Consider the following 278,812-nt stretch of genomic DNA (forward strand, 5'->3'; position numbering starts at 1 on the left):
TTTTAAAAATTTTGTTTTTAAGGAATAGCCAAGATATAGTGGGCCAAGAGAAGCCCTTTTGGCAGACACGTGATGGCAGAGCTTGTTTACTTGTTCGTGGGAATGGTCCAGAGGAGACAGAGAGATAAACAAGGCAGGACAGTAAGACCTAGGTTTGAGCTCCTCTAAAACCAGTGATTTTAACATCTGTTTGCAGAGTGCCAGTCCTCATGGTCATTGCTTACTCCTCTTCCTTCTTAAGATCAGCTTGGAGGGTGTGCATTGATTTCTTCGGGTCATGGGAGTCTCTTTGTGTGTCCCCTTGCCTGGACATCCAGGGGCTCTCCTACGACAAGTGTCTACCAGAGTTCCTCAGGTCTGAGCAAGATGCCTCGGTCTGAGAGAGTATATTCCAGGAACAGGGCTCAGAAGCTGCATCTTTCCCTTTGAACACAATATAAATGCTACTGTGGACCTCAGAGGTTAATTCATTACAACCCAGCAATTAAATCTAAGGACGGCTTGGAAGATAAAACGCGGCGAATAATAACCAGTTTGGATCAGCCATGATGGATTTCTATAATTTCCTCTAACTTCACAGAGCCACATCTAGTGACCCGAGGCGGGATGGTGTGACTGCCTGGTGGTGTCAGAAATGCGAGGGGGAGATTATTTTTATTAAACAAGTTACTTCTGAAAGCGTTGGCCTCTTGCTTCCCCTTTCTCTCTCAAGAAGGTCATTTGCCAGCTGGTAATGCATTTAACCCTTCCGCATACAGCCAACCTCATGTTAGCCAGAGGGATCATTTTACAAAGGGAAGTGATCTAAACTGCTCTTTCTCCCAGCTAGTATTCTCAGTTTTGAACTTGGACTGCTTCCCCTCCGTTGTTAACACACCTATGCTGGTCTCATTGCTTCCCTTGCCCGCCCTCCTCGGGCGGATTTTGTATAAATAATTGAGAAATAAGATGCTTGGCTTGTCCTCTTCTTCATTACACAGCTTCACCCATGAGAAAAAAACAGCCGGGCTGAAGCTGGGATCAGAACCTTAGATTTGAATTATTTTTTGGCTCTGTCCTCTGCACCCCTTTCTATCCGACAAAGCGTGTAGCCATCCGGAACTGTCTCTTCCACAGACATTCCTGGGCACCCACTTTGCTCTGATACCACGCTGGGCACCGTGGAGCAGATCAATATTTCATCACGCGGCCCCCACCCTCTAGGACCTCGTCCCTGCTCTGTTTCAGCGGGGAGCACAAGGAGGTTGCTGACACAGTCATTTTAGGAGACGGTTTTCTCCGAGCCAAATTGCCCTGTCTCATTAATGACAGGCTCAATTTCCATCAGGTTCCTTGCTGGGTCTTGCAAGACGTCCAAGAGGGAGCTTCCTTCCAGCGCAAACTGTAATTCTCTGTAGATAGGTGTTGGCATGCGCCACTCAGGAACATAAGCTAATTTTAAGAAAAAGCAAACACAAATATAACAGTGATCAGGAGAGCAGCCACAACTGTCTGAGCCATTTTTTCCTTCAGTGGAGGCATTAGCTTGTTAAGTAATTTGCACCGCCTCTTTTTCCACAAAGGATTTAAGGAGACGATTGTCCTATTCAGAGCAATAACGGTTTCAGGTTTGCAATCAGGAGCCGAGTTCAAGCCCCAGCTCAGATTATTTGCACCCTGCCCCTTTTTAGCCTGGAGGGCCCAGATGTCATTAAATCATTTGTTCTACCTACTTCTCAAGGGCTGGTGGGAGGATGAAATGAGATAGTAATATACATGAAAGGACTTCGTTAAGGAATAAAGTGCTATGCACATGTTGGTTATTATTTCGGGAACCAAAGTTAAGAAGAGATAAAAATCTTAATCGGACAGGAATTTTTCTACAGAGCTAGTTGGCAGGTCTTCTTTCTCATTTCTTCTCTGTTTGCATCTCAGAGAATTAGCAACAAGATAGGAAGGAAATGCCATTATTAGAATATAGGCTGTCTGGGTGGCAGCGAGGTTTTAACTGAGGCATTTTTTAGTGGTGTGGTTTCCAGGACTCTGATTTGCATACCTGCCGCTGTCTAGCCCACTGATGACAAAAATATACCCAAGTGACATATATCATGCTGCGGTTTGCTGGGACATCTTCAATTTTTACCTTGAAGTTTGTTCTTTTGGGTGGAGGCACTGATGATTCAGAAAAGCGCTCAGCCCAAAGATCTGTAGAGAGTCTGGATGCCAGAGGACCACACATGGCCCCTGCCACCAACAGCTGCATTGTCCGTCTGTGGGGATCTGATAGGACCTAGCAAGCGGGTCATTGGGCCATATTTTGTATGTCATGAAATCCATGTTAGACCATCATATTTGAAAATTAAAGCATGTCTATGTCTATGATGGAGAGGAAAAGTGAGTTGGGGGAATTGGAGGAGGAGACCAACCATGAGAGACTGTGGACTCTGAGGAACAAACTGAGGGTTTGGAGGGGTTTGGAGGGGGTGGGGGGATGGGTGAGCCTGGTGGTGGGTATTATGGAGGGCACTATTGCAGGGAGCACTGGGTGTGGTGCATAAACAATGAATTCTGGAACACTGAAAAGAAATTTTAAAAAATACATAAAAAATTTTTAAAACCGTCTATGTGCCTTCATACATATACGCATCCATTTATCTATTGTTCCTTTTCAATCTCTAATCTGTTCTCTTTGTTTGTTTGTTTATTCACCAACTGATGTTGACCAGTTATTTGCTCACCCATTGGTGGTTCACCAATGCTCTCTTAAAAGGAAAAAAACATGTTTTGCAAAGAGCAGGACCATGGAAGGTTCACCTTTAGGAGAATGACTTGGGGCATTAATAAAAAATGTCAATTGAGACATTTGAGACATAACAAATAAGACTGCCTAAAGGTGGGGGGGACCCAGGAATCTGCATCTTCAACAGGCTTCCCTGAAAGACATCAAGCACACTCAAGTTTGAGAATTCTTCTCGAAATATTGTCCATATGGGTTTGGTAGCTTTTTGCCATTTCCCTCGGGTTGGAAGTTCCTGGACTAGCACTCCTGATTTCATTTAGAGCAGCTGGACCAGCACTTATTAGCTCTACATTTGTCTTCAGCCTTGGTGGACCCTTAACCAATTTTGAGTTTATTCTTCTTGGCCTAAAGATCATTCTTCTTCCCAGACAGAACAAAAGCAGAGCAGGAGTCAGAGAGCTCTGCTTACATTATACCATCCCTCAAATACACAGCACTGAAACCAGTCCCTTAGACCTCTCTCTGAGTAGTTAGTCTGTGCCTGTTAAAAAGAGATCTCTTCTCACACTGGGGACACGAGTGTTGTCCCTTGTGGCCCTCACCACGGATCAGGGTGACTATTCTGATTTATTCGAAGTCTCCCAGACTTAGCATTCAAAGTTCCATGTCCGGGGAAACCAGAACAGCTAGTCACGCCTTCAGGACCCTGACCTCCCTGACTCTCTTCTTCCAGTTCAGCCTAACTTGTATATCCAAGCTATATACATACTTGATTTCATGTTCATCTTTGTCCCTTAATACACTTCTGAGAGCTTCCTCTGCAAGAATACTGATTTATTTCAATGCATTGCTTTTTTTTTTTTTTTTTTTTTTTTTTGCCCCGTAGTAATGTCACTTAACTTCTGCCCAATGAAAGGAGGCATGGCGCTTCCATGTAACACCCCCACTGCCTCCCCGAGCGGGAACTCAGAGCTGCTCCAGGAACTGGCTGCGCTTTGGCCTCCTGCCTTTTTGCATGGAGTGATGCATCGGCGGGCTTGCTTTCCTTATCTATTAAAGTAGGGTCATCCTCTAGGTGTCTTAGGTCTTTTGTGTCATCCTTTTTGTTAAAGGTAAGATCTGTTTGGTTAAGGATTCACCTGAAAATAAGAACCCAAGAGTCAAGCCAAATAGGAATTAAAGAAGACTTTAACAAGCCACCAAGGGTTCCCAAGGATACCCAAATATTTCGAAGGTGATCCCATGCCTTCTGCCACTATCCCCCCTCTCACTTGTACCACTTACCTTTGCCCTCTGATATGGATGGTGCTAACGTTCTTTTGGGAAGGGGCTGAAACCACAAGAAGACTGTGTTGTCTGGAGTGAAGAGAGGGGATTTCTTGAGATCTGAATTAGTCATAGTCAGATTGCACACACTTATGACAGCCTTAAGACAGTACTTCTCTGTGATCCCTTGTCTTCTAATGGATAATAAAGTTCTCAAACATAACTTCATGTCGATGTCAAACCAACTGTTAGTTTTCTTTAGTTACTCTAGGCCTCCACTATTAAAAAGGGGTACAGGAATCAGTACCCTCTATGGGTATATTCATTTTATTTTATATTTAAAAACAAATAAATTCCCCGAATAAACTGTTTGGCAGAATTGAAGCATGGCCCTCTTTTCCCTCACTTGAGAGCAATAGAGAATTTTCCATCACAACAATCACTGCTTCTCCAGTCCTTTTTGATATCTTCCCACCTCCATGAGATAGGTTTCCTGCCCAACCCCCAAGGCCATGAAATAATACCTTCAAATTCTAGCATTGGCCAGACGCTCTGCTCCTGGCATGTCCCATCACTAACATCTGGGTGGCACCCTCCACATGTTCAGCTGACCACAGCCTCCTCACCCTTCCTCCTGGCCTGATGCCATCGCACACATTTTCGCCAGCAGTCTGTCAGCAGCGGGCTTCCGAATTTTAAGAGAGCTATCTCCTGACTTGCGTCACTCAGCCTCTCTTTCCACATTCCAGTTTGAAGACTCACTCCACTGAGACTTGGGGATACCTGGGACAGCATAGTCTGTATCACCTTAACTTCTGTTCATTCATGCAGCAAACAAAAGGCCATCTTAGTTTGCAAGTATGGTCTGCCCTTTCTCTTTCAGCCAGGGACACCTTTAAATTCCACCTGGAAATGTTTAAGAAAACTAAAAACACTAAAAACCTTCCAGAGTGATTGGAATAAATCCTCGGATTAACCTATCGGGGTAGAACCAAAGAAAGAAAGGTGCGACTTTTCAAAGTTATAGTCATGCCACTTCTTAGAAGGTAGATAGAACTGCTATTAAGAATAGAGTTGATCTTTAAAAAAAAAAAAAAAAAGAAAAGAAAAAGAAAACAATGAAGGTTTTGATTGAATAATCAATCATTCATTGAATGAAGAAAACAATGAAGGTTAATGAAGGTTTGAGTATGTATCATGATTTATTTACATAGATGCATTTGAATTAAAAGGAGGCATAAATAGCTTTGCGTATTTTTAATAAAAATTTTAATGTCCTTTGGGCCAGCCCAAAGGCTCGCCACTGGGGAAAGGGAAGTGGTGGCAGGCAGAAGTTTGGTGGAAAAAAGTGGTAAGACAGGAACTCTGATTTGTGAAAGACTTGAGGCCATGTGGTGGCCATTCAAGCCCTCATGAAGGCTTAGAAAATCAACTTCATTAACATCAGTATCTAATATCCAATTATATTCAACAATATCCAGTTTTCGCTGTATTCTGTCCTCTGTTGTAATCCCCCTACATTAACTCCAAATGGTCAAAGTGTCTTCCACACAAGGCAATATTGGGTTTGCTTTGGGGAATAAAAGGAGGCTGCTCTACACTTGGGAACAGTGGTGTAGATAAGAACACAGACTGAAATCAGAGATGATTGGGGAGAAACCAGAAACAACAGGTTAGGGCTCTTGGGTTTAAGCAAACCCCAGAAAATTGTAAATACCTTATAGAAATCCTGAGAAATAATTGAGAGTCACTGAATTCCCCATAGTTACAGAGGATAGAGGCCTGAGCTATTTTACTTGAATATTAGACAAGTTTGTAGAAGGTTGTAGACCTTGGGTCACTTGGGCTGTATTATTTATGAGAATAGTTCTTTCCCAAAAGCAGACAATCTAAAATCTTCAGGGAGGACAGCAAATCTCTCAACAGACTTTAATAAGCGCTATTGCCTGAATTCCAATCCACTGAAAATTTAATTTGTATAATAACTTTCTCATGTTTTGCTACTTTCCCCTGACATAATCACAGATATACAGTCCTGTTCACGATTCGTGGACAACAATCCCACTTGTGAACATACATCAATCACGTCTACTGTCACGGCGGTGAGGCAATCTCAGCCTTCTAAGATAGGGCAGCGGGAGAGGGGGGCCTGTCGGGAGGTGTAAAGCCAGTTCTAGTACTGGCCCCCAAGGAGAACCGCTGAGTGTCTTACAGTGTCCATGCCTGAGCTTGAGTTGAATGCCTGTTGATGAAAACATCCGAGGGTGGGAGGGGCTTAGTAGCGAGGGTACTTGGACGAGGTAAGGTTCTGTCTGGAGGGCAGATGCCTCGTGCATCCAAGAACTTCTGTCCTTTAGAAGCAGGGAAGAAGATGGTGAATACTCCCCCCGAATCTAGAGAAAGAGGCCTGGCTAGAGCTATGTGACTGGAAATGAATTTGTCCAAGATCATGAAATCCTTGTACCTGACCTGCTGCTTACTATTGCCAGAAGTTCCTGAGGTACAGGTGCCAAGGGAACATGCTTTAGTTCTAATTCGAATTTCTATGGGGCTTTGGTATCATCCCAAGGATGTAAAGAGTAATGACCCCATTTTTCTCCTCCAATCCAAGACCTAAAGTCAGATCTCTTGGGCCTCTTACCCTTGGGCCTGTATATGGTTTTACTTTCACTAATCTGGTAGTGAGGATGCATACTGAAAAAAGAACCCAGGAGAAAGAAAACCTTGGCCACATTCACAGCCTTGGAATCTCCTCCTAGCCATAACTCCATTGCCTGGGACTGAGATATAACATTGTCCTGACCCCATGATTTCAGAACTGTTTCTGTTGGAAATGGGGGAGACGTGAGGAGATTGGAGAAGTCACCTGGAGAAGTGGGGAAACTTTGAGCTACTTCTAGGGGTCACAGGGTGTCACTAATGTTATGTGAGGTTAGAGACTCATGTGAGAGGGCTGTGGTTCAGAGTTGGGCATTCGTGACCATGGAATTAATGGGATATGGAGGATTAATGACTGAGAGAATGTGGCTAATGCCAAAGGCTTAGAGTGGGGGGGGGGGCACGGAATTCTCACCTCATTCCTACAAACCATCAGTTTACATGACTAATTCCAAACAAATTCCAAACATGCCCATTAATTGGCACAGGATTTCTAATTTACCTCCTGGCTTGATTAGGGCTGAGATGGGGCCAGAATGGGTTCCGGGTGGTAATGGAAAATGTTCAGGTCTTACAGAACATGAGGCTAGGGCAGGAAGGAGAGATAAAGTTTTCACCTGTAAGATGCTGTGGACCCCATCTTTCCCCACCCGGGAGACTGATGTTAGCCCTCTTTAGCTTTCCTGCTCAGGCAGAATTGGGAAAATAAACCTTGAGCTATTTTGTGATGACCTCTCTGACACACCTGGGAGAGGGTCCTAGACAACAGCAGGAAATTTTCAGATGGATTGCTCATGGCAGACCCAGCCACGCCTTTGGCTAGCTGACATCCAGTTATTCTGATATATTATCTGAATATGTTAGTTACTTGTCTCCATGTATTGCATCTAACACGTTTACAATATGTAAATCAGCTTGAGGCTGACTCTAACAATCAGGAGGAACATCAAGGTCAGTTGAATGGATGCCACACCCAATCAGGATGGACACCACGGCCAATCAAAACGGAAGCTGACCATAGCAACTGAGACCTGCGAGGGTGCCCACCAGCTGAGGGACAGCTCTGCTCTGACGAGTGCTTGCAGTAATTAACTCCAAGAGGAGCCTTCTACTAGAAGGCTTCTGAGAATTTCAGAAAGTATGATGGGCTTGTTGAGTTTGTGGTTCTTTAAATCCTTGCAAGAGCTGCCTCGAGGCAAAGCGGGTCTCCTTAGCACAGGGCATAGGCAGGGAAACGTCTTCATGAGGGTAAGGCGGCAGCCAGAGCTTGGCCCCAGGCCACCCCTCTTCTGCTGAGAACTTGAAAGCAAACGTGTGTGGGGGGTGGAAGCAAAAAGATGCATGCCAAGATTTAGCCTGAATTCCCTCGAGACGGTTCGGAGGCCAGTACGCACACTCATGCACACGTGCCGACGCTCGCATGTGTGAGCTCACATGGCGTTCCGTGCCTGCTCGTGCTGGAGGGGTCTGAGGGAGCTGAGCCCAGGCAGAGCCCTCGGCTGGCAAAGGCATTGTTCATTGTATCCTGAGTGACATGAAATCCACCGTTTGACAGCCAGCCCACATAGCTGTGGTGATGGGAAAGGCTCCCTTTAGATCACGCATTCCACGGCTGTGCATGGATTAATATGGCTTTGAAAGGGCTTTTCTTTCTTTCTTTCAAATTTAATATGAGAGTATATGAGGAAGAACATGGTAGCAATTAGCTGCTGCCATGAATTTTATGAGCAGTTTGCTAGAAACCACATTAATGACTCCATGGGTAGTGCTGAGATCAGTTTTGCTGTGTTATTTTTTTCTCTCCATTTCCCCCACCTTTCCAACCTCTTTTCATGTTAAAAAGGCCAATTCAAAGCTCCAGGATGGTATCAGGTGGGTGGGTCTGATGGCCAAACTTCCCTTTTCCAAGACAAGTAGCCCACCTCTGTCTTGGATCCTATACAGAGCCTGCTGGCTGGTTCCAGCCTTGTTTTGGAGCCTGGAACCAGCTGCACAGAGAGGAAATAGTCTGGCCTTGGTTCTGACAGGTGGAGAGAAATCCCCATAAGAAGTGTCCACAGTGAAGTCATTACCAAAGAGAAACATAAAGATCCTGCATGTTTCTCAGTTTGAACAAGGGGAGCTAGAATAAAATGTGGGCATTAGCTAGGGGAAAAAATGCAAGGGAACAGTCTTTATAAATTCTCAGGAGGTATGGGTGGAGAGAGTTTAAAAATATTGTACCCAAAGCCAAGGGAAAGAGTTGCTATTGAATACAGAGGCCAGATGCAGGAATCCAGCCTCTCCACACACCTTCTTGGGCTCGTGTGATGAAGCCAACTGAGGTCTGTGTTCAAAATCAACTTCAATTTCGGTTAAGTGTCTGCTTTCAACTCAGGTCATGGTCCCAGGGTTCTGGGATCAAGCCCCTCGTCCAGGCTCTCTGCTCTGTGGGAAAACTGCTTTTCCCTCTTCCTCTGCCCCTCCCCCTGCTTCTGGTCTTTCTCCCTCCCTGTCAAAGAAATAAAATCTTTAAAAAAAAAAAGCAACTTCAAGTTTTGAGTCTTAAAAGAAAAAAAATAAGTTTGTTACCAAGTCATAAACCTTGATCAAGTCCTGAGAAAAGGACCTGGAAACAGAAAACAAGTTAGATGCATTCTCAGCCACACAAGGCAACCTGCTGGCAGGAACGGTAAACAAAACAGAACAACAAGCAAAAAATCCCTCAGTCTGCTTGAAAGAAAAAGATACTAGGGTGGTGAGAACACAGCTTTTACTTCGGATTCTTTTCTAGGACGTGAAAGGTTGGCAACGGAGAGCTCTGGAAGAAGTAGAAGTGAGCTGATAAACTGAGGCTCCTTCTGTGTCAAGGAGACAGGCCACCTGTGCAGGGGAGAGTCGCAGACGGCTGCCTCCTGAGAACAAGCAGCTGTGCCTCCCTCCCTGCAGGCTCAACTGAAAGTTGTGGCTTCATGTCCAGGAATACGCCAGGCCTTTGACTCAAGCAGAGATTCAGGTTGAGCATGAACGAGGGGCATAATAAAACGGTACCTCATTAGCACATTTTTTTCACCTATAATATTCAAGCTGACAGTGGTCTATTGACGTGGCTTCATCTCAAGCGCTTTCACAGAGTGCCATCTTTTTGACTGACAGGAAGTAGAAAATTCACAAAAATAAATCTACAGTAGCTTGAATCTTTCATGCGAGGCACATCTGACTCTTGGCAGTTTGTTTGGAAGATGGAAACGATGCCATCAAATATCGTTTGATAGAAACATGATTAAATCGTCTGTTTCCTGACATCTCCTGATGAAAACATTGTATTTTCAGTTCAGACATGAATATTTCAACAATCGAGAACTCGACTGTTAGTAAACTTGGCTCATTGAAAACTGTTCCCCATTTGAAGACTTTTTTGATCGCGGTTCAGTTTTTCAGAGTGGGCCATCTTATAAAGCTTTTGATGCCTCAGCTAAATATTGTCAGGCTTAAAAGAGGCTCCATAACAAGCATGTGTGTGAGAGTGAGAAAAGCATCATTGGTTTAAAACATAGTCTGTGCGACGTAAATGTAAATGAAATTTAAAATATGGGACATCTGGGTGGCTCAGTCGGTTAAGCCTCTGCCTTCAGCTCAGGTCATGATCTCAGGGTCCTGGGATCCAGCCCCGCATCAGGCTCTCTGCTTAGCAGGCACCCTGCTTCTCCCCACCATCTGCCTCTCCCCCAGCTCATGCTCTCTCACACTCTTTCTCAAATAAATAAAATCTTTAAAAATAAATAAATAGAATGTGATCAGTGCCAAAAAGACCCTCTGCCTCCTCTCAAATAAAGTGAAATCAAACACAACGTCAGTGTTAACAGAAAAAAATAAGTGGCACGGGGTGTCTGAGTTCTCATTTCGTTTTGTTTTTTAAACTATGCACATATGTTATACAAACTGTTTTTGATGTCTTTCACAACAACAAAAAGTAAAAACTTAAGTTGGAAGCCAAACTTCCCTCCTCCACACACACAGACACACACAGACAGATACAGTATTAGTCAAATCCTCATACAATGTCTAGGAGGGAAGGCTGAGGGCATGGGCATCACTTAACCTGGAAAAGACAAGGACCCGGTTGATTTAATCATGGTATCCCAGTTTCTGGACGGTTAGTATTAAGAAGGTGTCCAGCCGTTTTTTATTTCTAGTGAAGACAGAAAAAACCCCAGGGTGTGGATAGCATCAGGGAGAGCGATCAAAGTTAGAGCTGAAGAGGCAGGGCCTGGTGGAGGGTTAGAAAACGTTGAGTGAACAACCCAAGGAAGATTATGAAACCCCCATCTTGGGAAGTCTGCAAAGAAGGTGATTTGCGGGGCCCCACGCGGTGGAATGGGTTGGTTATCTGCCTGCTAGCGAGACAGCGAGGCCAGGCTGAGCTGAGGGGGTCTGCAGGCCAAGTCCCCCACCCCCACCCCGCCCTGTCGCCATGACTCTGAGTGGCGTGAACAGCCTGCGGCCGGGAGCCCAGTACAGGAGCCAGGAGCCTGGGGCCTTGTGGCAAAGCTTCTTGTCTGTGTGCTTGGGGTAAGCTGACACTTCACTTTCCTTTCTACTCCAGTGGCTCCAGAGTCATTTATGATCCTTCTGACTGCCAACTGCCACCTTGAAATAGGGCAAGTATTTGAAACAAATCCCCCAGGACCTACAGGCCAGGGGGGCACGTGTAGCGCTGGGGAGATGCCGTCACTGGGCACCTCACAGAGGCCGCTGAGAACTGTTCGCCCAGTGGGAAGCCCCGCAGACCATAGAGGTGGGAAAGGGGACGATCCGGATATTAAATGTATCTCCTCTCTTTCTCTTTTTAAAATGTTTTTTGATGCAGAAGCTCAATTTTCTTGACGACCAGATTTCTCTCTCTCCCTCCTCTCTTTCACTCCCATTTTTCTTCCTCTCTTGAGAGCTTTCAAGCTTTCTTTACTTAAAAACAAAATATTTAAAGTATGACAATTAGGTCTCATGGATGCTGAGAGGCAAACCCAGAGAATGTGAAGAAGGCAATTTAATTTTTTTTGTTGTTTTTAAAAAAATAAAAGCCTAGAGCTTTGCTTCCCTTCGAAAGGATACTCTTAACTTGTGTCTGTTTTAAATATGTTTTTTAAGGTGATGAAACATCCCCGGGAACAGAGCTGTATGTGAAGAGATTTGTGTGGAAAGCGGGATTTTAAAAAGGTTTTTTTTTTTCTTCTTCCCAGAGCAGCCCAACCTCATACTTCAAAGGAGCTGAGCAGAACGTCTACCTAAGGGAGGCCTTGCCTCCCCCAGCGGGCTTGGTTTCCATACCATGGTTTTTCTGGAAATGTCCTCTTTCCATACGCTACCTCTGAGTCACGCCTCATTGAGAGTGATGATTATGATCTCCTCTGGACGGTCAGATGCTGCTGAGAATCGGGAGGATATTTTGAGCCCTGGAATTTGGGCTCCGCCACATGTTTGGATTAACAACCAGTTAAACCTTGCAAAGGCAATATTTTTCTATGCAGTTAGTTTTTATACCAAACAAGGTTTGTAGTAATTGGATGCCCTACTTGAGCAAAACTGTTTACCAGAAAATAAATCACTCCTGGCATTAAGAAAACACCAGGCCGGGGATTCGCCAGCCCAGCATCATCTCGTTCATTTCTCATAAACCTAGCCCCAAACATGTGCATTCTCATCTATGATGACTTATGCTTTGAATTGTGGTCTCTTTATTTCCATGCCCATTATAATGCTTACCTAAACATTTCCCTCTGTTTAGCTACAGTGCTTCTGGTAATGACTTCTATTTGGCTGCTGGGAAGCATTTGCCAGCTTTTAGTGAGCCCTATGGAAGAAAGAGAAAGAAAGCGGGCGATTGGGAGAAGGAAGGCGGGGAAGTAGAGAGAGCAGAAGAAAAGAGGCTTTTTTTTTTTTTTTTCATCACTGGCCACAGGATTGTGGAGAACTAAAACTTGAAGCAACTTCAGGGTCATCTAAGTGAGCTCTGTGATTTGTGGATGGGCTGTGGGAGCGGGCTGGCTCTAGGTAGCATAGGAGGTAGAAAAGTGGGATGTGGACCCAGGTCCTCTGACTCCTGTTGACCCTTGCCTTTTACTGGAGTTCCTTCTGTCCTCCAGGGGTCTTCTCTTTCACCAGACATCTCGGATGCCTAAAGATGAGCTTGCAAAAGCAAGATGAGGTTCTCTTGGGAGGAGAGTGGAACAAGGCTAAAGTTAGGGGGTTTCCATCATGGTAGCCAAGAGAGTCAGCGAGTTCCGGGGAGCAGGGCCACGTGCTGCTGATAGGTAGCTGGGCCTCCTAGGAATGGTCTTGCCAAATTGCTGCCAGTCATTTAACACCGGTCAAAAGCCAGTTAGAAGCTATTAAGAATGTAAATATCAGGAAAATGATCAAAATATGAGGTTTTCAGACTTGAAGAAATTTGTTGAATTTCTGTAGAAAATGGAAGAACAGCCTCCTCTTGTGTAGCTATTTATTTATTCTACTGACCTTAATCAGAGCCAGTAGCTTTAATCATTTAGAATGAATCTAATTGGCTTCCCACCCGTGGAGGGATCTGATCCAAGTCAATTCTGCTTGTAAACCATAAGTGCAGTAAAAGGGGAAGGACCCCCAAAGTAATCCAAAAGATTTAGAATTAGTTCCCCTCATTGTTTTAGTCTGACTTTGGCATGTTGAAATATTTTGAGAGCATTTGCCGGCTAGTGTGTATTTTTGACAATAAGGGCAAACTCGTGGTTTTTGGGAATCCAAAAATGAGTTGTTAAGCATGAGAAGATTTAGTCATTAATGAAGTAAACATATTTTTTCTTCCAAGTAGGCTTTTTCCTTCACTTTAACTGGGTGCTGTCATTTGCAGAGAGACTGGGGTCATGAACGTAGCTTCAAGGGAATTCCCCCAGTTCACTTATTTCAATGATAAAGTCATTCACATGGAACCACATTGCACTTGGATTTTAGTGTTGAAACCACTTCTTTAGGCCCAATTTGCATAGGCTCGAAATATCTTGAGAGCTGGGACAGAAGTATTGAATAAGCCACATTAGCTAACATTTTTCTCTGCAAATACTAGGTGATAAAGACACCTTGGCAGAAGGAATCCATGAATGAATGAAGGTCAGAGTGAATCATTTGACCGTAGGATACACAGATAGTCCCACTCACCTAGCCATTCAGCAGTGACTGTTGGGTCCCTCCTGTATGCAGTTCAGTGTGTAGGACACAGAGTGGGGCATACAGACATGGCGTCACAGCAGCTGGTTCTTACCCTCCAGTATCTTACACACGGCACAGGGCAGAGCCACAATTTGCAGGCTTTTGCTCTCAGTGACATCATGGATCGGGTTCACAGTAGGGTCGCCATCATCCCCAGTGGTCTCCCACCACCATAGAGACCAGAGCTCCTACCTTTTCTCCCTGTAAGCCTTCCACCCACATCCCATATCAAGGAAGTGCCCATGGTGCGATCCTTCACCTACTTGACAGTTTCTGAATATAATTAGGGGAAAACCATAGGAAATTGTAGGTTTTGTAGGTCAGAAAGGCCAACTATCAACAATGCCATATGGTGTAATCAAATTTTGACATGTTTATATAAAGTGGATAATCCATAAGCTTTTGGAAGTGTTTTAGATTTTTCTAAGAAGTCCTTCCTCTAGGACTCCCTCTCAGCCAGATGGGCCCTGTGTCAGAGGATCATGGTTTTTGGTTGACTGTGCTTCTGGGAATTGATGAGGTTTTGTTAGTTCAAGCTGAGGTACCCTGAACTAGGGGGATGTGCTCAGTGTGAAAAGTATTTTGAAGACACCCTGTGCTTGTCAGACAATCTGACTGGGATAAATACAGCATAAAAATGTCAAAGTAAATACAACTACATGAAAAGATCTAATAGCAAGCAGAACACGATGTGAGTAGGTGAGGCCCTGTTTCTACTATAATCACTCCTGTCTAAACCCAGGCTCCCTCCTTCTGGATTGGAAACCTACTGACCAATTTCATTTGGACTGAAAAATATCCAGTTTAAGAAAAAATAACTCAGATAGTAGATGACCATGATATTAACCCCCCAAAACGAAGAGGAAGAATAAGAATAAGAGCAGGAGAGAGTGGGAAAGAAAGGCGGGGGAGGGGGAGGAGGAAGTAAATCTCTACAACCACAAGATAGAGCTACTTTGATTATTTCAGTGAAGATGCTTCTGGGCTTTTTTTTCCAAATGGGTAATAATTTGAAAATGCAAATATTCTTAGGAAGGCGAGGGGGAAACTATGAACCCATCATAATTTACTGGGACTAATTTATATCAAATGTTTTTGGAATCAGAAGTAACGTTAGAAGTATTTTAGACCTCTTCTCAACCAGGGATGATTTTACCCCCAGGAGATGTTTGTTATGTCTGGAGAAATGTTTGGTGGTCACAGCTTAGGGGTGCTCCTGGAATTCGGTAAGTAGAGCCCAGGGACGCCATTAAACATCCTACAGTGCATAGGACCAACCCCACGACAAAGAATAATTGGCCCCAAATATCAGTAGTTAAGATCTGATGAGAAAGTTTACTTTACACCAATTCCCTTCCTTTTGGAATGAGATGCCTAGGGCTTGGAGATGATTCGCAAAGTTACTCAGCCAACTGGTGGCAGGAGAGGGGTATGAATCTTGCCTCCTGCTCCTTGTCCAAGAGCACTGGACAGGAGTCTTTTCACTGCACTGGAATGAAAGATTTTTCTCCCAATATCTTGTCGAGACCAGCAGTATAACTTGAGAAAATGTGAATTTTGATAGCTAATGGGGAATTCAGGAAAACATAAGGGGATAACTCTCAAACAGAGCTCTGGGAGGAAAGACAAATGCGAGTAGCAGGAGGTGAGAGTCTTTAAGCAGGAGAAATGAAATAACCAGAGAGCGTAGTGGGGGTGAGGGAAACCAATTCTAGAGGAGTCGCAAAAGGGGCAGGGGGGATCTACCCCTCCAAATAGTGCTTAGCAGTTTAATATGAATATTTTTCAGGTGACTAACTCGTCCCAATTTGCCTGGGACTTTTTTTAAGTTTGAAAGTCCCATGTTCTGGGAACCCCCTCAGTTCCGGGCAAACCAAGTATGTTGGTCACTCTAGATCCCATTCCTTCACATGAACAGATTGATGAAAGTTTTTCTGCCAGATTGCATAGTAGTTTGGTGAATTGGATGAATGTGATGCAGAGTACATGGGATCTCTTCTGTACATTTTTGCAATTTCTTGTGAACATATAATTATTTCAAAAAAAATTTTTTAAATACTTTACCAAATGTGGTCTGAAAGGATAACTGACCTTCTCTCAACTGAGAGGGCCAGATGGAACACCCAGAGTAGAGAGTCATAGGATATCATACCCACTGTAGACAACAACTTCATAGGTCATGAGGGAGTCATCTGGTCACAGTACAAATGGCATGGTTGCATTTAGGCACAGTGAGAGGGTTACTTAATCCTGAAATAGTCCAGATCTTCTTGTGGTGGTGAATAGTGCAGTTTGGGCTATAAGCAAGGCAGGATGTTTTATATAAGAAAAAAAAAAACTGGAGGAGAAACTTCCATTGAGACAGTGGTTCCTTCAACCATACATTAATTCCAGTGCTAAATACTCTGCCAAGTGATGAAGAATTCTTTTCCCTTGAAGGTTTTTTTGTTTTTTTGGTTTTGTTTTTGGTTTTGGTTTTGTTTTTTTTTTCTTTCCTTGAAGGGTTTTTAGTTCAGAGAAAGAACTAAAGAAGTGTGTGGAACAAAAATGCTTCATGTTAACTTGAACAATGTAAAATAGACTTCTTTCATAAAAGGGAGAAGGGGATATTTATTGAATACTTTCCATGTTCACATTATTGTGTTCAAGTTAGATAGCTCGGTATCTTCAGGCAGATAAATCTTCTGCTTTGCAGAAGAACCTGGGATTTACAGTGTTGGGAAATCTTTAAAAGACTATTTTAAAAAGTGCAATTTCCATTTTTTAAGGGGTACATCCATAAGTAAAGAAGTGACCTGATGAGCCCAGGATCCTGAATATTGGATGGACCTCTTTGACCAGAAGGCATCTCAATCCATTCCAAATTTCTTATCTTTTTAGGTCAAATCCTGGAGAAATTTTTTAAATTCTCTACTGGGGGTCAAGGGTATAGAACTCTTCCACATGGCCAGGGAAGGGAATAATCTACAGGGTTTGATATACCCATGTTCCTGACTCTTAAAAGTATCCTAATTTCTTTGCCTGAGGCCTACGATTATTTTCTCAGGGTTAGAGGGCCTTTCATTTTACTGTTAGAGGTCATCCTTCCTGAGACCAGAAACTCTCAAGATGAATTCTCTTTTAGCTGCATTAATGCTACCGTATGTTTTACCAAAAGCAGAAGAAAAGTAGAGTGGGTACTAGGCCATAGCAAGTGGGTCAAGAGAGAAAGGAAACAGATGGGAATGGGAAAAGGAGGAAGGAAAGCATAAATAGCTAAAACAGAAACTAGAAGTCATGGAGGCAAACCGTGGCCTCTTCTTTTCATTGAGAATTGCTCATGGTAAGGAAATCAGAGCTGCCATCTTGTTTTGAGATGAGTCCCTCTCTAGGGTTTTGTCTTTAGCACAGACAGAGGAATCAGTAGGGGAAGCTTTAAAAAAATATATACCTACCCCCCAAGCTCCACCTCCAGAGATTCTGATACAATTGATGTTGGACAGAACTCAAGCACCCATATATCCTTGAAGCCCCCAGGGGAGAGCCATAATTGAGAACCACTATTCAGCATCGACCTCTAAGTTTTACAAGTGGAGAAATTAAGTCCCAGAGACACTAGATAACTGACAGAGGTTCACCCAACTAGACGCAGAGGTGGTTCCAGCACTCAGGTCTCCTTCCTGCTCCCCATTTAATAATTTTCCAACACTGCATTTCAAATGCCTCACATATGAATTATAAGACCAGGCACCTATAGATGTCAGAGAAGTGTCACTACTTTCCCTGATGGACTTCTTAGGAAAAAAACCCCAAAAAACCAACAACAACAAAAAAACTTAACATGGTACCTGGCACAAAGCAGCACTTAATATATATTTGCTGAAAGAAGGAACATGGGTGGCACCTGTTTAATTTTCTCCCCCACGCCCACCAGAAACATTACAATAACGCATTCTTAGACTCTACCTTGAAATAGAATGCCTTTCACATTCAGTCCCTTTCTTAGGGTTCATACCTTTTTGTGACTCAATCTATGAGCCTGTGATTGAGTGGATCATAGAATTCAAGGGGATTTCCATTAAAGTAATGAAGTAGCAGTTGGCTTTTCAGCTTCAAATTCTTTCCCTTGTTAAAGAAAGTGAAACATTATCTTGAGTAGGGGCGGCTATTTAAATCCCGCTGAATGGATTTTCAATAGAAGTGATTGAAAAAAAACATTTTTAATTTTTCAGAGGAATTTGTTCCATTCTGTCTTGTGTTTCATTATAAACAGTTTTTTTTAAGCAGAAATTATTCTTTGTGCCATAAATGTGTGGTGAATGCCTCCCAACCATATTTCCACACAGACCGCACGTCTTTGCCAATTTTTTTGTATGTAGAGCCCCCACTGATGATGGCTCAGAACTGAAACCTGATCTAATGCTACTAAACTTCTGGATTGAGAAGGATCTTAAAATCAACTTTGGCAGTTTAGACAGAAATTAACCCAGGGCCTCTGATTTCTCTCTTTCACTAGGATTGTTGATGATGCAAGACACAGGCCACTTCATGTTGGACAGTAAACCTTTGAGGGCAGGGATCAGTTATGTTTTCCTCACTCTGCTGTCCTGCTCACACAGTCAGCTCTCTACATGCAGTCTCAATGGAGGTGACCGTGTCCCCCTTACCCCCTCAGGGGGAAATGACTCTTGGGGGAGGGACACGAGAAAAACCTGAGAAATGGCTAATTGCCCTTCAAAGGGCCAGTCCATAAGCAGATATACAGTATACCTGTGGCATTAAATATCTAAAAATGCTCCTTAAGCAAGTCATAATTTAAAAAAAAAATTGAGGAACACTGCTCTAAACATATTTATTGACTGAATGAATGAATGTAGTATATGGCTAGAGAAGGTGTTTCAGGGCTCCATTTTCTAGAGCTGGACAGTGAACCTGCACAAACACTCCTGTACCTGGAGACATAGCCAACTGCAATAACATTTTGACTTGGGTTTGAACTGTTCTCTACATGTCCTACTATGATTGCGACCTGAGATTCAAAGTGAAGCTACAGGCACCAGGGAGGACACTCTGGTCCTTCACCTAGGTGAGTGTGAAAATGGAAAATTCCATCAGGGAATAACCTGAAGGTAATGAAACTGGTTCGAGAGTAGTAGTGGCAAGGAGCAAGGCAAAGTATTTCATAGGGAAGGACCCACAAACTCTCTCTTACAGAACATCTGATCAGCCACGGCTCTGCCACTTAAACCAGTTTTTTAAAGTCATGAATCTCAGTGTCCTCATTTCTGAAATGGCGACAATAGTAGGTGTCATCACCACATCCTAGTGTTCTGGTTGGTATCAGATGGGATCACATATGTGACCACACAAACTATAAGTTGTTAATTCCAGTGTATTACTGAACGTTATTTCCTAATGGACTTTCTATGAAGAGCCAAGCAGGGATTTGAAGAAATAAGATGCAAGTCCTAGAAGATTTCACATGACATCTCCTACACCCCAACTTGGATGCAAAGGGAGCTCAAAAGTGAGGCCTCAGATGGAGCCACTACTTTCTAGAAAAAAAAAATTGTACAATTGAATCATTGGGGCACAAGGGAGACAGTTAACAGACTCTGCTATGAAAGAAAACTATTGAAAACTATAACTAAATATTAATTGTCCTTAGTAAAAGTGTATAAGAAGTTGAACCACCTTAGAGGGGTTCCCTTGAAAGTACTCCCTGTTCCAGACATTTTCCCCCATCTCTGTCCTTGGGTCTCTGTCGTTTTGCAAGAGCTCCTTCTTCTTTCTACTTCCATTGTGTAAATTTTACTGTTTTGGGAAATGCCTTTCTATCCACAGGAGTCTCGCTAACCACACATCCATCCCTTACCTAGACAGGAGCTTTCCCCTAAACTGGAGTCATTTGATCTGGAATAATCTCCCATCTTGGGAGGTTACTGGAGAGAATGTAGGATGATAGGTCATTCCATGGAAGCCCTTGACATTCTAAGACCTTCAGACCAATCCACTAGGAACGTGGACTCAATAATTCTGGTCCCTATAGAGCTCTCCACACCAAAGTAAGGGGCAGTTACACTTTCTTATTTTTCCAGTTTTCTGGAGTATAGTGGAAACAAATTCATACCTTTCCATGAGCACACCCACATGTGCGCATGCACGCACACACATGAAGCAGACTCCTGAAGACAAATTACTTTTCAAAAAATTCCAGTTTCAACCCACAAAAAAAGACAGAAACACTTTTTTTTAACCACACCATCATCTGGTAGGTTGCTTCTTTCATAGCAGAGTTCATGATTCAAGTATTAAAACAGAGTAGTTTGTTTTTTCATTCATCTTTGACTTTTAAAAGTAGTCCCAAACTTTTTGAGAAGAAGGAATTTGAAGCATCAGAATTATCATTTGCAATAGTTAAATTAAATTCCTGGACAGATGCCATCCTTCTGCCTGATTCCTGTAGAGAGTGGGACTAGTTTATTTCTTCTACTTGAGACTTATTTTTCCTTCCTTCCAACATGTTTCCTCCTGCTCCCTTATGTTTCAGTGCCTTTGCCTATGCTGTTCCCCTGATTAGGAATGCCCTTGGAATGATTGATTCATTCAATCATTGATTGAATCAATGATTGATTCATTCAATCATTTGGATTCATCAATCCAAATGATTGATTCATTTCACAGAGTGAGTGAAGACTCACTCTCTCTGTGAAATGTTCCCTGTCTTCTCTGGCCCACGCTGTCCCCTTTCTCTGAACTTCCACTATGTTCCACAAAATGGATTAAAGAATTGTTCTACATAATTTTCGTCTGTTACCAGTATTATATTTGTGGGTACATATAGTAAGTGCTTTATACATATTTATTGACTGAATGAATCACACCAGATGGCTAGAAGTGAGAGACTGTTCTTAGGTAATTGATGAAAGCTAGTGTTTCCTCTGGCTCTCTGTGAGAAAGAAAATTATCATGATTCTTTTCAACTTAACTAGCTTCTATAAATCTCAGCCTTGGTATAAAATGGAGGTAATGGAACAACCATTTTGTCCATTTTTGGGGAGAATCAGGAAGGAGATAGGAAAAGTGGCGAGCTTGGTGCCTGGCACATGGCAGATGCAATCAATAGTAACTGTCATTACTATTATGGTTGCTTATTGTTATTCTCTGCAGTATCTGTCTGGGCATGTTGATTGACTATTTCATCCTGAACAATAAGGCTGTTCAATGTCCGGTAACATCCTTCATTGGTCTGACTGTTTCTGTATGATATGTTCAGGGTGCAAGAAATCTGTTGAGAGAAAGAAGTTAGAGGGGAAACAGGAAGGTCCAGAAAGAGTGTCATATCCAAGCTTCGTAGCCTGAGCGAGATAGAAATGAAAACTTTCCCACTAAATTTCCTGGGCTGGCCTGAGGTGTTGCACCTATACCTTAGCTCAGACTATGTGAGGAGTGTGATAAACCAGGCCTCTGAATCGTGGCTTTCATGAATAGCTAAGATAAAAATCTTACCATTCAATTTTTTATTTACAACTTAGAAATTCTAGATTGGTTGACATTGGCTCCATACTCTAAACCAACTGATGGGAAGAAAAAATCTGTTATTGATTTACTGGCTTTCTTTTTTCTCCCCCCCCCCCCCTTTCCTCTGAGCATTGACTAAAATTCTCTCCAAAACAAGTATTAGGGGCCTAACAGTCTTCAGGGAACTGAAGGGGGAGGTGTGGGGTAGGAGGCATTTGGATCTCCTTGTTGGCTTCTAGGGTTCTGTCCCTTCTTCAAAGTTTCACTCTGACAGACCACTCTTCTTCTCCATCCCCAGGAAAGCCCTTGCCCAGCAGAGGGTTCCAGAAGCAGGACTCAGCAAACTTGGATTCTCTTTCTACTGGGCTCCCTCCACAGCCCCTCCCATGAGCTATACACATCTTCATCAACTCCTTTCCTGGAAGGTCTCCTACATTTGCCATCCTATCCCCAGAGGGAAGGGTCTAGAGCTGGAACATTCCCATCAAGTAGGCAAAGTTACAGGGAAAAAGAAAGACTTTGATTCAGCCACAGAGAGAGCCTCATACTCTGTGTGAGGGCTAAGCCTGAAACAGGGCACCCCCAAACGAGTGCCAGACACTGTGTTAGGTAATCAGCATATGTCATCTTATCTATGTTTCATAACAAACCTGGATGATGGAATTTACAATCTTGAATAAATTAGGCTCGGAGAGCCCAAGAAGCTTGCGCAGTATCATAGGGCTAGTAAGTGGTGGAGTTGAACAAAGCATTTCCCCTGTGCTTTGATATGTCATGGGAGTGGGTTGTTTGGGCTTCCTGGCCTCAGTAGGTACGTATGGGTCACTACGGAGAATTATACTCATATAAGCTGGCAAAGGAGCAGGCCCTGGGAGGTAGAGGCCTGTTCCTTGTCTTCCACTACCAGTCCCTCAAAAACCTGGCCTGGGTTCAGGCCCAGTTCACTCCCACTGTTGATGAAGAGTTGCAGAACCAACAAGATGCAAGGGGAGAGACATGAACTTTGCCTCTCCATTGGGGAATATGGCAATAAATGTGTGGTCATAATTAACCCACACCAGGTTTCCAGAACAACTGGTTCCCAAGAGGGTCTGGGGAGCTGAGTTCTTTCTTTTTTTTTTTTTTTTAAGACTTTATTTATGTATTTACTTATTTGAGAAAGAGATAGCAAGTGAGAGAGAGCACAAGCAAGGAGAAGGGCAAAGGGAGAGGCAGACTCCCCACTGAGCTGGGAACCAGATGCAGGACTCAATCCCAGGACCCTGGGATCATGACCTGAGCTGAAGGCATAAGCTTAACAGACTGAGCCACCCAGGTGCCCCAGGAACTGAGTTTCTTACTCTACTCCATTTTCGTGTTGTACTTAGTGCTCTGCAAAACATCTCAGGAAGTACTATTTCATTTAGCTCTCTTTTCTAAACACAGCAGCAGAAGAGATTCTTTTTAAGACTCAAGTCAGATTATATCATACTTCTGCTAAAAACTCTCCAGTGGTATCCATCCTACTCACAATCTAAGTCAAAAGCCTTGCAAGGTCCTAGCCCAGCTGGTCCCACTTCCTAGGTCCTCAGAATTACTACGCTCCTACCCTTGTTCCCTCCATTGCTCTGGCCTTGCTATTTTTTAATGTGCAGGCTCACATTTGCCCCAGGACCTTTGCACTTGCCATTCCCACCACCTGGAATGTTCCTCCCCCAAATATGCTCTGGATTTGCTTCTTTACATCCTTTGGGTGTAAGTCTCAGTAGCAGCTTCTTATAGATGCCCTCCCTGATCTCTCTCCAACACTCCACATTCTCCTTCATGCTTTACTTTTTGCCAAGAAACTTATCACCATTAGAAATTCTGTATGTTTAGTTTAGTCACTTATTTATCTGTTTCCTGCAGTGAAGCTTTAGGGAGAAGGAGACTGTTACCTGTTTTGCTTATGACCGTACCACTCCTTCTTCCCCCAGGGCTACAATAGTACCTGACCCTGACTGTCGATCCATACATATTTAAATTCAGTAGGAAATACTGAATGAAAGCATGAATTCTTATACCAATATTTTTAAGTCAAGGTAAGTGTTGCATTGTCAGTTTTACAGATGAAGAAACAGAAGCCCAGGAGTTTCCGTGACTGAGGCATGGTCCTGTCTGAGGTCACACAGATGGTGGTAGAGCCATCTAGAACCCAGGACCATGATCTTAGTCCGAGCTCTTTGGGATAGTCAATGGCTGAGTTCCCATGGGGCTATTTCCATACAGGGACATGAACGACTCTGATATGGATTTAGGACAGGCCCGATCGACAAACACACAGGCTTTCACTGCAGTGAGAAGAGGGTACGATACTGTTGTCATTTCCTGGACAGTGAAATATGTATCTCTGCCTGCTGGGTTCAGAGCAGTAGTAATTACGAGAGTCTGGAAGGAAGTGAGAAAAGCATCAGGGACATTTAACAACCTTCACTGACCTGCAAATTATTATTTACTGTAACACAGAGCATTTCCTCTGTGAAGGCAAAGACACAGAACATATTATACATACATATATATAAATATATATGCTTGGATCCCCATAGCACTCTCCGGAAGCAGACAGAGAACAGAAAGAGTGAATGGGCAAGTCAGAATGGACTTAGCCTTAGGAGATGAAAGGAATGAACTCTCACTATATCTTATTAAACTCCTCCCAGAAACTCTCCAAAGATGATAATAGAAAATCCGAGAATCACACTGTGAACCCTTCAGAGGCTGGGTCAGGTGTTATGGTTCATGCATCTCCTGTTGGCTCAGTGCACTGTTTTGCGATGGGAGTTCTGGAGAAGTGGGTCTAAACTGACTGCCATGACTGAAAGAGGCTTTGATTCTCAGCTCTGCCAAATTTGTTCCCAGGGCACGGAGCATTCCTGGCCTCGGGCTGACTGAGCTCTCCACCTCCACTGACAGGGAGCTCATTACCAGGTATAGCAGTCTTTTTGTCTTATTATACTTCCTCAGTTGAACTACAGTCTGCCTCCTGTGAGGCCCACACCCTTCACTTGCAGTTCTGGGCTCTGGCATGAAAGAGAGTACGTCTACTAAGTTAGCATCAGCTAAGTGCTCGTACATACAACAAACGTGTTCTCAGTGTCTCACGGCCTCTAAAAGGCAGAACTTGGCAACCATTAGTTCTTCAGAGCAGGAGTTTCCTGGAAGTCCTCCCAGGGTGTGTGTGTGTGTGTGAGAGAGAGAGAGACAGAGAGAGAGAGACAAGTTGGGACTGGGTTTCTAGTGCGATGGTGCATAGCATGGCATTCAAGCATGGCTGCCTGGGCTCTGTTCCAGGCTCTGTTACACAGCTATGTAGCTCAGGTGTAACACTCAGCCTCTGTGTGCCTAGTTTCTCCATCTGTAGAATGGAAATAATAATAGTGACACCTTCATAGGGTTGTTGTGAAGATCGAATGAGCTAATAATGTCTGTGAAGTTTTAGCACAGTATCTACCCAGCCCATTGGTAGGGCTTGATACCTGTGAGCTCTTATATGCTGTTCCATCCTTTCCTAGGACTCCCCCGACCAGGCTGATCCCAAGAGACTTTACTTCAGCTGGACAACCCCCCTTCTTGGGGGTTGTGGCCTGGGACACTTTCACAGGGGACTAGGGAAATCTGAAACTCTTCAAGGTCCAAAAGAGTGATTCAGAGTGTGAGTCTGAATGTGGACCAACTCAACACCTGAGCGTGGTCAGTGAGACAGGGATATATGTGGGGGAAAAGCCTGCCCTTTATCCTCTCATACCACTTGCCCCTTAACTCACCCACGTGGAACATTGGTTGGAGATGTCAGCACATCACATCTTTCTCAAATGCTTTAAACGTGACATTCTCAGGGCACCTGGGTGGCTCAGAACGTTAAGCATCTGCCTCTGGCTCAGGTCATGATCTCTGGGTCCTGAGATCGAGCCCTGAGTAGGGCTCCTTGCTCAGTGGGGAGTCATCTTCTCCCTCTGTCTCTCTCCCTGTTCATGTTCTCTCTTTCTGTATCTCTCTGTCTCAAATGAATCAATAAAATATTATTAAAAAATAAACGTGACATTCTCTACCCCTTAACTCATGACAAGCCCTTTGAGCTGGCCGAGTGTGTAACATTTACTTACATGCACATGAACAGCTTCCCCTCCGCCCCGAACTACCAAAGGCTATGGAGTGTAGATCTGTTTCTCTGGCCGCACCTCTGGGCCAGTGCCCCGGATGTAACTCCCTGGCTCTGTCAGTATCTGGTTTCGGTGATTCCTACCAGACGCTTGGATAATTCCCCTGTACAGCTGGGCCTTGAGCTTATTTAAACCTCATCCGTTCCCTCCCTATTAGGACAGGGATTTTAGCACATTTACACTATCTGTCCTTTTCTCTGCATTTGTGTACATGATACGTTATCTTCATAATCTCATGGTTACTTTCATAGTTTTCAGTAACATACTTAAATCTTCATTTTGTGATTTGTCAACTTTTAGGCAGTACCTACTGTCCTGCTACTAGAATAGAAGTGCCCCAGGGGTGAGACTGTCTGTCCCTTTGCCTCCTCGCTGCCTGCCCGGGGCCAGGGACCATCCTGGCAGGTAAGCACTTGCTTGTTATTTGTTGCATGGAAGACAGTAACATGAGCCAAGAACACACCTGTTCTTCCTTCCACTCCCAGCCTTCCCCACATCCTTCTCTAAACGGTAGTATTCATTTTACCTTTTCAAGATTTTTAAGATTTCTATTCTAAGTCTTCCAGGTTGTGTCTGTATGTTGGTTTGAAAATCTTTGAAAAGCAATACACAACATATAAAATTCAGTGATTATGAAAATATTAGATTCAGCAGAACCAAAAGGTATGACTGAATCTCCACCATTTATCAAGGGGAACTTGGGTAGAGAACGTTTTAGAAGCTAAAGCCAAATGGATTTTTTTTTTTAACACCAGCAAATGCCATCGCAACCAGGTGTTGTCTATAGAGGAGGGTTAGGGACCCCAAAACTCAGAAAGGTCTTTAAATAGTGACTCTAGGGGCACCTGGGTGGCTCAGTTGGTTAAACATCTGACTCTTGATGTTGGCTGAGGTCATGATCTCAGAGTCAGGAGATGGAGCCCTACATCGGGCTGCATGCTGGGCATGGAGTCTATTTAAGATTCTTTCTCTCCCTCTCCCTCTGTCCCTCCCTTCCCTTATCCAAAATAATAGTAGTAGTAATAATAATAATAATAATAATACCTGGGTGGCTCAGTGGGTTGAAGCCTCTGCCTTCGGCTCAAGTCATGATCTCAGGGTCCTGGGATTGAGCCCCGCATCAGGCTCTCTGCTCAGCGGCGAGCCTGCTTCCTCCTCTCTCCCTCTCTGCCTCTCTGCCTACTTGTGATCTCTGTCTGTCAAATAAATAAAATCTTTAAAAATAATAATAATAATAATAATAAAACAAATTAATAGTGACTCTGTAGCCCACCCCTATTATTTATAACTGTGGCTCTGATTTGGGAGGCTCCAGGGTAGGGCACCTCCTTCCCCTGCCTCCTTCTCTTCTGTATGTGTTTTGGGGTGTAGATCATTCTGCTCTGCTTTATCTGTCAATATGATCTCATCTTCCTCATGTTCTAGGCATTTGTGAAATCTTCTAGATTGCTGCTGGGATCCTTTCCTCTTTGTTACATACTTATTCTTTTGCGTTCAGTTACTGTTATTTCAATGAAATGTGGGAGGGAGTAGAGGTAAAGTAGACCCACGCTACCATTTTGAACTTCAGTATTTATTTTACTTTTGAGATTCATAAATATTTCTTCAGTGAAGATGCACAAGGCCTTCTGGTGTTCAGGTAAGCTAGGTTGTTATGAGTGGGTGTTTGATGGGATGAGAGAACCAACCCCTGCCTCCTAACAGAGCCATTCCGTGTCCTTAGAGATAAATGAATATTCCCATCGGGACTACCTTGACCAGTTCACATGAGCATGAGATGAGATAGAGAAAAAAGTACAGGGCTGAGAGGAAAAATGACAGAAGCATTTAATAATTTATTGTAAAGTGCCAATCATTTGTATACCTGGAGAATCATTTTGCAGGCAAAACAATCAAGACTCATTGAGCTCACATTATGAAGCACAGAAGTGTTGGGTTGGTGATAAGCTGAAGGAAGCCTTAAACCTAATTCTGTCTTTTACAGCTTCTGCAAAGTGGGTACAATAAAATGGGCTCGGTGGGTGTGGTGAACATTGAGCCAAGTGCCACATGGAGAGCACCCAGCCGAGTGTGGGTTCTTTGGGCCTGTGGATCCCCATTCCTCAGAGGCCGTGAGATGGCCCATCGCAGAAGAAAGAGGAAAGATCTTTCCACCAGCTCTGTGTGGTTTATTGCATCAGTTTTGTATCATTATTCTGTCTTTCTGTCTGTTTTCATCTGTTCCTCTCCCTGTCTCTTCTCCTCTCCCACCCCAACCCTCAGAGCTAGTAAAATCTTTAAGCATGCTTTGAAAGAAAATTGCATGGTATCTGCCACAGGAATGTGCTACCATTTCATGGTGGCCGTCCGCAGCTCTCTCCCCAGACCCCAGATGGAGAATCCCAGCTGGGCAGAAGAGCCTTTAGCAGGTCGGCGGGGGAGGTTGGGTGTTTCCCGGATGCTCTTTTGCCCTCTCAGTCATTTCCCTGAAGATAAAGTCATCCCCCAGTTATGGGACAAACGAGACCTCCGGTCCAACATGGTCGCCATCCTTCCATGGCCGGATGCTGTGGCCATGTCCTACTGAGCTCCTCCTCCTCACTGGACTTCTGGAAGTGTCAGCTGGAAAATCCTTGTCAGGCCCTGAGGGAAACACACTATGGAATCACCAAGACCCGGCAGAGGATGGTCTTAAAAGTGCTTTGTTTTTTTTCTACAACAGTACCTTCAGAAAGTCTCACTCCTATTGTTCTTTGCTGTCAGGGGGTCCAGCAAGATTTCCCAGGTCCATGTGACCTCCAGGAAAACAGGCATGTCTCTTTCCTACCAAAGTCTGATGAGCTCTGCCTTGTGCCCACCAGCCTCTTGTCAACAGACATTTTTCCTAGTTGTAAGGCAGATGCAACAGGAGTTCCCCAGACTCCCTGAGGTCAAGCCTGTCCGCCAGGGAGGGATTGGAAGCACCAACCTCATTAGCTATGTGACTCTGAGTAGGTTACCTAACCTCTGTGTACCTCCATTCCCCCAACCTCAAAATGGAGTTAACAGTAGAACTTTTCTCAGAGGTCTGGAAGGGGAATTCAGTGAGTTGGTTTATACATGAACAGCCCTAGGACAGTGGTTTTCAACTTTATGTGCTCGCAACTCCTGGAGGGCTTGTTGGTCCCACTCCAGTCTGTCCCTTTAGTTTGCATTTCTAACAGGTTCTCAGGGATACATATGCAGCTTAACTGAGAAGCCCCATTTTAGAACAATGCCTGACATGGGATTAGTGCTGTATGATTTATTTGTTTCTTATTATTTACGTGGAAGATTAAAAAAAGGAATGCCACAGTATCTTTGGAATATATGGCCTGATTAAATAGTACTTTTAGAAGATTCTGGATATCGAGGGGATTAGTGAGCCCTCCTACAGAGCTGGCAGGCCTATAGAGGAATTAGGAGGTGGTGGGACCAGAGACAAGGAAGGCAGCCTGGAGGCATCTCAGGAGCCAGGAGCCCTGCTGGCCTCCCTCTGCTGCGGGATTTATGGGTAAAACATGAGACAGGAGCTGGGGAGCCAGATAAGGCCTGCTTTGCCTCACTCCCCAAGTATTTGGAGCTCAGCGCGGTACCAGGTGCTGTCGGAAGTCATGACGCTAAAGGCTGGGCTCCTGGCTTCAATGATCTCAGTTACAGAGCCAAGTCCTACACACACCAAACGATCATAGGTGCTTAAGGTTGGATGCAGTGCCACTGGACATGCTGTAGGAGGTGACCCTGGGTCGCAGTGCTAGAGAGGGTGTGCCATACTGACCCGTGTCGATAGCTCACTTCTCAGGATTCCAGTTGTAAGGCCTTGGAGAAGATGCTCTTCCCAACTAAGGCTGGTTGAACCTTGGGGATCTCCTCTGTGATGGACAGGACTGCCTCCTCCCAGGGTCCCGGTGACAACATGACACACTGTGAAGACCTGTGTGGTCCCCACATGGTGGTCTCGCTGCTCCCGGCTGGTCCTCCGGCATGTGACAGGTGTGCCCTTCTTCTGGAGGAATGCACGCACTCCTGAGCACAGCTCATGGTGTCCGGCTGGTGCAGGCTCAGCATGGGGGACTGTCCTTCTCCTTTGGGATGAGGACTGGCCTGATAAGAGAGGACCAGCAGAAGGGATGGCAAATGCTCTGGATCTCAAGGGCCGGCAGGAAGAGGAGGAGAGGTGAAGGAGGGTATTTCTGATGTGGCCGAGGGCATAAGACAAGGTGGGGAAGCAAGGAACACCATGAAGTCTAGGGAAGCAAGGAGGTGGGAGGGCTGAGGAGAAAGCCTGCTGGGCTCATGAGTGCAGTGGGGGAGGGGGGACCCCTTGGTCTATGCTTTCAACACATTCATTTCCCCACCACTGCCTTCTCATTAAAAAAACAAAACAAAACAAACAAACAAACAAACAAACAAACAAAAAACACCAAGAGGCAAAGAGCACAGATCACAGTTTCTTCTTGTTTCCCTTTCAACTAAGAATGCATTTTGAAGAAGTCGATTAACCTGGGCATAAAGGAACATTTCTTCATGTTCACCGATCATGTCTTGGTGTCTTAGATCATTCCATGTGTAGGGGGCTTTCCACAATTTGGCTTTCATTTAACATTCCAACTTCATTTCCATTTCTTCCCCTATAAGACTTTGGTGGCTCCCTAAACCACCCTGGAAAACTCCTATTCATCCTTCAGGACCCAGTGAGTGCCTGCTTCCCCACCCAGACCAAAGAAGAGGAGTTCACTCCTGTTGCAGCCAACATTTCCACGGCCGCCAGGCTGGGAGAAGAAACACAATTCAGGCAAGCTCACTTCTCTAGCCCTGGCCCCACCTGTGACTATGGGAGCCTCAGCCACTGTTCACACGCTTCCGTCTCTAGTTTTCCTTCGGGTCTCTAGAAGGGGTCATCTGTGTGCTGTTGTGTGCAGCTGTCGGTCTCTTCCTGGTATTTGTCGGCTCCCTTCTCTGCTGACATGGAGCAGGCTGCCAGGTCCCCCAGCTGCTGTCAGCATGCTTGGGGTCACGAAGGCCGCAGCTCAACGCTGCCTCCTGCTGCTGCCCGTGGAAGGCTGTGCTCTCGTTCCTGCCACCCCACGCCCCTGGGTCTGGCTCCCAGAGCTGTCCTTGCAGTAGGACTCCGGAAAGGGGACCATGTGGGGTCAGAACTCCAGTAGGCTCTAAAGAGCTCACACTCCCCGCGCCTTTCCTGCGTGTCAGGAGCCGTGCTAAACACTTCCACTGAATTTGCATTTTAGTCTTCCTACGTGCCCAAGATGTGAGCACGGATATCGTCCCCATTCTACAGATGGGGACTGCAACAGCAGAGGCTCGGGGAGACCAAGTAGCTTGCTGAAGTCTTCATAGCTGGGAAAGGGTGGTCACGAGTTTAAACCCAGGTCAGTCTGGCTTCATGTACCCCATTGCTTCAGCGTGCACACCAGCACCCATGGGATGGAGCAGTTCCGGACTCGGATCTTGCCAGTTCCCTTGGCAGTCTATCAGCTGGATCTCCCCTTGTACCCCACCACAGCGCCTGGCTCGTAGAAGCTCAGAAATTCTTCGATGAGTGAAGGGATAAATAACTAGACTCCTATTCTAATCGGACCCTCTCTCCCTCAACTGATGGGCCTGGGAAGGATCTCCATAACCTTCCTCAACCTTCAGAATCAGTCACTGATACCGCTTTCATGGGGTTTTCATAAAGCAAGCTGAGAGGTCAATGTTTAGGAAATGGAACTCCAGTCCCATAGGGTTCAGTGACAACAGCGCCCTCCTGGCTGGGTTTGGCCCCCAACCTGCTCACGCAAGCCATAGCCCTCTGCAGAGCCCTGCCCAATCCGATGGCCAATCCGATGGGGGAGGGGGAGTCCTGGGAGTATATGCCGCGTGTGCCGGCAGCGGTCACCACACAGCCTCCTCTCTTACCCTCCTGTAGCCCTCGAGGCCCTCACGACAATGTCCTCTCTGTGCATAGCCCTCTGAGCTGCCTCAGCCTGCCGCCCGCACCTCCCACAAGAACACTGTCCCTCATGTTGAGGGCCATCTCCTCCGAAGGCAGCCAGCGCTCACAGGGCCGGGGCCATGCTGTGTTCTGCTTAGATGCGAGAGGACCCTACTCTGGGGCTCGATCAGGTGATGTTAGGCGTGCCCGTGACCTCCCAGGTCCTTTAAAAATCCTCTCCTGCAGCTTCACATGGCAACCTCTGTGTCCACAGCGCCCGGCCGCATAACTGGGACTGGTGGTTGTGTGTGTGTGTGTGTGTGTGTGTGTACACATGTGCGCACTCACGTGACTCCATGCTGTCCTCTGTCCCCCTCCTTGCTCCCCACATTACAGGGCACACTGCTCTTTACTCTTCTCGCACGATGCTAACCAAGCCCTGAATATAGACATTTCCTGGTCTTGGCTCCTCACCCTCCTCCCCACTCATCAGGCAAATCCAGCCACATATGGATTCATTTTAAGGATTATCTGGGACCCCCTCCCCTGGCCATCCCCTAGCTACAGACCTAAGAGGACCAGCTCCTCAGTCCAGACATCAGGTGAGCCAGCCTCTTGGGGGCGGGGGGGTGGTTGAGTTTTATCAACAGCTCTGGCATTTCCAGATTTAAAGCCTGGATTTACTATGAAGCTGATGAGGGCTTAGGTTTCAGGACCTCCCTCCCTGATTTGCATGGAAGAGGCCCCAGTGCTCATATGTCTTTCTAAAATTGGTAAAAGTAAGCTATTTTAAGGCAGTCAGTTAACTGCTAGTTTTTCTTACCTCCAGCACCTCCTCCCTTCCTGTTAGGTGACATTGGAGGGGCCATGGGCATCTTGGGAGGATCTGGATAAAGGGCAATTAGGCTGGGGTTCTACAAGTACAGTTTCCTTGGGGTACATCAATGTGGTTTGTCACCATTTCCGTGCATGGTTAGGTTACTGCAAACCCTCCTAATGTGGGAACGATAGGGGCACTCCTCCCACCCAAGGGATAGACTTGCCCCACGTCATGGCACAAAGATGCAGGTTCAGTGTCATCTTCCATCATGATGGTGTATGAGGCAACAGAGGAGAAGAAAAATATTCATGCGCAGAACCAGAAACCATGCTGTGGAAAGTTATTCTCCACGTCATTTGTCCAAAACTTTTGAGTGGAGGATTTAGGCATCTCACCAAGGCCTAATAAAAACCATCACCCAAAACACTGAAAATCAAAAAGCAAAATTTTATCAATTTCATGCTGGAAGGAAGACTGAATTGCCTTTCCTCCCCATGTATAGAAAAAATACTTCATCATGATCATCTCTAGAAGCGATGCAGCAAAAAGAAATACAAACAAAAACATAGGGGAGGGGCGCCTGGGTGGCTCAGTGGGTTAAGCCTCTGCCTTCGGCTCAGGTCATGATCTCAGGGTACTGGGATCGAGTCCCGCATCGGGCTCTCTGCTCAGCAGGGAGCCTGCTTCCTCCTCTCTCTCTCTGCCTGCCTCTCTGCCTACTTGTGATCTCTGTCTGTCAAATAAATAAATAAAATCTTTAAAAAAAAAAAAAACATAGGGGAGTAAAACCAAGTAGTATGGGGCATGTCTGAAACTTAATTGATAAAAATGCCGTGGGCATCTTTTTGAATTTTGTAATATTTTGGTATTTGATGGCTTTTAAAACTTTTGTAGTATCTTGTGATGTCTCTTCTCATTTTAAATAAAAAATCACATCTTTAACACATAATTGCAACAGAACTCACTATTTGTAACATACTCTTTTTTTCTTAAATAAGTTATAATTAGCTTCAGGCTAGTTCTAATTGTATTAGCCTGGATGGAGCGGGATTGGCTTCAGGCCCCGTATAATCTGCATCTGCCCTGGACATGGAGTTAGTGTTTCGACCTCCATCCCCTTCTTGTCTGAATGTCTGCAGTGCTGAGGTGAGGTGGGAAGAGAAACCTGTGCCCCTGTCAGATTCAGCCACGGCAGCCATTCGACAGTGTCTTTCTAGGTGATTGGGTGTCTTTCTAGGCTTTTTCTCCTTGGGTCCTCTTACTCTTCACCTGTTTTCTTAGCTGTGGTGACTCAGGACTTGCTGCTCAGCCCAGCCTCCATCAAGACTCAAAACCAGTTTCCACTTGCCTTCTGCTCTGCAGTCTCCCCTCCTGTCCCTGTCCAGGGGGAGGGCCAGGCCCCATTCACAGGGTGATGGAGGAATCTTTCCTTCCTTTGCAGTCCATTCCTCTCCAGGGAGTCTCAAGATGTGCTCAGGGTAGACAAGGCCCTATTACTCAACCAAAATCCCATTTGGCATCCTCATTGCCCTTGGTTCTGGAAAGAGAGACCCAGAAACATCACACATTATCTGAGTCTACAAGACCAGGGTTTGTGAGGGGTGAGGGAGAGGTGTCTCCACTACTTTTCGAGACGGTGATACTTGTTTTTGAGGTCTCAACACAGACATAGAAAGGCATGAGGGCATCCCCGTGTCCTTCTTCCCCATCAATGTACAGCTTTTCCGGCTATTTGTCTACGTCACTCCCACTAGGGGTAAGGAGCACCTTATTTGTAGGTAGAAGTTATGATAATGTCTCTACTACTAATTCTTCAAGTGTCCCAAAGCAGCTCACTTCTCTCTTGGCTTTCATCTCCTCATTTGTAGAATGAGGTGACTCGGTTACATGATTACCACAGTCCCCCAAGCTATAAATCATCACGTGCTATGAATCATCATGCTTGCAAATTTCTAATTATACAGAGCTTAACTACTCATCTTTGCAGAACTAGAACTTATGCTCCCTCAGCTCAATGTTGAGAAGAAATCATAAGAAAACTGGTTAGGAGTTAAGGAAAGGGGTTGGGGGGAAAAACAGCAACAACATCCAAGTTTCAGTACAATCTTTTATACCAACTATAGCTCTAATGTTCTAGGGTCATCATAGTTAATCATCTAAAGCTCTATTATGTTTATTAGATTTTAGTAACGAAGGTAGGCAATCGGTGGACACATTTTAGAAAGATTAACACCTTTAAGGTAGAATTGTGCTGTTGTTATTTTTGTTCTTGTTTTAACTGGGGGAAAAAAAAGCGGTTCTCAGGGTTCTCTGTCCTCTCAAAGGCTGTGGTTAGGCAGTATCTTGTCATCTCTGAGTGTGTATGGACTCTCTATCCTCTGCCATGGTTAGCAAAAGCCCTACCCTTCACTTTCTCAGTTAAAAAAAAAATGTCTGAGATAAAAATTTAAAAAAAATTTAAAAAAAAATGTCTGAAAAAAGGGAGGAAATCCCAGGATATTGGAAGCTACCAAGGACTCCTTCGATGTGACTGAGGACACAGGCTGGGGAGAGAGACCAACATGGCTTCCAACACTGGCTTTACCACTTAGAGGCTCTAGGAACTTCCAGAAAGAATGAGAACACTGGGGACAGTTTGGAATGGTAAAGACAGAAATGCCCAGGGGTCCTCCAGGTCCATTCAGGGAAGAGGGACATTTTGGCAGGGGTGACAATTTCTTCAAGGCCATGTTCCTGTATTTGTTGAGTCAGTACTCTGTGACTAGCCTCCTTCAGATTCTTTGGATGGTTTCCCAGGTGTCTGGAGAAGAGCATTCCAGACAGGGATGGGAGGCACAAGAGCATGCCAATCCCAGGAGAGGGTCAACTTCATTGTTACTTTATAGGTTAGCCTTTGGTTTATACATCAGCCCCCTATGAGTTGGGTTATCAAACACCTGCCTAAAAGAAATTGATCTTTCATTTCTGGGTATGTACAAGCCAAATCTAAATGCTGGATCCACCAGGCGGAGGACCAGTGTGTGGACTGCAGAAACTTCATCAAGCTACTGCTTCCCTGGTTGCTGACCAGCCTGCCCTGATGACACACCCTCCCTCTTCCCAAGCTTCTTCTTAACTGTAACAGATCTCAGGAAATTTTGTAGATAGATGAGAGTCATTACTGTGCTTTGGAATATTCAACTTAAACAATACAAAGAGTTTCCCTTTTTTCTTTTTGTTTCTTTTCTTTTCTTTTCTTCCTTCCTTCCTTTCTTTTTTTTCCTTCCTTCCTTCCTACCTTCCTTCCTTCCTTCCTTCCTTCCTTTCTTTATTTCTTTCTTTACCATATTTGGTAGCCTGGCTTATCACTCCCTCCTGTTCCCTGGCAGCTGCCATGTAAGCTAGTGGTTTGTTGTAGAGCACTGGATCTCTGGGGTTGATGATTTGTCACTTGGGTCTATGTGGCAAAAGAGGTGGATTCCAAGAAACACATGTTTTAAGAAATTCAGGAAGGAGCAAGGAAGTGGATATGATCATTGGCTAATTGGTTTGTTAGGCCAAATATGCCTTTTGGTGCTCACCACAGCCCCAAAGCCAACTCTTAAGCAGCGGTGACCTCCCTTGAGGTCGCTGTGTGAATGGCTACGATAAATGGCTGGTTTTGGAAGGTTAGGGATTTTTCTTTCTTTGCTTGTTCTTTTTTCTTTTCTTTTCTTTTCTTTTTTATTTTTTCACCCCTTTGGTTGTTTGGGATCTTATTGAAAAATCACAAACCAGAAAGAAAACAGCTTCCAAGATCAGTGGTGAACATTTCAAGAGTCAGGTTACTGTGGCCTGTGGTTCTCAGCTCCGCTGAAGAAAATTCAGGTTGCTCTAGTGATCTCCCAGTACATTTCCCCTAAAATACCCACTGACCCTTGGTTTACCGAGAAGCAGGAGGTGGAAATGGGCAGAAGGTTCAGTCTAAATAACGTGGCAACATAAATACATATCATTTCTCCACACCCCGCCCCCAACTGACAGTTGTATCTATACAGGATTAACACTGAGTCAGATGCCTTGGAACAGAAACAAATCCTAGAGGCTAAGGACATGGTTTGGGGGGAAATTGAACAATTTTGTAGGCTGGCTCCCAATGTACCTTAAACAAGTGATTCTGCGGCTGCTTGAGGTTAAGGCACTGGGTCAGCCTAGGATCGTTTGTGGACGAGCAGGAGGACCTTGCAGGGAGGGGAGCTGCTTTCAGAGAGTAAAGACCAGGGTAGTAAAAAAGCCTGAACTGAGAGCAAAAGGCCATGCTTTCTAAGTCTCGCTTTCCTTCTTGCTAAGCTGAGGGACCTCAGCAAACCAGCTTGCCTGCCTAGGTCCTCCTTTCCCCATGATCAGCTGATTGTCTCCATTTTTTTTTTTTTTAAGATTTAATTTATTTATTTGACAGACAGAGATCACAAGTAGACCGAAAGACAGGCAGAGTGAGGGAGAGGGAAGCAAGCTCCCTGCTGAGCAGAGAGCCCCATGCGGGGCTCGATCCCACGACCCTGAGATCATGACCTGAGCCGAAGGCAGAGGCTTTAACCCACTGAACCACCCAGGCATCCTTGACTCCATTTTTTTTTTTTTTTTTTGATGACAAGCTTTTCTTCTACATTTCCCCAGACTCACCTCAAATATTCTTGCCGCCATGGATGCTTTCATTGTTACCCCAGGGTGAATCACAGGAAACCAATTTCACACTGTGATCAGACATGCTGCATTTTCCAATGGCAGTAGATTCTACAGTGGTAATATGATGAATTTCTATGAAATGATGGCAAAAGAGCACCCAAAAGGGGAAAAACTGGAATTGTGGAATGTTTAAAAAATAATTTCTTTTATAACCAGTGCCACAAACCATGGCTAAACATACAGTGTGCAGAGCAGGGCCATTGGGACAGCTTTGGAGATTAATTTAGAATCATTTGTATTTAACATCTTTTTTTCAATTCAGAAGATTTTTTTAATGCACTGAAAACGACGTCTTCTTAAGAACACTGAAATTCCTTAATTATCATTTACACTACTAAATTGCCTAGATTTGCCTGTGTTCCCTCGGAGTGCATAAATTCTAAATTAGCGAGGTCTCAATTAATGAGATGTTATTATGTTTACTTTTGGAATGTGTTGAACCGTTTGATAATTCTGAATCACCCTAAGCTAGAGAAATAAATCTGATATGACCCTGGAGACTGAATCTGAAGCAGATATTCCTTTATCTAAAAACTCTAGGATACAGAGAGTTAAATTTAAACCAAAATGAGATTTCCTGAGGTCTTGAATGCTAATATGTACCGCATTAGCCTTGAGTTGGGTCGGGTCCTTCATAACAAAAGAGAACACTTGCCAAATCTAGTATCTTAAAACAGTAACGTAGACTCCAGCTTTCTGATTACATTCTTGGGATATTAAAATTCGGTTTGACCTAGATTCAAAGTGACTAGACACTTTTTTTCCCCCTGTAAATTTCAGGGAACTTCCATACAAAGGGAGAGGAACTGTATCTAAATCTCTCTTTTAAAGACACTCATAAAAATGCACTCAGCGCTAAAAGTTTCCACCCAAGGAAATGAACAAAACAAGTTGGATTCAAAGGCAACAACAGCCTTTGAACAGAAAAAAAGAAAAGAAGAAAAGAAAATTCCACAATTAGGCTTCAACATGGAAATATGTTCTAAATAATTTAAGTAACTGTGGTCAAATGAAGAACAGAAAGGGCAAAGCGGCTCTGTGTTTGCAGGGCAAGTTTTCGGTTTCTTTCCCTGTGCTCATCAGTATCATAAACTGTTAGTGCTGGGAGAGCCATGAGCGATCTTCTATTCCAGGCCCCGTTAACAGACGAGGAGGCCCATCGAGGCAATGGAGTTGGCCAGCAACAGGCAGCCAAGTAATGGCAGACAGGGGACTCGAACTCAGCTCCCAGCTCCCACATTGTACAGCAATGCATGACGAATGGCACTTACCAGGTCTTTGTGGGATTGAATGAATTTTACCCTTTGAATTCTTACTGGCCACCAAACCAATCAGAAGTCGTCCATTGCTTCTCAAGGCTGTCTTTTCTCCAGAACTTCTTCCCAATCTGATTTCCTGGATTCCAGAAAAGATTAGGGAGAAGGAAGTTGAGCTGGGAAGAGGCTTTTCTCCACACTCAAGTTTGGGCTAGGGAAGAAAGGGCAAAATAAAAAGAAAAGGGTCACTCAAAGTTATTATTAAACTCTGAGTTTCTGAAACAAATTCTTCTGTGTTTTAATAGGATTGGTAACTCAGTCCGTGTTCTCTGTTTTTGACAGTGTTAAGAGTCGTCCTCTGTGGAACAGAGTGGGTGCTTGCTAAACATCGAATGAATAAGTAAACATGTGAGGGAAAGAGTGCTATGCGTTTTCTGTACAGCATCTTGCTGAAGTCACTCTAGCTCTCTGGAAGCAGACATCTTCCCCATTTCCTGAGGTTCAGAGGATGTAATGGCCGGACCATGGTGTTAAACAACTTCTTTATATACTTCATGCTTTCCCCGCCTGCTTCCTTGTGGAAGAATCCCAGTCTTCCCATCAACTTCTTGGTTCCCTTTATGAATTTTTTTATTTGGGGGGAAAAAGGAAAAAGATAAACCTCTAATACATGGCTGAAACCACAGATGAATTGGAAAAATCAAAATGGCTTTGGGTTGGCAGCTACCAAATGTCATTGAACAAAAGAAGTGGCATGCCCATTTGGAAGGAGAGGAGGGTGAAAATGGGGGGACAGCCCTAATGCTTTGTGATTTGCAACTGCTCTGCTTAATCCTGTTTCCAATTTAACAGTACACTCTAGGTCAATAAAGTCCTACATTCAAAGAGACTTTGCGGTGTCTACATAATGATACTCGTATTGAGTTCCTGAGTTTCCCTTTCTGAAGAACCCAGCATAACTCCATTTGCATGGTCTTCCAATGAGAGGAGAACAGCAACTCTATTCATCCCCATATATCTTGTGTCTGCCTCAGGGAATGACATCACCCACCTCTCCTTGAGTCTACTTCAACTAATGGAGAAGGTCAGAAACAGTGACTGGCATTACCTTTCCTGGATCTCACTCCATCTCTGAAACGAGCTTTTTATAAGGTAAATGATTCACTTACCAGGTAACATAAACAGAACAACATTGCCAAGTTAAAATGGAGTAAGTTTAGATTCAGAGTGATGCTGAGCAAAGAGCCGGGCTGCACCTAGAAGGCCCGTGTGGGACACGCGTGTGCCTAGATAAGCATGGTTTCTGTTAGCTTCAAAGAGGGAGGGTTTGCCGTGTGGCAAGTTTGTTCCACTGAAGCCCGAACTGTCCATCTGTGGAGAGCAGAAAGGCTGAGATGGGGAGATGGGAAGCTATCTGACGGTGGCTCACCTTCATTTTTTGAAATTCTGGAAATCACAGACTGAGAAAGAGCTGAGCCCCTCCAGGTGAATCCTGTCTTTCTAAACACAAGGAAACAGAGGCTCAGGAAAGCTTCAGGTCTTGGCGACAGTCCCAGAACAATTAACATCTGAGCCAAGTCTTAGACCCAAGTTTCCTTGATATCATGAGTCGGGGGTGAAGGTTTCTACCTTCTGGCATTCCAGGCAAAAATCATCTAGGAGAGTAGGAAACATGTCTGTCCTGTTCACTGGGCACATAGAAGATGTGCAAGAAATATTCGAAGAATAAAAAGAAAGATATCCAGATCTGAATACTGAGCAGACTCCAGATTATATCCCAAACCAGAACTCCAGAGTATACCCAGCTTGAGCCCTGAGCTGGCTCCCTGGAGGTAGGCTGGAAATTCTATCCTAGGCCTGGACTATGCATACACCCAAGAGAATCTAGAATCAAAATTATTGTGTTGATCACGTATAAAGGTCATCAACTTTTCTCTAACTCATGGTATTACAAAGATATTGAGTCCATAATGAGAACCTAGTGGAGAATTTGTGCTCAGTAGTTCTTAATGGTGGTGAAGATAATCATAGTGATGATGACAATGAACTTTGTGCCATATCAGATACAGGTCCTCAGCTTGAAGTTTGTTCTATGCTTTCGGAGCCTGTCTGACTCAACCATAGCCATTTTTTTTTTTCATAAGTAGAAATAGCACAGATATATTCTTGAAAAAAAAAAAAAATAAAGCGAGGAAGAAAAAAAAAAAAAAGGTTGGGTCTCCACTCCAGGCCTCCTTATAATGTGTGGTGAGTGTAGGTGCACAAGAAGTGAGAAGGCAGAGAATATTCCGAAGGATTTCCAAATGTGATGAAGTTGGAGCAGGAGGCATGTGTGGTTCTCCACAGCAGGACACACAGCAGGACTGAGTGACCTTCTTAAAATTGTGCAAACCTTTCATGGCTCCCCACCCTCTGTCCAGAAGGACACAAAACATGCAAACTCATTAGCTGGGTGTTCACAGGCGTCTTTGGTCTTCCTGTGACTGGTTCCCACGATCCGCACGGAAGGGGAGCTCTAGCCGGGACCTCCTCACCATTGCCTCCCCTCATCTGGCAACTCCCACCTTCACACTGACCTTTCCTCCCCAAATCCTTCCAATTGTTCCATTTCCAGTTTGTCTCTAAAACCAATGAGAAGGTCTCTCCTTCTTTTGAACTCTGAGTGGTGTTTTGTTTTGTTTTGTTTTTTTGTAAACTTGATAAGACCCTTAGGTGCTGCTGCCTCGCTTTGTGATCTCTGAGGTTACGGTTCGCACCAAAGGATAAACTCTGAGGTTAGGGAACGTTTCTTATGCATTTTCATTCTCTTTAGTGTTTTCCAGGGGGTAGGGTTCATATTTTCCTATGGCAGAAATGATGGAATGAATGGTGGACGGGACAAGAAGCCCCAGCTCCTCGGACTGAGGAGCTTCCCGGCATAGGGTCTTATCCAGCAGTAGTCCCCCTGCTCCCCCACACGAGATTTTGGTGGGAAACGATGGTCATATTGCCAGGGGAGCACGCAATGTGCAGAAAGGTTTGCATCCCCGGGGAGAGCCCCAGTGAGAGAAGAAAGTGAGGTGCAGTATTTGGCGCCATGCGTCTGCTCAGCCCAGTGTTCTGAGATGGTCTGCATCAGCCCCTGGAGGCTCTTGAAGTACTTTCCTGGGCTGGAGCCTTGAGCTCACTGACTTTAAAGATTGCAAAGCCCAGGACTCTCCCAGAAAGGTGCTCTTCCTACTCACAGCCAAATGACTGACCAGCCATTGTACCAGCTTTGGGTGTGCATCTCTATGTGTGTGTGAGAAGAGATCACCTTGTGGAAGAAGGATTTGCAAAAGCTGGGATATTTGAACCACAGCTTGGCTATGTGATAAAGACTGGGGAATGGCATGTATGGGGGCAGGGTTGTACAGACATGTTTAGGCTCAGGGAGTAGCCTAGTTTGGCTACAGCTTCACACTGGAGAAGAGTGAAATGCAAGAGTGAGGTCGCATTGGAGATAACCTAGAAACCAGATCAGAGGCCTTGAATCCCAAGGAAGGGAAGACGGAGCATGATGGCTGGAGGGCCTGGACTAGGGAAGGCAAAGAGGTTTCGACTCCTGTCCCAGCACTATCAGCTCCCTATGTGATGGTTTATTTACAAAGTGGGGTGTGGTACTTTCCTTATAAAATCATCATGAAGGTTAAATTATACTGTGTATGTAAAATTACCTTTTGTGAAATGAATGGTAAACAAATTTGGCCAATGATTGGTCCTATTTTCCAAATGGATAGGAAGATGGGTTTTAATCACGATGGGGTTCTTGGGTGATATTCTAGATCAAGCCGTTGAGAACTTGGTTTGTGAGCATGAGATAAAAAATCTCCAGGAGCCAGCAGTGGTTCCCTGAGAACTCTTCTTGAGAGCACAACATCATTCCCTTTGTTGTGACGGTTGCCTGACTTACCCAGAAAATGCAACAGAAGAAGCATGTCTGGATTTCAGGGAGGCAAGTTGCAAGATTCTCCCTCATAACAGGCTGATGAATAAGACAAAAGAGTGTAAGCAGAACAATGCATTTGGCTGGTTTTAGAACATGGTGGACTCAAAGTGATGTCAATCTTCAGATGGTTTCTAAGTGGCACGATCTCGTTCAACATAAGAAAAGAACTTAGAAGGTTTGCTTATTGAACATCCAATGGTGAAGGGCCTGGAAGCAAAATAAATGTTAAATAATAAGACCAAGGTTTTAAAAACTCTATTATTTAGAGATTGTTACAGCATTTAGATTTTGACAGTAAACACCGTTTATTTCATGATGAGTTTTCAGAACAGTCTTATCCATGCATCCAAATCACTAACACACTCCCTTCTCTCTCTCTCTCTGTCTCAGCTTCCTAAATTTCTATGAATATTCTGTTCCCTTGGCACTGAACCAGCACCATAGGAATGGAACAAAGACGGAGCCCTCCTTCTCAAAGACCGAGCTGTAAAATTAGCAAAGGAATAAAAAACAGCTGGCGAAACATGATAGCTGTTATTCCGAGCCCATGAACCTGAAAAGATAGTTTATTTTAGAAGACAAACAAAATCTGCCTTCTGTTTGATCTGGGGCAGCATCCGCCGTCAGAAGCAGTCCGTTCGCATTTAGTGACTCGGGAGGTTTGGGACAAGCAGTACAGGCGCTGTAAACAAAGCACAGAAAGGATCGGTTTCCATCTTAATTTGACAGTAAACAGTACTAATTTGACTGTGCAGCTGTTTATCGATACCCAGGGAAAAAAAAGTTGCAATTCAATAGAGAGAACAGTAGCCAGTGTGTTGAGGCAGAATTGTTCATAAGATGGCAGGAGCCGGGCTGTCTTGAATCTCTTGATGTTAGAAGAACACAATGTAAATTGCCACACGATGTGGTTTTCATCTGGCAGCGTGGCCGGCCATGGGAGCCTATAGTTTTCAGCCTTCATAGAGGGCTCTCTGTAGTGGCTTCATCCTGACTTTCCAATGGATTCTCTGTCAATCATGTAATATTTTACAGGAAATGGGTCCAGCCCAAGGCAAAATTCTTTATTGGCTCACTCTCTCATTTTATAGATGTTTATTAAGGGCTTGCTATGTGCCAATGCTGAGCTGAATACTGGAGATAAAAATATGAATATCCTTCATGCCTGCTTGACCTTTACTTTCTAGCTATAGAGAAATTTGCAAACAAATAATTATGAAACGATAAGGTAAACCCAATATAGAAGCGTACCTTGGCTAATCAAAGAATCTGGTTAGGTGAGTTCCCATGCGTATCATCTGTAAATTGGTCACACAGAATTTAACTTTAGTATTATCGATTGGACTTGAAAGCTATCAACTACATAGCTCATTCATTCATTCATTAATTCTCATTCATTATATTTTGGGTGAGTCTGACAAGAATTAATACACCAGACACCTTAGTGAGTGCTTCTCATTCATTATCTTAGTCAGCCTCCCAACCACATTCTGAGATAGGTGTGATTGTCTCCATCCCTCAGCTCAAGAAAGAAGCTTCAGTATAGGGGTTGAATCTCTTGCCTGTGGCTATGCAACTACTCCAGGAAAAGGATCCTAGTTTGGTGGACTCCAAATTTCATGCTGTCTGTAATAATGCTTCCTTTTAAGGTACTTCAAGGTTGTGAAGTACCAGTGGCTCTTCGTGGACATCAATGATCATTGCCAGATATTTTCGAAAAAGCATAGGTGTTCCAATGAATATAACATTTACTCTAATATTTTTTTAAATTGTTTTTTTTTTAGATTTTATTTATTTATTTGACACAGAGAGAGAGATCACAAGTAGGCAGAGAGGCAGACAGGGACAGAGAGGGAAGCAGGCTCCCTGCTGAGCAGAGAGACCGATGCGGAGCTCTATCCCAGGACCCTGAGATTATGACCTGAGCCGAAGGCAGAGGCTTAACCCACTGAGCCACCCAGGCACCCCTCTAATAATTTATTACAATTTAAATCTCAAACCTGTTCCTATAATCTTAAATGTCACCTTAAGATGATGCTCAGGGCCTTCAGCTTAGAATAAACAGGATATTATGCTTCAGTTCTTTAAACCATATTTGCTGAGCCTACTATGTGGCAGGACTGAATTTGAGCTTTGTCATTACTGCTCTAAGTCCCATTAAGACATTGTCTCTGACATTATCCTGATTCTTTACCAGGAACTGTTGTCTGCCTCCCCCATACAAAATTTAAAACAAATACAATCCCCACAGCATTTTAAACAATTTTGAAGACATTTGCCCTTTGTCATCAAATGAGAGAGAATAGTTAGAATGAACAGCTATTAGAAGGAAAAAAATCCGGTTGCATGTTCAGTTTGGTAAGAATATGCAATTTTACTACTTATATTTTAATTTATCTTCCTTTCAGATACAATTAAATCTCTGTCATTAGGTCATATGTGGCCTGGCCAAAGAAAGCATTCTATTTAGAAAGTGGACCATGGGTGCTGCCAGCGTCTCTCCATTTCACTTAAAATAAAATAGAAGCGTGGACTTGTGACTTGCAGACTATTTCGCCCAGTTGGTTTGCCTGTGTTCCGACGTGCAGTGGATTTTAAGCTTGGGAAATCTGAATGGCAAAGGGAAGTCCACAAGGACTTTATTATATGTTATTTCTTTAGGACACTTATCATTTGTTGAACAGGAGAAACTTGAGCATTGTTCAAGGGAAAAGTGTGTGAAGCTCAGTTAAACTCAGTTTTACACCAAGATTCTATTCCTTGTCACCAACCCAGGACTTGTCATCTGAGGACACCCATCCACTTGGGGCTTTTCTGGAAACTTAGCTATTATTCTCCCACTTGTGCCAAGAATCTGGAACTTTCAGTATAGAGAATGGCTCCGTAGAGGCCTAAAACTGTACTTTACGGTGCTCCATCACCTGGGGAATGTTAGGTGTCCTTAGGGGCAAGCAGTGCCATACCCTGAGCCTATGGCCAGAAACAAATAATAGGTGTGCTATTTCACAAGCAATTTCAGCAGCGGCACATCTTAGGATTAGTTCATTAAGAAGCTCAGTGACATCATCCAAAGATCCAGATGCTTCTATCCCACTCCTCTGCCATCCTCAGAGAGCCAGCCTTACGCTCAGTCATGTCCCCTTATGGTGGTAGCAAGACATCTGCAGCTGCAGGACCATCCTATCCAGATGTGGCCACATCTAGGGGGAGGAGATACCATTTCTTCCTTTTGCCTCTTTTTTTAAAATTTATTTTTTATTTTCAGCATAACAGTATTCATTATTTTTGCACCACACCCAGTGGTCCATGCAATCCGTGCCCTCTATAATACCCACCACCTGGTACCCCTACCTCCCACCTCGCCCCCCGCCCCTTAAAAGCCCTCAGATTGTTTTTCAGAGTCCATAGTCTCTCATGGTTCAACTCCCCTTCCAATTTTTAAAATCAAGGAATCCTTTCCCCTCTAAGCCCTCAGAGGATCTTGCCTCACTTCTCTTTGGTCAGAATTGTGTTACGTGACCTGACTTCCACCAGTCACCACAGGGAATGGAGCCACCTTACAAGTGGCTCCTGCCATCAGGTGCGCTGCGGGGAGGGAGAGGTGGATCCCGGAATGAAGCTGAGGCAGTGTTATCCAGAAGTTGGGCGAGCTTTTGTTTCAGTGGGCGGCCCACAGCATTTGCTACAAGTGGTCAGGCCTGGCCTGTCTAACCTTCAGACAACCTTGTATGGAAAGCAAGTCCAGCCTTACAACGTCCCACAGACAGAAGAGAAACCCAAGCATTTTTGTGTTTGTGCAGGGTCACCTGGAATTAAATGGGAGAGTGAAGAGACCAACCTCAGCCTTCAGTCCTTCCAAGCCCGTTGTGTTTGCAATACTTCTGTCCTTGGTTTCAACATAATCGGTGACTCTCCACCCCGCTGGTGCCTCCTCTGTCGGTCTTCAACTGGGATCTGTCTTCTCCCCATGATGGATGTGAGGTCAATCCTCACAAAATGCTTTACTATGCCAGGCACAGGGCTCCGCCATTCATCCCACAAAATCCCTAATCACACATAGAGTCTGAGAAGATAGGGTTGAATTCCAAGCTATTGATTCTAAGATCATGTTCTTAACCATTACACTCCTCCTGTCTGTTGTCAGGGCTACGTGGACTGGCCTGAGGTTAATTCAACAGATCACAAACCAGTGAGGGCTTTGGAATGGAAACTGATTCAGAAGAACAGACCATGGACCCTTGGTCCATGTGGGACCACTCTCATGTGGAATGGTAGAAGAGCCCTAGTATTCAATTCAGTTATTCATAGTTACTAGCTTTTAGATCATGGTAATAAATAAATAAATAAATAAATTCCAACTAAGCCTCAGTTTTCTGATCTGTACAATGGCGATTAAAGTAATTCCTACCTCACAGCTTTGTTCTTGCCAAGATTAAGGAAGATTCTATATGGAAATGCTCTGTAAGTTGTCAAACATTCTAATGATTATTAGTTAATAATTATTACGGGCATCACCTGCTTTCAAAGATGAGGGTGTTCCATGCACGTAACTCGATTTCTCTGCCCTCTGAGATAGTTAGGGAGTCAAGAAATGAGAAGCTACGAAGTGATACTGACAGTCTAGTAGACGGCTGGGGACCATCAGCAGCTTCCTCCTGTCTCGGGCTCCTCATCTCTGCAGGAGCTTTACTCTGCCCCGCCCCGTCCCTTCTCCTAGGCTATTTTCCTCACCTCTCCTGCTGGTCTCCACATGCCTCTGCTCTTGCCCTCAAAGCTGTTCAATGCTCTCCTTGTCTTGTGATTTTTTTTTTCTCTTGGTGGCAGAGAAGGGTAAGGTTGTACATCACGCTAACACAAGCCATGGATGGACATCAATCCTAATACAGACACACTTTGGTACAGGGCACTGTCCTGTGTTGGCTGAGCATTTGCTCCTTGGAACTGACTTCATGTGGGCTGCAGGAGACATGGGCCACAGAGGACAGAGCCCCAGGATGGGCCCGAAGGATATTACAGGTTAGAAGAATCTCAGTGACCACCTAAATCCTCCTGTTTCAGGTGTTAGTGGATGTGATCCAGAAAGAGAATCAATATTCAAAGATGTTTCCCAAGAGTTAAACCCAGTTGAATAGGCTTCTTGATCCGTGGTTGAATTTTGGTCTTTGATGGGCTAATATACATCATAGTTATCTAAGAAGGGATTTTGGCAGAATGATCTAGCTCTAAGATAGCTTTTCACAGAGCATTGGGTTAAACCAGTTTTCCAGAGGACACTGATTACTCCCATATTGTTTTATATTTGGGGAAACTGTGGTTCACAGAAGTTCAACCACAAGTTCAACTTACTCCAGGATTCAAGCTGGCCAGAGGAAAGGGCAGGCTCCTAGCCCACCATGCTCTCTGTAAAGTAGTTCTCAATCTTGAGGTATATCAGCATTACTTGCAAGGCTCGTTGGGTCCCACTCCTTGAGTTTCTCATCAGTGGGGTCTAGAGAGGGGCCCAATAATTTGCATTTCTCATGCACTCCCAGGTGCTCTTGAGCTCTTCCCTGGGGCTCAACTTTGAGAACCCCTTTGTTACATCCCTTGACTCTCTTGTTATGTGCTCTGGCAGAAAGCAGATGTGTCAGGTTTCTAATCTAAGGAGAGGGGTGAATTCCTAGACATGGAAGCTGCTTTAGCCCTAAAGAAAGTAAGCATTTGGCCCCAAGATGTGATTCATGGGGCACTGCGAAACCAGCTCACCCTTCCCTGAAGTCCCCCACCCTTTTGAAATTCTTCCCCTCCCCTTTGACCTCCTACCTGGAACCTTACCAATCAGAGATTCATCACCATTTGTTGTTTGTTTGTCTTTGTCTTAGGTTGATCTTTTACAATATAAATGCTCCTAGAAGGGTTGAGAAAGATTGTCAGTCATTTACATGTGAGTAAGAGTTAGTTAAGTCAGATTCCCCCTTTGTACTCAGCTGACAATACTCTCATGGGAGAACAGGAATTTTGACGGGGCTGGATAAACTGCAGGGAGAGCCCCTATTTTTGGAGATTGGAGGGGAAATTTAATATGGGTTGGGGGATGCCCAGTGAGTGAGTGTGCCCAGGAGCTGACATGCCACTTTGGGTTACTGCTCCTTCTTGCCTTGTTGCATTATCCTAAGTCTCACTAGCTACTGAACCAAGGTGGGGTGAAGGAGAGGAAAGGGAATGCAGATTTTCCTTTTGGATCACAAAGTCTTGCCCTCATTCAAATGTGGGAATCTAAGGTGGTGGCATAGACCCGAATGACTCCCAGGGACCCTGTTGACTGAGAGGACTCCCTCTGGTGACAGAACGGCAGATCTGGTGAAGGAGTCTGAGTGCTGGGTGGTCTGTGCCCTGCTGTGCCCTGTGTGCGTGGGAACATGTGCATGCTTCTTTGCTGAATTCGATTTCCCAAAGACTGTTGGTATATTCTCTTGCACTGTAACAAAGACCATGCAGCCTCTGTCTCCAGCTTCCTAATTGTGTCTCCCCCTGGATCTTTTTCTCTTCTTCCTTTTGCCAGCCTCTTCATCTCTCTCTGTTTCTAGTCTCCATCTTTCTTTCCCCAGATGGAGATATGAAGAAACTTTTCTGGAAAGATTTAAATGGTCAGCTCCTGGACTACAGCTTTGCCCATTTTCAGGGAACACCATTTGCAGAGAATTCCATCAAAACGTGACCTCTCAAAGTCATGACTCTTGGGTGGCAGTGGCTGGTGCCTTTCAGAGTTCCTGCTCCTGAGTAGTAAGGAAGAATCAGGTTGAGGAAGAGTAGAGCCCCCTTCAGTAGGCCAATCCCAGGGAAAATTATAATTCCCTTTCAGCTTATCTTCTGCCAGTTCAGGACATGGGCAGCTCCTCGTAGGGTCAACCCTAGGTTGTAGATGATGGGAATTTCAGACCCCAGAACGCTGGTTGGGGAGATTTGTAGTTGCCCATAGTTCTCAGAATACTTCTCTCACACTGTGTCTTAGAGAGAGATCTAGGGATCGGTTACGGACCTTCAAACCTAGTCACTGAGCCTTCTAGATCCCCCCAAGGACCGTCTCAAAGCCATCTTCTCTCCCAGTTCCTGTCTTTTGTTCCCCAGTCTCGGACTGTGCACAGCAAGGACCAACAGCCGTGGAGAAGTGTGGAAATCATTTACTACAAGCCCCCAAGAGGAATGTTGAATTTCGGATCAAAGTTAGAATGGACCCGTCAGGCAGTATTTATCCGCCCCTTTCTGAGTTCTGATGACTGACATTGTTCTGTTTTTATTACTGGCCCTTGGAAGCAATTGTTTTAGAAAAATATTGTCTAGACCTGAAATTGACTGAATATGACATTAATTACAGAGGCTTTCCCCTGAGTGTCTCTTTGCCAGCTGTGTTCTCTGCGCGGGAGCTGCTGGGGGTTCGCAGGGGATGAGATGGTGAAGGGCAGGAACCGCCAGCATAGAAAGGCTACAGGACGCCAGGTTCTGGGCTCTGCCTTTATTTAACCCAGAGTCCTTCAGTTCGCCCTCTCAACAACCCAGGGAAGGTGGTACCATTTACCCTGTTTGACAGATATGGAAACTGAAGCATGAGAAAGTCAGATATTATGTTCAGGGATGCACCAGGCAAAAAAAAAAAAAAGGTGCTATAAGGAATCATACAGGTCAACTGAGGTCTGAAATGTATGCTCTTTCCATCTCTGGCCCATTGTCACTAGGTAGCTTGGAAGGTGAAATGCTCCCTGCAGTAATAAAGTCACTTAAAATGATATGTCCTTTTTATGGAACTGAAATGGGGCTCAAACTCAGGGTGGCTATGCCTGACCTTTGTGTCATGGCACCACTGGGTCAGGGCAGGATGTGGAAGTACTATCCCTGCACACTACTCCCATCTTGGGAGGAATGGCAATCATGTAACCATGAAGAGGAATGGTTATGGTAGCTTCTGTCTTTTTATCTCTACCTATGTCCCACTAAACTCAAACTAGATTAATCCCCAACTCCGCAACTCAACTCATGTTCAATTGGATTCACAAAATTCCCACATTCCTTCTAGTACCATCCAACACATGCAGAACAGTGGTGGAGGGAAAGCAGGAATAGAAAGAGACAATGGTCTCTACATCTTTGTGCAAACATTGCAAAATCGTACAACCATGTGACCACATGACTGGGGCTCCTTCCAAGGACTTGTGCAAATGAGAGAGCCTGAAGTTTAAATTTCACTAACATCACAGGAAATCTTTTTCTCGTGTGTGTGTGTGGGTACTGGAAGCATCTCCACTACAGGCGTTAAGATGGGATTACTAATGAGAATACGTCTTTCCCCACTCTGCGCTGGGGTTACAGGAGGGTTGAGAACCAGAACTTTGGAGTTTATGAAACACCAATCTTGGTGCTCTGTGGCTGGTGTTCTTTCTAGCACAAGTGTTGGCAAACTTTTTCTATGAAGGATGAAAAAGTAAATATTTTACCCTTTGTGGGCCCTGTGGTCTCAATTTTAGCTACTCAACTCTGCCTTGTAGGGCTACAGCAGGCCTAGACGTTGCGTAATTGAAGAGCATGGCCAAGTTCCCATGTAATTGTATTTAGAAAACTGGGGTGGTTTGCTGACCTCTGTTCTAGTCCATCACCCTTAAGCTGATCATTTGCTGTATTGAAGAGGGGGGTGCCTTCAAGGAGGGGGTGTAGTTTGAAAGTCTGCTCTGTAGGTTAAAGTCATTTCCAGTTGCCACCATCTTTTGGTGCCTTTGGGGCAGAAGGGATTTGAAGGAAGAAAGAGAGATGGCTTGTGAGAGGGACAAGATCGAGGATTATTTAGGTACGCAGATTTTTTTAAATTAACATATAATGTATTATTTGCCCCAGGGGTACAGGTTTGTGAATTGTCAGGCTTACACAATTCACAGCACTCACCATAGCAATACCCTCTCCAATGTCCATAACCCAGGCTCCCTCTCTCTAACCCCCACCCCCTAGCAACTCTTAGTTTGTTTTATGAGATTAAGAGTCTCTTATGGTTTGTCTCCCTCCTGATCCCATCTTGTTTCATTTTCTCCTCCCTACCCCCCCATGACCCCCTGCCTTGCCTCTCAAATTCCTCGTATCAGAGAGATCACATGATAATTGTCTTTCTTTGACTTATTTCGCTCAGCATAATACCCTCTAGTTCCATCCACGTCATTGCAAATGTAAGATTTTCTTTCTTTTGATGGCTTCATAGTATTCCATTGTATATATATATATATATATATATATATATATATATATATATTCTTTATCCATTCATCTGTTGATGGACATCTAGGTTCTTTCCACAATTTGGCTATTGTAGACATTGCTGCTATAAACATTTGGGTGCACGTGCCCCTTCAGATCACTACATTTGTATGTTTAGGGTAAATACCCAGTAATGCAATTGCTGGGTCATAGGGTAGCTCCATTTTCAACTTTTTGAGGAAACTCCATACTGTTCTCCAGAGTGGTTGCACCAGCTTGCTTCCCACCAACAATGAAGGAGGTTTCCCCCAGGTATGCAGATTTTATTTGCTGCTTTCTCCACCCATTTTTAAGTCAAACATATTCTAACATATAGAAGTAGACACTTGGCTCTTTTAATCTAACTTGGGTCACCTGACTGGATGTAATTGAAACACTGGGTCCAATGAATCTGTTTTGTCTATAAGTTTTGGGGTGTTTCCATAATCCTTCCGGCGCCAACCCTTGTCATTCAGATCCACCAGTGTCTATTTCGACAGCCTACGTGCTGGCATTACCAACATCTTACTTTTTCTGGGCTGGAATATTAGGATGATTAAGGTAAGGTTTCTGTATTTATCTTTTTGAAGAGAGGCCTTACAGGAAAAACACAGAAACTATTCTTTTTTTTTTTTTTTTTTTTTGCTTTGGAAACTTCAAACTATTTCACCAAATCACTATGATTATTGTATACTTCAGAGTTAAAATTAGGAATAAATTTTAGTATTACTTTCCCTCTCTTTTCTTCTCTTCCCTCTCATTTTAACTGAGTTATAAGAAAGAACTTGATTAAATAAAGTGGAAGGCATCATGTTGTAATTTAAAGCATTTTGGATTTCACTTTTCCTCATATATACATGTCTTTATTATATTATATTTCCACTCCCCCAATTAGATGTTTAACATCAGTAACAGATGCATATATTGAGTCTAATGCATACTGAAGGGATAATGTCCAATATCAGTCCAGGGACCTAGCTAATGTTTGACATAAATAGTATAAAATATTATATTTAACCCTTCATGTATGAAAAGTTCCATTTATCAACGCTACCAAGAGAAATAAATGACGCTGCATTTTATTTCAGTCTTGGCACAAAGAGCAAGTTTTGGCCAAAGGTGAGTTAATTCATTAGAGAAAGCTAGTGATTATAATTTTTACAAATGCGAAGTATTTTGGTTCTTGTTTTGATTGCAATTGATTCCCTGGAAATTATTTTAGAAGATGTTATATTTCTCCTAGGAACTGTGTAGGACCTATGAGAAGATGGGTCCAGAGTTGCACTTTTGCTAAGTGGTAAAGTTGGGACAGTCTGATCCTTGGTCCTTTATCCCAAGAATTTTCCTCATGGAAAGCAGGTTGGGATTCAGTGCTGGTTCTCTGGTAGCATGGGGGAGTGAAGGGTAAAGAGCAGAGCTTCTGAGTTCAGCCTGAATGAAGTTAGCATCCTATCCTTGGCACTCTGGTGGTGTGAATTTGGGCAGTAATTAATCTCTAGAATCTCTGTTGTTTTTTTCATGTGTGATTGGCAGTGGTAATACTCAATTCTTTTTTAGTTAAATGAGATTATTTTGTCAGAGCATTTGATAAGCTGTAACTTATCACCTTCTGTAACAGTGCTTACTGACTTTGGATACACCTGGATTACCTGGCTTCCACTTATACTCTGACAGAACCCAAATCAATAAAATCTAATAAATAATTGAAAAAAATCAGAGTGCTTGTGTCTGAAATCATTTCACTGCTCCCACACCAAAAGTGGGCATGAGTGAGCCACAGGTCTTAGCCCACCCAACAGTGTTTCATTTGTGTGTGGAAATTTGGTAGGAAGGTGGGGGGGGGGGTTGTATAATGATAGATTATATTTTCACAGCTCTTTCGTATTACTTTTTTTTTTTAATTTTTTTTTTTTAATTTTATTTACTTGGCAGAGAGAGATCACAAGTAGGCAGAGAGACAGGCAGAGAGAGAGGAGGAAGTGGGCTCCCTGCCAAGGAGAGAGCCCGATGTGGGACTCGATCCCAGAACCCTGAAATCATGACCCGAGCTGAAGGCAGAGGCCTTAACCCACTGAGCCACCCAGGCGCCCCCGTATTACTTTTTATAGAGCTCTTCATAGATGTTACTGATTTTATTCTCTTGGCAATTCTGGAATATTTTTCAGTTTCAAAAAGATTCTCCCATTTACAAAAGTTCACACAGTTTTGAAGTGGCAGAACTGAGACTTGCTCCCAGATCTTCAGACTCCAACTCATTCCCAGTCTCTAAACTTGGTGTTAATCCACCGCCAGAAGATGCTCTATTACCTGTCTGGTGTTGCTTTCCTCCCAGCAGACTGGTGAAGGCACAAGGAGAGGGATGCCCCCTAGATCCGGGAGGAAGTTACCTGTGCCCACACTGCCAGTCCTGGGCAGCCTGGTGCTGTGGACAGCTGGGGGAGGGAACTCAGGCACTCCACTGCCTCCCGTCTTCCTCCTGAGAACCCAGGAGAAGTGGTTTGTGGGGTGTGGCTTTCCAGAGGAGGACAATTTCCCCCCAAACTGGAGGACTAACTAACATGGGATTGCCAACTTTTTATTTTACTGAATGAGGTCATAAGAAAAACAAAAACAAGAACAAAACATCAGTCATCAACAACCAATATCCTCTCAATGAAAACATTCAACACCACCTCCAAAAAGGCAGAACATAGGCTCAGAAAAAAGGATAGCTTTTCCATGGACAATCCCCTCTCTCCCTGTCTGCCTTCCTTTCTTCCTTCCACTCTCCTCCCTCTTTCCTTCTCTCTTTCACTTGTCCTCTTTTTCCTTCCCATCTCAGAGCTTTCCAGTCCACAAGCAGACCCAAGCTCTCTGTCATCCCTGGAAAGACAAGCTTCTTCATTTTGGTAGAGACCCCTGGATAGGAGTGAACGAAACCAACTGTGTGATTCTTGGAGTCTCTGAGGTCTGCGCATTTCCAAGGAATGTGAAGGATTAAAAATACTAGTGCACCATGATATAAGAAAGCATGCAGCAGAGCAGAGTCAGGCCACCAAAGTACTGAAATGGGCCCACAGAAAACAAAGGGGACCCACCTCTCCTTTTCCCAAAGGAGGTGCCAACAGCCCAACTGCCATAGAAAACATGAAGTCTGAGACCTGCCCATGTGTTTGACAGCCCTGGAGGGTTCCCTGAGGAACAGTCTGGGTGGGTCCTGTCAGGAGAGGGTGGAGGATGTGTTGCTTGGAGAGGCTGCTCTGAGCTGGACATTCCACTTTGCAGTGGGGGATTGGGTTTCTCTCATGCAATCACCGTTGAGCATGAATCACTTCATTTCCTTTATGTTGTCCCACCCTACTTACCCACACCCCTTCACACACACTTCAGCCTCCCCCAGAGTTCCCAGAAAATCCCCATCAAGCTCAGTTCTTTGATAATCTGAACTAACTCTTGGAGTGGTTCCTCTACCCATATGGGGAGCAGTGGACACAAGATCACAGATTCATTCAGTCTTCTGTGAAGACCATTAACATGCTGTCCAGGGACCAGCATAGTCAGCGTTATCTGAGGGCTCATGAGAAGTGCCCTACCCCAGAACTGTGGAATCAGGATCAGCACTTTAACAAGATCCCCAGATGATTCACTTGTACGCTAGGGTCTGAGAAGTGCCACTCTAGGACTCTAGGGTTGACATGCCTCTGCCCATAGCTGAGATGTAGCTGATAGCTTTCAAAAAACAAGTCATAATTCCCATACTACTGTGGAGTGAGCACGAGTCAGAGAACCATTGAATTCAATCAGGAAACCTGCGAGATCCTAAAATTAGTTTCAAATAGAATAAAAGAGACTGCAGTATAGTCAGTGCAAGAAAGATCACTAAAAACAGAAACTTTAAATAAAACAGGAGTTAATATTCTATAGGACAACAAAAACTTTGATGTTATGTCTTCTATTAGGCAGACAGTGTTTGCATTTCTATCAGATAAAAATTATATATAATACATCAATCTTCTGTAAATGAACATCTAACTTTACAAAATCTGGACTCTTAATATTAAGTAAATCAGAAAAATCTATGTCCTCAAGGACAAAGCCAAATGGTTCTTATGAAGGCTTGTGAGACATGCTTTAGTATAACTCTGAACAGGAACTGGCTAATCCTTTGTGTCATTTCCAAATTTTGGATATTCTTTTTTTTTATACTCCTTCTTTTTTTTAATTTTTAATTTTTTATAAACATATAATATATTTTTATCCCCAGGGGTACAAGTCTGTGAATCGCCAGGTTTACACACTTCACAGCACTCACCATAGCACATACCCTCCCCAATGTCCATAACCCCACCCCCCTTCTCTCAACTCCCCTCCTCTCAGCAACCCTCAGTTTGTTTTGTAAGATTAAGAGTCACTTATGGTTTGTCTCCCTTCCAATCCCATATTGTTTCATTTATTTTTCTCCTATCTCCTTAACCCCCCATGTTGCATCTCTACTTCCTCATATCAGGGAGATCATATGATAGTTGTCTTTCTCCACTTGACTTATTTCACTAAGCATGATACCCTCTAGTTCCATCCACGTAGTTGCAAATGGCAAGATTTCATTTCTTTTGATGGCTGCATAGTATTCCATTGTGTATATATACCAATGAATTTAACATGAAGTTTGACCAGAAGGATGTTGCCCACTTCCTTCTGCCACAAGAACACCTCTAATTTCCCAGCACACACATTCCATTCTACTAGGCTTCAACTCCCCTCACTGGAGATACTTTGGGATCAGAAAATAAGATTGAGGTGCTGCCTCCAGAAACAAACATGAAGAACATGGGGTCTACCTGGGCCAGAAATGGGAGAAATGAGAGACTTCTGTATTGTTCTTCCTTTAGCATCCTGGCATGGAATTCTTTAACTGATTGACCACTGATATTCCAGACAGAGTCCAACCCTAGAAGATGAGATGCAAAATGGGCAAGTATAGAAGATGGATTCAAGGAAAGAACAAGTTATTGGATACCAGGATAGAGGAGAAGTGACAGTAAACAGTTCCTCACAAACAACAGGATCAGCCGGTCACTTAAGTCTGTCGCCTAAGGAGGGGAGACTGATGGAAGTCTCTAGGGGCCAAAAAGCAAGGGAGATACGGAATTCATCTTTAGACAGTTCATTCAGCCTTTATTGACCAACTGTTGTGTTCTTGGCATTGGGCTACTGGGATGAATAAAAATCAATCTACATTTCAGGTATGGTTCAGTCAAGGTGTTTTAACTTGAATTTCATGAAGAGGCTTTGGGGGTCCCCTAAAGTTACAAGCATAACTTCATATTTGTGTCAGTTTTTCTGGGGAGAGAGTCCCCAACTTCTGTCAGATTCCCAAAGTATCTGTGTCTCCACACAGTTAGAATCCAATTATCAAGTAGAAACAAAATTTTAAGAAGAGGGCACAGACTCACAAAATCTGCCTTATTAGCCCCAAAGGCTAACAAATGGGAAAAATAGTCAACATTGAATAAAAGTAATGCCTATTTAGAAAGCTTCCTTAGGCAGAGGCCCACAGGCCTCCCAGTGTGAAATGGACCCACAGAACAATGGCAGCTTTCACAATGGCGGCTGTCCTGACCTGCCTTTCCAGTTTACTGTTTCTTCTCCCTGCAAGGTTTCCTCACTTCTTTCTGCTTCTCTGGGGACCTAGCCATACTCCAGGGCCCAGGTCCTCCAGAGAAACTTCTAGAATTCTCTAACTTGCAAAGGGCCCTTTCTCTTCTAAACTCCATGGCCTTTGCTCTGTCTTGCCTTATTAATGGTTCATGCCTTATTTTCTGTGCGTCATAAGCATTTTTTTAAAATATTTTATTTATTTATTTGTCAGAGAGAGAGGGAGAGAGAGCGAGCACAGGCGAACAGAATGGCAGACAGAGGCAGAGGGAGAAGCAGGCTCCCTGCCAAGCAAGGAGCCCGATGTGGGACTCGATCCCAGGACACTGGGATCATGACCTGAGCCGAAGGCAGCGGCTTAACCCACTGAGCCACCCAGACGTCCTCGTCATAAGCATTTTTAGAGCAGGGAAGGGAATGGAGCAACAATTGGGTCAGTGACAAGCTGCACTGTCCTTAAATGGTGTTGTGCTTTTGTTTTTTGGGGGGTTTTCATTTTTGTTTTGTTTTGTTAATTTTGGGGGGCTTGGGCCTTCTGCATTGGAAAGGGGGCACTCTTCGTGGGCATCTCCTGACAGGCATGGAAAATAGAGAAGGACATATATACAAACCAAACAGCATGAGGCGGTAACAACTAGAAATCAAGCCCGCCTTGTGCGTACAGCCCCCGTTTTACTCCATTTCTAACTTGAACCATTTCCTTCGCAAATTGTTTGGCGCAGAAACATTTCAGTACCGCTTGAGGGAGTGGAAAAGAAGATACGTTCAAGGAAAAAAATGGAGTTTGGTAGGGCCAAAACTGTAAAAAGAAATACAAACTATGGATTCGGGAGAAATAAACAAAGACAAGGAGCGACTTCTCCAGACAACATGGGCTCATCACGGTGCATGCATTGCCCACAACTATGTTTGCACAAATATATCAGGGGTATCAAGAATGCTATAATGATACTCCATCACCCATGGTTCTCGTTTTAACCACTGTAATAAGCAAAACATACAGAGCACATTGCTGGCTTTAAAGACTATAATTTTCTCTGAGGAGAAATATTGCAAAAAGGGAAAAAGGAGAGAGAGAGAGAAGAAAACATGATACTTTGTTCTGTTCCTAAAAAAAGCATTTTTCCCTTTCTTTGCTGCTCTTTCCTTTCATTAAACTGTCCTTAAGTGCTTTTAGAGAAAACTAAGTAGGCCACAATTCTGGGCTGCTGACTACATAATTATAAGTCTGGGAGGCTGTAGGGATGGCCAGAGAGAGGCCCAGTCCCCTTCCTGAAATCCAGAGACCCATGGGGATTGTGCCAGTTGTGGCTGGACTCCTCACGTTGAAATGATTTCTCATTTTGAAGGAAAATCAGGGACATTCTTATCCTTATTAGTCCTCTGAGAACTTGGGCCACTGCCAGATTTTATTGGAAAATTGCAACAAAAGAAATTAGAGATAGTGAGTTCTGCAGGGGTCTTATATTCGAAGGGTTACACTAGAGGCATATCGAAACCAGATTATTTCCAGATCAGTTCTGCTCCATGAACTAAAATATATTTTTTGCCCTTTAAATATTCACATTTTCTTCCATTGAGATTCATATTGTTCATGTCTGCGTGTGTGTACAATGTGTGTGTGTGTGTGTGTGCGCGTGTATGTGCGTGTGTTTGTGTGTGTGTGTGTGTGTGTGTGTGTGTGTGTGTAAGAACAAGTTATAAGATTACCGCGGAGAAAGTTAGGATAGAGAGATGGGTGCGTATTCTGCCACCAAGGGGTTCACTTCAACTGGCCAGGCATCATCTCATCTGCTGGGGCCCAGAAGATGGCTGGAAAGACCCCCTAAAAGAGACACAACGGGAGTCAGGACACACTACCCTCTGGAAGAAAGCACCGAGATTTAGTAGAAAGTAGTCATTGCAAAGGCCTCAGAACAAATGTGTCTGATGCTTGGATCTCTCCCTGGGGTCAATGTCGGAGCTTCCCTGGGGAGGCAAAGCATGGGGAAGGAGTCTAGGCTTGGAGGTGCACGCACCTGGCATTGTGTTTTAGTTGGGTGGTTTGTGTCGTTGTGACCTGGGCAAACTGTCTATCTGGTTTCCAAGATGAAAGGATTATAGCAGAAAATCTCCTAGTCACTTCTCATTGTGAAATCCAGAGAGTGCTCATCTCCTAGGCACATCCAGATAGCAAGGGGGGACTCAAAGTAGACATGTGTCCTCTCTCCATCTTAGCCCTCCCCCCACCCATTACTCCTGTACCACAGCATAAACCCTGACAGTTCTTAAGGGGATGCCCTCATGTTCCAGAACAGAAACCGTTGTGGGGAGGAAAGTGTCAGAAATGTGAACTAAGACAAATCATAACCTCACAAAAACTCAACAAAGTGAAGTCACGTGCTACGTATGTCTTTATCCCCTGATAGTGTAAAGATCACAAGGATTAAAATCAGAAAGAGGAACTAAAAAGAAAGGAAAACCCTGTGCACAATCTCAGGAAAAGACTATCTCCCAGCCCCCACCTTCCCCAATTTTGTCACTCAGCATCTCTGTAAGATAGGAACATTCACCCCAAGGGAGATCTTTCATTCTTCTCATCATCAAGAAATACCTTCTTACCTCATTTGATCCTGAGTTTTGCGTTGTGATTAGCATCTCGAGGTTTCTGAACTCTGTCGAAGTTTCAAATTCTTCCCTCCAGAGCCCTTGGGGTTGGATGCACATTCTATGCAATTCTCATGAGACTCTAAATACCAGAGACATGGCCTCCATCATGAAGCATTTCGGCCATGTTGGCTCCACAGCATGGGCTGAATTTCAAGAGCCTTTGCGCCCAAGGACCTCGGCCCAGGCCTTGGGAGGCTGATTTAGGTCAAAGACACTGGTTTGGGCACTCTTCCTATGCATGTGGTGTTTCCATGGGCTATCAAGAGTTTGAGGGACCAGCCTTAGCAAAGTTAAAAAATGTTCAGATGTGGGCTTGATAAGTCATAGTGTTAATAGAGAAACGTAGGTGCTTAAAATAGAACAAGAATTAGGGAGCTCAGGACAAACCTTCTCTCCTCTTCTCCTCCAACTGTGATTTTTGGAGATCATAAAGTAGTTGATTCCATCCAGGAGCCTCAGCTAGAGACCTTGGCCTTTCATCTCCCTGGCCCAGAGTGAGCCTGGCATCCTGCTGAAGGCCTGGCACTGGGAAGCAAGCATCAGGCTTTCTTTCAAATAGATGGTTTGTTCATCTCTATGTCCCGGTTTCTCCCACACCAATTAGAGTTCGGGCAACACATTAAAATCCTTCAGAAAAGCAGTCCCTTTAGCATTGTTACCAAATGCTTTTTCCAAACCTCGGAAACTTCTTCTTGCTTTCTTTCTTGCTCTCTTTCCAAGAAGTGCTTTGCACCTGAGGCGCCCACTTTATAAATGTCAGGCTGGCTTCCCTGATCTCTCGCAGAATGCTCCATGCAAGGAGGATTGGGGCCATATTTTTTCCTGCTTGGCAGTGTTCCCTTGAGAGCTGTGGAATGATTCTCCCCATGGATTACAAGGGGCGCATGGAGTTATCTTGTTTGTGGTCATAAGCTGCACAGGGGCAGAAAGAGCCTGCAGGCTGTGCACAGAGAAAGCAATCAGTAAATACCTATTGGATGCATAAAAATCAATTAATAACCCCCTTTTATACTTCCTTTTGCATTAGCAACATTGAGGTGTGGGAGATGTAGCTAAAGGGCACCATATTTTATCACACACTTCTCTTTGCAAACTTTCTGTTGGCTGGAACTGGAGTCCACCCCTAACAGAATTATTGGTGAGTGTTGTCTCTTTGGTAGAGACATCTACCCGCCTATGCCTTTCTGTCACTTTCTGCCACAGCCTTTCCCCCAGTCATGGAGGGGCTCCTCTAGAGCCTTCCAAGGCAGAGCATGGTCACCACCACAAGTCTGCCACCATGTCTGACTTTGTGTTTCTACTTAAAACTGTTCTGTGACCATCAGCCAAATCTTGATAAAGTATATCACTTGGGTCCTCCCTCCTGGGATAATATATTTGCATTTAATAGGAGCTCTTAGGAGATCCTGTGCTCTCACGTCTAGAGGTGTTTTCAGAGTGACGATTTAGGCAATGGGAATTTAACCACAGGTATTATAATAATTTATCTCTCCTTTTGGACTAAAATCCACTTGAGGGCAGTCTCCTATTTTATTCATTTAGGATGCCTGAAAACACCTATCTCTAGCCAGTCATCAGTAATATTTCATAAATAAATATTTCAAGAATAAATAACATTTCACACCTACCTAATATAATAACTTAAGAGATGATATATATGAATTAATATATATGTATTGATATATCCTGTCCCTATGACATATTTGAATCTTCTACAGTTCTGTTCAATGGTTTTAATCGCTTTTGTTGACAGATAAAATGTTTAATATAGAAGTTTCCAGTGATCCCCATCTCTTAATATTCATAGCCTTGTATAATCCCCTTCTCTTGAGTAACTTGCTTCTGGCCAACAGAATATGGCAACATTGATTAGGTTATGTGACCAGACTCTACTTCCATGACTAGGTTACAAAAGACTGTCACTTCCCTTAAGGTAACAGACACCTCTGTTGGCTTTGATGATGAAGGAAGTCGCCATGTTGGAGAGGTCCAAATGTCCAGGAAGTGAGAGCAGCCTTTGGCCCTTTGGCTAGTAGCCAATAAGGAACCAAGACCCTCAGTCCAACAACTTGGAAGGAACTGAATTCTGCCAACAACCACAGAGGCTCAGAGGCAAATTCTTCCCTGGTGGAACTTTTAGATTAGAGCTTAATTCCAGCAGCCATCTTGATTGTAACCTTGGGAGAGATTCTGAAGCAGAATATCCTGCTGAGCTCGGCTCCCACTCCTGACCCACAGGAGCTATGAGATAATAAATGTGTGCTGTTTTTTAGCTGCTAAATTTGTGGTAATTTGTTATGCAGCAACAGAAAACTCATTTAGAGGTCTTTTATCCCGGTTGTCCTCCAACTTGTCACACATCCCCAGTGACATTTTAAATGAAATCAGCCCTGGGAAAAACGCCCAAGATTGGGAGTGATGGTCGGATCTTGGAGAGTTGCCCTTCCCATTTTGTCTCCTCCTTCAGCAGGAACACTTCAAGAAAATTTAGAGCGTTGGCCAAACTTCTCAGTCTCTAAAATCCTCTATGGTTCTGATGGACAGAGGCTGAGCCACAGCCAAGAGAGCCTTCCCTTGTGTCTCCCTGTCTAAGTTGAACTTCATGTCCCTCTGCAGGGGACATGAGAGCCTTCCCCTGTGCCTCCCTGTCTAAATTGAACTTCACGCCCCCCCCTGTGGGCTGCTTTGGTCCTTAAAGCAGTGCTTCTCCCTGTCCTAGGCCTTGTGCCTTATGCTTAAAGGAAATGCCAACCCCTCCAGCAGTGGATACCAATCCATTTTCTTTCATAAATCACCTGGGAAGTGGGTGGAAGTGGGAAGCAGATTTGAGGCTTACAGATAGAGAACCTGATGCAGGGAGTCTGAAGTGAGGTCTAGGATTCCTAATTTTTAATATGCTCCCATGGGATTCTGATGGTTTGTAGTGAAGCCCCTTGAGAAATTCTGATCCAGAGTCTCTGACACATTTCTCAGTTTCCTAAAAGCACACCCTTGACATCAAGATGTCCATGTTTTAATGACTAACCAACAGTATTAGATCATCCTTGTGACCTTGAAAGTTTTAACCTCTCTAAACTTCAGTGACCATAATTGTCATCTGATTGACTGATCTAAATAAATCTCTATTAGTCTTATAATCTAGGCCCTAAGTAGTGAAAGGGATAGCTGAATTTTAAATAAAGTAAGAGCACACAACTGGCATTTACTGTGCATCAGGCACAAAGTCATTCCACATGAACACTCTTAGCTCCTAAAATATTCTCATGAGGTATGTACCACTATTATCTCATTTTACAGATGAGGAGACTGAGGCCCAGGAAGACCGAGTGATGTGCCCAATGTCATAAACCTAGTGGATATTGTGGGCAGCAATCAAATATTGTCAGCGTGGCTCCAGAGTCCATGCTTTCAGGGGTCACGCTAGCCCACCTCTTTCGCAGGTTAAGTGTTCACGAGTTTACAAAATGGCAATATTAGGGTGGACTACACTTATTGGAGATGAATATGAGTTACAATTATCCTTTATTGTGGAATAGGATCACTGTTGGCAGGAGGTATGGGAGGAAGCAATTATAAACACAGGGAACACCCAGAGAAGAATTGTGGAAGTAGGCCTGAGCGTGGCGGGTTTTCTCTTCTGGGCCACTGACAGCTAAAGGCTGAGGATCCCGTTGCGCGGGGCTAAATGTATCCTAACCGATCAAGGTTCTGCCAGGAAGCCAGGGTCTTTAGTGAAATAACACCAATAAGAGTTAACAACAGTATGTGCTTCCACACAAGTTATTTCATTGCATCAGAAATGAAAAAAAAAAAAAAAAAAAAAAAAAACAGGGCACCTGGGTGGCTCAGTCAGTTAAGCATCTGCCTTCAGCTCAGGCCATGATCCCAGGGTCCTGGAATTGAGCCTCTCATCAAGCTCCCAGCTCAGCAGGAAGCCTGCTTCTCCCTCTCCCACTCCTCCTGCTTCTGTTCCTCTCTCGCTGTGTGTCTCTCTCTGTCAAATAAATAAATAAAATATTAAAAAAAAAAAGAAAAAGAAATGAAAAGTCACCAGCTTGGGAGTTGGAGAAACTATCCTCTCCAGCCTCTGTCTCCCCATCTGTAAACTTTGCAAAATACCATCACCTCCCTCAAGTCATGAGGATTAAAATGAAATCATATTTGCATTCCATTCAGCTTAGCATCCAGCACTGACCACCTCTAGAAAGCAGAGAGAAAGGCAGTAATCACGACAGCAAATAATTATTGAGCTCCTACTGCATGTCTGCCTCCTTTCAGTGTATTCTTTCATTTCACCCTCTTGGAGAGAGGTATGGTTAAAAGCACCGCTTAGGATTCTGAGTCAGCAGAGCTCCTGGGGAGCAGGCGTGGGGAGGGCAGGTGGAATTATCTTTCTTTCCAGTCGATAATTCAGGAAGCAGTACAGGAAACGGAAGTGGCTTGCTGAGGATTACATGATGTCAGAACTGGGAACTTCAGGCTTTCTCCATCTAAAATCCCGAGTCTGGGCCATGGCATGTCAGTGGCCTGTCTCAGTGTCTTGGTGTCTCATGCCCAGGGGTGAGCATTTGCCTTCTGCTGGCCTTTCTTGTTAACAAACGCAATAGCCTCTGGTTGTTATTAACAATATTCGCGGCCACAGACTCTGAAAGAGGAGAAGCTGTCATGCCTTGCATGGCTCGGGAGAGGGCTGTGGCTCCCACCGGATGTGCCCAGAACACCCATCCAAAGGCCTGGACGGACCTGATTTAATGAGGTCGCTAGCTAGCTCTCCATGGTAGTGAGAAGGAGCCTTGTTGGGAGAAGATTTGCATTCTCCGGGAGCTCTTTGCAGGGTGATGGACCAAACTGTCAGCAGTGGGAGGTCTTGGGGAAAGATCTGGGACTCTTCTTATGTGGAAAAATCCTCTAAGCAGGTACACGATCTTTTCCACTTCCCTGCGGGGACCACCCACACGCTGTGTACACTGGAATGGGGAGGGGAAGTGACCATGTGTTTTTACTTAGGTGTGGGTCGCTCAATTGTGTAAGTGTCACTGCCTACATTGTTTTAGCCCCTCACAGCCCCCGGATCCGAACAGTGGCTCTGACTCCTTCATTCTGGTTTTGATCATGCAAGTTGAAAATGAATCCACAGAGGTTAGAGGAGGACCGAGTCATCAGCGCACCTTCCTTATCTCCAGAGAGCCCAGTGTGTTTCTCGAGCTCACACAGCCCGTTGGGGCTAGAACCCCGGGTGGCCCTAGAACCTGGAGCAGCTGCAGGCCAGGGTGGAAACAGCCATCCGGGCCAAAGAGCACCCAGTCCTGATTCTGTTTTCTCCAGAAAACAGAGTGGCAGGGTAACCTCCTGCATTCAGGAATATACTTCACATCATTCTTTCTGTCATCCCGCTGGGTCCCCACATCAGCCTACAGCGTTCATGCTACTTTTCTATCCACTGTACAGATGTCTGTGGCCCAAGGTCACAGAGCACAGGGGAGTAGATTTGTGGGTGTTTTTTTCTTCTCACACTGCTCAAGGCTAGCCTGGATCTATTTGAAGAGATCCAACGTGTCCAGGACTGTCCTCTATGGTGGGCCTTACTGCGGCGGGAACCCTCCCTTCTTAGCTTTATTTTCAAAGACTTGAGGGATTCTGTAACTACATTGCAGGTGTCTCATTTTCACTCATGTTTTGTCCATGCCCCTTCCCTGACACCCTCTGTCCCTTATTTGGAGACAGCTGAGTTTGGCGGTACGATGTGAGGGCTGCTGGAAACCGAACCCCTTCCTCGGCTGGAGTCTGTTGTTACTCGCTAAAACCCGAAGCCCAGCGCTGGACTCCAGGCCCCTCTAAATGCAGACCTTCTTTGTGGAGACAGTGCACCCCATAATTCTTGATAGTTCAGCTTCTGTAATTTGTATCTGGAGGTTTCCCAGCTCCTTGCCTGGAAAACTAACACTAGGAGAACATTTGGGTCCCAGGCAGTGAGAGAGGAACTGGATCTTGGGGAGAATGAGGGATCACTGGGGAAGTCAAAGAGCTGAACTTGGACTTCAACCACAGCCCCACTGGGGGGTCACTTCAGCTGAGCATGAGTCTGCACTCAGAGCTCCTTGGCACAGAGTGTGGGTGAGGCCAAGGCAGGACTCACCCAGCTACACAGAGAGGAGCGACACAGCAGAGCAGGGGGACCTGCTGTGCAGCGGGTGTTGGCAGAGGCAACCGGGGAGGGTGTCTGTGGGTGGCACGAGCACCCGACTCTGGTATTTCCATTTCTGCCTGATGAGGCCAAGTGAGCCCAGTCTTCCCAGGGCAATTCCAGCACAGCTCATTTGTGCCTGTTTTACAATGGTGTTGATAAAATCCCCACGGAGCCCCAGAGCATGTGTGAGGAGTTCCCACCAGAAATCTAAACAACGCCCTGGCGTTGCTGACAGCTTAATAATGTGACAAAGTTCAACTCGTTCAATGACAGGGACAAGAATGCAGCTGGGCTGGTCTGACCTAGAGCTTTACACATAACCCCCCTCCCAACGCTGACCTAGCATTTGACAAATAACCTTTTCTTAGCCTCCTCGAAGGCACCAGACAGAACCAAGTGCCATGAAGGGGCCACATGCCACCGTTAAAATGTTAAATGGAGTGGCAAGGGCCACCAGAGTCCCTGGGGGCTGACATTTATCTTTATTATTATTATTAATAATAATGCATGTATTGCTTTTTGGTGCATTCCAGGGTTTTTTGCACTCCTAAATCACGCGGCTATACATCAGCAGGCCCGATAAATCACCCAATGAACCCAAATTCAATGCAGCTGTCAGGCCAGATCCGAGGGAAGCGGAGTTAGCTTAATTGAGCTACAGCAGGGAACCAACGGGCGTTGCCCAGAAAAATCAGAATAATAGCAGTGTTGCTGGTGACATTTCAAGAACTAGACGTGAACTGCTAGCTTCAGCTTTAATTTTATAAGAGGGAATGGGGGGGGACGGGTGCAGGGAGAAATCCAGACTTCAACAAATATTTAAGCTTTTTTTTTTTTTTTTTTTTCCTCAAAGCCAGTACAGACAATGAGTTCCACATTTAGAAATTTCGGTAGAAGGAATTCCACTTTTTCTCATTTCTCTAGCTTCTTCTCATTTCTTCTGCCTGCTCACCTTCTCCACTCCATGCCCCTTCCCTGTAAAAAGAAAGCTGAAAGCAAAGGAACAACGGGATTTGAGTTGGAGCCAACTGAATGGGCCAAGAGGTTACATATGGAGCTAACAAATCATGGAACCGTGAAGGATATTACTGATTTAAAGTTATGTATGTTAAAGCCCAAATCTTAACAGCATTCATAAAGGTAAAGGTAAGTAATGGAGAGGCTTAACTGGCAGAAAATAAGCTTTTTCCCGGCTGCCCTGCCTCCCCCATCAGACTTGCAGTGTGTCTCAGCCAGAGAAGGATACCCAGCCACAGAGTCTCCCTGTCAGCTGACAAAAGGAAAGGCCTTACCCTTACCAACCTAGGAAGGACAAGTTCAGCTGGATCCTGCATTTATATACGAGGCTACCAGGATTTGGTTTATTTTTGTGTGCACAAGTGTGTGTATTTCTTCTTCACATGTTTTGGGGTTACCAGAAAAACCATTCCCTTTTCCCTCTTAATTTTTAAAACTGTGTGTAATTTCAGGGAAATTTGATCCATGTGTTTCAGATTCATTTGCACATAATCATGAAAAACCTTTCTGGAAAGAGAGATTTTCCTTCCCTAGGAGACTTTGGTGCCCTTTTTAAATAAGCCCCAGGAGTGCCCTTCTACCCCAGGTCACCCTCTCCCAATGCAGAGGGCTGTGTTTGGCCAAAGGAAAACCAGCCTGACCACTGAGGGCATGGGGTCTGGTGTGAAATGTTGAACACGTGAATTTGGACTGGGTTTTGGCAGAGGGAAAATGATTTCCCCTGGCCCCAGTGTTTACACAGAGAAAGAAGTCTTTCTTACACACACACACACACACACACACACACACACACAAAGATGTGAAGATGCACAGATCTACTGGGGAACATGTCCTGTGGGAGCTCGGCCTATGAGGGTTAGCCTCCGGTTCACAGGTTCCGAAAAGGCAATTGCTGCTTTACTTTGAGGTTCTTTGGGAAAATGCTGTCGCCCAGAGACTCCCAACTACCAAAAACACCCCGGAACCCTCTTGGATGGGTTTCAAAGGCCGTAGCCTGTCTGCGTCCAGGACACGCATTTCCCCGCCCTCCATCCACAACAACCCAGCCACTGCACTGAAGCCACAATGGCATTCCTTCAATCCAAAACAAACATGTCATTACCAATCTCAGATTAATTGATGCCATTTGTGTGTCCTGCCTGTTGGGTTTCAGCTGGAGCCAGCCCAACAGCAATGGCCACCGCCCTTGCAAACCTCAAGGCGCTCGCAGCTTTGGCCCTTGGCAGAATTCCCTTAGCTGTTCTTTGTCACCCCTGTGACTCCAAGCCTTTTCTTCTTCCCACTCCCTTCCCACTCTGAGGCTTTGGGTAATTTTGAGTTTCTAGTGGAATGAGGTTATCTGTAGAGCGGAGTTTTGCTTTGAGTTAATGTCTCTTCTGTATTTCATGAATTTTAAGAAACACATTTGTTTTAACACCCCTGAAATCAGGATATTCCTTACAACTGATAATGAGAAAACATGATGATGAAGTAATGGAAAGCATTTCCCATTTTAGGGGTACATGTGATAATGGTGGGTCTAGTCTGGGTCCCAAAGAGATATATGATCACTTCTCAAAACACAGATAAACTTTTACCTCTCTCGCTCATTCTCTCTCCATTCATTCTGCCATAAGCATATACTGACCACACGCCTGATTGCACAGCGAGGGGATCGGAACCGTGTTGGAATGGCCTCTCCCTTTCAGAAAGTTATAATTTAGTTCTAGACATAAGTGAATACATGACCAACCTCTGCAAAGTGCTAAATTAGTGGTGTGGCCAGAAAGTGGCCAAGAAGAGCAAGCTGGAGCCACAGAGCTGGATGGAGAGACTGAGCCAGGAACAGGCAGCCTCTTTGCTGGCTTGGCTCTGCACTCCCACCTGTAGAATGAGGGACTTGTAGCATATCAGAGCATCCCAGCATGTGTCCCCTAGAACAGAGTCAATGGGAATGCTGTGGGAGAAGAGGGTTCCACCGTCAGGGGTTGGGCCATTGAGAGATGTCGCCATATTCTTTTCTCAGAGACTCCCAATACATATTAGCTTATTATGAGCTCTGAGAAGTTGTACCATGAAAGATGTGTTTAAATTTTGTTTAACTCAGTATTTCCCAAATATATTTGTTCCTGGAATCCTTTTTTTTTTTTTCCCCCAGTCAATGTAGCTAGCACTGTAATAAACCTTAGGAAAGCTGCAAGTCTCTTCCAACTCCAACATTCCAGGAATTCATGAGACAATGTATAGCTGTGGTACATGGGGAGAAGGCGTTGAGCTGTGCTCGTAGTGTGATGGGCTCCTGGAACAGGGGCAGAATGTACTTAATAAATAGGGTTTAATAAATATAGTATAACTTAACCATAACAGTCTATGGTAGAATAAATAGAGGATATGGGGTGCTGGGTGCCAGGAACTCAGAGAGAAGTGAAACACTGCCCCGACCTTAAGTGGCTCTTACCAATGGAGAAGCCTGGATTTTTCCAAATGTTTAGAAGAAAATGTATATCTGGCTTGTCAGTTGTCATTGGAGGTAGAAAGAAAGGGCCTTAAGGAGGCAAAGCATGCCTGGAGGAAAGCAGTGACGGCTCCCTGCAGGGAGAACCATCAGCACCGGGTCTCAAAAAAGAGGGGTGATGATCTGGGTTCCTGAAACAGAAGCAGGAAAAGAGCATTCAAGGCAGGGGTTGAGGGGGGGGGGACATAAATACAAAAAAAAAAAAAAAAAAAGGCAGGAGGATGTTTTCGTAGCTTGTAGTAGCTTGAGGGCAAGATACATGGTGATGAGGGCTGACTAGTTGGTTTGGGAACAGACCATGAAGGGTCCAACTCAGCAAGTAGCAACAACAAAAGAGGAGACGTAATTATCTCCCATAATAAGGAGTCTGGAGGTCCATAATGAGAGGGTCTAGGACTGGCTCAGAAGCACAGGGATGCCTCCAGGGGCCTGTGCTCCTTCCATCCTTCTCCTTGGCCATTCCTCACCATGTTGGCTTTTCATCCACATGCTGTTGTCTCATGTCAACAGACGCTGCCACGGAATCAGGCATACTCCTGGTGGATCATACACCTTATCCTTAAACATAGGCATTTGGAGGTGTCTTTTAGGCAAGGGAATCTGGCTTTTTTGCAAAGAGAAGTGATATGATCAGACAGGTGTTTTTGTAAGACGACTTGGTTGCCAAGTAAAGGCAAGAGGGGAAGAAGAGGAACTGGAGGCAGGAGACAATACAGAATTGAAATTATCCAGGTAAAAAAGTCTTGCATGCTAGCACCAAATCCCTAGCAGGACTCCAAAGAAGGAGGCAATAGGGGGAAAAAATGCTTTTCTTTTGGTATGTAAGGCAACTCTAGGCAGCCCCAAAGACTCACCTTTTCTCGCATTGGCTAGAACTTGGTCACATGACTACCAGCAGCACAACGGAGGCTGAGAAGTCCAGTTCCTGGCAAAGGCAAATGCAGTAGGCATGAGACCATTCAGGATTCAGTCACTGCAGCTGGGCTGTGGCCCAGATGAGAAATGAGCCTTTTAATTCATGAAGCACTAAGATTTGGCAGTTACTGGTTACAGCCATTAGACTAACTTTTGTAATACATGGGAATCCCAATGCTTAATAGTTATGGCTTGATGAATGAGGAATGGAATCGAAAACTGAGCTATGGCAACTGCAATTTTGGGGAGAGGGTGTAGGTTGGGGACCAGGTACCCTTCACTGTTTCATCTTTTCAGAGGTTGATGATTTGTAACTACCCAATATGTGACGAGCTGTCAAAAGTACATGTAAAGTGCTGTGTATCTCATGGAATAAGTTTTCAATAATTTCAACTTTCTCATTAAAGATTAAAAATAAAAAGACAATTCAGTTGAGAATTCTAATTGAAACACTTACTGTCCCACCCTTGCCCCACTATCTATTTCAAGTGCTAGCCTTCCCTAATTATGTTAGTAATGTTGCACCCATGATGTCAACAGAAAATCACTTTTTTCCCCAAAGAAGCAGGTCAGATGGAGAGGGTGGGGTCTGGTCAGTCCCTCAAAGTGGAAGCGTATGGAAAATGCTTCCCTGTTGTGGATACAGATCTGACAGAGGGAAGATGAAAAGATGGGAGGGAACTGCAACTCTCCAGTTGCTGCCTCTCGATTTAATTAAAAAAAAAAAAAAAAAAAAAAAAACCTGAGGCTGATGAAATGAGGTCATAGAAATCCAGGGAGGAAGGGGTCCTCTCATTCTAGAGGTCTTAAAAGCTAAGGGAACACCACATTTATAGGATATCTACAGTAGACTTTGGGGAATATATATTCAATAGGGTTCAAGAAAAATAAATATGATGCCATGTCAAGAAGTTCCAAATGTAGAGATAGCCCAAGCGGAATGGGAGGCCCTCAAAATTCTGAAAACATGAGCTTTGTGAAGAAGCAGAACTCCCCATCCGAAGTAACCAATATGGCACAGGAACTTTTTCACAGATTTCCATGGGATGAAAACAGGGGGACATAACTGAAGATGAATGTTGAAGATGGGATCAGTTGGCCAGAATAGAATCTGGAAGATTAGCTCCCAATGAATTCAGCCTTTTTTTTTTTTTTTAAGATTTTATTTATTTGGCAGACAGAGATCACAAGTAGGCAGAGAGGCAGGCAGAGAGAGAGGAGGAAGCAGGCTCCCCTCAGAGCAGAGAGCCCGATGCGGGGCTCGATCCCAGGACACTGGGATCATGACCTGAGCCGAAGGCAGAGGCTTTAACCCACTGAGCCACCCAGGCGCCCCTTGAATTCAGCCTTTTAAGCTAAGTACCATAAGAGCTTTCCTGGGTCTCTTCAGAGTAGGCCCTGAAATGGGCTGATCTTCCACAAAGCATGGAGAAACCAAGTCCTCAATATTTCTCTCAGGGCCAGCCCACAGTCCTGATGCTGCCCAGGCTTCTATCTCTGCATCTGGGTCAGTAACAGAAGATGAACCCCAGGGAAGACACTTGCCTAACCCTCTATCCTTGGGTGTGCTCTGAGCCGACCCCCTCCCCATCCTTGTCCATGTAAGTCACACCTGCACAGACCCCTTTCATCAGCCCAACTTCAAGTGGCAATTTAAACCTTTTAAGGCCACCTGTCGAGCACCCACTCACTAGATTTCCTTTTATCACCGGCTTGAGGGGAGTAACTGGATAACATAATTATGAGGCAGGAGAATGGGGTGTTTTGATTTGTGTTCTTTGAGGATTAGCCAAGTGCCCCACTGCCAAATCCATGATCACCTGAGAGGAAATCTGAAGGGAGAACCTGCCAAATCAGTCTTCCAGGTGCTCTTTAGGCAAAGGGCTTTGAAAATGGCCTTTTCTGCCTTCTTCTCATCACTGCAGAGCTCCAAGGCATTTGGGGTGGACAAAGCTGGTGGGTGCCTTCTTCCACAATGAGGTAGAAATAAGCAAAGGAAGACATTTTCCAAATACCTGAACCCGGGACTAGACAAGAAGCCCACTGGATGTGGGAATAATGTGCAAAGTAATGATATGGAGCCAGACCTCTGATCTCCTGAGCATTCTCGGGTGCTGTGCCCCCTTTGGTGTGAAGACTCTTGAGTGCTTACTGGCAATGCCAGGGAGGTGGCAGGAAAAGGCAACTTGGTCTCAGACTTCAGGGTGTGTGATGCGGAAATCCCATCTTTGCTGCCGCAGACAGCCTCTCTGAAGATGCTTGAGTGACATTCCAGTTTGGGGTGAGAATATGTGGAAACATCAAGAAGGGACATAGGCAGGACATTTTCAGAAGTGAACAAATACACAGTATACTAGTTTCCAGGGCTTCCATAATAAAGTAACCATAACCTGGGTGGCTTAAAACAACAGAAATCTATCTCTCCTGGTTCTGGAAACCAGAAGTCCACAAAGTTTTGGCATGGCCATGTTTTTCCAACGCCTCTGGAGGAGAATCCTTCCTTGTCTTTTTCAGCTTCTAGTGGCTCCAGCTATGACAACATAATATCAACTCTCTGCTTCTGTCTTCACATGGTCCTTTACCTTTGGTGTCTATCTGCATTCAAATTTTCATCTTCTTATAAGGGTGCCCCTCATTTGGATTAGGGCCCACCCTGATCCTGTAGGACCTCATCTTAACCTGACTCCCTCTGCAAAGACCCTATTTCCAGATAAGGTTACATTAAGAGGTACTATGGGTCAGGACTCCAACATTTCTTCTTGGGGGGACATAATTCAACCCCTCACACATGGGTAGATGAAAAAGCAAAGTTACCATTGGTATAACTTATCCCATGAGTAGCTGGAATGCTGTAGAGTCTTGGACCTCTGTTACTTCAACTTCGGGTTCACCATCTAAGAAGCAATGGCTTTTTAATATTTGCTCTAATTCTAAAGAGAGATGATCTGTGATATGTAATATATATAATAAACTTAAAGGTAATAAAATTATAATACAAATTTAGAAGGTGGTTCTAAGCCTGAGGGGAAGGGAAGCCTTTGGGGACCTACTTGTTACAGGAAGGCTTTAGGAGAGAGGGGTAAAAAATATTGGAAGGAGGGAGGAAAATGATCCACTGACTAATAGAATCCCCCCAGTACCTCCTGCTTATTATAGTATGACTTGTTGAAGGTTGCAGTCAAAGACGAACTGAAAGGCAGGGCCAGAATATAGTATGTAGTCCTAAAACTCCCAGAAGGTCCAAGGGGTGTGTGGTGGGAGGGGACATTGCTGGATATTCCCAGAAATTGCAGTTCAAAGAAGCCAACTGAAGTGAAAGTAGTTCCAGAGGGTTCAGCTGGGGGTGGGGGGACCCACGAGGCTTGAAGCTCAAGGCAGTATGTGCTCCATCTCCCCTGTGGGCTCTCACCTGAGCTTGGCAAACCCGGGCTGCTGGGGAGTCTCCACAGCCATGTGTTGTCTCTTCCCCAATGCGGGATCTGTGTGTCATATGGGCATTTTCTATCAATTACACTTCTTAATTCAATTCTGTAGGAAGGATCTGTTAACTGGCACATCTAATATTTCTAGGGTTTCAGGAAAGTGCTGATGGGAGAAATATTAAATTAACCAACTGAGTTGAAAACTCATGAAAAATCACACTGAGGTTGTGCCACAAGCTGGGTGGGACACGGAAGGGATGAGTTCAGACGAGAAGCATCATGGACACTTAGAACTTTGTCTCAAGAGCCTATGGAAGTCCTAAATGGCCTATTTTTTTTTAATTACCCCAAAAGTTCACAGGAACCTGTCATAAACAGATTTTGATACATATTACATACTTTCCAAAATAGGGACAGAATACAACACCACAGCATCTCGTCACATGACTTAATAAAATATATAAAAACATGTACAGAGAAAAATCTCTTTCCTAACTTGTTCCCTTCCATTCAGTTCCCATCCTACCCAGTAAGGAATATTATTATTATTATTTTTGTTTATCCTTTCAAGGAATTGTCAAAAATTTGCCAGCCAGGGACACCTGGGTGGCTCAGTGGGTTAAGCCTCTGTCTTCTGCTCAGGTCATGATATCAGGGTCCTGTGATCCAGCCCCACAATGGGCTCTCTGTTTGGCAGGGAGTCTGCTTCTCCCTTTCCCTTTTCCTCTGTGTTGACTCCTTCTCAAATAAATAAATAAATAAATAATCTTATTTTTTAAAAAATGGTCAGTCAACAGAGATTTGTATTGTTTTCCTTTATTTATGGATTATTTATGTATGCATGTATTTACGTATCTAGCTATCTATTCATAGAGAGAGCATAAGCAGGGGGAGGGGTAGCAAGAGAGGGAGAGATATAGTCTTAAGCAGCCTCCATACTCAGAGCAGAGCCTGATTCAGGACTCTGAATCTCCCAAACGCTGAAGGTCATAATCTGTGCTGAAATCAAGAGTCCATCACTTAACCAGCTGAGCCACCCAGGCACCCCTCACTTGTTTTCTTTACCCAACTGGTGACACACTTTATGCATGTTTCTATATTTATTTATATGAATGTAAAATTAAGTATATGCATACTTATTAATCACTGCATTGTTTGCAGTAGCAAAAATTTAGAAGTAAGTTTGGTGTCCAGCAGAAGGGGATTGGTTAAGTTATGGAATAGCTACACTACAGAATAGTATGCAGCTGTAAAAACTGTGGATAAACATTTTGTGCTTATATGGAAAGATCTGGAGGGTATATTAAGTAAAAAATGTAAGATACAGGACAATGTATGCAGTATGTGCTATTGGGGTAAGAATGGAGGGTATAAGAATATATATTTTCATTTTCTTGCAACTGAATAAAGAACAATCCAGAAGGATGCACAAGAAGCTAATAAAATCTTTACATATAGATGATGAAGGAAGTATAATTATTAGGGATGGGGTGGTGAGATTTTCCAGTATTTAATTTGTTATACTACTTCAAGTGCTGAACCACACAAATGCATTAAATGAAAATAATAATTAATTAATTAATTAAATGCATATACCTGGAATCTGCTAATCATACCATCAGGAACTTATTTTGCAAATGTTTTCTCATATATGTTCAAAAATACCACCAAGAATGTTCACGTCAGCCTTATTTCAATGGCAGAAGACTGGAAATGACCTTATTGTCTATTAAATGTAGACTGGTCAAGTGAATTAAGTTATACAGTGAAACACTGTGCAGATGTTATAGAAAATGTGAAATATATTGATATAGGAAGCTCCTTAAGATAGATTTAGTAAGAAATGCAGAATTAAAAGTCAAGCTCCCATTTTTAATAAAATAAATCTGAAGCAATATATGCACGCACATGTCCTATAGTCTTACAAAAAACATGATGTGCAATATAACGTGTGTGTGTGTGTGTGCATCAAAAATTTCTGGAAGTTAATATAAAGAATTGTTAACACTGGTGTCCTCTCAGATGTGGGTGAGAGTATTTGCCATAGGAAGGTCATCTTCTTCTCATTGTAATGCCTCTTGAAATGCATGACTTTTCTTTGACTGTGCATGTTTTTTTTTCCAATTCAAAAATATTTACAAATTCATCAGTAAATAAACGTACAGAGTTGTCTGGGTGGCTCAGTGGGTTAAGCCTCTGCCTTCGGTTCAGGTCATGATCTCAGGGTCCTGGAATCAAGACCCACATCCGGCTCTCTGCTTTCAGCAGGGAGCCTGCTTCCCCGCCCCCCGCCTGCCACTCTGTCTACTTGTGATCTCTCTGTCTGTCAAATAAATAAATAAAATCTTTAAATAAATAAATAAATAAAAGGTAAACACATATCCATACAATGAAAATTGTACACCTATGAAACAAACAACTGAGGAAGCCCTTTATGTACTTAAATACAACAGTCTCTGAGAGACATTGTTAAAGAGTTTGTATTTTTAATTTTAGATGTCCTAAGGAGTCGCATACTATGTGTACCTGGTTCATAATTTTACCCGGTCACAGAACTTTGTGTTACTTTGGGTTTGATCGTATTACAGCTCCGCCTTTCAGACTGAGGAACGTTATTTTTTGTTTCAGTTCTTCTTCCTCTTCCTTCCTTCTTCCTAAGACCTTCTGTTGGTCTTTTGGATTGAAATCCCAACTCCTAATGGCTAGTGAACATGAGCAACTTGCTTAATGGCTACAGGCCTCTGATTCCCTTTCTGTAATTTTTTTTTCAAAAAAGGAGTACATTATGGGAATATTGCAAGAATTTGAGATAATTCCAATACATACTATTTAGCACATGAGGTCCTAAGGATATGCATTTAACATAGAGACTATTGTGACCATTAATATTTCTTGGGATATGTCCATCCAAACTGCAGACAGGAGTGATCATACCCTGGTTTTGCACTAGGAAGTACAAAGCTTTGTGTGTCTTGGCCAATGCTGTTCTAGGAGATCCCAGTATTTGGCTGGCCTTTTTGCCCACAGTATGTACTTAGGCTAGTATATCAGAGAATCAATATTCTGTGGATGCAGTTGGGGCTGTATTCTTACCTATATGGAGCATTTTACAACCCCTGGTAGGGAAGCTTATTGTCATCTTTTAGACATAAATTTTACCCAGTGGCTTCCCCCTCAGGATGTCTCTTGCTGCCATTGGTTGCTCCCAGTCCTATTTGCGTTCAAGTCCATATTTATGAGAATATCTTTTAAAAGAGGAAGTGAAGATGTCCTTGTCATCTCTTTTTATTTTTAGAGAGTTAAAAAGAAAACAACTGCCTCTCCATTTTCTCTCTCAGGGTAGCTCTGGGTCAAGTGGTCTCACTGATTATCTAGTTGGCTTTCTGCCTTGATACATTTATAGACCCTTTTATTATTGACTTTGGAGCTCCTTGCAAGGTACTCCAAAAAAGCATTTTAAAATAGTCTCCAGTGGGCAATTTACATTTTAACTGCTCCTTTCATTACTCCCCTCAACACCCTCATATAGTTCCCCTTTCTAGAATTAAATAACCACATGATAGCTTTTGGGCTCCATGTCTCTCTTGGTTGTTGAACTTGGCCCTGTTGTGGTCTTAATTGTGCAATGGTTCAGTTAGAGTCTCATGATCTTTTACATTCATCACCTTTCTTCAACATTTGTTTTCAGATTATATCGCATCTTGATAAATCAAGAGCTGGATAATTAACGCCATCTTGGTTTGCTTTTTTTGAGAATCTCTCTGAGAATCGCTGGCACTATGAGAAGAGATGGTGTTCCAGGAGTTGTGTGAGGCATGAGAATGGGTTGGGGGCAACAGGAAAGAATGAAGATGATCATTTTCTGCAAGTCCTTTGGTTCCAGGTGAATGTAAAGTCTCTTTTCCCCCTTAATTAATCTAGAATTTAAGGGTGAAGATCTACCTGTCTCTTGGGTGTTACTTTAGAGGCCATAGTACTCTAAATATCATCACCCTTGAAATACAGACTTGGGATTTCAGGTTTTCTGGCTTCACTTTTCTATCACACTTTCATAAATCCCATGGCAGGCCCTGCCAACTCACAATTTTTCTTTCTCTTCACTTTATCCACATTCATCTTCCTGAAGGACAGGCCTGACCTTACTCTGAAGGCCAAAAGTTCAATGAATTTGTGGGAAAAAATTCTGGTATAAAATAGCTCTTCACAAGTCCAGTGCTAATGTTTCCAAAGCTGGCCCTCTTATGCACATACATACGCAGCTTCCCATAATGTTCCTGACACCTCTGAGGCTATACTGGCCGGGTATCAACTGGGGTTGGTCTAGGGTGGCAATCCTTATGTTGCCAAAAGTAAGGAATTTTTTTTATTTTTAAATTTTCTCATGTTTTATTCAAAGAAGGAATTCTACACGTGCCAAGGAGTCCTTCGGATGCCTGGGTTTTGCACTCATTTAAGTGACGACTCTTGGTTTCGGCTCAGGTCATAGTTTCACAATCATGGGATCAAGCCCTGCATAAGGCTCTGTGCTCAGCAGGGAAGTCTGCTTGAGTTTCTCCCTCTCTCCCTCTCCCTCTGCCCCTCCACCTGCATTCTCTCTCTCTCTCTTTCTCAAATAAATAAATCAATCAATCTTAAAATGTACATATATATAGGAATGATATAGCAGATGAAAAGGGACATGGAAAGATGTTCATAATGTATGAGTAAGGAAAAAAATTGAAAAATAGTATACAGAGTGTTAGTTGACAATGACCAAAACAAATAAATGAGAAAAAAATCACCAGAAAAACATGATTGGAAAAAGCTACAATTATTAGATTGATTTCAATCAAAAAGAACAGCTCTTCAATAGAGTCTTAGTATATTTCAGAAGAAGGGAGTTGGGGAGGATATCTACAAAGATTTAGAGCCAGAGCCCAGTGATTATAAGGTGGATCTCACCAGGCAGGGAGGATTGGGCACTTTTGAACATAAAACTTTGGATTGGTGAGCACACCCTAACCCACCAGTTCCTAATACCTATGTATTTTCTGGTGATCAGTTTCTTTCCATTTAGGAGGGCTACTGTGAGACCTTCCAATGGACTGATGGTTCCAATTGGATGAAATGTCATTTCCATTTATAAAATTATTTATTACCTCTAGGTACTTTTCATCAGGAAACTCATCATCCCAAAAAAGAGGCCTTAGTAATCCTGTTGGGGAACAGTCCCAGAAAGTGGCTTTACTCAAGATCGTATAGCAATGTAGTGATACATTTAGGATCAGAAGTCTGATCTCCAGTTTTCAACTCTGAGCTTCCCTGAGTCTGACACCCCAGGCACTTTCCCATAAGGTAAAATTTACTGGGAATTCTGGGGATCTTAGCTACTGGACATAAAAATGAAAGAGACACAGTTCACAATCTTTGCAAGTATAATGAGACGCTCTTGTTTCCAAGTTTAGTTTTGGCAGGTTTTCTGGAACAGGGCTCTGTTCTCAAGACCAAATACAGGCATGGCCACTTGCGCACCCCTTGGTCTCATCACAACACAATTAAGGAAACCAAGATGCAGAGAGATGAAGTCTCCTGTGCCCACAGCCCGTGGTCAACCTGCAGAGCAAACAATGGAAACATGGAACACGTCTTGCTTGAGCAATCTGATGAAGGAACTGGCTATTAAAAACAACAACAGCAATAATGACAACAAATTTGGCTCATCCACCACTTGGATACCTTCAGCCACTCATAACAACAAACAAACAAATCCCCTCAAATAATCCAGGATGTATAACAGAACAGGAAAAGCAAACTTAAAGCCAGGATCACAGTGGGCTGATTCAGAAGCTCAGTGGTCCTATTAGGAGATGGACCCTCTCCACTCTTGGTGCCTTTTGCAGTACTTTGCCTGATGCTTGTCCTTCATGGTCTCTGGGGCGGGTGGGAGTGGGGTGAGGGCAGCATTTCCAGGCCTCAAACCCACATCCAGAGGCAGTGACTTAAGGAGACACTTGTTCAGAAGATCTTTCTCAGAAGTTCCTAAACAAATCTCTTCTCACAATACTGGGTGAAAGTTGGTCAAGAACCCACTCCCAAACCAACCACAGCCAGGAGGACAGGGTCAGACCATTCATTCATGCTTCGCCCCTTGGAACTGGGGTGGGAACCACTTTTACCTGAATCCTGTGAGGGTGGGGACTAGGGAGGAGTGGGGAGGAGAACCCCTCGCCCAATCAGAGCTCTGCCAGAGGAACACAGGGGTGGTGGGGATGGAGGGAGACCATGGACAGCATCTGCTACAACCTGCTGTGAACTACAGGCCACCTCTCCTGTCAGGACTTCATCTGATATCAATGTTGGCTTCAGGTAAAACTTACTGAAGACTCTGGAGACCTTAATCTAGAGTCAGTGATGTTCTAGGGGTGGGAATTTCAGCCAGTAACACTGATAGGGTCAGGCCACTGTCAGCAAAGAGGAAGTTTTGGGTGCAGGTAGACTAGTATTTTAAAGTACACCTTAAATCATACCTGGACTGTCACTTTTGGCTTACCCTGGGTATAATGATACAGTTAGGAAATTGAAATGAGAACCTTGAATGAACATCAGTCCATTTATTTTTTTTAACCCAGCTCATGTTCTATAATAAAATTTAGCCCTGCTAAAATAAAAATGGATTTTTAGATGACTGGGTCACAAGCTTCTTGTTTTTCCTTTTCTTCTTCCTCTTTTTCTTTTTCTTTGCTTCTGATTTTTAAGAATAATGAACATATTTTCTTTTATAATGGGAAAACAGAATAACTTGTATGGGGGGGGGGTAGTTCATACTTGTCATTTAAATAGCATAGGAAATCCGCACCTCAAATAAGCAGTCTGATGATTGCCTTTGTAATACTCGAAAATAAACCAACTTTATTTGAATCAGTTAATACCAATACCAGTCAGGACTGGAAAACAAATTTATAACTCGTTCAGATTCATGAAGAGAACATTCAGCAGTGTCTTCATCGAAAGGCAACTTAAATTTATTAAGGCTTGAAAGCAAGTCCTGCTATCTTGTCACCACAGTTAAAGGTCTTGAGAACATCAAGTAACCATCATTTGGAGTGTCTTTATAAAATGTAATGTTTGTTCTTTTATAAAAAGCTAGGCATCTTTTGCTAAATCAGTTAACCCCCAGCTTTTAGAATGGGACAAACACGAGGTCTTGAAAGTAAGACAAATTTCCAAACATCAGCTGGATATTGTATATTTTAAGTGTATGCACAATCATTATTGTGAAATCTCTAACTATACATAAAATATTGGATATATATTAGATAACTGGATTCTTTAAACTATGTTTTAAAAGAAAAACAGATTGCTTTTATAGAAACACGTATTAGCCCAAACCTTATAATGAGGCAATGTTTCATTTTATTTTTGGTTGGTGAGGGGAGCATTGGATCTAATGCTGCAAGTAACATTAAATAAAATGAGGCACACTTTTGATCATACCTCCTGATGAAAGGAAAGTATCCTGAAACTAAGCCGGGAGAAGAATATTGGCAAAGGTAAAGGAAAATGCATTCATGAAGGGGACACACGTTACTTGGTTTGAATGCTAAAAAGCACTGGATAGAAGACAATGGGTCTCTTTGCAGAAAGGGCTCCAAGGCCAAAGACATGACAATGTCTGTCCTCCTAACTTTAGAACCAGGATGCTTCTTCACATGCACACTTCTCTCTCCAGTGCTCACGATTCTTTTTAATGGCATGTGAAAAAATAAGGAAGGGGTCCCTTAGGAATCCTTGAGCTTCAGTTTAATTATGAGGTGATACTTCATCTTTCCGAGGAGAGAGAGACAACGGCATCTTGACTCACTCTGCTACTTAAATGGCTTCTGGCCACAAGGAATAGCAGACGATCACAGAAGTAACTACTGGATTCCTGCTGCCTCTAGACCGATTTAATTTTAGACACAGACCCTTCACTGGTTTCTCACAATGGAAAACTCTTAAGAGATGGACCTGTCCCTTCCTGACTCTCCACCCCGCCCCCAACTTTAATTCTATTTGTCTAAGCCTTACTGATTCCTGGGATTCTAAGATCTTCAGGGTCAATTCCAGGCTCGATTCCATCCTGCAACAATGTGAAGATGCTTGGTGTTGTCTTTGTGCAGAATGACTAGTAGTCACGGGTGCTGTGAAGAGCTTCTGCCGTCTCATTGACACGGGCTGGAAAATGCAGCTGAGGAAACGTCACTCTTGGAGAAGGCTTTTTCTAATGAAAAGACCAAGATCCTTGCTGGTGCCCCCGGCAGGAGATGTGAACACCAGAGACTGGCATTTTCTGAGAAGCTGAAACCAGTCTGAGATTGTGCGGCTAAATAAAAGTGGGTTTTTAGGGGTTCGTCACCTGTGATTCTGAGCTGTCAGGCATTTCACTTCTGTCATTGGGAGATAAAGACACACAATACAAGGACCATGCTCTAGAACACTCAAGCTTTTATTATCCAGCTCATCATATAAGGTTATTAAAATCTTACCCATACCTTCTCTCAGCGTCAACCTGAGAGGTAGCCCAATCTGATAGATGGGTAAATTCAACACAGTCATTCTGAGTTTGATTCTTCTTTCTGCCTCTGCCTCCCGCTATGCTATTCCACAAAAATAAAATAAAATAGTGACATGAAAATCAAAGGAGAAAAATAAATCCAAAATAAAATAAGATCTCAACCCAAATCCTTTCTAATGCCACTGAAATGCTTTCTAAGGGATCAACACCCATTCAAGACCAAAGATGGGGTTACTTTGGATGAAGACCAAACCTTCAGGACTCCCTGAGCAGGTTCTGGAGACACCTAAGGACCTCATCAGACTGAGGCCTGAAGATGCTGTATATGTGACAGGTTTGTGGCCAAAGCCCAGGGAGGCTGAAGGATCTAGAGATAAAAATCTCTTTTGGAAAAAATAATTAGAAGGTTATATGATTGTTATTTTAGAATATTCTGCTAAATCTGGTAATAAGACATTAAAGCTTTCAGTCAAGAGTCGGTTGTATTGTCATAATCTTATATTAAAATCAAAAGATATTCTTGAATTAAGTACTCAGAAGTGCTTTCCATCTCTAACTCCATCCCCTGTTTTCCGTGGTTATAACTGATCATTTAACTGCCTCCCCCCACTGGTGCCTTAATATCGTTATTTATGCAAAACTAAGTAAACCACAGAAGGAACATCTAGAAACAACAATATTGATTCAGTTTGGCTTCTTTGTTTTTAAAGACTGTGTTTTAAGACCAGCCAATGGCTGAATTCTGACTCTCAAATCAGTCATTAGTATGAGACAACCCCTAGCCGGGAGCTGTGCCACCTGGGAGCCTGTTTTCTGTCCCGCTGCCTTTGCTACACCGCCATGCTTCTAGAACAGCACCACTGAGGGTCTCTGGAAAGTAAATTGCCTCTTCGGTCATTGTGACTGTGTTGCTAAAGTCAGGTCAGGGTTTCTGAGGACAACAGGATTTACACTAATTAAAAATCCTCTGAGATCATTCCAGACTTCATCTCCCAAGAGGCCAGTTTGGGGCTTTTCCCTACAGTAAAAAGAACTGTTTCCTCACCATGTTCCTTTTTAAACATGTCTAGGGACTCCGTTCCCAGGGAATCCCTGGGAAGGTTTCTTTAAGGGAAGGAATGAATCAATGCCTCTTGCCCTTGCAAAGCTCTCAGGCTAATAAAACATCCTACTGAGAAATTTCCTCTTCCTCACTGGGCTCAAGGGGCTCCTGCTTCCTCCCCTCTGCTAAGATCACTTCAGAGATCCCTGGAGACAAAGTTCTGTCTGGGGGTGGCTGGGCCAACGATGTACCAATGTTTCTATGGAAAGGACCATTGTTGCCTGACCTTCCTGAGCAACAAGCCATGTCCTGGGGCTTTTTGGCACTCGGGAACCTCACTCTACCCGCGGGCAGCCCGGACGGGAGAGCTGCTGAAGGGGACGGTCTATGATGTCTGGTTGTTCTCACAGGCCACCACTAGGACAGAGGGCTGATGATTAACTCGTTTTTCTTAGTTCCCTCTGCACAGGTTCCCCAGGCTCAAGCCAGATGAGCTTTGAAGGAGGTAAAACTGAAGGAGAGCAACTGAGGAGAGAAATATTAGCTAAAAAACTTTTCTTTTTCATCTCGCAGGTGAGTCAAATGGCAGGGGCATCTACTTTTCCTCAAGTTCAAGCCACATGGTTTCCCAGTCAGAAAGGCCCATGGACTTTCTTCCTAAGGTGTTCCATGATCATGCCATCTCTTACCCATCAGAGGCTGTAGCCAGCTCAGCCAGGAGCCCCACCGGGCTGGCAGACCCACATTCGGGAACCACTTGAAGAGACTGGAAAGTCAGTTTTGGCCAATTCTTGGTTGGTAGTGACATGACATCAGCAGTTCAAGACTTTGTGAGATCATGAGAAAGAAGACCTGCACAAAGATTCCCAGGGAACCTTGAGCCTCATAAAGAAGTTCCCTATCTTCACCCCCCACCCCCTGCTCCCCCCTCCCAACTGCTTTCTCACAGAACGAAATTCACTCATGGATCTGTCAAACCTGGGCATGTCACCTCCAACAAAACTACCACTAAGCAAGCAAACCCATGGCTGGTAGACCCTGTGGGCCTTTTGGCATTGACACTGTTCCCCCTCTCCTTCCCAGACACCCTGTTTTGTGACTGCATGCCAACTTCGCTTTCTCAAAAGGCCTGGACAGCACAGAACAGAGGTGGGTGTCCCCCCAATACATGAGAGCATCACAACCTTCTCACCCTGCAGACCAGAGACGGTCTGAAATGGTCCTCAGTGCCCTGTGTGACCGGAGCGTCAGAAAGCAGAGAGGGACTGAAGGTGTGTGTGCCAGCCGCCCAATCCACAGCCTGCCTGTCCTCCATTCACTCTCTCTGTCTCCCCCAAACAGGGTGGCTCTCTTTCTAGTAAGATCTTTGATGGCATCTGTCCTTGGCCAAGGAGTTACCAACGAGGAGGGGGAAGGGGACACGGGGTTGCATGTTGCTACCGCAGCTGAGCAGCGAGTCTGGTATTGGCAGAGGGACCGGGGACAGTCCCCTAGGCAGGTTCTCCAGGGCTGACCCCAAACACACTGAAAGCCGGACCAGGCCCAAAGGCTGAGAGCTTGAGGGTGTCTATCACTGCCGCCTGCAGATGCCGGCAGGGATCAAATGGGGTTGGCTGGGACCTTCCTAAGAGACAGCAGGCTAGAGTCCACGGGCCCAGCAAGAGGTGGCAGGCGACCAAACAATGTTTCCCAAGGCGATGTGGAAGGGAAATCAGAGAGGCTGGAGTTGGTTTCGGAGAAGCAGAGTCCTTGTGCTGCCAGTGGCAGGGCGAGGTGGCCGAGCTCAGGACCGGCTGAGGCGCTTGGCGACGTCGGCATAGGCGGACTCGATCTCCTGGTCGGCGGCGCAGGTGTTGGTGAACTCATCCCGCGCGTAGGCGTTCTTCAGGTACCGCCACAGGCCCGTCATCTCGGCCGGGAAGTCATAGTTCCGGTACTTCTTGGCCACGATCTACAACACAGACAGCAGAGATGGCAGGAAGGCACAAGACAAACCCGGGAGAAGGAGTTAGTGGTGGGACCGGGTATGCAAGCAGGGGGGACGGCGGGGGCGGGGCGGAGGGGGGTGGAACCCCGCGTGCATCACACCCTGCCACCCCGCAGCAAAATGTGTATTGTGCAAGATGGCAGGCAGAACTGCCTTCTTTCTATCTTCTCTAATCTTATTTATTTCACAAGTAAATATAATTTTCCCTTTGACCTACTCATTCTTGTTTGAGGGACTTTCCTTGGGAAATCATCAGAAAGATTAGCTACCTATCTGTGATCATGGGATCAAGAGTAAAAAATGCAAGAGTGAAAAAAATGACAGAGAAAAGAAATGTCCAGCAATAGGTACATGAATTAATGCATTATCATAGGTAAATACAATGCCGTGCTGGAGAGCCTTTAGAAATGATGCAGCAGAGGAAGTTTCAGCCATCTGGAAGACTCTCTTAGATCATTAAGTGGACGCCTGGGTGGCTCAGTGGGTTAAGCATCTGCCTTCGGCTCAGGTCATGGTCCCATGGTCCTGGGATCCAGCGGCACATTGGGGTCCCTGCTCAGTCGGGACTCATCCTCCGCCCTCTGCTCAAATAAATCTACCAAATTCTATCTCGAATAAATAAGTAAAATCATTTAAAAAAAAAGATTGCTAAGTTTCAAGTGCAGTGCAATAAAGTAATAAATTTTTTTAAAGTGTAGTATAATGCATTTGGAGAAATACGCGCAGAGACTAGAAGTATCTATATCAATATGTTACCAGTGGTTATGGCTGACTGATAGAATTATAAATTTTATCTCCTCATCCACTTTTTTTACCTAAGCACCCTTATTCATGGGGGAGAACAAAAAACATAAAAAGGAAGTTAGATGTTGGAATGTACACGCAGGTTCCATGTACGCTGTGGGAGTGAACAAATCGTGACTTCTCTTCGTAGTTTGCACACGTGGGGGCTGTGGCTGGGCATTCTGGGGAGGTGCTGTTTGTGCTGAAACAGTAGCATTGCAGTTAAGAACATGGGCTCTGGATCCCCACGGACTGAATCTGCCATTTTACTCCACCACTTAACAGCTGTGTGACGTTGGACTAGTTACTTAGCCTCCTTGAGCCCCCATTTCTTTTTTTTTTTTTTAAGATTTTATTTATTTATCAGAGAGAGAGAGGGGGAGAGAGCGAGCACAGGCAGACAGAATGGCAGGCAGAGGCAGAGGGAGAAGCAGGCTCCCTGCCAAGCAAGGAGCCCGATGTGGAACTCCATCCCAGGACGCTGGGATCATGACCTGAGCCGAAGGCAGCTGCTTAACCAACTGAGCCACCCAGGCGTCCCGTGCCCCCATTTCTTTTTTTTTTTTTTTTAAGATTTTATTTATTTATCAGAGAGGGCGGGGGGAGAGAGCGAGCACAGGCAGACAGAATGGCAGGCAGAGCAGAAGGAGAAGCAGGCTCCCGGCAGAGCAAGGAGCCCCATGTGGGACTGGATCCCAGGACGCCGGGATCATGACCTGAGCCGAAGGCAGCTGCCCAACCAACTGAGCCACCCAGGCATCCCGTGCCCCCATTTCTTTATCTCTAAAATGAAGGTCATAATAAGATCTACATTGGAGGAACAGATTAATACACATAAAATTAATACACACAAAATGCTTAGAGGGATGGCTGGCTCATCCTGAGTGCTCAAGAAACATTTTCTCCTATTATAATTCCCTGAGACCCATCTTTTGCCCATTTGCATGCAGAGAGGGTGACCTTTGTCTTTACATGGGGCCTCAGACTCAGAAGGGCTTATGTTTGGTTCCAGGCTCTGCTGTCACTGGCTGGAAATTCTGAGTACTTTTTAATGGGGCTCCTTTATTGTAACTATACATTGGGGTCTGCACATCAGCTCCTCTTGCTTCTAGGCCTCTAGGGGCAGGGGTGGGAATAGCAAAGAGTAATCTCTCCCCTAAGGTCCTGACTTCTGAATCTTTTTTTTTTTTTTTAAGATTTTATTTATTTATCAGAAAAAGAAAGGGAGCACAAGAAGGAAGAGTGTCAGGCAGAGGCAGAGAGAGAAGGAAGCTCCCCGCTGAGCAAGGAGCCCGATGTGGGGCTCGATCCCAGGACCCTGGGATCATGCCCTGAACCAAAGGCTGTGGTTTAACCAACTGAGCCACACAGGTGTCCCTGACTTCTGCCTCCTTTTCTTGTTTTTTTTTTTTTTTTAGAGAGGTCTTCAGACTGCTGGCCCTGGGATCCTCCCACTCAGAGAACCCCAAAGTTCAGCTATGCTGGGCTTTTATCTTCATTTTGGTGCCAGTGATGGTCAGGGCTCCCTGGAAAGCTGTGCTGAGTGAACGCAATGATGACCCTATTGTGTGAAAAGCTCAGCCTCATCGGTTTGACCACATTCCCAAGGAGCATGCATCTTCCCCCTCCCTTCTCCTGCATCAGTTTGGAAATTCTGTCCCAATAGTAAGCTCTATTCTATGCTGAATTGCAATTACCGTTTTAGTATCCTCTCTCTCTCTTCCCTAGGTTGTGAGCAGTATAAGGGCAGAAACTCAGCTTCTTCATTTCTATACTGCCTGCTCAACACTAAGGTTTTTGTAAATTTTTTTTTTTTACGATTTTATTTATTTGAGTGAGAGAGAAAGAGAGTGAGCAAGAGAGAGAGAACAGCCAGGGTAGGAGGATGGGTGGGGAGAGCAGGCTCCCCGCTGAGTAGGGAACCTCAATGACAATGCAGGGCTCCATCCGAGGACCCTGGGATCATGACATGAGCTGAAGGCAGATGCTTAACTGACTGAGCCACCCAGGTGCCCCTCAGTAGCACTGTTTATAAGAGTAGTGACACTAACAAGCATTGACTTACTATGTGCTCTGCTCCAGGCTTTTCTGAGCACTGTGCAATCCTCTACAACTTCTAAATAACTCCATAAAGAAGAGTGTATTATATTCCCATTATAGAGATGAAGAAAGTAAGGCAAAGAGAAGTTAGATAAGTAAGGATTCAATAAACGGTTGTATTGCACCTTTACCATCTTCAGGTGTCCTAAATCAAAGTGCATCTAGAGTCAAATGTAAGAAACTCACCTAATTTTAGAGCCTGAAGATCCTTAACAACGAGTAGACTGAAACTGCCAAGTGCCTAAGTGGGTTCCACAAGATGACATGGGAAATTAATTAATTCAACCGGTATCTTTTGAGTAATCACTAATGTTTGTTACAGTCCTTGCTTTCCTCTTTTTATTTGGGGATAGTTGACACCTAATGTCACATTAGCTTCCGGTGCACACATAGTGATTGGACAGGTCTATATGCTCTCCTGTGCTCATCAGCCGTGTTGCTCCCATCTGTCACCAAAGGACGCTATTACAATCTCATGGCCTCTACACCTTCTGCTGGGCCTGATGTTCCCATGACCGTCCTTCCTCTCTTTCTCTACATGGCCACCCAGCCCTGCACCAATGAGAAAGGTAGGGCTGTACTTGGAATCCCTTGTATGTGCCCCTTATCCAGCTATTGTTGCTTATCTCCAAACCACCCTCATGTCTGTTTCTTTGGGACACTGGGACTCGTGGGCGGGGAATCTGCCAATCACAGCTGTTCTGCCAGGGACTTCCCATTAGGCACTGCCAAGAGGGGGCACTAGAGAGGGGGCGCGGGGAGAGACTGCAAAGCTGGAGGAGGGAGAAGGGCCGCCGCTTTCTGTCCTGGCCATCCTGTTCCCGTCAGACTCTCCTTTGCCCCAGTAGCAGCAGCTGAGTCCAGTTTTCTCATTCTGCCACCACTAGTGGAACCAGTGTCCTCACCCTGGCTGAGAGAGGCCAGCACACAACAGTGACCCCACAGCAGGGGATGGGGATCATCCCCTCAAATTAGCCCCCAGCAGCAGCTGAGTATGCCCCACCTCAGAGGTCCAAGGTTGACTTGGCAAGGGCCCCTCATCGAAGTTTCCACATTTAGATCATTCCGACCTCTTCCGTTTGCCTCCCCTGCCCTTCAGTCGCAGCTGCCTCACTCAAGTAGAACCTTGTGGTATATTTTGCCTTCCTAGTTCTTGAGTACTTACTACTTCTTTCTATTAAATTCTCTCTGTTAAGAGAACTGGTTTGGGCTGGTCACCAAAAAGCCATCCTCACAACGTTGTCCAGCTTAGGTGTGACTAAGAGGCAAAGGGGATGGCATCTGAGTCTCTGGCAGAGCACTGGCCATGAGCAAATGCTGGGGACAACACCCATTGCCAGTCTTCCTTGACCCCTCCCACTGTTCACTACAGGGTGAGGGTCCCTTGGGTTTGCCCCTGAGCCTTTAAGAAGCAGCTGTCGTGGCTAAGAAGCAAGACCATGCAAGAGGGGTGGGTCACAAATGGACAGATGGAGTGGCCTCAAGTCTCTCCATGCTGGGATTTGTTTTCCTTTTTAAAGGATGCACTATGAGATTTAAAACAGCAGAAGGGCAATGTATGGGTATATACTTGTGCTTATGTCTCCTTTGCTGTTTGCTTCAGGGGCTGAAGTGGGTCCCTGTGCTAGGCACAGGTCCCAGGGGCCGCTCCAGAAGGCCTGCCATTCCCCTCCCTGCCCGGATCTGCACGCCCCGAGCCTTGGCCACGTCTCTGGTTCTTTCCTCACATGTTGGCTTGCCTTGAGGGGAGAGGACTAGAAGGGAGCCAGACAGTCAGAGTTCAAACCAGGCTCTCAGGGAGAATGAAGATGAATCTGAATGAGAGCCAGGCAAGAGAGGCAGAGAGCGCGAGAGCGCGCGAGAGAGTGCGGGCAAGAGTGAGCACAGGAGCTCTGACGATCACAGGAACGTCCATGTTCATGGTCTGAATTTGCTCTTTCATATGAAAACAGTTAGCTCCCACAGCCCAGATTAGGTTTTGGCCTCAGGAGCCAAACTGGAGGCCTGACTTGGCTCCCCTTTCATTCTTTCTGCAGGACGGGGTTTTGCCAGGTCTCTGGGATCTGATAAGTTGGATCAGCAGAAATCCAAGGAGACAGAAGGCGAGGCCCGGTCTTTGTCCCCTCACAGGCCATCCTCCCTCTGATCCCAGCTCCTCCAAGTGAGGAACTCACTGAACTCCATCCAAGGACACGGGCGGAGCGTTGTTGTTTAGGGCTGGCGAGGGGGACTGGAGGAGCCAGGGGATGAAGCACAGGGCCTTGGGGGGGTCCATTTGATTACCTTATTCGACAGGAAATTCTTGAGTGGGTAGTCAGTATAAGTTTAAGTAAGAAAGAAGGAGGAAAGGAAGAGAGAAGAAAGAAGCTAGAAGGACTATACTTCATGTCTCTTCATTTAGGTATGAGAAAAAATGAATTCCAGAAAGAGTCAGTGGCTTGCCCCAGCTCATGCTGTCGGTGGGTGGCAGATACCCAGCCAGGATGTGGGTCTCGTGACTTTCTGAATGGGGGTCTTTCAATACATCACACTGACACACTGTGACTGAACTTGAATTATACCATCCCTGATGTGCCACTCGTTCCTCAGGAAAGGAGAATAAAAGATGTTTCCGGGGGTGTGGTGGGACATGCAGTCATTAAGAACTTCAGAAACATGGAGTTTGGCTGGACTTGCAAGTAAGCATTGACTTGGCGCCGGACCCAAAGTGTCTTCATATTAACAAACCGCATTTTCCCAGCCTATCAGTAATGGCCCACGTGATTCCCACCCAAGTCTCAAGACGCCCAAGTCCAGCTCCAACCAAGTCCTGCGGGAACACTGGGGCTTGCACAGCTCAGATTTCAATTCAAGCTGGTTGTGCTCTGATTAGAGGGAAGCCCACATTTCTAGCTCAGGACTTCAGCGGGAAAACGAAAGGCAGATATCCAGCTGATGAATGATTGAATCTGATCCTTCTTAGGGAAGGGCAGAAGGAAAATGGTATATTAAAGACTCAAGCGAGGTGATTGAATGGTCAATCAATGAATATTTATGAAAGGGCTACCTTGTGTCCACCATCGTGCTTGGAGAAGCCACTGTCTCCACAGGGCTTGCTGTCTGACTGAGACATATGATATAATCAGTCATATGTCTGACTGAAACATAGAAGTGTGTATAAAAGTATACACTAGAACAGTCTAGTGATATGGTCCTACTGTATGTTTCTCTAGGCTGGTAAGGGCCAGGAAAGGATGTAAGAAGAAGCAATAGTTTAAAGAATGAACATCAAGGCACGACTGTTGTCTTTGAATGGGATGAAACAGAGCAGCCCTGTTCTCTGCTGCTCCAGAGAACAAAGGGAAGAAGGGAAGCTGTTTGGCTCAACATAAGAAAGGATGTTTTTAGAGGTGTCTGGGTGGCTCAGTCCGTTAAGCATCTGACTCTTGATTTAGGCTCATGTCATGACCTCTAGTTTGTAAGACGGAGCCCTACATAAGGCTGCGCACTGGGCATGGAGCCTGCTTGAGATTCTCTATCTCCCTTCCCCTCTCCCTTACCACCCCCTTTAAAAAAAAAAAAGGAAGGATGTTTTAACGATCAGAGTCATCCAAAATGATAGGGCTGACTCGTTCGGCAGGGAGGTCTTCATCACCAGAAGCGTGCAGCGACAGCTACATGGAAATCTGTCACAGACGTGCAGAAAGTGGTCCAGTGGGGGTGGTAGACAGTTTAGGTAGACCTTGGAATTCCCTTCTTTCCAACTCTCATATCCTAGAATTCTTGTAGGACAGGATTACATTGCATGTCAACGTTGATCAGGGAGGACAACCATGGCAAGAAAATGACATCACTTTCTTGCAGCCTCCACCCCTTCAACTGATGGATGAGGAAGAGGATACATGCCGGCCCTAGGGAGTTACTAGAGGGAACGAGAAGGCTTGCATATGAAGCAACTTGGCAGAGAAGTGAGGGTATGGCCAGTGGAAAGCTTTGAGGCAGAGACAAAAAAGAGGCGCTCTATATATCTATCTATAAACATACGCATACACATATAAATGTATGTGTAACCACACAGGCTACGACAATAGCAACTACTACTATGTATTGAGCCTTTATAATATGCCAGGCACCGTCATGCTGTATTTCTTCTCCCAGCCAAGAAGTAAAACTAAGACTAAGTAATACATGCCTATTTTATGGAAGCCGGGAGAGTCTATACAGCCAGCAAGCAGTGGAGGCTGACTTTGGATTCCTATTCCTGTGACTTCAGAGCCCAGGCTCTGGACCAGCAGGTGGCACTGTCCTTGACTCATCTATGCAGGTGATGTAGACCTATGATGGAGTTGGATATGGCAAGCAACCTGCAGGTAGAGCCGTCTTACCTTGACCACATGGAGTTTGGGCAACAGATTGCAGTCGGCCAGGGTCAGCTCATCTCCATCTAGGAATTTGCGTCGGGACCTCTTGTCTTCGTCTCCGCACGTGTTGGCGTCGATCTCCTCTGGGAGAGGGTTGTTCAGGTAATCGTCCAGTTTCTTCAGTGCCTTGGTCAGGCCTCTCTCAAGGGCTGGCATGAAACAGCAGAAGAAGAATCCTCGGTCAACCTTTCTGCCGCTGGAAACAACTAGTGGTCTTCAGAGTGAAGGAGCCTATCCTGAATTCTGTGCCCCCCATCACACAGCCAACTCCCACACACGGCAGAACACCTGCAAGTCACTAATACAATGCAGCAGAAGAGTGTCAAGTGGTCTGAAGAAGTAAACCTTAACCAAACAGTAAAGACTAACTAATCCTTTCCAAAAAAACCCATAAATATAAAAATGCAACCATTAGAATATATAGCAAAGATTTTAAAGTGCTTATCTCCAATAGATACGATAAGAGTCAATTTTCGTTTTCTATTTTGCTTCTCGATATTTTGCCAATATTCCACAATTAACCCCCATAATAATGCAGAAAGAAAGGGCTATTCATTTAGTAAATAATTGCTTAGAAATCCTAGGAGAGAGAGATACGTGCCAGACTTGGTGGGAGCATTAACTATGGAAGCACCAACCAACCAGCATAAAAAGGGGAGGAGACAAGGCTTCCAGGAAGACACAACATAGCAAAGTAAACCTCCCTGCTTTGTGTTGCCCTTACAGGGCCAATGGATACCAGAAGGGTAATACTTCGTGTAATCTGGAGAAGGTTGTTCTAAACATTGGAGATGTCCAAAATGGAAGGGCTGGTCTACCAGGCAGAGAGCTCCACCATAAATGTACCGACACAGATGCGTGGAAACCAGTCATGGACACGGTTCAGAGAATGCACATCCAAAGGATGACAATGTGGCAAAGACTTCTACAGTCTTGCCCCAATAATTTCCTATCCAGTAATTCATTTCGATGCAAGAGTAGAACCAATCTGTCACTTGGAACCAATCCGTGGAAAATCCCACAGTCAATTCCAGACACAGAACCCTGACCACCCGAGCTCCAAGGACACCGATGGAGGAGATGGCAGGTCGGGTCCCCGGCCACGGCACCTGTATCATCACACCATCCCCAAGGCTGGGTTTTGTTTTGTTTTGTTCTTTTCCCCAGATTCTGGTGTAGAGTATGATGTGGAGGTAATAGGAATCAGTCCTGATGTTAACTCTGGAAGATGAAAGAGGCATGCTGCCCCTGCAGGAAAAGCCCAGAGGATGGGACTCTTATTTACTCTTTCCCAAATGTGCCTTCTGTTAGCCTCCTCCCATAACCCAAGTTTGTCTTTTCATAGAAGGCCTTTGTTTGAGACAATGAAACAACACCAGCCCAAGATAAATCAATTGAACACTTACTGGAATGTTTGAAACAGGCTGGAGGTTGGACGTAGTTTCTCAATACTTCCTTCTCCCTGGTGTGGCATTTGAACTTGTACTTCATCATCTGCTTTGAGTTTCCCGTTTGGGAGAATAGAGGGAACAGGGCTGGGAAAAATGCTTGTATTCTCCTTAGTAATTGTCTAGACTAGGACAGGATTGCAAGCCTCAAGGACAATAGTAGAGGGCGGGTGCAGGACAATGGTTATTATGCTCCCCACTCCCACCCCCACCGAAGCGCTTGTGATCTATATTGGGTTTCTTTGCTTCCTTCAATCCCTCCACCCCTTCCAGTTATGGCGCTTATGACAAAATCTTGATTATAATGGAGAAAGGAAAAATCAGATAGAGTGCCTGTTGAAATCAGACCAACGGATATCAATCCAAGGGACAGAGACGGATAATGAAGGGAAATGAAACACTGCTGCTTGTAATTACAAAATGCCCGCTGGAGACCCGAGCAGGCCATTGCGTGAGTCTGTGCCCAAATCCCCCAGTGCGGGAACGATTGTGACATTTGGTAAGAGGCCTAGAAGAGCAACCGGAGTTCCTTGGGAGGACAGTTCTGGATATATCTCAACTATGTCTCCTTGAGCTCTTGAGGTGCGAGGATAAAGTGTGGCAGCAGGCATGGCTGTCACCATACACCGTAGCTATGACATCCATGTGACATACCAAGAGGTTGTGTGCTGAGGATGTCCTCTGTGTGTCACGGTCATTGCTGGAGTCTGTGCAATTTTGATCAGGAATGTGTAGCAAGTAGTTGGTAGAGAGAAGAGGAGGAGAGGCAGCAGGGGAGGGGCTGCACGGCCTGGAACAAAGTGTGTGCTTAAATTTCAACCCTGCCCCAGATGGATTTGTTGTGACGCTGCTCAAGTTTGAGCTTTGTTTCGCTTCATCCCATGGGCCCCTTCCAAAGCCTTGAATTAGATTTTTTAAAATTCCCTATTTATATTTATTCTATTGTCTTCAGACCCCACAAATCTTGGGAACATCCCTGATCCTGGAACTTACAACGAAGTGTAACCTTGGGCAAGCTCCTCACTGTCACTGGGTTTCAGTTTTCTCATCTCAACTGTGAGATGAAGATCCTCATCTTCCTGGGGCCATGGTGAGGACTGATTCAGATTATGCAGAGTAAAGTACCTCCTACCACGCCCGCCCCATATTAAGATGTCTTTATGATTGCTTTTGCTACTGCAGGACCAAATGTGACAGCTGTCTGCTCTCTGTCCCTGACCCCATATTCTCCATCAGTTATATTCCTCAAAAACCCAAGGGGCAGCATTGAATGGTTCTCAGATGCTCCAGTTCTGAGGCCCAGTCTTCAGAGAGGATAATCAACAGCCCAGAGCCTTGCCTCCCATCCTGATGTAACGTCCAGCCACACCCCTGTCCCTTATGCTCTGTCTGGATCATTCTTGGTGACGCTCTGTGTGAGACATGGCCGTGAGGGGGGGTGGGACAGATACAACACATCTGTGCTAACACACGGCCATTCTTCTCGACTAACAGATGCCAGCACCAACACGTCTTCTGCCAGTTCTTTTCCTTCCTAGCTGCCAACTTCTTCCTCTGACCCTGGCTCGATCTGGCATGCATAGAATTTAATTATCTCTTTTGGCCGACAGCACCCAGGTCACGAAATCACTAGTGTTGAACTTTCTGCTCTGGTAAGAGTGAGGAGGTTGCGAAAGAAACCAGAGGGACAAGGAGATGCTAATCCCCTCAGTTTCCACGTTTGAAACCTTCCCTCCCGAAGATTTCCTCTTAGCAGCAGGATGGGGTGACCCTCAGACCCCAGCAAGCCTGAGGCCAGGGGACCCTAAGAGCCGGGAGCAGCAATGCCCCAGGCTCTTGACGGCTCCCTCTGTCCCTCACTGCTGCCTGCCCCTCTCTCCACCCGCCCTTCCCGTGAAGATTTATTCTGTACCACACGCAAATGCGCCGGGTAAAATATGTGACGAGGAAACAAGGGGAATAGTTCATAAATATTCTCAGGCATATGCAAACAATCTCAAATTTATTTTTCTCCTTTTTAAGGAGGAAAAAAAATCCACCCATTCCGTGATCACTTCCAGATTCATTGAGGCTGATATTACATAAGAACCAATATTGTTTTCTCGTCGTAGAGAAATAATGACTTGGAAACGGCAATTTGAGCTAAGAAAATAATATACTCTTACCAGGGCATGGAGGCTGAATGAGGACCAGAGAGCCGAGACTCTGGCTCAGCCTCCAACAAGCTCTTGCAAGCACGGCTCAGCCCTGCTTTGCTGACATTCTTTGTGCAGCAGGGGTCTCAGCAAGCAGCCACACACACAGGCTCTCTGGGGCTCAGAATTCACACAGAGCAGAACAGATGTCAAAGGCGCTCTTTGGAAGGACAGGAGCAGCTCTGTGCACCCAGGGTCCCGCACCTCAGCTCCTCACGTGTGTTTTCTCTCTGGCACGTGAACTTGCAGAGGGAGAGAGGTAAGAACCAAGGGGCCGCTTCCGACCACCAGCTGCAGCCTGGATGGGCATCTCTTCAACTCTCCCATGGAGAAGACAATCGTGGCTATGGGGAGCTGGCCCCAGGCCAAGGACCTTCCGTCCCACTGTGTCTCTCACATGCTCAGATCCAGCACCAGCAAGAAATATACTAACTGAATTTCTCAAGTAGACTGGGGATGTTTACACAACCTATCATTTAAGTACACAGTGATGTTATTGAGATCGAACTATTATTTATACCCATTTAACAGATAAAGACATTGAGTCTTGGACTTTTTCAGGGCACAGATGCATGAGCAAGCCAACAGTTCCCCAGATATACACTGGTTCTGTTTTTAACTGCTGTTGTCTTCCTTATGAGCCCCAACCCCTGGTGATGGGAGAAAGACAACTTTATTTTAGTCAGTTCTGGATTACAACTTAGTCTGATGTCATAAATGGTCCTCTAGAGAATTCTTGGTTTCTTTTGCATAAAAACCCTCAGTTTCTCATAAAGTCTCCATTTCCTCTGCTCTTCTCACTGAGTAAATGGGAAGGGGGAATTGCTGTGACCTCATGGCCTTGGGGAGATAAGCGTACTGAGATCTAGTGGGTGGAAGGCTTTGGGAAGCTTCCACGGGTCCTATGTCTCTTCTCAGGGTTACCTCTTCTCCGGAAAACTTCCACTTCCTTCTAGAGTAAGCATAGGTGTGTTGACCCTAGGGTAGTGGTCAGAGGTAGGCTGTTTGGCTCCCTCCAAAGCCCTGGAAAGATACCCAAGCAAAGGGCCAAAGGGGGGTTTCCCAGATGCATCTCTCTTTCCCTGATCCTTCTACCTGTCTCTTCTCCTTCATCCCCAAGTCCCCTGGGCCAGGAGGGGTGCACTTTCCTTTTTATTTCCTAGGTCAAATAGTCCATCAACCACAGACCAGCAAGCCTCCTGGCCCACAGCACAGACCAAGGGCTATTTCTTCTCTATGAGCTGAGTCCTCTAGGCTTGGTTCTTAATGTGCTAAACCTGAGAGATAAAGGGATTTAGAGCATTTTAAGACAATAGCTTGGCCCGTAAGGCTATCTTGTTGAAAATGCTACTTTGAATCAGCAACTAAAAAGTGAATGCTCTTTTTTCTTTGTTAGAATTCCTTCTACAGAATTCTTACCTGTCATGGGGCTGATAGATGCTTAGGACAGATCAGAATCAAGACAGACAAAGAGAAAGTATTTTCAAAATATTAGCCGTATTATCCAAATAAGGAAGAAAACCAGGACTGTTTTCCCACTCCCCCTGCTTATATTCCCTCTCTCGCTGTCACTCTCTGTCAAATAAATAAATAAAATCTTTAAAAATAAATAAATAAAAATAAAAACAGGACTGTTGGATTCCAAAACTTAAATTTCTTTTACTCTGCAAAGCCATCTCTCGGTGCTAAGAACTGACCCATGGCTCTTGGGGAGTCTGCTAGGCCTTCCGCCTTCCTTCCGTGCTATAGACCTTTCTCATAGGCTCTTATTTACCTAACAAGAGTGTGGCTATTAGGACACACATCTCATCCCTTACCTTCCAGCGAATTCGATAAAATATTTGTGTTCTTCTCCTAGTGGTTTGATTTTAGCTGGAATTCTTGGCACTCTCAGTGACTGTCATCGGGTCTGGAAGGCGTTAGCTCTGAGTAGACAGCCTACCAGGACCCTTCACATTATTTCTCAGCAACAAATAACTTTGCCTCTACTCAAGGCCAATGCTGTCACATTGTCTGTGTCACAGTAGAATGTCTCATGAAAAGAGAGAAATTCACATGAGTGTTTTCTATGAAGAAAGATATATCTAAATATTGACAAATACGTGGAGGACTGGAGGAAGATTTTCCTTTTCGTCTCCTTCGAGATCATGTCAATATAAGAAAAAAAAATGCATAACTGTGGTTTGAGGGAGGCCACAATGGAGATTTCTCTGGTCATCACATATTCTTGGAGAGAAAATACAAAGATGGCCACACCTGGTTGACATCTGATAGTTTTAAACACGAATGATAATGTGACAGGAACAAAAAAAAAAAAAAATCAAATAAGAAGAATGTAATATCATCTCTCTCTCACCTTTCTGGAGGAAGAAGACTTTCTTCAGAAACAGAGAGGACATATTGCTTTACACAGATGCCCGAGGACCAAAGATCCAAGAAAGAGGAAGAGGCTGGAGCAGCCCTAAGGCTCAGGAGAATTATAGGGGTAGGAGAAGAGGAGATATAGGTCAGGTGGACAGAAACATAAATGCTCTCATAACGAGAACCATTTTAAGGAGAGACAAAGATGTTCTAAGGTGGGATAGGGGAGGGGACATTTGGCTTTGTGCTGGGCAATGTAAATCCCTCCCCCATAAGAAACCTTCCATAAAGCTCTACATTCATCTCTCAAGCCTTAGGAGTTGGAGTCATGTGGCTTTTCTCTGTTGCAAAAGTCCTTAAAGACAGAAAATATAGCCCAACTATGGTTGAGTTACATAAAGACAAATGGTTGACCATGTAAAGGCAAAATTATTAGCAGATGGGGAACTGGGCTTCATACCCTCAGACCCACATGACCCTTCTGGAACATACAGTAGGTAAGTGGCAGCTGATCTGCATGGTCCTTTTGTGACTCGAAGCATATGCCCAGTCCTTCAACCACAGAGGCAGAAATGGCGGCAGGTTTATAGAAGATGGGAACGAAGCTTTGTTTCAGGTGTGGTGCACCCTATCTTCCTGTGCCTTGGCCCTCTGATTATGTTAACCCCTCACAGGTATCAACTGGGAAGGGGACAGAGATCCTGGGTTGGGGTGTCACATAGCCCTGCACTAGGCTTCCCTGACAGGTCTTGTGATCAGAGACACAGTCACGGAGTGGCACATCCACTCTGCTTTTCAAGAGATCTGAGGCCGAATCCTACACCCGTTACGGTGGTTCACAGGTTGCTGTCAAACATCTTCTGCGGACTCTGGTACATAGAGGGACTAAACAGAAAATTAGCTCTGACGATTACAGCTGTCCAACTTCAGTTTACAAGAGGACGTGAGGGAAGGAAAGAATGAAGCCAGGTGTCTGAGGTGAAGCTTCTCCAAGCATCCAGGAGCTTCCCAGGTGCAAGGAGAATCCTAGACAGCTCGGAACAGAGAGTGCACTCGCATTTCCAACGTGCTGCGATCCCAAGTTGCCTAGAATCGTCTCTTTCAGATTTGGCATTGCTCTCTCCAAGCTATGGGAGTGTGTCAAACTTTCTTGGTCAGAGAGTTTGGAGAATTCATGCCCACCTTTGGCATGAGACCAAGAACACTAGTCTTGGCCTCACAGCCAGAGACGAGGACATTGTCAGAGGGACTCTAGCTGTGAAAGACCCAGGGGCTCCCGTGTGGGAAGCCATTCCCAGGCCTCCGTTTCTAGGCACTGGTGAAAACAGGAAAGGTGGGAAGATAAACAGTGATTTAGGAGAAGGCAAAATGCAACGGCAACTTCCACAGGTTCCCTACTGTTCCCTCTTGCGGCGTCAGCTGAGCTTGGCAGGATGGTGTAGATTATTATTTGTTTGTTCTAGAAAAGATCTCAGCCTTGACTGGGGAGTGAATTCAATGACAAAAGCCCATGGTTCTTTGCAGTAAGAAGGTACTGATCTTAAAACTATGGTGGACTGGAATATAGGACACTGTGGGAAGCCGCTTATCCCCCCTTTGGTGGAGAAATTCACCAAGCGAATGGGTCTATACTTCACTGAGATATTTCTAAGGTAGTCAGGGATTTTTCCTTGAAGAAGAAACAGATCCTCTGTAGAGCTTCTTCCCCAAGCCCAATAGGGGATCATCGTGCAGAATCAACACAGATCAACCTGCTCTTTCCTCATGTTGGAAAGTATGACTCCCCAAAACAAAGAAACTCTGTGTGTGTGTGTGTGTGTGTGTGTACATATACATATATGTTATATATAGGCAGATGTTATATATACATATATGTGTATATATTTGTACATATATGTATGTGTATGTAAAAGCACATGCATTGAAAAATATATATGTATGTGTGTATATATATGTACATACACACACATATCATATATATATATATATATATATATCTTTTTTTTTTAAGACACATCTTTGGCAATCATTTGGCTATGTTTAACATACCAGCATGGTAAAGAATTTAGGACAACCTTGGCCTGCCTTTCCTAAGATGTTTTTTCTTAAAGTATGAAGGGAGGTATGCATAATATAGACACTTCCAGATTCCAATAATTTTCTAATCTGAAAGCCACAGTGAATTCAAGAAGATGATCACGTATGTCTTCAAATTTAGACTTCCTCTTATACACACACCTTGTACCCTGTGAGCTCCCCCAGTGATAACTTATCCGACAGGAAGGGAGAGAGACGGAGAAAGACGGACTCTGACTGGAGCTAGGCAGTGGAAAGAGCAAGCAGCAGAAAGGGGCCAGGGAGGGCGTGGCTAGCCAGGGGAACCCGCAGACACTGTGTTCCCAGTTAGGGAGGCCTGCCCAGACCTCAGCCGCGGGGCGGCGGCGACCCCTCCTGGCCTGGCCTGTCTTCGTCCGACGCAAACGGCATCTTCCACGGCCAACGTGTAAAACATGTATGTGTGTTTTCTATTAGGCTTTCCAGAAACTCATAAATGGTTGTAAAAACCATTGTGCTAATAGAAAGAACGACATAAATGCTGACTGGAGCTATTAATGCTGGTTGTAGTTTATGTAGCAGACTGAATCAGGCTGAAAACTGTGATATTTTTATGGTTACTTTGTAACAGGTTATTTTTAAGCCATAGACTAGGCTCCGTCTTCATGAACAAACACCCGGAATGAACATAGTCAAGGGAGATATTTTCTGCGCCCTCAGTGCAGTGTTTGGACCTTTCTCAAGGCTCACTCCCTCTAAACACTCAGGCTGAAGTGATTTAACCACATTTTGTCCTGTTCATCCTCAAATGCCTACGTCTTTTCTATAATAGCCATTGACAAATTTAGAACCCGGCCACCACAGCTCTAAATCTAAATGATTACTGGTGTCCATTGTTCTGTGCCTGTCCTGTGAACTCTCACCTGGCTGCCCAAGCTTTCCTTTGTTAACGCGTCTCTGTGAAGCACCCACGGTGGGTGGGCCGGCTTCGGTGTTCCTGGCCTCCTGTGGCTGCTGAATGAGGACTCCCCAAACGAAGCTGGGATTGTGCTGAGTGAGGACTCCCCGAACGAAGCTGGGATTATTTGAGAAACACACATGGTAGTTTTTCCATGGTTTATGGACTGACTGGATCACAGTTTCCTAAATGACCCGCCTACTCTTGTTTAAAAACTCAGCACCCCATGCCTTTTAAATAATGGATTATTTCAATGTATCCCGTATAGAGGTCAGGCGCACGGACGATGGGGCTAGCTGCCTGCGTGGGGATCCTGGCTCGGCCACCTACGAGTTTGGGCAGGCTGCTTAACCTCTTGCGCCTCAGTTTCCTCCTTCTGCGAAACAGAGATCCTAACAAAGCACACCTCGTAGGGTAGCCATGAGCGATGCCTGTTGGAGGCTTAGAACTATGTCTGCCATGCAGTGAGCCGTTCTTCTGTGCAAGGCAGGACGCTGCGTGATGTAGAAAATACATCAACAGCATGCAAAAGAGCTAGTAAGTTCCTAGAGTTGCAAGAAAAAAGTCTGCTGGATAAATATTGTGCTTGACTTGTCCTCCACCCTGAGGAAGTCACCCCAGATGAGCTAGGCAGTGTTTTCTTGAATATTCAGCTGGTCCTTTCACTCTGACTCTGCTGTCGTAACCACAGCCCCACCCGAGAGAGAGCCTTGCTCCTCCTAGTCATGCAACGCAGCGACCTTAAGGGGTAAGTTCCACAGGGGTGGGGGTCGAGGGATACTTTTGCAGAAGTCCCCCAACACACCACAATTAGACCCTCCAACCCCCTTGCTCAGAGCAGCCCTCTGGGTGCCCGAACTTGCCTCCACATGGATTATGGTCTCGGAGGAGAAGCTCTCAGCTGGGTGCCTTAATCGCATGGCTTGCGTCTTCTAAAGTTTGAAGTCAGAGTGTTGCAGATTAAGGGTACAATTTTTTAAAGATTTTATTTATGTATTTGACACAGAGAGAGATCACAACTAGGCAGAGAGGCAGGCAAAGAGAGAGGGGGAAGCAAGCTCCCTGCTGATGAGAGAGCCCGATGCGAGGCTCCATCTCAGGACCCTGAGATCATGACTTGAGCTGAAGGCAGAGGTTTAACCCACTGAGCCACCCAGGCACCCCTAAGGGTACAATTTTATACTTCTATTTCTTTCTTTTCTTTTTTTTTTTAAGATTTATTATTTGAGAAAGACAAAAAGAGAGCCGGGCAGCGGGAGGGGCAGAGAGAGAGAATCTCAAGCAGACTCTCACTGAGCACAGAGCCGTTCATGGGGCTCCATCCCAGGGCCCTGAGATCATGACCTCAGCCGAAACCAAGAGTCAGATGCTCAACCAACCGAGTCACCCAGGCACCCCTATTCTTCTATTTTTTAAAATCAACGTGGGGAAATGATTCGGAGTTGGTCAACCCCAAAGGAGAATTTGAAATACTATGGCTTTTTTTGGCATGGCTAGATCAGCTATTTTCACTGTAGTCTCTCTCTCTCTCTTTTTTTTTTTTTAAATCACCTTTAGCTGAAAGTGAGTTATATGCAAATATTCATGCTTGCCTTCTTTGTTACTGAAAGAACCCAGATTTCCTCAGAGTGGTAATATCCCAGTTAAAAACGCTTCTCTTCCCAGACTTTTACTAGAGAAGACCAAATGCCTGGTATGACCAATGAGATAGAAGTGAAAATTCATGGAAATTCATGGCTTTTGGGAGAGAAAAGACAGACACAGCTGCCCTTGCCTAAAACTCAGACTTAACGTCTGGAAGCAGAGTATCTATCTTGTGACATGAGGATGAAAGTCACACATTAAAGACAGAGGGTTCGTGCTCTAAGGATCTAGACCCATGACTCTTTGAGCAACTACAACCACCCAGACCTCTCTACTCTCTGGACTTGTTATGTGAGAAAAGCAAACTCCTATTAAGAAGTGAACATTTACAAAGAGTACTTAGGACAGGGCATGGCACATAGTAAAATGCTGCCTAGGTTTTTGCTAAGGAAAATATAATCAATATTTGCTTTAGCATCTGTAATCAGGTTTCTATGACATGCGGCCAAACACAACCTTTGCCAATTCACATAGATATTGTCAATATTTCTTTATTCCATTATTATTCTAGCACCTTGCACAGTGCTTGGTACTGAATAAGTGTTTGTTGAAAGAATGAGCTCTTCAGTGGGGTTTGAGGAAAAGTGAGGGCCCCTAAAATGTAATTCTATATGTCTCTATATGCTTATGCAACTGGCTTTATTTCATTAAAGGGCCTATAATGGTTCCCCTTCTTCATGTAATGATAACATTTGGTCTCTCAGGGATGGATGAAGGGAAATCATTTGTTTGGCCTGGTATGCCCTCCTGGGGGTTCATCAGAGTCAAACGAGTATAGGTCATCAGCAACCCGGCATCTGTAAGCCAGGTGACATAGGTAAGACCAAGACCAGGGTCAGACGTGGGCCAAGTGTTGAGTAAAACCTGCCTTTGAGGTCCCCCAAACAGAAGCCAAACATGGGTAATTGTCATTGCAAACACCAATGGGCACGTGATCATCAGAGTCAGAGCTCAACACAAAGGAATCATGTGGTTCAACCCCCTTCTTAGAATATTCAGGAATGGGAGGGGTTCTGGGCGCAGAGAAATATATTTCTTATTATGACACGGATCATTAAATGCTTCTTTGACCAGGGCTTTCTAGAAGAATAGTCTGACCTCTGACTTGTGGCTGGAAGAACACAAGTATTTGGTTTTCTGTGTCTTCACTTCTGATTCTTGGTGAAATTCCACCTCTAACACTACGTTCAATGTTCCTTGAATGCATTTTATAAAAATGAGGATGATAAGAAAAATACCACTTAAGCAAACACTGCTACCACCACCACACTGACAGTCTTCACGAGAGAACTGTTCCAATTATTCTTATTGATTGGTTTTATATGTGGTACAGAAAAAAATTCTTTTTTTTTTTTTTCCACCATGAGGCTCCATTTACTACAACAGAGGCTATGAAAGCATTATAGGTTCTCAACTGAGAGACAGTTCCAGTTGTAGAACATAATTCCAAATACCAGACTGGATTTAGCCTCGGTTTCAATGCCCATTACTTAGTTTGTAGCAAAAGAGTTTGAAAGCTGAGAAATGCCTGGTTTGTCCTGTGACCATCATGGCTCCCTCATGCCTTCTGAACAATCGCTCCATGCGCCAACCTCTCCTGTGAGACATGGAGAAACCATGGTCCATCCTGCTTGGACGGGACAGTATTGAACTTGACAAGGAGCATTTATCATTGAGGTGTCTCAATGTTTTCGATAGAAGGTTCAGGACACCACCTGGATTTCCTATCTTGTCATCCCTCCAAAACGGCAAAACCCATTCTACATGCTACTTTGCCCAGACCCACTCTCCACCAAGAGTCAAGACAAGAGAGAATTTTCCCTCAGAGCTATGTTGCTAATCATAGATGAGGAGTTCTAAGCACAGACCCCGTGTCACCAACTACAGTTCTCCTGACCCACATGCACATGATGGAAGTGTAAACAGACTCACGCACACACGACTGCCCTTCTGTGGTCTAACTACCATCATGCTGAATACTGAAGATGTGAGGCCCATGTCGTGTCTCATCACTAATAAAACTCCACATGTAAGCACATGTTTTCAGATGAATGGGTACATGCCATTTATTTCAGGAGCTGTTGAATGGCCTTGGCTAGTGCCTAGAAATATCAGAACACACATGTGTGTGTGCGCATGTGCGTGTGTGGAGACAGAGAAACATATTTAGCTCCCATGTGAAGACCGCACAAAGACAAGAGGTGTCGAGTACACAGAATGAGGTAACGGTAGCCGAGGGTGAAAAAGCATTTAACTAGGGTTCAAATGAGTCATTTTATGTTCCTTTATTCCCCAGGCCTTGACGTGAGGCCAGGCCAGGCCAGGCGAACTCGTTCTGGTCAGACAGCGGGAAATTCCACCACATGGAATGGTGTTGGTGGTCTCTGCTCTACTCCAGCCGGGGAGCCCACCCAGCTAACACCGGCTCCTTCCACTAATGAATGCGCCCACCCACGCAGGACCGTCCCCCCATGCTCCCCCCCCCCACAGTCAGTGTGCCATGCCACCACCAACCGCCCTCCAAAGATTCGGTTCAGAAGCGAAATTTGTTAAATTAGAAATTGCCGGCATCCGCCTCGATAATGAACCAAATCAAAGGCCCTCTAGAGGAATCCCCTGGGCAACTCCTGGGAGGTGCTAGAAGGAAATACTCAGTCCTTCCCCTCCCTCTTGCTCCCAGCCTCAAGGACCCGACGCCTGGGAGGGGGTGCATGGGTACAGGACGCGCCAAGCCTCGGAGGTGGGTCCCACTGAGCCTAGGTTATTTGTTTTTCCTTGTAAGAATGCTAATCAAAGCAAAACTTTAACCCAACAAACAAACAAACAAAATATCCTGAGTTGGCTCTTTGCGCACAGGGGTGGCCAAGGAAGGCAGCCTGAAGGGTTCCTTTATGACCAGAGGCGTTTTTGAAACGAGACAGCAATGGCTGCTTTATGAGGAAGTGGCAAGACAGTCACCTCGTTATCCTCACCACTGCGGTGGTCGGGGGACCACCCAGGCGCCTCCACCATGATAACCGCTTGGGCTGAGGACTTTGTCCGGGGAACCAGTTGTCCCGAGTTGGGACACAGCTGTCTTTCTCCAAAAGAACAGGTCAGTGTTTCTGACAGGGTAGACCTGGAATCCCACAGCCACCTCGCTGGGTTCTGCGCCTCACCGGAGTCATTAGAGTTCACATTCCTGCCTTTTTCATATGGCCTGAGCTCTCCCCCCAGAACCGGGTGGTGGTGGTGGGGGGGGGTCCCTGAATGAGAGGCGGGGCCGTGCCCCTCCCCCTGGAGAGGCCGCGGCCTTCAGACTGGGCCCACCACCAGAACATGGGGCCGAGGGCTGGGAGGGAGGAAGAGGAGGAGGAAAGAATCCCCTCGTGATTGAAGTGGCTTGGGATAATAAATACCCACTCTCTTTTAAACACGGCTCGCCACATCCTGGGGGATCCGGAAAAACTTGCCGCCTCGCGCCTCCCCGCTCTCACCGCCCCCCCCCCCCCAGCGGTCCGCATTCAGGACGCGTTGGGAGAAGGCCTTTGATTGTAGGGGGCTTGGTGGTTCTGGGCTCACGGGCCTCCCCGGCCGCTTTGAAGCCTGTCAAACACCTTCCTATTTTAGGTCCAGGAAGTTCATAACAGTCAAGACTGGAGGTGGTGGAAGGGGAAGAGGGAAGGGAGAGAGAAGCAATGAGGAGGGCATCTGGTTAGCAGGTAGCAGGCGGCCTCTCCGGAGATCCGTCGGGCCTGCTGGACGTGCGCCACCCTGGGGTGTGGGGGACAGAGAATGGAAGATGGCTTTGAGTCCCCAAAGAAGATGTGGCCTCTTCTTGAAGCCCCAGCCAAAACTTGGGGTATAACTGGTTCTCCTAGGAAGAGGATGCTTGAAAATCCACAGGCCTCTCCAAGCTGAACCCATCAGCCCCCTCTAGCGCAGATCCCTCCCGCTGCCAGAAGAGGGCAGCACATGCTGCTACATTCAATGAGAGCCGGGCCACCCAGAGCGGAGGGCCGACACCAGGGAATTTGGGGGAGGATTTATGAAATTAGCAGCAGCAAAGTAGCAATAGCTAACCCATATTGGTGCCTATGGTGTGCCAGGAACTGTCTTCGGGGCTTTACTGCATTCATTCATGTTATTAACATGACAAGGCTACAAGAAAGAACACTGTTAGACTCTCCCTATTACAGAGGAGGAGGCTGAGAGGTCTAGAAATTAAGAAATTTGCTCTTAGAGTCTGAGATGTCCTGAGAAAAAGGTCAGCAAATTATTGTCCAAGGGCCAAATCAGCCCACTGGTCGTTTCACACTGCCCTCAAGCTAAGAATGGTTTTTACATTTGGGGATGGGTGAAAATTTTCAGAAGACTATTTTATGACCCCTGGAAAGAATGTGAAATTCAAATGGTGGGTGTCCGTAAGTGAAGCCATATGGGAACACAGCCACACTCCCTTGCTTGTGTGTTGTCTGTGGTTCCCTTATATTTCCAACAGTGCACTGAGCAGGTGGGACAGTCTCTGTGGTCCAAAAAGTCTGAAATATTTATCTGACCCTTCATAGAAAATGTTTGGGGAGGGGGAAGACAGGATGGCTCAATCGATTAAGTGTCTGTCTTTGGCTCAGGTGATGATCTCAGGGTCCTAGGATCGAGGAGTCCCACATCGAGTCCTGCATCAAGCCCTCATTGGGCTCTTACACTGCTCAGCGGGGAATCTTCTTGTCCTTCTCCCTCTGCCCCTCCCCCTTCTCCTGCTCTCACTTTCTCAAATAAATAAATAAAATCTGAAAGGAAGGAAGAAAGGAAGGAAGGAAATGCTTGTCAATCCCTAACCTATGAGACAGGTGCTATGTGTTTCCAGGCACGAGAGACAGGGACACAGCTGACCCTTCAGCCAATACGGAGTTAGGACGGACAGCCTAGAGGGATCTGAAAGGAAGGCTGACCTCAATTCACTTTCTTTCCAAAGGCATCACTGAAGGCCAAGCGTAAGGAGGATCTGATGCTCCATGGCAGAGCTCCTAGCAAATTATAGAATGCTCCATTTGGGAAAGTTTATGGGAATCATCTACCTCTCATGTGTCATGTTTTCATACTTGACATCTCTGAAATCAGGCTGTTTCTCACAATCAATATGTTATAGTTGAAATGAAAGGATTTTTGTTTATCTGAAAGCATCTTTTGTTTTTAACTGGTAATTAAATAATGAGATGACACTTTAGATCAGGCAGTTCCTACCTCCATAGGTCCAGCCTCTTTCTGTTCCCCTTCAGTGACGGAACACTCACTTCTTTTGTTGGCAGCCCATTGTACAGATTTAACTAAACTTCTTAGTATTGGGATAAAGCCCATGAGCCTCACATTCCATACATCAAGTGGGGTTGGCCTTGTTTAGTGACAGATTTTACTAGAAGGGAGTGAGGGGTCTAGCTAGGAAGTAGGTACTCGACCACTGGGACAGGAAGGTGCACACAGATCAGGGGGCCGGAGGAGCCCATCTGCTGGAATGGTCAGCCAGACAGGTGGGCTGTGAGGTGGAAGGGCAGGAGTGAGCTCGTGTGGACACAAACCACTGGGCATGCGGCAGGGAAAGAAAGATGGCCAGGGCTATAGACAGAATCTTTTTCCATCAGTGTCAGCCAGGAGTATGGCTCTCTGCAAGGGACACCTTTTATAAGAGAGAAGTCAGGACAGTTTGAAGATTCAGGCCTGAGTGCAGAAAGGAGCAAGGAAAGCAGGTGCATATGGCTTGGTCATGCTACCACGGATGAGGGCTCTGGGGGAAGATGAGGAGAAGAGAGAGGGACAGGATGGGAGTAACTGATATTGTGTTAATATATGCAGTGTCATCCTTTAATGACACGTCCATCAAGTGAGAATGATCATTGCAATGATGAGATGAGCTCACCGAGGTTTCTAGAACATTCCAAGAGTCCTCTTCCTGATATGTGGCTGTGATCGCCAATTTTCTCAGAATAAGCCAACAGAGCCCACTTCGTGTTTCCAGGTCTCAGGATGTGAAGCTGCTGATGTGAGTCTCAGAAAGGAGGAAACCCTGGCCTTTGTTTGCAAACAGAATCAGGACTACTCAGCAAGCTTCGTGTCTAAGGACCACGTGTTTCAGCAAAGGATCTGGGGTCAGGAGGTGGTAGGAACCATGATAGACTCTCCTTCCCCCTGTGGTGGCTGCTGGGTTTGGAATTGGGTTGGTGAGAAGGGGGAGCAGAGGGCTAAGCGCCAACCAGCTGCTTTTCAATTTGGGACATGTGTCCTGGATTTTCTGGGACAGTACCAATTTCTTATAATTGGATTATTTTCAATGAAAGCAATTTGTTAGACAGCTGATCTTCAGTTTGGAAAATATGGCCACGGCACTTCTAACTAAGGAAGGGCAAAAGCTAGAGAGACAGCTCAGTCTGTGGTGTGGGACTTTACACTAAACACACAGCACTGTGTCCCAGCACACCTTCGGTACCCAAGGAAGGCTTTTAGGGCTTTATTTAGGAAGGTAGAAGTATTTTATTAGGACAAATACTTTAGGATGGGTATGCACAAGTCGTCCCTAAGTGGAAAGGGACACATCTTTGCAAAGGCAGCCCGCTCAGGTGCCTGAGCCTCATGATGAAAACAGACATGGGTAGGTGGGTTGATCTGAGTCTTGGAAATGACAAAAAGCAGGAGGAGAGCTGGTGGAATAGGCCTGAAGCTGCAGGGGGCTCTGAGAGTCCTTGGGATACATGGAGAGGAAAAAGAAAAAAATGCATTTTGGGGGAAAAAGGGGTACAAGTCAAGAAAAGTCTGAAATATTTATCTGACTTGGGTGGGGGAGGGGCAAGGTGAAGTAGGCACCTGCAGGGAAAGAGGAGAGAAGTCACAGGAGCGTGAAGTCGGCAGCCTGGAGTCTACAGACAAGGAGAAGGGAAATCACACAAGGCAAAGGCCAAAGCCAATGAAAATAGCAGCTCCTCCATACCAGGACTCAGCCCCCAGATCGGTAATATTAGTTCCTCTTCTGAGAGGTCTGTATGTTTTTGTCCAGGGGGAGAATCAAACTGTAGCTGACCAGAGGGTCCCTTTGGGCTTCGCGTGCTAGAAGGTTTAGTGCCAAATCTGTGGTCTGCGTCTGTGTGCAGCCCTGGCTTTCCTTTCGCACCCCGTTCTCGTGTGTGTTGCGTGGTTGTGCATCACGTGCCCCTCCGAGCAGTTATCAAGCCTTTCTGGAGCGAGCGGAGTGAGGATACATTTGAAACTAAAAATGCCCATTAGACAGACGAACACAAAGGCAAAATTACAAGGGAATGCTGCACTTGAAGAAAGAAGAGACGAGGGGATTCCAAGGAAGCCTCGCAACACCAAAACCATCCAAACCGGGGGGAAAAAATAAATCATTCGGCTCAGAAACACGGGGTACCGGCAGCCTGACGTGTATGTGTGTTTTGTAGCTAGGGAAAGCCATAAGGCTTCACATGATGTATGCGTGAGATAAAAGCCACTGAGGGGGGCTTTTTGCACACCGTGGGAGGTAAGGAAAGAGAGTCCCTCGGAAGCCAGCATGTGCGCAAGGATGACGATGGCAGCAGGTGCAGGTGTGAAGGGAGCAGGAAAAACACAGGGCTGTTTCCCTAGTCTACGTGCATATGTATGTCCACTCCCTGTCCAGGCAAAAAGAAAATGGGAAAAGAATACGGACAACCACACCGTCATGATCCTGGGCAGGAACGTTAAGTGTATCTGAGGAAACGGAATGGGGCGGGAAGAAAGGTAAAAGGGACTTGAAACATAGTAACAGAGAACTGAAGATGCGGGTTAGACCCTTTTGTGAATCACCCATGCATGCCCTATGTTCAAGACCCGAAAGAAACTTGTAGGCTGAATAGGATTGAGGCATACGGGAAAAAGAGAGATTGTGAAAAATCAAGTAAAATAGAGTATCTCACAGCCGGACTAGTGTCAGCAGTTAAAATAAATTTCTTGAAAGCCAAGGGGTTTGGCAGAAATTTTTAGTCTGTTCAAACAGCATTTTGAGGGTTACACATGCACAGTGTCAGGTGGGTACGCAGACAGAAAGGCCCAGATCGCCGTAGAGAAGACGGAGTAGGGAAGACAAGTATAAGAAGGGGGTGGGCGGAAACCCACAAACGATGGGCTGGAGCAGCCCAGAGCAGGAGCTAGAGTAGGGCACGGGAGCCAGGAGAGACAGAGCTGCAGAGTCTCTGGCCAGGGGAGCTCCATGTGCCACAATGGCATCTCAGAGGAGGGTAAAAACCGCAGGGCCAGAGGGCAACAATTTTGGAAAAAGATGGAGGATGTGATGTGAGAGCTGGAGGCCCACACGCCACTGAAGGTAGAGGCCATGCCACTGCTGGATTCCACCTCTGAGCCACGCAGCAGGGCAGACAGCAGACCGGGGTGGGGACAGAGCTGACTGCTGCTGACTGCCCCTGTGTTACCGGATGTGCCAAAGGCAGGATGGACAAAGCTGGCACCATCCCACGATCCTTCAGCTGCAAACCTTCACTACTGCACCCAGGAGGCTAGGTAGCCATCCTGCTGGATGGAAAAAGTATCTTGCAGGGGCTCACAGCAGGGAGCCAAACCCACAGCCAAACCCACGCCCAGTGCTGCTCTCTGCATGCTCAGGGATGTCCCTTCTCAGGGCCACAAGCACTGCCTCCCAGTGGGCTCTTGATCCCACTCAGAGCGGTCTCCTCTTGTGCCTATACCCCCTCGCCTCCCCAAGAGAGAAGGGCCCTGCTTCTCCAGCCAGCCTGGACTCCCACTTGCTATGTAGGATCTGAGGAACGGGCTGCTGCAGGCGAGGGGCTGCCATCAAAGAAGGATGCCCAAGGACCCTTCCAGGGAGCTGTGCACAGCACAAAGCCTCCCATGATCCTTTGCATAGCATTTTGTACCACAGATCACTCTTAAAAACAAAACAAAACAAAACAAAATAAAACAAACGTTCCTTCCTCAGCTTCAGGATCTTCCCTGTCTTCTGCCTTTCCCAGATTTCTTCTTCACTCCTTGGCCAATCCTTCTTAACCTTCCTCCCTAACTTCTCTCTCGCTGCTCTCCCATAAGTGTGGGTGAACCTTCATGCTGTCCCTAGTGCTCCCTTCCTCTCACTCATGGACTGTACTATATATACCCCCAGACCTTTTACCCAGACCTCTCTGCTGAGGTGTACCTGTTTGCCTCTGGATAACAGCACAGAACAAGAGCTGACATTTGTCTTAAAAAAAAAAAAATTACAAAGAAGATGATGATAATGTTCAGTATATTATGTTACAAGCAACTCATGAATCACTGAACACTGCATCAAAAGCTAATGTTGAACTGTATGCTGACTAACTGAACAGAATGAAAATAGAGCTGATATCTGAACCCAGTGCCGGCACTGTTGCTGGCACACCTACAAGGTACGGACATTTAGTGCCCCCACTTTACAGATGAAGAAACTTGAACCCCACTGAGAATTGCAGTAACTTGCCTGGTGTCCCCAGGCCAGCAAGAAGAGAGGGATGCTGGGGTCTGAACCCAGGCAGTGGATTTCAGTATTTAAGGTGAACCGCCACACAGCTGCCGGTCTCTGAGATAAGGGGAAACAAAGTCCCTGCATCGCCTGCAAACCAGGTTGGTGGTGGGAGAAAACCCAAGTGGCCAGAAAGTAAGGCCATATAGTGTCTTATTAAGTATGGCGTCTTGAGACTTTTATTTATTTGTTTAGAGAGTGTGTGCAGAGGGAGGGACAGCGAGAATCTCATGAGAAAGTCCAGGCTGTCTTTAAGCCAACTGAAGAGCACGTCTGAGAAGGGGACGTGGCAGGGCATGGAGGGGGATCTGCTCCCAACAGACCAACGGGACCCGGCTGGGGCGGCTATCGAGGGAGGAGGCCGTACAGTGACAGACACCAGACCAAAGCACAAAACCCTAACTTGGGGTCAAAAGCAACAATCCCGAAGGTGTGACAGGCGGGCCCAGGTCATGGACCTTCCTCCCTGTAGCCTTTGGAGAGGAGGAGAAGACACCAAAACATGGAGACAAAATGAAACACACAGAAATGAGAGGATGTGAGTGCGAGATTTGGAAGTGCTGGCTGGGGGTGGTGGAAATAAGAGCTGAAGTGGGATTTTCTGATGCCAGTACTCATGTTTTTTTCAGTAGCAGCTATAATCAAAGTTAAAAGTAAATGAGCATTCCCCACGTGTCAGAATTCGTCGGCCCTGACTTATAGAGTCAACGAATCTGCATTATAGAACTGGCCGTGCTATTAATCGCCTTATTTGGCAGATGCAGAAACTGAAAGCCTTCCTAAGTGTATTTTATAGGTGCAGAAACAGAGGCTAAGAGAGAAGTCTCTCTAGTAAAATTGTACAGCTAGAAATGGCAGATGTGGAGTCTCAGTAATCACCTGTTCATATGTTTTCCACCCTCCACCCCTCCCCGAGTTAGCTCTTTGAGGACAACGACTTGGTCTCATTTGTCTTGACCCCTCTAGGACCTAGCATAGTACCTGGTACACAAGAAATGCCCTTGAAACATTAGCTTGGGCTTGTAGCCGTTCGAGGCAACCCATGTTTTTGAATGAATAAGTGAACGACCGAATGTACAAACTAACAAATAGTTCTCTTGTGTGCTTGCTATGAATGGCTCCCCTGGATGGGGGCTGGGTCTCAGTAGCAGGGAACTTTTGAGGTTTTGGGAAACAGGGACATTTTGAATGGCAGTCGCAGTATCCACCACAAGAGTGGAGAGATGACCCACAGGGCAGGACCCCATCACCGTGCTGGTTTTTTTCATACTTTGATGTCAAGAGGGCAGGAAAGGCACACTGCCATGGCCAGTGCACCCATGGGGACTGGGAGGCTTTAGGTGATAAGGTGAGAGAGAGGGCTCTTTTCAAGAGATAATGAAGTTGAAAACACAAAAGGGAGAATCTGAAGAGGGGATATTGAAGAAATAGATGCAGAGTTGAAGATCCAGAGAGAGAAATGGGAAAGAAGCATATGGAGGGGTGTCAACGGAAGCCTGGGGTCTCTTGCTGCAGCCTCCAGGGGGGCCACCGGCGACACCGACGACAAAGCTGGCAGGAAGCAGAGCTGGGTCTGACCTGTCTCTGGGGCAAGTGGCTGAGTGCAGTGAGCCAGCGAGATACTCTCTGTCTTGGCTTCTGGCTTGCTGAGCCTAAGAACTTCTGGACCCAGCAGACCAGAACTGGAGGGTAAGGGTGAAGGGAAGGGAAACTGAAGGAGGAGGGTGGTGGGAGGGTAGTGGCCAGAGTTACAGGGAAGGAACAATTGCTCGGAGTCCAGTTCAAGGCAGGACGGAAGAACTCCCATGTCAAGGGCTGTTATGGGGGCAGGCTCTCTGGGACAGCAGAAAGGCTGGGGCTCTGAAATGCACAGATGAGTCTGGGCATAAAGAGTCACAGGGACAGAACTCAACCCAGAGAAAAACAGGGGGAAAGAGAAGACGTGGAAACAATGGAAATTGGAGAGCCTTGAGTTTATAAGAAACCGATACGGGATGTTCAGTGGAAACTGCTGCTTTGGGGTTGGGATCAGAGAACTGTAAATATGGATACGATGTCAATGCCATTTGTAACTTGAAAACTCTGGAAGGTTCCAAATAATCCCGAGGGTGCTTTGACAAGTCTCAAGGAAGGTCTTTGTGGCTGAGAGGACAGGGCCTTGGATGGGGGATGTGCAAACCAGAGCTGAATTCCCTGACACACGCGGCCCTGAAGGGCTACCTGTGCCTCCCAGCCCCACCACAACGGTGGGTGACCCAACACCCCAGAAATCTGTTCTCCCTGTGTTACAGGCCAGAAGTCCAAAATCAAGGTGTCGGCAGGGCCGTGCTCCCTCCTGAGGCTCTCTAGAGGGTCCTTCCTCATCTCTTTCAGCTTTGGTGACCCCCCAGTCTGGTTGTCACAACCCAATCCCTGTTCCACCCTCACACGGACCTCTCCCCGGGTCTCTGTGTTCCCTTCTTACTTGGACCCCATTTGCAGTTAAGACCTCATTCTCAAGTCCCCGGTGGACATGGCTTTGTTGGGGACATTCCTCTACCCACCCAGGTCCAAACAGCAGGCAAGCAGGAGCGCTGAACTTGTTTAAAATCTCTCCATATCCCTTCTTCTTCTTCCTGTCCCTGAAGGCTGGTTTCCTTCTCATGCCTCCTCACGCCCCTCGAATGGCTGCCGTGACCCGCAGGATAAAACCCGACCCTCAGGCTGGAGCTGCGGGCGCTGGTCATTTTCTTCAGTCTCTGCCGCTGGCCGTTTCCCACCCCCACCCCCATGACCTCCTCCCTTTCCTCAGGCCCACTGATCTCCCTTCACCTCCTGAAACCCAGTCGAAACCCCCTCAGAGCAGCTTTCTCAAAGGCCCTGTGGTAAATCCTTCCTGCTCTGAACACCCCTGGCAGACACAGCTTTCCCACTGCACCAACTCTGTTCCTGCCAAATGTCTTCCCTTTCGCTTCAGGATAGCTGCCCGTCCTGGTCACCGCGTCCGAAAAGATGCTTTTCTCCTCTGAGCTCCTGAAACGTCTAGCATATCCCACTACGTGTGGGTCCATTGTGTGTTCATTTGATGGTCATTCATTCACTCCTTTATTCACCAAGATTCGTGCAGGCCTTGCTCTGTTAGGCCCTGTGCTGGGCTCCAGGCTTCTGCCCCTAAGCCTGTCTCATTCTCCCACTGGGAGATAAGAAAACTTCTTTATCCTCCTAGGTCTTAAACACAGTTTTTCAAGTGTGACATGTACTCAATTTGATGGTTCTATTCGAACTGCTTTGTCTAGTTCTTAAAGGAAAGGCCAAATGAGGTACTTAAAGTGCTAGGAGCTTAAATGAGGCACTGAGACAGACCCCTCCGAGAAGCCCTCACAGGAGAACTAGTCTTGGGCTCTGTAGCCAAGGCTGGATGGGGGGTGGGCCAGGTTTTGAGCTGCGGCTCCCCCAGTATCCTCTGCCCTTGCAGCAGGGGGAGGAAGCAGAGGGCCGGGCTCCCTCTGCAGTGTTCACCCACGTGGTGACCGTGCTGTCCCACCATGACCTCTGCACAGCCCCTTCAGAAGGCCTGCAGGGACCAGAAGGAAGCTGGAATATGTGGTCCCAGGTAGGGCCTCCTAAGAACCCAGGCATGGTCGTGAATCTGGGACAAATGGCCAGCAGTATGGCCGAGGCAGGAAACCTCTGCACAGACCATTACGGGCTCAGAACACAAATTGCCTCCCTGCCTCCAAATTCAGCACAAAGGCCCACTGGCCTTTTCTCCTGCACTAGACAAAAAGACGGATCTACACCCCACTCCCTGTGTCACGGGGGACATGGACGTGGGCAAACAGTGAACCGCACTGGTGCCATGCTTCTTGGACCCGGGTGTCTGAGATGTCCTGGCAGTGGGATGGGCTGTCAGGAGTTCTGAGTGGAAGGGGAAAACTCACCGGCGTTGTTCTGCTGCTTCGTGTTTTTGATGTAGGCGGAGAACTTAGAGAAGATGTCGATGCCGGCCGTGTTGGACTCCCGGTGTTTCGCAGCCAGTTTAGGGTACCTAGAATGGAGGGAGTGGTGTTCTAGAATCAGTGAGAACTTGGAGCTCCTTTCCCCCTTTCTAGTTTGATCTACAGATCTTTTGGGGATCTTACGCTGAACCTATAGAAAGGGTGGATACTCTCTAGGGCTGCCAGTGGGAGACACAATCTGTGGACAGGGAACCAGAAGACCCCTCAGAGGACCGGAGTCTCATCCAAGACCACCATACAAAATTCTGGAGGTGCCCCTGACATTTCCCCAACCCGTACTAAATGAACTCTGTACCACCAGCAGTTAGGATCATCCTAACTGGACCCCTAATTCTGGGAGCCAGGAGATACAAGGTACCTCGCCACTGGGGCTTTGAAGCTATTTCTCAAAAGGAAGGTACCCCTGGTGCTCTTCTGAAGTAGCCTTCACCCACTTCTTATTTGTATGCAGTAAGAGTAAAATTTACCAGGCTCTGACAGCAGGACGAGTGTTTCTGATTACTTTATTTCCAGGCGTGGAGCTCGATTTGCAACGACCCAGCCTCTCACCTTGACACAGGCTTTCATGTGAAGCCAGAAGAAGGTAAGAGGCAGACCCGAGTTAAGACAAGTTTCTATTGTCTCTAAAACTGAATGAGATACACTTGGCCTGTGTGGGCATCCCTGCCTTCAACCCCTTAGCACCCTCCAATTTTCTAGGAATGTCATTTCACAAAAATTGTATGGGTAGGGCCAGGTAGGGATGGAATGAGATGAGGGACGGTGGCTTACTTATCATCATTATCAGTTGTGTGGATCTTTGTGATCTCCGGGTGAATAATTGTCTACTGCCTACTGTTGGATTGCTTTGGGTTAAAATGAAAATACCTTTTAAATTTCTTTTAATCTTGTAAATCATGTGAATGAAAGTCTTTAAAAATTACTTGTTTTGGGGACTCCTGGGTGGCTCAGTTGGTTAAGCAGCTACCTTCAGCTCAGGTCATGATCCCAGCGTCCTGGGATCGAGTCCCACATCAGGCTCCTTGCTTGGCGGGGAGTCTGCTTCTCCCTCTGCCTCTGCCTGTGTTCGCTCTCTCTCCCTCTCTCTCTCTCTGACAAATAAATAAAAAATCTTTAAAACTTAAAAAAAAAAAATACTTGTTTTCTTTCCTTTCCTCCCCTAACCTTCATTTTCCTTTCTTTCTTTCCTTCCTTCCTTCCTTCTTTCTTCTTTCTCCTTCTCTCTCTCTTAGTCTCTCTCCTTCTTTCTTCCCTTTCTCCTTCTCTCTCTCTTAGTCTCTCTCTTTTTTGCTGCTGCTTTTCGATTGGCCCAATAGCTAGCCAGGACTGACTACCCAGTCTTGTGCCTTGCTAAGTGACTGTTTAATTTCAGATACTGCCATCGGAGGACTCTTCAAAAAGTCACGGGGTCCAGCCCTCTGCCATCAGGCAGATACAGAAGGCATTCTGGTCCTCACTCTACAGGGAGGACAACTAGAGACCAGAGACGGAAAATGTATCTTGAAGGACCCATGGATCATAAATCAATGGGGGACTGTGAGAACCCGTCCTGCCCCCGGGGCAGCGTTCTTCCGTTCCATCACACCACTGCTCTGACACCTGCGAAAGCTAACTTGTACTGCGTGCCTGCCATGTGCTGGGCACGGTTTTAGCCCCTTTATGAGTATGCATCACTTAGTCTTCACAATCCTGTTGGTACTCTGATCGGGTTCATTTCCCACGTGAGAAAAAGGAGGCCCAGAAAATTTAAGCCATTTGCCTAAGGTCACGTGGCTAGGTGGCAAAGCTAGGACCAAGCCAGGCAGCTTCACTCTGGAAGCCCAGCTCTCCAGTTCGTGTTCTGTGGCCCTCTTGGACTCAGCTCTTCACCCTTAAAGCCCCACAGCCCTCCCTCCAGCTCAGCGGAGCACCATGCGTGTACTCTCCATCCGCCTGCAGAGGGCGCTCTGCACAGGTCCAGCAAGCATGTCTTCCTGAACATACTGGAAATAAGCAGATTCATCTGCTGTCCCTGGGATACCAGGCAAGTTTCCTGCAAGATACTAGGTAAGCCAAGACCATAGCAATTTTAGATCATCCTTCCCCATTTTGGCCTTTGCACACAGAATCTGGCAGGCTCTCAGAACTGATTACTTTAAATTATTATTAATAAATACCAAGTACTCTGTGCTCTTGCTTGGTAAGGTAAAAAGAGAAGGGTCTAGAAAACACATTTTCAGTAGACTGTTTGTTTGGGTTGGTTGTTTTGTTTTGCTTTATGCCATCATTTGACCAGACTGGCAATAATCTGACCATTTCTTCACTCTCAGTGTGGGCCCAACATGAGTAGATAGAACCAAATCTGAGATGCACGACAAAGGGCCATGTGCTCAGGGAAAGCAGGCGAGAGCTGGCCTGTCTTCTATGCGCTATGATTTCCTGAGACTTTACTGTACAGCTTAATGTCCCACCTGAAGTTTGTCTTTGTGGGAAATGTGTATCCAAATATTAATCTCACAGATTTCAGTAACTAGACTTGAGGAGGCTGCGCTACTGGGATGTTAAAGGCGTTCATGTTCGCTCCGTATTTCATACCATATTTTGTATATGCAGATAGGTGGGCTACAGAGTACATTCTGTTTCTCTAGAACTCTGAGAAATACGTTTCATTCATAGGAACATCTTTGAAATAAGACTGTGATGTGGTCTGATGACAAAGACGTGGTGACTTTTTCTTAACTCGGGAATTAGTGAACTGCAGCCCATGGTGCAGGTGCAGCCCAGTATCTGTTTATATCCCTCTCATGAGCTAAGAATAGTTTTTTAACATTTTTATTTTTTATTTTTTTAAAGCTTTTATTTATTTAGTTGACAGAGAGAGACACGGGGAGCCCAATGCACATGGGGAGACCCTGGGATCATGACCTGAGCCAAAGGCAGATGCTTAACAACTAAGCCACCCAGACACCCACTTTTTTTGTTTTTAACATTTTTAAAACACTGAAAAAAATCAAAAGGAGGATGGTATTTTGTGGCCTGTGAAAATAATATGAAATTCCTACTTCAGTAATCAGACATTTTATTAGAACACAGCCACTTACATCATTAACATGTCATATATGATGGCTGTTTTCGCTCTACAGCAGCATAGCTGTGACATAGACTCTACAGCCCCCGGAGCCAAAAAGACTTACTATCTAGTCCCTTACAGAGAAGTTTGTTGACCTCTGCTCTAACTGATGACAATTTCTCTCCATTCTATTTTTAAGATCTCTTATTTCGAATGCATTCATCTTAGACTTACACTTAAGTTTCATTCTGGAATACAAAATAGTTGGCCTCTCTCACAAAAAATATTTTTTGTAAATAGTACTGAAATATATATATTATACAGATATATATGTATTATCATATGATTATAGTATATATAAATATTATATGTGTATTACTATTTATAATATATGTAACATGTGTGTGTGTGTGTGTGTGTGCGTGTGTATGCAGATGGAAGTGCTCTAACTGGCTTAGGGCCCCCACCGACTTCTCACTGACTAGCCTCAGGCCACCATGCCACCGAACACAAGGGGCCCACGCAATAAACTCAGCGTGCATTAAGCACCCCCCATGGCCAGGTCCTGTCCCTGGTGTTGGGGATACACTGCAGAAAGAGAGATAATTCTGCCTGATGGAGGGGCCTCTGCCGATCCTAGGGGCTCCCCTGGCATCTTGAACGTTGACCCTCCTTTTTCTAATGAGCTGAAAAGTTCTCTCCCTTTCCTTTATTCCTGCTTCTTCATCTCACCAAGCCCTCACTTGAAAAGCAGGTTAATGCTTCTGACTCTTCTGATCCTTGGCCGTGTGCTTGTTTGTCTTGTCTCTGCTAATTAAGCAAATGATCCTTAGAGGTAGACATGGTCTGGCTTAATCATTAAGAGACATCCCTTGGGATCTGCGGTTTTAAGACAAAGGTCCTTAGGATTGCATCTGTAAGATCATCACAAACAAGGTAGTGACTTAGCTTTCTAATACTTCAAGATGTCGCTTCATGAGTTTTTTCCTCGATGTCCAGCACTAGGCTCAGTAGTATCATCTTTTTTTTTTTTTTTTAAGGATTTTATTTATTTATTTGACAGACAGAGATCACAAGTAGGCAGAGCAGCAGGCAGAGAGAGAGGGGGAAGCAGGATCCCTGCTGAGCAGAGAGCCTGATGTGGGGCTCAATCCCAGGACTCTGGGATCATGACCTGAGCCAAAGGCAGAGGCTTAACCCACTGAGCCACCCAGGCGCCCAGTAGTATCATCTTTTATGACAATCCCATGAGATCAACTTTACAATCATTATCTTACAGATATGAGAATTAAAGATGTGCTTCTCTGCATTTCCCAGCTTCTCAGTTAGGTTGGGGTCATGCGACTGGATTCTGGCCAATAGGTAGAGAGGGGACATGCTATGACCACTCACAGCCCTGGCCCTTAAAAACCTTTGGCACAAACTTTCTTACTTTTTCTCTGCTGAAGGAGTCTTGGGGGTCACATATTCCAAAGGCTACAATACAGAAGAGGGCCATTCTGCCCACTTAGACTTGGCCAGAGTGAGGAATAAACTGTATTCTGCTACACTACGGAAATCTTATGGCTGATTTGTATGGCACAACCTCATGGTATGGATTGGAATGCAAGTCATTCTGACCCCAAAGTCCATCTTCTCAGTCACCACGTGATCCTGTCCTTGGTACTAACGTTGCTTCTCTACTTCCCAGAGGGTGAGAAGAAGCATTCCTATTTTTGTCAATTGTGAGATATCTACGAACACTTCTCAAAATAATAAATTCAAAGTGTCTTCTACCTCTGGCAATGTTCTGGACCCCATCTGTCCTCAGTACATACTTGCTAGTTGACTGACTACTTGCCATACCATGATATATTATCAATTTGCCCTCCTGACTTCTTCTCACAGCATCTATGCACGAGGGTTATTTTAAATAACAGCCAGCTCTGGAAAAGCACTTTGAGATCCTCACAGGATCATAGAGCTTCTGCTGAAAGGCATCTTAGGGACTACACAGTTCTATCCCCTCATGAGGAAATGGGAGAGAGGCTGACCCAAGGCCATCCACACTACGGAAAGGTGGCCAGAGTCTGCTCTCCTGCCTCTCAGTTCTGGATCCTCTGAGCTCTGGCCACTCTATGGAGGTGAAAGGTGATGCCCAGCCCCCTTCAGTCATAATCACAACGCTGATCCCAGTGCTTCCCTGTTGAATGGTAACCCGGCCAGTCTTAGGAAAGGAAGGGAAGTTAGTCTCATTTAGAAACTACTTGAGACTTCTTGAATTTCTTTTGACACCAAATGCTTTGTGGGACCAAATGTGATTTTACAAAAAAAAATGGTTGGAGTATTTGCATGTGGTTTTTTCCTTTAAAAAATAAAGCTAAGGGGAAAAAGGCTACCACAATTTCTTGGCTTTCTGGCAGCTTCTACAAACAGTGGTGTGATGAGAAACACATGGCAGAACAGCCTTCAGTGAAGAGTTCTGGGGGCTTTGCTGCCCCCTAGAGAGCCAGAAGGTCAAGCTTCGCTCCTCTGGGGGCCTCCACTATGGGCCACAGGGGCCTCTCTGCTCAAATCAGTGGGCAGCCAGCTGGGGCTAGGGGCTTGTTGTGGGCAGCACAGCAGGTCTTCTTTTGTGAGGCCGAGGCTCTAGCTTGGGGGCATTTAATGGAAGGTAATTATGACCTCTGGCCCAGTATGACCCATACAAAGTCATCTCAAGGGCATTCCTGTGGACTCCAGGATGTTGCCAGTCTCATCACTAGGCCCACCATCTTGGTGGCATTCTCGAGACATGCATTTGAGCAGTTCTGCAGTCCTGCTACTTGGGTGTGGTGGACTGTTGCGTCACTGACACGTTAGAAATGTATGAAGGAAAACCTCCCACACACCACTGCAGTCCAGAAAAGGACGTAGACCAGAGGAAGCAGAACTTAGGATAGGTAATATGTGTGGAGGGGGAAGAGAAGAGGGAGTGTCTGTGTCAGACACCGGGTAGCTCTATTTGGATCATGGCAACTTTTTGGAATCTGATGAAATGACGGTGGATCTGATGATGGTTGTCCTCTGGAAGAACGCACATGTGCACTGGGGGCATGTACCCTCTGGGGGTCTCCCAGGTCCTCTTGGTCCCACTGTGGCTGTGGGGCTGGACAGCCCTGAGGAAAAAAAAGAGCCTGGGAAAGGTGCAGCCAGTCAGGGTGGAGGGAGCCAGGCTAACGTGGGCGTGAAGAACGGGAGAGTCTCTCCGGTCATCCTTTTCCACAGGATGGGACAGAGGCTGCGAGCAGAGAAGGAATATTCAAGGGGGCACAGCACACGGCTGGTGGAACTTGGACAGCAGGCCTCAGGCCCAGGGGCTCAGCCCAGTCCTTCGTACCTCCATCAACTGGCCTGGCAAAGGACCTGTGGGACAGCCTGCTCCCCACTGCTCCCGGTTCCCATTCCCCACTGGCCTAGAGAATAGTGGTCACTCCTGAGCATGAGTATTACTCCTCAGAGAAAAGTAGCTTCCCCCTGGAAAGTCCTTTCTCAGTCCCCCATGCATGGTCTAAACTCCGTTCAGTTACTGCAAACAGCAATGATTTTCCCTTATGGGCTTTCAAACCAGTACCAGCAACGAGGCTGAGTTGCAGAATTGGGGGATGGCACCAGAGCCTTCCCAGGATACTTTCAGCACAGTGACTGGCTGGCGTCCTGTTTGGGGATGCTGTGGCTTCTGGTGGTGGCTGAGATAGTGGTTATAGCCGGTTTAATCAATACCCTCATTTAAAGTCTACATTTAGCTGCTTCCAATGGGCGGGAGACAGCTAAGTGTAAAATTAAACCATCTTAAGGTGGATGGCAAAGAATACTTTTTAGGAAGAATATAGAAACATTAATAGCCTTAATGTTTATATATTCCAGAGCATGAACTGGGAATTTTAATTTAAACAGTCACTTGTTAGAGATGTGACCTTGGGCAAGGGACTCAACCTTTCAATGCCTCAGTTTCCCCAGCTGTCAAACAAGACTAGGTAATATCTATCTCCCAGGGCACTTGAGGACTATAAAAGTATTGATAAATAAATATAATTTCAAAATAAATACAAGATCCATTTAGTTTGGTTTCCAGTGGCCCAATCCCTCTTATTTTAGGTGCTGAGTAGATACTGAGTCTTTCTTCCCTTCTCTGGCCCCAGTTCACGGTTACTGCCTGAGTTCAGCCACATGGCCTGTCTTTTGTGACCATCCCCAGGTAGCTTCTGCTAATTGATTTCTTCACCTCCAACTTTTCCCTCCTCTGCCCTGCTCATCTTCCTGCTCCCCCAAAGTAAGCCTGAAGCCTGACTCTGAACACTTTTCCTTCAAACTTTTCAGTGGCTCTCCTCCAGGGTGGAGTATGTGTGAGACTTACCTGTATGGAATCTTCCTCTAGTTAAAACAAAACAGTGTGTTTGTTCTAATCCCTGATTATACTAGAGTATAAGGAATGAGTCTAGTTTCCTGTAACTTTCAGAATTCATTTTCCTTCCCTCGGCACCCGTTTTTCCATCAGGAGCAGCTAGCCCTCTCTCTACCAGAGAGCCTCTAGCCCTCCGGTTTCTTCCCCCACCCTCAAACCCTCAAGGCTGACGTTAGAAGAGGAGTCAGTTTTTTCCTCTTTGATTATGGGCTTCAACCAGACCTGATCAGATTTGTGACTTTATACTTGGGTATGGTTTTGTAAGTCATAGAGTTACTTCTCTCCTGGCTTACTCTAATTTCGTCAGCCTTCCAGCTCTCGTTCTTAAAACAGGGGAGACTTTGCCCTTGTTTAGGGGTCTTTTAGGCATAATGAATGGCGGAGGACTCATGTAGGGAGACGGAAAGGCGGCCCACCCTTCCCAGACTTCTGTCGAGGAGGTATATCCTCTTCATAGGGTTGTCCACTCTTGGAGTTGGACTTGGAGGAACAGTTTTAAGACTGGCAGCTCTCTGGGTTTGAGAAGAGGGTCCTACGCTCTGGACTGATGAGGCTTCTTTGGAAATCTGCCTCCTCGAAGCTAACACTATGCTTCTGTAATGCCAACATGGACCCACCCCTGCCATTAGCTTCAGAAATAAGCAGCTCATTACTTTTCAGGAGCCAAAGTCTCCTCCAGGAATTCCTCGATCTTATTGACGTCCGTCTTCACATCCCCGTTGAAGGTCAGGAAGGGCGGATGGGTGCCAGGGGCAAGGTTGTGCAGGTCGGCCGGCTTTCTGTAGAGAGATCGAGATTCAGGAGGTGTCTTACACTAGGGCACCTCAACTTTGGACCTACAACTTATAAATTAGTCTCCCCCGTTTGTCCAGCATGCCTCTCGGCAAAACAGCTTAGGTTGGGGGCGGGTAGAGCAGGGAGGTTCGAGAAAGTTCTGAAGGGATGTGGTGTGACACAGGAGGCCTGTCCTGCAGAAGTCATGAGAATAAGTCACAATGAAGGAGTTGCGTTCTACTAAAAAGCAGAGTGATGGCAGATGGCCGTCTAAATGAGTGCCAAGATTTTAATACCCAGGGCAAAGGCTTGGCTCTGCTTTGAAAAGGTCCTTCGCCACTTAGCTTAACAAAAATGCACTCTGCAGGATGTCAAACTTTAAAAATCAACGAACTACATCTTATGTGTATACTAAGAGCTATCTTCTGTGTTGTTAAGAGTATATGCAACAGGAGAGAAGGTGGCCTTGGCGTCACCATGGCCCCGATCATGCCCAAGGGCGTGTTTCCACACTTCCACCAGCTGGTGGAAATGAAAGAGCACGGTTGGAGCACAGTGAGAGAAGGAGGGTTGGCGGATGGGGGGGTGGGCAGGGCCGGGGGCATAGGACGGGGGCAGTGCCAAAGGAAACAGTAAGGAAGAGGAGGAACTACAAAGCACGCATCCCTGCGCCCGGCTGGAATATCAGATTCACCACAAACGCTCTTGCCGAGAACGCTACCCTTGCAGAGTCAGGAGTCGAAAACATTGGATGGAGCAACCGAAGAAAAGTAAACAAGGGGAAGAGAAGTCTGTAATGAAACAAATTCCTGGCGTAATCAGTATGGGAGGGGAAGGGAAGAATTTCAATTACGGTGCTACTCCCCTATCGCTCCCTAAACACACATCCTCTCCAGCTACATTGTGTGGCACTTGGAACTCCTGAGACAGCTGGGACTAAGAGTGGTTTTAAGATCTCATCTACACGGTCCCTTTGTTTACTTGGTGGGCGTCCCTCCTGTGGACAATGAGAGGACATTCTTTCCCTCCTCCTCGTGTTTTTCAGAGCTGACACAAGGCAGAAGTGCCTGTGTTCTCAGCAGGGCAGCGAAATCTATACTCATTTTATTTTTCAGCCATTACCTCTCTGTGGCTTAAAGAAACAGAGTTCTCTTTTTCCCCCCACCGTGACTCAAGAGAACAGGGGCCCCTGGAGTCTGGCATCGCTGGAGGGTGCTGCCTACGGCGGCGGATGCTGCTCTTCCAGCCAAAGAGAGGCTGGTCAGCTGCGGATCTCTCTCTTCATGGACCCTCTTCAGCATTTTGGCTCAAATTATGCAATTTGTGTTTAGGTAGATAGGCCAGGTCTAACTGATGGTCTATCTGTTTCATCTGTGTCGGTCCTCTGTCCTGACTGCCTTGCCAGCTCCGGAGGGAAGGGGCGATGCTAAGAAAAGTCCATGTGTCCTGCCTGCTCTGAGCCAGGCATAGTCCCACACGTACCTGCTCCCCGAGGCCTGCCTCACGACATCCCCACAGGTCCTCTGCCAACGAGGCCGTGCTTTCTGTTCCCATCATACAGCCGAGCAAACAGAGGCTCAGACCAACAGAAGGACCTCATTCCGGGTCACTCGCCCAACAGATGGTGGTGCCAGGATAAGAAACGGATATTCTCCAAAATTGCTGAACTTTGTTGTTTCGCGTATTTTTTTTTTAAGCCCTTAACTCTGTCTCATAGAGATGTTTTCTTTCTTCACTTTTGTTTCTTTCCTTTTCTATCCTTTTTTAAAAATTAGTAAATTAACTTATTTATTAATTTATTTATTTATTGCAGTAAGAAAGTTTCCTTATCTATTGACCTGGAGTTAGGCTATTGCGCAGCCTGCCTCCACGGGCGTTGGTGGGTCAGATAACAGATATGAAAGAGCAACATAAGCATCTGAGGAACGCTGAGGTGGCTTCCTTCCCCATTCCGATCCCCAGCCAAGCATACAAGCACACTCCTGCCGATGATAATCCAGGGGAGGGACGATGAAATCTGGGGCTTGGGCATGGTTTGTCCATTCAGGAAGGCAGGAAAGCATCTGTGAAGCCGAGGGAGCCTCCTAGCCAGGGGCTGGCCTCTACAGGAGACAGGGCAAGCGGGAGTGCAGCCTGACAGAGGGGGCTAGGTCACGGTGAGAAGCGTTGGCAGACAATGTTGGGAACACTGAAGATCGGACAAAGAGCTACAGGCGGGTTTGTTCTACGGGCAACGGGAAGGATCAGAACCATATGACTAAAGGACTATTTTAGAAAGAATGACTTGAGGATAACATAAAGGATGGATCCAGGTTCCAGAGAACCTGGAAGGATGATGTCCAGTTGGAAGAACAAAGAGGCAGTCGGCTGGCAGTGGTGGGACCCAACCCCAGTGTGAGCTTAGGGAATGGATGAGAGGCCTCAGAGGTGAGCCGCAGCACACTGGGACAATGCCCTGCCTTTGGTGACTGGTTGACAAGGGACGTGCAAGAAAAGGGAGCCAGAAATTCTCCAGAGCTTAGAAAATGGAAGAACCCAGGTATTCAAGAGGGGAGCTCAGTTCTAAGGGGAAATGACAGATAAAAGTTTTGACGTCTAGATTTTAAAGTGATCATAGAAAATGCAAGTGGAAATTGCTCTAGAGATTTCTAGATGGTAGGGACCTGGGTATAGCATAATCTACATAAAGGTGACATGTAGAATATGTTAAGCTCACCAGGGAAGAAGCTATACAGGCAGATGCTAGAGGCTCAGGGAGGGAGCCTTGAGCTCCTCTGCATTGAAAGGACAGGTGGAAGACAGGAAGTAGGATATGGGCCTGAAATGAGTGGCTATTGATAGTGAATGATCCCTGGTATTTTTAATAACCATTAAAAGTACATGAGCAACTCTTCATTCCAGCCTATAATTCAGAATGCTCACACTAAGGAATTCCAAAAATGAGAGCAATGCAGGGGAGATGGTCAGATGTCAACAGCCTGGAATCCCAGGAGTCTTACATCTGAAGTCCTACTAGGGTCCCCCAGCTTGGGATGCTAGTACTGCTGGAATGGCTGACTCCTGGATTTTAAGATATGCATGTCTACCTCTGGACCACTCTCTGTTGCATATCCAATATCTACTCCTTCCCACTTTCTTGCTACTAACACCTCGTTAGTTTGGGCAGAGAAATGCTCAGTCCCAGGTCCCTCTCTAATATGTGGGGATGGCCCTGAGACACATGGTCCATGTGATGAGAGCAGGAGGCTGCTGGAAGCCATGGGCAGGCTTTCGCCCTCCCTCATAGAAAGTTCTCCGTTCGTGTGGCCAAACACATCCCTCCTTAACATGGCATTGTTTACCTTTTCAGATCCACAGTGGTGACATTGAACACAACACCTTTCAGCCAGAGGATCATAAAGAGACGCTGAGAGAAGGGACAGTTGCCAATGCTTTCCCCATCGATTCCAGCCTAGAAAGAAGAGAAAGAACCAGAGTCCTAAATCAGCATGTGCATATTGGGAAGAAGGAATATACGCCCAAGGGAGAACTGACTAAAACCATGACCCAACCTAACTTCAAAGGCAGTTGCCCTAGGTTATTGTCCTTTTCCTCAAGTCTATGCCAGGCAATGCCTGGCACAAGGCAAGGACTCAATAAATAGGTGCTAAATTTGAGGAATAAATAGGAACTGAATTTGAGTTCCCAGCATGGCGACTATGTAGTCATAACTTTCTGAAACCATAGGACCCTACATCTCAGGATAAAGGGAGACCATCCACATCTCACAGTCTAACATAAATGATGTTGGACCACCAACTTCTATACCCCCAGGTAATCATCTAGTTTATGCCTAAATGTCTTCACACACCAGTCATTTGTATCTCTCAAAGCACTCCATTCTGAGGGTAGTTCTAACCATTAGAAATGCTTTTCTTTGGCTATACCTAGCCAAACTACGTTCCTCTCTAGTTTACTCTGTTGTACCCTTTGGTCCTTGCTCCATGATATATCGTGAGTAAAAAAAGTTCAGACTTTGACCCCATCTCTCTATATCTAGAAGGCAGACTCAAGATTTTAATCAATAGCCCCCTTAGTTCTGACTAGTACTTGACCTTCAGCATCAATAAGCCATCATTTGTTAAACTATCCCTTTTACTTGATCAATGCAAATTCACTCTCAATATGTACAAGGCCCTGGAGAAAATTACACAGAGGATTCAAAAAAATGCATTTAGCCAAGGAGCTTGTGGCCTCCTGTGGGGTTGGCTAGCAGATAGGACTGGACCAATATCAGATAGCTCTCCTGAGTGCTTACATACTTCTGCTCACTAGATTTCCCTTTCTTAGGACCGTTCTCAAAATAGCATGGTTTTTTTTTCATTTTTTATTTTGTTTCTGTTTTGTAATCTGAAAGGCAAGCCTAGTTTTATTTCTGAGTGGGCTACAGAGACATGAATTTTATAACGACCTCATTTTCAGCAAATGCATGAATAACAACAACAAAAAAAGTTGGGTAACTGATCTCTGTATAATTCACTTCCACAGAGTGGTTTATGGGTCCCTGACATGGTACTTAGGGGGAGAAATCACCCATTCACTCAAGTTCACTGGTGGCTCCCCTGGAAACCGTGGCCCCATCAGGTGGCTGGGAGGTCCCCGGGCTTCCTAGCAAAGCTGGGAACAACTCAAACAAAATACTGGAATGAGGGTTTATTAAGATTTTTTTTTTTAAAGAAGAAGAAAAAAATAATGCACTCCCAAAATGCAACCCAGTATTTTCCCCTCTGAGGTTTGTTTTGCTGTGGCATTTGGACGGGGAGGGGTTGATGCCTTCTTTCATACATAAGAGTCTAATTGTATGCTTATTTCTACCTTGCAAATTGCTCCCACCAGAGGCTCAGGTTTATCACGGAAAACTGGCGCCTTTGACGGTGTTGGTTGTAGGTAATTGCTATGAAATTACAGTTATTCTACCTCTCTCTTAACGATCCCAAAAGCCCCATCCTTATTCAGGTCTCGCTTTTCCTCTGTGCTGCAAACAGACCCACTCCTGAGCAGCTGAGACACCACAGGCTCCGTTATACAAAATCGGAAAGGTGGGAGGCCACATTGTGGGCAACACACCTACCCGCAGAGCTAGAGTTACGGATAAAGCCTCACTCAGACAGGTGACTATTAATTTAATAATAGCCTGGTGCTCACTGGAGTTTATAATGTCGGCTCCCTAAGGCCTTCCCAAGAAGCACTCCTCAGGCACCTGGCTCCTAGTCGTTTAAGACATCCTGACAAAGGAAACCTTCCCCAGGGCTCATCAGAAGTGACAAGGAAAGAATTAAAAAACAAAACCAAAAGCCATATCCCCGTACTGCCACCTACTTTGCCTCTGGTGGGGGTAGCTGGGGGGGGGTAGGTAATGATAAGGGAACTGAAGGAGGAACTAATAAAATACTGGAATTCTAATAAGCTGGACAGAAAATTCATAGAACAGCAGCTCATGTCTACATTGTCAGGCACTGTTCAAAACGCTTCACATATAATATTAACTCATTTATTCCTCACGAGAAGCCCATGTACTGGGGTATTAGCACCCTTTTGCAAGATGTGGAAACTGAGGCACAGAGAGAGGAGAGAACTGGCCTAAGGGTCCCTGGTTTGAACACAGGCGATCTGGCTCCAGATCATGCAGCCATGCCCGGAGCCCAACCTGAGGCCCCAAAGAGATAACCTGGGGCTCCAGGTCATAGAGCTGAAGGTGACCGTGATGGGACTGTGTGCACACGTCCCACCCTTCCACCCCTGTGCCCGCAGCTGTGCCTGAGGTGCGGAGGATGCTGGCTTTCACAGCTTCCCACCTTTTCCCTATTGCCGTAAATCACGTTAGGCCCAGACAACTATGCTCTGTCGTAAATCATGATGCTACCCAGGAAACCAAAATTGCCAAAGAGCCATAGAAATAACATTTGAGGATGCTCAGCTTCCTTTTCTTTTTCCTTCTTTTCTTTTTCTCTTTTTTTTCTCTTTTCTTCTCCGTTCTTGGGGTAAGAGCATATACCATGAGACCTCCCCGCAAGACATCGTGAGCGGACCATACATTACTATGACCACAGGCTCAGCGTGGGACCACAGAGCTCTAGAGCTGGTTCACTGGGCTCACCTGGAACTTTATTCCCGCTGAATAGCAGCTCCTCGTTTCCCCTCCCCCCAGCCCTGGTGACAACCATTCCACTCTTTGATCCTATGACAGGGACTGTTCTAGTGACCTCCTACAAACAAAATCGGGCAATATCTGTCTCTCAATGATTGACTGAACTCATCCAGCATCATGTGCTTGAGGTTTATCCATGGCGTGACATTCTCGGATCTTCCTTCCGTGCTAAGACTGAAGACTATTCCACAGTGTGTATATAGCACCGTCGGTTTCTTCATCCATTCACCGGTCCACAGACACGTAGGCTCCTCCCACGTCTTGGCCGTTGTGAACCCTGCTGCACTGAAGGGGATCGTGCCAATATCCCTTCAAGATCCTGATTTCAGTTATTTTTGGTAAATACCCAGAAGCGAGATTGCTGGATCATAGGGAAGTCCTGTTTTCAGGTTTGTGAGGAACCTCCGTACTGTTCTCCAGAGTGGCTACTCCCAATTGCGTTCCCAGCAACAGTGCCCCCGAGTCCCGATTTCTTTGCATCCCCAGCAGTGCTTGTTGACATGGGGGTTTTGACGACAGCCACCCTGACAGGTGTAAGGTGGTATTTCATTGTGGTTTTGATCTGCATTTCCCTGATGGTGAGTGACATTGAGATTTTTTTTCGTATACCTGTTGGTTCTTAACATCTCCTTTGGAGAAATGTCTATTTAGGTCCCTAGCCCATTTCTTAAATCAGGGTATTCCACTGGGGTTTTTTGTTTTTGTTGTTTTACTGTGGAGTTGTTCAGCTTCTTTCTTTTCCCCTTCACAACTCACCACTTATGTGGCCCAGAGAAGCCCTTTGTTAAAGTCATGGGTTAAAGGAAGGGAGCTTGTGGCAACCACTCAAAACACCAACAGAGAACAGCCAGGTGAGGTTCCACGGGACCCCAGGCCCTGAAAAGTGTGAGAGAAAATGTGTGGGCTGGGGAAGAGGCTGTGAACAGTAAATGCTGAAGTCAGGCACACAAGCAGTGTACTAGGTTAAATAATGCCTCCCCCACACACCAAATTCACGTCTTTCCAGAATGTTAAGTGCACCCTTATTTGGGTCTCTGCAGATGTAATCAAGGTAAGATGAGCTCATATACCAGATTAGGGCAGGCCCTAAATATGTGGATGTGCTCATAAGAAGAGAGCAATATGGACACGGACCTGCAGGAGAGAAGGTCATGTGAAGACAGAGGTAGAAATTGGAGTCCTGCCTCCACAAGGCAAGGAACACCAAGGATCACCAGAAACACCAGACGCTAGAAGAGATGAGGCAGGGGAGCCTTCTCTGAGCCTCTGGAGAGAGCATGACCTTGCTGATACCTTGATGTTCAACTTCTAGCCTCCAGAATAAATCTCTGTGTATAAGAAAAACCATCCAGTTTATGGTGATTTGTTATGACATCCCTTAGAAACAAATGCAAGCCAGAAGTGTCAGAAAGAGCATGGTATACAGCTGGTGGCAAATTTTCCAAGTTCACAGTTCTGCTTTGCCATGCTGTGCCCATGTGCAGAATTACCAGCCAACTGTGACCCCAAAGTCCTTCCCCTTTCCTAGATATAGTAAATGTATTTACTGTAAGTTATACTCTACTATATATATGCTATAGATACAATAAAACTTCTGTAATATATAATATTGCCTATGATAATAATAGAATAATAGAATTGTATAGGTTGTATGAATATACATTACATTACTTGCCAGGTAAGTCATATTGTATGCTATGAGATATTGCCTTTCATGTAGTCTCTCCCTCTAAAAGGTGAGCTTGGTTACCCCCCACACAAGGGCCAGGTTTTACTTACTGTGCCCTCAGTAGCAATAAGCACAAACTTAGTCAGTCCTGTTCCTGTTTGAGCCTATGTATTTTGAGGGGAGGAAGGTATCATACCCTATCTATCTCTTGAGTATCTCAAAATTGCAGTGTTGGTGCTCTGAAGAGCATCCCAGAGAAGTCTGGGTTGTATGACACAACATAGCAGCAGATCACAGATCTCGAGCCATCTCTGTCACTGATTCACTGTGCGACCTTGAGTAATGAAAGCAAGTTCCTCTATTGGTCTCTACTACCACACTTAAAAATTCCTACAGTTTTGTGAATTCTAGTGACTAATGGAGATTTAAGACAGCATGTCCTCAAACATGTTTGAGCAGTCCTCAAACATTCAAACATTCAAACATTGAGATGGTCTCATCTCAAACATGAGACCAAACATTTTGGTCTCAGAGCTCTTATGTACTTTTTAAAGATCGCTGAGAATCCCAAACAGCCTTTTGTATTTATTGTTTTATAAATGAAAGCTAAAAAATATTTTTAATCTTTGTTTACTTATTTATGTAAATATAATATGGCAATGATAATAAATATATTGTATATTAACATAAATAATACTCTAAAATAAAAGAAGTATATTTTGGGGGCACCTGGGTGGCTCAGTGGGTTAAAGCCTCTGCTTTCGGCTCAGGTCATAATCCCAGGGTCCTGGGATCAAGCCCCGCATGGGGCTCTGTGCTCTGCAGGGAGCCTGCTTCCTCCTCTCTCTCTCTCTCTCTCTGCCTACTTGTGATCTCTGTCTGTCAAATAAATAAATAAAATATTTTTTTTAAAAAGGTGTATTTGTAAAAAAAAAAAAAAAAGAAGAAGAAGAAGAAGTATATTTTTTAAGGAAAGAACTTGAGTGAGAAGAGTGGCATTGTTTTATGTTTTTGCAAAATCCTTAATGTCTGACTTAATAAAAGTTGGCTTCTGCCTTCAATCTTTTGCTTTTTGGTTGAAGTATAAAAAGAAAATCTGGCCTCACTCAGATATGTACTTGGAAAAGGGAGGAGTAATTTAATAGCTTTTTCAGATAATCGCGGGCATTTTTCTTTAATACCATACCGAAACTCAAAGGGTAGTTTCTTAAAACCTAGTTGGTGGATGGAATTTGAAACCCTATCAGCCAAGTTCTTCTGTTCCACTAAAACCCATTCATCTATCTCGTACTATGAATGGGCCATTCACCCATGAATGATTTTTTAACATCACAAATTCGTCATTTGGTAAACAGCGTTTCACTGAATGATACAGATCTCCCAAAGGCCGATACGTGTCATGGTACAATGTCAAAATATTTCATTCAGTAATAGCACCACTTGAGCTCATCCAAGAAGTATAAGAGACACGGTCAAGTGTATGGGGGCTGGTATCTCTTTCCCAATATCCTCATTTTCTCTTGAAAGCTTGTATTGGACCATAGGCAATCAATACTGTCCATGGTGAGCCTTGAGACGCCAAGTTCGTCTCCTGGATTTTCCAGAAAGAGTCTGGCAGACACCAAGCCTGAGGAGCCATAGTTTGTCTGCCACCTGCTCTTTCAGGTAAAAACCCTGCTCTGTGAGAGACCGGCTGGTTCGGCTTTCCACTCAAACAAGCCAGAGCTGTTCCTCCGACAACCGTTGACTTCGGAATGCAGCCCAGCAGCTTTACATGCATTTCCCATTTCTTCAGCCAGAATGTTTAAAAGACATGCACCAAGGATTGAGGTTTTATTCCATTATATACTTTTTTTATTTTTTACCACTTCATCCAGGACATTCATAAGCGAGACTGGCTTCTTTTTTTTTCTGCACACACGTGACTCCTAGTCCTAGTTCAGACCACTGCCTTGATTTGTGCTAAAACACCAGCAAACTTACTCGTGAAATTTCAATCCCAAGGGGACATTATATTCCTTTGAAAAAGCTGAGACCTCCCAGAATTCCTGAAAGGGTCTCAGGGACCCCAAGAGGTCATGAACAACATTTGAGAAGTGTTGGTTTAAGACACCCCATGAAAGGACCAGGTACATGGAGCTTTGTCTGCGGACAAGAAGAAGCTGATTAATTGTCCCAAAGTCATTTGTAAGCACCAACGTCTGGAAGAGGGAAGAATTTTTCAGAGAGGAACAAAGAAAGAATAGCAGGGAATGGACAGACAACATTTAAGCTTGACAGATTTGTGTCGTTTATCAATTTATTGTCTCTCAGCTCTGAATGCCCTCTGTAGGAAATGTTCTGTGAGAATAGGGGGAAGTGCCTTTCAGCATTTCTAAAGCAAGCATGAAGGTATCTTTCTCAGGAGATAGCACCACAGGGACCTTGCAGGAGGAAGAGTTTCTTCTGCTGTCTGTGGTGTGGGCTGGGGGTCAGCTGTGTGGGTAGGAAGACATCCAGCAGACTCTGCCCCAGCCACAGCCCGGAATGTGATCCCTATGGCACCTTGCAGCCACAGCCTGGTGATAACCACTCTGTAGCCCTATTGACACAGAAGCCAAAGCCCCCACGTAGCCTGCCTCTGGTCGGGGTGTCCACGCAGATGTGATGCTTCCTTTGCAAGCCTCATGTGGCCTGAAGGCCTCCTGCTCCTGCTATACCTGGTTCCCGCTTATGCCTCTGACACCACTGCTGACCACCTGCTCCCCTCTGAGCTCTGGATGGTAGCCTATTGCTTGTCCAAACAACTACAGACCAGCTCTGGCCTCGCCAAACCAGTGAGCTTCTGTGCTTTTTGTGGGGCTGACTTTAACCTCTCCAGTGAGATCTGAACCCCTTCATTAGCCATTCTTCTACAGCTCCAGAATTCTCATATATGTTAGGGTCAATCTTCTATCATGGTTAATACTTTATGTTAAACTTCTCCTGTTTAAACTACTGCGTGGTTTCTCTCTCTTGATTGGGACCAATGTGCTACAGATATTTAAATGTCTGATATTTCAAAATGCAAGCTTTTTAGGTTCCTTGGTTCATTTATTTTTTTAAAAGATTTTATTCATTTGACACGGAGAGAGAGAGAGAGACCACAGCAGGGAGAGTAACAGGCAAAGGGAGAAGCATGCTCCCTGTTGAGCAGGGAGCCTGGTGGTGGACTTGATCCCAAGATCCTGGGATCGTGACCTGAGCCAAAGGCAGATGCTTAACTGGCTAAGCCATCCAGACATCCCTGTTTGATTCATTTAACAGCCTAGCAAGGATAAGCTCTAAATGAAGCACTAGAAGACAGAAACTCCAGTTCTCTCCAGAAAGTTAATTTACAGCACATTTCAAATTTTTGTTGCTTTGGTCCATGAAAACTATCCCCTAATACTCAAGTGATTAGGTGATTTTTTTCAAGTTTATAAATAAAAATTCTGCAGTAATGGAGCTAGGACTGAACTCAGGGATGATAATGGTCTAACTCTTTCATTTTACTGGTCAAAAAACAAGCCCAGAGAGGTTAAACAACTTGCCTATGGTTGCACTGCCTGGTCCCATGACAGAATGTGGGATATAATCCCTGATTTCTGATTTGTAGCTTTTTGCCATGCTAGGTTGGTTGTTATCTTAGGGAAAGAATGTCAAGGTGACAAAGGCCACAGGAAGAGAACTTTCTTTGAATATAAAATGACTCACCTGTAGAGCATGAAACTGATTCTCATTATATGAAAACTGATTCTCATTATATGTCATTTCTTTATAATGACAATATTTGGCTGGACCTACCCATTTTTTCCTTATTAGCAAGTATCCCTTATTATGATTATTTTTTCAGTACAGAGTAGACTCTAATTATTTGGTCGGTAAGCCTTCTGCTAGCAGAGATAGGACTTGTGGTTTGTGGTCTACTCGAGGACAGGGAGCTCTCCTCTTGAATAAAAAACAGCCCTTTTCTTAGCAGCCACATAAGGCTTTACTCACTGGGGTCATTCGGGCACTTTTCATTCAGTGAACAGGTAATGAGTATATATTTGAGGCTGCAGACACTGTCAGCGCTTCCATAAAGTGGATTATAAAGGCTGAATCAGCACTCTGTGGCTTGCTGCTTGTTCAATGCAATGTCAAGAATTCCCAGGCAGGGTTCTCTAGAAATAGGACCAACAGGATGTGAGGGCGCCTGGGTGGCTCAGTCAGTTAAGTGTCTGCCTTTGGCTCAGGTCATGATCCTGGAGTCCTGGGATCAAGTCCCACCTCAGACTCAAAGGGAAGTCGGCTTCCTCCTCTCCTCAACCTCCCCACCTACTCATGCTCTCTCACTTACTCACTCTCTCTGTTAAAAAAAAAAAAAAAAAAAAAAATGAACCAACAGGATGTGTACAAATGGAAGGGATGATGGGTAGGTGGATGGATAGATAGACAAATAGATAGATAGATACAATTATTTTAAGGGGTTGGCTCACATGACTGTAGAGGTCTGGTAAGTCCATAGCCTGATGGAGTAGGTCATTAGGTTGGAGACTCAGGGAAGAGCAGCAGATTAAGTCCTGCTGATAGAATTCCCTCTTCCTCACAGGGGACCAGTCTTTCTATTATGGCATTCAACTAACCGAATGAGGCCCACACACATTAGAGAAGATAGCCTGTTTTACTCAAAGTCTACTAATTTAAAGGTTAGGCTCATCCAAAAAATACCTCGAGCACAGAACTATCCAGAACAATGTCTGACTAAATATCTGAACACCGCAGCCCAGCTAACTTGACACAAAAAATTAAACATCACGCTAGGCAAATTCAAAAGCATTCGCTAAGACAGGTAACCCAGAAGTGCACTGTCTGTCATCAACACCTTAAGTCACCAGATGGTTTTATAAACACCTCGATATGGTTGCGTAACTATCCCCACCCAAGGGCCCCTGTGGGTGCCATACCCGGAAGCCTACTGCGTTCAGGGTCTGACTAAGAGAGCAGGGTCCAGTGGGGCCTTTGACCCTGAGTAGTTACCGCTCTGGTCTGATGGTGGCTTTGGGCCCAAGGACAACCACGACTTGCTGAGTTGCGTAACGTGGCTGTGCTTGAGGCCTCTTGGGAGTGTCCTTCAGCCTCCCCCGAGCTTCGTGTCATTCCTCGCTGAGTCTGTATTCACCTCCTGTTCCTCCACACACTCTCTGGGAAAGAGCTGCCCTTTCCCACCCAACACCAACACCCCCGCTCCCAGCCCTTCTTTCCACTCCTACGGGGATTTTTATGTCTACGCTTTCATGTCCACACTGTTTGAATAAATGAATGGGTCTCTTTTAAACCTCTTACTCGTCCTGCTTCTACTTCACATCCTCCTTTGAAATGATTCTCTTTCAATCACTTTCTGGGCCTAAGCAATTCTCTTTTTTTCCCCTTTCTTTGTAACTTATTTTTACTTGAATTTTCTCTTGTAGTTAGAACTTTCGATTACCCTCACTTCTTAAAACTCAGGTTTCTGCAGCCTCCCTGTCAGCAGGTGCCTCCTTTCTGCTGGGCTGGCTTTATGGGCCCACCATCTGTGAGGATGCATGAGGCCCGGGGCTCAGAAGGGCCCACGCTTGGCTTAATGCTCTGCTGTTTCTGCTGGCCCTGCCTCTGAACCTCATGTTCTTTTGCTGACAGCGTCCTCCTCCTGACCTTTGCCCCCTCAGCTAGTCGCTCTCCCCCTCCACGCTTGATGCCCTCTGGAGCGCCCAAACATGATTATCCTCCCTAAGTCAGCAGTAACACTTGCTCTTAGACCTAGAACATTCTACTCAACCCCTGAGCTTACAAAAACAGAAAAGAAGGAAAAGGAAAGAGAAAGAAAGAAGAAAAGAGAAAATGTGGAAATGCTACAGGGCTTGCTTGTCTCCATTCTTCCTGGTGAATTCTGCCTCTCAGCTTCTCTCACTCCCTTCTACATTATTCTAGATTTTCCTCATTTCAATCGGAAGTTGGCCAGTTATTAGACACCTGAGGTTTTCTTATTAGTCAAAGTCAGATAGTATTCTTATTAATAATATTTTCAATACCAAACGATCTCCCTTTCTAATAAGACACTTGAGAAGTCTTCCATTAGCATGAGTGCGACTTGGTGATTTGTTTAATTTACTTATCCATTTTATTTTATAAGACCCTGAGAACCCAAGAGGTGTTCAAGAAATACAGAGTTCATGGTCCTGGTATGTCTTACGTGTTACTCCACAGTGCTCCGGGAGGCACAACAACTCCACTATCACACACCTGCACCAGCCCCAGGAACCCCCAGCAGCCAAACCTCTGCCTCTAAGTCAGGCTCTTCATGATCCACTAGCCCCAGACGTGATACTTAACAACTAAGTTCCATTGCGCTAGGAGCAGGCTTTTGTCCTTGACCTCACAGCGTTCAGTAGTACAGTATAAAGGGCAGTGGGTAGAGTCAGGCAGACCTGGGTTCAAATTCCAGCCCTGATATCAAGCAGCTGAACGGGTCAGGTTTTATTTCCAAAGTGGCGACAGCCCTATTTGCAGTTCCGTATATCTCCAAAGGTGGAGTCTATATTTGCCTTCTTCTTGAAATGGGGTGGGCCTTTATGGCTGCCTCCACGAGTTGCAGAATGTCAAGTGTATGACTTCTGAGGTCAGGTCATAAAAAGTAGTACAGATCGGGCCCGGCATGCTCTCTCTCCTTTGGTATGCCTGCCCTTAGAACCCAGATCATGAGGAATCCACAGCACAACAATCAACTTCCAGCTGAGCACTCAGCCAACAGGTGGCATCCCCCATCAGACAGGTGAATGAGTACAACTTCAGATGATGCCAGCCCCCGGCCTTCGAGCTGTACCAAATGACACCTAGTGAAGTAAAGTGAGTTATCTCCATCAAGTTCAAGCCAAACTTTGGGTTCCTGAGAGAAATCAATGTCTTCATCGTTTGAAGTCACTAAGTTTTGGGGTGGTATGTTACCCAGCAGGTAACACACACACACACATACACACAATGTCACGTTCTTTATCTGCAAATTGGGGACAAACCCTCACCTAAGAGGGTTGTTACCAAACTGAATAGTAGGAGGTATAAAACACATGATGTTCACTTTAGAAACATTCATTGTGACCACAGAAGAAAAACATTTAGCAAGAGCTGATTAAATATCCCTGTTTGTGAAATGCTATGGCTTGGTAAAGAGTCAGTAGACCTCTCTTTGATGGCACAAAAATTCAACAATACCTTGGTGCTCAGGGTTTTGTGTGCAAAACAATCCATTCAGTAGAGAAAGCAAACTCAGGGGCAACCATGGTCCCTGCCCACTGGCTGCAAAAGTGTCCCTTAATAAGGGCAGTGTCACACTGACCATGAGGAAGACAGGGAAGAGGATGTACGTTGAGGGAACTGTTGGTACAATCCCAGGCACATGCATGCCTGCTCTCTATAAGATCGTTGAGTTTCTATGCTGGGCTACATTCCTCAAGCACTGCTTACAAGTGGCTCAGGTGCCAAAGATGAGAACCCAAGGAAGATGGATGGATGAAGGTCACGGTCAGATTGTGGCAGATTCCGGGTGATTTTCTGCTGAAGTCCAGTGGAAGCCTGTATGTCCCCTCATTATCCAAGAATCTTTGCTACAAATATTTATGGGATCATCATGCTATTCTTTGAGGCTTGACTGTGGGTCTCAGTGTTTGCATCAGGAAAGTGAAAAGCCGGAATTCTCCCACATCAGAAATGGACGAAAGCAAAGGAAACCAAAGGAAACCAAAGAGCGATACAAATCTCCAGCCTCAAATAAACAAAACTCCTTCCCGCATGGGTTTCATTTGAAGATGTCTTCTGACTTAAGCCTGCCCCAGAGAACACCAGTCCTAGTGGAGAAAACACGCTTTCCACTTAATTAGGGCACTGTCAAGAGTGTGGTTTTCCTCCCTTGACCTACTTTTTTTTTTTATTATTCGAGATGCTAGAGAAACTAGTTCCAGCTTTTGATTGTGAATCCATTTCCCCTACATTCCTAGAATGAACCTGCAACTCCTATCATCTTCATGGCAGACAAGGGTATCTTGACATTAAACTCCACTTCTCCCACAAACTCTGGTGCTTGGGATCCTGTGATAGTGAAGATCTCTCAATTATTACTCACCCTGCCCTCTGCTCTCGTTGTCTGAACGTGGAGTTTAGGATACAGCATCTTGACACCACAAGCTGGTCTGGAAAGATGTTAGAGTGCTCACCAAGTCAGCCATCTGGCCTCTCACTTGGGCTCAGTCACTCTCATCTACCCCAAACTCCCCAATATGATGGAAGAAAAGCCTATGGCACTAACATCAAATCTGAGTGATAAGATTTATTAAATAGGTTCACTGAAACCTGGGACCCTCTGGAAAAAATTTTTTGCAAAATTAGTATTTTATAAAATGTCAGTGAAGTATGTTTATAGAAATTAAGAAGTCTAATACTCATTTAAAGATGCCATGTCAGGGCCCGTTAGATATTCTGACTTAATCAATCTGGAGTAGGGCTCAGATCTTTTTTTTTTTTTTTTTTCCTCAAAACTTTCAAAAGGATTCCAATGCTTGATTGGGCCTGGCCACCTCTGACCTAGTTGGGCTCATGGTTAGGGATACAATAGAATCACCTAAGGGATGTGTTAAACAAGAAAAATGGACAAAAATGGCCCCCAGGCCCACTCCAAACACAGAGTCAGAGTCTCAGGGAGATTTCAGGTGCTCCCCCTTACTTGTTTGGTTTCCTATTTCCTGGTACTCCTGTCCTAGAGACACCTTCAGATCACAGCCCACCTTCTCCCAACCCACTTCTACCATTGCTGCCCGCCACCCTCACCGTCAGTCCTTGCATACGCCCTGAAAGAAGGGCACCATTTGGAGCTGTTCCGGGAATGGAGAGCATATTTTGGGTGGAAGATGTCTGGAGAACCTCAAGTCAGTGCAGCAGCAATGCCAAGAGCCTCACTCACCAGCTTCAAGTACATCTCCACACGCGTTTATTCTTGATCTCTGCAGTGGGGTCCTCCCTGAGGCTGACAGACAGCACTGGGATCAGGCCCAAGCTCTCACATGGTCATATGGGTTCACTCGTAGCTCCTCTTCCCCGGCAATGTCCTCTAGCCAGCAGTGGCTATACGTACCACTTCTTCTACAGGTGGGTCTCCTTCAAGTCCTAGTTTAGCTTCCCTGGCTGTGTGGAACACTAAGAGGTTTCACCCCACGCTGAACCATGTGCAGTCACCTGACCTCTTGGGCAGGGCAGCATCTTCACTGAGGGCCTGCTCGGTGCAGGGCTTAGGGTTTCGACGATGAATGAGAACCAGTCCCTCTCCTTGAAAAACTGGACCACATGGAGGCAGCGAAAGGCAAGGAGATGATGTCTGGGTCATAAATGAAGTGCGATCATGACAGAGCATGGGTAGAGCAGGGACATGAAGAGTTCAGGGAAGGTCTTGGGGTAGACGAGGATTTATTCAAGCATAACAGCGGGTGAGGACCACGGAGCAGAAACTACTACATAGATGCAGGTCTGGCAGCTTGATTACACGGTGTGAGATGTTTAGGGAACCATAAGCAGGCAGTCTTATCCTTTGCTTTGTATCAGGGAAATCCACCCAGAAATTCTCCGGTTTAAGGATATCAGCTCAATCACGGGCAAGGCCACAAAGCAGTCAAACCCTATCTTCTGGAAGTCTCTCTGTCTCCTAGATCTGCTGTTCCTGCCACCACTTGTCCCTGACCCATTTGCACCCCCCAACCCTGGCCAACATGGCATCATCCCCACTTCGATTTCTCAAAGCCAACTCTGAATGCATTTGAATTTACGGATGAATTCTACATGATTGTTTGCCATTGATCGTGGACTAGATAGAAGCAGAAGGAATAGAGCTTTGGTGGAGGGGGTTACAGGCATCTGCCAGGTAAGTGAGGAACTGGGAGAGAAGAAAGAATGTTAACAGTAGCCCCCCAGAGTCTGGAAACCAGACACACAGACTTTTGCCTATTAAATCCCATGTGAGATCCAATCAGTCCTTACCTTCACAACTTAACAAGGACAGAGCTTCTATAATGGGTGCCCAGGCCAAAGGGAAGAAATTCTTATCACAGAGCTGCTCCAATTTCCATTTTAAAAACTCTACTTATGGGGTGCCTGGGTGGCTCAGTGGGTTAAAGCCTCTGTCTTCGGCTCGGGTCATGATCCCAGGGTGCTGGGATCAAGCCCCACATCGGGCTCTCTGCTCAGTGGGGAGCCTGCTTCTCCATCTCTCTCTGCCTGCCTCTGCCTACTTGTGATCTCTGTCAAATAAATAAATAAAATCTTTAAAAAATAAAATAAAATACTCTTACTTAAAATTACTCCAGTGCTGGTTGGAAAGGCAAGACTTAAAAACAAAACACATTCCTTTTTAATTACTCCGGAGGTGGGAGACTACAGCAATGTTTAACTTTGCCTTAGATGCGAGTGCTATGCAATTGGGACAGTTGCTTGTGGTAAGACCCTAGCCGGAATGTTTGGAGGATGTTTGAGTGAACTGAGTTCCCTGTGCAGCCCTTTAATCAAAAGGGGGGAGTGAATTAAAAGCAGAGGATTAGAAGTCTTGTGTTCCAGATCTAGTTTGGGCCCAAATAACTGTGTGATCCTGGGTAAGTAACTGCTACCGTCCCCTGCCCCTGAGCCTTAGTTTTGTTATTTATAAAGTGGATAAAAAAGTAAAAAAGATGATCTTGAAAGACACTTTAAAATAGGGTCAAATGTGGCTCAGAAAAGGTAAATATCACTGAATCTTCTATCTGCAGCTCAGAATTCTACTGGCTGGCTGAACAGAAATCCTGTGAGCCCAAGCGACACCCAGATCCCAGCACAACACTGGCTCCTAGCACAGGCTCCGTGAATGTTTGCTTAGAGGACAGAGCTTGTGGGCTGACCCTCCACACTGAAAGGCTCCTCCAAGGCATCGTCTTCTTATGATTTTCCTCAAACACCTTTCCATAGTATTCTGAGCACGTTACCTCAGAAAGCCATTGAAGAAGCTTTCCTGTTGGGAGGTTCCCCACCCTCAACCCAACCCAGATCCCTCCAGCCTCATCCAACTCCTTCGTTTCTCAGAGGAGGCCAACCGAGAGCCAAGGTCCAGGAAGTGCAGGTGACCTGTCACCTGTGGAGTTAGCAGGAGCGCGGAGACAGTTGAAAGCTCAGTCAAAATCATCAATGTAAGTAATTCAGACATAATCACCGGAGCTGTGAGCACTGAATCCTGTCAAAATTCCACTCTGGAGGGGTTCCTGCTAGTTCTGGCTTACCTGTCATTTGACTCTTAAAAGAGGAAAATACTGAAGTCCAACGAATCCTTCCCATCAAAGTGAAGGATTCACTCAAGGTAAAGACAAGAAGCCAGACTCATACTGAAGGTCCTGAGACCACAGGGGAGGGTAGGGGAGAAAGCTGTGTGCCTAAATCCCCAGCTTCACATGCCCCTTTCTCCCCCAGGGGATGACTGGGAGGATCCAGGGAGATCACACAGGAGACAGGGGAGCACGGAACCCAGTAGAGAGCAAGCCTTCAGCTGTGCCTTCACTGTGGCTCTGCCCTCAGGCCCTTCCCTCCTTCCTCCAGCTCACCACCCCCCACCACCACAGTAAGACACAATCTGGGGAAAGTCTTCTGTGCTACCGTGCAATATGGAAAGTTTCCCACCAACCGGTCCCTCCTATCCCACAAGCCCACCCAACTAATTCCTTTCAGGGTCCTACAGAAGGTCCCATGAAGACTAGAGTCCTGGATCATCATATCTTCTGCTTTTTAAAAAACAACCTCACGGCTGCAGACATAAAAGATGAGCCAGGTTTTGGTGTCAAGGAGACCCCATTTCGCTTTCTCTGCCTTGAGAAAAACACACTCTGAGCTCACCCCTGGTGGAGTTGTATGCTCAAGCTTAGCCTGAGCTATAATTGAAAAGAAGTCTGTCTTTTGTAATCCCCGAGACCCAGAGGGGAAGTGAAAAGCTTTTCCAAATGGCAGACTAAGGCAGGAAATGTTCTATTTATTGTACTCCCATAAAGAAAATAAATTCACCCCAGTAATCATACCACACACACAACAGTCAAGGCCATCACCCAGGAAGCCATAACCTGAGATGAAGTCTGTGTTCTATTCAGAGAGGGAATTTTTCCAAGACCTACAATATTTTCTTTCACAAGTTCTACCCGATACAAAAGACAGACTGCCTGCCCCGCTTTCTGTCTGGTCAGTGGCTGTCAGGAGACGTGTGTGCTGGTCCCAGATGTCTTGCAAGATGAACGTGCCATTGAGGTAGTGACTGCCTCAGTGTGTCTTTCTGCATCCCTGCCTGGGAAGTGAAGGGATGACTGCATAATGTCCAGTCCTGCTCCTGATTACTCACTCAGCAATATTATCTGGGCTCAAAATAAGTTGGAAATAGGAGTCCCTGGGTGGCTCAGTCAGTTAAGCGTCTGCCTTGAGCTCAGGTCATGATCCCAGGGTTCTGGGATCGAGTCCCACATCAGGCTTCCTGCTCAGGGGAGAGCTTGATCTCCCTCTCCCTTGGCCTACCTATTTGTGCTCTCTCGCTCTCTATCTCTCTGTCAAATAAATAAATAAAATCTTTTTTAAAAATGCTGGAAATTGCCCTTGCTGGTGAGGAACAGTCTATAAATTCTCCACTTCGTGCCTCAGAGGAAAACCTAAAAGTGGCCTTTATAAAGATACAAATGTACCCGCCAAGCGACTCCAAAATAAGTGAGGTACAAGAATTTTTCTCCTCCATGGGATCCTCTCTGTAAGTCTCAGAGTTTAGCATGATGCTCTTGGGCTACTCGAATTCACAAGCACCAAAACCCCTATTTTTGCCCCTGCATTCTGATACTGGGATCCACAGGAAGGACCCCTCAGATTAACCACTAGGTAGATCATAGGATGTGAAAGTGTGTTTCCAACTCTAACAGAATCGCCCCATCCATAAGTTTGGAGTATAAGTGTATGTAATGTCAGTTTATGTCAATAGTCACCAAGCATATGATTTGTATCTCCATTTAGTTTGAGGACACCAAATAAACTAGCTGCACATGGTTGTTAAAAAATCCTGCTATGGTCTTGCCCTCTAAGCCAACCCTCAACCATGTCTACTGTTTTAAGCTCCCTTAAACACTCACAATAGCTTCACTTGCAAGCTCTTCCTAAGGAAGGAAGCTCACTATTATTGGGCTACGTTTAGAATGGGTGATGCCAAGCATTGGCCTTCAAGAGTAGCAGATAGATTTCTGAACTCTATCAAATGTTTAGGGGATCAGCCCCCTCCAAATTATCTTTTGATGGAGGCTCGAATGGCAAAGACGTCTCAACCTGTGCTTCATCTCTCAAGTCTTGGAAGAGAATGCCAGAAGCATGATGTAGAAAATTCTGAGACCTTGATTAGGAACAGTGGGATAGAAGATCAACGTCATTTGGTGATTACATGTCTTATCTATAATGTCGACCTTAGATGGGACTCTGCAGACACTTCTCCACAGAGAGAGAGGACTTCTGAAGACGCAGAAGAGATAGGACACAGCTAAAGTGAGAAGCTTAATTTTCCCCCATGTTCTCCCAATTAGCTCTTAGGAGATCTTTTTTTAATGGGGTTCTTTCTACTAAGTCATAAAACAGACCCTGTTCTATTGTTCTCTTCTCAGTCTTGTGGTAAGTTCAGGGCCAGACATATTCATTCTAAGTGTTCAAAATGTAGCTTGCATGCAAATACCACAGCCTCAGGGAATGATCTTGGGGTTGAAGAGAAACGAAGCCTTCAAAACAAATTTACTAGAAGTGGAGTGTTGGGCATCCGGGACTTCAGAGTGTCTGCAGTTCTGTAACTAGCTGGGAGCAAGGTGTTTCTTCTCTCAATCCCGTCTCAATCCAGGGATGGGGGTACAGTGGAGGACAGAGAGGTGCTTGCAATGGCCTCCAAGCTCTGTCCCTCTTCTGTAATGGCAATAACAACAGCTGCCAGGTGCTTCCCAAATTCTCTGTGAGGCTCAAATGTACACACCAGTGCTCTGGAAGCCTGTGGCCCGATAATACCACTGCCAGCCCAGATCCTTTCTTTCTCACCAGTAGATTGACATTATAGCTAGACTACTATCTCTTAGGAAAATGAACAGAAGCCCATTCTTCAACCAAGTCCCATCAAGGGTGCCTGCGTAGCTTGGCTGACTCCTGCATGATCTCAGGGTCATGAGATCGAGTCCCGCATGGGGCTCCATGATTGGCCCGGAGTCTGCCCAAGATTCTCTCTCTTCTTCTGCCCCTCCCCCATTAATAAATAAATGTTTTAAAAAAGAAAAAAGTGTTTTAGCTCTCCCTGAGAATTCCCAGCAATGGCCCTAAGAGAAACAATTTTCTTGATAGGAGCAAATTCTAATTGTTTATCGCCTTGCTACTCAAAGAAGGTCCGCAGCCCAACCACATCAGCATTCCTCAGGAATGTAGATTCTTGGTGGAAATGGAGATCCTCAGGCCCTAGCCCAGACCTACTGAATCACAGTCTGCATTTTTAACAAGCTCTCTAGGTGATTTATCCCTGTTGGTATTTGAGAAGGCAGGTATTCAGCACCTTTTGAAGACAAAGCCTTCATAAGGTAACAAGGCAAACACACTAGGTCACTGATAACCAGCTTTTCTTTTCTATCGAAAAAAGTACATCCTTGAACATCTGGATTTTACATTGCTCCTATTTAGAAAAAAAAAATCTCCACGTGGGCACACAGTAATCCAGCCCTCCCATGTTCTCAAAATGTCAGTGAATCTCAGCCAATTTCCATACCTCGTGCAGAGGAGGGGCGTGCTTGCAAATAACAATGGCAGCCGGGTGCTGAAAGTGAACACCGACGCTGAAACAGGAGCCGGGGTTACATTATTTATTGAAATTCCATGATGTGGCTTGTCCACGGGAAGCCCGCAGAGCTTAGAATCACCGAACAGAGTCATCCGGTGCAGGTCCCATCCTCAGCCCCTTGAAGGCACCTGCCACTCTGCCAGTGGAACCAGTAGGGTGTTGGACCCTTGCTTGGGAGGTTAAGTTGTGGGAACCTGACATGTTGTGATCAATGAATGGGGCTTCTGGAAGGCTCCATGCTGCACACTCATGGCACCCATCATGGTGCAATGCATTGGCTTGGCAGGCTGCCTTCCTGCAATCCAAAGTGCATAGAAAACTTGCATAGGAAGTTGCAAAAATACGGAGGGCTGGGTGGTGCCATTGGTTAATGCTTCCAACTCTTGGTTTTGGCTCAGGTCTGATCTATAGGTCATGAGATCGAGCCGTGCATTGGGCTCTGCGCTCAGTGCAGAGTCTGCTTGATTTTCTCTCTCTCCCTCTGCCCCTTCTTATCCCTTGCTCTCTTTCTCTCTCTCAAATAAATTAATTAATCTTTAAAAGAAAAAGTTGTAAGAATATAAGAAAGTCAGTATGTTGCAGCTAACTCTTAAAAACAACAACAACAAACAGAAACATTATCTGGCTCAAGGTTTCAGCCCATATAATGCAGAGAAAAGGTTTCTTTGCCAACCAACATGCCAATATATATAAAGTGAACTAAACTTTATAGCTAAGTTGTTCTTTCATAATCACTAATATTTGATACTCAAAAGCAAAATACTGCAAACATATGTCCACCAATAGCGGACTAGTTGTTTTCAGAATAATGTGGCCAGGTTATGGAATAGTATACAGCTATTTTAAAAGAGTGAGTTGCTGGATTCTTATGGATTATTCTGGAAGCTGTGTGTGATCCTTTTTTTATTTAAAAACACTACAACTGCCGGGCAACTAGGTGGCTCAGTGGGTTAAAGCCTCTGCCTTTGGCTCAGGTCACGATCCCAGGGTCCTTGGATCGAGCCCCACATTGGGCTCTCTGCTCAGTGGGGAGCCTGCTTCCTCCTCTCTCTCTGCCTGCTTCTCTGCCTACTTGTGATCTCCGTCTTTCAAATAAATAAATAAAATCTTTAAGAAAAAATAAAAACACTACAACTGTATCCTTCATGGGATTGAATCCAGTGGTTCTCAGTATTAACAATCACTCCTGACTCTTTTTGGCCCCATGGTCTTTTGGATTTTGCCTCCCTCTTTGTTATGACAGTACCCCCAGGCTTCTTACAGTAAACTATATAACCTCATTTTTATCAAAACCACTGCAAGCTTTAGTGACAGGTATACTGTAGTTACTATGACTGTATGTAAATGATAATGAATCAAAACGGGGAAACTTGATTTTCTTGTTGTCATTCCAGTAAACTCCCTCAGATCTACAGTCCAGACAACTTTTCTCTGTCATATGTAAAATTAAAAACAATAAACAGATATTCTAGAACATTCTTAAACTATTTCTTTAGTCCTTTGAGCCCATCCTGAGAACCCTCCAATGACCTTTCACGGATAACAGAATAAACTCCAACCTCCTTGGGCTGCCCTCAAGTCTCCCACCCTCTCTTTCCTGCTTTACCAGTAGTTCTCTGTCAGGAACCCCTCCTATCCCTCCCCACGCCTCCAAGGCAACATCTTGCCCACTACCTCTGCTGGAGCTCCATTTGCTGCATTTATACATTGTACCCTTCCTTTCTTCTGGATCGCCTTTTCCCTATATCTCTGTTTTCCAATGCCAACTCAGATCCCACCCTCTCTGGCAAGACTTTTCCACACTCCTATTAGAATTACTTTGTTGATGGTTCATGTCATCATTCACTTCACCAGTATTAGGCATCAGCAAGGTACTAAGTGCTGTTCTAGGGACAGAGGGCATCCACCACGTCTCCACTCAACACTTTCTCTGTGGCTTGCTCGACGTTCACGCTCCTCTCTGGAAGATGCAGAAAGTAAGAAGCAAAATACAAGACCAGGTAAGCCCCTGGGCTTGGAGTCTTACCAGGCTGCCGCACCTACGAACTTTGTGATCCTTGGTAAGCTTCCTGGCCTTGGTTTTGCTCATCTGTAAAGTGGGGATGCAATGTGGTCCTCTAGCTGTGGTGAGGATTAAATCAGTTTGTGTAAAGTACTTAAGGGTTGCCTGTGGTGCGAAATGAGAGCTCAATTAACATTCCTTACATTACGATCTTATTTCTGGACTACTGTTTCCATCTCTGGTGACTTCTTTTCTGTTTTCCATGTATAGAATACCATATTGGGCTTCCTCATCATGGTGGGATAAATTACTCCTTTCTGACTGGGGACTGGATAATAAGGAGTAGTCCTGAGAAGTCACTGGAATATTTCAAATAAAAATATAAATGAGAGTTCTTGAATGTTTCAAATATGTTAATGGAAGTCTGTAAGATTTCTAGGAAATATTCATTCGACAGTATTTATTGCAAACTTCTAGAACAGTGGTTCTGAAACTTTAGCATGCCTCAGAGCCATCTGGAAGACTTGTTCAAATATAACAGGTCTACAAAGCACCCAAGAACTTGTATTTCTAACAAGTTTGCAGCTGGTGATTCTGGTCTAGCAACCACACTTCAGGAAACTCTACCAGATGCCTGGGATAGAGAATAATTTTGACAGCAATGTGGGTCAGCCTTCCAGTATAGCCAAGCACCAGGGTCTGCAGAAAACACACAGCAGAATGGGATAAACCCTGGGTCTGGTTAGACTGCTCATAATCTAGCCCTGATTCCATTCTTCAGTGGAAAATGACCTTGGATGAGTCATTCACTTCCTCTGAGCCTTGGTTTCATTATTCATAAAATTAGGATAGAACATTCCCTTCATGCCTCACAGTGCTGTGTGGACCAGGGACAAAGGTAAAGTATTATGTGTACTGACTGGAAACCAAACTTGAGAGTCAGGGGAAGGGACATACCCTCCCTTTCTCCAGTGCAAAGTGACCCTTTGAATGGAGGAGAGACCTTCTAAACAAGTTGCATTCTTTCCCAGATCACTTAAGTATTACTTATTGTCCTAAAGACCCAAGTACCTAAATAGATTTTCCTCAAGACCTTGAAGTAGCTTTGAATCCAGAGCCCATCTCTGGAAATTGACATGAAGGAGGCTCCACTAAGGGCCACAGGTACTCTCTACCCTTTGGCTTTTCGCTTTGTCTTCCATCATTCTGGTCTGTCAGGAGTGAAATACTCCCACTGATTAGGATTAGTATCTGTGAAAATCACCTCACTAAATTACTTGTTAGTGCCCTGGCCTCAGGATTCACTGATGGTCACTAGAATAAATTATCATACAAAGTTTTCTACTGCATTTGCTATAAAAACAATTTTTATTTTGTAGACGTTGATCCTTCTATTTCTTAGTGTTCCCTATACACTCCCCACAAAGCACCTGGTGAGAAATTATCTTAGAACCCAGGGACACATGTAAAAAAAAAGTATTACTTAATCTTAAGAGTAAATGGGGACCTGGGTGGTTCAGTAGGTTAGGCAGCCAACTTCCGCTCAACGGGGAGTCTGTTTCCTCCCTCTTCCTCTCTCTCCCTCGTGCTCTCTCTCTCTTTCTCTCAAGTAAATGAAAAAACAAAAGAAGTAAATGCTAGTGGTAACATGTTGGGAATAGAACACACTGCAAAATGCACAGGTGATATAATCCCAATGTTTAAAAAAAGAAAAAACTGGAAAGAAAGATACCAAAATGCCACCAGAAGCTATACTTGGGAAATGGGTATGCATGATAGTCTTCATATGTATCCGTTCCAAACTTCCGACAAAGAGCATGAATTACTTTTATAAATAAAAAACAAATAGCATTATTTTTCAAAGTAATTCAGTGGCAGGGAATTTTATTTCCTTCCACTTCCACTCTTAAAAAGAGGATTCTAGAACTAACTGTGTTTTCTCTCTCTCCCCTGGCCTTCCATGAAGCTCAAAATCATATCTGAGGCACACGTGCAATGGCTTATGTTGACTCTTATCCCAGGTCCAGAGTCCTCACTTTCACGCTGTATTTTATTGCAATTCCTATTAAATGCTTTTACTTATTAGACAAGTAGGGACTCCCGGGGCTATGTAATTTCTGAAATTTCTGAACACTCTGAACTTTTTAGAAACTTGTTAGGGGCCCACATATAAGTTCAATATTTAATCGAACAATGAAATAATGCAGCTTCTAAAACCTAAAAATTGGACATTGCTTCTCAAAGGCTCACGATTTATGACCAGAGAGAAACTGAAGCAGTGGGCAGGCCTGATTCACCATTTGCCAAAGACCCCAATGTACACCACATCCCTTTGGTTTGAGCAGCCAAGACTCTGCCTGGATCTGTGAGGGCTTCCCCTGACTGCAGCCTCTGTGGCCATTGGGCCAGCATGGGGAGCACCACCCCTTCCCCATCACCATCCAGCTTTGGTGGGGGTCTGCCAGGGTCTGACCATTCTGCAGAAAGATGCAGAACCTGATGGAACATGGGGAGCAGTCCAGGGCGCCTCCGAGGCTACGATCTCAGGACACTCGGAAGGTCCAAGTAGACGTGAGAGAGGAGAAATATGAGGGCAACTGACTTTGAGGAGAAAGTTTTGATGTCAAGAGAGATGGCTGTGGAACCAGCAGAGAAACGGTGAAGGAACCACTGGACCACAGACCACGTAGGGGCTTTTGTTCTGGTCCCGGCCACTCCCTGTCTATTGGGGCGACTTGGGTTAAGCCCCTCCTGCCTCTCCCTGAGGCTCAGCTTCCTTATGAGTTGAGCCAGTTCATCTGTAAGGCTCTTCCAGTTCTTTTGGTGGATGAGTCTATAAACCTATTTATAGATTCATACACTATATATAGATAGATTATATATACATATTCTGCGGCTCACAAGAGATTTTGCACACAGAGATAAAGGTGACAGCTCTGTTTGTCTCCGATTACATGATTGCCTAGGTGAGTGGTTTTAATAAGAGACATTTAAGACGTCAATGATTAGCTTTTAGTACTGACTGACCTTTCCCTCTGGAGCGGGGAGTCCCTGTAAATGACATGCAGCTGGGAGTGTGTGAGAACCAAAAAGGACAACCATGAATCTAGAAATGGACTAACCCTTGGTAAAAGGTGCACAATGATTCAAGGGCAAGGTGAAGGCAAGGTTACTGAGGCTGGTGGCCTGATTTTATGGGCTGCTCAAGGAAAAGCATGCATGTCAGGGAAATGGACTATGAAGCAGTCATAAAACGGGAGCTGAGCACCCCTGTGGCATATACCCAGAGCTGGTATTTCCCCCCAAATCCGTTAGATTCCCAGACCTCCACCCAGGGGCTGCTTCTTCACAGGCTGAGCCCACCAGATCGGAAGTCGATGTGGAAGTGCAGGAAGAGAAGAGTGGGGGTGGACGGCTCCGTAAGGCTTTGCTAGTCTCCTTTCTGGGAAGGGATGTGTTCAGTCATGCACAGAGCCAGGGAAGTGCCATGGAAAGGAACATCCCTGCACTCCTCAGTGTGGCTGGGCGAGTGAAATCAACACAGGAAGCAGAGTGTTTGACACCATATGCTGTCATGGGCCGGTGTCCTCACCACCTGCCGGAACAGTGAGGGGGGCATTCTGCAGAGCCAGCTCCGGCCTACAGTGCTCCCCTATGGCAGGCTGACCTCGGGGAGTAGCAGGTATATGGGAGGAGGGAGGATGAAGAGTCACATGGAGTTAGGTATGGACCAGCTGGTACAAAGGAGCAGCAGGTAAGTCAGGGTAGATTGGGACAGGGGGAGGAGGAGTGTCTGGCTAAAAAAAAAAAAAAAGAGGAAAAATCACCATCCGTTCATTCATTCACTCATTCATTTTAACTTATGCACACCTACATTCACTCATCAAATATTTCCTCAGTACCTACTTACCAGCTAAAATACAGAGCCTTTCTAAGACAGAAAGGTCTTTTATTCCCCTCTTCCATCTAAATTAGCACCTTATTTATTTCTTTAATACCAATATGTATAGTCAGAAATTACATTACTTCTTGATGTCTTTATTTCTTTATTTGTACCTCACGCATTGGAATATAAACCTTGTGAAGGCAGGGATCATGTCTACTTTTCTCAGTGCTATACTCCAGCACCTAGAATAATGCCTAGCACAAAATAGACCCTCAAAAAATTATGGTTTTTTTTGAATGAATAACTCACAGAGATTAACTGAACCTGGGTCCTTGGAGAATATATTCTAAGAGAGTGTGGAAAAGAACCTATTGGAACAGGAAAGGAAAGGAGAAATCAGTACAAAGATTGAATTTCCCACCCCCTAACATTTAACAAGATACTTGACATTAAAAAAAAAAAAATCTGAGGACCGTCAGTATCCTGGCTCCCTGTGTTCGAGATGAGAGGGTTGAACAGTGTTAACCCTTAAGTACTTTCCAGGGTCACCTGGTCTGTGATCTTCTGTCTTCAGCTAGAAGATGCCAATGCTTTTTCATGTTGCCTGTGCTGTCCTGAGACACCTGTGCTAGAGTGGGAAGGTCACCTGGCAGAAGGTCGGAAGGCACAGCCTCACACTGATGTTTAAGTGGCTGTGTGGCTTTGAGTTAAGTCACATGACTTTGGGACAAGACATGTGACTTTGGGAGTCACAAATTTCTTCTGTGGTAAAATGGGGATAATGACATTCATTTGAGCTAATAGTGCCCATTTCCACAGCACTGTTTTGAGGTCCAAGCTGAAAATGTAGTGCATGGACTCTGTAAACCATGAAACCACAGGCAGACATTTGCTATCTGGCTGTCACCAGGAGGCCTCTTCCTGTGACTCACCCCGGAGGAGGCCTTCATGGGCTTGTTGCCTTCACCAGAAGTGGTTACACACAAAATGGAATTCGAGAATGGACTCTAAAGGAAAAATCAAAATCATTTGCTTTTGTTTATAGCTATTAATTAAAATCACTCATGAAGAATTCATTGAGTTTTCCATGATACAGTTTTCAAAGACAAGCAGACTGGCGGGCAAGCAATCCTTCTTTCCCTCCACAAGCATGCACTGAGCAGTTCCATACCAGAGAGGTAAAGCCAACAACTGCTATCCTTGACCTTGTGACTGCCTCCAGGGCAGGCACAGAACATTCAACATGCTCTTAGAAGGCAATGGGATGGGAGTAGTGACAAAGCCATGCACGTCGTATTGGAGGGACACCCAAGAGACTTAAATCAGGATGGGTGGGAGGAAGAGACTGAAGAGTCTTCCAAGGGCTCAGTCTAGGCAAAAAGGATGAAGAGGAACTTCCAAAACAGAGAAAGCAGCATGTTCAGGGACTAGGAGCCCAGAGAATCTGGCCCCTCTGGGAACCTTGAGCTGTTTGTTCAGTATGCCCTTTCGCTTGGACAGGGCATGGTGAGAGACGGATCCAGAGAGACACACAGGAAGCAGATCCTAAAGCAGTCTACTCTACCTAGAGCAGAAACATGAGAATCTAGTCTCACATATTAATGTGAAGCAAAGAATCTAAAAGCTACTGCACCATTTTCGTACAGAAGAACAGGAAATATCTATATTTACCCTCCTCATAAACTTCTTCCCATAGTTACCTTTCTGTAAAAAGCAAGCTCATCTCACAGCAATATCTGACCAGGAACCGCAACAGTGAAGTGACAACTTCCTAACCAGCTGTGTTGGAAATCCTGTATGTCCCTTCCGGCCACCTCTCCTGTTGTTCTACCAGGCCTGCACCCATGGGAGGCTGGCATGGGAGAAACCTTCAAGGGCTTCCCTGAGGATGCTGTTGACCAGTGAGGCACCGGTGGAAGACAGGACGTCTGAAGGAACATAAAGTCAGGGCATTACTGCCCTGGTTCCACACTTGTTGGGCTGCTTCAAGTAGGCCTCATCCCTTTACTGAAGGGCACACACCTTCCGCTGACTCCTTCTATCTTTAGGTAAAGGTTTGAGCCTAAGGGTGATAAAGGGCCTTCGTTGTTGCTCTCTAGGATATATTTCTCCACTCTCTCCCGATGGTGCCTCTAAACCCTGGTCATACCTTTGGAAATAGCCTCTTTCCCAAACTCTCTTCCAAGTACAAATTCTGAGGATTGCCAGTAGTTTCCAACGAGTTCCTGACTGACACACCAGCGTTGTCTTCCGGTATCACTGGGTTCTTTGGTGTATCAGGAATGGAGGATTGTCAGAGTCCTTAGTGTAATTGGTCGAGGCCACCCGGTTCCAGTCTCACTGTGGTCCACGAGAAACTATGTGACCTCCGGCAAGAAAAATCCTTCTGGGTATTAATTTGGATGAGAGGACCGTGTTGCTTAAGAAAGAAGTCAGTGGTAAGCATGATCTAAGGTTTGGGGACCATCGTCCCTGGAGCTTGAGAGATGCCCAGGCCCACCTTCGGGTAAGGGAAGTGGACCAGCTCCCCTTCTTTCTTTCTTCATATATCAAGGTTCTATATATGATTTAGCTTAACAAAAATGACAAGGATTCCTTGAAAATTATTGAGCTTGATGAAGCGTGAGGACTTTCCTGATATTTAGAGCTGAGATTTCCCGTCTGCCCATTCATGGGGCAGAGAACCTGGGAAGGGTGTATTCTCCACTACTGTCCACAAGTATGCAGCCAAGAGACTAAGCACACATGGCATCATAAATGCTTAGATTACAAAGAGCCTGTGATTGTGACTTTGCCCACCATAAAAAGGCTTGTTCGGGGACAGACAACCTGGAGCCGTATTTCTTATACACATTTCCAGAACACCATTTACCTGAGTCATCTTCCTTGAACTACTCCTATGTATCAGTGGCAGTGTGTCTCACTTGAAATTCAGTGTGGCTCCTGTGCTACTCATGGAATGGAGACCTGATACCGTTCCATTGGCAGCAGTGGAAGATGCTGAGAATAGCAACATGAGTGGTACTGTGGACTGAACCCAAGCATCTGACCCTGTTAACTGAGCTGGTATATGGGAATTTCTGCAAGTGTTTGCTTCCTACAGACATGTATTAACATCATGTCTCATGCTACTAAGCCTTTCTTGATAACTCCCTGTCCAGAAGTCATGGCTCTTTCTCCAAACTCAACACTCAGCACTATCTTCTGCTGACCTTTGAAGTTATATACTTGTTGGTGTAGACGTCCAAGCTTTCTCTCTTTTACTCAGCTTTGGTTTCCTCTGGAGAAAGGAACATGTGGTGCATACCTGAAGTCACTGGCAGGGGGACAATGTCCTGGGAAGAAAACTGAAGGCCAGTCTCAGTCTAAGGGATCCTGGTTATGAGTACAGTGGGTCAGTACCAAGGATCGAGGCTCTCCCCGTCCCAGGGAGCAGCATGAATCTCCTGCCCACATGGATAGACTGATCTGAAGCCTAGAGGTCCTGACGTGTGGGACTTGGTCTACCCTTCCAGGCTGCACTTGCATTTGAATCCTGTTTCACTCCCATCAAAATGTTGAGGGGAGGAGGGAGCACACAGCATGATTTGCTCTAATGGAAAACTCTCACAGTCCCCAGGGATATTTACGAGGTGTCATTCCTTATGAACAATGTCCTCTTTCCTGATTCTCATCACTGGGACCTCAGAGAACCCTGTCCAAATTCTCCTGCAAGTAGCCCCAACATCCCATTGAGGTAGTATTATTCTGTAAATATCCTAAGTGCTGAAAGTACCTCTGTAAATAAGAAATCATTTTGGTTGTCAAGAGTCCAGGGCTGCTCTGAAATTTTGGAAAAAGCATTGAGGAAAATCCTCAGGCTAAAATTATAATCGATGGAAGCGGTTTTCTAGATTCACCACCTTTCTGTGTTGAATATCACTGTGTGACCATGACCTTGGGTGCTGCTTTCACGGCCTCAGGTAACATGGAAACACATAAACCAGGCAGTCCAGTGAAATCTAAATGGGATAATAGAAAAGGCTCATTTTGGTCTTTAAAAGCATTCTCTGCCTGGCTCTGTTTCATAAATATTTAGGTACACCAAAAATGAACTTGAAAAAGTAAGGCATCCCATTAAAGGTACCAAAATCCCCCAAGGGGCAGACTGTAGAGCAAGTCACCTTGCCCTCCAGGATGGGGGACAACAGTGAAGTACCAGCCCTGAGCTAGTGGTTTGAGTTTTACCGACAAGCTGTGGATGGCTAAATTCGGGGGGTCAACTCTGCGGTCCCATGATCAAATTGATCTCTCCTCCATAAGCTTGCCTTATGGCAAGTGACATCCCCACACATCTGCCATTGCCCGTGAGAGAAGAGGACAGGTGGAGATACTTCTAGTAAAGTCTGTGCAGTAGCCTCAGCTCTTCCTTGTGTGCACTGTGTGACCTTGGGCAAGACACCAAGTCTCCCCCTGAAACTTACCCTTGTCTGTAAGTAGAGACACGCAGACGGAGTTGTCCAGACTATTTGAGTATATAATTATACATATATGCTTTACCCTGCAGTCTGTTTTTACAAAGGAAAGAGGTTATGAAGATCGAGCAAAACAAGGCAGGTTCCCTGCACTCCTTGGAAAGCCTCGCTTTCTGTCTCCTTGTAGACGGCACCAGCCTTGTGCTATTATTTTTTAAAGTGGTTTCCATTCATGTTTAAGTCACTAGTTTCCATTCCAGCAACAGGTCAGCAAGTTAAAGAGGCAGTGAAACAAGTACCTGCCTAAAGCAAACAAATGAACAAAAAAATCCCTCCATTCTGACTTTTATTTGTGTTTCCTTTTAGTTTTAGAAAATGATTGGGGTTGGCCCATGGGTGCCAGATGAAATAAAGTGTGACAGAAAGATGGCAGATTTAACATCTGATTCCTGACAAGTATAACAAGTCCAATGTCACATACAACCTCCCTGAGCCTGCACCTGAGTTTCCTCATAGCAAAAATTTGGATAATGACAATCACAGTGAAGAATGGTTATAAAGGAATATATGCAAAAAACCCTGTTACATAGTAGTAGTGTCCCTTGTCCCTCAGAAAACCCAATGATGCCAAGTTCAAGATCATAGGTTTACTCTTGATCTAAGCTTGGGAAGAAAAATAAAGTAGATATGCATTAAGCGTCCAAGAAAGTCAGAGTAAAACTTTAGTTCCCAGGGACGCCTGGGTGGCTCAGTTGGTTAAGCAGCTGCCTTCGGCTCAGGTCATAATCCCAGGGTCCTGGGATGGAGTCCCACATTGGGCTCCTTGCTCGACAGGGAGCCTGCTTCTCCCTCTGTCTCTGCCTGCCTCTTTGTCTGCCTGTGCTTGCTCGCTCTCTCTCCCTCTGTCTCTGACAAATAAATAAATAAATAAAAATTTTTAAATTAAAAAAAAAAAAAAAAAAAAAACTTTAGTTCCCAATATGGTGGGGTCCTAGGGGAACTTCAGACTGTCAACTCACTTAAGTGGTACACAGATTTTTGGTTGATATCTGACACACCTGAATTCAAGAGCATATTGTGCTACTACAAACTGTGGGAACCTGAGGAAGGGACTGGTTCTCAAACCTCAGCTTCCTTTACTGTGAAATGGGCCCAGAACAATTCCTTCCCCAAGCAGTCATGGGGATATGAGAAGACGGTGTATATGAAGGGTTTGGCTAATGTTATTATATGTAGAGGAAAGTTAGCTCCATCTACCTATGACAGATAGACTCTAAGGCAAACCCCTCCCACTAACTATGGCTCCTGTCTGCTAGCATTTATGCTCTTGCAAGATCCCCTCCCTTGAGCGTGGATGGGCGCTATGACTTGTTTCTAGCCAACAGAATATCGTGAAGGTGCGGGAATTTTGCACATAATCACAGCCCGAAATCAGTTGATTTTAATTTAATCAAAAGGAGACTGTCCTGAGTGGGCCTTACTTAATCAGGAGAACGCAGGGGAAAGACTTCCTGCCGGCCTGAAAGAATCAAGTTGCTATGGGGCACTTGGGTGGGTCAGTCAGTGAAGCCTCTGCCTTCGGTTCAAGTCATGATCCCAGGGTCCAGGAATGGAACTCTGCATCGGGCTCCCTGCTCAGTGGGAAGCCTGCTTCTCCCTCTGCCCCACTGCTCCCCCTGCTTGTGCTCACTGTCTCTCTGACAAATAGAGAAATAAAATCTTAAAAAGAAGAAGAAGAAAGAGGAGGAGGAGGAGAAGAAGATGATGGATGAAGGAGAAGAAAAACAGCAGAAGCAGCAGCAGCAGCAGCAGCAGCAGCAAGCAGTGATTATGATAAGTGCCCATGTCGAGGGCCCTGTGGCAGGCAACTGTGAGGGTCCTCAGCTCCTCAGTCCCACTTCTGCCAACAACCACGAGGGCTCAACTCCAGAGGAGGTCTTGAGCAGAGAACCCATCTAATCTAATGTCAGACTCCCGACCCACAAAGCTCTGCGATGATAAATGCACTGGTTTTAAACCATTACATGTGTAGCAAGTGTTACACAGCAAAGGGAAGCAAATACACGACTGCTTCTGGAAGTCATTTCCTAGAGACAGGGTCGGATGGAGGGAAGACAGTGTCTGCCTCTACCCCATCTGTTGAACTCTTGGACGAAGCAATGAGGGAAAGAAAAAAAAGCTTCCCTACACACAGTGGGTCCTCGTTCTGATGCAACACCTGGGAAGACCTCTCACGGAACGCTCTGGACACTGCCCTGAGCCTCACCACGCCGGCCACAACCAGGTCTCTGTGAGGCTGTGCCCAGGCCCACCGGCTCTGTGGCTCTAGTTGGCTGACCCACTCTTGTAAAGTTGGGCTAATCTCTTATTCTCATCTTGGCGGGGGGGGGGGGTGTCTCCAGACCTTGCTCCAGTACCACGATGGCTGCCAAACATCAGATCTTGTGATTATCATCTGGACAACCAACCACTCCAGTGTAATTCTTAGTCCTCCTCTTCACGTGGCCAAAATGGGTTTGTCATTGGACCTCCCCACCCCCACTCTACTAACTAAACTCTCGTGCTCGGTCTTAACTTTCTATTACTCCCTCCACCTGGAATGTTTTCTCCACTCCCCGTTGCTCTCTGCCTGACCACACTCCCCCTGAGATACTGAGAGGTGGTGACCACCTCTGTAAGCCTCAGTTTCCCCATCCTTAATGTTTGGATTCTAAGAGGACCTACTTCATGAGGTAAGAACACAATGGCAGCCTGGGTGATGCCCAAGTAGAGGGCTAGGTAACAAGCGATAAGGTGTGGCCCATTAGCATTAGGGTCCTGTTCTTTTCCAGGCTTCTCTTCTAATGCCAGGCATCTAGAAGCCGTCCTCCACCCCTAGGCGTGAAATGGCAGCTCCATGCCTGAATGCCTGCCATGGCCCCAGCTCCTGGCTGCTCTCTCTCGGGAGTGGGCATGCGCGGACGTGGTATCTCCCCCTCCATTCTGATCAGAGGTAGACACGCTGACTTACTCTTGTCATTTCTGAGCCCACCACATGGAATACTAATAGCCTTCCATGAACCTCTGTTGATATAAAATGAAACGACGTCAAGGTAAGTGTTTGTGGAAGAAATGAAGGTCAGAAGGTTTAAATAAGAAATGGCAAGAGAGTAAGTTGTAAATTTCTCATCAAAAGAAATATATATATATGTATATATATACATATATGTATATGTATATATATACATATATATATATAACGATGTATGCTGATGGGTGTTAACTAGACTTATTGTGGTGATCATTTCATTAATATAGGCAAATATCAAATCATTATTCTTACCCTTGAAAATAATATAATGGGGGTGCCTGGGTGGCTCAGTGGGTTAAGCCTCTGCCTTTGGCTCAGGTCATGATCTCAGGGTCCTAGGATCGAGCCCCTCATTGGGCTTTCTGTTCAGTGGGAAGCCTGCTTCTCCCTCTCCCTCTGTGCTTTCTCTCTCTCAAATAAATAAATAAAACCTTAAAAGTAAGAAAATATAATGATGTACATCAATTATACCTTAATAAGAAAAAAAATTAATGTTATAGAGCATGAGGAGAGCCGTTTAGCTATGTGCAAAGCCAAATAATAACGGTTAACATCTGGGACACCTGGGTGGCTCAGTCAGTTAGGCGTCTGCCTTCGGCTTGGGTCATGATCCCAGGGTCCTAGGGTCAAATCCACATCAGGCTCTCTGCTCAGTGGGGAGCCTGCTTCTCCCTCTCCCCCTGCTGCTCCTTCTGCTTTTGTTCTCTCTCTCTGTGTGTGTGTGTGTCAAATAAATAAGTAAAATCTTTTTTAAAAAAGAACAGTCAACATCTACAGAGCACTTACTACACGCCAGGCACTACTGTAAGCACTTTGTAGACATTAAGTCATTCAGTCCTCCCAACAGCTCTGCAAGGGAGGTGTGGAAATCGCTGAGTGACTGTCTATCTCACAGGGAGCGAGCTCACTGGGAACGTGTCCTTCATCTTCTATCCTGAGCCTGACGCATCATAGCTGCTCAACGGACAGGAAGGGCTCACAGATGTTCAGATCTACCATCCTGTGTGTGTTCCTCACCTCACCTTCACCAGGCCTGTCCCCCTTACCATCCCACCCCATATCTGACCTCAGATGCTTCACTCACACAGAAGTGGAATAAGCATTTCAGTCTCCAAGGGGTAGTTACGCTACTTAGAAAAACTTGGGAGTTTTTCTTAGTGCGCCTGAAATCACACCTATTTCTATCATACACAAAGCTGGTATTGCAAATCCATATCATATCCTATGAACTGAGACAGAGGGCACAAGACCCCAGGGGAGGGAGGCAAGCGTTCATGCCAATCAGAAAAGGGTTTCTTTAAAAAGGCAAAAATCCTGAGCTAGCTTCTAAGAAGAGAACAGGAAAAGGAAAGAGAGAACTCTTCAAGGAAAGAAAATGGTGTGTCCAGAAGCCAGAGGCTGCAAAGGAAAAGTCTGGCATGAATGCCAGTAAATACAGATTTCTCTTTGCACACTTGGGTTGCCTGGTGGAGTCTAGGGGCTTGTCTTCTTCAGGAGCTCCCTGGAATGTTCTAACGTGCAGTCCTTTGAGGGACCTGATGGGTTAAACAAGTGATGCCTGGTTTGGCTGCAGTTAGGATGACCAAGGGTGTTTTAAAACATGTGGGTATTTGGGTCACTCGCAGGGACTCTGAATTGGTCCAGAGTAGGGCCAAGAGTTAGCATTTCTTGAAACTCCCTGGGTGCCTTCTAAGGAGGGTCGGGAATATATCACAGAAGTAAGCAGAGGAGTAAGTGTGAGCAGAGGGTCAATACAGATGACAAAGGAGGTCACCGAGATGGGGTGCAAGAACTCAACAACGGTTCCTGACAGCCTGGTCGGATACAGGTATTAGCTGTACAAATGTGTAACAAGACTTTTTCTAAAAATTAGACTTTAACTTTATGTTATAGATTTTATATATCCTACCTACTCCCAAAAAGGTTTTCTATCCCTCTAAACCAAAACATGGTCTTATCACAGCAAAAATAATTAACAAGAGCAAAGACGAAGATCAGGATAAGGTTGATAAAGGGTAGTGAGAGAAGAGAAAATTGGATCAGGAGTCCCAAAGAATGTAAGGCAACCCTCCGCCCCTGTCTTGGACTATTCTGATCACCTTTGTCCTTCAGTGACATCAGCAGCGCTCATGCCCGTACGTCTCATCCCTAACCCTGACTCTGCCTAGGCAGCCCCAACCCAGTGGCCCAGCACTCCACCTCTGCACTCCCGTGGGATACCCTGCAAGAGCGGGGAGGGACTCCTGGAAAAAAGACCTACACAGCATTTTGAGCTCCCACAGGAAAGGATCCCATCTGTCACAGCCAACCAGGAGAGCAGCTCTGGTCCAGAGATCCTTACAGAAAACAGATGTCTACAGTCAGAAAGCTAGGGAACACTACAGTTTAAGCTCATGGGGCAGGACTTCATTTCCCAATTTTCAGAGTTGGGAGAGATTTCAAAACTCCACAGGAGCAGAAAATGTCTAATTGTATATAAAAGGAAATTTCCTGAAATTCTAATTTTTCCATTGCCATTGTTAACTAATAAGTTCACATATCTATTTTAAAGTAAGTGAGCAAAACACGTTTTGGACAAAAGAACACCATCAGCATATTTAACACTTTCCGGATCTGGTCACCAGGATTGGCAAGATTTTATTAAACAAACAATCAATCTCTGAGAAACTCCTTGAGGATTTGACAAATGTTTAGGTCTCACAACAACTCATGGGGGATGTGGAAGTAAAGGTTAGTGCAACTGCCTTCAAATGCCTTATGGCCCAGTTTTGTTGTAAGTTAAACCAAATATGATGCCTGAGCACATAAACTCCTGTGTGAGCCATAGCAACCCCAGGACACAGGAGAGCCCATCCCTTGCTCCTCTGAGTATCTCCAGCATGGCAAAAGCACAGCCTCATTTTAACACATTTCTAACCTTAACAAACCCTTCATGTAATAGGTACTGACCAATTTAATGTCTTCCATGAAATAATCTTTCCACAAGAAGATTAAAATAACAGTCCGCGAGAGTGGGAACAGCTTTGCTGTTAGCAATCGTTAGCTTTGCTAACCATTGCTACTGTGTAATAAACACCTACTGTGTGCCCAAGATTACATGCTAGGTCCAAATACATGGATTCTTTCCACATCAAACCCTATGGAAGTCCTCCGACCTCCCATCATCAAGGGCACCTGGATGGCTCAGTCCATTATGTGTCTGACTCTTGGTTTCAGCTCAGGTCACGATCTCACATGTCTTGGGATCCATCCTTGCATCAGGCTCCACGCTCAGCAGAGAGTCTGCTTGAATATTCTCTCCCTCTGCCCCTCCCCTTACTCATGCATGTGTTCCCTCCCCAAATAAATAAATAAATCCTTAAGTAAATAAATACATCCTTCATGGGTAGTTCACCACTACTCTCAAGGTATCTGTTGTTCTGTTTGACAACTCTGAATGCAACGAAGTTCTTCCATAGGTTAAATTAAAATCAGTCCCCTTCCTACTCAAAACTTAAAATCAGCCCTCAGCACTCACCCTTGGGATTGACCCATAAGTTTACTTTCTTCTCCATGCAGTTGATGGAAAGCAGGGTGCATGCTCAGTAGATGTCCTCACTAGGGTTCCATCTTCAGGACAGGTTGAGAGGGGAATCAGAAGGCTGGGGGTAAGGCTTTTGGGTAACCATCTGAAATGCTGTTCCTCAGTCACTCGTATTTCACTGGGACTGTATTACCCAACTCCACGTCTAGTGAGAGGGGAAAGAAGCAGATGAATTTGGGCAAGCGAGAGAAGGCAACCATGTTGGGTGCCACAGGAAGCACCACACAGCTCGCTGAGGGCGCGGCTGGTTCTCCTGGACCCTCAGCCACGACCATGTCAGCTCTTGGCATGCGTCCATCTGCTCACCCGCTCAGAAGACAATGACAGCACACTGCCATGTGTATCAAGTGCCTTTTTAATTTGTTTGTATGAGCTTGGGATATGGATGGTGAACAACATCCAAGTCTGCTACAGTATTCAGAAGGGGAAGAAGAGGAAGTCATAGAGAGGCCCTGAGGTGGCCAGGGAACACTATCCCTTTCCCCCCATACACCACGCAGCCTTCCCTGGCCTCTGGGCACTGCTTCAGGGAGGTGGTAGGCTAAGAACACTTAGGAGCTATGGGACTTCAGTTAAGCCACTTAACCCCTGGTGCCTCAGTTTCCTCATCTACACCACAGGGCTATAAGTAGTAGTATTATTATGCAATGTAAAGCAGTTAGGAAGCATGTAGTAAGCACTTAATAAATGTTAGTTAATGTTACTATTCTTCACTCTTGTGGAGGCTCTGGGATTATGGTAACTTGTTTTCACTCAGTGAAAAGGCTACCCTTTGGCAACACTAAAGGGCATGGGGAGGGTGGAAAACGACTTCCTCCATGTGATTGGCTTTACCCCAGCCTACCCCAGGCTGGCCCGGTGAGTCAGATAATTCCACATCCCTGGATCTACATTTGGAACAGACTTTATTAAAATCACCCCCAAAGAATTTACTGAAGTTATAAAATAAATATTCTGTGTTAAATATCCTAGTAGGACATTCTAAGGTTTTATCACTGATGTCCTAGGATCTGTAAGACTTCAGAGAAGATTCTGTTGTGCAATTTTTTTTTTTCCCTAAAGAAATACTGATAGGGATTCCTTGTTGCAAACCACAGAAAGCAGAACAGCAATTGGTCCAGAAAGTCAGTTCCTAGCTTCTGCTGTGAAGAAGCACGTCCTGCGCGGTGCAGGGACACAGGGGAGAAGAATAAATGTGGGCTCTGCATGTCAGTATTGAAATCGGCTGAAAGTATTCTCCAGTACATGAGCATATGAATAATGAGTCCAAGTGCCCTTTATCAAGACTTGTTGGCATTGGAAAGAACCAATTTTCTGCCAGATCCCAGTATCTGAGACTGCTGAGAGAAACGTCCTGAGTATGAGGAAATGAGGCATGCACACACATTTACACTCATGCACACACGCACATGCACACGCACACACAAACATGCACACGCACAATACAATTGGCTAATGGGAAAGTTAATCAAAATAAGTAAACAACAGCCAGAGACCATAAGTGGATTCCATGAATGTACACAGTTGGAGTTGAGGCCAGGATCCAGCAGGCCTAGGAATGCAGTCCCACCTTTGTCATAGCTGAAAAATTCCCCAGAGAGGCCAAGTGTCTCCGTCAAGAGCACAGGGGAGTCAAAGGCATAAAGTGCCTGAAGTAGTTTGCTGTTACGAACATTTGCCTCAGAAGACAACATTCTCCTTCCTCGGGAAATCAGCCTCCTGGAGCAGCTGAGGCCTCACAGACCCACCCGAACCGCTTACCTATCTCCCTCAGTGTGCAAAACTAGTTTGGCGATGTCATTGTTGTATTTTCACACAGTGACATCCCAAGGTCCCTGTCCCAGTGCACAGATGCCCAAGCCCCGCCCAGAGACGCAGCACGTGGCAGTGAGTGGCATGTGGCTCAGTACACAGTAAAATCCAAGGACCCATTTTCAAGTTGACAGGGACCTCAGCTCCCCTTTCATCCAACCCCCATGTTTTAGAATTGAAGAAACCCAAACAACCAGTCCAAAGTAAGAGGCTGCCAGAAAGCAGAAGCAAAAACCAAGTTCCCTGAGCTCCACTGTATTGCTCTGTTACTCAACGAGTATTGAGTGAATGTGGGATAAATGCAGATATACATGTATTATTTAGCAATAGCATGACTGGAGCATACAGTGTATACCCAACACCACATGCTCAACATGTGGTTATAACATAGAGTATGTATGATACATGCGACCTCTAGACGTAAACATATCAAGATGGTGGCGCACAGACTCCCTTATAGGAAACAGCCAGCCCTGAGGAGAGGATCCACTCCATCTCTGACTTCAAGGTAACCACTGTCAGCTGGTTACTGCTCCTATTTGCTTGGACCCAACTAAAGTAAATGAGCACCAAGCCCAGAGAGCAGAGCCATGACAAGAGTGACATTCATCTTCCATCCCTGGACTTGTTTTCCAGCTCTTCACAGACTCTCCTTTCCCTATGTCACACACCCTTCATCAACTCAGTGCGCTGAAAACCTCTCTTTTCTCTCCTTGACTGATGTCTGGTTACACATTGGGAGGTCCTCCTTCCCTCCAAAGTGTTAGCCAGCCACGCATTCCCACCAAGGGCCATTTACCTCCCACTCTGGAATGAAAGGTACCTCGCCCTTGATCGTGTAATTCTTGGCACCCAGGTAGAAAAATGCTTTCAGAAGAGCATCAGGCTGAGATAAGGTGCAAATAGCCCTTTGAAGGGACCTAAAGTGGGAGACGGGGCAGCAGGCGTCCTCCACAGTTGTTCTCAGTGGTGTCAAGAGAAATTCCTACAGTTTTGATTCTGCCCCTTCCAGAATCTTCCCTGGCAGCAGGGGAAGAGGTAAATGGCCTCCTCCTCCTTCTCTGTCTCAGCCTGGCTGGAACTCTTGTTTCATGTCCCACCTCTGAACCGAGTCCCAAGTCCTTCCCTGATGTGTTGTAAAACAAGGCTTAATGCCTTCTGGATACCCGGTCCCCTTGCTTGGAGCTGCCATGGCCTTGTAATTTGCTCTTGGGTCACAGTCCTCCTGCCTGCCCAGCGTGCCCTGCCCTCTCCATTCCCAGGCTGCAACTTCCACAAGGGTCCAACTGTGCCTGGCTTCTGCAGCTTATTCCCTAACGGAGCCATGCCTGGTATCTGATTAACCTCAATAAAGAGCTGCCACATGGGAAAAAGTATTTCAAGAACTTTGACTTTGATTTTGTTATTTTTATTTATTAATGTACACTGAAAATTGTGGTTGGTATCCCAGCTCTACCTCGTTCCGTGGGACCCCATGGTAAGAAGTAAACCTTTCAAGCCCCGGATTTCCCAATACACCTACCCCATGGCACCGTGGCCACAGGGATGCTGAATTAAACAGAGCAGTTAGCACCATGTGTGGAGCAGAGCACATGCTCAAAAAATTGTATTTTGCATAGTGCCCATTATATTTTGCTCTTTGCTACCTTCAACCATATAGTGTGTCTCAGAATGATTCAGAAAGGCCCTAGCATCAGTGGGGCTGGGCTGTCACATGGTGAACCTCAGCCAGTAGTTCTATTCTCCATGCTGCTGTGTGGCATTATAAAATCCTAACCTCTCTGGACCTCAATGTCCCATACCATGCTCCTTGAAAGCTCCTGGAATCCCATTAAGACTCATGGAATTCACTGAATTCCACAAATAACATGGCTTATTTTCTTTCAAATAATTATTTCATCTTTATAATGCCATGGAACATTGTAATTTTTTTATTTTTTTTTTAATTTTATTTATTTTTTAATTTCTTTTCAGTGTACATTGTAATTTTTTTATTGTGGGACTCTACCATCAATCTGTGATTGAGTCTGGTTCTCAGTAGTGGAGTAAGGGCTGACTAGAACACACTCCAGGTTTCTTTCAAGCCAAGGGCTTTAGCCTTGCAAAGATGAGTTTCAAAGCTTACCCTAGAACCCTAAGACACTTTGGTCAGTACCCTGCTCTTGGATAAACTGGCAAGGGGACAAAGTCTGCCCCTCGTAGCCACCCCCACATCACACAGCAGGCACCATTCACTCCTTGCCCTGACAAACACCTAGCACTCAGTGCCCAGGGCACACGGAGAGACCCCTGGTCTCTCTCCACACTGGCTTCTGATCGTCCTCCTCTTGCTGCCTGACCTGATAAGTAATCCTAGCTAATGTAGCATCTGGCAACCAAGCGTCCATGTGTAGCTTGTTCCGGGTTACAACTATATATATAAAGGGCCTTTGGGGGCCATGCCTTAAACCAAGGGGTTGATGCTACTGTGGCAGAGAAGTAGAGAGGAGAGTTGAGAACAGGTGGGTCTTTAGGTGGCTCTAAAGCCTTTACCTGGTATTTACCTAACCACAGAGCTCTGACTTGACCTTGGATTGTTCATGTGACTCACAGAGAATTTAGGAAAAACAAAGCCTTACATATCCTACTCTGGGTTTAGTACACTTTGTCTTCGCCAGCTGGGAGGTGGTGAGGGAAATGAGGTAACAGAGAGAACATGACGCTCAGGGGTGGGGTCTGCAGCCCGTCCCATCGTGTCCTAGCGCTGTGGCCTCCATCAGAGGACATACCCTCTCTGAGTGGCAGGTTTCTTATCCGCAAATTGGGAGTAAGAACAGGACGTAGTCGAGGTAAGCAAGGGATTCAGACTAGGACACAGTGACGGCTATTACTCACCTTCCAAACTGACTGTCTGATTTGCAGAAACGCAGAGACAGCCAGTGCACCCAAGAGGACTGGAGAGTGAGGGCGGGGTTCTCTACCTCAAAGTTAAGTCTGTTTCCCTCCATTGCCCACACCCATTGGCCCCCTGCCATCTTCTCAATCTCTTCCCCAACATCTTCTATTTCAAGCACCTTCTGATCTGGGGATGAGGATAAGCAGTTGGGGAAAACAAAACAAAATAAAAGCCAGAAACATGCTTGTTTTTACAATTGCATGAGGCACAGAGCAGATTCTAAAGGCATGGGCCAATATGTAAGGTGACCAAGATACTATGTTCATTGGGGTGCCCTGAGAACAGCTGGAAGACCCACTGCCCCCCTCAAATTTCTCTTCCACATTTGTGCATCACAGGGCCTTAAATTCCCACCTTAGATCCACTTCTCTGGGTTCTGGATATTCACATGGACCCTCGTGAATTTACAGGCCATGTTCCCATAAGGGACTGTGCATCAGAATCACGAGGCACTAGTGAATTACAGACGTCTGGGACTCCATCCCCTGAACACTCTGACTCATGAGTTAGTGCTGGAGTTTGGAAAGTGTCCCCATGGTTCCTAGGATCATGCAGGGCCGAGCAGCCCTGTTCTGGGGGGGACTGTCCAGCTCTGGAGTCAGGATCTCTGGGTTTCTCCCTCTCTTGTGATGAACAACATGGTATGCAGTGCCCAGTAAGCACCTTGTCTGTGATGAAGATGAAATCTCTTTCTTCCTCCAAGGGGCAGGGTGTGAGGATGAAATCAGGGAAGAGGCTTGCCAATGCATCAGCAAGTGTCGGACACCTAAGGAACCATTTTCAGGGAGCAGGGAAAAGAAGGTCGGGAGAGAGTGCTGGCCTGGCTGGAGTGTCTTCAATACCAGGCTGAAGCGATGAACTTGATCTAGCCCGTAGAGGAATGGGTGTGATAAAGTATTCAAGGAATATTAAGCTAATGACATCAAGCCTGGCAGACAGGAGGGGAGACAGGCTGCAGGCAGGTGTGATGAGGTAACGTGGTGGTAAGAAACAAGGAAATAAATCATTTTTATGGTGGAGAATGATTCGTTGTTCACCAACCTTCTCTCCTTTTTCCTAGGAGCACAGCTAGATGATACTTGAGTTCTGGACTATGGAAAACAGGGGACAATGATTTGGCCACTTTCTGTCACAGACCTTGCAAACCTTCCAGATGATCCCCCACCTTCCATCTCCCCCGTGTGCTGGCAAACATAGAGTCCCACAGAGGAGCTGGCAGCCCTAGGGGGCAGCAAGCCTAGCGGGGAAGGAGGCTAAGCAGGGAAAACCATTCACTCGACACACTCTGAGCTATTAGGTGAACAAGTTCATGGGCTGGGGTTTCAGTGGGGGCACACACTGACCAATGAAATGCCTCCGTGGAAACTCCAGCTTAAAAAGATGATTCCTGTTTCTTTGGTCCCTGATAATATCCTGCCACACAGAGCAGATCTCTGCAATGCTCCTTAAGTACCCACCTGAGGGGAAGTCACATAACTTTGCCTGCCGCACCGCCCTCTCCCAGAGTCCTGTGGTCAAGCCCTGCCCAGAACTCTTTATCCCCACAGGAAAAACATAAGGCAAAAAACCACAGATAAGTGGGTCCTTTAGTCTCTAAGACCAATTACACCATGGATCCTGGATTTTATGATGTGACTAACAAAATGCTTACAGCACCCAAATGTGAAAATGAATAAAAAGCCAGTGAGATTGACCCCCACCCACATGCTATATGCACTCACTGGACCTCTCTGCTCCTTGTCTGCACTGGGGTAGCAGAGGCGTGTGTTTAGGAGAGAGGAACCTTGAGCTGAATCAAGAAAAGTATATCTGTTGCCATGACAACCTCCCCAACTGAATTTTTAAGCAATAGTAACTGGGACATGGTTTTCACTTCCTCTGCCTTCTAAGTAATGGGTTCCCAGTTGGACTTCATTCATGATACATCCTTCCTCCACCTTTTGTGTCATTTCTCCAGCCTGATACTCGTTGCTTTCCTCCTCACCATAGAATAACGATGATCAGAAGAGGAAAACACCAACTTAAGGTCCGTAGGGGTTGATACAGCGGGTAGGGTAACCAGCACCAAATTTCTACACACACAGCCATGGGGGGCCCAAGACACACCGCGAAGACCTCCTATTTCGATCTCCTCAGACGCAACATGGGCAGGCACACCAGCTGCAAACAACAAAGTACTTTCTTCTCCCTTAAAATATAATTGCCCCACAAGCCAGTGGTATGCATGCAATCGTCGACATTGTAAATAAGTGTCCAAATCTCTTGACCTGCCCTCAGAAGTGCCTCATGATCGGACCCCAACTTATATTTGTCACCTTCCCGCTTCTCTTCACACTCTGTCACAGCCACACTGATCTCAGTCCTTCCGGGACACCTGGTATCTCCTGCCTCTGAGCGATTGTTCCCATAGTTCCCTTCATTCAAGACATTACATATATTTCCCTCAGTCTCTGCATCTTCATTAGCTTTGCCAGATTCTCTTGTGCCTCATTCCTCCCCAACAAATGGGCATTTCCTGAGCACAGTCCTTATCTCCTCATTTCTTCGTGCTCCCTCCTCCTCTTCCAGGAACTTATTCCTTCAACTGCAGCTCTGAGCAGAACTTCAAACCCACACCCCTCGCCCTGGCCTTCCCATCATTATGAGTGTGGCTTTTCCAGCATTCTGGTGGACATCTGCCCTTGACTGACCTGCCATCATCTCAAACAAAACACTTGTAACACCGGAAGATTATTCGCATTAACAACTACTCTTTTTTTTAAATATATTTTATTTATTTATTTATTTATTTGGCAGAGATCACAAGTAGGCAGAGAGGCAGGCAGAGAGAGGGAGAAGCAGGCTCCCTGCTGAGCAGAGAGCCCAATGAGGGGCTCAATCCCAGGACCCTGAGATCATGACCTGAGCCGAAGGCAGAGGCTTAACCCACTGAGCCACCCAGGTGCCCATCAACTACTCTTGTCCTCTTTGTCCTATCATAGATTCATAGGGTTTCAGGTTAAAATGAACCTGAAAAAGGTTAAGCTCAAGCCCACTTAGTTTATCTGCACTCAGTTCAATCACAACACCTTAGATAATCATGGTCAAGCCCATCCATGGTGTCGATAAAATCAGGGAAGAGACTCACCAAATATGGAACATATTCACCATGGGAGGTGAATTTACCATGATACCACTGAATCCTAAGTGTCAACATCCCTCTTCACATATCCACACCTTTTTCTTTCAAAGCCTGTGCCCTATTTTGTACTCACATCACTGTCCCACAGCATATCCCTCCTTTTAGCCCTACTTCGAGCTCATGAGGACCACCTCACAAGGAACACTCGAGAATCCTCTTCATGACCTCTTCCTCAAGGTTTTCCTTCTGACATGGTCACGGCGAGAGCAACAGCAAACACAGAGCAGCTCACATTTTACTCACTTCTCTTCCTGAAAGCCATACAGCCATGAATCCTAAAAGGTTAGACTGTGAATTTTATCTGCTAAGAGGAGTTCAGACTAAATGACTTCTAAGAGGGTTCTCCAAGGAAAAAAACTCTATGATTTCTTTTAACCCCATTTTACAAAAAGGAAATTTGCTTTTAAAGACAGTCACACACCCAAAACTGTGGCCGTGCCAGAATTGGGAGTTTGGGGCTTCTTGCTTCAAGTTCATGAGTCTGTGCACCCCATCAGGCAATGCCGCATATGAACCTTTCCAAAGAGGAACTAAATCTAGGTCCCACCTGTGTAGAAACTTTTGTTTTTTTCCTATTTACCTATGATGGACCCAAAACCATTTACTTGCCATTCACAACCCTTCCCATTATTGGGTTGTTTTTTGTTTTTGTTTTCCTATCTTCTTTCCAGCTGCCTCTCTCCATAGGCTGTTCTCTCCGGCTAACCTTAGCTACCCCCTGGGTCCTGAACAGCCTTACCTCATATTGTTGCTGAATCTGAATCTGATATGGTTGCCACTCTCTGAATCCTAATCATTTTTCCAAGCACAACTCAGGTCCCACCTCCCCTCAAAGTACACTTGGAAACATCCTTCAGGCCATATGGGTCCCTGTACCTACACCCCTCACTTCATCTCCTGTCACTCATGAGGCACTGATGATTGCTTGAAGCTCTATCCTTAGCTGCAAGCTCATGGACTGTGGGCAACCTCCCTTCCTTGCTCTCCAGGCCCCCTCATCACTTTCCACAGATGATGGCTTCACAAACGTGGTTGGTAATTGGTTGATTGGTCGATTGACTAACTGTTTTCAAACCCTTAACACTCAAAGTTCTTTATCTTACTAATACCTCCTTCTTGCCTAACTTCTAAAAGTACTCGTCTCTCCAATGCCCTCACACAATATTACAAAGGAATAAAAGCAAGTTATGAAAGAAAGGTGCAATGCATTCCTTTCCTCCCCTTTTTTGGTTTACTTGTGGTCAATTCGGATGATTCATGCTAAGAAGTTTCTTGCCTCAGCCTTGCCCACCCAAAGAAATGCATGTTCCAAGGAAGGGCTGGATTTCATGCTGCCCTTTGGATGTCCCACTGTTTGTTTAGCTCTATTTACCCACGCTCGAGGCTAGTGGTTCTCAGTCTTTGATGAATCCCAGAACCACTCAGGGGTGGCTTCATGAGGAAACAGGCACCCAGGCCTTACCCAAATCCTCCTAAGTATGAAAATCTGGAGAAAGAGCATGAACAAGCCCATGTAAAGAAGTTATGCAGTGACTTTTTCACACCCCAGAGCTGAGCACCATTGGCCTAGCCACTGTTCCCCATGAGTGCTACACCAAATGTAATTAAAAGAACCTTCTCACGTTAGAAGAGAGTGCTTCTAGAAGCTAGAAGGATTTCTTTTTCCTAGGAAGGATTCATTTAACACTTGACAACAGGCTATCTATAGTCTTTATCCTTCAAGAACTTCACATCTCGGGACTAAGATACCCCTTGACCACATATATGTGTTTCCAACATAGATTACACTCAGGGAGCTGGCAGACAAATTGCCCAGTACTTGGAGTGCTCCCTCAGAATGCAAGCAGAGTCAGATCTAGGATGCCCTGGGTAGAGAGAACCTTCTTATCACTGACCCACATCTTCTGGAAAGCCATGTTTACCCACTTTGCTCCTTCGCTATTTCTAGTCCTCCAGCCCTGATGACAAAGACCAATGAGGATGTCTCCCATACGACAGTTTTTGAAAATACCAGCTATTGAGAGTCTGTTATGCTCTCAGCAAGACAATCCCGTGGCTATGCAGAGCTAGAAGTTTGCAGGGAGGAATGGGTCCTCCTGAAACCAAAGGATGTGGACTCTAGAGCCTTCTTTCTCATCTACGGGCTGGAGTTATAGACATCTTCCAGTGAAGCCCGGCCCAGAGCCCAGTGACAGGAAAAGGAAGGAAGCCACCGAAATAACAAGGTCAGGGCCAATGTAGCCCCCCAGCGGTTTGAGGCCTCCTGGCCCTGCCCCCAGAGCTATGTGAGGGCTCCCTGGGATGAGAGAGGAGAGAGGAGAAAAACCAACAGGAGAAATTAACGTCCCTGGAGCTTGCAGAGCCCAACCACTGGCCAGGGACCTGCACCTCGCCTGCAGCCAGGCCAACCACATCATTCAGTCAGTGACCTCTGTGGGCCTCCAGCTCCCAGAGAAGCAGCTCCGCACACACAGTCAGAGCCAGTGATGGTCACACGGGGCTCCTGCTCGGAGACGAGTCTGAGTCCTGTCCCAGTGACAAGGCAGGCACAGACAGGTTTGAGCCTGTGACTTCTCGGACACGCCAAGGAAGTGCAGTTCATGGTCTTGGCTTCTCCCTAAGGAGGCTATACTGGGCCTGCCGAAGAAGTTACATTTTTGCCGCAGATTCATACTTAACTTATTCTAGTACTCACACCAACACCTCAAAACGTGTCCCACCATCATCAGCACAGCACTGGTAAGAAAATTGGTAGAGAGCCACGGCAGCCTGTTCCAGCCCGCCCAGCTGGAAACCCACAGCCTGCTCCCTAAAGTGGGCCCTCTCCCACCATGCCTCCTGCTGCCACTAAAAGGGGCCCAGCACGTGGCAACAGAAAAGGAATCCAGATGAGAAGGTGTTTGCCAGATGGTCTAAATGGATGGAGTCTTTGCCCTGGCTGGAGAAAGGCAAGCTGGGAAAGCAAGAACTCTGGGCAGGGAGGCAGGAGCTGAGCACGCTAACAGCAGGCTTCAACATCTGTAAACCCACTGCCCCTGCCACCAGACCTGAGGCATGCAGGAGAAGTCACACTCACAGACATGGCACGACGGGTGAACTTGTGTATTGGTTCCTGACCCCAACCCAAACCCGGACTCATGAAAAAGAAAAACAGTTGCTTAATGTACTGAAGGGAACAGCAAAACCTAATGCTCCCACATTTAGGTGAGATGTCCAAGGGAACCAGGCAGCCAGCGGGCAGTGGGGATCTGAGAGGGAATGCCACAAGATTTGATCTTGTCTGTTCTGGAAGTCAGATGACTATACAATGGGTCACCACGACTTGACATGTGCTCTGCACCACTGTCAGAGCTTTCCAGATCACTCAATAAATAAAACAGCTAGTCATTTCCACCCAACAATCAGCAGGACTCCGTTTTATTTCCCCCAAGCTGAATTGATAGTTATTTAACTAGACCGACCCCATGCACAGATGGTTCTGGAGTCCTGTGGATAGGGCTTCATAGTCCGTCAGCATCTGTCAACTGAGCACAGATAGGGTACAAGCTCTGTATCAACAACACTCCTGATCATGATGCCCTGAAGCTGTTAGAAATTTTGGGCACTAATTCCCTCTAGGACGGCTACCTATTTTAGCCGTGGCAGACACTGCCTGCGGTCAGACTTGCCTCTGATCATGACTCAGTGGCTCTCTAACCGAACTGCACCCTGGAGTCACCTGGGTGGGGGTAAGAAATCTGGTTCTGGGTCTCCTTCCCCCACCCCAAGGGATTTTCCTGTAATTGATCAAGAAGTAGCAGTCATCAGGAGTTCTTAAACCTTAAACCTCCCCCAAACAATCTAAATATGTAGCCAAAGTTGAGAACCACTGGTTTCTATTGAAATTCACACCCCTGGCAGCAAGAGATATTTGCAACAACTTTGGTGGTGTTCTACTTCTTGGGTCGGAGGATGGGACTGGCTGTCCAGGAGTCAACACAGATGGGCGGTTGATCTAACCTACTCAGCACATCCTGTATTTGTTTTTCCAAATCACTTTCTGTTTTGCTTTTACTTCCTTGCTCTTTCTTCTTTCTATAAACTACATTGGCTGCCACTGTCAACTGTCGAACCTGTTGTCTTCCCCCTTACAATCAAAGTCCAAGCTGTACATGATCCCATTTATTTATTCTTGAAATAGCCTTGCAAGTGAGGAAGGAGGCAGGCTTTTGTTCCCTAGGGCAAATCGGGGGCCTGCAGATCAGGAAAGGTTTTATCTGCCATGGAATTCACATTGTTATTTTACTCATGTGTTTATACCAATTTTCATTTACAAAGTACTTTCACCTACTTGCTCCTCTGGAATCCTCACAACATGTCCGTGGAGACAGTATTCCCATAATTAGGGTGGCCACACATCCTGATTTGCCTGGGAACAATTCTTGGTGACACCTGCTATCCCAGCCTAATTATTCATAGCACCCCTTTTCACTCTCAAACCGAATGTCGTCGTCTGAGCCATAAAATATATGATCGCCATCATATAATTGTGGTTATTTATAACCATATAACCATCCTCTTGTTTTCAAGAGGAGGGTACTGAGGCTCATAGAACTTAAGTAATGTGTTCAGTCATGAGTTAATTAGAAGCGGGGACAAGACCCAAACTCATGTCCTGTGTCTCCAAGCCTCTGTCCCATCCATGGAGCCTCTATGAAATATTATATCAGAGCTGAGTTACTCAAGACTTTCTCATTGGTGATGAAGAAACTAAAAATGTCACTACTAGCATTCCCTGGAAGGAGGGAAGAGCACAGCGGGCAGTGTTCTACGACAGTAGAATGGTTTAGTGAGGTATCAATGAACTTCCCAATTCAGCCAAAGAAGGTATAAGGCCTGACATACGGGTCTTTGGAAAAGAAAGAGGAAGAAATTCGGAGTCCAAACAGGAACATTTGAGGAATGGATCTGAACATTATTTACAGCGTACTTCTGAGCACAGGTGTTGTTCAACCATCGAACGGGCAGAATCATCCTTCTTACTTCCCTAGGTTGTGACATGGGGCAGACTGTGACTCACTGAACATCAGACAGCAGGAGCTCTCACGAACTCCCTGTGACTTGCATTTATATGTTTCCTTCATTTTTCGCAGAAGTGAACCAAGGCTAATACACAGGGAACAAGGTAAGGTATTTGAATGTGTTTCAGAATTCTAAAATGCTGCCATTTATTATTATTATTGTTATTATTATTATTATTATTGTTGTTATTATTATTATTATCAAGAGCACCAGCAGTAGTAGTCATAGTAGTTAACAGACGCTGATAAGCAGGTGATGTGGGATAGAATTGTGTATCCCTGAAACTCCCTGAGTGACCCAGGTTTTGAACGACATGCCCAGCATACCAGCTGGGTAGAGAGGAGGTCCCCTGAAGGAGGTGTTGAAAATGACACATCCCACTCTGGGTGGGGTCCCACCCGGCCAAGAGGCTTCCTAGAAACCAACCCACCCTGCTCAGCAGAAGATGCCTCAGGCCCCAGATGCCTTCAACAGGAAGGCCTTTCTCATGGGAATCACACAGCTAAGAGAAATGTCCAACTTTGGGAGGACCTGATTCTGTAGATCAGGCCCTTGTTTCCCTAAAATAAAACCATTCATAACCTGGGTGGGATCTTTACTTCACAACATTTTCAGCCTATGTGAGTCCCTGGAAATGGTAACTGCAACCCAGAGCGTCAAACAAGAGGGGGGAAAAAATCAAGAGCTTTCCTATCAGCTTTTTGTCCCACAGTCAATCCAGTTTTTGAGTTAATCATGAAGGCCTGCCTGGCCATGGATCTCTTTCCTTTAAGACAAAACAACAACATGGGCATTTTATTTATTTATTTATTTTAATTTATTTGTCAGAGAGAGAGCGAGAGAGAGTGAGCACAGGCAGATAGAGTGGAAGGCAGAGTCAGAGGGAGAAGCAGGCTCCCCGCGGAGCTAGGAGCCGGATGCGGGACTCGATCCCAGGACGCTGGGATCATGACCTGAGCCGAAGGCAGCTGCTTAACCAACTGAGCCACCCAGGCGTCCCCAACATGGGCATTTTAGAATTCTTTTAGGGGTCCTGGGGGCTATGCAGTGAGCTTTTTATATAAATGGAGAAAACCTTCAAAGCTGTCAACGAGGTTCCAAAGGTGCAGGCAGAATCGGTCTCAGTGCCTGGTAGTGGGGCAAAGGGCTCCTTTGGCTCTAAAGAGTCAATTTGTGTTTCAAATAGCTTTCAGGAACTTGACACTATGAAACTACCTGCTCCCAGGAAATCTGAGAAAGTCCTAGAATAGCTTTCTTCAAGGAGAGCAGGGAAACTCATCACTTTGTTAAAGCTCTCCCGGCTGGTTCCCTAGACCACAGACCTGGACACCAAGGTCCAGAGCCCCCATTTCTGGCCCTCGGTCCAATGCTGCCAAACTTGCAAGAGGACATGACCTCTCTCATCACCCAGGTCTGCCAAAGGACCTGGTAATCCTGCCTAGAAGGGTCGCAAAAACCAAACGAGACAAAGGCCACCTTTGAGGGGAGAGAAATAGCCTTCGCAAAGCAAATGTCACTAAATGACAGGTGTGATTTCTATGGATAATTTTGAAAAATAAACCAAAGGACGTAACACCTGGCTGAAGAAAATATAACAGACCTTTGTGGTAGGCTGGGCCAAGTGGGACAGACCACTTAAAAAGTTACAACCTGAGGGGTTTATTTTTTTAGGCACCGAAAGATACCAAAACCAGAAGGTGGTTATCAAGGTTTCTGTAGGTCTTACACTTTTTTGTGACAATTTCTTTGTTTAATCAGCTTGGAATTCAGGGTAATTTACCCCCAAATAACATCTTTCCCACTCCAGGGAATACATATGCCTTTTAAGTGCACCCCAGGAGACCTCTAAAAGGTATCAAGGACTCCCCCCTTCTCAGTTACCTGGGCATTTCAGGAAAACTGCAGTGAAAGGGTATTTTCCCCATTTGAGAAAAGTCCTGGAGCTCAGGCAGCCAGCGGACTCCCCTCCCCCCAAGTCCTGGCGAGGCTTTCTGCACTGCCCAGAAGGCAACTCTCCTGCCGCCTCAGGTTTCCCAGCCTCTGCAGTGTGTCGGCCACAGCGAGGACTGATCAAATGTTTCTTTCTTACAATACACCACCGGGCGGCCCCGGGAAACGCTGCCTCGCCCGCATCCATCCCTTTCCCTCCTACGGGTTGCAAACGAAGTGCAGCAGTGTTGAGGGAAGATTGTTTCACCCAGGGAGCAAGGCGACTTAACTTGGTTTGTTCCCTGTGCTCCTCCATCCCCTTCCGCCCCAAGTCCACCTGGGTTTCCCCCACTGCCCAACCCTTAGCATTTCCTGATACTACCCCGCGGAATCATGATTATGACAATAGTAATAATGTGGGCGAAAGGAGTGTTTGTTTTCTGCTTTGCAGGTCACAAAGCAAGAAACACCTTAGTTTCCTTCTGCTTTTCTTTGAAGTAGCTCTGAGCCGAAGAGAGAAAAGACCTTTGAAGAGATGTTATTTTTATTTTGTCAGAGAGAATTATATCCGTAAGGTTTCCTTTTCTTCCCGTCCCTCTCTTACCTCCCTGTGCCCTGCAATTTTAGAAGAAAGGTTCAGTGGTCCAGCCATGCGTCTGCCACCCCCTTATACCTCAAGATACCCTTCAAGACTCGCCAAAATCGCACCGGGCAGGGCTCAGGACTGATCCACTGGCCCTGCAGCTGGTTTGACAAACTGCGGGCCAACAAGAAGACTGGCGGCCACCTGCCGAATTGCGCCTGACTCCCCGACATCCCGGAGCCCGAAGCGAGGCTGTCCCGCTTGCAGGAAGGACACCCAAGGGAGCCCTAGGGCCGAGATGTCCTCCCTGGGGAGAGTCCAGTGTCCCAGCTCTGTCTGCGCTGGCACGTGAGCCCGCGCCGCAAGGAGCCCGACTGCTGGAGCGACAGGTGCAGCGAGCGCCTGGATGCCAACCTACCTTCACGAAGAGTTCGATCTCGGGGTCCCTGTCGTCCCCGTTAGCTGTCGCCGAGTCCGTCATGCCTTCGGCGCCCGGGGCCAGCGTCCCGGGCCGAGGAGGCGCCACCTCTGCGGCGCCTGGGCCAGCCCTCTGCGCTCCTGCTCTGCGGGGCCCTTCTTGAGAGCGGCGCTTATTATTATTATTATTATTGTTGTTGTTTTCAAATCTATTTCCCAAGCCGGGAACAGCAGTGTCTGAGAGATCAGTCTTCGGAGAGATCACATGCAAAGGAGGGAAGCCAGAGGGGACAGGAGGCAAGGGGGAAAGGTGGATTCAGGGATGGCAGCAGGTCCCCCGAGCAACAAGTGCTGGGCTGCAGGGAGGTGTCACAGGATCCGCGCTTGTCAGCGATCCCCGCGTCGCCGCCAACGCGCCCAAAATAGCCGGAGGCCGCGGGGCGGGGTCAGCCCGGGCGGGGCGGGGGGGGAGGGGCACCCCGGCAGCGCGGCCCCTGTCCTGGCCCTGGCTCTGGCCCCCGCTCCGCCCCACCACCCCAGCCCAGCAGCGCCCAGGCGCGGCCCAGTCGGACTGCCACTGCCACCGATTCAGGGGGACCTTCTGGGAAAGGTACGGGGAGGGAGAAGGAGTCCAGGGGAAGAGGAAAAGAGGAGAGAAAAGATGGCTTTAAGTCTTAGGTTTCATTAATGATGCTTTAGCACCCTTCACTCCCCAGTTACTCCAAAACTAGCGTTCCCCCCAGGAAAGCCCCTTCTTGACTTAGGGATGCTCAGAGTGGGGAGGAGCTTGGGGAGAGGACAGAGAAGGAGAGGATTCCCCCCACCCACCCCATACAAGCCATCCACGTGCTGGGCAAATGGAGTAGGGCACCGGGGTGGGGATGGGCCGGGCTGGTGTGTGAGGTAGAGGGCTGAGCCCAACTGGCCAGATGCGTCCAAAGCCCAGGACCTGTGTCTTTCTCATCTTCTGGGCTTGTTTTTCCCTCCCTTTCTTTCTCTGTTCTTTTCTTTCCTTCCCTTGCTTTCCTATTCTTACTTCTGTTCCCTGTTTTGCAGTGAAGTATGATACACATGTAGGAAAACGCAGGTAAATGCTCAGTTCAATGAACTGAAGCCACGCATGGAGCCCCAGACAAAGAAATAAAATGTTAGCTAGGAAGCTTTTCCTGTCTCTTCTCTTCCTTTCCTGCCCTTCCACACCACCCCCTCCATCCCTGTAACCATTATCCTGACCTGTAACAACGCAGGTTAGTTTTGCCTGGAATCTTACAGTAAAGGCTGTAAATACTCCTTGATGTCTGGCTTCCTTTGCTCACCATGACATTTGTGAGATTCGTTGATTCTGTTGTGTGTAGTTGTAAATCATCCCTTTTCATGGCCACATTTATGTATCCATTTTTCAGGTGATGGACATATGCATAGTTTCCAGTTAACCACTACTGTAGATACTGCTGTTAAGAGCATTCTATCAAGCATCCTTGGGTAATACAAGGACACTTCTCTGTTGGGCATATACTTATAAGTGGAATTTTTAAGTCATAGAGTATGAGAATATTCTTCTTGAATCAACAATGCTAGACGGTTTTCCAGAGCAGTTGTACCAATTTGCATTTCCACCTTTCACTTCGTTTAAAAATAGGTACTAAATCTTTGGCATCTGAAATCTGGTCAGTTTTGGTTTGTTTTCTCTGCCTTCTCTTTGCTTGTCCTGTTTGTGTTCTGGCTTGCCTTGCTCACAGATATGTATGTATTTCACAGCTTTGTAAGAAAAAATTTAATCACTTAATAATAAAAACAGGTAATAGTTCTTAGTATGTACCAGACAAAAATGCTCAGCACTGTACACCTTTACTTGTTGAGTCTTTACAAATAAGGTTATTATCCCAGTGTTCAAGGTGGGGAAACAGAGGCTTAAAATATTTCAATAACTTGTCCCTGGACATCCAGCTAGAAAATGGTGGATTTGAACACAGAAAGAGTGAGCCTGTTCTTTCAACTACTCTACTAACTGCCTCTTTCCAACTTAGCACACACTGGGTAAGTCACTTTGAAGAAACAAAGACACTGTCCTGGTCTGAATGGAGATTAAGATCCATTTCCGGGTAACTGTCACACGGAAGGAAGACGAAGCTTATCACATGAGTTGGGCAGATGGAGGAGCTCTATCAGTCAGCATGGAGGCAGACCCTTCAACACAGCTGGAGTGGGTAGAGGGCAAGCAGAAAGCACTTTGACTGAACCTTCCTGACTGGTCGGACATCTGACAGATGGAGAAGATGGCGTGGTATCCCGACCACCCTTTATGGCAGGCTGTTTCCCCATAAAGTCCAAGTACAAATGCTTCCTTCTCACTGAACACTCAACAAGTCCAAGTTTGCAACCCTCACAGTACACTACGGCTCAGTCTAGATGAGGTTTCATTGCCCTCTCCTCCTCCTTGGTTTTCAGCTTACATCACCAAAGCCTTTAGAGAAACAGTCACCTTCCCAGCTGTACCTTCTGAGCCAATGACTGCATACTCTGGGAAGGCAAGGGCACAGAGGGAGACTGATACCTTCACTGCATGCCCCATAGACTCATCACTTCCCTGCTCGGACTCTGGACACTATTTGCAATAGTAACTCTGGCAGAGGTAAATAAAATTATATGCATAAAATGCCTTTGAGGGTGATTTATTTTTAGATGAAAGATGCTTTACATGTGTGATCATTTTCTTGGCTATGATCTAAACAGTGTCTGTTATGACCTCCACTCTCCTTAATTCCACATCTAGCAGAGCCAGCCTCTCTTTCATCTTCTCCAGATCTCTACTGCTTATTGGAAAATGGACCAGTTCTCTTTTAATTTCTAGATAATACCTTCCATTTAGACATCCCTCCAGATAACTGGTAGTTTTGCTATTATAAACATTCATATTGCAAAACAACAGAACAAAAAGTCAGCTTTAGTGACAAAACATTTTTGTCCATGTTTCTAGTTTTTGAATTTGCATTCTGCTTTAGTTCAGGATAACATATCTTTATTTTATACCCTTTAATGTCAAATTATTATTGGTTAGAGTCAATTATGGCTTTGTCCTGAGAAAAACACATCCTTGGTCATAGACTGTACTTCTAATAATCATAGTTTCACGAAGTTGGTGCAAGTGTTGGGTAAATATTTACCTTCAAAGGACTTCAAAAACACCTTCAGTGCTCTCTGGGGCTGCACATAGACTAAAGTTGGAAAAATACAGAGAAGATTGGCATGGCTCCAGTGAAAGGATGATGTGCGAGTCTGTGTACCACCCATACTTTTGTATGATTGTTGAAAGCAAAAAATTATAACGTGTCTTGTGGGCTTTTCAATATATTTGGTTTCAATGAGATGTAAACTGATTTATATAATGGTAAGGTTTCTATACTTCACTTGAAGTGGCCAACTATGAACTCTAAGAAGATTGATAAAATTTAGATATGTGTGTTGTAACCACCCTGAAAGCAACAACTAGAAAAGTTAAACAGAGAGATATAGTGAAAAGGCAATAGATATATTAAAATGTAATGGGAAGAAATCTTCAAATAATATAATAAGTTTGACGGGAAAAAAAAGAGCAAACACAAAATGTATTGTAAAATGGCACATTTTCCTCCTCTAGCCTTCTCCCTACTCATTCATTCTCTCTCTCTCTTTCTCTTTCTCAAATAAATAAATTAACAAAAAATCTAAAAAAAAAAAAGATATGACAACTCTAAATACGTACCTAATACCAGAGCTAAATATGTACCAAATACATCTAAATACATACCAAATATATGAAGCAAAGCTGACAGAACTCAGAGTAGGAAGAGTCAAATCACAATTGTAGTTCGAGGCTACAAAATTTTCTCTTAGTAATTGATAGCACAAATAGACGACAACAACAACAACAAATCAGCAGGAATATAGAAGATCTAAACCATACTATCAGCAGTTTGGCCTAATGAACTTTTATGGAGTATCCCATCTAAATAACAACAGAAAACACACTATTTTTACCCACATATGGAATATGCACCAAAGTGAACCATATTCTGGGTCACAAAGTAAACATGTTTCAAAGAGTCAAACTCTGCTCATAATAGAATCAATTACATTAATAAAAAATGTTTCTGGAAAACCTCTAGGTATTTGGAAATTAAGCAATTCACTTTCAGAAATTCATTGGTCAATAAAGAAGTCTCAAGGATAATTAGAAAACATTTTGACCTGAATGTAAATGAGCATACAATGTATCAAAATTTGTGGGATGAAACTAAAGTAGCCCTTGAAAGAAATTTATGTTTGAAATAATTCAGTTTAGAAGGAAATTCAGGTCTCAAATCTAAGTTTGTACCTTAAGAAACCAGCAAAACCTAAAGCAAGGAGGAAAAAAATAAATATAAGGGGGGGAAAAAATGAAACTGAAACAAGACAAACCAACAGAGAAAATCAATGAAACCAAAAGCTAATTCTTGTAAAGGATTGATAAAGCTAATAAATGTCCAGCTAGATTTGCAAAAAGAGAAAGAGAGAAGCTATATATTATCAGTATGGGTATGAAAGATGGGATACCACTACCAGAGTCATAAAAGGATAATAAAGGAAAGATATAGACAACTCTCTGCACATAAATTGGAGACTTCTATAGAACCAAATCTTCAGAGAAACAAACTAAAAAAACTCATTCAAGAAGGAGGAGAAAAGTCCCATATACACTAAAGAAATTAAATTCATAGTTGAAAATCTTCTCCCTGCCAAAAAACCTCCAAGCCCAGATGTCTTCATTAATGAATTCAACCAAACCTTTAAGAAAGAAATACCAATTTTATAAATCTCTTCCAGAAATAAGAAGAGGAGGCAACAAAGAATGTGTATCCAGAGTTTGTAAACAATTTTTACATGTCAAAAATAAGAAAACAAACAACCCAATTAAAAATTAGCCAAAAGAATCTGAACGTTTTACCATAGATGACATACCAATGATAAATCAGCACATGAAAAGATGATCGACATCATTATTGAGTAGAGAAATACAAATAAAATGATACAATATACCCATTAGAATGGTGAAAATAATACACACACGATAATCCCATGGGGTAGCAAGAAGGCAGAGCAGCGGGAACTACCTCCCATACATTATCAGTGAGAATGCGGAACTATCCGGCACTCTGACGAAACAATTTGGTAATTCCATGTAGAGTCAAATACAAGCTACCCATAAGACACACTTGTCACCTCCCAGGTGGTATCCTAGAGCAATGAAAACTTAGGTCCTCCCAAAAACCTGTCCATGAATGTTCATAGCAGCATAATTCAAAACGGACGCAAACAAGAAACCACCGAAATGTCCCTCAGTAGCTAAAGGAAGAAAAGAATTGTGGTACATCCGTACAACGATAGAGCACTTAGCAATAAATAAGAATGAACACATACAAAATGGACCAATCTCAGCTGCACTATACTAAGTGACTGGAGGAGATTATGCTGAGTGAAAGAAGTCAAGCAAAGACAGTCAATCATAATATGGTTTTTGGGTGAAGCATGGTGAATGCTTTACCAAACCCCAGTGTTCATTCAATGCTTCACTGGTGAAGCATGAGGAATAGCATGGAGGACATTAGGAGAAGGAAGGGGAAAATGAAGCAGGGGGCAGGGAGGAATCTGAGGGGGAGACGAACCATGAGAGACTGTGGACTCTGAGAAACAAACTGAGGGTTTTGGAGGGCAGGGGGTGGGGGATGGGTGAGCCCAGTGATGGGTATTAAGGAGGGCACGTATTGCATGGAGCACTGGGTGTTATGCCCAAATAATAAATCTTGGGACACTACATCAAAAACTAATGAGGTACTGTATGGGGACTAACATAACATAATAAAAATTAATAAAAAATTAAAAATAAAATAAAATAAAATTTGAGTCGCATAAAAATAAAAGATTGCATAACGAATGGTTCCAGTTATATGACATTCTAGAAAGGCAAAATTATAGCGACAGAGAGCACATCAGTGGCTGCCAGCTGTTGGGACTGCGGGGAGAGGGGGACCTACAAGGGGGTAACATGAGGGAATTTTTCAGGTGATCAAACTATTCTGTATCCTGTTTTTGGTGATGGTTATAGAGGTTTCTGCATGATTAAAACATACAGAACGCTATACCAAAATGAGAATTTTCTGTAAATAAGTTTTTCAAATGATCAAGATTCTTAAACACTTCAAAAAAAAAAAAATGTAAAGCTGCTAGTTTTTTTTTTGTTGTTTTTTTTTTTTTGGTATATCCCCTTTCCACACCTTCTTTGTTTCAGATCCTTAGTATCAGATCTTATCTTACCCTGGACTTCAGATACATAAAACAAGTCTCTGTTCCATGAGACCTAGTGTTCCCAATTATAGTCAATAAAGTAAAACAAGCCTTCACTGAAATAAAAAAATAAAACAACAAAATAAGCACATTTAGACCAAGAGAGAGAGTGTGTGTATGATAAATGGACATTTATTATGAAATAATGATGATCCTTGTAGGGAGTTGTTGTTTCGTTTTTCTTTTTTTTTAAGAAATATCTCACCCAGTACCAGAATATAAGCCCATCATCAGCTACAAGCTCCAATTTTTATATGCCTAGTGATATTTAGTTGAACCCACTGACTTTGTCCAGGGTGGTGGCTTTTTATGAGAATCAGATTGTGCCTTTCTGACATTCTTTATAAAGGATCTCCTGGAACATCTCAAGGGTTTAAGGTTCAAGCTGAAGGGACCATCTGGGTTTGATGACAGCTGCAGAAACCCCAGTTACACGGTATCTCTGGGGGAGGACCAGGTGGGTATAGACAAGGCGGCGAGTCGTGGAGCAATTACACCCACATGAAGTCTCAGGTGGGCCTGTGAGGAGAGTTAGGGTGGGTTGCTAGTTCCATCTATTCCTTTATAAATGAATGTGCCCTTACACATGCCGAACTTGACCAGTAACCTTGGTCCCTACAGCAGTCTGCCTACAGTCTCCCAGGGAGGGGACTGGGAACACGCTGGACTGAAGCCAAGTGTCCTTGTCAACAACCGGTGCTCACCCACTGATTCACTCATTACGCATTCTCTCCACCAGTGTTTTGGGGGCAGACTGCTCATGCTCATTCTAGAACCCTCCGAGAACAGGCTGTGCCTATTGCCTCCTGCTGACGAGCAATCTTTGCTCCTGTGTTATGCCTTCATGGATTGCCTTCTGTCTTTTCCACAAGATCAAGAACTCCTTGGGGGCAGGAATCCAGTGTCATGGGTCTTCCATATGACCTTCAGAACATAATGGTTCCCTGCTATAGACTTGTGAACAACCACCACCAAAAAACAAAAACAAACCAACAAACAAAAAAAACCACTTGTCAACAAACTGTTAATAATCCAAGTACAGCTGGAAAAATAATTGTTGTTGGAATGAATTAACAAGTATCAGGCAGCTCTTTTATTCCCAGGGTCCTCCACGACTAAGGATTCAGCCCTTATTTTACTCAAAGGCTGACATCAGTGAAATGGATATTAGAGTGTGGGGTTTGTATAAAGATTCTAATTTTGAAGTAAAATAATATAAAAGTTAACATTACTAGGGGTCCGCCATGTGCCAGGGACTCTAAATCATTCTTAAGCTTGCTTCATCTCTATTATAACCCCCACGACAGGTGCTATCAGTCCCATTTCACAAATGAGGAAGCAAAGACTTAAGAAGGTTTAGGAACTTGCCCAAGATCACACGCATCATTATAAACAACACAGCCGGTATTCTAACCCAAGGTCTCTCCACCACAGAAGCCTGTCTTATTAACCCCCATGCTTTCCAGTGTGTGAGAAGGACAATGCAGTTGGAGAAGGCTGGGATGATGAAAGAGACTTAGAAATTGCTTCTTGAGTTGGAATCAGTGAATGACTCATCTTGGATAAGGAACAGGTGGAACTGGGGATTCTGGAACCCTCCTTCACTCTGCTTAACCTCAGAGACACCAGAGACAGAGCTGAAAAAAGAAGCAGGCACAAAAATGTGGCACATGAAAAAGAAACAAATACCTCGCCCCTAGAGAAAGGAAAGCCACGGGAGACAAGAGGCCAGAGCAAAGTGATCTGAGGTCATGTTCTATTGCAGTACCATGAATTTTTGGCAGGATTTACTGCTCTGGTAATTGGCTCACTTAATGGCAAAGTTCATACTTTAGTCACAGCAAGATCACATTAAAATACAACTATTACACAAATATAATTTTTAAAGCCTTGGACAGGATCCAAGATAAACACATGTGTAACAAAATTCAAAAAAACTTTTTGACCCACATAACTTTTATGCACACATCTAATTTTCTTTTGGTCAACAGGCCCATCTTGCCAACTGACCAGAGATAGCCCTTAGTAACTCAAAAAAAGGCATGGTATTCCAGAGGCCCCCAGTCCGGGGGGTGAGGGGGGGAGAAAGATAAGGAATGTTGGGGAGGGGGAGTCAGCTTGTCCATGGGTGGGAGCAGAATACAAAATGAGTTGAAGGAAGTGGGCAAACATCAGTGACCAAGCAAATTAGAATTCTGAAAGCAAAAGCGAATAGCTGTTACGATTGACAACCAAAACCCATTTGCTTTTTGTTAAAGGACCGCGTATTACCCTGGGAATCTACACCTGCTTCATTCGCAGCCCATTGGGTTCCAGCGGACTTTCAGGGGTGGGCAGGTGACTGGCATGGGCCAATGGGAACACAGAATCCCTGGGAGCACAGTGATTGGTTCAAAATGGACACATGATCAACTGGGACCCTATGTTCCATTTTTAAAATGAAAAACAAGGCACGTCGTCCAGTAGACTGGTGAAGCAAGCTGCTTAGTGCAAGTTCGTGACATTCTCATTTAAAATCTAGTTGGCAAAGAATCAGTTTTTAAAACTGGATTTATGGGCTCCAGGTGGCAAAGTTAGTTAATGCTGTTCCTTGTAACTCTTAGAAGATAGACTGTGAATCCTCACTATGATGTGATAAAAAAAAAAAAAAAAAAAAGATCAGCCTTTGCTCAGATTTGGGCCTTCTGTCAGAAGTGTGCTTAAGGGACAATTTTCCTTCTGCTGGGCTTGCAGAGAAACTGCAGGATGGTCCCAGGGCTGCCTGCTCTGTCTTGTCCCCTCTAAGACAGAACATAATCAGAAAGTAAAGCCAGTAGAGAGAAAACAAGGGCTAAGAGATGGAGAAAGGAAGCCCAAGTTCTGATTATTGTTTGAGTGACTAGATCGCTTGGTACCTAAAAATTGATATCCCTAGGTCAGTTTCCTATCCTGATGGTCAGTAAAATCCCTTTTTGGCTCAAACCGTCTTGAGGTGGGTTTTTTGGTTTTTTGTTTTTTGGGTTTTTATTTTAAAGATTTTATTTATTTATCTGACAGATACAGTGAGAAAGGGGACATAAGCAGGGGGAGTGGGAGAGGGAGAAGCAGGCTTTCCATGGAGCAGGGGTCAGGATGTGGGATTTGATCCCAGGACCCTGGAATCATGACTGGAGCAGAAGGCAGAGGTTTAACTGACTGAGCCACTCAGGTGCCCCTTGAGGTGGGTTTTTTAATGTTTGCAACTGGAGATTTATATCCACAACAGTTAGAACCTGCAGAGACTAAAGAGGGTTATGGGTGAGAGATGCTCCACATAACCAAATAAGATCTCAGGGTTATCATAAGGTAGACATGAGTCAACAGCATAGTTAAGCACTTTAAAAAGGAGGCCCCATTGTTGTGAGATTGAGCCATCAGGCTCCGTGCGGGGTGTGGAGCCAGCTTAAGATTCTCTCTCTATCCCTCTCCCCCTTACCCCCCAAAAAACAACAAAAACTCCTCACACTTCTATAACATCCTATGTAAAACTCTACCATTGTGCTTTTACATTGAAATTATTTGTTTATGAATCTGTTGTCTTCTAGAACTAAGACCTTCAAGGACAGAAGACATCTCAGCCCTCCATTAATCACTTCTTGGACTGTAATCATCACTTCACATACCTACAACTCCAACCAATCTAGCTTTTTGAAAGCAGGGCTGGTATTTCTTTTCTTTTTTTTTTTAATTTTTAATTTTTAATTTTTTTATAAACATATAATATATTTTTATCCCCAGGGGTACAGGTCTGTGAATCGCCAGGTTTACACACTTCACAGCACTCACCAAAGCACATACCCTCCCCAATGTCCATAACCCTACCCCTCTTCTCCCACCCCCCCTCCCCCCAGCAATCCTCAGTTTGTTTTGTGAGATTAAGAGTCACTTATGGTTTGTCTAGGGCTGGTGTTTCTTATGTATGTTTCCTTGTGCCCAGCACACAGTCAGGCCTGTGGTCTATGTGTAGATCTATCTGTCCATATTCACTCATTTGCTTGGTAAATAACTTATTAGGATTTTGTTTTAGTCCCATCACTGTGCTTTGCTAAATATAACCTGTTGCTCCAGTTCTTAAGGTTTACATACTAAATAATATAAGCAGTGCTTTTTAATAATTGCTTGCTCTAATCTCTTGATTGTGGAAAATGACTCCCTTGCTCCTCCCCCTTTCTGCGGCCCATGACTCTTAGCTGTTTATCAATAGATGCCATAAAGAAAGTAGGAAAACACGGTGTGTGAGAACACAAAAGTGAGCCTTGACTCCTAGGTATAAGGTATGAACAGTTAGTTTGCAGGATCACAGGGACTAATAAATACATGAAAAAGCATACCACTTAGCTACAAAACAAATTGCACCAATGGAAGATTTCTCACTTATTTAATTGGTAAAGATGTGTAAAGATTCATGAAAAAAATTGTGAGTAAATATGCAATATGATTAGGGACTGTACATTGGTATGACCTTTCAGAGGTCAATTATTTATCAAATTTGAACACATATTTGGGTCATATGAAGACCCAACAGGCCCACTGATAAGAAATTCTTAAGGAAACAACGGGTATATGTTCAATGGTGTTTATTGCATCATTGTTTGAAATAAGAAAAAACTAGAAGCATATTAAATGTCTACGCAAAGATTGGGTAGGTTTGGTGAATCCATATAATGAAGGATATAACAAAAAGAAAATATGTCAGGATACATTGTTAAGTGAAAAAGAAAACAAATTATAGCAAAGTGCATGAACTTATTTCATTTTTTGTAAAAAATATATAATTTTGTATTATATATTGTCTGGAAGACTACACACAAAATGTAGAGAATGGTTATTTCACAATAGTGGGATTAGGAGAAGAACATTTCAGTTTTTACTTTTTACAACTTTTACACATCATCTGATTTTTTTTCCCCCCAACATAAAGTGTCTTTTCCAGTTAAGTTGTAAGGAAAGGCTCAGACAAGTCAGCTAGAACGTGTGCAGCCCTCTTAGAGCTCCCTGGGGCTCTGTGAAGTCAACCACGTTTGTCTTCATGAAGCCAATTCCCTCCTCTTCAGACCTGTCCTTGGATTCAGAACCTTCATCCTTTCCCAAAGTCTCACACTAATAGATCTTACCTTCCCCTTGTCCCTTCAATAAACACGTACTGAGACCCTCCTGCTGCTGTTGTCCTCACATCTGTCCACAGAGAGGACCTTAGTGACTCAGGCTGTAGTCATATCTGCATTTTAAAAGGGCATCAAGGGAGAAAGCAGTTGATAACACAAAGGCCAGCATTCCATAATGGGCTGGGGCCAAAGGAGTTTCCTAGAACAGTCTGAACCAGAATCACTGAGGAAGCTTCTAAAAATGCATCTCTCTGGGCCCTTCCCACAAACTGAATCTGAGGGTGGGGCTACATGAAAGCTCCAGTTTTGATAAGCTCCTTCGTGATCCCTCGTGCCCTTTGAGCTCCATCACCATGGACACAGAGGGAAAGAAGAGGGGAGAGTCTGAGGGCCAGACACTTTCTGGCAGCTCTCCACAGCTTTTGTACCTTTATTCTACACACACACAGGAAGACCCACCTTGTTGTTCTTGACAATAGCAGCTGAGGAAATGCTTAAGTTTGGGTTCTGAAAGCTCCCAAGGACCCCAAATAGAGAAGGAAGATGAGATACCAAAGGGAGGGAGACTAGCATCGCTTTGTAAAATGAAATTTCTACCCATAGATGGATTTCTCTGTAGATTTCTCTCCATCTGGGAAGAGTCTTTCCTACTTTGCCCTTCCTGTACTAACTGACACTGCAACCAGTAGACTGAACCCCACCAATGTAACTATTTATAAGAATGAAGTTAAAAAACAAAAACAAATAAACAAACAAACAAAAACCATCGTCCAGTCCTTAAATGACATCTGAAGAGCCAGTTTGAAGAGTAAGCAGAACACATGGCCATAAAATGCTATAGTAATACAAGGGGTTATGAATTTTAAAGGTTGACATGGGCATGTTTGAGGAAGACTTAGGGTAGGATCTTAGAACTCTTACTCACCACTTGCTAAGAGGAAAGAAACCAATCAGCAAAGATACCATTTGAGATAATGCCTGAGTAGCTTCTCCCTGTTACTGGAAAAGTCTGGATCTTAATTTACCGGAAGCTCAAATTTGCCCTTGGGGGACCCTTCCTGTGTTCTATGGAATCAATGATTCCGAACTTGGCTGCATGTGGGGGCCATCGAAATGTCACTCCTATCTGCCGTCACCATAGATCTTGGTGGCGCTGGACTGGGCTGCATCCTGGGCACTGGGATTGTTTGTAAACTGCTCGGCCAGTTCTTTTTTTTTTTTTTTTTTTTTAAGATTTTATTTATTTATTTGTCAGAGAGAGAGAGCGAGAGTGAGCACAGGTAGACAGAGTAGAGTGGCAGGCAGAGACAGAGAGAGAAGCAGGCTCCCTGCCGAGCAAGGAGCAGGATGTGGGACTTGATCCCAGGAAGCTGGGATCATGACTTGAGCCAAAGGCAGCTGCTTAACCAACTGAGCCGCCCAGGTGTCCCTGCTCAGCCAGTTCTAACGTGCAGCCAAAATTGAGAGTGTTGCTTGTTTGAGAACCTTCTTAATCCCATGCACGGAAGGCAAGACTTACCCTCCAGAAAGACCAGAGCTGGGAAATAATCCTGACTCTGGTGCTTCTAGCTGAGACATATAACACATTGTCTAAGTATATAAGGGTGGTGGCAGCCCATGCTTTGGACATTTTGCATCACATCTTCAAAACCCACCCCTGTTTCCTGCTTTCACTAGACAGCACCCCGCGAGCTTGACACAAGCTAACATCCCACGCCAAGGAATGCACTCTCAAGTTTCTGTCTCAGACCTTCTCAAAGCAAAAGCAGCCCCAAGATGATGGAGGACAGAACAGGCATTCAGGGCTCAACCTGACTTGTGGGCATTAAAGGAGAGAGTGGCTACTAAATTTGGGGGACCTGGATCACAACCTCTGTGTGGTATTGAGCAAACTACTAACTTCTTAATGTAAACTACTGTCTTCAGCGTTCAATGATATAATGGGAAATAACTTGATTCAAAATAGGTGCTCAACACATTGAACGTTTTTCCCCATGTCATCTTACTCCATCCCAAATAACCCTGTAAAGTAATTAAGATAAGATGATATGACCATCATCTCGTGGTGGGGGGGAAAGTGCAGATCTAGAAAGTTTAAGTGACAAATCTTGAGTTTCTATCAGTATCAATGGCAAAAGCAGGCCCGGAACTCAGGTGTCTTGGCTCCAAATAGCCACTTCCTTTTCCCTATTTTATATTGTGCCGTGACCTTTGCCTCAAAAGACAGCAGGAATTTTCAAGTCTTTGACTAATATTAGAAGAAGAAGAAAGAGCTAATGAAGCAGAAAATGTTTCCCTTTACGCAAAAGGCACTCGGACTAAGGACAAGTATAGCTGTGTTTTTCAGAATGTATTGTTTACATAAATGTGTTATTTAATGGCTGCCCAACAATCGTCCCATGCTTCAGTTTGTTTTCAGTGACCTTACTGCCTCAGTTCCCCTGTCAATGCCTCCAAGTCCTTTGGATTTGTTTGCCTCTGGATATTGAGTCTCTTCAAATTGTGTTTGAAAGCTCTCGCACAGACTTGTACATGACACACCCACCCTACCCTCTCGCTTTGGCCTTCTGGACAGAAGTCACTGGTCATTCTGCATATGTAGTCAAGTTACTCTGAGAGTCGTTTGTTTGACTGGGGCACCAGCAGACCCGGTGGCCATGTCAGAGCCAGAGTCCGTGTGCAATAAAGCTTCCCCACTCATGGCCTCGCCCTTGTCCTCCTTGTGTGTTCCAATGCTCAAGTCCTTCCTACCTTGCCAGGGAGTCTCTTCTGACGCTTTTGGCCACCAGTGATTTATTCCTTCTGAAACTCCAGGTCACTTTTATTGTTTCATTTGGCACTTATCTATCTTTTGGCAATTTATTTATTTTTATCTTTGTTGTTTCATCTTAAGCTGTGTTCTATTATTAGCTTTCCTTTCCGTTTGTAAATCTTGTCTCCCCAACCACACTGCCATGTCTTTGAGGTTAGGGACAATGTCTTATACTTTTTTTCATTTGTTTTCAGAGCACACGCAGTGCTAGAATCACGCTCAGGAAGTATTTGTTGGATAAATAAATGGGTGTTGAACAAATTCAGTGGCTTTGCAGAATATCAAGTATTTTATTAGTGGACTCCCAAGAGTCCAGGGTTTATAAAACTTATGTGTTTGGAGGTATAACAGTTGTGATAGCTCGTTTTGGAAATAACATGGAAAGTCTTAGTCTTGGGAATGCTCGTCTTCCAAATTCTCTGCCATCTCCTTACTCCTAAATTACACATAAGACAATAATTGAGGTCTCCATAGTATATTCTGTAAAAGCTGAAAAAAAAAAAACTGATTTTAAGATTCATCCAGAACAAGCAGGGGAAAAAAATGTAAAAAAAAAAAAAGAATTATTTTCCATCCTTAGTTTAATGACTCTTATTTAACCTCAGCTCTTAACATGCATAAAATTTTTTTATTGAAATATAATTGACATATAATATTATGTAGCTTTCAGGTATATTGTATAATGATGCTATATTGGTATATCTTGCAAAGTTCTTAATATTTTTTTCAGGTGCTACATTTTATCTCTTTTGCTTCCTTCATGAATAGTCAAGGAATTTCCTCCATATAAGAAGGTCATGACCGCCGTTCTGGTTGGCAACTATTAATTACTTCCTCCTCTACTCACAACAGTGTTAAGGAGTTCTTTTGCAAATGGATATCAAAAACTTGATTTGGTTCAAAGATCAAAAACACAATCTTTTGGTCACAGTTTATCCACTGAATGACATAGTCTGCAAGCTTAAAAGAACAAATTACTTCAGTTGAGTTATTGGACAAAAAGCTGTGAGTGTGGACATGCAGACTGTATTCAGTAAGAAATAGACCAAAGCACGAATCAGCGAATGGATCATCTCTGGACATCAGAGGAAGTCCTTGCTTTGCTGAGCAATGTTGCCCATCCTGGGTGTGTACTAGGAACATGGTTATAGCGGCGTCACTGAAAGCACAGGGAACCTAAAACTGGAGAGTCACGAAAAGGACTGGTATTTGGTTGCAAATTCACCAAAACGCAGATCATGAGTGGGTAGAAGACAAATTGTACTGAGAAGATTATGCCAGTGATCGTGAGCCCCAGAGTTAGAGGCTGAGACCTGGGCCTTCAGACCAAGCCCAGGACATATTATACTGATAGGGTTCACTCATTAATATTAATTTTTTGTTTTGTTTTGTTTTGTTTTCAAATTTGACAAAGCTCATTGACCCAGCCTCACAAGTACCTGTTCTATGATAGCAAACATGCTAATTCTGGAGCTAAGGGGACCTAGGAACAAACCTGACCAAATCTTTTCTTTCCCCCCTTTTACATTCATAGACTAAAGAAAAACTGGAGAAATGACATTTTATCTACAGTTAGTGGATTGCATGGCTCGATATTTGTTGAATAAATGAATGAATTTTGGACTCAACTGCTTCTGCTGTGTCTGCAAAATCTAATCTTCAGACTTAAGGACCCTACCTTTCAGAGAGATGCTGTAGATCCAGGGAGGTCTTCAAACCCCAGGTTCCCATTAGTACCTGGGGGCAGTGCTCTATCTCTGGGAGAAAGGAGGCAAACAAAGCCAGCATTGGGATGACTTCTCAGAGGACATTCTCTGGGATAATTTTTCCAGTTTACACCCCAGTCTTGACTTACTCTTTGCCAAAGTCAGCCCATAGGAACCCCAGACAATAAGAAAGGAGAGAAAAATGAGAAAAGGAAGTTTAGTGGCATAAAAAATCACACTTCGTGTGATAGTTTTTTAGAAACGTAGCCATAGTAGACTAATCCAAATTTAGTTTACATTCATGGTATCCATGTGCCAAGGGACTTTCTCCTTCCAGATAGGCTCATCTGGGAGCCCTGCCTTTCTGAAACATTTTGGCTCTGAAGAAACTGTCATTGATTTTACTAATTTGGATGTTGTTTTTCAAGTGACAGAGAAAATTATCATAATACTTGAACTATTTATCTTAAATTTTGCACTTAGAGCAAAAGCTGATGTGTTGGAAATGATAAATTCAATAAAATTATTTGTATCCTGATTCTTAGGTGATGAATTACTTCATAATGCAGTAAAATCTATGTATTCTTGTGATAAAAATACCATTAAGTGCTTAGATAATAATTTAGCTCTAAATAAGAAATAATTTTGAGAGGAAAAAATAATACTGTGAATAATGGGAAATTAAATATTATAAATGAAAAGCCAAATAATCTTAAAGTAACAAAATTCTTTGTTCATATGATAACAATTAAAGTCTCCACAGTTTATTTTATAAAATATGAAACACTGATTTGAACATTTCTCCAGAAGAACAAGCAGGAAAATATACCAAAATAATTTTTTGAGTTTATCTTTGTGTTGGTGTAAGAGAATGGTCGAGTTTTATTCTTCTACATAGAGTTTTCCCAGCACCATTTATTGAAGAGACTGTCTTTTTTCCACTGTATATTTTTTCCTGTTTTGTCAAAGATTATTTGACCATAGAATTGAGGGTCCATATCTGAGCTCTCTACTCTGTTCCACTGGTCTATGTGTTTTTATGTCAGTACCATGCTGTCTTGGTGATCACAGCTTTGTAGTAAAGCTTGAAATCAGGTAACGTGATGCCCCTGTTTTATTTTTGTTTTTCAACATTTCCTTAGCGATTTGGGGTCTCTTCTGATTTCATACAAATTTTAGGATTATTTGCTCCAGCTCTTTGAAGAATACCGGTGGAATTTTGATTGGAATAGCATTAAAAGTAGGTAGTATAGACATTTTAACAATATTTATTCTTCAGATCCAAGAGCATGGAATGGTCTTCCATCTTTTTGTGTCTTCTTCAATTTCTTTCATGAGTGTTCTGTAGTTCCTCGAGTACAGATCCTTTACCTCTTTGGTTAGGTTTATTCCCAGGTATCTTATGGTTCTTGGTGCTATAGTAAAAGGAATTGATTCTCTAATTTCCCTTTCTGTATTTTCATTATTAGTGTATAAGAAAGCCACTGATTTCTGTACATTGACTTTGTATGCTGCCACGTTGCTGAATTGTATGAGTTGTAGTAGTTTGGGGGTGGAGTCTTTTGGGTTTTCCATATAAAGAATCATGTCATCTGCAAAGAGAGAGAGTTTGACTTCTTCATTACCAATTTGAATACCTTTTATTTCTCTTTGTTGTCTGATTGCTGTTGCTAGGACTTCTAATACTATGTTGAACAAGAGTGGTGAGAGTGGGCATCCTTGTCATGTTCCTGATCTCAACAGGAAGGCTGAAAGCTTTTTCCCATTGAGGATGATATTTGCTATGGGTCTTTCATAGATAGATTTGATAAACTCAAAATGGATAAAAGACCTCAATGTGAGACAGGAATCCATCAGAATCCTAGAGGAGAACATAGGCAGTAATCTCTTCGATATCAGCCACAGCAACTTCTTTCAAGATATGTCTCCAAAGGCAAAGGAAACAAAAGTGAAGATGAACTTTTGGGACTTCATCAAAATCAAAAGCTTCTGCACAGCAAAGGAAACAGTCAAGAAAACAAAGAGGCAACCCACGGAATGGGAGAAGATATTTGCAAATGACAGTGCTACAGACAAAAGGTTGATATCCAGGATCTATAATGAACTCCTCAAACTCAACACACACAAAACAGATCGTCATATCAAAAAATGGGCAGAAAATATGGACAGACACTTCTCCAATGAAGACATACAAATGGCTATCAGACACATGAAAAAATGTTCATCAACACTAGCCATCAGGGAGATTCAAATTAAAACCACATTGAGATATGACCTTACACCAGTTAGAATGGCCAAAATTAGCAAGACAGGAAACAACATGTGTTGGAGGCGATGTGGAGAAAGGGGAACCCTCTTACACTGTTGGTTGGAATGCAAGTTGGTGCAGCCTCTTTGGAGAAGAGTGTGGAGATTCCTCAAGAAATTAAAAATAGAACTTCTCTATGACCCTGCCATTGCACTACTGGGTATTTACCCCAAAGATACAGATGTAGTGAAAAGAAGGGCCATCTGTACCCCAATTTTTATAGCAGCAATGGCCATGGTCGCCAAACTGTGGAAAGAACCAAGATGCCCTTCAACAGATGAATGGATAAGGAAGATGTGGTCCATATACACTATGGAGTATTATGCCTCCATCAGAAAGGACAAATACCCAACTTTTGTAGCAACATGGACAGGACTGGAAGAGATTATGCTGAATGAAATAAGTCAAGCAGAGAGAGTCAATTATCATATGGTTTCACTTGTCTGTGGAGCATAACAAATAGCATGAAGAACATGGGGAGATAGAGAGGAGAAGGGAGTTGGGGGAAATTGGAAGGGGAGGTGAATCATGAGAAACTATGGACTCTGAAAAACAATCTGAGGGTTTTGAAGGGGCAGGGGGTTGGAGGTCGGGGTACCAGGTGGTGGGTATTATAGAGGACACGGATTACATGGAGCACTGGGTGTGGTGCAAAAATAATGAATACTGTTATGCTGAAAATAAAAAATAAATATAAAAAATTTAATTTAATTTAAAAAAATTTTTTTTCAAAGGATTAATGAGGATTTACTTTCTAAATTTTAGAACAAGTCACAATTACCAAAACTATATAATATTAAGTTAAAAGCAAGGAAGAAATGATGAGATAGAATATATATTTCAGAAGTAGATTGAAACTCTTTTAAGAACTTAGTACATGAAAAAAATAGAATATACAAGGGCACCTGGGTAACTCAGTTGGTTAAGTGTCCTAATCCCAATTTTGGCTCAGATTGTGATCAGGGTCCTAGGATTGAGCCCTGCGTCAACCTACACATTCAGCAGAAGTCTGCTTGAACTTCTCTCTCTTCCTCTCCCTCTGCCCCTCCCCCTCTGCTTGTGCATGCTCTGTCTCTCTCTAAAATAAATCAATAAAATCTTTAAAAAATAGAATATATAAGAAATAATCATAATTGAATACATGAGCACAAAAAAATCACAGTACAGAGAATATAGTGGAGTATACACCGCATATCATATACTACAATAACTTTTGGTCAAAGCAAAATGATGAATGTGAAAAGGAAACTAGAAGAAAATTAGCATCTTCTTTCCAAGTAAAAAAGGAAGAAATATTTCTGATTTTCTCACATAAAATTAGACATTATTAAAATAGATGTTAGAACATAAAAAAAAACCCAAAGGGCTTAAAAGACAAAATGTAAGTAAGAAAAGTATATGTTATAAATATTAAAGGAAAAGTTTTACCGCAGGAAATACAGAATTGATCTAATTATTGAAGGTCAGTGTTCACCTGTCATTCAAAATGAGGTCATAGGAAATAAATGGAGGATTCACACACAAGGAAATGTTGACAATGAATCGCCACATAAAAAGATGTTCAGTCTTAGTAGCAACTGAAGAGATGTAGACAACAAAACTCTGAAAGGCCACAGTATATCCATTAACATAAGTGCAGGCATTAATGGTAAAGAGAATGGGCTTTGGAGTCAGATGTGGAGGTTGGCTTTGCCACATTTTAGCAGTGTCTTTGACCAAAGTTCCTAATTTCTCAACATCAGTTTCCTAGTCAGTAACAGGAGGCTATTACATATTGTGAAAACAAAACGATTCATGTAAGTAAATAGTACAGTATTTGGCACATACTGAATGTCTCCAATAGTGGTATGTGGCAGTAGTGACGGTGGAATATAGTGATGATGGGGCTGGTGGTGGTGGTGGTGAAGGTGATGATGGTAATGGTGGTGATCAAGATGGCAGTGACAATAGCTGATCGTGGTGAGAGTAGTGGTTATAAAAGTAGAGGTGGTGGTAGTGCTGGTGGTGTTGGTGGATTTGATGATGGTGATGGTAATGAATGAAAGAGATGGGGTAGTGGTTTGGTTGAAGAAGGTGACTGTGATGTTGGTGATCGTGTTGGTGGTGGCATTTGGAAGGTGATAGTGACAGTGGGGGGAGATGATGATGGTGGTGGTCATATTGATGGTCAAGGTAGTCGATGATAGTAACGGTGTTGCTTTTGGTTGTCTTGGCAAAGGTGATGGTGCTGGGAGTGGTCATGATGTCAAGATAGGGGTGATGGTGTGATCAAAACATCTTAAAATGATAAATCACAACTTAAAATGGATAAATCAGAAAAACCAAATGCTAAAAATTCAATGCTATTGGACTTGTAATGTATTTTTTAGATGTCCTGGAAAGAAATCTAGCAATATATTGCAAGACTTAATATATTATACACTTTGACACAGAAATTTAACCCATGGGGATATATATCAGGAAAAAAAATCCCCCAAATTAAAAGCAGTCTGGAAATGGTATAGCAATGCTATTTATAACTGGGAACAATCCAAAGCTTCAACAATAGGGAAATGACTAAGCAAATCATGGTACATAAAGGTAATGGAATAATATCATGTAGCTATTTAAAGTGAAACACGAGGGTAAATGCATACAAAAAACTTGTGTTAGAACAACACAAAACTATGGGTTTCGGTAGTCAATGTGCATTTGTGTGATTTTAGAAGAAAGAAATAGAAGAAAATATAGACACATGTGCATAGAGTTCTGTAAAGGTTCAATATGAATTCAGCTTTTTTCCTTTATATGTATACTTGCTCAATGGAACCTTAGTTTGGGACAGTTTATGCTGGAACCTCAAGCTATACTTCACTCCAAAGAGCTGGCACCAAACTGACCAATTCCCAGGCAAGATGCCTCCCATCCCTTCCTTGGGACCCATTTACCACCCATCCTTGAATGCTCTTCCCAGCTCTCTGTGACTCATTTTGTCCCCACTATGCTCAAGGAAGAGCTTTCAAAACCAGAATAATTTTTGTTCCAAAACTAAATGCAGAAGTCACAAAAAGCCTAGTGGCATCTATCTGAGTATGTATCTATGAATCTGAATGTGGGATAGATTTGTGCTTATATGTGAAAAGCCCACAAGTACTGATAAGATGTAAATTTTAGGGTAACCATCTGACTCATCCATGCCTCCAATTCTCAGTCTGTAAAATGGAAAAACAGGGGCGCCTGGGTGGCTCAGTGGGTTAAGCCGCTGCCTTCGGCTCAGGTCATGATCTCAGGGTCCTGGGATCAAGTCCCGCATTGGGCTCTCTGCTCGGCAGGGAGCCTGCTTCTTCCTCTTTCTCTCTGCCTGCCTCTCTGCCTATTTGTGATCTCTCTCTGTCAAATAAATAAATAATAAAAATCTTAAAAAAAATTAAAAAAAAATTAAATGGAAAAACAATGGTAATGAACTCCTTGAGCTATTCCAAGGGTTAAATGAGATTCTCCGTGTAAAACATGACACAATGCTTGGTACATAGTGAGTTCATGTTTATTGTTATTTGAATATTAGCATTGCTCTTACTAGTCTATGTACTCTTTCAGAAAGTATCAAGAGCTCTGGATTAAACATAAAAGCATTGGCTTACCAGCTTCTTCATCTATACAATGGAGCACTAGATCAGGTGATTTGTGACATTCTGTGACTATTGTCTAGGAGACAAAAATGTTCCTTTTTATGGATTTGTGTCTCATTTTAGGAGAGATAATAATAAACTCAAAAAATATAAACTTAAATGGCCTTCCCCCTCAAAACTTCATTTTTACAAATTTTATATATTACATTAATATAATACTAATGTTTTCCTTGCTGAAATATTCTGAACACTCTTAACTCCTTCAATGGAAACATCAAAAGGTTATATTTCTTCACTAAGTAATGTTTAACTTACATTTGAAATAAATAATGGCTGACCTCTCTGAGTTGGTCTTCTTTTTCCAATATTTCTTACTTAACTTGGGTTTCTGTACCTCCAAGTTTTCTCACGGGTTTTGTTTTTGTTTTTATTTTTGCCGGTTTTCTTCCCTTGGGCTTTTGTAATCTTTCAAAACAAATGTATTTCAACCCATCAAGATAGAAGCAACATTGTGAGGTTGGTTGGCTTAAGGGATGAGGCGGATAACTGTAGGCCTTAGGAAATTCAGAGCCCCCAGATCCTCACGCTGGTGTTTTTCCTGAGGCACGTCATCAAACCCAAGCTCGCCCCTAGAAAACCCTAGAGGGCGCTGTTTTCTTGCTTGTTATCACTTTTGCCTTGGCCTCTCAATGGGAAGATGGAAAGGAAAAAAAAAGGAGAATGGAAGTAAATAAATAATAAATGAAACACAAACTGTCCAAGCCTGAGGGGAATGAGGCCATCAAGTCTAAACTCCTCATACCGGTGGGGTGAGGAGCTTATCCAAGGTCACTCCATCACCCCACCGGTATGAGGAATTTAGACTTGAGTAGAGACCTCAGACCCAGACCTTCTCTGCTCTACCACCTGCTCTTTCATCAGGGAGAACCTAGAGAAAGATATATTGGGAAGTGTATAATTCACAGGGATTTTCTAGCCTGTAACTCTCTCTACTAGCCCACCCAGAAACCACACCAGATTACTGCCTTCTTGGCACCAACAGAGTTGGCTGGTGTTCCTGGACCTGATGGTGATAGCATTATTGATCATGATGACGATGGCTCACATTTCTTAAGTACTTTCTCTACACCAGGTACTGTGCAAGGCGCTTTATACACATTGGCTCCCTTACCCCCTACCATAGCCTTATAAGGCATGGACCATGAGAAAAGTGAGAATTAGGAGTGTGCAGTAGATAGCCCAGCATCACATGGAGGGCAGGCAGGGAATTGGGCCATAAAAATAGACCAGGGACTTCATTTGCTTATCTGCCATGTTCTCAAATATTTTTGACTATAGAAAATGAGATCAAGATGAATTAAAAGAGAGAGGGGTGCCTGGGTGGCTCAGTGGGTTAAGCCACTGCCTTCGGCTCAGGTCATGATCTCAGGGTCCTGGGATCGAGCCCCACACAGGGCTCTCTGCTCTGCAGGGAGCCTGCATCCCCCCCCCCCCCCCACCGCCTGCCTCTCTGCCTATTTGTGATCTCTCTCTCTGTGTCAAATAAATAAAATCTTTAAAAAAAAAAAAAAGGATGAATTAAAAGAGAGAAAGACTTGAGGTAATGGCGGAACAGCAGCTAGACTAGTTTTCTATCTTCTGTGCAGCCAAATCAAATAAGGCAGACTCCTGATGTCTTCGGGTCATGTTCCAGTTAGGAAGAAAAGACGGGAGAGCTGCTTTAAAGTTGGAGGTAGCCCTTGGAAGAGGTTGAGGTTAGGATCCATAACAAGGAAAGGTCAGCACAAAAAGGCCTGAGTCATGGAGGGAAGGGAAGAGAGAAGTGCCCTTTATCTGTGTTTCATTTGCCTCCTGAGGACACTTCCCTCTCCTGTGGGCACATGGCTGTCTGTACATAACTTGCATAGGGCATCATAATTGTCATTGCATGCTGGGAGTGAGTAGCTCACTCACGGGGGATGGCTCAGTTCCTATGTGCCATGTCCTCTGCTGGGTCCAATGGGGGTAGGCAATGCTAAAGAAGACACATTGCCAGGGCGCCTGGGTGGCTCAGTTGTTAACTGCCTGCCTTTGGCTCAGGTCATGATCCTGGGGTCCTGGGATCGAGCCCTTCATCAGGCTCCCTGGTCACCTGGAAGCCTGCGTCTCCCTCTCCCACTCCCTCTGCTTGTGTTCCCTCTCTTGCTGTCTCTCTCTCTGTCAAATAAATAAACAAGTCTCCAAAAAATTAAAAACAAAAAGACAAAAAAGACGACGACTCACTGCCTGTTTTGGTCTGCTTTCATTAGAGCTGAGAGAAATGGCAAGCCCGTCTAAAATACGGGGAGCAAAATAATGCTTGATGCCTTTATTAGTTGTTGTCCAAATCCCAAAGCAGGCATAAGGACAGTAAATTGTCATCCCTGGAATGCCCCTTAGGGCTTCTTTCTTTGCAAAATGCCAAAGGAATTCCTTGCTATGGCTTAAGTTTTTTGACCAATTTAAAAAAAAAAAAAAAAAAAAAGCAAATATCCTGATAAAAATCACCACAAGGAGCCATATTTATGCCTTGGCATAACTGTACTTGCCAGACCCTTTTTTTCTTTTGAAGATTTTATTTATTTATTTGACAGAGAGAGGAGAGAGCACACAAGCAGGGAGAGTGGCAGACAGAGGAAGAGAGAGAAGCAGACTCGCCAAGGAGCAGGGAGTCCCATGTAGGGCTCCATCCCAGGACCCTGGGATCATGACCAAGTCAAAGGCAGTCGCTTAACCACCTGAGCCACCCAGGCGCCCTCCGGATCCTTTTGCAAGAGGATCCAAGAATAGCACAAAGAGAAGGCAAGAGAGGAGAGATGAGAAGGTACAGGAGACTGTGGCTTCTAGAAGACAGTTTTTCCCTGCATTATCACTGTATTCAAGAGGAAGCTTCCCCAGAAATTTACATAAATTTGGAAATTTTATGTTGTGGTTCTGAATTCTTTTGCTTTCGTTATCGTGATGAACTTTCATGGCACAGGTAGAACGTAAAGGGACCCTTCGTGATCCTGGGCATCACGCTCAGAGAACAGATCTATTCGTCAGTGTCCGGGGTCTAGATTTCTTTAGGTGAGCCTGGATGAGAACGTTTTGGGGAACCTGATTCTTTCATTAAACAGTTAACAATTTCTCTCACACAGTTTGTCTTTGGGGGGCCATGAAGTTATTAAAGGTATAAAAACGCATATCCGGTGATTCCTAGGATTATGGTGTAATTAATAAAAGCTACCACCTGAATTTTATCCTCTTGAAAACAAAGAAGTGGGAGATCAGCAACTTGAAATCAAAACATAACTTGAAGGGTGCATGGGTGGCTCAGTCAGTTGAGCGTCTGCCTTCAGCTCCAGTCATGATCTCAGGGTCCTGGGATCAAGTCCCAAATTGGGCTCCCTGCTCAGGGGGAGCCTGCTCCTCCTTCTCCCTCATGCTCTCTGCTTCTCCTCTTGCTTGTGTGCTCTCTCTCTCACTCTACCTCAAATAAACAAATAATAACTTGAAAAATCACTGACAATGAAAACCAAATTCAAAAACTCTCTCATAAATTATCAGGGTTGGGCAGATTCATTTGCTGGGTTTCCGCACTTCATTCTTGGACACGCTGCTTCCCCGGAAACCTGCTGACACCTAGTCCACTTTCCATAAATAAATAATTCTTCATTTGCTGACCTGGAGCAGTGAGGACGCAGCCCCCTCCACCCCCGCTCTATGCTGAGAGTAAAATGCCCTCTTGCATTTTTAATGCAACTCCCAAGACTCTGTGTCAAGTTTCCACAAAGTTTGCCAGAGGAATTAGCTGCCCCTTTTTAATAGGCACTTTCAAGAGGTCAGAGAATAAACTTTTTTTTCAAAAATGACAGTTTTTTAAAAATTAAGTAAACAAAATACTTGATCCAACATACTGCATTTTACATTTTCACAAAGATTAGTTTCTATAATTTTGCATCTGACCCAACACACTGAAATTTACTTTATTTAATACAATAACAACCAAGTTATTATTATTTTTCTTGCTTCCTTTCCTTCCTTCCGCTGCAGATGCAGGAAGCATGACTCACCATGGACTGACTCACAGCAAGTATGACTTAATGAAACACTCACAGAGTCAGGGACTCAGGGGGCTCAGCCGCCATGACACTGGACATCAAGAAAACACTGGCCTTCTGGGCAGCAAGATGGTCCACTTCTCAATTTTGCAATCTCTTGTGGGAATTTACTTTCTACCCTTGGGTCTATGGTTCCCTGTTTCTAAAACCAAATACATGAATCAAAGCCCTAAGCTAGATAAACATGTATTTAATTTTTATTCAAAGTCAAGGTAATTTTATTTTATTTAAAAAATACTAGATCTATTTTTTAATTTAATAAGTATCTATGAATTGAAATTAGTATAAAAATGGATTTACAGAAGAAAAAAATGAAACACACTGGTAAGATGACTACACAGATGTGACCCCTGTTAACAATTTGGTATATTTCCTTACTATCTGTGTTCTAAAACAGGTTATTTTATTTTTCATGTATTCCAAAATTAAAATTATAGTCTGTTACTGATTGGTATTTATCAAGGTACTATTATCGTGAACATCTTATTCTCTTCTAATAAGTAAGCAGTATCCACAAAATTTCCAATATACCCTAGTCCTTAGAAGCCCTGCATAAGGGTTCCCTAGTGAATATAAACATTTGGTATTATTAACTTACAAAGACAAATTTCAACAATCACTTGAACTATGTTGAGGCAGGTATAGACATTTCGGGATAGGTGGGCAGGAGGGGCAGGAGGAAAAGTTGCCAGAATGATTCCTTGGTTTCTTGAATTATCTTCTCCACTAGGATTTCAAGAAAACCACCGTTTGCTTTGAAGGTAAAGAAACAAAGTAGACTTGACTTCCATAAATGAATCTTGGCTCCCTTGCCAGAGTATACCAATTTCCTTAACTCTGATATGTCGGTTTGACTGAGGGACTTTAGTTCCCTCCCCTGTGCAGTGATGTCTGAGGCACCTTTCTCCTCTAATATCCTCCAATGTTCTCTTGTCTAGCTCACCTGAAGATCTTCCTAGTCAAGGTAAAATTATTGGCAAGACAAGCTCATAAAGTCTATCTCAACGGAAACAAAAGAAACACGGTGAAGGACTAGCAGTTTCCCGCAAACAACCTGACTGCTGACTAAGAGCATGAAGAACACAGAGAAGGTCAAAAGCCTCTCTAACATCGGATCACCTGGTATTCCTGTTCTGGAAGCAGGTACTTTACGTATGGTCCCCAGTGTGATCCCCAGAGACCTCACCTCTCACCTGAGAACTGATTTTTCACTTCCAGTTGGGTGTATCCCCCGTGATGACAAGGGCCATTTGAAACCGAGTCTATGTAAGTTGTTACAGTGACTGTCTGTTAACAGTAGTTTCCTTAAATGGAAGCATGTGGCAGTGAAGTCTGACACACAGGAGGGGTTTGTTCCTGAGAGATAACTCAGAGCCTGGCCCTATTCCTTACCACCTGCCCGGAGGAAGTGTGGAGCCCGGGATGCCTCAGCCTTCGTGTGTAAGATTGTTGAAAGATCCATACCCATCTGTGTCTAAATACCCAGTTGGGTAAGGAAGATGCTTTGAATCCTCTGACCGAACCCAAGCAGGATGGTTTCTGATATTAATAAAACTCAAAATCCTTGATCTCTTCCCTTGCACTGGTTCCTTCCAAGGCTCAGAAACGAACCTATGATAGCGTTCACATAATCATCTGTTTTGGTAAAATTTGCAAGTGCAAGATACTCAAAGGGCAGTTGGTTGAGACCAGTGTGTCTTTCCACTGCAACTTGGCCTCTGTTACATTTTCTTTAGCAATATATTGGAGTGGCCATGAGCATTTTGGGGATGTCACAAAGTGGGAAGTTAAATGGAAGCATCTGTTTAGTTTGAGTTTAATGGAATATATTTGTGTAGTTCTGGTAATAGTTTTGGTGATGGTTATGTTACTTTAGAAGTCCTCCTGAAGGACTGGCTTCTGGTAATACTCTTGCCATCCATGGTGCTGACTCACTCAGATTGTGACCTAAAGGTACAAGGTCAGAGGTCATAGTGCAATATAAATACAGGCACCAGATGTACACACATAAGGACAGAGGGTAAGGTTTGAAATATACAGAGCCAGGAGCTAGTTCGCAGAGAGTTCTCCCAGTTATCAGATATGGAAAATGGCAAGTGGTAGGTTTAGTTCTTACAAAGCTTAGTCAAAGCAGAAGTTCTTCACCGGCAGGAATATACTCAGTAACACAGCGTATATAATAATGAACAAACCGTACATTTTGAAGGGCAAGTATCCCAAATTGACCTCGTGTATTCATGGTATTTCAATCCATAGTAGTTCTAGAAATAATTGCATTTTTGTATCCTAACTATCAACTCTAAAAATCAAATGTGGATCAGTTGTCTTAGTGGGAGAATTACCTTTCTCCTCACCTATAAAAAGGGACATTACAAAATTGTTATAAAATGGAGAAGCAATCAAAGTGTACATAGTAAAAAAAAAAAAAAAATGCAGGGGAAAATCTATTGGATATGTGTGGTAGGTACTTAATATATAAAACAGTAAGTTACTCTCCTGAATTTTTGATGTTTGTGGTATTTGACAGCTTTTTTTTAAGTTGGTGATTTAATTCATTTTCTCATTGCAAATGAATATTCACTTTCATATGAATTTATATTCATAATTTGATAACCGATTGTTGAGGAGGGCTCCTTGATTGCACAGGCTGCCGGCCCCCAGAAACCTAGAGCTCCTTTGCTCCTGCCTAACCCTTGCAATGAGAATACTTTCATACTCTGCCTATTGTCCATCCTCCCAAGTTCAAATGGCCCCTCTGCAGGCTCTTTGCCCCGCTACCTAGCTCGCATCTCCTTCCCAGACTCTCTGCCTCATTATTCCGAATCCCACCTTCTCTGCCGCCTGCTGTGTTGCACCCAATATCACCTCAACCCTGTTCTCATCCCCCGCTGTTTTTCCCCACCCACCTCCCAGAACTCAAGTGCAGGTCAAGGGCCCTGGCCTTCCTCCTTTGCTTGGGAGAGAGTTCAGGCTGGCAGTAGAGACAGCTTGGGAGAGTTTAGCCACTTCTTCATCAGGTGTTCTTTGCCATGTGGGCGAAGAGCGGGCAGAGAGCCTGAAATGCTCAGTCAGTCCCACTACGGGGGCCTCGCCGTCGGAATCCGTGCCAGACTGTGGCAACAGCAGGGAAAAGGAGCTCTTCTCAATTGGCAAAGGGCATACATAATCTGAGAATTCAAATTTGAGAATTTAAAAACCCAAGTGGTCAGAGGCAAGGGAGGAGAACAAAGGAGCTTGCTGTTCAAAATCACCTTCCCGAAGGCCTCCTGTATTAATAAGCCTGCAACCCCTAGGGTAAGGTAGATTCGGGAAAGATAAGCTCGCTACACTCATGCTAGTTTGCTTTGCAAATGCGGGTGGCAAAGAGCAGCTTAGAGGCTGCTCCACAGGGAGATCTTTGGAGGTGAACCCTGGACCACCTCGTTCACGGTCCCCTTGTTCTCCTCTCCCCAGCCCGAGAAGATACATTTTTCTCATCTTTGAATTAATGATGTCCCAAACCTTCATCCAAGCATAACATCTCCTGGGGAGTTGTGACAGTGATAAGGAAACAAATATTACAGATACTCAAAACTATTCCTGTGGCTACATCTCGCTTACGCTTCTATAAGAACTAACTCCTCGCTTCTTCCCTGCCTCGCTCCTTCCCTTCCTTCCTCCTCTGGGGTAAGGTAGGAGACAGTGAGAGCCCCCAACTATTGAATTATCTTCAGAGAGGAGTGTTGTTAATTAATTTATTTTTTAATATTTTATTTTATTTATTAGAGAGAGAGCAGAAGTATGAGCACAGGAGGTGCAGTGGGGGCAGCAGAAGGAGAGGGAGAAGCAGGCACCCCACTGTGCAGGGAACCCCCTCCCCCAATGCGGCGCTGGATGCTGGGATCATGACCTGAGCCAAAGGCAGGTGCTTAATCTACTAAGCCACCCAGGTGCCCCCAAAGAGGAGTTTAAAAGCACTTACATGTCAGGCAGAATAACACACAGTTAATGATCTGGGCTTTGGAGGCCAACAGGCAAGGGTATGAGCCCCTCAGTTCCAGGCAAGAGCCATCAAATCGGTTATAGAAATAGGCAGACCTAACTTCAACAAGTAGCCAACACGGGGTTGGCTAAGTCATCTCAGGGCCCAAAACTGTAGATTTCACATAGACTAAAACTCTTTCTTCTTTGTCATCAAATTACTTTTTAATGTGTTGTGTTAATAGCCTCAGTCAGGAAACTTAGGATCCATCCGTTCCACTGAATGGGAGGTTATTGTTACTATTTCCAAAACGTTGGGAAATGCCAGTTTGAACAAGTTTAAGTGTTTTTTTGTTTTTTGGTTTTTTTTTAAGATTTTATTATTTATTTGACACAGAGAGAGGTAACAAGCAGGCAGAGAGGCAGGCAGAGAGAAAGGGGAAGCAGGCTCCCTGCTGAGCAGAGAGCCCAATGCAGGGCTCGATCCCAGGACCCTGAGATCATGACCTGAGCTGAAGGCAGAGGCTTTAATCCACTGAGCCACCCAGGTGCCCCAAGTTCAAGTTTTCTTGACTGATTTTTCTGCTCCTTTCAGACGCCAATGTCCACTGCAATTTTGTAAGAGGAGGAAGCAGTAGGTAACGTTTCTCAAATTTCCTTAGCCGTACGATCCAGTTTTTGTGGAGTGTGTCAAGGGACTGGTATTCTGTGGGGTATAGCTTTGCAAATAATCACCAGTCATAGGAGATCACACCATGGCTAGTGCCTCTGCATATCCTCAACAGCAAACTATCTTTGAGCCACATGATGTCAGCAGGCTAGTCACTTTTTGCCTTTTGATCCCTCTCTGTGTTCCTCCAGATCCCCTCTGAGTCCCTGGGCTCACAGCCCTATGCAGAGCCACCAAAGTTAATCTGCTCAACTGAAAATAACTGTCCTCACTGCGGACAGAGTCCTACAGTGAGGTCCACCCAATCTTCACACCATCAAATGTCCCATTGTCTGGGACAATGACTTTTCCTGCTTTAATCTGCTCAACTGAAAATAACTGTCCTCACTGCGGACAGAATCCTACAGTGAGGTCCACCCAATCTTCACACCATCAAATGTCCCATTGTCTGGGACAATTGACTTTTCCAACAGAAGTTTTAAAAAGGGGAGACTTTTTAAAAAGATCTTCTGGGGCGTCTGGGTGGCTCTGTTGGTTGAGCGTCTGACTCTTGATTCCTGTTCAGATCATGATCTCAGGGTCCTGGGATGCAGCTCAACACTGGGCTCTGCACTGGACATGGAACCTGCTTAAGATTCTCTCTATCCCTCTGCCCCTCCAATACCCCGTCCTTCTCTAAAAAAACAAACAACAAAACAAAACAAAACCAAAAACAAAAAACAAAACCGACCTTCTAAGAAATAGAAACCAAGACAAAATGCCATTTGCCCAAACACAAAAATAAACTTGGCATCCTGAGCCATTCAACCACATTATTTTGCTACTCCTGCTAATGGGAGACCGTGCCCACTAATTGCCAAGATTGAATCATTCCATCTGAGGGCAGAATTACTAATAGTCACCAAACAAACTTCCTGCTCTATAAACTTTAGAAATTAAAATACTAGTAATGCACCAACATTTCAACCACAGGGATAATATTTCAATAGTAAATAAACATTGTTGCCAGGAAAATGGGTGTTTTCTACTCCCTTGCCTTGAAAGGAACATGGGCTCTGAGACACTCTGGCTTTGGTGGCAGCAAATATATATATATTTCAGACAGAAAGCACTCCTTTAGTAGGTTTCCTTTGTTCTTGTAGTTTTTAAGGTCAAGAAACTGCCCTTGACATGGACAACAGATTCTCCCACCTGCATCTTACATAGGTTAAAGTATTCCAAAGATACCCAAAGAGAAGAAATAAGAAAAAAGTAACAACCTCCCCAAATCATACATATTCTATATGTATACAGAAATAAAAAGTATATATGTTTATATATGTATATAAAATAAAAGTATGTGTATTATATATATAGTAAGAGTATATTATATATATATATGTGTGTGTGTATGTGTATTATATCTATAATCTCACTAAGGAATCTTTGAAGTAAAGGGGTAGAATTTCTGACAATACCAACTACCAAAAACGTTTCTATCTCAGCATCAACAATGGCTCTTCTCTGAACTCCTAGAACACTTACCTGAACACCATTATTCTGTAATTATCAACTCTCCACTCATTAGTGTTTGCTGTTACTCTCCCCTCGGAGTACTTGTGACCTTCTTCAGGGACAGTGGTAAACCCGAGCTAGAGGCTCAGTAATGTTTGTTGGGTTGAGTTGGGTTGACCTCAGATACCTGCTTGCTAGCTCAGTGTCTACCATTATATCAATATGATTGGGGGCGAATTATTTAACATCTCTGGGTCATAGTTTCTATGTATCTAAAACAAGCAAGTTAGGTCAAGTGATGTCCATGATCCTCTGCAGACCTGAAGACCCCTGAGTCTCTGTTTCTCTACCTCAGAGTCTTTGCTCACAAAGTAAAGATAAAGCCTTGATTTAGTTCTAGGTACAAGCCATTTAAGGGGTTAGGGTGTCTCTCCTTTTTTTCCAAGTGCCGCCCCTGTGACCTGTGGCTGGGGCCATCTGTAAATGTAGGATGATGAGGATGACAGCCATACAATATGTTTAGAGAATGTTCAGTCGTCTTTCCCTTTCACACTCTAACTCCTGTGACATGGTGACTGAATTTTGCTGCAGTAATTCCTTGTATTTGCTTAGTGTATTACATTTTATATGATATTGTCTCATAGATTTTCTTTGGATGCTCACAACTGCCTAACCAAGTAGGAAGAGCAGATATTATTACTTCGTCATCAATCCAGATATTGGGACTCGGATATGTGAATTTGCCTACCAGCACCCAGGGGCTATGAATTCAGCCGGTGTGCTCCCTCCACTGTACTCACTGTCTGAACCGAGGCATCAGGACTACAAAGTAAGCCTGCTCCTTGAGTGGGTCGGGGTAGAACTGAGGACTCACACACTCAGCAATTGTTGCTAATGTCTCACACATTTAGGTCCCAGGACTAGCATGATATCCATAAATTAGTCCAATATTTTCCACAATATATTTCATGAAACACTAGCATAATGAGATTTCCCTGAGAAAAAGAAAATCTTGCAGTCAAATCCATTATATTGCATTTCTATTTAGAACCCTTTGTGCAATGAAGTATTATTGATAGTTTTCTGCCCACAGATCCTTGCAAGATCCTGCTGAAAAGCAATATAGGAGTAAGAAAAAGACTAATCTCCCAAGAATAAGAAAATGAGACAGGGTCACCAACAGAGAAGGGATTTAGACAAACTTCTGGAGGAGAGAAGGCAGCTAGGAGCGTACCGACGGATTAGAGAGGATTGAGAAAGCTACAGCCCAGAATAAATCCAAGGCGGCTGCAGAGGAGGTGGGGGCCATGTTCCCTTCCAGGACCCTGGAGAAGCTGAGGGTTTGGTCTTGGCTAGTGGGTGGGAGGCACAATGTGGGGTTCAAATGGAGTGACTCACTTGGAACAGCTGCACTAGTTGACAGCCAGCTGCCTCCCCCAGGTGGAGGTGGCATTTACCTCCAGACTCTCGATGGAAGGTTCTTCTCCTCAGGAAGCCATCTGAGGAGCTGGGGGAGAGCTCATGCTTCCAGTGGGGTGTGACAGCATCAGGGTAAAGCCTAGCTCACCCTGGCTTTTGGAGATCGACTCCATTCTGGCTTACCTGGAGGGGAGGATGGTTGATTTGACCTCCACTGTCTCTGCCTCCATCTGGTAGTGTGGGAAGCTTTGGAAAAGGATCAGTTAGAAAATAAGACCAGAGTTAACAGGGATTAAAGAGTGTATATGCCCAGGGGTGCCTGGGCGGCTCAGTGGGTTAAAGCCTCTGCCTTCAGCTCAGGTCATGATCTCAGGGTCCTGGGATCGAGCCCCACATCAGGCTCTCTGCTCAGTGGGGAGCTTGCTTCCTCCTCTCTCTGTGCCTGCCTCTCTGCCTACTTGTGATCTCTGTCTGTCAAATAAATAAATAAATTTTTTTTTAAAAAATGTATATGCCCCAAGATGAAAAACCTGATTGAAGAGCTGGAAAATAAAGACTGTTATTTCCGAACACAGAGAAAAACAAAGGGAGCCGAGTAACAGGAGAGAAATAACAAGAGGAAGAGGCCAAACCCAGAAGGGACACTATCCAGCGAATCAAGGTTCCAGAAAGAAAGGTCAGAGGATTCAGAGAGCGGGGCCACCCCTGACACACGGGTCACTCAGGATCACACTGGGTGGGCCAGTCCCCCGGCAGGCAGGGCCCCCCACCTGGGAGCTGGCCTCCATGCTAATGACAGAGCGATGAACAGTCAAGTGCAAGGCAGGGAGTCCAGAGAAAACAGGAGAATGAGGGAACGGAGCAACAGGAGGCACCACTGTCTTGGATGGGGAGGAGGGGACCGCTGGCACGGAATCAAGTGAGGAACTGAGCCGGGTTCCTTCCGTGCGTGTGAACAAATCAAAGGAGGAGAGCGTGCAGATGGAAGCGTGACGGGCTGCTGCGGGAGGGACGACCTCACTGCTCTCGCTCATCCCCTGAGGAGTTCCTCTGGTTCAGCTCCACGCCTGGCATCGTTAGAAAAGGGCCTTGGATCGCACCCAGCCGGTCCACTTTAATTGCCGAGGTGGGCAGTGGTGGTTTCCGAGCACACCTCCCGTCTGACGCTGGGCTGGCAAACACCGGCTCCACTCGCGCGCCCTCTCTGCCTCTCTTCTCCCGCGCTCCTGGGACTGGCGCTTTATACTGAGGCTATTTTTAGCAGCTGGTGCGCGGTGGCTGCTGGGACCTATTGCCTCAAGAGGCTGACGAGAACTTTCCCCCGGGGGAGAGAGGCATTCCATTCTGTAATCTTGCCCCAAGAGCTGTCTAATTGAGATTTGCCCATGGGCGACTCCCAGAACCAGATACCTCCTTCGTGAAAGGCGAGATCAGGTAGCCGTGCTGTGTACTTAGCAGTCAGCAAGAACCGGGCCAAGTTACTTTGGTCAGGAGAACCAGAGCGGCCATTCAAAACCTTTCGTTGAGATAAAGGGGACTGTTTGGCTTTGGGGCGGAGGGATGCTGGGAAAGTCTTGGGTGGGGGAGGTCTAGGGAGGATCACCCTCATGCTGATTTTTCCCTAGGGTCACGCAGGGTCTGTGCCCCAAACCACATACTCCCTCCTTTCCAGTCAGACAGGACACGGACTGGCCTTCAGGAAAGCCGCTTGAAAGGCCTGCCTGGGAGTCTCTGAGCTAGGTATTTAATCTGCCAGGGCTGACACTTCCTTCCCTGCTCCCAGATAATAGGGGCAGGAGTGGCCCTAAAAGGCCCCACTGCCAAAATCATCTTCCTGAAGCACAGTTCTGACCTTGCAACTTCCTAGTTCAAAACCCTCGGAAACTCCCTGCTGCAAACAAAATACACTTCACAAACCCTAGCTGCTGTTGCAGGCCTTCTGCATTCCAACACAATCCCCAGGTGTCATTTTTTTCTCCTCGCTTCTACCCCCAGCTCCCTGACACTCCATCCAAACTATGTCACTGACTGTTCCTATAAAGCTAGTTTCCCACCTCCATGCCTGTTAGGGACTGAATGTTTGTGTTCTCTCAAAATTCCTATGTTGAAGCCCCCGAGTCCCAGTGTGCTGCTATTAAGAGATGGGGTCTAGGGGCGCCTGAGTGGGTCAGTGGGTTAAGCCTCTGCCTTCGGCTGGGGTCATGATCTCAGGGTCCTAGGATCGAGCCCCAGATTGGGATCTCTGCTCAGCAGGGAGCCTGCTTCCCTTTCTCTCTGCCTGCCTCTCTGCCTACTTGTGATCTCTGTCTGCCAAATATATAAATAAAATTTAAAAAAAGAGAGAGAGATGGGGTCTATAAGGGAATAATGAAGGTTAAAGGAGGTCATAAAGGTGGGCGCTGAGCCAATAAGACTAGTGTGCCTTATAAGAAAAGACACCAGAGAGCTCACTCCCCTCCCTGTGAGGACCCAGAGAAAAGGCTGCCATCCACACAAAGAAAGCTGTCACCAGACCTTCCGTGCCGGCACCCAGACCTTAGATTTCTAAGCTCCCAAACTGTGAGAACATAAATGCTGTTGTAAAATCTCCCAGTCTGTGGTATTTTTGTTACACAGTCTAGGCTGACTGATACAATACCCTTGCACATGCAGTCCCTCTTCACAGAGTGTCCCTTTCACTATTTCCACTGGACCAAATCCTTCAAAGAAAGTCTTCTTTTTCTGTAGAAGGACCTTTTTTTCACTTTTTGACTGAGTAATAGTTACTTACAAATATGAAACCTTTCCTACGGAGCTGAAAGTCCTTGAAGTTACTCATCCGTGTGTCACCCATAACTCTCCAACCAGCGTCTTTAACATGTGAAAATGATAGCCATCCTCTATGGCGTGCCTTCTCTGGGCATATGTGAAATGATTTCTGTGTTTAGTTGGAATCTTCACAATCACCTCACAAGGAAGATATTATTATTCTCGTTTTAAAAATGGTGAAACTTACTGTATAATTCTACCTACCCAAGGTCTCTGGGATAGTGTAACTCATCAAGACAAGAGACAGAATTGGGGGGGAAGGGGAATGGAGGGTTAGTATTGAATAGATACAGATTTTCTGTTTTGCAAGATGATAAGAATTCTGTGGGCATACAGTGGGGCTACAGCATGACAGTGTGAATGTATTTAATGAACAATATACTTAAAAGATGATTAAGGTGTTACTTTCTTTTTAAAAGATTTTATTTATTTGGCAGAGAGATAGAGAGCACAAGTAGACAGAGAGGCAGGCAGAGGGAGAGAGAGAAGGAGGCTCCCGTTGAGCAGAGAGCCCAATGCAGGACTTGATCCCAGGACCCTGGGATCATCTCCTGAGCCAAAGGCAGCTGTTTAACTGACTGAGCCACCTAGGCATCCCTGTTAAGATGTTAAATTTTATGTTAGGTGTATATTCCCACAATTTTTTAAAAACTGGTGAAACTGAGGCTAAAGTAATTTGCCCAAGGCCATCCAGCTAGAAAATGGAAAAGCTTGGATTTAAGCCTTCTCTGCCCAGTGTTCTTGTTTTGTTTCATTTGGGTGCATCTTCTCTCCCCTTTGCATAAATGCTAATGTTCCTCAATGCTCTGTCCTTCACTTTCTTGGATTCTGAGTTCAGGGTTAGAAAAAGATGGTCTCTCTAGGCAAACAAAGTAGAGTGATGTGCCCTCTTCCTGCAAAAGCAGCCCTACAGACACCTGGTTTCCTGGGTAGACTTGGTTGGATGCCAGCCCCACTTGCCTTAGCCAACCACCCGTGTGTGAGGTACAACCTCACAGTCAGTGGTGTGTGGAATGGGCTGTCCCAACTTATGAGAGCCAACCGTAAATCTCCTCCCAACTTGCTGTTCCGTGATGCCACACTGGCAGCTTGAAATTGGCTTTGGTGGGAATATGTGTGCTATGGAAACCAGCAAATACTAAAAATTAAGACTTTTCTCCCCAGAGAAACTGTCGCTAATCGTTTACTGTGCACAATGTGCATACTTACTTTATTGGGGTCTTTGCCCTCTTGGTATGAACTTCTTTACACCAATTACTACTGCTGCTATTTCTACATACCAATGAGATCTCTACAGCTAATTTTGTCCCTCTTTCTACATTTACACCTATATGTCTGCCTGCCTATTGGGCACATCAACTTGTATAGGCCAGGGCACATAAAAATGCTGAAAACACTCTATCCTCCTTAATCTATAATGTCACTTTCCATATGGTCTTCCACATCCAAGGAGGCACTCAGTCGCAGACGTTCCATCCCCGAAATAATTTTCACTGACTGCATGCTTTCCATTGTTCTTTGTAGTAGTGCAGACTCTCATCACCTCTCACCTGTGATATAATGTTGACCGCTCATCTCTGCCAGCTAACTGGTCTACCAGCTTCCACCCTTTTTATCATATCAGAATTTCATAGTTGTTCAAATCTAATCAATCATTATTCTGCTTCATTTTTCATGTCTCCCCCATTAACCACAAAGTAAAATCCAGCTTCCTTAGTTCAGCACACAAAACCTCCCACAGTAGGGTCCTAAACTTCATTTTCAGCATGATTTACTCACTGCATCCCATAACACAGTCTGTGAACCACTAGTTGATTCCAAATAACCTCAGCCTATTACTGCTGCTACAAGCTGGCCTTCCTTTCCCCTGCTCAACCTGGGCTCCTGCAGGACCTTTAGATTCCAGTTCATGTGTTGAATTGTGAAATTTTCCTGGGCCTCTTCCCTCCTCCTGAAAGAGCAATCACTCCTTTGCCACACATTATCACCTTGCATGGGTCAAGGACTCTCTCTCTGTGTGTGTGTGTGTGTGTGTGTGTGTGTGTGTTCCTTTTCCCACCTATGTTGAGTGTTTGTGAGATTCTTGTTCATTTTTATCATTTTAGTACCGAGTAGAATTCCTGGCCTATAGCAGATGCTAAATATAAATGACCTGGAGATACAAATTTAAATTAAAGTAAAATGATTGAGCTCATGTCACATATCCATGATTCAGTTAAGCACTTCATTCTCCATAACAAGCCTCTGTGGTGCATATCATACCACTCTCCAAATAGAGACATTGGCCATCAGGGATGTCAATCATTCCTCCAAGGTTAAAGAGTTAGTAAATAATACAGCTGATATTTCAACTCCATTCTGACTTCAAATTCCATGCTTTTCCCACTACTCCGGGATTTGTTTTAACAAGGAAAACCTTGGTGGGAGCAAGCAGTGATGACCGAATGTCATAAGGGCCATATCTGGTGTATGTGCAAAAGGTCCCAGCACGGTCTGGAGAGAGGTCACAGGTGAGAAGGTCTGAGATGGAGGGGACCAGGGAAGTCTTTTTACTGTGGAGATGAACTTGGGCCCTGTGATAGATATTACAAAGGGGCTCAACTCAACCTTTCTAAACCCTCCTGGCATGGCTTCCTGTACTATAGAGACCCACCCCCCGGAAATTACATTTCTTAGACCCCCTTGCAGCTAGAGTATAGACATGTTCATTTCCACTAAACAGATGCATTATGTGTGAGGACAGATCAGCAAAAGCGAGCACCGTATAGCCATAGTATGCATGGAATGTGAGATCTTAGAGCAAGCACAGTGGCAGAGGCACTGAGTTCTCTGGCCTGCAGGCCTGGTAGAAGGTTTAGTGCCTCGCCCTAGTGTCCTAGATGCCAGCAGCAGAAAATAGCAGTGGTGGGGTTGCCTCTAGAACAATCCCAACATCTGGTTTAGGATTTCTCCAGGTTGCTTTGTCCCTAGAGGTATAGCACTTAAGCCTGGCCCTGGCCCGCCCAGAAAAAATCTGTGAATTTCCTAACACTCTGTAATGAATCCCTCTCTGCTTAAACTACTAGAGTGGATTCTTTTGTCTGCAACTAAGACCACTTACCAATAGAAGCACGGTCGGGGACAATAATAGGCTTGTTACCCCATTTTCCTGGAGAGGTTATGACAGAAGTGTGTAGCCTGTCTCAGCTATTTCAAGAACAAGGCCACACTGTACATCACTTAGCAATTTGAGCTCGGTGGGTGTTAGGGTTTAAAACAGAGACACATTTGTGTTGTCTGTATCATTTTGGCTTTGTTTCGTGCTTAAATTAATTCAGAAGGTATGATATCGTCCCTATAGACAGAGCCAGTTCAGGCAAGAGGATATCTTGCCTCCTTCTTAATGTGAAATTAGCCTGAGGACCTGAGAGCAGCAATGTTGTTCCTTCTCAGAGAAGCGGATAGTAAGCCCAACTTGCCCAGATACTTGAGTGAGCTCCTGCTGCATGGTAGGAATTGAGTCGGATAACCACAGTTTAATCTTCCAAGCAAGTCTGTGACATGGGCAGGAATGGAAAACAAGGCTCCAAGAGGTGAAGAGATTTGCCCTAGTTCAACAGGTTTATAAATGGCCTCACTGGGATGAGAACCGGGGTTGACTCAGAAGTTCACGGACCTCCCATGCTGCCAGTCTGCCCACAGTGGGAGCGAGGAAGAGAAGCAAGATCATCATCCCTCTTGCCCTAAGACAAGACACTCATTGGAAAGAAAAGTCCCAGCAACACAAGGGAGAAGGTAATTGAAGGGATGTGGCAGGCACGGTTTACTGCTTATGCAAGAACATTACCCTTCAACCTTCCTTAATATCCCTGCTTATTCCAGGTGCTGGGGGAACTGCTTTATTCTGTGGAGGGTGGACCCAACCCCTGTTCTACGGTGTGCCCCCCACTCCCCCACACCTTGTGACTAAGAGGAGAGGGTTGTTATAGACCTCACCATGGACTTGGCTGACCTCACCCCAACAGTCAACCTCCTGGGCTCTCACCACACATGAAAAATAAACCCTACCCTTAAAGCCATGGTCATGGTTCCTGTAACAAGCAGACAGATGCTCTTCTATCTCATATGGGGGTTTGCAATTCATAAGAAATCTTACAAGTGTTATGATGGGGTCACAGTAAGACATGAACAGGAGCTCTCCCAGAAGGTGAGGTTTGGATGTTCTATTCCTTCCTCACCTCAAGTCATGAAACCACTGAGGGCCTGGGGAAACCAGAATCAACCCCATCAGCACATCCTAGTCAGCACGCTCTCAAAAATCATTACAAGGCACAGCCCCTTTACATCTGGAAGTGGGGACTCTTCCTGCCAATCATAATTCAGATGGAGTTCAAGGTTGTTTTTGCCAGAGGAGTCGTGTCCTAAGATTGTAAAGGCAGGGCAAGTCTCCACAAGGTTCCTCTGCATTTCCTAAGGTCTCTTAGGAGGACCAAAGAAATGATAGACTGCTCTTTCTAAATCTACAGCAGCAGGGACTATGCCCCTGGTGTTCACCGCTGGATCCCCAACATCTGGCACTCAGCCAGGCACAGAGGAGACACTGATTCCTACCTTTTACCCCAGTGCCCACATTTCCTTCAAAGTTTAAGACCTGCCTCCTCCATGTAGCCTTCCCAGGTAAATCCGATCCATGTTCATCTCTGAATGCCCTCTGTGCTTATCTGGAATGGTGCATCGCATATTCTAGAAACTGTTTCTCTTGTATTAATTTCTAAATGCTTCACAGTGTTCATCCTTCTCCCTGAGCCAGCTTGTCACAGTCTCACAGAAAGAAACACACTTTAAATTGCTTTTCTATCTCTCCAGTATCAGCATGAGGTCCAGAGTACATGCTCTATAAAGATTAATTGACCTTTGATTTGAAAGGGATGAAAGGGATGCCTAGAAAAGTGTAGACAATTGACTTGAGCCCATGCACACAGCTATTAAATGTTTTATTGTAGAATAAGAACTTACCACACTCACAAGAGAATTGTTCAACCTTCACCCTCACATTTGCTCAGTAAATAATCCCTTCCTTCACCCCAGGTAACCTTCCCTGCTTTCCTTTGAGGAAGAAGGACCCTTATCTGTGTGTCTGGGTTTCAGGATTAATGCTCCATTGGCCCTAGTGACTGAAGTGGCAGCTTCTTTGATCCTCAAAGTTACTGTAGCTTTGATGGTTAGCAACTTGCCCCAGAGAGACTCTCAGTGAGCCTGGGTTTGGCCCATGGATATGGACAGCTTTACTGAGATTCACAAGAGCTGATTATTCGTTCAAGAGCTTTGCCTGAAGAGTTGCCAGTTTAAACCAACTGATTCCTACAAACTTGTAGCACAGGTAATATTTATTAATAGGAATAATTTTAATGGGTGATTTCTTTATTTTGTAGGCATGACCACTCTTCTGTCTCACTAAAGCCAGTCACCCACATTCTTATTTCCAGACAAAGGAATAAAGAGGAGGGGTCTGTGACCACACAGCGGGTTGATATTCTGCTAGATCTGAATCCAGCTCACCCTGGGATAGCATCATAGCATCGTCCTACAGAATTTTGTGCAACAGTAGCAATATTCTACATCTGCTCTTTCCAATACAGTAGGTAGTTTCAAATAGCATTGTTCTAGGATAACCACACCAGTTTACAGAGGGTTGCTACTGCCAAAGAAGAAGATGATCTAGGCAGTGCCCTCCATTCCCACCACCACAGTAGCACAGGACTAAGGTATTTCTGGAGAAGGAAAACACACCCAGCTTTGACGCAGTCAACACGAGGCCCTTATGTCAGTTATTCAACACCATCCCATATATTTGTTTTGCAATTGTTATCATCGAAACCTCAGGACATTAGTGGTTTCCTAAACAATGCATTCTCTTATATTTTGGCTGTTGCCATGTTACTGCTGTGCACCAAGCCTTGGCAGTAATGGGAGGCTGATGGCTTGTGACAGGCCTGGCACTGCTGTTGACCCACGGACTCATGAAGGAATGTGGAAGGCTCTGCTACAGAGCATAAAGATGAGGCATGGCTTAAAGCCCAGATTTCTAATCTTTGTCTTCACAAGATGTTTGTCATGCACAAAACACTTGGTCTCAGGCCTCATTCACGTGGGAGGTCATCTCATATTTTTGAGGGACTGTTGTCTGAAGGCAGAGCTGCCAGTTAGCCCATTTTCCCATGGACACAATACGGTTCACACACAAATTCATTCTGGATGCTTAGGGCCTGGGTACTGGAAGGTAGCTTGAAAATAGGATTCCCTCTTGGGAATACTAAAGCCCATTCCGAGGATATTCTTCAAGATCTCATGGAATCATTAGAGTTTGAATGGGAAGAGGTTAAAAGATGGCATTTCCTTCCAGCTTGAGCTGATGAAGCATTAGCTGGGACATTTGTTTTCTGTCTCTTCAACGGTACAAAATAAAGACTTTGCAAGTGACAACATACTCTCTTAAAAGAGAATGGAAAGAAGGAAGGTCAGCAAACAACCTTTGTCTGAAGGCCAAAATAGTTGCTGTGTTTGTCTCCCACAAAATCATTTTGGTGTCATTATCATTAGATGTTAGTCCGGTTGGGCTTTATGACTACATTCCAAACTGTGATTCAAACTTGAACTCAAGGGGCCAATGATTGGAAAGAAAGGAGAAGCAATTCAAAAGAAGTGGGAATCTTAAAGTCGATTAGGACAACCTCCACTTCCGGCCAGAATGGAACCCAGATTTACACTTAACAATTAGAACATTACTTTAAATAACTGGTAAAGCAGACCAACTCCACAAAGTGATTGTTTCTGGACATTGGGAATAGGCAACACAGAATCCAAATATAGCAGGACGGTCTGTCAGTTGAGAAGACAACACAGTCTGGGGCATGGAAACATCAGGGCAGCTAGAGTTCACAGATCTAAATACTGGAGGGGATGGAGATGTAGAGAGAAAGAGAGAGAGAGGGAGGGAGGGAGAAACTACCAAGTGTGGGGAAAGAACTGGAAAGGAGTAGGAGAAACAGTACCAGCATCTCACACAGGACTGGTTGTAGTTTGTTTTCCAGCAGTCAGAGTGGAAGGACACCGTACGCATTAGATGGAGTCCTTAGAAGCATATTGCTTTAGTAGTGGAGCTAAACCATTTTTTAGGATGAGATTTTCTAGACTCACCCTTAGAAAGATTACGAGTAAGCATCAAAAGGATCAAATTCATTCCAAGTAACTTAACTGCCCAACACTTTAAAGAAACATAACATAATCCAGTATCAAACAACATAAACTTCACTATGTCTGGCAATCAAAATCTATTACTAGACATGCAAATAACTAGAAAAATAAAACTCATAATTAAAGAAAAGACCAATCAATAAAAATAAACTTCATGCCCATATATATGGATATATTGAATATATATGGATAAGGTGATAAAATTAGTGTACAAGGACATTAAAATTGTCATTAAGAATAGACTCCATATGTTTAAGAAGGTAGGGGAAAGCATGAATATGATAAGAAGAGAATTGGCAATAAATGCAACACTGAGTTTAAATCAACAAATAACTTGAGGGGTGAAAATTACCAAATTCACCCACAAAGAAAGATATCCCTTGATATCCCTATATCTATTAAACACACTGAATTTTAAGGGAGGGAGAAACCTTCCCACCAGGAAATCTCTAGTGAAAATGCCTCCCCTGGCAAACTCTATGAAACTATTAAAGAAAAAAATTCCACAAAAGCTCTTCCAGTAAACAGAAGAGGAGGAAACACATTCTCAACTCACGCTGTAAGGCCTGCATTATCTTCATAACAAAACCAGACAAAGAAATGAAAAGAAAACTACAGACTAATATTCCTCATGAATACCAAGGCAAGGACTTTAACAAAATTGTAGTAAATCAAACCTAGCAATCTATGACAATAATGATAAATCATGACTAAGTCAGACCGATCCCCAAAATCTAAGGTTGGTTTAACACAGGAAAATAAATGAATTTATTTCACATTAACAGAAAAATTAGATGAGGGGTGCCTGAGTGGCTTAGTAGGTTAGGTGACCCACTCTTGATTTTGGCTTGGGTCTTGAGATCTAACCCTGCCACAGGAAGGCTCTGGGCTCAGCAGGGAGTCTGCTTGTGATTTTCCTTTTCCCTCTGCCCCTCCTCCTACTCACATGTTCTCACTGGCATGTGCCCACTCACACTCTTTCTCTAAATAAATAAAATCTTTTAAAAAAGAAAAATCACATAATAAAACACATTTGGCAAAATTCAATACACATTCACGCTTTAAAAAACTCTCAAAAAAAAAAAAAAACCAAAACCTAGGAATAGAAAAGAACTTATGACATCTGTGAGGGGTGCCTGGGTGGCTCGGTTGGTTAAGAGTCTGCCTTTGGCTCAGGTCATTATTTCAGGGTCCTGGGATTGAACCCCATGTCCGGGTTCTTGCTCAGCAGGGGTGTCTGCTTTTCCCTCTACCTCGGCCCCTCCCCCCTCCCATTCTCTCTTTAAAATAAATAAATAAAATCTTCAAAATAAATTAAAAAGATCTTAAAAATAAAGACATCTGTGAAAGACATACAGTTAATGTCATCTTTAATGATGAAAGATTGAATATTTTCCTTGTAAAAATGAGAACAAAGCAAGAAAGGAAAGAGTAAAGGAAAGAATACAGATTGGGAAGGAAGAAGTAAAGATGTCCTTTTTAAAAGATGATGTGAGAATATAGAAGAAAACCTTTGTGACCTTGGGTTAGACAACCATATCTTAGGACTACAAAAGCACAAATCATAGAAGAAAAAAATTGAAGGTGGTGATGGAAATGTTTTACATCATGATCGTGATACTTGTTACTAATTGTATACATTTGCCAAAACTTTATTGAAGTATACAGTCAAAACTGCTAGATGTATGCAAATTATATCCCCATAAAATTGCCCCAAAGAAGCAAAGAATATAATAGGATATATGGTAATGTCATAAGTATTAAATAAAAGGGAAAAAAAGGAGAGAATTTCAAATATTGAACACACATATCTATTCTAGAATGTGCACCAAATATCTCTGGAAACACATACGGGAAATTTTTAGAATGAATTGCTTCAGAAATGCAAATGGAGTATCTGAGAGGATCCAATGGAGGAGAGACTCTATCTTTTGTACCTTTGAAATTTTGAGCCATGCAAATAATAAACCTACTTAAAGGAGCAAAAAAGTCAGCGAAGTTCCAAAACCTGCTGTTATTCAGTATGATTTGAGTCAAAATCCTGTTACTCTGTGTGAACATCTCTTCTTTACTCATCGTTTCCTCCTTGCTCCATTTTAGAAATCACAGGACTCCCTAAGAGTTATGTTCAATACATACTTCAGAGCATGGCAATAGTATAAACTTATGTGAAAGAGAGAAGGTCCCTGTGGGATGGAGACAATTTTACTGCAGGGTAGAATGAAATTCCATGCCCTGCAGGTTAGAATCTGTGGAGGTTCTCGGGTTCGTCTCCTACAACTGTCTTTTTTACAAGTGAGAAGTCTAAGGCCCAGAGAGTGCCTGTGACTTCCCCAGAGTTGCACAGCTAGTCGGTGTCAGAATCCAGATGGGGACCTAGCTCCTAAGTCTTACTGCAGAAATAATACCAGGAGAGCAGGTGGCCCAGCACAGAGCGTGGTTCAAAGTAAACATTCAGTAAGTATGAATTTCCTCTTTGTTTTTCCCCCCTCTGGCAGCTGGCTTCTTATCAGGACTCACCACCCACCCACCCACCCCCCTCCAAGTCAAATATCAATGGATGCAGGGACATAAGGGCATTTGCTTAAAGCTGACCACATTTCCCAAAATACACGAATAAGTTTACTCTTAAAAAAAAAAATGGAGGGGGGGTGGCGCCTGCGTGGCTCAGTGGGTTAAAGCCTCTACCTTTGGAAATGCTATAGAAAGAGGAGTCAGCCTGGGCAAAGCCAGTCTGGTGGGAGCTCAGCGTTCCGGGGGCATAACAAGTGAGACACGATGTGGAAGGAGATGGGGCCAGAGAGGCCGTTAGCTTGTTGGGGGCAGGGCTGGGATCTTGGTTATGCTCGGGGTAGACTTGATCACATTGGCAAGGGACAGGGCTTAAAGCAGAGAATTTAAGTGTTCAGATATGCACATTTGCTCCAAGGGATGGTCTTTACTCCATTAGGTGGGTGAAGAATACCTGGGAGTTCATTTTACTCTGAGCAACATCTACAGAGCCCCTATGACAAGTCCAGCAGCCCATGAGACACTGTGCTGCAGAGATAAGTAAAATAGGATCCCTTCCTCAAGGATCTAACAGTCTGGTGAACTGCTCTTTAGAAAATGGGAGCTCAGGAGTAGCTGGGAGGCTCAGTCAGCTACATGTCTGTCTTAGGCTCAGGGTCCTGGGATGGAGCCTCAAGTCAGACTCTCTGCCCAGTGTGGAGTCAGCTTCTCCCTCTCCTTCTCCCTCTCCCTCTGCTTCCTCCCCACTACTCATGCTCTGTCTCTCTCAAAGAAATAAATAAAACCTTAAAAAGAGAGAGAGAGAGGCACCTGGGTGGCTCAATGGGTTAAAGCCTCTGCCTTCATTCAGATTATGATCTCAGGGTCCTGGGACGCAGCCCTGCATCAGGCTCTCTGCTTGGCGGGGAGCCTGCCCCTCCCCCGCCCCCGCCTGCCTCTCTGCTTATTTGGGATCTCTCTATCTGTCCAATAAATAAATAAAATCTTCTAAAAATTAAAAAAAAAAAAAAGGAGGGGGGGAGAGGGAGAAAGAAAATGGGAGCCCAGGAAAGAATCTATCATCCACTAGTCCAACACCAAGCCCCTCCCCCAATCTTGTGATTGGCAGCCCCCTCCTGGTCAGTTGGTGTTCTCGCCCCCCCCCCCCCCCCCCCCGTGTTGACACTACTCACCTTCTCCTGGTTAATGTGTTTGGTTTGGCTTCTGTGTCTATTGACAGACAGTGTTAGGTCAATTATAGGGATGCAGAAACACAAAGGCAGGCCCAGGAGGAAGGACACATTGCATTAGCTATGGTGACACTGTTAACACAGCCTGTCCCTTGTACTGTTGAACACTGACAGCTGTGAGAATCCTCAAGTCCTCGGATTGTAATGTTCCTTCAGAGCTCAACAAATCAAATTAAGCACTCAGAATACTGGCTTTCTGCCCAGCGTCAGAATGATGTGAAGAACGTGCCAGGCATTCTCATCAATGTCTGGGATCTAAGGAGATGAAGGTGCAAACAGTCCACTGGCCTCTCACAAAACCCCTTGCATTTGGTGGAAATATGGACCCCAGGACTGGCTGTCGCATGTCCATGCTTCATCTCGACTAATTCCTACCTGCAGAGGCTGCAGTGAGTCCAAGAGTGCCTCCCTCCCCAAAGCTGGGCCCGGCCAGAACCTTGTGGCTTTAATTAAATTAAAGATCCTGAGATGAGATTGCCTTGGATTAGGAAGGGTCATAAATCCACTGACAAGTGTTTATAGGAGAAGAGAGGAAAGGGGCGCCTGAGTGGCTCAGTTAGTTAGGCCTCTGCTTTTGACTCAGGTTGTGGTCTCGGGGTCCTGCGATCTAGCACCCCCTACACACATACACATATTCTTCCCTCTGCCCCTCCCCACGCTCAAACTTTCTCTCTTACGCTCTCTCTCTCTCTCATGTGCTCTCTCTCTCTCTCTCAAATAAATAGAATCTTCAGAGGAGAAAACAGAGACAGACACAGGAGAGAAGGCCATGTGGTGACAGAGCAGAGGCTGGGGCGATGCAAGCACAAGTTAGCGGATGCCAGGAGCCACCAGAGGCTGGGACAAGCAAGGAAGGACTTTCCCCTAGAGCTGGCAGAAGGAGTGTGGCTCTGCCAACACCTGGACTGAAGACTTCTGGCCTCTATGTTGTGAGAAAATAAATTCCTATTGTTTGAAGCCTCCAGTTTATGGTCATTTGTCACAGTGACTCTAAGAAACTAGTATGGGGGCTTGGAGCACCACTGATGCAGTCCCCCGGGGCCAGCCTTCCTCCTGCTACATTGTCCTGAGCATCCTTGGGGGTAGCTCATTGCCCCCTCGGTCCCTCTCTTTCTTCATTCAGTCATCATTTAAATAGCCATGGATTGAGTATATGAGAATGGAAAAAAGGCAAGAGTTCACAGCTAGAGAGTGAGATAGAGATATAAAGAGGTAATTGTAGCATTCAGTGTTATGGGCTGAATCGTGTTTTCCCAAAATGTGTATGTTTAATCCTAATCCCTAGTAGCTAAGAATGTGACTGTATTTGGAGATAGGGTCTCTAATGATTTAATGAAGTTAAAATGAGATCATTAGGTGGGCCCTGGTCCCATGGGACTGGTTGTCCTTATAAGAAGAGGAAATTAGGACATGGACACACACAGAGAAAAGACCATGTGAAGACACTGGAGGAAAATGACCATCTGTAAGACAGGGAGAGAGGCCTTGGAAAAAACCAACTCTGCTGACACCTTGGTGGAGAAAATAAATTTTTGTTGTTTAGGCCATGCAGTCTGAAGCACTTTGCTATGGGAATCCTAGAAAACAGATACATTGGAGTAATGGAGGAGATTCCAACCAGCCCTCATTGATGCATCCACAAGAGATGACTTCTAGGACAGTGGGTTGTCTCCAGAAGGGATAGCATTGAAAAGGACAATGTGAGCAAAAGCCCACTCTTTAAAAGGCATGAAGGATGCAGTAAAATAAAGTCAACACTTTTCGAGGCAAAGAGTGAGTGGGGAGTATCAGCTAATGCTGTAGGTCTTGTCTGAAAGGCTGATGGAGCATGTAGACTTTCATATGTATTCCCTTCTTTCTGGCCTTTTCCCTGGGAACTGTGGGGAGTGCTGCACGGCTGGAAACAGCATGGTCAGATGTGCTCTTTATCTGGATCATTCTGGTGACTAGGTGGGGGCTTCTTGGCGAGGAGCTGAGCCCAGAGGCCGAGAAACCAGTTGAGTCACTGGGGCCAAGATGACAGTGGCCAGTGGTGGTCAAGACGAAGAGAAGAGAACATTCAGGGAATGAAATTGACTAGACTATGGGGAAGTGAAAAGGTAGAAATCTATGTTACTCAAAAGTTTAGTTTGTATAAGTGACAATATTGCCCACCAAGGTAGTTGTGCGTCATGGACATAGAGCTTGCAGTCCTTGCAGGAGAATGTCCAAAATTTCCCCTAGAAAACAGGTGGATCCTAGTATGGGTATTTATGTCAGAATATCACCTTGCCTTCATTTTCAGAGCTGACATAATCCCCATGACGATTCAGGCCCTGCTCCTTCATTACCCTTTTGGGAGGATTTCTCCACAAGCTTTCGTCAGATACTAAAAGGCTTAGAGCAAGCAGCTGGCCCCAAAGGAAAGAAAAGGAATGACTTGGGCCATTCATCACACATTCTACTCCCTCCCACATGGACATACAAGGCATGTATACCTAGGTAGGGGAAATGGAAAGCATCATAATGATAAATAACCTTGAGGCGTCATGAGATTATCCTCCACTAAATAAATAAATAAATAAATGCATAGACTTTTAGAATGTTCCAAAACCTCCCAAAGCATATCCATGAACATCTGCATCCCAGGTTAGGAATGCCAATATAAAGGAAAGTGCCCTGGATTTAGAAGCCCAAGTCCCAGACTGCTACTAATTTGCAGACAGCCCTGGGCAAGTTTATGGACTTTCCTGGTTTTTAATTTTCTTATTATAGCACTAGAATTCTGTGACCTCTTTGATCAATGGCATTGGTTCACAAAGATATGGGGACCCAGGAAATGATTTTGAATAAAATTGGGGTTTGACTGTGTTCCCAGCACCCTAATGAAGAAGAAATTATGAGAAGAATAGAAATCTTTGTTCAAACCTGCTCATTGCTCTATTTAATATAAGCTTCATTTGTTCCATGACAGCATGATTAGGCTCATGCAACAGGGTCAGACTTGTCTCTTCTCACAATGCTTCCAAGGACACATTTGGCATGCCTTTTTAGTGACACCAGGGATCATGGAATAGGAAGACCCTTGCAGGGCTCCAGACATTTCTAGACATCTACGTGATAGCTACAACTTCTAACTAGCCCAGCAAAGCTAAGACAGACCATAGAAACACATTTTTTTTTTTAACTAGAAACTATCCTAAAATGATATCAATAAAAACTTGGTGCTGAATCTATACATTCTCCAACCCAAATATAACAAAACTAGATATACATATAGCTAAAATATAAATCAACATCACACTGGCTAGTGTTTTCCAGAAATTTGCCTGTATGTAGCCAAGTATCTAAATAGTTGGACATATCCAGATTGTTGAATGAATAAATTACCAAAAAAAAATTATAGGTGGTCATTTCACACAATGGATTTATATCTAAGTGTTTGAACTAATTTTAGAAATGAAGCTTACAAAAACAAACAAACAAAAAAAAAAAAAAAAACAAACAAAAAGAAATGAAGCTTGCTACATGTCTATTGGGTCCTGATCCACGCAGTATGCGGAAATGCTATCTAATTTGCTTCTCCATCATCCTAAACATGGCTTTGCTCCCGATACCACTCTTGGTTGCCTTTAGGATAATATCCAAGCCCTCCAGTTTGCCATGCAAACTGCATTGCTAGGTCATCAACCTCGTCATCTGCTCTGAAACTGTGCATGCCTTCTCTCCACTCCAGCCAATCAGGTGGAGTCATACACACATTCATATCTGCTGTGCCTTTGCTTATGCTGAACCCAGTGCCTGCAATGTCCTCCTTGACTCCTCAACTGAGCCGCATATGAACATCCCAATCCAGCTGCATTTCCCTCTTTTCTCAGTGGGATTTTATAGTTTCTCACCTGCAATGATGAATTTTTATTTCCCTCAAAACAAACCTCTGCTTTAGAAAACTTCCAGGAAGGATATGGAAGATGAGGGAACTTGTTCGCACCAGAACTTGGCCAAGTAAAGATTCCCAGGCCCTCAGATGCTGGCAGAAGAGAAAGGGATGCTTTATATGCCTAAGATTTTTAAAACTGAACATCGCTATCAATGCAAAATTTCAACATTTAACCACAAACTTAGGTTTATTCATTCATTTACAAAATTATACTGATGTACAACTGGAAGAACTCACTGTGCACATTATTAAATAGCTAAAAATTAACATGTAAAAGGACTAGGCAAAATTAAATAGAAATATTGCTTACTATTCTATATATGAATTCTAATATTCTAATATCTTATGAATTATGTTGAATCCCCTACTTTGGATACCACGACACCTGAGACAGCACCAGCTTCCTGTGCTATAACAATAACAATAACAACAATTACTAATAATTCTGTGACACTTTCTGCTATTGTAAGGAGTTGCTCCTTTAGAACCAAGTTTCCAGGCTACAAGTCTAAGAAACATTAACAAGAGCTATTGTGTTGCCTGACTTCAGAGGGTACCATTTACATAGCTAACAGTGCCTCCTAAATGTGTTCAGTACACAACGTGTGCAACCCTGGATGGGGATCCTATGAGTTCCTCATCAGAGACAGACTCTGCAGGTGCTTTCCAAGGAACGGGCTGCACATGAACTGAAGGGCAAAGCATGCTGGTCTCATGTTGGTCCTTCCAACCATACCCAAACCTGGAGATAATAATCATTGTCACGTGGTATCCCAGAGTGGGTAATATGTGGTAGCATATGTGTGCACCCTTGTGAAGAGCTGGGGCCATATACCCTGAAATCAATGAGGGAATGTGGATCTAGGAATGTTTGATAGCAAATTATTGACAAAGTTGTATTTGAATATCCTGACCAGTGCTTTTTCCACAATATTTCACTGTCCGTGTTAGGATCAGCTAATGGTACATTCATGAAATGTCTACTAACTCTAAGGCACAGTGCTTAAAATAAATATTATTATTTTGTGTATGGTTCCGGTTCATCACAATAAATAATAGCTTAAGCTCACAAATATTGAGCACTTACTGTATGTCAGATATTATACCAAACAATTATATGGACTATCTTATTTAATCCACATAGGCAATCCTATGAAGAGCTTACTATTATAAAACCCATATTACCAAAGAGAAAACTGAGGCTCAGAGAAGCTTAACAATTAAACAGAAATTAATTGGCTCAACCACATTTCAAACCATGCAGATTTCCAAAACTTGCTCTATGACATATACCGCCTGCTATAATCAGTGGCAATAATTACGTGGTGGTGTTCATTTGTACCATTTTTCTTTATAATAACCATAATCAGAATACTTTTTCTTTGCATTAAACAAAATGCCAGGAATCTCTCTCTCTTTCCTCCCTTTCTCTTTCTCCTACTTGTCTCTGTCTCTTTCTGCTTTCTCCCTCTCTCTCTCACACACACCTCTCTCTCTCACACACACACATACAAACACCAACCACCCCTCTTGGCTGTCTATAATATGGACTACAACTCTCCCTAGGTACCTTTTTTACACTGGATCTCTGAAATGACCAAGAAGCAGTTATTTCTTCCCTTTTATTATCTTCAAGAATTGTGTTGCTCTGTCTTCCTCTACAGGACAGTTGGCATTAAGGTATGGCGTGTTCGTCTCTTATCCAGTACCTGGCATGTAGTTAGTATGTTGTAAATGACGGACAGATGGATGGATGGATGGATGGATGGATGGGCAGATGGCAAGAAGAACGGAGGAAAGGTGAGAGGGAGGGAGAGAGGAGGGAGGGAGGCGAGGCCGCGTATGAGTGACTGTATGAGCACATTTTCTTGCGCATACATTCCTGGAGAAGACGTCGTCGTAGGTGAAATGGGAATGACATCTCCATTCGCTCAGTAGCTCTGGTCAAAACCCCTAGAGACAGCCCTGGCTCTTCTCTTTCTTTATACATCACACCAGCAGAAGCTATGGGCTCACTCTTCAAAGCCCTTGCAGTCCTGCTCTGCTCTACTTCCACTGTGGTCACCATTGGCCAATCTACCATCGTCTCTGGCCTAGTTTTTCTACTGCCTCCAAACTGTCCTCTCTGCTTCTACTCTTTCTCTCTTGTAGTCTGCCATCATCATAAAGGCAGCCAGGGGACGCCTGGGTGGCTCAGCCAGTTGAGTGGCTTAGTCTTGATTTCAGCCCTGGTCATGGTCTCAGGGTCGTGGGTTTGTGCCCTGCACTCAATGCAGGGTCTGCTTGAGATCCTCTCTTACTCTCCCCGCCATGCTCTATCTCTCTCTCCTTCTAAAATAAATAAAGGAATCTTAAAAAGCAAACAAACAAAAAACAAAAAATCTCTGATGTCTCTCATGTCAGTCCAAGTAAAAGGGAAAGGGCTTCCTCCACGTGCTCTGTGCCTACCTCCACCTCTCTGGCCTCACCTGCTGCCACCTTACTGCCCTTGCTCCCCCCACTCCAGCCATACACCCCCTCAACCCCCTCTTCACTGTCACTCTGTCCCACTGTGGGAAGCTGAAGAATGGCTCCCAAGCATGTCCATGTCCTAATTGCAAGAACCCATGAGTGTTGCTTTCGGTGGCAATAGGGAAGGATGTGATTGAATTAAGGATCTTCAAATGGAGATTATCCTGTATTATCCTGGGGGACCCGAACTAATCACAAGTCTTTTTATAAGAGGGACATAAGAGGAGTCAGATCCGAAGAAGGCACGGTGAGGAGAGAAGCAGAGAGTGCCACGGTGATAGGACGTGGGCCAGGAGCCAGGAATGAAGACAGCTTCTAGAAACCAGAAGAGGGAAGGAAACAGATTGCCTCCTGAGCCTCCAGAAAGAACACAGCCCTGCGCATACCTTGATTTTAGCTCCATAAGACTTAGTTCAGATTCTGATGCCCAGCAGTACAAGAGCACAAATTTGTGTTGTTTCAAGCCACTGAGTTTGTGGTCATCTGTTATGGCAGCAGTAAGAAACATCCACACCCGTTACTCTGCTTCATGTTTCTTTAAAGCCCATCACCACCAGGCATATGTTGTATCTGCTTATTGTCCACCAGTTTTTCCCACTACAGTGCAAAGTGCGAGGGACCCAGGACTTTGTTATAAACCCAGGGCCTGACACAATAACAATAAATTGAATGAATAAATAAATGCTATATTTTAATTATGCGATTGCCCAACACCCTGAAATGGCTGAGCCTCGGTAAAATGTCAGTTAAACACACAGCGACAAACCTGCATGACATTTTTCCTGGCTTGTCTAGAACAGCTGAAAATGCATGCAAGTGAGTACGTTCTGACACAGCCCAAGTGGTCCGCACCGCAAGGCTCACTGGAAGAATGACCCCAGGAGACCTTCCAGAAGCATTCTGCTGTTCCCACACCCCAGAGCTGGGGGGAAGGAGGAGCCTGAGCAGGTGACACTTAGACCCTCCACTTCCAAGTAAAGAGAGAAGCCCCCTGAAGGCTCTGCCTTTGTGTTTATTTTCCATTCAACACTGAATAAAGCACGTGGTGCCGGATGGGGAAGCAGGGATGGTGAGCGTCCCTCTTCTTACTGAGCGCTGCTAAAGATCTTTAAAAAGAGTGCCCACATAGGAGCTGAGGCGTCTTACTTAACAATTACATTAAAAAGATTACCCCAAAGATACAGATGTAGTGAAAAAAAGAGCCATCTGTACCCCAATGTTTATAGCAGCAATGGCCATGGTCGCCAAACTGTGGAAAGAACCAAGATGCCCTTCAACGGACAAATGGATAAGGAAGATGTGGTCCATACACACTATGGAGTATTATGCCTCCATCAGAAAGGATGAATACCCAACTTTTGTATCAACATGGATGGGACTGGAAGAGATTATGCTGAGTGAAATAAGTCAAGCAGAGAGAGTCAATTACCATATGGTTTCACTTATTTGTGGAGCATAACAAATAGCATGGAGGACATGGGGAGATGGAGAGGAGAAGGGAGTTGAGGGAAATTGGAAAGGGGAGGTGAACCATGAGAGATTATGGACTCTGAAAAACAACCTGAGGGTTTTGAAGGGGCGGGGGGTGGGAGATTGGGGGACAAGGTGGTGGGTATTAAGGAGGGCATGTATTGCATGGAGCACTGGGTGTGGTGCAAAAACAATGAATACTGTTACGCTGAAAAGAAATATTTTTAGAAAAGGTAAAAAAAAAAAAAGAATGTAAACCTAAAGAGTTCGTTAAAGTCAATATTTGCTTTCGGGAACTACAGATCTTAATTAACGCGGGACAACACATTCCCTTCAAACAGTTTTCCTGTTGCTGATACCAGAGGAAGATGCCAATAGTTCTGTTTTCTCCTACTTCTGTTGCTTCAGCACCGGCAGCAGCCTAACTTCTGGGGAAATCAACACTCGTCAAATTTACAAACGTCTTAATGGGTGTTGCCAATGAACATGATCTACCTTGTTGGCTGCATAAAGCTGCATGGATGATTCTGTCCCGAGAAAAATACACCACTAGTCCTCACTAAGTGCGGGGGTTTGTGGGGTTTTTTGTTTGTTTGTTTGTTTGCTTTTTAACTAACGTAACAGTGATGTGGATTTGGAAGCTGGAAGCCTGCTTTGAACATCAGTCACCTCCTCAGCGGAGACTCTCCTGATTCCTTCCCACACACTTCCCGGGAATCCCCGCTGTGCTCAGCCAAGCCTCTCCTTCACCGAAATTAACCACGTGCAAATCTGTCTCCTGCACCACACTGCTGATTTCTTGATAGTAAGTTCCCTCCTCATCTCTCACACCTCTTCCACCCCCTCAATAACATGATACCAGACAAGTTTTCAGGGGTCCCTAAGTATGAGCCAGACACTCCCGCTACTTGCTCTTTAAAAACCTTGTGTTAAAATAAAGGAGATGCAATTTACACACAAAACAACTAGGGAAAAATACAAAGTCAAAAAATAATAATATCCTCAATGAGCAAATAAAGTCTATTTTACTGGAGTTATTAGAAACCACAAAGGGGACAAATAAGTGTGAACCGAGGGTTTTGTAGGTTGAAACAACAGTATTTATTATTACGTGGTCTTCATACTAAGAAAAGTGTAAATATGAATATTGTCAGGGTGTGCATGTTGGGGAAAAATGTTCTTCCCTCGTGATTCATAAATATGAATCATCTTTGATTTATAAATCATGATTTATGGATCATAAAGATGATTCATAAAGATAGCCCTGGAATGCTTTTTTTACATTTTGATAACATTGTAATAAATGGTCTTTACCACAATATCAATCTAAAACAAAGATTACCAAGGTTCTGAGTTTCTACATCATAAGCATTAAAGTTCTGAGTATCTAAGTTCTGAGAATCTATCTAAGCATTAAACATTAACACTGGCTATTAGCGTCTTAATACTCTTACCACTGAAATCATCTCACGATTCATCAGATATTTTAGTTATATTGATGCCGAAAGGGCAGGCTCAGTGACAGAGGTAACGTTTATTGACCATATATCTGAAGTATCTGTGACCTTAGAAATACTAAGAAGGAAACCCTGGTGCCTGGCTGACTGGATTCGATTTCCTCTCGCAAGACTTGGTTTCATTTTTGCAAACTGAGTTGACAAAGGAAATCTAACCAGTCGGGAAAATATACTCAATGTCTGTCACATAGGTAAGGATTTGAGCTCCATTTTCTGCTCACTTGGAAGTGAACTCTAAAAAACATGTTTTGCCTGTGGTCTATAAAGTTAGTGATTGAGACACACAATTTAAATGCACTTTCCAATTCTTATACTTTGGAGCATTCTTGAGGGAATCTGGAATTGACTCAATTAACCAGCCCTACTCTTGAATATGTCTTGAGATCCAAAGACCATGACATCCTACATCTTTTCCTGGACACTTGGAGCAAAAGAAAACCCCAATTAGTCCATCCACCCATGCAAGGGTACCTATCAGAGACAGCCCTTACCTTCACAAACAGGCTGATCTCAGGGTGTGTGGAAGCTGGGTGGTTTTCTTCCAAGCCATCAGCAGCAGAATTGCTGGTGAAGAAGGCCCTGCTCCGCTGGATGGTGAAGTTTTGGGGGGAAAGCAGGGCTCCCGTCTTCTTGTTTCCATTCTCCTGGGGTGTCTCCGGGCCAGGCTCCTGGTCTTGGGTGGGTGAGTATAACTCTTCCATTGAGATGCCCTGGTCTTCCTGCTGCTCCTTTGGGTGAAGATCCTGGGCAAGATCCTCATCAGGCAGGAGGTATCCTGATGCTTCTGGCTGGGAAGAGTTCAAGCCCTTCTCCTCACCTCCAGCCACATAAACAGAGTCATATTCATGGGTTTCCAGATCAGTGGCATAGACATTGCTTTCTGGCAGGCCTCCGTGGATGTTATCATAAAGAGGAACTTCATCCTCTTCTGGCTGGTCTGGAAGCTCATGCAGCCCTTCCTTTTGGACTGTGTCATAGACGGTGTTATTTTCTTCATCGTTCATGTTCGTGGATCTGGTAGATCTTTTGCAGGAGGACCTGAATGAATCAGGAACGAAGAAAGGGATAGAGGGTGCTGTACCACCTTGCACAGGAGTCAACAGGCTTTTGAAACACAATGACTAGCAACAGCTACCCATGAGACGTCTCTAACAATCATTTACCAGAGACTTTCACCAGCAAACCACAAGTCCATTGGACGCAAGATAAAGCTGCCACCCTCAGTTAACTCCTTCACTCCTAAGGATACTTTCAAGCAGGCTCTGGAGGTTTCCTCACTGCCAGGTACTCTGAGATTCCTCGGTTTAGCAAGGGGGTTTGAGTTATCTTCCCAGTCCACCTGGAAATTCTGAATATTTAGCCATTTGTCACTCAAGAGGGCTCCCTTTTCCAGTTGCCTCCAAATATTGAAAACATTCAAGAAGTCTCTGCAGCTGAGGGGAGAGCAGTTCTCCACAATGGTAACTCATCCATTAGCAGCTGAATTCATGACATGAAACAATTCTGCAAGCATCGATACCCTAGGATACGTGAGTTATACACGGTCCAGTTAGGTAATAAATTCCATTTGCATTTCTTATCTGGAAACACCACTAGGTGATTAAACGGCATAAGGAAAAGGAGATAAACACACTAGTCTATAGTCACATCAATACAGACCACCCAAAATAAAGAACTCAAAGATTTATGGCTTTGAGTTTTATTTTCCTGCTTAAATCCATGTGATCATTAAAGTCAAAAGACCTTTGCCTGAACCATGAGAGACTATGGACTCTGAAAAACAATCTGAGGGTTTTGAAGGGGTGGGGGGTGGGAGGTTGGGGTACTAGGTGGTGGGTATTATAAAGGGCACGATTTGCATGGAGCACTGGGTGTGGTGAAAAATAATGAATACTGTTATGCTGAAAATAAAAAATAAATTAAAAAAAAATATTAATTGCCAAATAACACTAGTTAGAGAATAAGAAAAATGCAGGCACCTGATTATATAATATTACATAAATAAAATGTGTTTTTATAAGTGCAAAAAAAAAAAAAAAAAAAAAGACCTTTGCCAACATTCTATTAGGGACAGCACCTCACTCAGCACTAATTATATGTGATAGAAGATACAGTCTCTGCTGTCAAGAGACTTCTAAACATATTTGGAAGGCTGGGAAGAAAAACTAAACCCTAAAGGGCACAGAATAAACTATTCAAGATTTTCTTAGTACAATTGGCCCACGTCTGGGATAAGCAGGAAGGAGCTACTGCCTATTTGATGTCACCTACAGATGCCACAAATCGACAGACTCTTTGGGATTTGTTTGTTCGGGTTTTTTTTAAGATTTTATTTATTTATTCAACAGCCAGAGATCACAAGTAGACAGAGAGGCAGAGGGAAGCAGGCTCCCTGCTGAGCAGAGAGGCAGAGGGAAGCAGGCTCCCTGCTGAGCAGAGAGCCTGATGTGGGGCTCCATCCCAGGACCCTGAGATCATGACCTGAGCTGAAGGCAGAGGCTTAACCCACTGAGCCACCTAGGTTCCCCAGGCCCTTTGTTTTTAATGGGGTACTCTAATCTGCTAGTTCCCATTTCCCTTCTTCACACCATGCACATGGTTCTTTTAAAGTGACAACCCAGATAGATTATGAAGGCACTTTAATGTCTAGCCACCATGTGAAAATCTAAGAAGCAATGCAACTCTGGACAAAACATTAGATGAACATTTTATTAACAACACTCCCTTGTACCCTTAGCTCCAGCATTGTATCCAGGAATCACCTGGAGCAAACTAGAGCAGAATTTCTAGAATTCTAGCTTTGGGGAGGGTTCAAAGAATAGATAAGGGCAAAGATGCTAGAGACACGCTTTAAAGGATCTTGATATTAACCCTTTATCTTTTATTGAAAAGTGAGGTCTGACAGGTCCAAATTCCTGGTACAAAACCATAGGCTTATACAACTCAGTGGCGACCCAGCTCAAAGCCCCTTCATAATTTTAGTGCCAGAGAAAACTTAGAACACCATTTAGTCTAACGTTCATCTTACATTGGGGAAAAAGCTTGAGACCTAGAACAGGAAAATGAAGGTGCAAGTTCACACAGAGAGTTAGTCATAGAGCTGATTTCAGAGATGGTTTCCTAACCTCCGGCTCTGTGATCTCCCTCCCCCCTGAAGTCAGTGTTTTCCAACCTATATTCTTGATCACGCAAGCCTCCTCTCTCACCCCATCCCCAAAGAATCCTTTCTAGATACTTTCTCCCAAAAATGAAAATATTGCTGATATACTACATATCTGTTTGTGTACTGTATGTAGATCTGTGCTTTATATACAGGAAAAGAATAAGCTGTTGGCTCCCTAAGGACCAATGTCTACCCCTTTGGGGGGTGGTCTTGTTCCTTTTGAGAATGCATGCTTTTGCTGCTGAAGTATTTCTGGAGTGTAACTCATAATCTGGGACTGGATTCCACACCATTCTGCATTATTACCAAGGAATAATATTCTATAATGTGGGCGTATGTATGGAGCATGCTACTGGGCCCTCAACATGATGATCCAGCTAGCCATGGAAGCTGGTTAAGCTTAGGTTAATATCACACAGATATTTTATAAATCTGATCCTCCGGGAAATCCCACCTCCGGGCACACCTATCACGTTTTGGCCACATCCTGTTAAAATGTCATCCTGTTAAAATGTCAGTCAGCTCTGCTCAAACTCCTGTAATGGGTCTCCATTTTTCTCCATTAAGTCAAAATCCTTGCAGTGACCCACAAGATCCTGCAAAATTGGCACCACCTTTCTGATACTTGCTTTCCACCCCACCCCACTCCACCCCCAACCCCCGCCTTGGCTTACTGTCTTTCAGATGATCTGGCTTCATTGCTATGCCAGGAACATTCCAGAATGCTCTCTGTGTTAGGATCTTTACATTGGCTGTTTTCTTGGCCAGAAATACATTTCCCCTGGTTGTCTACACTGTCAATTTCCCAAACTCTTCTAAGTCCTTGCTTATACAATCTCTTGCCAAAGAGGCCACTCTGTCCTGTTTCAAATGTCAACCTCTTCCAAACTCTTACCTGTAACCCCCCTCCATTACTAAAAATCTTTACCTGACTTTTAATTTTTTTTCCATAATACCTGTCATCTAATAAGATGTGATACCTTACCTATTTTTGTTTAGAGCTTATTTTCTGTCTTTTCCCACTATAATGTAAACCCTCTGTGGTCACAGATCTCTGTCTGCTTCTTCATTATTACCTCAAGCACCTAGAACAGCATCTGGTATATATTAGATATTCAATATATATTTGTTGAATAAACTTTGGTGATTGTTTGATATCTTTATCTTCCACTGAACACAGAAGTCCCATGAGAACAAAGCCCATGACTATTTAGCTGATCAGCATTTATCTAAAATTCAGCAGATATCTGACACATCATTGATGCTTACTGAATATTTGGGTTTTTTAAAGATTTTATTTATTTATTTGACAGAGAGAGAGCATAAGCAGGGGGAGCAGGAGAGGGAGAGAGAGAAGCAGCCTCCCCGCTGAGCAGTGCGCCCAATGTGGGGCTTGATCCCAGGACCCCGGGATTACGACCTGAGCCTAAGGCAGACGCTTAACCAACAGAGCCACCCAAGCATCCCTACTATGTGTTTTATAAACAACTAAAATGGAGGAGATGGATCTAGAATTCATGTTCTTTTATTCCTGGTCCATCTTTCTTTCTGTTTTACGTGTATAAATATTATCTCCTCACTGTATTTAAACTTTTACAGGAAGAGAACTAACACCTTGGTCTTCCGCAGCACTTTGTATAAGCAAGTTGGCGAGTTAACTCATAAAAGAGAGTCTATTGATCAATTAATCAGTCAAAAATATTTCGAGGACTTCATATATATGTTACTTACAACCTAGGAAAGAGAATATAACACATAACATTCATTTGTTTGAGAAGCTCTAAGAATGAGCTTGCATGCTTTCTGAAATACAAGTTTGCTTCTGTCACTCCCATGTTTGGAAATCTTTGGTGAGTCCCAAACATTTTCAGGAAGATATCTCTTTCAAGATCTTTCACAACCAGAACCAAGTCCATCTATCCTGCCAGCTTTTCCTCTCAGAATTCCCTCAAATGTTTTTTCTTTTTTTAAGATTTTTATGTTTACTTGAGAGAGAGCATGCGCACAAGCAGCAGGCAGAGGGCAGAAGGAGAGGGAGAACCAGACTTCCGGTGTTCCTCCTCCAAATCTTTTATTTTGAAGCCAGATAAGCTGCTCTTTACTGAACACACTGTACTATTTCCTGCTCCCATACTCATCCTCCTATGTTGCCTCTACTGGGCACAATTCTACTCAGTCTGCTACGTGCTAGATATACATAAGACATGATCTTATGTGCACATACAACTGAGAAAATTTACACATTAAAATTCAAGAGAAAGGATCCAACTGGGCCAATGACAAGCCTGCCCATCATCTGGAATAATTTGGGGCCAATGTCTGGTCCTCTCCTTTACTTATCCAAAGACCCAACTGGATTGGTTTGCAAAGGGTTTTTCAAGCATTGTAGAATTGGGTCACTCTAAACTGAAAAAACATCAGATCAGCAAGTAAAATGCTAATGTATTATTTTACTACAAAGAAACTGCCAAATTGACTTGAATACCTCTTTAAGAAGATAAGCATAATCAGGCGCCTGGGTGGCTCAGTCAGTTAAGCATCTACATTCGGCTCAGGTCATGATCCCAGAATCCTGGGATCCAGCCACATGTTGGGCTCCCTGCTCCTCAAGAAGCTTCCTTCTCCCTTTCTCACTCCCCTGTGCTTGTGTCCCTCTCCCGCTGTCTCTCCCTCTGTCAAATAAATAAATGAAATTTTTAAAAAAAAAAAGAAAAGAAAGAAAGAAACGAAGCATAATCTCTTCAACTAGCAAAGTCTACGCAAAGAATCAGTTGAGATAAGGTCCTCATATTATGTTCATGTGATATTTACATGATCTAAGACAATACCTGTCTTACTAAGCCCAATATCAGTGAATTGTGCCTTTTCTTGTTATATTGATCAGTCTCATTAAGAACTTACTGACATTATTTTTTAAGAAAACATTTGATTCTATTAATGGTCTCTATTGTGCATTTCTTTGCACTTTCATTAATTTCTGCTCTTGTCTTTATTATTTTCTTTCTTTTCCTCTCTTTGATTTTACTTGGCTGTTTCTACCCTAAGATAATTGTGATGGATAAATTGGTATTCAGCTTTTCTTCTTTTCTAGGACACGCATTTAAGCCCATTAATTTTCCTGTAAATACAGCTTTTTCTGCATCCCACAAAATTTTACATGTTTTATTTTTATGATCCTCAAGGTCAAAAGGATTTAACTCGTATTTTATTGTATTGTATCATATTTATTTGTATTGTTGTATCATCTTGGTCATGGACTGTTTCTTCAATAATAAAAAATGCCACTCTTTATTTCTAGTAATATTTTTTGCCTTTTATTGATATCAGTTTTCTTTTGGTTAGTGTTTATAGATTTATTTTCTCAGGTTTTTACTTTCAATGTTTGTGTGTCCTTATATATAAGTATGAGATAGTAACATTTTTATTCAGTCTGACAATCTTTGTCTTTAGTTTGAGTAGTTGTTCTAGAAATATTTAATGCTATTGCTGTGCATTTAGACTAAATAGATTATATTATGATTTCTATCTTTAAAAATGATCAAACTCTTGAATAGAAATTTCACAAGAAAATAACATATGAATGTCACATAAAGTCATTAGAGATCAACTTTATTAGCTCTGAGAGAAATGCACTTCAGTGAGATCATTTCATACCACTAGAACTGTTAAAATTAAAAAGACCAACAATACCAAGTGTCAGTGAGGATATGGAACAACCAGAATTCCCATACACTGATGGTGAGAGTATAAAATAGTACAACCACTTTGTGAAATTGCTTGGGAGTTTATTATAAAAATTAAATATACATGTAAACACATACTCTATGGCTCAGAAATTCTAGCAAATCTTAGAAATGTATCCAAGAAAAAAATTAATGTGGTAATTATCATAACAGGCTTGTATGAGAATGCTTAGAGAAAATGGATTCTTAAGCCAAAACACTGGAAACTTCTAGAAAGAGAAGAATGGATAAGCTGTGGTGTATTTATATAATGAATATTACTCAGCAATACCAAAAGCATGAATCACTGATACAGACAACAAAATGGATGAATCTCAAAGACCCTATGTTCAGAGAAAAGGGCCAGACATCAGAGTATACTAAATATTTCCATATAATTATGTTAACTTAAAAAAATATCAAGGGTTACAGGATTTCTAATCATTTTTTAATGGGGCACTTGAGCAAAAGATTGTAAGGCTCACTTCCATAGTTGATGGATAAGAAATACCCCATGCTAACAACTGTCTTAGATTTCCTCCTCTGGGAGTAGAATTTCTCGGGTTACTGTTATTAAATAATGGGACTTAAAATCACTCCCCTCCCTGGAATACAACCGTCAGATGATGAACAAGCCAAGCAAAGGAATTTGCGTGAAGCTCAGGGTGCCAACAACATCCTGACCGCCAGTGTTGCTAGGAAACCAAGAGCAGTGTCATTACAAAACTTTCAGGGTATGTTAAACCCGCTTATACAACCCAGGCATCAGCAAAGAATGCCCCAATCCTAACACACTTGAGGAAATGGGTCTTACAATTCCCAGTTTCATAGTTTTCTTCCTCACCCTTTTCTCTGAATCTAGGTCCATCTATGTATTGCTCAGATGCAAAATGCCACCTTTTTTTATCAGTTCCTATTTTAAAAAAAAAAAAAAAAAATCTACTCACGCCCAAAACTTCCCTGGAGATTCTGGGGTCACAGGAAGTAGGCACGTCAGGTGGCTCTATTTCACTGGCCTCCTCACCCCCTCCTCTGTCCCTTCCTTTCTCCCTTCTTCTACTCTCAGAGGAATCATCAGTTCTTCCAGTTTTTCCCACAGATTATTTTTCAGACTAACTCCACTCACATTAGGTTCAGGGATGGGTCTCTTCTTCAGCTTCCTTCTCAAAACAGGCTTTTAAAGAATCTCGTCAGACCCTCATGTCTTCAGTACCCTCTCTGAAGAGAATCCTCATGGATATGATACTCTCCTTGTTCCATTTACATTCATACGTGGCAATTTCCTGATGAGGTATTTGGGGACACTGGAGATCCAGTAGCCATGCTTTTCCAAACAGAAGCATTGTCTGAATTGTTTGATCTTTAAAGCATGGAAATGGATCAGCTCCCAGAGAAAGTGGGCGTGGCCAGGGCACGTCAGGAGAAGGGAGCGAACCTTAAGTGCTGTCCTGCCTTGATCGCCCTGTTCACGGTTGTTCTTATCAGTGGTTTGCAGATGATGGGGAAGAGGAAATGAGGCTATGTCAGAAATGGCTGTTTGAAAAGGGCTTGGAGTCTGTTCAGCGTTTCTAGGTGAAGGGGGTGAGGACAGTTTATAGGCTTAAATTTCCTGCAGCGCTCCAATATTTGACTTTCACTAGTGGCACTCATTTGAGTTTAGTATCACTTTGTTCTAGCCAATTATGAAAACTCTCAAACCATAGACTTCCTAAAATAGGAAGAGATACTGAGGTCAGATCCTACAGCAGGTCCTGGAATGATTGATTGGGCCCCATTACGTGTGGTAAACCTATAACTTAAAACATGATCCCCTAGTCCAAGGTAGCTGAGTGAGCAGGTGGGTTTCAGAAAGGTCAGCACAAATTGTTGGCCTCAGATGAGCAGGGAAAAGAAAGAGAGGGAAAGACAAATGAATTGTTTTAGGAAGGGCAAGTTTATCCCCAATGCGAGTACCTCCACTTCCTTTTCTGCCTTCTTCCTTTCACTGTACCCATCCCCTCACCACTGCTTTTGCTCTCCCAGGAGCCACATACTCTCAACAAGCCACTGGTTTACCCTCTCAGTAATTTTTTTCATGTCAAAAAAAAAAAAAAAAAGAAGAAGAAAGAAAGAAAGAAAGCCCAGTCCAAGCCAAAGGAATGAATGGCTAATGGTAAATATTCAACTCTCTCTCTTTAGGGAAAAATCTATTTCTCATTTCTTGTCTTCTCTACTAATTCTCAGTAGTCTCATATATAAAATGAGAGGAAAAGTATGTGTTACTGAAGGATTAACTTAAATAATGTCAGTAAGAAGCTTATTGCAGTGCCTGAGTGGCTCTTAATTAGGCCCTCTTACTACTGTTACTGTTACTGCTGCTAAGCTTTATTCCTGAGATAACAATATGGATTCTGTTGTCTTTATTAGAGGAATAAGCAAACACTGGGGCTCCATCTAAAGATAGGAAATCTGAGACTAAAAAGGGCTGCAAAATACAGTCTATGACTTTAAGAGTTTAAAATCTAATTGAGTGTAGGATATAATGCACCAGCAAAAGAGTTAACTGGCAACAGGAGGTATTTTGTGCAGTGACAAGTAAGTGAGACTGATCTTTGGGACTGTAGGATTTCAGAAGTGGGTGAGGTCACCCTAGGCTGGGAGGGTTCCAGGAAAGTGAGTATCTTGGGTGGTAGTTGAGACTTGGATAAGTGGAGTAGAGAAGGGAGGGAAAGGTACGAGGCATTGCTGCAGTGTGTAGAAATCACAATGATAAAGAGTAAATCAGATTGGATGGAGCATGCAGACTATCAAAAAACTAGAGCTGATGGGCAGGACTGGATTAGACTGTGGGCACCCTGGAGTGACAGGCTCAGAAATCTGAATTTTACGCCATAGGGTAATATTGAGGATGAGCAGACACCTAACACAGAAAGAAGCTCAATTTCAGAATCATTTAAACTCCAGCTAGGTTCAAGATGCACACAGGTACTCGGTGAAAACTATTTTCAGTAGCTGGCGTAGTTTATTGGAGCAACTCAGTCTACTGGCACATCACAGCATGACATCCACATTGCAATATGGGCACAGGGAGGAAATCGTGGGTAAGCCACCTGGGAACTTCCAGTGGTTCTGCTGAATCATTCCCATCACTGTAATATGCCTCTCTCCTGGCACCCTCTCTTCCCTGGTGCTCCACCAAACACTGTTCCCAGCCAGTCAATGCATGGCCTTCATCTAGTGGTTGCAACCTGCTGAATTCCATGCCTCACGGTTCTGACTCTGGCATAGACTGCACCCCAGATTCCTCTTCACAAATGCTTTCTTGCCTATGAACCCCCAACTTTCTTACTTTCCAATTGTAAACAGTCATCCAGACCTTGACTCATCACTACATTTTGGTCCACCTCAGTGCTGTCTATCGTAGAGCATACAATCTGCAAGAGCTCAGTAGAATCATTTATGATGTTTCATTACTTAAAGGATTTGAGTAAAGAAAATGGGAAAATGGGGACTATTAAATACTGGGGGAATGAGACAGATGGGATCCTCTTCGCTCAAATAACATAGCATGAATGAGAAGGGACAGGAAGTGATTTAAATAATTTAATAAAGAAATTGAGTACCAAAGATATCATTTTTTAAAACTGGATGACCTATATGTCCTCAAACTATATGCCTCAGTCAGGGCAATCCTTGCTTCATGCTCTCCCTACTCCTGGCACTGCCATCTTACCCAAGCTGGGACTGACACCAAGCCCAGAACCCCACTCTCAGGGTCCTCCTGCCATTCCTTAGTCCTTCTTCCTTATTCAGAGTATGTCTAGTTTCCTCCCTCTGCTATTTCCAACATGACCAAAGCCTCCTTGTCTGACCCTTTAGTAGCTCTCTGTCATTTCTCCAAAACCACCAATATAGGGGAAATGCAACTCATCGCAGGTAAACTCATTGATGCCCAAAGACAGAGATGCCTAGTTAGCTGACTTCAAAGAGGGGAAAGAGGTGGGCATCCTCTTAGCCAGGCTTCTGCAGACAAGGATAAAATCATACTGCATGAGTGTTCAAGCAGCTTGCAGAAATACTAAGTTTACTTAGTAGCTTAATGGAGTGTTCCTGGACTGACTATTTTTCATATCCACCATCCTGCCCAAAGGGAATGTGCTTTCCTTCTGTAACGGACAACGTGACCCCACTGAACACTCTCAACACATTCCTTACTCCAATATGTATTTCCATCTCCAAGGATTTTATTTTGTGATCTGAAACTTTTCAGGGTATTAGTGTTTAGTTTTTTGTGTTTTTTTTTTTTTTTTCTCCAAAGATATCTGGGAAGTTTGGTTCTGTATTATAAAACCAAAAGCAATCTATCTCAGGAATCTTCCGAGCAAGAACTCTGCATATTACTACATACTTCCCTATATAACAAACGTAAAGTAAATTGTTACCTGAACCATCCAGGAAAGATGGAGAAAAGGCTGTGGGTTTTGAAAATGCAACTTGACTCCTGTAATTCCACTGGGTGGGGGACACACCCCCCAAGTAAACTGTCCTTTCATATTTGAGTTTTACATTTTCTAAATAGTATTGCCCAAGGTCATTGCCCTCAAGTTATTCCACAAGCAACACACTAACCTTGAAATATGTACACAGCTGTGATTTTGAGCTCCTTGAGACTCTGCTATGACATCAAATATATATGTATTTTCATATTAAGATTTCTTTTGGAGGGGAGAGGCACCTGGGTGGCCGAGTCAGTTAAGCATCTGCCTTGAGCTCAGGTCATGATCTCAGGGTCCTAGGATCAGGCCCCACATTGGGCTCGCTTCTTAGTGGGGAGTCTGCGTCTCCTTCTCCTTCTGTCCCTCCCCCCAGTCATGCCTCTCTCTTTGTCAAATAACTAAGTAAAATCTTTATTTAAAAAAAAAGATTTCTTTCAGATTATAAATGTAGTTCATGTTCATTATCAAAAAACGTTATAAAAATCATCTGTAATTGCACTACCCAAAGATAATCACATTAACATTCCCTCACTCCTTTTCTATCCATATGTACATAGTTTTGATTGGAATCATGTCTATCTTTGTATTCTGTTTTTTTAAAATTTGACATTGTATAGTATATATACACAAAGTGTAGGCATATTTATATATGACCAGCAAAGTATTTTTCAAATAGTAAACTCAGATATTAGCTGATAAAGTTTGTGAATTCAGAAGTTTCAAAGATATCATTGAGCCAAATGACTTTTTAAAAGTCAAAGGGAAGGGTTTTGTTTAAATAAGTGATTGGCCCAACCAACCAAACAATAAAATGGAAAATTCCCCTGTTATCTGTGTACCTCTCAGGCTGTGACTCTATGTCCCTATAGCCAATAGTAGGTAATGCCCACAGCAGGCCAGGTCTCCCTGAATGTTCTACAAGGGTTTTTTGCTTTTTGTTTTTTATTGACATATAATATATTATTTGTTTCAGGGGTACAGGTCTGTGAATCATTAGTCTTACACAATTCACAGCACTCACCATAGCACATACCTCCCCAACGTCCATCACACAGCCACCCCATCCCTCCCCTTACCGACCCCCCAGCAACCCTCAGTTTGTTTCCTAAGATTAAGAGTCTCTTATGATTTGTCTTCCTCCCCAGTCCCATCTTGTTTCATTTCCCCCTCCCTTCTACCCACAAACCCCCACCCTGCCTCTCACATTCCTCATATCAGAGAGATCATATGATAATTGTCTTTCTCTGATTGACTTATTTCGCTTAGCATAACACCCTCTAGTTACATCCACATAGTTGCAAATGGCAAGATTTCTGGGTTTTTTATGGCTGCATAGTATTCCATTATATGTATGCATACATACATATAATGGAATTCTGTGTGTGTGTGTGTGTGTGTGTGTATCACATCTTCTTTGTGTGTATATCTTCTTTATCCAGTCTTCTGTTGATAGGCATTTGGGCTCTTTCCATAGTTTGGCTATTGTGGACATTGCTGCTATAAACATTCAGGTGCCCATGCCCCTTTGGATCACTACCTTTGTATCTTCAGGGTAAATACCCAGTAGTGTGATTTCTGGGTCATAGGGTAGCCCTATTTTCAACTTTTTGAGGAACTTCCAAACTGTTTTCCAGAGTGGCTGCACCAGGTTGCATTCCCACCAACAGTGTAGGAGGGTTCCCCCTTCTCTGCATCCTTTCTAACATCTGTTATTTCCTGACTGGTTGATTTTAGCCATTCTGACTGGTGTGAGGTGATATCTCACTGTGGTTTTGATTTGTATTTCCCTGACGCCAAGTGATGTTGAACACTTTTTCATGTGTCTGTTGGCCACTTGGATGTCTTCTTTGCAGAAATGTCTATTCATGCCTCTGTCCATTTCTTGATTGGATTATTTGTTCTTTGGATGTTGAGTTAGAGAAGTTCTTTATAGACTTTGGATACTAGTTCTTTATCTGATATGTCATTTGCAAATATCTTTTCCCATTCTGTCAGTTGTCTTTTGGTTTTGTTGACTGTTTCCTTTGCTGCACAAAAGGTTTTTATCTTGATGAAGTCCCAATAGTTCATTTTTGCCCTTGCTTTCCTTGCTTTTGGTGATGTTTCTAGGAAGAAGTTGCTGCACCTGATGTCAAGGAGGTTTCTGCCTGTGTTCTCCTCAAGGATTTTGATGGATTCCTTTCTCACAATGGTCTTTCATCCATTTTGAGTCTGTTTTTGTGTGTGGTATAAGGAAATGGTCCAGTTTCATTCTTCTGCACATGGCTGTCCAATTTTCCCAACACCATTTGTTGAAGATACTGTCTTTTTACCATGGGACATTCTTTCCTGCTTTGTTGAAGATTAGTTGGCCATAGAGTTGAGGATCCATTTCTGGGCTCTCTATTCTGTTCCATTGATCTATGTGTCTGTTTTTGTGCCAGTACCATACTGTCTTGATGATGACAGCTTTGTAATAGAGCTTGAAGTCTGGAATTGTGATACTGCCAACCTTGGTTTTCTTTTTCAACATGCCTCTGGCTATTTGGGGTCTCTCCTGGTTCAATATAAATTTTAGGATTGTTTATTCCATTTCTTTGAAAAAACTTGATGGTATTTTGATAGGGATTGCATTAAACATGTAGATTGCATTAAAAATGTCTATGTAACATAGACATTTTCACAATATTTGTTCTTCCAATCCATAAGCATGGAAGATTTTTCCATTTCTTTGTGTCTTCTTCAATGTCTTTCATGAGTACTTTATAGTTTTTTCTTTTATTTTTTTTAAAGATTTTATTTATTTATTTGACAGACAGATCACAAGGAGGCAGAAAGGCAGGCAGAGAGAGAGAGGGGGAAGCAGGCTCCCTGCTGAGTAGAAAGCCCAATGTGGAGCTCGATCCCAGGACCAGGGGATCATGACCTGAGCCAAAGGCAGAGGTTTTAACCCACTGAGCCACCCAGGCACCCCACTTTAGGGTTTTCTGAGTACAGATTCTTTGCCTCTTTGGTTAGGCTTATTCCTAAGTATCTTATGGTTTGGGGTACAACTGTAAATGGGTTCAACTCCTTAATTTCTTTCCTCTGTCTTCTTGTTGATGTATAGAAATGCAACTGATTTCTGTGCATTTATTTTATATCCTAACACTTCACTGAATTCCTGTATGAGTTCTAACGGTATAGGAGTGGAGTCTTTTGGGTTTTCCACACAAAGTATCATATCATCTGCAAAGAGTGAGTGTTTGAGTTGTTCTTTGCCAGCTCGGGTGCCTTTTCTTTCTTTTTGTTGTCTGATTGCTGAGACTAGGACCTCTAGTACTATGTTGAATAGCAGTGGTGATAGGGGACAACCCTGCCATGTTCCTGGCCTTAGGGGAAAGCTCTCACATTTTCCCCATTCAGAATGACATTCACTGTGGGTTTTCATACATGGCTTTTACGGTATTGAGGTATGTGCCCTCTATCCCTGCACTGTGAGGAGTTTTGATCAAGAAAGGATGCTGTACTTTGTCAAATGCTTTTTCAGCATCTATTGAGAGTACCATGTGGTTCTTGTTCTTTCTTTTATTAATGTATTGTTTCACATTGATTGATTTGCAGATGTTGAACCAACCTTGAAGCCCAAGAATAAATCCCACTTAGTCCTGGTGGTTAATCCTTTCTATGTACTGTGGGATCATATTGGCTAGTATTTTGGTGAAAATTTTTCTATCCATGTTTATCAAGGATCTTGGTCTATAATTCTCCTTTTTGATGGGGATCCTAGTTTTGGGATCAAGTCAATGCTGACCTCATAACATGAGTTTGGAAATTTTCTTTCCATTTCTATTTTTTGAAACAGTTTCAAGAGAATAGGTATTAATTCTTCTTTAAACGTTTGGTAGAATTCCCCCCTGGAAAGCTGTCTGGCCCTGGGCTCTTGTTTTGGGGAGATTTTTGATGACTGCTTCAATCCCCTTACTGGTTATGGTCATGCTAAGGTTTTCTGTTTCTTCCTGGTTCAATTTTGGTAGTTTACACGTCTCTAAGAATGCATCCATTTCTTCCAGATTGTCAAATTCCCTGGTTTATAGCTGCTCGTAATATGTTTTTGTAATTATTTGTATTTCTTTGGTATTAGTTGTGATCCCCCCTCTTCCATTCATGATTTTATTAATTTGGGTCCTTTCTCTTTTCTTTTTGATAAATCTGGCCACGGTTTTATCAATCTTATTAATTCTTTCAAAGAAACAGGTCTTAGTTTTGTTGACTTGTTCTACTATTCTTTGGTTTCTATTTCATTGATTTCTGCTCTGATCTTTATTATTTCTCTTCCCTTGCTGGGTTTAGGCTTTATTTACTGTTCTTTATCCAGTTCCTTTAGGTGTAGGTTAGGTTTTGTACTTGAGATCTTTCTTGTTTCTTGAGAAATGCTTATATTGCTATATATTTCATCTCAGGACTGCCTTTGCTGTATCCCAAAGATTTTGAACAGTTTTGTTTTCATTTTCATTTGTTTCCATGAATTTTTTTCAATTCTTCTTTAATTTCCTGGTTGACTCATTTATTCTTTAGTAGGATGTTCTTTAGCCCCCATGTATTTGAGTTCTTTCCAACTTTCCTCTTGTTGATGAATTCTGGTTTCAAAACACTGTGGTCTGAAAATATGCAGGGAATGATCCCAATTTTTTGATACTGGTTGAGACGTGATTTGCGACCCCAGGATGTGATCTATTCTGGAGAATGTTCCATGCGCTAGAGAAGAATGACTATTCTGTTGCTTTGGGATGGCATGTCCTGAATATATCTATGATGTCCATTTGGTACGGTGTGTCTTTAAAGCCTTTATCTCCTTGTTGATCTTTTGTTTAGATGATCTGTCCATTTCAGTGAGGGGAGTGTTAAAGTACCCTGCTATTATTGTATTATTGTCTATATGTTTCTTTGATTTTGTTATTAATTGGTTTATATAATTGGCTACTCCCATATTAGGGGCTTAGATATTTTAAATTGTTAGATATTCTTATTGGACAGACCCTTTAAGTATGAGATAGTGTTCTTCCTCATCTCTTATTATAGTCTTTGGCTTAAAATCTAATTTATCTGATCTAAGGATTGCCACCCCAGCTTCCTTTGATGTTCATTAGCATGGTAAATGGTTTTCCACCCCTTCACTTTAAATCTGGAGGTGTCTTTGGGTCTAAAATGAGTCTTTTGTAGACAGCAAAACAAGATGGGCCTTGTTTTTTTATCCATTCTGATATCCTGTGTCTTTTGATTGGGGCATTTAGCCCATTTATATTCAGGGTAACTATTGAAAGATATTAATTTAGTGCTATTTTATTGCCTGTAAGGTGACTGTTACTGTATATTTTCTCTGTTCCTTTCTGGTATGTTACTTTTAGGCTGTCTTTTGCTTAGAGGACACCTTTCAATATTTCCTGTAGGGCTGGTTTGGTGTTAGCAAATTCTTTTCGTTTTTGTTTGTCCTAGAATCTTTTTATCTCTCCATCTATTTTCAGTGACATCTGAGCTGAATATAGTATTCTTGGCTACATATTTTTCTCATTTAGTGCTCTGAATGTATCATGCTAGTCCTTTATAGCCTGCCAGGTCTCTGTGGATAGGTCTGCTGCCAGTCTAATATTTCTATCATTGTACATTACAGACCTCTTGCCCACAACCACTTTCAGGATTTTCTCTTTGTGACTGAGCCTTGTAAGTTTTACTCTTAGATGACAGGGTGTGGACCTTTTTTTATTAATTTTGAGTTGGGTTCTCTGTGCCTCCTGGATTTTGAAGCTTGTTTCCTTTGCCAAATTAGGAAAATTCTCTGCTATAAATTATTCAATATACCTTCTGCCCCTCTCTCTCTTTCTTCTTTTTCTGGGATCCCAATAATTCTAATATTGTTTTGTCTTATGGTATCACTTATCTCTTAAAATTTCTCCCATGGTCCAGTAGTTGTTTATCTCTCTTTTTCTCAGCTTCATTCTCCATCCTTTGGTCTTTTATATCACTAATTCTCTCTTCTGCCTTATTTATCCTAGCAGTAAGATCCTCCATTTTTTTATTGCACCTCATTAATTCTTTTTTTATTTCAACGTGGTTAGATTTTAATTCTTTTATTTCTCCAGAAAGGGTTTCCCTAATATCTTCCATGCGTTTTTTGAGCCCAGCTAGCACCTTGATAATTGTCATTCTGAATTCTAGTTCTCATATCTTACTTATCCATATTGATTAGGTCCCTAGCCCCATCAGTACTGCCTCTTGCGCTTTTTTTTTTTTTGAGGTGAGTTTTTCCACCTTGTCATTTTATCCAGATAAGAATAGAAGAATGAGAGAACAAAATACTAAAAGGGTAACTATGACCCCAGAAAAATATACACTAATCAAGTCAGAAGAAACCCAAAACCAGGGGGAGAAGAAAGAAGAGGGAAAAAAACCATATATATATATATTTATATTTATACACACACACACACACACACTCACACATACATATAGGATGGGTGAATAGAACAGAGCCACACTTGATTTTGGGTGTCAATTGATCTGTTAGAAGAAACTGCCTCCCAAAATTTTAAAAAAAGAAAAACTTATACATATACAAAAAATAAGCTTAAATACAATGAACAAATAGAATATGACTATAACAATGAAATTTTAAAAGATTTTTTTAAAAGGTATTGATAAGATAAAATAGTTTAAAATAGGAGGGGAGCCTGGGTAGCTCAGTCATTGACCGTCTGCCTTCGGCTTGGGTCATGATCCCAGGGTTCTGGGGTCGAGCCCCACACCGGGCTCTCTGCTCAGCGGGGAGCGTGCTTCTCCCTCTCCACTTCCCCTGCTTGTGTTCCCTCTCTGGCTGTCTGTCTCTGTCAAATAAAAAAAAAAAAAAAGTTTTTTAAAGGTTAAAATAAGAAAGAGGAAACATTTTAAAAAATAGATCATGAAAAAAATCAAATTAAAAAAATTTAACTTTGAAAGACTAAAGAATCATGGGCAGAAAAGTCATGAATTCTATGTGTTGCTTTCCTGTAGCTCTGGAATTCTGTCGTCTCATTGATCAGTGAACTTGGTCTTGGTTGGATGTTCTTGCTCATCTTCTGGGGTAGGGACCTCTTGCAGTGATTCTCAAGTGTCTTTGCCTGAGGCAGAATTGCACCACCTTTGCCAGGGGCTGGGCTAAATAATTTGCTCGGGTTTGCTTTCAGGGATTTTTGTTCCCTGAATGCTTTCCATACAGCTTTGGAGGACAGGAATGAAAATGGTGGCCTCCCAATCTGTGGTCCCAGAGTAGAAAAGCAGTCAATCCCTCCCGTCTCACTGCTCTCCAGCCATGCTCCATGCTCACCTGGCCTGTGGTCAAGCATTTCTATCTCTGGTGTTTGGAGTCTCCAAACCCAGCTGATTTCTGCAGCATGCTTCCATGCTGCTCCTCCCAGAGGAGGAAGGTGAGTCTCCCCATATCTGCCACTTGTGAGATCCCTCCTCAAAGAGCAGTGGCTGGGCTGACACCTCTCATCTTTCTGTGACCCCGTGGTCCTGAGACCACACTGCGCCCCCAATGGCTCCAGTCCCCACATAGCCTCTAGAGAGACATCCCTTAGTGTAACAGACTCCTGAAGCTTCTAATTTTGTGCTCCACTGCTCTACTGCTGGCCAGGCCCTCCCCCTGCAGTCTCCCTTCCTATATATCGCCTCAGATTCACTTCTCTGCATGTCCTACCTTCCAGAAAGTGGTCACTTTTCTGTGTCTAGAATTACTGCTCTTCTCTTCCATCTCCTGTTGAGTGTGTAGATGTTCAGAATGCTTTTATAACTGTCTAGCTGAACTCCTGGACCCCATGAAATTTAGGTCTCCTACTCCTCTGCCATCTTCCTCCTACTAGTAGATCACTGGCTTATTAGGAAAGGCTATAACTCAAGAAGAGTCAGCTGGAGAAGATGTGTAGGACCAGGTGTGTAGGAAAGGGCATGGAGCTTTCCTGGTCTCTCCAGGTGCTCCTGTCTCCCCAGATCTCAATGTCTCTGCAAGGTTTAGAGACTGCCTATGATTCCCTCCAAGGTTCCCAGTGTGCAGGTAGTATACTCAATTTGTCTACACATATGGAGATTCTGTTTTGGTTTTGGTTTACATTTGGATGCAGCGTGGGCAGACCTGGAGAGCAGAGAAGGGAAATTATGGAATTGTGGGAGGAAGACAACCACATTAACACCTTGAGGTTTATTGAGGTATTTCTTGTGTAATAAAAATCATGAAGATGAAGGGAGAACAAACTTCATGTTGTTTTAATGACATGCAACATTGGGGAACAGGAAACGTCTGTGCCAAACAGACTCGAGTGCAATTGTTGACTCTGCCACTTACTTTTTCTAAACCCTGGTTTCCTTACTTGTGAAAATGGAAACAACACCTTCCTCCATGCGTTGGTGGAAAGTTTAAATGAAAAAGTATGTGTGAAACCTCAGAGCATGGCAGATAATATAGGTGTGTTCAGTTTTAGTTTTTGATCCTTCTCCCACGACTAAGCAGCACTGGTTTGAGAGCTCAGAATTAAGACATTCTGGAGGGAAAAAACATATGTACAAGTCACATTCGTAATCAAGACAGGCTAGTATCTTCATGAAACTTAGTTCTACTCCATGCTGCATTTATTACTATGAATTTTTGGAGTTAATTTCTTTCAGTAATCCTGATTTAAATTGTGATAATTACAATTTGCATTTTGCAGTAATTGCAACCTACAAAAGACAGATACTATTTTGCATGATTTGCCCAAGAACACCGTCCAACAGGTGATTATCAAATTCATTTTACAGATATGAAAGCTGTGGCTCAGGGTGTTTTCCTGGTGAGTCTTTATACCCCTAAGATTAGGGCTCAGAAACTTGGGGTCCCCTAAGAAGTGACACTGAGCTTCCAGAGCCAAAAATTGCTGTGATCATTAAACATTTAAAATTTATGCTCTGGGGGCGCCTGGGTGGCTCGGTGAGTTAAAGCCTCTGCCTTCGGCTCAGGTCATGATCCCAGAGTCCTGGAATCGAGCCCCGCATCGGGCTTTCTGCTCAGCAGGGAGCCTACTTCCCCGCTCTCTCTGCCTGCCTCTCTGCCTACTTGTCATCTCTATCTGGCAAATAAATAAATCTTTTTAAAAAAATGTATGGTCTATAAAAGTAGGATTATAAAATCAAGGAAAATATGAGGTGCCTATAATTGAACCAGAATGATAGATAATGCAATTAAAACGGACATATTTTTACCAAGGGGGACAAAAAATATGCAAAAAATGATTAAGTTCAGAAGTCACCTGCAGGATTTGAATGTCGAAGCGTTTTCTTCACTCGTATTCCACCAGGGGGCACTGTTCCCCGCCTTCAGCTCTGATTCCGTGGGCATCTGAGTGGTTTCCTTCCAGGCTGCAAAGCTAGGTGTCAGTTGCAGTTCACAGATTCCCTAGTCTGATGGCTTTCCCCGTTTCCCATTGATTTTGCTTTGAGAATAAGGTGCCTCCTAGTCAACACATCTTTAATATATTGTATCTATTTGTGTCAGGTTAGAGTGCAATATTCCCTCTCCCTTTAAAAAAATCCCCTAGCAGTTCATTTAATGGGTCTTACATTTTTAAATAAAAGGGGGGGAAGGGGTTTGTGAGGAATATTTGATCTTCAGAACAATCCTATAGCACAATTTTCTTTTTTAATTTTACACCCGAGGGAACTGAATTTCAGAGAAAGTAATTTGCCCAAGGTCAAGCAGACAGTAAGCAGAGAAGCCAGACCTCAATGTTAGTCTGCTGGAATCCCAGCCCAAATTCTTTTCACCACACTCTACTTTGTAATAATTCCATTTCCCAGGAGAAACTGTTCCAATGATGCCTTAGACTTGTTAGATTGTAACAAAGGGGACAGCCTGTTTTAAGAATGTCAATCACAAAAATCCTTCTCAGTCTTTCACAAGTTTTTCTCTCTTCAATTATTTTTTTCCTGGAGTTAATCTACAAACTAGCTTTGAATGTGTTTTATTCCTGCCCTGGTTTATCTTATGATCTAAGTAATTAAGTACTTAATGAAACTTCACTCCAAGTCTTAGCTCCTAGCAATCACAATGTTCAAACCAAGCTAAAAATATGGAATGGTACCTATCTAAATACTAAAATCAGAATTATTCTGCTTGGGTATGTGTATATACATTTGTATGCAAACACATAAAATTATACTTATGGTTTTTAAAAATTATTTATTTATTGAAGTAATCTCTACACCTAATGTGGGGCTCGAACTCACAATCCAAGATCAAGAGTCTCATGCTCTTCTGACTGAGGCTGCCAGGGCCCCATGAAATTGTATTTGTACTCAATTTCCACACCAATATTTTGTGGTGCTGTTGATGTCCTGTGTCTTGATCTTTGCAGGTTCTTTACTGTCACTAAAGGAAATCTGCTGTCACTGCTAACGATAGCACAACACATAGTATCTGTCCTATTTGTTTTATGTCTTGAGGTCTCAAACTAAAATGAGACCTCTCTGAATGAATAAACATATCCATTTATGTCCATATATGTACATAATATAAATACATAAATACATATATGTACATATATACATATATACAAAAACATATATATAAATATATACATACAATCTTATACATGCACAGTTACAAGATAGGGGATCATGAGGTCCCTGTGGTTTCCATCTTTCTTTCTTATTTGAACTGTCACTCTAGTTCAAAATCTGATCTTTCTCTCTCCCACTGCTCCTCTCAATCTAACTCCTAGTTTTTGATAGATTAAGCATCCCACAATGAAGTTCAGAATACATAAATTGTCCTCCTCCCTTCCTAGTACTCCTGACCCAGGCAAGGGATGACTTCCCCATGAGACTCTCTTCGATCTCTCCAGACTTTATTTCCATGTCTCTTGGTGCAAACATCATATTCTATCCATTGTAATAGCCTTGCTTCCTCAGGGTCTCTCTCTGCCACCTTTCCGCTCCTACCCCATTTCTGGAGGACAATAACCTTATCTTATGGATCTTTATATCCCCTAAAACAATGTTCTTGAACTTGAATGTGCTTAAGAACCATTTGGGATCTTGTTGAAATGCAGATTATGGGGTAGGCCTGAGACTCTACATTTATAACGAGTTCCCAGAGAATATGAATAGTACTTGTTGAGGGGCCAGTACTGTTTGAGTAGCAAGGCATTAGTACCCCTTGAGTAATATTTTGCACACAGCAGGCACTAACTCACACCTCGTAGAAAACAAAATGCAAATTCAATGAAATAACACTGTACCAATATGACAACACCAAATGTTGGCGAGGACATCTGAGTACCTGGATTCTCATCAGATATGGGGATGTGAAATAGTACAGTTACTTTGGAAAAAGATCTGGCTGCCTTTTCTGTTTTTTAACAAAATTAACATAAGCTTACCCCATGATGAGCAGCTCCTCTTCTAAATATTTACATGTCCACAAAAAGATCTGCATGAGAGAGTCAATTATCATATGGTTTCACTTATTTGTGGAGCATAACAAATAGCATGGAGTGTTAGAGAGGAGAAGGGAGTTGGGGTAAATTGGAAGGGGAGGTGAATCATGAGAGACTATGGACTCTGAAAAACAATCTGAGGGGTTTGAAGTGGTGGGGGAGGGGGTGGGAGGTTGGGGTACCAGGTGGTGGGTATTATAGAGGGCACGGATTGCATGGAGCACTGGGTGTGGTGCAAAAATAATGAATACTGTTTTGCTGAAAATAAATTTTAAAAAAATCCAAAAAAAAAAAAAGATCTGCATGAGAATGTTTGAAAGAGCTTTACTCATAATAGCCAAACCCAAAAATACCTCAAGTGTCCATTCACTGGTAACTGGGTAAGTAAACTGTGGTATGTCTGTCCCGTGCAATGCTGCTGTAGATTTACATGCCATGGGATACTGGCTCAGGTTCTGTCGTAAGGTTGCAATCATCTGAAGACTTGCCTGGGGCTGGGGAACCTGCTTTCAAGATGGCACACTCATCTGGCTGTTGGCACAAAGCCTCCATTCCTTGTCACGTGATCTTCTTATCGCGCTGCAGGAGTGGCCTCATAACATGGCCACTGACTTCAAACATGTGCGTGATCCAAGAGAGAGACCTGCTGTGCCCTTGCCTGGCTCCAGTCTGCTGCTAGACCTGCCATGAGGCTTTCTCCATCAGTGTTGGGCCAAAGCCTCCTAATGAAAAAATATGAATGACTGATATACAAAAATATGGGTGAATGTCAAATGCATTATACTGGGTGAAATAACCAGACTCCTAAGACTACTTACCTGTGATTTTATTCATTTTATAGGAAGTTGTAGAAGACAAAATGGATCTATTAAAAAAAATATATTAAAAAAAAATGAAAAGTCAGAACTGTGGTTGCCTGGGAACAAGGGTAAGGCAGGAAGGGTTATTAGGGAGCTTTCTGGGGGGTGGGTGGCTAGAATATTGTATACTCTGTAGGATTTTGAGTTACACAGGTGTATGCATTTGTCAGAACTCAGAATGCTTAAGATTTGTCCGTTTCAGTCTTTGTAAATGGTTTTAAAAAAGGAAAAGAAACCTAGAAACCTAAAAAAATTCTGAGTTGTAATGATACACTGAAATGTTTCGAGATGAGGTGTGCTGATGCGGCGATTATGGCAGCTGGAACAGGAGAGCTTGTTGGAGGGATGAGCTTCATCCCTCCGGGCTTTATGTGATTCACGAGAACCCGAATGAAGTCTCTTAATGCTTGAAATCCGACAGATGTTGACATAGTTTACTTGGAAATACCTTCCATTTGCACAAATTCCATATGCATAATCTTTCATTTGCATAAATCTAATATTTCAGCCTGTTTCGTTATATTTAGCCCATGGTTTTTCTGCGGAATGAGCACAAAACGGTGTATTTGTTCATCGGTTTCAGGTGGAAGCAAGGATGAGTCAGTCATTGTATTAAATAGTGCTGAACCATCTCACGGGGCGGAGGCACGTCTGCTTCTGGGTGGAACACTCTTCCCCGAACTGGCTTCCCATTACAGTTCTTGAGGTGCTTTTAAAGCTTTTAAAGCCCAAAGCTGGGCCAAGCTGAGACATTAGCTGTCTCAGCGTAGGAGGGTGGGGAGGAGGGAGGTCTGGGCAGCTGTACTTTTTAAATGCTCTTCTGGTTATTTTAATATTTTATCCCATACCTAGACCTTACATTTTTTTTTTTTTTGGCACATGTAATGTTTATTTTCTTGCATATCCAGGGTAAATCTTTGATGGACATTTAACAGGAGAACATCAGAAATAGAAGGGCTCTAAGAGAATGTATAGTATAAATTTTCTCATTTCCTAGATTAGGAGATGAAAGCCCAGAGAAGTGACTGAACTGCCTTGGGTTGCATATTAGACCTTACATTTTTTTAAGTTAAAAAAAAAAACCTTAAAAGGGACTACAAAGAAAATATAATTCTTTTTTTTTTTCCTGCTTAAAACCACCACTGTTTACGATAAACGTTCTTAAGGTTTATGGGCAACCTTTTCTTCCAGCTACATAGAAATGTGTATCAAAGTGTGATAAATTGGTGATTTCACATTAAAATAGAATAAAATTTAGTTTTAGATTCCCACCAATATCTCATTGGTGGAAATTATCTTAATATTATTGAAACTGATATCTACGTAAATGGTACTAGTTTCCCAAATTCATACATGTGTTGGTCCTGTTGGCGTTAACTGAATTACCTTATAGGAGAGCTGAGCATGTGTTTAGAGCAGGCAACAAAGTATTTGTTTGGGAAAAAATTAGATGTCTGATATTTACTTATTTATTTTTATTTGACAGGGAGAGAGGGAACATAAGCAGGGGGAACAGGAGAGGGAGAAGCAGGCTTCCCGCCGAGCAGGGAGCCCAATGTGGGGCTTGATCCCAGGACCTCCGGATCATGACCTGAGGTGAAGGCAGATGTTTAATGACTGAGCCACACAGGCACCCCAGATGTCTGATATTTTAAAAGTACTGTTGAAGGAGCCATCTATAGTTTTTAAGACGAAATGAGAATGTTATCGGCATTTCTCCCACTTAACCTATATATGGAGAGCGGGGAGGGACAGTGACCTTTGAAGGGATGACCAACACGAAAGGTACTCCCAGCCTGGTTGGAAGTGGAAGGTACTTCTGACCTGAAGGCACAACCAAGCTTCCTGCCCCACCTTCTCCCCTCGTGCCCCTCTGCCCTGCCAGGTGTCAGCACTAGTCAATTAGAGAGTCAAAGTACCCGAGGAGAGTGGAGGGAGCTTGTGCCTGGCCCAGAGGGTTTTATACTGTGAACTAGATTGAGAACAATGTGTTAATTGTTCTTTGTTTGCTGAGGAAGGCCTGGTGCCAGCACAGAGCTGGCCCCCGAGAAGCTTCCAGAGCCTGGTAACCAGGTGTGGGGAACCAGCACTGACTGCCTGCCCGGGGTCGGGGGTGGGGGTAGGGGGGTGGGGGGGTGGTAGCAGCCATAGTGGGGCACACAGCAGGTGCATAATAGATAGATTAGAAATTTCTCAGAACTTAAAGGTTTCAGAGTTTCTCTTATTCGAGAAAAGGACAGAATATGGCTAAAAAAAAAAAAAGTCTCAGGCCAGCAACAATCATATCAACACAGCAATCTCCAGCAAGGTGGGGAGTGTATCCCACTGGACCATAAATGTCCAAAGATGCTCCCAGAGATGAGTCTTGCCCAAATGTTCAGACTTTTCTCAGTCTTCAGGTTGTATGACCTGCAACAAACAGGAAGGGCAGAGAAATGACCAGACCGAGCTGTCAAGGACGCTGTGCAATAATCCTTCCAGCTGTAGGGCAGTCCCCCGGTTGTGAATAAGAGAAAGGCTTCAGGAAGGCAGCCTCCTTGGGAAGCAGGGCTTTCTGGAAAGGGGAGCATAAGGATTTTGTGACATTATCACTGTCCATTGAGAGGGTAAAAACTCTACAGCTATAGTTTTGCTACAGGTCTTTCTGATGTAGGCATACAGGAAAATGATGTAAATATGTGGAAAAGAAAACCTTTTGAAAAGTACATACACTCTTGGGGCGCCTGGGTGGCTCAGTGGGTTAAGCCGCTGCCTTCGGCTCAGGTCATGATCTCGGGGTCCTGGGATCGAGTCCCACATCGGGCTCTCTGCTCAGCAGGGAGCCTGCTTCCTCCTCTCTCTCTCTCTGCCTCTCTGCCCACTTGTGATTTCTCTCTGTCAAATAAATAAATAAAATCTTTAAAAAAAAAAAAAAAAAGAAAAGAAAAGTACATACACTCAAACCTGTCATAAGCAATTAATTCTGAGCAATAGGCTTGTGGAAGAATATTTCTCTCTTTTTTTCCTACATTTCTAGACCACCTTACTTATTTTATTTTTTTAAGAGTTGATACTTTATTTTTTAAAATTGAAATTCAAGTTAGTTAACATGTAGGGTGTGCATTTGTACGAAGACCGTGCATGTCCAAAACTCGGGAGAAATATGAAGCTAGCTCTACAGGAAAATCAGCGTAAATGACAAATGTATGCTCTTGCCCATGTGTTTAATTTTGGATGGATGTGCAGATACATGAGCCCTTGAGCTGGCATTCTCCGTGCCCTATCTCTCTGAGGAGAGGATGGGGGAGATTTTTACAATGCACATTTTCTCATTAACATGGCTAACTAAATAGTGATCATTTGGAGAATATTCTTAATGGAGACCCCTAAAAGGGTAGAGGGAGAGATTGGTATTTCTGGAAAAGTTTCCAGTGCTTTCCTGTGATACTTCAAAATTCATAAGACCACCAAAAACAGGGCAAGACCTCTCTTCTGCCACTCTGACAAATGTCACTAGTTTTCTTCTCTTGCAAATGATGGGATTCAGGTGCCATTGTTGACTCTCCAGAGATGTGAGCAAAAGGAGGTCATGACGATGTGTATCCCTTTATTAACTCATCCCAATTTGGATCCAGTCACTTTGTCTGCCTCCAACCCTTCGCCGTGTTTCAATTTCAGTCACTAGATCATAGCTACAATATGTGGCAATATGAAGTAGCCAGGAAGAAGCAAAATCAAGGAAAAAAACAAAACAAAACCCAAATCCTGTGAGTTAGTGGGACTGATATCACTGCCCCTACTCTCATTTTAAAGATGAAGCAACAGACTTGGAAGTGTATTGGGATTGTCTCCCAACTTGGTTCTAACACCACTCGCTGTGTTGGTGACCTTGGCATTGGCTCAGGCTGCAAGACCCACTTTACCAATGCTATCCATTTACACCTGTGCTCTCATCTGACCGGCCCCTCCTCAGTATCCTAGCACACATCGATAAGTGGTATCCATTTATCGGGGCCCGAGTGAACTGGTCCCATTCGTGAACTCCACTTTATTCTGATTTTTAGAAGTCATTTTATAAACTTTCTATTTTAAATTATATAAAAATACACAAATACAGAACTAAGAAATTCAAATTAAAGAATATAAAATAAAAAGTGAAAATTATTTTTTAAGAGTTGATACTTTGTTTTTTTAATTTAAATTCTCGTTAGTTAACATATAGGGTATTATTAGTTTCAGGTTAGAGTTTAGTGATTCATCAGTTGCATACAACACCCAGTGCTCATTCCATCCCGTGCCCTCCTTAGTGCCCATCACCCAGTCAGCTCATCCCTCTGCCCATCTCCCCTCCAGCAACCCTGTTTGTCCCTAGAGTTAAGAGTCTCTTATGGTTTGCCTCCCTCTCTGTTTTTATCTTTTTGTATTTGTCTTTCTCTTCCCCTATGTTCATCTGTTTTGTTTCTAAACTTCTACATACGAGTGAAATCACATGGTGTCTTTCGATTAGCATACTACCCTCTAGTTCCATCCAGGTCATTGTAAATGGCAAGAGTTCATTCTTTTTGATGGTTGAATAATGTGAAAATTCTTCTTAACCATCTCTCTATGCTCCTCTATCTCCTGACTCAAGACACGTACTCTCAGTCTCACTCACCTTGCCAGAGGTAACCTCCAAGATCACTGGTACTTATTGTCCAGTAAAACAATTGTCAAGATGGCTGTTATGGACTAGTGATTGCTATATGCCTCATGTTCTCCTAGCTCTTTATAAAAATGAGGGCCTAACCTAAGCCATAAGCATGACAAATTCCATAAAGATGACAATTCCAGGTAGAGGAATGACCATGTGTGTTTGGCCAAGAGTGGTGGCCATGGAAATAGGCCAGAAACACAAGTGCAAACAGATTTTATCCAACCCCAGGATATCTACAATCACCTCATGGCCTGCCTAGTCTTCCATCTCTCATCCTGTCCTTTGCCACAGATGGACTTTGAACACCTCCTTTCTCATCTCTAGAACCAAAGCTGGCCTTAAGAAGGAGAATTTTCATAAGCTTGTCCCGGCCCTCTGTCACTCAGTATCAGATCAACTTTGTTTTTCATCTTGGTCAAACATAGTTCCTGGTGTTTACAGTGTGCCTCTAGAGCCCAGTCCTGATTTTATACCCTAGATCTGATCAATGGATCCGTGATATGTCACTTTCTTGAAATCATGTCCAGTCAGATCCTCTTAATCTGGTGACCTGTCCTTGCTCTCACATGTTCCCTGCCCTTGAATCCCAGTCCAAGAGTAGAGCCTGAGAGTCTACCGTAGTCTTCCCGAATACAGGACTCTGTATGCTGGAATGAACTTCCTCCCATATCCACAACTCTACTCATCTCTTTAGCACCTCCCTTCCTACTGTTAGTGGGTTCAGTTAACTAGTTATGGCCAAAGATATGGCAGGTCACAAAAATAGGAGACAAATGGCCAACTGCCTTGGCCACATCAACTGATATCTTAGGCAAGAGTGGAATAGATGCCCCATACAGGACCCTTGTGTGAGAGCTGGGGAAGGAGTTTCGGTGGCTGAAAACCTCCCAGCTATTTCTGTGCACACACTCTTCAGCCCCTGGGCACCAGCCACATAGGAAGTGCCAGTTGGCCGTATTTTTCTTCTCCATCCATCTGAATCCCGTGGTCCAATGTGAAGCAGGAGAGCAAGACTGAATCTCAAAGACAAAGGAGAGTGAGTAAAGCCATAGAGCTTACTAAGCAAGGATATTTAAAAAAAAAAATTTTTTTTTTAATTCTCAGGAGCTAGAGGGGTCCCGACAGGGTTGCCAACAAAGGCCTCCCCTGACAAGTCTTTTATTGAGAACTGACCAGGAAGATTGTGGCTTTACCATTCTTGTGACATCTTGGTCTGAGTAAGGACTGGTGATCACATCTTTAATGGCTTACTTCTTCATTGAGGTCTGGTTTTTCTTTGTTGGTCATAAGAAGATTGCCATAGAAGACCTCCACCTCGGACGCCCAGGGCAGTGTGGACTGGTTTGTTCCCTTATCTCTGGTCTTGCTACACCCAGCTTTTCCAGAGTTTCTGTGAGCCTAATCCTATAGCCCCCCACCTGTCTCTCCCTACCTGGCCCCACTCTCACTCACATGCACAGTGAGTGATGCTCTAGGACCCATGTAAGCTTTCCGCTGTAGGGGGATGTCCTGAGTCTGACAGTAGCCCTCTGTGATCTTGAACGTGCCGGGCTCTGGCCCTCAGCTTCCCCACCTGACAGTGAGCAGACAGATTTACATACTTTCTAAGGTACTTTCCGGGGTTTCACATTTGATGAGTCTGCGTTTTTCTCCATTACTGAAACACGAGAAACCACTTACTTTCGTTCTTACCCAAGCCACTCCACCAAGTCATTAGGACCAGGAAACAGCCTATTTGAATGCTGAATCAACATGATACATCTGACCACCATTATTCAGGCACTGGCTGGGTGATATTTTCCTAGTTGGGGTGATGGATAGCTGGATTACAAGGTCCTTGCCAAAGCAGACTCTTGACTATTCTTCTTTCCTGGGGTGGCAGAGTTATGCACACAGCAGGCCCTCCATAATGTAGTGGATGGAAAGATTTGCATCGAGACATCCAACCTTTCCTACCTAATCCTCCACGGAACAAAGAATGTCCCAAGGAAACTTTGGGGAGGGGGGTTGGAAACGCATCTTGTAAAGGAAAAAACCTGTGCTTATCTAATCAAACCTGGCTTGACATGCGTCCTGTACCAACCTCCTAAGTGAACAAACCCAGACTCATGATCTGTTCAGATGGAAATACTCAGTTCCCAAGGCAGCTCCACTGCTTGGATAGTTTCTAACATACCCAAGAAGTACGGACAAATGTTCCTCAGAAGACTGTTCAAAGGAGCTCATTATAACCTGACAACCTTCTCATGTCCTCAGGGAAGGAATGGGTGTTTCAAATTGGTTATTTAGAACTGAACAGGTAATTAAAGCTTCTTCTTACATGTAAAATGCAGGTTTGAATTCAATAATCTCTGAGTGGTTTTGTTTTGTTTTGTTTTTGGCTTTGATCACTCATAAACTTAGATACTGTAGAAATAATCATTTCACCTATGATATCACATTCTTAGGGATAAAATATTTTTAGGTTCATTGTGGGTGCATTCTGCACATACTGAGAAGTCAAAAAGAAGAAAAAATGTGTGTGCAAGGGGTGAGGTAATAGGAGAAACTCAAATCTGAGGTCATTTGACAACTTTCTGCGTCCTTATTTGCAAAACAACTGCAGTCATTTTCAAATTACAGGTTGGAAAGAGGACTAATAAAAGACACATCACAGAGCTCAAAGCATAGTTGAATTTTTAAGTGAAAATTTTAAAGCATGAGTCAAGTATATAAAGGATGCGTGCTTTTTTAAAAAATATATTTATATGGGAGTACCTGGGTCGATCAGTGGGTTAAAGCCTCTGCCTTCAGTTCAAGTCATGATCTCAGGGTCCTGGGATCGAGCTCCGCATGAGGCTCTCTGATCGAAAGGAAGCCTGCTTCCTCCTCTCTCTCCATCTGCTTCTCTGCCTACTTGTGATCTCTGTCTGTCAAATAAATAAATAAAATCTTTTAAAAATATATTTCTATGTAAACTTCACCTTGTTCCAGAAAGCCTAATCCTAGAAAGGATTGTTCCAGAAAAGTCTTAAGGTGGCATAATATAAATTACAGGTAAAAGTCAAAGGAGGGAAAGACGAGATTGGGTGGGGACAAATTCCAACAAAGAATCCCGTGTAAAGGATCGGTTCTAATGCTTTACCTCTCCCCTTGTAGAGAGGTAAATATTCATAATGCACAGGAAATATACCAATGAGAGGAAAAAAATCTCTCTCTTCCTTGACTTACCCAAGAGTTTCTCGAAGTATTCTCTCATTTGAGCATGTCCTGAGTGAATATCACACAACTTTTTGAGGATGGCAAACAGAAAACATTCCTTTCTACAAGGACCTTGAAGAGATTAAGTAATGGGACTATAGCCACGTAACTAGTTTCGACAGAACTCATAATTAAGATCTTTCAACAGGGGCACCTTGGTGGCTCAGTGGGTTGAAGCCTCTGCTTTCGGCTCAGGTCATGATCTCAGGGTCCTGGGATTGAGCCCCGCATCAGGCTCTCTGCTCAGCAGGGAGCCTGCTTCCTCCTCTCTCTCTCTCTGCCTGCCTCTCTGCTTACTTGTGATCTCTGTCTGTCAAAAAAATAAATAAAATCTTTAAAAAAAAAAAAAAAAGATCTTTCAACAAAAGCATGGGCTTCTGGAAAATTGTATATAATTCCTTTTCCTGTGGAAATTCCTGTGGAAATTTCCTGTGGAAATTCCTGAAGAATAAGATTTTTTAAAAAAAGCTGCCAACCTAGGGGATCTTAAATGTAGTTCTTCCTGAAAAGAACATTAATTAGCATACATTTTATCCCTCTAACTTGAAGTTTTTCTAAAACTGCAATTTTCAAAACATTTGAAATTACTGACAATTGTAGAGATGATTTTTCTTAAAGATTTTATTTATTATTTATTTGACAGAGAGATCACCAGTCGGCAGAGAGGCAGGCGGGGGTGGGGGGATGAGGGGGATGAAGGCCCCCTGCCAAGCAGACAGCCTCATGTGGGGCTCGATCCCAAGACCCTGAGATCATGACCTAAGCCGAAGGCAGAGACTTAACCCACTGAGCCACCCAGATGCCCCTAGAAACGATTTAAAGCAAGAGAATTTCAACTTAAGCAGGGATGTAGCAAGTACTGGGGGAGGGGGACGTGGGAAGGTGGAGGGTGATGGGGACATTGGGAGTGGCGCAGAGGTTCCAAGGCAGGAGCTCCCGGTCTCTGAGAAGTGGAGAGGCCAGTTCATCAAGAATAAGGTGTGTGACGCAGTGAGTTAGAGGGAAGTGAGGTCCAGAAACTACTCAGGGGTCAGGTGACATGGGACCAGACCAGCAAGTGTAGGGAGTCTGGATTTATTCTGAATATAATGAGAGACCATTTGTGCTGTGTGAGCGGAGAAGCCACGGGTGGTGATTTTGTAACTGGAAAAGCTCCATTCGGCTCCTGCGTGACGACTAGAGAGTCAAGGGCAGGAAAAGGAGCTCTGGAGGTGGGTGTAGCAGGATCCAGGGAAGAGGAGGAGGTGAACTGAGGTATTGCTGGAGGGGATAAGAAGCAAGTAGTGGGGCGACTTTGCAGCAGGGGATGTCGAGAGTCCGTTATGGTGTTCGGAGACAGGGGCTTTCTTTAGCGCAAAGGCTAGTCACCTAGACAGGTGGTTGGTTCCGGTCAGCAGGAAGGTGGGTGATGTGAGCAAGCAGTGTAGGACACTGGCCAGCAGGCAGGGCACACCGGCAAGCACTGCGTAAATCATACTGCAAGTGGAGCCGCCATCTTTAAGTAGGTGGTATTATGGGCTGATAATTGTGCTCCTCCCTCCCCAATTCCTGCTAAAGTCCTAACTCCCAGTACCTCAGAATGTAACTGCATTTGGAGATAGGGCCTTCAAAGGGGTTCCTAAGGTGAAAGGAGGTCCTACATTTGGACCCTAATCCAACTGTGTCCTGATAAAAAGGGATTAGGTTACAGACATGCACCGGGGGGGGGGGGGGGGAAGACGGCCATCTGCAAACCAAAGACAGAGGGCCTCTGAGAAAACAAAAACAAAAACAAAACACACAAACAAAAAACCCAGCCTAGCTGACACCTCGATCTTGGACTGCTAGCCTTCAGAACTGTGAGAATGTGCATTTTGGTTGTTTAAGCCACCCCAGTCGGGGGCACTTCGTTCCGGCGGCCCTAGCAAACCAGTCCAGGTGGACGACGTCCGTAAATCTCTGGGAGGTCCTGCGCGGTCGGAACGTTACATGTAAGCAGCTGAGGGAGGTTGCTGAGTCCGGGGGAGACATGGGGCTCCTGAGTTTCTTGGGCGGTGTTCTGCAAATTACCAGGCGGCCCTGGCCAAAATCTAGATGATAGCTAAACGGTTCCCTGGCACAAGAGTAACAGGGGCTGGAGATGAGTTACGTGGAGGGGAAACGAGCTGACAGGGGACTTTGGTGAGCAGTATGGTGACTCCATTGAATTCCTAGAGGCTGGCCCCCAGCAGGTAACCCTGGAGGGCATCTGTGACTGTGGTTGAGAAGCTTGGGAGGGTGTCTGGAAACCACAATGCTGAGTGTCACTTGGGGAGTTGGACTTGGGTGATGTGGGTGGGGTCAGTAATGATACCACTATCTAAAACAGCAATGAGGAGGAGTCAGGCCTCCACCAGGTCTTGGAAAAGCAGCCAGAAATCTACCTCCTCCTTCACTGAAGCAGTACCTGAGGGCAGAAGCTGACTTTCTCTTCTTACCAAATATTTGGCTTTACTAAATTTTCTGCTACCCAATTTGTTTCTGTGTCTGCAGAATCCGTTAAGACCTGGCCTCAGCTGGGCAAGCAGGCCACATGAGTCACTCCAAACCTGGGGCTTTCATCTAGGTCTATAATTTTGTAATGAAGTTTTTGTTTTTGTTTTTTTTTTCTTTTTTAACTTTCAAGTTTTACTATAAAGAGTTAATAGTTATTAAAAGTTTCCATTTTGTTCATATGATTTTACCTTCGTGAAGCACTAACACAGTTAAATTAATGTTAACCAATTTTGCACTCCTTCTGGGAAAGGGACTTTTAGGAGACAGGAGCATTCTGTTTATCTCTGAATAACTTGTCAATGACACAAGCATCTCTTTTATTTTTAATAGATCTCAGAAAGCATCACAGTACCCGGGGCTCCTGTACCCTGAGCAAAGATACTTAGGTATGTCCAACAAAACCAGTTATATAACTGATCCAGAAGCCTCAGGGTAAGTAAGCCCGATTGCATTCATGCCAGGTTCAGAAATGGAAAAAGGCCCCGCCAGTTTTGCTCATGGCAAAGAAGAGGGGAACAGGTATCTTCAGGAATGGGTATTAGCCCAAAACAATTCAACGCAGTTCAAAGTGAATCTAAAATTATCTTGGAAGTCTTGGGTACAATTATAAAAAGTCATGCTATTTTTTTTCATCCTCTTCTATGATATACTTGTATTGGTTTATGAGAGCGTGTGCCTCTGCATTTAAGGGGAACAGGTCCCTGACCCTATTGGTGTGAACTTCAGAGTACAGCCATTACCAAAAACCCCAGAGTCTGCAAGCAGCTGCAGAGACAACTTGCTGATTAGTTTGTGCCCTTAATGATTAGTTCGTACCTTCACGAGTTAATCCCAGTTGCAAACCTTAGGGCTGGTCTGTGCATGGGTAAATTGGGCATTTTAGATCTGTGGGTTGTCAGAGAGAGAGGAGTGGCAGCAAAAGTGATGTAATCCAGTTCCTAGAATCTGCCAGACCCAAGTTGTTTGGGGGGGGGGGGTTGTTGTTGTTTTTTAAAGATTTTATTTATTTATTTGAGAGAGAAAGCAAGCACACACACACAGGAGCGGGGCAGGGAAACAGGGAGAGGGAGAAGCAACCCCCACACTGAGCAGAGTCCCCCACCCCAGCACAGGACCATCGCAGAACCCCTGGGATCATGACTTGAGCCCAAGACAGACACACAACTTACTGAGCCACCCAGGTTGCCCCCAGACCTGAGTTTTAATATTCTGCCACTCAGTAAGTAGCTCAGCAATCTGGGGCCAGTGTCTCTTACCTAGTTGAGTCTCCGGTTCCTCATCTGCAAAAACAGCCCTCCTACAGGACCAGCCTCTTTGTCTAATAAATGAGACAAAACAAGTTAAGTACTCAGTGCATTATCTGACACATGGTAGGTGTTAGCGATTATTATCATTATGACCAAAAAAAATTCCCCGATCTGAACAATGGTCAGCAGTAGTTAGAGTTCCGGGGGAATTTATGTAATGTCCAATTTAGAGGAACTTAAATTTTCTGGCTTCGGGGTACATGATTATTCATAGTCTGTTTGTTTATTCATGAGGTGCGTGATTGCTTAGAGTAGACAAAATGGACTTCCACAAAGGTCAGATGTGTCGTAGAGAGAGCAGCTGGATGGGCATAGGGGAGAAGGACTCCGTTCATCTAGGCCACTGCCCACGTGGCTGGGTCAGATCAGGGATTAGAGTTTAGCTTTGACATTCCCATAGAATGTCAGACAAGCACCTTAACCTCTGTGATTTACAAATAACATGTGTATAAAAGGCATGCTTACTTGCTACCTATATGTGAAAGTCAAATAAGACTCTTCTGTAAAAACACTTGTAGGCTGTAAAGCACCAAACCATGCGAGTTCAATTATTATCCTAGATCTCTGTCCCCACTGTAAGCATTTATTGACCTCAAATTGCTCCTTGCCAAGTTGACGTCATTCTATGGCGTTATTCTATATTTAGTGCAGAAAGCCCCCACGTATCACACAGTAACCTCTTCCTAGATCCAAGGGTCCCCTTGGTGTCCTGTTAGTTGTACTCCACTGTGTAACACAGCAGGATACCAAGTTATTAACCAATACCTAACCCAATATTTTCCAAACCTGTCTCATCATGAAACATCCAGTGTTTGTGAAAAATAGAGTTCTCAGAGGCCACATAAGAGTGACTGGGTCCAGGTCTTCAGGGCAAGGACTTAGGACATTTTTAACAAAAGTCCCAGGTGAATTTGTGATTTGACAAGCTCAAACAGTAAACTAACAAGTGCAAATGCATGAGTTAGCTAATATATTACTCCGTCTGGACTTAACACAATTAAAATATTCAGCTTCTTAAAGATCCTAAAGGTGTGATACTAATTCTGGAAATTCCAAGCAGAACCCTAGAGAGGATTTATGAATGAGTAAAGAGAATCCTTCAAATCACACTATGAAGAGAAATGTTTATTAAATTCTACATACATTGTTCTGTAGTTCTATAGTTTGAGATCTGAATATCTTCAGAAGAAAAGCTATAAAGTGGCCAATTGATTAGAAACACCAAACAGTAAAAGGATGTAAAGTAATTAAACTTATGTAAGTCCAGAGATGTACCACTTCCCTACATATCCTCACATTTGAGAAGAGATACTATCTTAGTGATTTAAATATATACATTTCCCCCTACATTTTTACATCTCTGAAATCAGAATGTATCTTACAGCTGATTGGCTACAATTTTTCTTAGTGATATATCAAATAATAGGGCTTCTTAACACAGCATTTTTGTACTCAATGAAATATGGAAAGGAGGCACCAGAAAATGATGCTTTCCTCCATCCCTACTGACACACAAGTGATCTAGGTTCAAGGCACCCTCCTGCCTGTCTACCTCCACAAGCCTGCCACACCTGAAGGTCCAGCAGCCAACCAATCTATCCCATCTGCTTATCCAGGCTGCAGGGCTATCTTTGTTCCTATAGCTCTGATCCTCTGAAGGCCCTATTTTCTTCTGTGTCTCGTGCTTAACATTTATGTTGCTGCCTGCTTGACTAATTTTTGGCTACTTTAGCACTTTACAAATATCTTTGGACTCAAAAACTAGGTGGTAAACAACATGAACACAGAATTTGCCTCTATCTCTTATCCCCCCCGCCCCCAGGGCCTAACACAGAACTCCTACCTGGCAAAATTCAATAAATATTGAGAATGATGGCACATAAGTAAGATGACCATATACTTCATTATCCAAATCAGGACATTCTGGAAAGTGAAAGCCAGATATTAACACTTTCCCAGAGATGTCAACATCCTAGGCACCAGAATATGTGACTTTGGTACTTGCATGGTAAAAGGAACCTTGCAGGTGTGATTAAGGTAAGAATCTTGAGATGGGGAGATCGTGTCCTGGATTACCTGGGTGAGCCTAACTTCATGGTAATCAGAAGTTTCCTTACTAGGAAAAAAAGAGACAGAAGAGTCAGAGTCAGAGAGAGAGAGAGAGAGAGATGAGAAGATGTTACACTGCTGGCTGTGAAGAGATAGAATGGGGCCACAAGTCAAGGAATGTAGTTGGCCTTGAGAAGCTAGAAAAGGCAAGGAAATGGATTCTCCCTAAGGGTTTCCAGAAGGATTAAGCCCTGCCAACTTTTCTAGATTTCTGACTTCCAGAACCATAAGATAAAACATAGTGATTTGTTACAGCAGCCATGGGAAACCACCTCACCGTCTAACCAGGGGTTCTCTCATCCTCCATCCATTTCCAGGTTCCTGCAGCTGAATATAAACTCTGCAGGATTTCACCTCTCCCTCTTTGGGCTTCCCTTATAGCATTTATTTCACTAGGTGGTAATGTAAGCAAATATTTGCTTTTTCTTCTTCCCCCTCCCCTTTAGATGTAAGTGATAAAAACTCAATTAAAACTCGCTTAAACAAAGGAAGAATGTATTGAGTCATGTGACTGGAAAAGCCCAGCCCTGGGCTTCAGGGAAACTTGGATCCAAGTGCTAGGTCACCGGGTATCATGCCCCATTTCTTGGCTTTGTGCTTTCTGTGTTGGCTTCATTCCCAGGTAGACAGATTTTCCATCTGCAGTAACCACAATGATCATGGGTAGCTGGGGCAGGTTTATAGTCTACCTATTTAGCAGCTGGGGCTAAAAGACTGACTCTTTCTTAATCGTTTCCAAAAAAGTTTCAGGATTGAGTTTTTTGGGTCTGGTCTGGGGCAGGTCCCTATCACCAAACCAATTCCTTTAGTTGAGGGATTGGAATTGGCTCTCATAGGCCAGGCTTTGGTCAGAGTTACAGTGACCAACTCATCTGAATTTGCCTGGGACTCTTCTGATTTCAGCATCAGAAGTCCCCTGCCCCCCAGGAAACCCCTCAGTGTAGAGCAAACTGGGATAGTTGGGTACCAGGAACTCCATGCTGGAGATGAGGGGAGATGTGGTCAGCCCCAAATGACTCCCATAGATTGAAAAGGAGGTGGTTTCCTGGAGGAACCACCAGAAGAAGAGGAAATGAATGCTGGGTGGGTAAAAGCAACAGAGAGATGTCTTCTCCATTCACTTTTCTAGATTAGAGTTACCTCGAAGTCAGAGACTGAATCTTATTCATTTTTGTGTCTTCTAAAAAATCAAGTACATTGCTTTTACCTAGGAAAGCCTCAAAAGAACTTACACTGCTTCTTGTATCACTTTATGAAATTCTTGAAAAAATTCCTTCAGAGTGAGGGAGGAATATTTAACACTAGTTCATGATGGATAATACAGAATCACATTTAACAGGAGCCTTTAAAAATAGTTTACAGTCTTACTTGATTGAGATTATTAAAATGTAATCTTGCAGAAAATGGGGTGGGTGGAGAGGTTTTTTTTTTTTTTTTTTTAAAGATTTTACTTATTTATTTGACAGACAGAGATCACAAGTAGGCAGAGAGGCAGACAGAGAAGAGGAAGCGGGCTCCCTGCTGAGCAGAGAGCCCCATGCGGGGCTCGATTCCAGGACCCTGGGATCATGACCTGAGCTGAAGGCAGAGGCTTTAACCCACTGAGCCACCCAGGCGCCCCGAGAGTTTTAATTAAACTTGCAAAATCACTGAAATACGATGATCCCTCTCTCCCCAACCCCCGCCACTGTCCTTTCTAATCCCCTTATATTAAAGATAAACCTGGTATTGCATTTAACGTTAACATCTAATATATATTAAAAAGTGAAACTTAAAATACTCTTCTAGTGATCTGAAATTCTATTCACTAGTTTCAGTTTTGTTATTTAATCAGACTGAGCAGTGGATAAGAATTGTTTTTCTTTGGGCAGGGTGTGGCTTTTCCTCTGAAACGTTTTTTCTGTAACTTCTAAGTCTGACCCATCCCTTCCAGCAAAGAGTTATGCATCCCCATTAGGAGTTTTAAAAAAGAAAGCTACATAAAGAGCTATGTCTTCCATCTAGAGAACAGGATAAAGATTTTAAAGTATTTTATGCTAATGATGAATCTTGTAGTAAATGGTGGGGGAAAAGAAGAAACTGCCTCTAACATAGTGCTTCCAGACTTGACATTGGCTATGGGGCAAAGACTAACTGAAACTACTTTTTGTGACTTTAGCCAAATCAATTCTCTCTGAGGCACAACATTCATTTGTAAATGATGAGTTTAAATGATTGCTTCTAGCTCATTTCAGTTTCTAACACAAAATGGGTTTAAACCTTCTCCATATTTCTAAGATTTATATAAAATTTCTTTTTCAAAAGCTGAGCTGAAAGAACATTACAAATGAATGTTATCATTTTGCCAGTAAATGAATAATATATATGTCTAAAAATCACTATGGAAGGGAAGAATTTATGATACTGTTGTGTTGTGTTTTATTATCATTAAGGTCCTCCAATGAATCTATAGCATACTTCCTGGTAGAGTTAACTGTACTGATTCCCCCTCCTTCCTATTGAGAAAAGAAGCACAGTTTAGGAAAGACCTCAGCTCAAGGTCTGGACCCAATTGATCCCCTGGTAATTCCACATTCTTCGCTGGCTTAGATTTAGGCATATGACCCAATTTTAGTCAAAGTAAGTGAGGGTTGCTGAAGACTTCTGAGACAGAGAAAAGAAACCTAGAAGTCACTTCTGTTGCTCAGTGGAAGTGAAAGATGAATCATATGGTTCCTGTTGTTACTATTATGTTTACCACTAGAGGAACCAGCAGCCAAGTCTGTTAATAGCCCCTTGGAGATTTAGAAAGAACCCCGTACATGGCAACATTGTTGAGCTGCTAATTCAACCAGTCCCGAACCCTATCCTACCTCCAGTCTTCCTATTTCACGGGATTATAAATAACCTTATTATTTATGCTCATCTGAAACAAGTTCTCAGTTGTGGTTGAAATGGTAAATATTTGAAGGATAACAGAAGCTTGATGTCAAAAGAGCCTCGTGAGTCATTTTGTCCCCCTGTTCTCAACCATATTATCTATAAGAAGGAAGCGTGACTGCCTAGGACTTCCTGATCTGACCCAGCGACATGGGCAGTGGTCTAGAGGAACGGAGCCCTTCTCTCCTATGCCCATCCAGCTGCTCTCTCCACGACACATCTGACCTTTGTAGAAGTCTGTTTTGTCTACTCTTTAAGCAATCATGCACCTCATGAATGAACAAACAGGTTATGTATAATCATGTGGCGCCCAAATCCAGAAAATTTAAGTTCCACTAAATTGGACATTATGTAAATTCTCTCTGAATTCTGACTTCTGATGACCATTGTTCAGGTTGGGGAATGTATTCTGGTCATAGTGATAATAATCGCTAACACTTAACCATGTTTCAGACATTGCACTGAGTACTTCACTTGCTTTTTCTCATTTATTTGACAATATAACACCAAGAGGCTGGTACTGAAAGGGGGCTGTTTTTGCATATGAGGAATTGGAGGCTCAACTAGATAAGAGACACTGGTCCCAGATAGCTGAGCTACTGAGTGGTAGAGTGAGTATTAAAACTCAGGTCTGGCAGAGTGTAGGGACGGAATTACATGGCTTCTCCCACTCCTTCCAGCTCTGACAACTCACAGATCTAGGATGCCCAATTCACCAATGCACAGGCCAGCCTTGAGAGTTGCAAGTGGAATTAACTTGTGAAGGTACAAACTAATAATCAACAGTATACGGTTGGCCCAAATTGTCTCTGCAGCTGCTTGTAGACTCTGGAGTCCTAGCTGATATGAGAAACAAAGGCAAAAGAAAAATTA

General features: G+C 44.2%; 1 protein-coding gene across 2 annotated transcripts; it reads right to left on the reverse strand.

Moving 5' to 3' along the window:
* Positions 1–80,652: 80,652 nt before the first annotated feature.
* Positions 80,653–238,638, reverse strand: CLIC5 (chloride intracellular channel 5). 2 transcript variants are annotated; one of them, XM_082730722.1, is made up of 6 exons: positions 237,988–238,638; positions 128,400–128,509; positions 124,938–125,063; positions 116,735–116,841; positions 92,601–92,785; positions 80,653–85,317 (listed from the first exon to the last, which is right to left on the reverse strand). In XM_082730722.1, exons 1-6 carry the CDS (start codon positions 238,498–238,500, stop codon positions 85,150–85,152), a joined length of 1,209 nt encoding a protein of 402 aa, XP_082586848.1. In that variant the 5' UTR covers positions 238,501–238,638; the 3' UTR covers positions 80,653–85,149. The 2 variants fall into 2 exon arrangements, with proteins under 2 accessions (XP_082586848.1, XP_082586849.1); XM_082730723.1 differs by lacking the exon at positions 237,988–238,638 and adding an exon at positions 180,719–181,137.
* Positions 238,639–278,812: the final 40,174 nt, after the last annotated feature.

The sequence above is a fragment of the Mustela nivalis genome, assembly GCF_964662115.1.
Source record: "Mustela nivalis genome assembly, chromosome: 5".
Taxonomy (NCBI): domain Eukaryota; kingdom Metazoa; phylum Chordata; class Mammalia; order Carnivora; family Mustelidae; genus Mustela; species Mustela nivalis.

What these genes read in the sequence shown, in the direction of transcription:
- CLIC5 (XM_082730722.1), bottom strand. Translation starts at nt 238,500, where the DNA reads ATGAACGATGAAGAAAATAACACCGTCTATGACACAGTCCAAAAGGAA. An exon ending in AGATCAGCCTGTTTGTGAAG is followed by an intron (nt 128,510 to 237,987) that starts GTAAGGGCTGTC and finishes TCTTCTTTCTAG; the next exon opens with GCTGGAATCGATGGGGAAAG. An exon ending in GAGACTTTGGCTCCTGAAAA is followed by an intron (nt 116,842 to 124,937) that starts GTAATGAGCTGC and finishes CCTCCATTCTAG; the next exon opens with GTACCCTAAACTGGCTGCGA.